Source organism: Numenius arquata, chromosome 8, assembly GCF_964106895.1.
Source record: "Numenius arquata chromosome 8, bNumArq3.hap1.1, whole genome shotgun sequence".
NCBI classification, from domain to species: Eukaryota; Metazoa; Chordata; class Aves; order Charadriiformes; family Scolopacidae; genus Numenius; species Numenius arquata.
The window spans coordinates 5,570,627-5,858,984 of NC_133583.1; the positions used below are offsets into that span (position 1 = coordinate 5,570,627).

Below are 288,358 nucleotides of genomic sequence, written 5' to 3' on the forward strand. Positions count from 1 at the left end.
AGTCGCTGCAGAAAGCGATGCTCTTGAGCTGTCTACAGACTCCAAGATTAAGTGTAAAATCTGACAGGGAGGATATGTATTAAAAAATATGTGTTGACAGAATGATTTAACTAATATTTTAAAGGCAAAACATCAACTGAATTTCCATATCATTTATAATGTTAGTGAACAAGGTACTACAAAGCAGGCTATCCCCTTCTGTCACCATCATCATCTTATTTGCAACTTTATTTTACAGATCAAGAATGTTTTAATAAAAGGAAGCTCTGGGGCCTGATTTTCAGGTGCTGTAAATCAGCCCAGCCACACTGATAGCACCAGGGTAGCCACATTAATGAAGTGATGCCGATTTACACCAGCTGAGGATCTGGTTCCTAATTCTGATACAAGTTCTTGTACGCAGAGATAACTTGCTGCTTCGCCAGGAACGCAAGACCTCGATGAATAAAATGAGCCCTTGAAATGCCGTGGGTGCGATTGCATGACTGCACAGTCTGAACCAGATGTGTTCATTGGACCAGGAAGAGGAGAGGAAAGGAGAGGGGTCTGCCCTGTGCCATGAGGCCATGTAGAATCCCCACTGTCCCAATCGTGCTCAGCTCTCTTTTCCTTCATCCCACAACAGCATACATGTCCCCTCCTGGGTATAGCTCACCTAAATTAGCAAATCCAAAGGAGGAATGACATATCCCACCAGCTTTGGATTCAGCCCCTCAAGCCTACATTAAGTTCACCAAACTGTAGAAATTCAACTGATTGTAATGCTTAAATTAGCAGCCCAGGTCTGGACTCCTAATCCACAGAAAGAGATAGGCATAACCAGAAGAGGATGTGATCCATTTAAGATATGAAACACAGGATATAAAATGAGGGGTGCAAACCACTTCACTGACAGCAAAGGGAATGTTGAGCAACTTGGACACCTGGGTTCCAACATCCAAAAGAGAAAATATCTGAGGGCAAACAAACTAATTGATGCTGGCAAATGGGAACTCCTGGGGAAGCAACTGGAGGTTGGAAGGGGAAGAAAACAGGATGAACTGAATAAAAGAAGTAGGTAATTGAGATGTGAACACAGTTTGGGAAGATTAAACTGTACAAAACCCAGATATGTCACCCTCTTATTCCCTCAACATTCCTGTAAGTGACAACAGTGCTTCCATGATGTCCATGGGACATCCTGGTACTGGACTAGCAGCATCCATGGTGCTGGAGGGACGAGGCAGCAGCCCCTGAGTGACATACACCCCGCAGCAGCTCCTGAGCAGGCAATTTTCAACCCTTATTAAAATGTTAGCACTTTATTTTGTGAATGGAGTGATACTTTTATTGCATGCACAATTAGCCTTTCGTATTAGCAACTTCCTAGCAACTCTGTTTCTTAAAATAGGGACTTACAGTGCAAGCTTTTATCTTATATAATCCCTTAGAAAAAGATAGCTCAGACACCTTTTGGGGGTTTTAAACATCAAACCTTCAGTTTGAGACCTGTCTTTATCAAAGGAACTAGCAGCTCTATCTAGGGTTTATGTTCTTTAGAGGAATTCCAAATTGCCTGTTTTTTATAGACTACCTACATAACAACCTCCTACAGTATTTAAATTTTTGTAATTTTCTACTCCTAATGTGATCTTCACATTTAAATGCACACAGAGTATTTTACATTTATCTATTTAATATCATAGTTATGTCTTTCTTTAAATGCCTGTTATTCAACAACTTATTAATAGTGAACTGTTTTTTTCGAAGAGAAGCCATTTAAATTTAGTTAGTTTATGGTGATTTCTTATATCTTTTCAGCCAGGAGAAAAGCTTTAATAGCCTAGAAGACTGTATTTATAAAACATGTTTGTCTATTTAACCTCAGATGTATCATCATTATGAGAGAACTAAAGCACTTTTCCTGCCTGTTCACAGTTATTTCATTGCTATGCATTAATAAATTTGATTCCTCTGAAACAGACTTGCTGTTTATCACCAATTCTTAAAAATTGTTCTGGCGTTAAAAAACGAGTAAGTTCTCCCCCACTGAGTTTTTTGGGAAGCTGTCCCAAAGACAAAGGCCACGGCAGAGCTGTGCTTACCTTAGCCGTCACACTGCCATGGGGTCCCAACGCCACAGTCTCTCAGCCCTCAGGTGCCAGACATGACCCCATCCATGGTGGTACCGAGCATCCCGATGCCAGGGCCATGCACATGGGTGAGCAGGCTGAATGCGGCTCAAAGAAACATCATCTTGTTATCTATGAGTGTCTACCAGCTGCTGGGTAGGAAAGGATAAGGGAGGAGAAACCAGGTGTAGTGTCATTTAGCATCATACTCACCCCTGCAACCTTCTTGCTCCTGTGGACTTGCATTTTGGTGCACAGGAAGGCCATAATCTAGAGAAAAGCTTTTGCACGTGCTGTAATTGAAGAGCAGAAGTGCTCACAGGGTTTCAAGGACATCCTTGGCCACTGCTCTGCATGAGGCTTCCAGAGGCATGTGGCATTGAAATGTGTGTTTTCCTGACAGGTCCTGGCACCTATGGAGAGGAAGAGATGAGGGCTGAAAGAGAAATGGGATCAGCTGAAGTGGTTTTTGTCATGACCTTCACGCTGGTAGCTCCAGTCAACAGTGTCATTGACTTCACCCACATTGTTGACTCCAGAGCATCTCCCCTGCAGGAGGGAGGTGACCCGCTCACTTCTGATGGGTGTCTGATCATCATTACTCTGAAACAGGCTGAGCAGGAAGAAATGGAAGGTTCCCCAAGGACAGGCACAACCCAGCTCCCTGCATTTCCCGGTAGGTCCACCACATCAAGTGATGTCTGGAAAGGTTTGGCTGTAAAGGTAGCCCCAAGTGCAGGGAGGGCCTCAAACCCGGAGCATCTTACCCACCTCTTTGGGTTGTCCTCCTCCTCCCTGCAGGACCTGAGCTGTTCACAGTTCATGCAGCTCCTGACCTTCTCCCTTGCCATGGGTACCTAACAGTGAAACTTCAAGGAGTCCTTTTCCTCCTTTTTATTTATCCACCAAGCATGCTTTGCAAGGGCTAATTTATATTTGAGCAGCAGTATGTATGAAGGTCTACGCAAGGCAGCTCAGCCACCAGAAAAGTTAATATGTGCTTTGCATTTGCTGTCTCTAATTACAGGAGGGAAGGAGCGGAGGTACAGCTATGCCTGCCTCTGCATGAGCCACTTTGACTATTCCAAAGCTAATTAAATATGTCTCCTGTATATAAAATATATCATCTCCAGATAACAGCATACTGTTAAATTCTTCATCTTATTAAAAGCTTGCATTAATGCTTTTCCAACATAAATTTTAACTGTGGACAGGTACTATTTGAGGAGCCTGACAATAGGACTGACCTAGATTAGGCTGACAGTGCCAAAAGATATATCACCTCTAGCTGTCTGGGGGAGAAGAAGGATGAGGAATACATTCTCCATTATTGCCTAATGCTGATGTGCCGGCATTATCTCCAGAAATCCAGTGTTGCTTTGCCTTCTGCTCTCTTGGTACGGTAGGTGGCCATACCATGCCAGGGAACGCTATTCTCTGCTTGCTATCTCTTATTTCCCATCTTATAACTCAGCTGCAGGGAGATTTAATGGGGCATTGGATAATGATTTTAAAGCCATTGATAAGTCTCCCTATAGTTTACAAAATTATGGCCAAAGTCAGATAATTCCAGGTGGTTGGGTTTATGCAGTAAGTTCTTGCAGGCATTTAGGTCAGGGCTGTTGTCTGTAGAGGAGCAGAAAGAAGTCTTTCTGTACAAACAATCAAGCCTTTGCACAAATTAAATTTTCTCTAAGGTTGCTTGGACTCTTCTACTAGGCCTGAGCAAGCAAGGGGCTGTGATGACAGGTTTAGAAACCACAGAGAGTTTCACCACATAGGGAACATTTTGTTCCTTTAGTAGATGTGCACAGAGCTGATCGGAGATCTTTTCAAGGCATCCTTGTACAAAAAGGAGACAGCAAGTGGGTTCATAAAAAACCCGTTACTGTCACACAACTTCTAATGCAGAAAACAAGAAGACTGCTGAAGAGCAGCAATATTTCTCACATGCATTACTGAATATTCAAAAGATATGAAAATAGCTTTAAGAGTCTAAGAAAATAGAAATTCCAAATATTAATAGGAACTCTGCCATTGATTTTAGCACAGAGCTTGCATTGACATTGTGAGATTGCTCAGGCTTAGACACTTGATTGACACAGTGATGGCTCATTCAAAGTGTATGCAAAGTCAGTGCAACTGTATTAGGCTTCTCTCTTGACTTCAGGTTTTTTAACTTTTTCCACTGACATCCCAAGGGCCATTATATTGACAGAATAATACTTTTGTTGCAATGCTGGTGTATGAGAGACTTTCCTTTTTGGGAAGAGAAGAAGGGGGAAGGGAGGACTCTTCCACTATTGTCCTCCTGAATGAAGAGCTCAAGATACAGTGAATGAGATGCAGCCACAGAGTCTCCAGCCCATGAAATTCTTTTTGGACTAATTGGTGGGCTGCACACTCAAAAATTCAGCAAAAACCAGTGGGAGCTCCATCTACAAACCAGTGCCTCTGAAAATGAGACTTTATAGGTATTCTGCTATTGGGATAAAGCCAAGGATCAGTTTTGGAGCCACACTTCTTGAGGAGTTGACTGTGGTGTTTCCCAGAGCTGGCTCAAACCTCTTCAGTGAGACAGAAGGAAACCAACACTGCCACCTCCCAAAAGAGAACAAAACTGCTTCCCAGCACAAGGGTGCCATTTCCTCCCCATGGTTCCTCCCCACATACCCAACAAGTCACCTGCTGCAGCACAGACCCATCCCTTCCCCAGGCAGTGAGCTCACAGCCCCTGGCAGGGGCTCATTGAGTACGACACCAATGCAGGCAAAAGTGACATATTCGAGAGGGGGAAAAACACTCCATTGCCACCTGCTTTTGCCATATAACTAGGTGAAAGACAAAGAAAAGGAAGAAAAACTTGGAGGAAAGGTCTCTCTAGGGGAAATGTTATCCCTCGAGCACCAGGACAATAAAGTAAAACATATTGTATCTAGTGATTCTGGCTGATAAAAAGAAAATTCAGTGCCAAAGCAAAACTGAGGATTGGAAACACAATGAACAAGAACTGGAAGGGTCTCGGGATCACTTCCTCAGCAGGACTAAAAGGCTACAACTGCACTGGGTTTAATAGCAGTCAAGAATATGTCAGGGATCTATCAAAAATGTCCTACAGAAACAGATGTTTCCACCTACTCAGAGATATGGACAAGAGTCTCAGTTACCCTAAATCCCTCTCATGCTCTTCTAAATATATATCCATCATATGCCCTTTTAAAGTGTGAGAATGATGCAATACAGACTTCATGTGTATGAAAATCTTATCCTGGATTTTTGCAGGGAAAAGCATAATTTATTAAACTTTTTCCCAGCAGTTGCACTGGCTGTGGAAATACAACTCCTCATTTTTGGAAAGTACATACAAAAGTCTGTCTAGCTCAAGGAAGAAAAATGAAAAGTGACAATAAACCATCATAATCTGCTTGATCAGCTGGAGCACAGAAGTAAAAAATGCTATCTCTTAAAAGAGCAGTCTGAATTATCTTGATTTGTACATAGAAATAAGTGACAACAACTTCAAGATAGCACCACTTCCTATCCGCATATTTAAACTTAAAAGTCAAGGTTGAGTGAAAAAATATTGCTGCCTTGAAAGATAAATATATTACTTATATTAGCTATAACAGGAATATGTGCTACTGCATAAATATTTAAATTCAGATTTGGAAACTATATATTTTGAAGAAACCAAGGCCAATAAATATTGGATTACAAATTCATATTTACAATTTCCTTTTAAAAAAAATAAAAACTTATGATTTCTGTTTCACTGAACTGGGGTGGTAATAATTTGTCTATGTTGTACAAATGCTCGATTTGCACTCTGCTCTCCAAGCTAACATTTCCCATTTCCTTTTAACTACCAGCAAAGTGAAAACATTGCCCTAAAATATTTCCATTCAAATTTCCTAGATTAAATCATATGCTTTTAAACCTCACTCTATGACCAGGACTCTTTTCCTGCAGCACTCCAAGCCAGCTAGTTGAGAGGGATGAAAAGCAATAGAGCTGGGCTAATAGAGCAAAGCTTGTTTGGAGCAGATGAAACAGAAACGCTGCTCGGTGGGCAGCTGACAAAGCCCATTGCCAAAGGACACACCTGAAAGAAAGATGATAGCAAATTTTTTTAAAAAAAAGGAGGTGGGAAGAAGAGACCATTGTACATAATTAAAGTAGAAAAGGCTTGAAATGTCTTAAAATATAAGACGTGCCAGCCTGTAAAAAACACGAGCAAGGAGGAGGCGTTTCGTTTGGCCTGCTCTTTCGTTTTGACCTACTGTAAAGATTACAGGGCAGCTCTTACGGGTCATTTCTACCTACAAAATTAGTCCTCCATAGCCCGAGGTCTCTATGATCTGATGGTTCCGACATTAATTACTGAAGACCAGGTTCTTCCCTTCTTGCTTGGGTAAGCTGCTGTTGGTCTCTGATGGTGCAGACTTTGAATCGGAGGATTTATAGCTGTGTCAGGGCAGAAGTCAGGAAATGATAAACCAGGAGTAACAAAGAAAAGACTGAAAATTAACTGGGCAAGTGCCATGGTACTAAAAGTGTAAAGTATGCAAAGGATGTTAAATAAAGTTTAGGAAGAACATAGACTCCAGTCACATAGATGGCATGGAGCAAAGTGCTTAAGTGGGGCTAACAGTAAAACGGTCAAGGAAGAAAATAATCTGGTCTTCCTGTCCTGCAAACCTACATCTGTAATTGCTCAGGCTGCGGAAGATCCCACAAAGGTGACAAATCATGTCACTGAACTTGTAGAGTCCTGTCCCCTCACTCTCTACCCCCATGTTAGTTCCTGGGGGAGCCAGCACCTCCAGGCAGGCACTAGAGGAACGCTAAAATCCACCCTAGCACAGCTGATGGTACGAGCTGCACATCGCTCTGAATTTCAGAAAACGATTGCTGGGTTTAGTTGCTCTTTTTGGGTGGCTGCCCAAGAGAATTGATTGCCAGAGAGCAAAGGCTTGGGCTCACTGTGAATCAGGAGCTAATAAAACATCCCAAGGGACAGGTGAAGGCATGCCAATTGTTTTTGAAAGTGTAGGCTTTTAAACATGACATGACTACAAAAAAAAAAAAAAAAAAGCAGATAAAAATATCTGATTTCAATGGTAAAAAAGAAAATATGGATTTTTTTGCAAAATCCCACTAGAAAATTATCTAGTTTTTGAGCACCTATAATGCTGCCTCAAATAAATCAGACTTTTCTTTTTTTTTTTTCCCCTGGGAATACCTATTTTCCTTTACATTTCTCTACTTTTCATTCTATAATTTACTGTTGCAGCAATGTAGTGTAACTTTCACCATTACTGGACCATCAAGGACTGTAGCAAAAGAAAATGCTGCGTGCAGTTAGCACCTTGATCCAAACAGAAACATAAATGACAAAGAAGTTTTAAGAAGCCTTGGGATAAATTCAGTTTTCACTAATTTAGGCTACTTTACCACTCTTTCCAGCAGGCTTACCTCAGCACTGACAACCCGCTGCATTCACATGAAGCATTGACATCGTGTCCACAACTGTAGAATGAACCTTGACAACACATCTGGCTCTCTGGGATGCGCCAGGCTGACCACTGGGTTTCCAAATCCTCCCCTGCTCCAGAAGTTTTTACACTTGTTCATTAACACTTAGCTGAAAGGGCAATTTGCCACCCACTACTGTGTGGACAGCATTTTTAATAAATAATGCATACTATGTAATGAGGACAATAAAGGCCAAGGTAAAAAATGTAAAACATTTTAATGGGATGTCATGATGAAAGCTTCCCATCACCTTTTCTAAATAGTTTGCTAATGATCTTCTAGCTTGGGGAGATTATTTTTTTTTCTTAGAAACAAGTTCATAATGTACTAATAATACGCTGCTAATTGTTGAAGTAGCAAAGTTCAGATGTGTTATTCCAGCTGTTTTCCCCAAGTAAATGCGCTTTTGTCGCACACCGAAAGCTTCAGTAGAGTGTAAGTGATACATGTAGAGGGTCTTCTGCAGGTCTGCACTGCCTGGGAGAACTTCAGCCTCTCAGCGCAAGGGCGGATTCCAGTTTTCAGGGGTGGAATATGGAATAATGAAGTGAAATAATAGCATTAACCAATACCTAATTAACACACAATCTATTTAATTTCTAGCTCCACCATTAGGTTACTATTAAAGTATATTTAGCCGGTCTGTGTAAAACTGCATTATGGCAGCTTTTCAGAGTCAGGCTATTCACAGGCCATTTGCAATTTTCATTTCTCTTCTCTTTTTAATGTCATAGACTTAACTTCATGAAGGTCTAGAGCAGGTTAGTGCAGAAGATTGATGATCACAGCCTAATAGGGTTTTTTTCTTGGCCCCTCCACAGTATTAGAAACCTGCACAGATTCAGAGCAGCAATGTGTGTCTCCTCCCGGCCCCCAAGGTAAGGGGCAGCTGCATTTTAGGTAAGAGGAACTGGGATTTCAGACAGAGCTCGGTGGTTCTGTGCTAGTGTTTCATGTATTTGGATACTCAAGCAGGTAAACAGGGCCAGTGCCTTAAACCTAGTGCTCATGGAACTAACAGGGTCCCATCCAATGCAAAATGTGTTACATCTCTCTTGTATTCCTACCTTGGCTCCTGTTAGGGTCATGGCCAAGGGCATACTTGTCCATGATGTGTACAGCTCCAATTCTGCATCCCACTAGGTCAAAACACCATGCTTCCTCCTGACCAAGACGACAGCTGAATGCAAGCTCCTGCTCGTGCTCAGGGACTGGCACAGTCCATCTGCCACCCGGGCACTGGGTGGAGGGGATAGAGCAGCAGCACCAGCAGGTCCAACACTGTGGTGAGCACCAAGGAGAAGAGTCTGTGCCTGCAGCCCTGGTGGTTGCTGGGGCAAGGGTTCAACCCAAGCACATTGCGGATGAGTCCATCAGCAGGTATTCCCTCCCAGTAAGGTCTGGGTCATGCTCATTCACAATCAAACTGTTCCACCTGCACCAAGCCTGACTGTGATGACAGATATTATGGTCAGCAGCTGAGACCTTGGGGTGTCACAGTCCCCTGTTCTTCCCTGCCAAGAGACCCTGCAGCAATGGTCCGTATACTCAGTTGCTGACTTCAGTAAATCATTCGAAATACTGCCTAGCTCATAATATAAAGGACAGCTGTGATTTAGTAAGGCTCTCAGGCTGGGCAGAGCAGAGCTGTCTGTGTTACCTCAACCTAGAAAAGGATGAGTTTTCAACAGACTTCCTCAGGATATTTTAATTTGTGTAAGTGCATTCAAAGCATGAAAGCAGACGGACAATATGTGAATTATGAACTAATTGGGGGAAGATGGAAATGAGAAGGTAAATTTCATTTACATTATCTCCCTTTTTACGCTTGCTAAGGTCTAAGGTAAAGGCTTGGTCTCTTTCTGGTCCATAAAATATGGATTGCTATTTTCAAACTACATCAACACTGCTAATAGCCATTCCCATTAGTCAGCCGTATAATAGCATTATGATGCTATGAAATATTGACATGATAAAACAATGTAAGCCAGAGGTTACTGACAGTGCACACTCTGATATTGACAAATAAATGCAGATTTTTTTAATGCACTCCTTTTGCCACCTTTCTACCTGGCTGACAGTATATAAAAAACATTTTTCCAGATCCTTCACTCACTATCACTATTGCCAGCTGATGGCAGAGGACCATTGAAATTAATGGGGCTATTCCTGCTGATGTTTTGCAGTGTGGAAAAAGAATTCAGGAATTTGGCTAAAATGGAGCCAGTGCTGAAGATTTTATATCTCAGCCAGTGCCGTGTGAGGGAGGAGAGACAGAGGTGGAGGTACAAGAAACCAACCAAGGAGATGCCAACTTGCTGGGCAATGCCCAGCTTTTTGGAAATGGGGGCACACAGAAATGATCAGGGGAGGACAAAGTGACAGACCTGGTTGCTCCAGCACCTCTTTCTTGTCTTGCACCCACACACCTTCTCTGGAAGAGAGCTGCCCTGTCCTGTATCTCCTTCACCAGCCAGGTACAAAGTCATCGTTCTGCAAAACAAATACACATAAACATATATCCAGCTACCACAAGAGAGTATTCTGTTGGGCATTTTTAAATATTGAAGTAATTTATAACACCCGTTCAGTGCCTAATTTTCCACTCTAAATCATACTTGAAGTACTTTTTATTTTGTTGAGTTTAGGCAAATTTCATGTAATATTTGATGATACAGTATAGATTAGAGGGAGAAGCCAATTTTTCCAGAAATAATGATAACTGGTCACCTACTAGAATGTATTCCAGAAACATTAAGTCAGAAATAATCTCCTTAATGGAAAACATATCCTCTGTACCAAAGGCTCCCATTCATTAGTGATTTCTTTGCCTCTTGTCCTTAATTATACCCATTCTCATTGTGTAACTCTTCCTTTCTAACCAAAACATTTCCACACAAAATTTCAGATGTGGCCATCTCTATCATCCAGTCACTCCAATGAGTCACTCCAATGATGCCTCCTCATTTACAGCAGTATGTCCCATCAGAAACTGGGATAAAGACTCTTGCCAGGCAATGGTGCTTTGTTCACTGGTGTTTGCAAAACAACTGGATATTCCCAGGTGCTAAGGTCCAGAGGAGATCGTGCACATGTTTCTGCTTCCTTCATACCCAAGAGGAGCCTAGCACAGTTTTGCGTTGCTCCTGGAGAACACGGATGCTGGCCTCACTCTCCACCTTCCAGGAGTCTACCCTAGGATTGAGCTCCCGTTCTCATTCCTCCAACCCATCTGTTTTAATGATGACTAATTTCCACCACACATAAATCACCAGCTCCCTCTTGTTTTCCTGGAAGAATCCTTATTCTGCAGTACATACACCCTTATCTCTTCCTGTAACCAGCTGTCCTTCCTTTGATGGTTTCTACCAGGATTACTGCACAAAATCCCCAGACTGTATAAATCCCGTTCTGTGGAAATGTGGTGGTTTTGCCACCGGGGTATCCAGCCCACTCCTGAGATGACAGGACCTGAGGAAGGGTCTGTAACAAGCACTGGCTTTGATGTTGTCTTCCCACACGCTCTGTCGCCTCATGTCTGAGGCTGTACGTACCGCAGGAGGGTACAACAAGGGCAGCCTGAGGAGAGCTTGTCTGGTGGGGCTTGTTCCAGGAAGAGGCGTGTTCCTGGTCTCCATTATCTGCAGGAGTCAAACAGAGGACGTGTCAGTGCGAGCTGATGGGTAGTGCTGAGCTAAGGAGAACACAGCCGCGTCTGAGCAAATACAGTTCCTGTGTGCCTTTAACAACTTACACTTCACAGGCCAGGTCTGGATAACACAGGAAATTTCACCGCCAGATGCTGTGGCCCCTACCTGCAGCCACAGACCACACAAGGGAGTGGAGCAGCGCTGGGTGAGGAACAGAGGGAGGGAAGGATGGGATCACTGCTCACCTCCTGCCTCCTGGCACTGCGGGACAATGAGGTCTCCTCTTGCTTCCCACCAACGTGTGTCACATCCTTTTGCTTAAGACGCAAAGTATAGCTTTTGCTTGCGGAGGCGTGTGGATGCTCCAAACAGCTGTGCAATTAAAACAAGAATGAAACAGAGAAATAGGAGCAATGAGGGGAACAATAAAAAGAGAAAAGAGAAGCTTGAGCTGTCAGGGGATGTGCTTGCTCCCCAGCTATTGATGGTGAAGCTGTGAAGTGGGTCCCTTTGTTGTGCCCACATTACGGGGTGTCACTGCCATCCCCACCTGCCAGACACGGCTCTGCCTCCAAACTCGAGAGGCAGAGACCTAACAGCGCAGTGATCCCATCAGTGGGGCTTCAAGTGGGACATGGTGATGAGCGAATGTGGAATTCCCACCTAGATTCCACCAAGTGGAATCTAGTGCTTGCTGCCTCCACCAACGCCTGAGGGTAACAAACCCACAGGAGACAGGCTCTACGGTTAGCCAAGGCTACCTGTGGGGACAACACCAGTTTGCAGCTGTGACTGTTGTAGTGCCATAAGGCTGATAAAAATCCTGGAGAAAGCTCACATCACTTCTAATAGCAACCCTTTTTCCTGGTCTTATTCAGGAGACAGCTCATGAGGACGGGCACTCAAAAATAGACCTTCCCATAAGATTCAACATCACTGAATTTTAGCACAGGTTTGAAAGCTTGCTCAGACTAGGATATGATGCTTGGAATATGCTCTCCTGAGTTAGCACTTTACTCTGCTGATCTGTCTCCTTACCTGAGCAATGCTTAATAGCCGTAAAGTAGCCGAAAGCATTGAGAGTTGTGTGCTACGTTGCTGAGCTGGTGGGTGAAGCATGGGCAATTAAAAATGTAATCAGAAATAAGTTTTCAGCCACTATAGATAAGGGAAGTGATATGCAAAGCAGATGCTTGTCCTTACTATTTACCTTGGGTTAGAAGTTGATGGCAGCCCTCCAAAGAAATGAGTTTAAACTGAACACCGAACTCAGTTTAATTAGTTTTAAGGTATTGACACCACAGCAAGAACCATCAGACAAAACTTCAGTGCTTGATCAAACATATGGCTTTATCTGTGTCCGACGCGAGGCTTTTGCTGCCTAAACCTGAAAACTTCTTATCGCTTAATGGCTTGGCTCGAAAGAAAGCTAATTTGGGATGGTAAGTGGATTGACTGACCAATTTGTGTTTTAAGACTAATCCACATGTGCTGTACTTCACAGTGCTCCTTGGTGAACTCCTCACCTTGTTCTGAAGCTTTCTGTATAAGCTATCTTCTGTGACAAGTGCAGGGAGATGCAGTGAAGAGTTAAAAGTGAATCTCCTGCCTCTTTGAACTGTTTTCTCAGTACTGCGTGTACACAGATACACTTTTGATGTGTTAACTAGAAAATCTGACTGAAAAAGAACAAAGCAGCTGTCACTGAAAGGAAGACACTGACGAAGAACCACACAGCCTTTTATTGAAGAACTGTCAAGATTGATCCTACAGCACTCAGTTTGTCTGTAGTATTTATCAAAGACCTAGATCAGATGAAGGAAATTAAAAAAAAATAATAAAATTCTATCCACTGGACATTTATAAATGGTATCTGAAAATGCATTACATTTAAAACACCTATGAGAAAGGGTTTTTTTAACAGTTCAGGGGCTGGAATATAAGCACACTGGCATTTTCCACAAGTCTTGGAAAGTAATAATTTGTCATTGTTGAGCAAACCCACTTAATTGCTTGCAAAGTTTTAAGTAGCAAACTTGATTAAAAACCGTTCTGTGCTAATAAATAAATGAACTCATAGAAAATTCAAAATCTCTTGCCTTTAAAAGAGAAGCAAAGCACGCGGTTCACCCTTGTTAAGTACTGACATTCGTGTCACAGTTGCATTGTGAGAGCTCAAAACAAGAGAAGGGCACAAGTGTGCCAGAACCTCCCCAAATACCTGCATAGGGCGCTGACAGCCACACAAGCAGAGGGATTAAGGCATTTGCCCAAGGTTACACAAGGAGGCTTTTGGATAGTCAAATCTCCAGCCCTGAGGGTTTCAATTCAATACTCTACCAGAAGGCCAGCCCCCAATCGAACATCCTTGGCTGGCCTAGGAATGAAGCATGTGATGCGATGATGTGAACTAGGGTGACACATATCTCACAGGGCTGGCAATGACTGCCATTGAAAGGATATTAAAAGCCAAAAGCCTCTCTGGATTAATATCGCAGATTCTGGTCCTGCACTGAGCTCCTCAGGGTAACCAGCACTCCCTGGTGGGCAGCACAACAAAATGAGTGGTGATTCTGTGGTATCTCTTGGCAAAAGCTGACAGTTTAATGATGACGACTGTGGAGATCTCTCCAACACAGAGCCAACGAAACGAGTTCTTCTCCATCAACCTCTCTTTAAAAGTAACAAAAATACTGTCCTTTCTTCCAAAGAGGCTCTTGCTGCACAAAGAGCTCTGCAGTACTATGCAAGTGTTGATTAACATTCAAATTCTACTCATCTACACACACACACTTTGGGAGGGGAGGACAGATTAGGCTTTCTGTCAGTGACGGAAAAGGAAGTTGCACTGAGGAGCTGTGGAAGCCCATGTGAAAAAAAAAGAATGGCTTTGTGCCATTGCCCTTTGTAGGAAAGTACCAGTAAATCCTGGAAATGCTGGTGTGTTATTCTGCACCCTTGGCCATTTCAGGCACTGTTTCACACATGCTATGAGAGTGGTTGCCGGACTTTCTTTATCCAAGGCTACTTGAAGAAATCGGGAAGAAACCTGCACCTCACCGGGTCCAGCTTCTTACACCACACTCACACATTTTCACTCATGATGGTTAACACCTCCTACCTACCGAGGCTGCCAACTTTTCCACCTCTCCTTCCACTAGAGTAAAACCATGTCCCTGAACAGGATAGGGCATATGGCCAAGGCAGGCATCTATATGGTACATCAAAGAACTGTCCACAGAGGGTTTATGCACACTCTCTTTGCACTGGCAAGCAAGATGCTTGCTAATCATGTAGTCAGGCCTTCATAATTAATGTATGTGCCTACCGATGAGCACAGCACTGGCCTGTCTCTCCCATGAGAAACAGCCCTGGGAGACGTGGCAGTGGGTTAGGCAAAGCAGGGGTTAAGGAGTTGGATTGGGAATAGACGTGTGTCTCAGTTTGACAGTCATACGCTAACTGGGGATGGCTGAACAGATGCTCTCCGAATGCTAATGTCACTCATGGTGTTCTACTTTGGGCAGACTTTCTCCACCAGCACAAGTCATCTGGGAAATGGCTGAGCTTGGAGGAGCTGGTGGTCGTTCTCCTGGGGCACTGGGGCTCTGCCCAGCCAGAGCTCGCCTCGGCACACATGGCCAGGCTAAACCTCTCTGCTCAAACATTATTTAAGTGCCTTAAACCAGCATTGTCTCTTTTTTCCAGCCCTTGGCAAGGGGTGGATTTCTATAAATCACCTGGGGATGGGGTCTTAGCCGTTCAGATACTCTTGAAGGAATTAAAAAAGTACATTGGACTTGCCATATACACTGTAAAAGACATTTAGCAAGTCCTTAGCCAGCATATCTTCATCGATTTAGACACCAGTTCTGTATTCAGACTGGCTCCTACTCAGACTCCTACTTCTGAAGCACCTTTTGAAGCTGAAGGGTCTGTGCTATCAAAGCCAGTGCATGGTCAAGACCTCAAATAACAGGCTGCTTAGATCGAGGATGTATGCAGTGACACGGGGACCTGTGACATTGTACAGTGAACATTAACTTAAAATCATTAAGACTTACTTACATTGCACTTGGAGAAGATATATATTTACATAAGCTTTGAGCAGAAGACCCTGAAATTTTAAGATTACATTGGAGCTGTCCATTATAAACAAAATAGCAGAGCTCTTCCTTAGCTCTGCCCATGTAAACTTTCCCTGAAATTAATCAGTAATTTGTCTGGGTGATTACAGAAATATAGGGCTCTGGGCGTACAGGCAGAAGCTTGCTCACACAGGATGCTCTCAGTGGAGTAACACTGATTTACACCACCGAGAATCTGTCCCAGAGATTTTACTTTTTCTGAAAAACACTTCCCGCTGTGGCAGACATAACGCCATATCAAAGGCATGTGCTGTAATACACAATAAAGATATAGCTTTCATAATTTTCAATTACACTTCCTCTGCAATGATGTTAGTGAATCTCACCCAAAACTAAATTATTCAGTGCAGATGATATAGAAATCGTTTGATGAATGTCACTTTTCCATTTAAAGTTTTACCAAGATCTTCTTGGATAAGGGTCTCTTTTTTCACATGACACATTTTATATTTTGTTTCTGTCCCTCACCTTCATTCAGCAGGCTGTTTCAACTTTTTAATATACTTTTCTAACAAAACATTGAGTAGCCATTCAGATAGGTCTATTCAGGGGAAGTTCTCATTCATTCAACCAGAAATACTGATATGTATGTTTTATTTAGTTTTAAGAATACTTTTTTTTTTTTTTTTTTTAATTTTGAGAACATTGAAAGCTAGAGCCAAATATGAAACAGCAACCTTCTTTCAAGGCAGGCTTGGAGGGAGAAGTATCGTGGGCTGCACTGGGAATCCTTTTCTTTCATGTAAATAAATAGTTCATTTACAAGAGCTTTTTAAATGGAAAAACATATCCAATACACCAATACATTTAAACTCAATCATATGGTGAAATATAGCAAACTGAAAAGCTGAATTCCAGAATGTTTTTATCTTTCTTTTCATGAAGTTACAGATACATTGGAATCTAATTCAAAAAAAAAAATTAAATGTCCCTTTAACTTCACAGTTATTTTCTACTTGCTGTATTTCAGATACATACAACAATTAACCATTTCATTTTTCCATCTACTCTTTCTCTTCTACCAAGCTATTCAGAACCTGCCAATGTGAAATGGCCATTAAATGATGTCCTAGGTTTATTTTTATATGATGCAAACTCCTACTTTTATATCTGGATCACTAATACCTTCCGTATTTCCTCAACCATACAGGTCAAGAAGCACCAGGTATCAGTACCGTAAGCATTGCGTCAATTTTTCCTGTTTGGGAATGGGTGGGTAACGCCTAAGTCCAGCCATAACAATTTTTGCAAGCGTGGAAGCAAGGGAAGGAGCTGGAGAAATAAAATGAGACTTGCACATTGTTACAGAGCATTCAACCAACATACAAGGAAGCCTCTATACCATTATACTAAGTCGGCAAAAAAAAAGCCCCATCTCTATCTACTGGAGAGAGGATGGTGAAATTTCGCTGATAAACACATATATCAAGATAGACCAAGAAGAGTCTTGAATAGGAAAATCAGCAGCTTGTGTCCAGGACTAAAAGATATAGCAGCAAAGGAGATAAAAGATGATGGAAGTCTGGATGAGAGAGATTTAGCGCGTGTTGATGTACAGGAAAGGCTGCATCAGCTGTGATGGGAGGAAAGACGACATTCTGCACTGTTTTCCTCCTCCTGCCTTAGAGTACTGCACCTGCCTGCATTTCCCTAATTCTTTAAAAAAGGCCTGGATCTATCTGCGGCTCATGACAGGTGGCACATACCCATACAAAACCCCAAGCTTCAGCATCTGTCACTGAGCACATCAAAGGCACAGCAAAGTGTACCTGTTTGTCCTGGCATTTATCCTGCACTTGCCTTGTTTTTGGCACCGCTGAGGCAGTGCAGTCTGAGCCTGGTTCCAGCTTCTCACAAATAGCCCACAAGCAAAGGTCAAAGGCAGTCTTCAACACTTGTGTCTTCTATACTAACAGTATTTTTCTTGACACTCTGGAAAAGCTTCCTGAAGATTAAGACTTCCCACTATTGCACAGACACACACAGATTTTTGTGTCTAGCAACAGACACATGCAACAATATATGAAAAAAACCAGGGAGTTTTCCATTGGGAAAACACATGGCTGCATTACGCTGCTGAGGTCTGTAAGTTCAGCTGAAGTTCTGCATCTGCAGTTGTTGCACAGCCTTTGGGAGAAGGAACCACAAAGATTAATGAATTAGAGTTTCGGTGTATGGACCAGAAGCACCGTGTTATGGGCTAGCACACCAGCATTATTCTCAGCCCATAGGAGAGTGGTAGAATAATCAAAGCTGCGGAAAACCCCTTACGTGAAAAGATGGAAATGACTTGGGATTGTTTACTTTAGAGAAAAGGGCATAGAAGAGAAGTGGGTAATAGGGATTGACTAGGACCTCCTGGTATCCCTGACTTAGAACATAAGGGGAACATTAAAAGATGGGAAATTAAAAACTGATAGTTACTCATATTTTCCCAATTTGTTCAAGTGCAACAGAAAGTCCTTGAAACATACACGAGGTTGTACCCTTGCAAGATTCAAGAAGGGACTGGATGTTTGTACAAGTTTCACTATCCAGAGAAGTCCTAGCTCTGCTTAACAGCCAGTTTGGCAATAGCCAAACACAACACATCATGATTTTAGCCATTCTTAAATTTTTAAATGGCAGACCAGTGTGGAAAACAAAAAGCTCCTATCTTCCTGTTGTGGGGTTTTACATCACAAATGTTAGAGTTCCCAGACTTTTGGGGCTCGTGGACCACCATAAATACACAGATGTTCCTACTGATTCCCACTCTAGCAATGGAGAACTGATAGACTTACTAGTGTTGCCATCTAACACAGATCCGTACATCAGCTACAGATCATATACCCTTGCCATGTAACCAGATTGACAGCCCATGCTGGGAAAGCTGGTACAAACTTTGACTAATGTTGGCTTGTTCCTTGTACAGACTTCAATTCAAATGTGCACAGTACTCAAAGAAACAAGACCGTGGCCCAAAAGACAACAGGACACCCCTTTTTGCGAGCCTGCTTCTCTCTCAAAGCCAGCGATCTATCAGGAACACGATTTCTCCCTACCACAACCGCTCATCTCTGAAAGAAAATTTGTAATTCCCGTTCTTGATTCCCTTTCAACCTGTTTCTCTAAAACAATCTTCCCCTCAGGCAACTTGAGTCTCCAGCCTTTGTTTGGCTGAAGATGTAAATATTTGGGCACTCACAGATTTGATATATATATACATATTTGTTGGAACATTTACCACCTGCTATTCAAAGTTAAATCCATAGATTACAGAAAACAAGTTCTTTATCACTTTTTGTCTAATGTAAAATTAAAGACAGCTGAAAGCCTACAAGCTTTCTCTTGCTTGTGAGTCAGTTGTAGCATAATTACCCCTCTAAGGCTTGAATAGCAGTGAAGAGCCAGATCTTTGCAAAGGCCCATCATCCCAGCAAGAGCTCCAGGAACTTCTGTGCTCCTGAGGACATTAAATCAGAGGTCATTAAAGCAGAAGCCACAGACTAATGAAAACTCCTCGGCTGTACTCTGCGTGAGGTCTCATCAGTCAGTGATAAAGGCTGACTTGGCTCCTGAAGCAGGGAGACCCAGGGTCTCCATTGAGCATCATGTGCCTCCTTCTGAGACCAATGCAGATAACACTGTATTTTTGCATTGCACGGGGTTTTCCCAGGTCCATTCCCAAAGTTAAAAGTGGTTTTTAGAGGTCTGTGAGATCTTTACACAGCCAAACACTTCCTACGTGTGAGGTGAGGTCTATCAAACCTGCATTGCTTTCCCAGTGTGGCTTTTCTTCCTTAGGACACTGAAGCAGTACTTGGAATAAAGTCTACCACTTGGCTATGGGCAGGTTTCTCCTCTCTCCAGGTATCTCAGAGACTTCTTCAGACAAAACCAGATGAAGCATCTGCATGACTGTCATTGAAGTGAGGTTCTGCCAGCACTCGAAAAAAAAACCCAAACAAACTCAACCAACCAAAAAACCAAGGAGATGTGCTGACTTCTTAAGCTTATTGTTTCCATGAGGTTTTCAGGTGGTGACCTGGGGTGGTATGAGCAGAGGAGAGCAGACTATGTAGGAGCAGGACATGTGTGTGGAGTATACACAGCGGAACAGCAAAGCTGGTGAAAATAGTGATGCAAACTGCAGCAGCACCGTGACCTCCAGTATCAAACTGGGCTTCATTCTCAGTACCATGTACAGGCCTCTTTAGGTTTATTTTACTCTGTGAGCTTTCAAGATACGCTTGAATAAAAAAAATAACATGCCTAAAAGAGACCAGGCTTAGTTTAGAGGTTTCAGAATTTCCCAGTCCCTTGTGACTACTCTCAGTAAATGGGTACCAGTGCAGTTTCAACTCCCATGTCCACTGCTGGCAGCCAGGACCCAAGCACAAAACCAAACTGTTCACCTGGTAGCTGCTTTTTGCACATACTTGTACATGTGCAAATATTTTTTTGAATACCCAGTTATAAATATGGGACTTACATGCCATACATCTAATGGTACACGCAACAGTATAAGCAATAGCCTCCAACCAAGGAGGTCTGGAAGTCTGAGAAGCAGAAGCACTGATGGCTGGTCATTAAACTGACTGTTTGGATCTGATTGTTATCGAAGAGGAAAGGTACGTCTCTGCTCCCTAATGAAAAGGATAGACAGATATTGAAGAAGAGTAAGTTGGACTTTAATTACTGTTTTTGATGTCTGATCTATAACTCCCTAAAAGTTTTGTACAGGAGCAATATGGAAGCATCACAAAATTCCACTGGGATATAGATGAGGTCCAGTTTGCAAAAATATCCTCTTCATAAAGAAGCTCAATGCCCTCTTTTGCTTGGCAAACCATCATGAATTTATGATGCATTGCATTTGGAAGGCAACACGGTGCACAGCTGAGGCAAGTTACTGAAATGCAGGGAGAGTAAAAGCAAAATGTTCTGAGAATGAGGGTGCATATGGGGATGTATTTGAAAAAAAATTATATATATATAAATATACACACACATTTGCTAGAGAAAATGTATATGTATTTATAAAAAAATCTAAACTTCTCACCAGTCAAAAGTTAGAAATGATGCAAAACGCATCTGCTTTGATAAGCCTGATATAAATCTCACAGCTTGAAGCTTTTAACTGACCCTTTCCAGTTCATGAATATTTTAAGCGAACCCAGTTTAATTTAAAACAACCCTGGATCAATATATGCATTTATTCTGGCACCGTCCAAATTTCAGGTCCTTGTATTATCAAAAATTGTATCATACATCTCCAGTTTGACTCCAAATCTAGGGTTCATTCAAGGCTGGAGCTCAAATTAGGGGTAAACCTACATGGATTGAAACCTAAAAATGTCTGTATGGAACACGGCCAAGCAAGACAATGTGGCTAACTATATTTAGAACAATCCCGTGACATAAAGACCCTCCTGTTGCCCAAAGCTGACTCTCAGAGAAGCACACAAATGCCCTGGGGAGTAGGTGGTTTCCAATATCACTTTATGATGGTGTTCAGCATGGAATATCAGCAAGGAGACATTTCTGCATGCCAAGGAAGTCCACGCTATCAAGCTTCAGAAAACCCACCCCCTTGTTGCCCAGAGCATTGATGGGGAGAAGAGTTGCCCATCCCACCAAAAACTGACACCTCCAACCTACAGGGGGGCACCTTCCATGCAAAAACAGTTTCAACGACCCAAAACTGCTACTGTCCTGGACACCTTTTGGAAGAAGTCCTCTTGCCTGTATGACGTTCTTCATCCAGGTGTGCAGAGAGAGTCGTCAGCTGAGAACTGTGAGGATGACAAATTGTTCTTTGAAGATTTTTAGGATCTTGGAGCACTTGTATGTATGACTTTGCAAGACTTGCAAAAAGCAGCTATTTATAAGAATGACTCCAAACCTACTGTCCAGTTTAAATATTAATGGAGTTAACAACTGTTCACTGTCTCACAGATCAGTGTTCTCCGCCTCTCATCTTCATGTCAATGAGAGGCATTTCTTAATAACTACAGTGAAAGTTAAGTCGTGCCTTCCTCTTAAAGTTGATGAGAGTTTTGCTCTGAGTCATAATTTATTATGTACTTATGTTTTTCCTTCCTAGTACTGTTCATATTTTAAAAAAAAGTTGTCTTAAAAGACACTAGCATATATTCTACTGCACCAAATATGTTTTTCATTTTAAAACCTTTCTTTCCATACTGCATCCACTGCAAAATTCATTTGGTGCCACTAACATAACACAGATCCTGTATTAATCCAGGCAGCATACTTCTATCACCATTAAATTTCGTAGCAGTGACAGCCACCGGGCAGTCTTCCTCTTACCTGGTGTCAGGGGCAGCAGCCTCCTACTCGGCTGCGGTCCCTTGGGTGCCCTGGGACACCCTTGCGAGAACAGCACCCAAAAGCATGCACAAAAATTTATGCCATTTTATGTCCATTTATGCCAATTTACGTCCATGGGAAGGGCTGCAGAGTTTCTCACTTCTCAGGCATAATTTTAATGCCTGAAAAACATCAATTTCCATAGGAAGGACAGCCTAAATGAGCTTCCAGGTGCTTTGGTAAAGAGAAAAGCTATCGGTCATTTTAAATGCAATGAATAACAGATACCAACTGCATTGCTGCATCTACCTAATCACACGTTAGCAGTGACAAAAAGGCAGAAATGTGGACCAGTTTTACACTTGAGGTCCGTTTGTGGGGGCTTATTCAGTGCATAGATTGTCTGTATAACCAACCTCTAAGGAAATACCTACATAAACGTCCAGCCTGTGACTTCATTAAGATGCTCACTGACTCTATGGGAAGTCCGTAATAATCTCTATAGAAAGAATGCGATCAATATGTTATCGAGAAGATAAGTCAGTGTCAACGCTAATGTTTAAATATTCATCTACTTGTACCAACATCTTGTCTGTTACTGAAACAACAGGAATATTCAAAGATTAACTCTACATAAAAGACTGGATAATTTTTTTCTCCAATTCCTTGTTTTTCTCTCGTCAGTTCTACGAACAGTTGTTAAGTAGAACAGGTTGGCATTTTTTCATCAAAACGTTACTTATTTGAAAAATGGGTCTTGGAACAAACCAAGACTTTTGCAGAAAATTTTCATTTGGGGAAATTTTTCAGCTTGTTGTCAAGAAAAGTGAAAACTGAAAAGAACTCATTTTCCAGGATACACAATAGTTCTGAATATATAATCAAAAGAGCTAAAAGAACCAGACGGTATTTGTTTTAATCCAAAGAATTTGAAGGGAGAGAATATAAAAGGACTCATATTAACTGCAAGCACATTTATGAGGAGCTTCGGAAGAGAGAAGATTTGCTTCTTCGTTCAGGACCACTAGACTGACTCCAGAATGTATCGGAGGAGAGCAGGAGGGAGGATGACTTCCACGCATTTGTGACCCACTCAAGCCATTTCTGTCTCTCAGAAAAGACTTCCCAACATTTCTGCAGTGAAAGCGCCGTTTAGACTTAGAAATAAAGGAAAAACTTTACATAGAGGATTAAGGAGCATGTGAAATGCCTGGACACAAAGATGCTGAAGTTCATTGAAGCTTGTGTTCTGAATGGTGCTGTTTGGAGGCTCTAAATATAACCAACATTTCTCCCACCAGAGGCAACAGTCCCCTGCAAAAGGGGAGAAAACTGATCTCCCAGAGGATCGTGCTGCCCTGAAAAATCCCACTGAAGAGCAGTGACATGGTTTCCTGCAAGATGGTGAGTACATCTACCTGAGACCTAGAAAAAGCAATATATGGTAGCGAAGCTAGCCCCACAACTAATTCATCTCCTACAGCACAGGCACTGTGCAGTGTATCACAAGTAAATCAACACTTCCAACACCTTACTCAGAGGTAAGCATTGAAGTAAAGCCTGTTACCATTTCTTAGGTGGGATTGGAGCATCACAATTGGATGAGTGATATGACAATAAGGGAAACAACAGGGAGAAACCACGCTGTCATCAAGAGAGGTTTGTAATGGAATAGCACAGTATTTGCCATTTTACTATTTACCAAAACCCTTGTTTTAATCAGGGCTGTAATTAAAGCCCTTAATCATTCTGAACAGTTTCAAATGAATGGCTTCTCTCATGCGTTCACTTATCATTTATGATAGAACGTAACGTACACATAAGGTGGTGGCAGTAGTCTGTCTGGACATAGGAAGTAGCCTATAGAAACATAAATCTATTCGTCAGTATTTTAATACAAATCTGAAAATGCTAGTTTACACATTTAAGAAGCTGTTACAAACTGCCAGGCAAAGAAAAATATGTATCTTGTGAATTAATGAAGCTTCCTAAAGACACAAACTGCGCCTGTACACAGCATGCTATGCTGGTGAAAGGGGAGCAAATAGAGCATGGCAGAAAACACTCGCAGCTGCAGTGTGGGGTTGTGTCCCAAAGGACATCTTCCAGGGGAGGGCATATTGTCCACACACCCAAGGCAGCAAGGGCTGAGTTAGTCCTCACCGAGCCCCAGCTTGGGAAAGGACTTTAACAAAATTGGGAATGGGATCTACAGCCTTCCTTTATGCCTGGGTACGTTTTCAGGGCACCCCTGGATTCAAGAACATATTCATGTGTTGAAATGGGAAGGGGCTGAGGTGGGAGTTCCTTGTACTCACCCATGAACAAGAGTCTTCCTGTGTTTGCTATTGCCAATAAAGTCCTGGTACCAGAAGCTTCATACATCGTGATGGCGTCATGTGGGGTGCAAGTAAATGAAGGTTAAATCCAGGCCTTGGTGTTAAGATGTATTTCTGGGTAACCCGTTTGTCCTGTCAATGTACTCTGCTTGGTCCCTCTCCACTCTTCTCCATTTGCCTTGGTGCCACGGGGTGACAGCAGCAGCACTGGCAGCAGATCTGGGGAAAGAGGTCAGATAGGACACACTGGGAAGGCAGAGCCCTAGAGAAAGAGGGAAGAGGTACTGAATGGAGAAAAGACACCAAGTAGTTGAAAATCTAGCAGCAAACACTTGCTGTGATTTGATAGTTTTGAAGAATTTCAACCTGTTCAGGTCAGAAGGCATATAGTGTAAGACTGCATTGGGGTTCTCCAAGGAAGAGCATGTATTTTCCTTCCTTGTTTTAAAGAATTAAAACAGTGTGGAAATTAATATATAATCAGATTTATAATCACAGTGTAAAACACACAGTATTAGGCAGGGCTGGGAAAGGTATCCAATTTTCAGTCCTCAGCTCCTTGCATTTCGCCCCCAACAACTGTTTAACTCTCTCTCTTGAAGATCATAAACCTCTTGGTTCCCAGGTCCTAATGCTCCCTTCTGTTCCTCCATCAGCTGGCTGGAAAGGCAGCAAGAGCCTCCCAGAGCTTCTTGCTCCCCAAAGGAGTGGAAAAGGCAATCCTTTTCTACCCTGCTAGCCAAAGGTGCAGGAACTTGCCACAAAACCTTTTGCCCTAAGGGAACTGCTGATTTCTTTAAGAAAACATTCCAAAATGGGTTTTACTGAACTTCCAACGAAACATGGGCATGTTTCTTGAGGAAGAACTGGTGGACTTACAGTGTTGTGGTGGACTCCACAAGGAACTCCTAGCAGATGGATGAAAGTCCTCAGCAGGGCACATCAGAGCCTGGGCCTCCAAAAAAATCAGAAAACCACAAGAACTTGTGTCCTCATGGCACCTGGTAGGTCCAGTTTCCTCCACAAGCAGCAGAGAGACCCAAGAGCCACATCTCACAGTGCACGGTTTTCTCTCCTGCTTTGCACTGGAAATTTGAATGGTCCCCACCACATTTGCTCTGGTTATCTGCTGAAACAGATAAGTGAAATGCACCTGTACGAAACGCTTTACCGACCTGCTGCCCTTGGCTTTGCATTCCCACATACCTGAGACACCCATCTCCCAGATGCCCCTCCAGCATAAGAAACGTTACATGTGCACTACAAGGCTGCAGCGTGGGGTGCAATCAGCAGCTATTCCAGGTCTTGGGGCACCAGATGTCACCCACAGCACCCTATGCCTTCAGAGATGTCACCTTAACACGTTTCTTTCAGGGCAACCAATGATGGAGGGATGGATGGATGAGCTAAAGGTATAAAATCCCCCTTTTTCCTCTCAGAGGCCACAATAACATTCAGCCCCACTTCCATGTCAATCTTAAGTCTGCATTTTAACATATACATTGAGGAGACTGTGTTAAAAAAAATCTAATATTATGCTTTTGAATAGCGAATTTACCTAAGTAAATAATTATTTTTAAACCCAAGATTTAGGCAGCTTTAGTATTCCACATTATGCTAATGTTTGACAATTACTAAGTGTGGGTATCAGCCAGCATTTTTTTTTTTAAGTTTAATTTAAAGCAATTTGACATGGAAAGGTTATTACTTTAGTTGCCAATAAAAGCTGTACTTTTAACATAAGTGTACACCAAGCCCTAGGGTATGTGACTATTATCTTTTCTGCAATTATGTGGTGTTCTACATAAATGTTTAAAAAAAAAAAAAAAAAAAAACTTAGAAATATCAAAAGTACTAACTTAGCTACAATGTAAAAGTTGAATAGCAGAGCCGGGAAGCGCCGGCTCCCGCAGACACAACACAGGTTGAGGTTTCCTCCTAGAGGTACCGCCGGGAACGGCGCCTCCGCCCGTCACCGCCGCCACCGCCACCCCACAGAGCCCCCGAGGCTGCCCTGAACAACCTCACGAAACAGTGATGCTGCCACTTTGCAGCTTCACCCGCATTCCCCAGAAAAGCGCTTTTTCCAAAAGGTTTCCTTTTTTTTTTTAATCTTTTTTTTCTCTCTTTTTTTTTTTTTTTTTTCCTCCAGGTCTTCTGTGCTAAGAGGGGAAAAAGGCTTTTCTTGCATCCCTCTTGAGCTTCTGGTTTTCCCTTATAAGGGGATATTGCAGTTTCCACTTGCTTTAGGGCTGTGGCAGTGAGCATCCCCCTCTGCACATGGCAGGGAGTCGCCACCACGCAGCCAGGGACAGATCCCAACTCAAACGTGAGGTTTGGTCCCATCAGACAGAACCACCACTGCATGGTCAATCCTGCTTTTGAGCGCAAATCTGCCTTTTCCCCCAGGAAATTACAGGGGTGACCATGAAGAGCCACAATACCGTTGCTGGAGCCCCTGGAGGGACAAAGACCTGGGTACAGTCTGTCCTTAAGAGGACACAGACCAGCTCTGACACACGTGGGGACAGGCATTTCCCTTCTGACAGCTGCTCTCCTCCAGGATTTGTTTCTTTGGCCAAAGTGAGGATGCCACACAAGCCAAAAGTGCCGTGAGGGTGTTTGCCTGTCACCCCGGGGACTTGACACCAACTGCCTTACTCCCTTGGGCAGCTTAGTCTTGAGCCCCTCCTGTGTCACAGAGAGAGTACCCCTGAGAACAGCCTCTTCCACCAGTCTCTCTGGGCCAACAAGGGGCAGAGCCCGGGTCTGGGCGGGTGCATGGCAACATCTCCAAACAGGGTCCAAGCCCCACATCATCCCATGCAGGTAAATTCACTCCTCTCTGCTCTGCCCTTCAAAGGCAGAGCCCGGGGGCAGCAGATCGGGCGAGACACGCTCTAGTCCAAACGCTGGAGGCTGCTTAGTTAAGAGATCATTTTGATTTATTTTTTTTTTTTTAAAAGTCTGGGTCGGTTTTTTGGTTTTTTTTTTTTTTTCTGTCTGGGTTTTGTTTTTAAAGTTAATTTGAAGCTTGTGAAAGTCACAGCACGACCCTTCCTGGCTGAAAATCTTCTTCCCAAAAACACCCGGCACCAGGGTGATGAACTTCGGCTTCCTGCGATGCCCTGCCAGTGCCTGTTGGTGCCAACCTGCAGCCACCGCCAGACAGGGAAAGGCAGTTCAGCCCCCGCAGCCTGCTCAGCCCTTTGTCTTTCTACTGAGAAAGTGAGAACATTGGTTTCGGTTCCAGTGCCAACTGCAGTTCATGTTTCAAATTAGCTAAAGTTTGTTATTTTGCACTTATAGGTAGGAGCTGCAACAAACTGTTCACCAGCAGTGCAAGCGATAGTATACAAGCCCCTCTAGGATCCCTTGGAAGAGCTCCTGATGAGTTCACCAATGTTTGCACATTAACCTCTGGGTGAAAAGCCAGCCAGAGGGATGTGAGAACTCCACCGAGACCTCCAGAGCATGACACAAAATGATGCAAGTGTGGGAGCTAGGAGAGAAAAGGTTTTGTGAGCCCAGAAAAATAATAAGACGTTTAAATCCTTAATTGTTTTTCTTGAAGATTTATCCAAAATTGAGCTCTCCTTAAGCCTGTGAGTTTGCAGAGCATTGTCAATAAATTAGATCATGCACACAAGGCAGGGATTTCAAGCCAAAAAGCTCTAGCCCTGAGTCGCTTAACAGCAACGCTCCCCAGAAAAACGACTCGAGATGAAACATGAGATATGTATTAATTATCAATGGTCTAATAGAAAATTTAATGAAGACAAGTATCTTCTTGCACTTTATCCACGATAACGATGATAGTACGTCAGCGAGATGCATACCTTACAGTGTGGCGGTGAATGTCAAGTCTGAAGCCATTATAGCAATTCACCACAATAATGGCTAGCCAATGTATGGACTTGTAGCACTTAATCAAAGTAATGACATTCATCCACAATTATTTATGTTATGGTAACAAAGAGCTGCCAAACGCAAAACAAATGACATGAGGATTTGCAAGTGAATTCCTTCCCGTAAATTCTCCTTAGGTTATGCTTAAAGGCCCTCAGGATGGAAGTCTGTATAAATTCAGAGCGTTATCAAAACGGTGCTGTTATTGTGCAACGTTTTACTGCCTATAAACACTGAACCCAATGCTGTTGCCAAAATGAGCTCTTCAGCCAACAGGACTGTCTTTGATACCATTTGAGCTGGCCCTGATTTACACCCAAGAGTTGTCTTCAGAATTCTACCGGAGGAAAAAAAAAAAAAATTGGAAGACGACCTTTGCTTACATCTGCCTGTCAAGGAAAACAAAGACCCAGTTGTATCAACACTTATACATGTGTTTAACTTAAAGTATATGAGCAGTCCCCACTTACCTCAATGGGCTTTGGATTAGGGCCATTATAATTACCAACCGTGATTCTCTATTAAAGTGCAGTACTTCTCTTTCAGGGGCATTTCTGTGGGTGTTTGTATAGAAACACTGTCAAAAACTAAGAACACCAGTAAATATAAAATGGCAACATTCAGGTTCAAATGCAATGAACTAATTTATTTTTTTTAACACTACATCCAACTGTTTTTCAGCACTCACAGATGTCACTGGAACAACTTGAATACAAAAAAAAAATAGCCTAAGAACAATATACTACACAGACCAGCTAATATTAATTGCTTTAAAAATGCCCCCTGTTAAACTAAATAATAGCCAAGTCTCACTGCAGTAAATGTGCCTTTATATCATTAAACACTAATTTAACAGAAATCTGAATGCATAGTGAAAAACATGAAAATGTTAAAAATGAAGGATTGCTTTTTTTTGCCCTTTTATTTTTTTGGCATTACATGAGTCTCCAAAGCAACACCCGAAAAAGAAAAAAATCATTCATATTAGCTGGCCACACAGACCAAAACTGAGACTAAACTAAACTCTAATATGCACTTTCCAACGTGACCTGCGCTCCTGAGAGCAGAGGTAGGAGGAAGCCCCTCACCACAGGCTCTGGCCACCCTCGATTACCAGATTATGGCCCGTCATGTAATCGGAGGCTTCGGAGGCCAAGTAGATGACAGCAGCCTGCAGGTCGGTGGCTTGGGCCAGCCTGCCGGCGGGGATGTCCACCAGCCAGCGCCGCACCAGTGGCCGCAGGTCCTTGGAGCGGATGAGCGGCGTGTCCACGATGCCCCTGCAACAAGCACATGCACCCAGAGTTTAGGAAGAGGTTTTGCCCAGAAGGAAAGGTGGCACTTAATAGGTGTTTGAGATGTTAATCTGGGAGGAAAACCGTGGAATAGCACAAAGGAGATGCACAAGTCAGGCCTGCTCTGCCTCTGCTGAAAGTCATAATGCAAACTTTGGTAGCGATTCTTTCCTATTGCCTTGTGCTGCCCAGGGGCAGGTTTAGTGGTTTTATTTAAGTGAGTACACATATACTATGCACACATATATAGCAGTAGCCTTTAAGTTATTCATAATTATCAATTTGATTTTTTTTTTTACAGAAAACAAGCATGGCATTGGAACCAAAAGCACCTTGAACCGGGTTGGTCACAGCTCTTGGGAACTGCCGTCCTTCTACCGATTTCTCTTCCCATTGTTTCGCAGCGTAACGTCACACAAGGTGTTTGTGTACAGCCCAGAAACTGAAAACAGCCCCACTTTCCATATGTCAAAAAACGAGGGGAAAGAAAAGACAGTGCCCTTCTGGGCTCCAGACCTCTTCCACACAAAAAAGGAGAGGCAAAGATAAGCACGGCCAGTCCACCGCAATTCCCCTTAAACCAATACCCCGACAAATCACAGCGCATTTACCTGTCTCACCTCTTTTACATTAATGAGCGACTACGCCATTTATTAAAACTCTGCTAAGTTCATTTTCTTCAGGTGCCCTAAAAATGAGTGATGCTCCGGAAAGCACAATGCAGGGTGAACATTTGGCTGGCTTTTATGACTTTAACTGCGACTGATTTGTCATACTCCTCCTTAACAACATATTTGTATTTTGCGAAATGTATAATTTTTTCAGCCCCTGAACAAATATATTTACATAACTGTGTCTAACGAGAAATTACATTTAACTTCTCAGAAATGACAATAACTAAAACCTGAACTGCCAATTCCACTTCATTAGTGTGGTAGAAATGCATTCCAAATGTTAATAAAAATTCCAACATGCTGATAAATTAGCGCTTCTAAGGAGCATGTGACACCTTGGTTAACATATTCAACCTCAATTATATTTCTCTTCAGCACCCTGTTATCTGGAACCTTTGCTGGCAATCAGAGGTGCTGTTTTTCAGCGGCCAATTTTCTAGATAATGTAGCTTATCAACACTGTGGGTAAACTTGCCAATGAAATCAGGCTGCACTGAACCACACACACGCTAATTGCATCTCTTTTTTATGCATATTTACAGACTGTCACTTCAAAGAAATCAGTGGCCCATTGAGGCAGCCAGTTAGCTGGAAGAATTGCCTCTTGCAAATGAAAATTAGCAAACAAGCTAGTGATAAATATGAAATGAACAAAGTATAAAAATACCCTGTTTTGTTCTGAAACTTCATCGGCATCCCAATTTATACTTCCAAGGAAATAATTTTTTGAGGCACACTGGATTCTGGGTATGAGATTTACCTTTTGTTTTAAATGAAGGCTGAAATCTGCTATTTACTCTGTTACGAAGTGGAACTAATTCAGACTTTCCCCCAAACATTTCTCTTTTCACTAATCGGGCAGGATTTAAATATCGGCTTTATTTTTTATTGTAATTGTCAATAAACACCAGAGCAGTTCAGAAACACTGAGCGATGCAGCTCACTTAAGCTCTGGCAGTGTAATAAAATCAAACACATTCCAGCATAGGACTGCAGAGCGTTTACTTATTTCCCCCAAGCACTGCCTCCAGCTCTCCCCCCTCGTTCACCCAAACTCCTCAAGAACTGGTTTTCTTCAGAGAGAAACGAGCTTTGAGAGAGACGTGAAATATGTTGGACTCCTTTCCCTTACATGCCTGTCACCGTGCTTACAAAGCCATCAACATCATCATTCTGGCTTTACACTATCAGAGATCAGATCCATGTGATTTTGTAATTTATTTTTTTTTCATTTACATGTATGTTTTAACCCCAAGGGAATGCAGATTAGGGAATACGACACACAGTCCTCCAGCACAACAGATTTTGCTACAAAGAGGACGTTTTTCAATCTGTTCAGAAAAATGATCTTTGGTTTGATCACCGCAAGCTGTAAATCACAGCGGTGTGCCTCCAGCTGGACCTTTCTTTAGGTTCAGTTCAAGTAGAAAAAACTTAGATGTGTAACAAAACTTCATTACAAATCTTTGTTATAGAAATGAGAGAAAAATATAGCGCAAAACTTAAAAGTTGCAAACACACATACTGATGGCACTATAAATATTAGGCATGTCATTGATACTACACATCTTCTGGGAAAGCTCTGGTGCCAAGTTGGGCAATTTAATGTTGTCGAACCCTTTTAGGCAGATTTTAGTTGGCTTCTAACCAGTTCCAGCAAAGACAACTGCCAATGCATTAATTCCCTACCTCATCTCGTATGCAGTGCTGAGCCTATCAGTACTTTCTGTTGCATGTCAATGTAATATCAAACTGCTGGTTCCTCAACATTAGACATGAGCATCAATATTTCATTATTGATACACAGGACAATTTGAGACATTAATAAAAAAAAAAAAAAATAAAAAACAATTGCCTAAACCATTTCCACTTCGAGAGACACATTAGGAAAAATATCACTTACCAGATACTTAACTGGAATTGTTACGTGCGCTCAATCCCCAAATGAGAGCAAAAAAAGATTCCATCTGTGTGTAACTTGATTTCTTTCAGATGAGTTATTAATTTGAATGAGTTAAGTACACTCCACTTAATCAGGAAGTGTTTAATCAAGAGATGCACTTAATTGGGACATCTCCCAAGGAATTAGATTTAAGTCCAAAGATACTTACCAGCAACGACTGCTGCTAAATGGGGATAGTAATGCTGCTTAATTGGGACACCTTCAGGTGATGCTGGGGTGCTCCTCCTGCCAGCTCTGCCTCTCCTTCCCCCATGATGGGGTACACCAAAAACCAGTGGTGATGCCACCCTACCTGTTTTCTGACCGGGCTAAAAGCCGATACAGCACCGTATGGTTCCTTCATACCGTCCCAGGGGAGCATGGCAGGCATGCAGGGGATGAAGCCTCTTTGCCTGTCGCGCCCCAAATCCCTGCAGCCCAACAGTGGGGAACATGGTTCATCCCCTGGGACCACTGAGTTGCACTGGGTCTCCAATAAGCTGGCCTGGCTGTGGCTGTGGGTTGAGCCGAAGATCAACTTCCAAAAGTTGATCATCATCAACTTTGCCCACCGCAAAGATCATCACATGATGGCATTTTATGCCTTGCAAATCCAGCAGGGTGACCCAGTTAGTCCCAGATAATGGCCATTAATTCAGTGCAAAGGCTGCAAAAATGGAAGTGCTGCACGTGCCAAAAACCAGAGGCTCTTAAAAGTGCCCTGCTCCATCACACCCAACACACTCCACACGTGTGGGGACCAAAAAAGGGACTAAAACACACCATGGACAGCCAGGCATCGGCCACCAGTCACTGCTCTGTAAAGGTCCCTGTTCACACCCAGGTCCCCTCTGCAGCCTGACCCCCGCGTCCCTTTCAGGAAGACTCCAGCACCTTTTTAATTTTGCAAGGCACCAGTTGTGCAGCAGGCTACGAGGCAACCACACTAGACAGTGCCAGAAGAGCCACCATCGAGTGTTTCCACGATACACGGAGATGCTGGCTGCTGCATGGAGCAACAGGCAAAGTCAGCCAAAGCATCCAGGGAGCCTTGGTCACCTTCTCCCCATGGGCATAAGGCTTGCCTGGCCAGCAAGAGAAACCTGAATCTTCAATTTTATAAATGCAATAAATTATCCTAAGGAGTCTGCCATAACATTTTATGCATTGATAACTTTTATGCATTGCTCTGCATAAGTTTTATGCACTCGTTAAGAAATTAAGTTGATAAAAAGTGACCAGATAGGAAGAGAGAAAAAAGGCCAAAAGGTTTGCACGGTGAAATAATGTTTAAGGCCAGAGTGGAGTGTTCAGAACTTCAGGAAAAGGTATGCCCAGGGTGTCTTAAAGCATTAATGCAACCATGAGTGGGAAGAGCAAAGGACTTAAGGACACACTTAAATATTTCACTTATTCAGAGATTATCCTGGGTACCATCATGCCTCACATCTACCTCCATGCTCCTCATAGTCCCCTCCTGTTGTAAGATGGCTACATCCTAGGTTTTGCTGCCTGGCTGCCGGGGATGTTCTCTCCAGGTCTCCAAGCTGCTCTAGGGGGACATTAGAGGTAGTAAAACCATTTGTCCTCTCTGAGTATTTTCTGGTTATTCCTCCGCAAAGAAACACCTCTCTACCTGTTAAAGAATTTTGAGCTCAGAGCTAGAGTTGAGGTCAGGGAGGGATGATACAGCCCCATTTTGGCTTGAAAATTAGAAAAAGAGAAGTGCGACTATTTGTTCACCATGCTCTGACAACTGCCTCCAGAAAACTAATTTCTTCAAATATGAGTGTATGTTTCCAGCTTATACAAAACAATGAGTTTTGAGCATTCAGTGGATATTTTCAAAATTTATGCAAACCCTCTAGAAATGGGTAATTCCTCACCTAAGAGCCTCCTTATCCATGATTGCTGTGAATGTGGTACTACTATCCCACCTCTGTTCGTACAGATTACCCGTGTGTTTTCAGACACAACTCCTGCCAGGTCCTGCTGAGCTTCCCTAATTCTCTTCATCTTCCCTGGCTCTCGAAAGCCAGTGTAAATTCACTAGCACTAGTTGTGAGAACGCTGTTGCAAAGCTGATGCATTGGCATGGGAAAAATCCCATTACAAAGTAAGATGCTGTGTAAAGAATCTGCAGATCACATACAGCGATGGCTGGAGTCACTGGTATAATTAGTAATATATAATCATAAGGAAGACAGCTAGCACAAGGAACTGGAGAGAAGACCAACAGTAAAAACACAGGCACTTGCCATTGAGCTCTGTCATTATTTTTTTTTTTACTCCACTTTGTAGATTAAAATATGTAATTTGTTTTTCCTAATTTGATGTCCATTATATCTTCATTATGGCACTTTAACTCCTGGGTTAAAATCCTGCCCTTCTTACTTACTCTGATGGACTTCAATGGTCTACGGAATTTGACCACTTCCAATTAACGCTATCCACTTGGGTTTCTGCTTAGTACTATCATGCACTGTTAATTTTTTAATAAAATGCCTGTGTTGGGTATGTGTGTGAGAAACAGGGAGAGAAAAAGTATATGTGGTAAGAAAACTTTTCTTTGTGAGTAAATACCATAAAATAAAACATACAGCTCTAAGTCTTTAAAAATAAGGAAAATGCAATTTGCAATAAATATATATATATATTTACAAAATTACACCTGGCCTCCTGTGATTGTCAGAGCTGAACAGTATCTCAATTACAGCAGTACAATGTGGCTTTTAAAGTGCCTATATATTTGTCTCAAGTAAAAAGGGGAAAGAAGTATTGTCTATTAAGTGTCAAAAGCCTTTTCTTTAACCGCGGAAGGCTTGGACAGACTAAGGAAATATTTCATCTGGAAGAGAAATGCTAAAAACTACCCTTCACGTTATTGGAAAACCTATTATCAAATGCTAAAACCTCTTCTTAAATCCCTGAGTATACACAGCAACAGAGCAGGCTTGGTTCTAAGTATTTAAACCTTTGTTAAGGAAAAGACAACATAAAAAGGGATGCAATCCACCTGCTAATTAGAAACTTTATTTGCCGAGATACTGTTCATTTGAGCTTTTTAGAACATTTCATTCTCATTGTACTTTCAAAATGAGACTACATTCTACTTACGGGGAAATGCAGTTGACTTTTACTCCTCTGTCAATCCACTCGGTTCCCAATGTCTGTGTTAATTTTACGACCCCAGCTTTCGAGGTGTTGTACGCCAACTGCTTCTGCGGGTGTGGGACTAGAAGGGATTCAGAAATAGGAAATTATTTATTCTCCACAAATTAAGATAGCTTAGGCACTACATGGACAATTCCCTGTATTGAGATGAACTATTTGCCATTTTCCCTGATACTAGGCAGGGAGCGAGAAGAATTTAGCCATCCACAACTCAAAACTCGACATCTGTATTTTGCCATCTCAAGGTTTTGCCTCAGCAGCTGTGCTACTGGAAAAAAAAATTGAGGGGAAAAAAAAAAGAAAGAAATGTAAAAGGTCCTTATTTGGACAAAGCCAAAATCAATATATTAAACACATATTCAGTATTTGACTACTCCTAAGGAAGATAAATAATCATATACACACATGCACATTCATCTACTATACATGTATGTCTGTTTATAGACAAAATACCTGTATACTGTAATACTAACAAAATACAGTATAGCATAATGATACATGATATAATGTATTATGAGATAATATAATATAAAGTTATAATACAATAAAGTACATAATAGATTTTATAAAATATACTATATTATATATAGCTTCTTGGAACAAATTATTCTCCTTAATTTTTAAATTTTCCATAGTCTGAAGCAAACACATCATATTATCTAATCAGTGTTTGTGTGGCTGTGAGCACAGGTGCGTCCCAAAAATTCAGAACACCCACCACTTTCAAAATCTGAAGCTTTTGAAAAATGTTTCAGAGATGTCACATGTCAGTCAGAGAGGGAAAATGATCGGCTTGCTAATTACCATGTTCAAGCTTGTTAGTGCTGTGTGCTCGGGTGGCTCTGCCCCTCCACCAGCTCTCGCACTCAAAGTATTCCCAGGAAAGGTACTTAAGGACAAATCCCCAGTGGGTGTAAAGTGCTTTAAACCCACGGGAGCCAAATCCAGTCGGTCCAGCTGTTGGGATTTATACCCACAAAGCGTCTCTCCTTGGACTTTTCTGGCTGCCATTGTGACTTCGTTAAACAAATCCAGTGCAAAGCACTGCTCTGTAATTAGCACCATATCAGTACTGAGCATCTCTGAGATGCTGACGCTGTCATAGAAGGAGAGTGGGGGAAATCAGTGCTAATATCAGTAATCACAAAGGCAGGCAATTGTAGCTGCGGGGTTAGGTAGGGCTGAACCCTGGAAGAAAGTGAATATCTCTGCATTTGTGTACGGTGTGGCAGCCAAACCCCACCGCATCGTGATAAAAGCACGGAAGCAGCGCTGGTAGATGGCATTAAATTGGTCTTAATTTACGAAGTGAAGCTGGTGCATCAGTTCTAGATCAGTACCAACCACGGTAGCCCAACATATCCACAATTGCTTTTATTGACTAAAACGATTGGTTTTGAGCATGTCAATTTAAAGGGTGAAAAGAAGATGGTAACAAATTGAGTTATCCAAACTCTGAAAGAGCAAAAAGCCCTGTTGCAAATTACTGAGCATGTATGTGAATAAGGACCTTTGCCTTGAAGGAAGATGTTTGTGAATAGATTTAAAGCACACACATGACGGGAGCAACAATTAGTGTTTGGGGTTTTTTTTCTGCATACGCTGAAGACTTGCTGAGATTTTGGAGGCCTTTTGCTTGCTACAAAGAGCATTTCACACTATGGCCAGCATTTATTCTGGCCTCTTTTTTTTATTGTTCAACGTGAAACAATTCACATCTCAACCAGCAGAACCGCTTCCTGCTCTGCATGTGCCCGTCGTCCCCCAGACACAGCGCGCCGTGTGGGCTCTCGAAAAGATGTGGGATGGAATTTCTTGATTAATTGCCATGCATCAGCTCCAAGTTACATACAACTTCGGTAGTTAACCTTGTAACCTCCCAAAAGCACTTCTTTGCTGAACTTCCCAAACATGTCTGTTCGTGATAAATCGTTCGGCGTTTGCTAAGAGGAGAAGAGTTTTGGCACCGGCTCTGCACCTCCAGCGCACGTGGGTGAGAGCAGCAAGTCGCCGCAAGCTATTCAGAACCAGCTCTGGTTTGGGGTGGGTGCCGAGACAGGGTTTTCTAGAGTCCTTCCATGTAAATGCTTTTGCCTTCATAAAAATATCTAATTTAGAAGATGAAATTTCACCCTCCTGAGACACTTGGCCCCTCTCAATGGGAAGAGCTCAAGAAGACGACAGTGGGTAGTGGGAAGCTCTGGAGCTGGATGGGCTTTCTGCAGCCAAGCACCCCACACCGCCTCCTCTCCCCTTACCTCGGGTGGTCTCTTATAGAGAGAAAAGAGCTCTTAAAGAGCAAATTGGCAACCCTCAAAACTCATACAAAACAGGGATGGAGCTTGTGAATAAAGCTATGACCCTCACAGTGCCACCAAAAAAAATCTGAATTTGTAAGGCTTCTGGGAAGCGAGGACACTCACTCCTGTTCCAGGCGGAGAAGACAGGAGGAAAGCAGATAAAAATGCTGCCAACATCAGCTGCATTACATTTTAAACACCTGACACTATGTTTTTGCAACCTTGTTCGGTGCATAAGGCTTCTAGCCTGACCTTGAAGCAGGCGTGTAATGTTAATGAGGGGTGCAAGCAGATAGAGAAGACCAGACCACTTACCACTAAAGATATTCACTGTAAAAATTACAGATCGGAGTTACACCTGTGCGAATGGCAGAGCCGCAGCAGCCTCGGCTCCGCTGCTGAAGCATACGTCTGGAATAATTCCAGTGAAATACCAGAATCAAAATGCACATATGCAAAATGTATGCAGCTTATCTTCAATTAATTAAAACTGATTCTGAGCAGTGTATCTGGAAAAATCACAAACAAAAACCTCCCTATCCTGCTAAGAGTCTCATCGTTTTCCTGTGTCTCTGAGGAAGGACTCAACCTACAAAAAAAAAAAAAAAATCCCCCAACTATTTCTAGAAACATTTCATACTATGCCAGTTGGCCAACATACTTAAATAACCAACCAACCAACATATTTATTTAACATTCAGCAGATGGACATGATATGAACATCGTGGTTTTCAGTCGTAGTTTTATAACTACTAGATTTTTTCAATGCCAAGATTCAAACAGGTTCAGAAGGTAAACGCATCTCTTCATCTCTTTACTTCTGGCCTAGCATGCATTAACTTCCAATGACATTTAAACACATCTTGCAATGACCCTTCCAGGCTGCTCTCAGGGTTCCTTTCCAACCTTTGTTCCAGCTCCAGGACCGATACTGCCCTCAAATATGATCCCCATGTGGGTCTCGGTGGACTTGGTGTGCCAGCCAAGGAGGTCCACCCTGAGTTGGGGCTGGGATGGATGCCGTGGTGGAATGCCATCACCTCCCAGCCCAACAAAGCTATGCCAGGACTCGATGGAGAAGCTGGGAGCTCTGAGAGCACTTCTGGGCTGCAAGAGTGAGGCCAGGAGCAGTGTGCCAAACCAGCAGACCCCCAGATGGGGCCAATTCCCAGAGCTTCATAACTTTCTCTAGGGTGGAATACCTCCCAGGAAATTTTCCTTTGCAACAATGATGTGGATGGTGACAGCCCAAGCCTAGACCAGAGCCCCACAGAGCACAAAAGTGTCAGGTCTTTGAAATTTAAAGCTCTACATTCTTTGCAAAACTATTTTTCTTTGGGAGATTTCGTAACTCTACAAAGCCAGGGCGAAGGGACGGTGCCTGTGTTTAAGCATAAGTAAAACAGCTGGTAAAGACACTTGAAAAAAAGATTAACAACAACATTATAAATGCATTTTTGAAGAAACATTTAAAGTTACTGTGCAATAAACTGAGCAGAATGTCACAGAATGTCAAACTGGGCACAGTAAAAATAAATGTTATTCCCAAGGAAAATAAAAAGACTGCATATTTATGTAACATTCAGCAGATGGACATGATATTAATACAGGGGTTTTCAGTTGTACTTTTATAGCTACTAGATTTTCTTGCCTAACTTGGCAACCCAAGGCACCATTTGATTTTTGGATTTGGACAATACTGCAACAGATGTCCAGACCAATAAAATAAATTCCTAAAGGGCTATGCTTAATTTGTGTAATTGATCAATTTTTGTTACATGGGCCTCAGTTCACCAGCATGTAACTGCCTTCCAGATTAGCTCAGCAGTAGGGATTTCATTCCATATGTTACAATGGTTTATTGGCTCTTTTGACGATACTGCTGATTCAGCAGCGTTGGTGGAGACACCTGTTGGCAACGATAATGAAATAAAACCCAGGCGTACTGGGGCGAAAACCAGTGCAAAAGCTTTTGGGTGGCTTGTTAACCATCATGGGGGCACAGCTTCCCGCACTCAAACGCATTTGCCTGACATTATGGGGGATTGCACCAGCACCTCTCCCGTGCCATCAGCACGTCAGAGTCAGAGAAGGTGACTCCGCCTCTTCTATAAAAAGTAATAAGTGCTCTAAAACATTGAGGACAGATAAATGTTGAAAAATGATATCAATAAAAATTTTGTAGTACATTTCCTCTAATACAAAATGTCAGTGATTTACTCCTTCCCAATACAGGTTTAATTGATTCAAATAGCATCGGTAGTAATTAAAATATGGATTCTGAAGCACAACTGTTAGCTCTCATCACTCACCTATTAAACTTGCCATAGATGCTGTGTTAATTATCTTCCCATATCCTTGATTCAGCATAATGCGGCCTGCAGCCTGTGACAGAAATTAAAGGAAAGACCAGTGACCCTTTTTGTGATTGTGCTAATAATGACATGATAATAAATTAGTCTTCACTTTTCAGAAGAGTTTATGTGCTAACACATTTTTTTTAAGCACTTGATATAAAAACTTGGTATAAAAATGGCTGATGCAGGAAAAATCCCATTGCCACTTCAGACCCTCTTCACTGTTGGCAATATTTTTTCAAAATAATCACTAATGTTGGGAATGCCCCCCCAAAGCTTTCTGGTTTTCAGGATGTGTCAAATAACCACCATAAAAAAAAAAAAAGACCATTCTTAAATGCCTGGGCAGCCAGTAAGTCCTAGCTGCTTTTGAAAATATTGACCAAAATTTGTAATTGATATAAAGCAAATCTCTCCTTAACTCCATCAAAACTAGGACCAATTTTATTATGATAGTTAGTAATGAACTGTTATTAAACCTTGGTAAAGTAAGTGCTTAGAAAATTATTACCCATTTGCAAAACAAACCAGTACAGCATTTGACACTCACTTGGCAGCACAAAAATAATCCTCGCAAATTAACGTTAAAAGTTTTGTCCCATTCTTCTAGGGAAGTGTCTTCGCTGGCGGAGTTCATGTTGATTCCCGCATTGTTGCATGCAATGTGAATGGTGCCCCAGCGAGCTACGATCGCATCCATGGCCTTTTGCACATCCTCGGGTTTGCTTATGTCTGCTGCGAGGGCAATGCTTTTAATCCCTGCATTAAAATAAGGGTGATGAAGTCAGGAAAAAAAGAAATCTATTTAATGATTATTTATCAATTGATACATATGCATTTTTTATATATACCAACTTAATTCATTGCTCCACAAATTGGAGCAAAATGTGTTTGTCATTATAAAACTGTTATTAGAAAGTTGTTAACTGGTGTGAGGTTTGCTTGTTGGAGGCAAACATAAAACCGAGGTATGAGTGGAGTCTGCCGCTCCAGCAGCTGAAGCTTTGAACACTGCACCATCTTCTGTCCAAACCCTCAACTGCAGCTTCTCCTACCCTGAGAACATCACTCGAGGGTGCATGGTATCAGCTCAGGAACAAGATAAAGCAAAGAACTCTTTCATTTGCTCAAATGTAGATGTTTTTTATGCCAGTTTCCCCGAAGATACTGCAGAAATCAGATAAATTTGTCCAAAAAGTGCTCTCTGGATGAACCGCAGCATCCAGACAGCTTGGAGCCCCAGACAAAACCAAACCAGTTTTAGGTGGGAGCTCTCTGGGAATTCCTGCAGGTTCACAGGTATGGCAGTCATGGTGCCTGGCCATATTTATTGCAAGTCACACCACCAGAATAACACAAACATTCAGAAGTTACGAGATCTACTGGGTTGAAGCATGCAAAAGTTTTGCCTTTTTTCCTAGAAAAATCCAGGCATTGACTTTTGTACCAGTCCTGGTCCATAAATAGCTTCATTTAATTTACTATCAAAATCAGCTTTGAACACCCTTATTATTAAACAAAATAAGTAGCCTACAGAGGTACCTGATGTCAATGCGATTATGCCCATGCTGAAAGTCAAACAAGGCTACACCAGTAAGGGCTGTGGTGAACTGTGTCTTAACTCACAAGGAGGGAGGCATCTGCTGGGGCTGGACCACAGATCAGCAGTCTGCAAGCAAACAGTGCACTGGTAGGAAGCTACAGCTGTTAAAGCAAGAATTTTTACTTCTATTTAACCAGAATTTTTTTTTCCCCGTTGGTCCCTCTTCTAAATCATTCTAAGCAAAAATTTAAAAGAAGCCTTAAACCTAACCTAGCGGAATAGGAGAAGACTCTCCCAAAATGAAGGAGATGGAGGCTTCCATGAAAGCAAGGCAAAGCGATAACTGCCCAGTGATATTTGAAGAAAGTGACAGAATCTTTTGGATAGAAAACTGATCTCCAACAGCTCCAGGAGCCTGCCAGAGCACACACCCCGAGGTGATGCTGGTCTGGGGTGCTCCCCACGCTGGGGCATGGGAGATAATATCCACTCCGGCCTTTGGCTATGCCATGGTCACCCTCGCTTCCCACGGCAGAGAAAAGGGCAGACCCAAAATGCAGCCACCTACAGAAAAAATGAATGCACGTTCTGCCACAAACGTTTTATGCAGGTTTTATGCTAAATATACTGAAAGAATAAGAATAGCCAGACAGCCCTCATTGCTCCTTCTAATTGTTATCAAGACATGTAACGCACAGGGAGCTGCTGCAATCTTTCTTATTCAATTTACAGACAAAATGGGTGCAAGCGTGTTACTAATGGTAACAGAATGAGGCTCTTCACCTGCCCTCCAACTCTCACCCCATTTATGGCTTCATCTTATACAATAGTTCATAAAAACAAGACAAAAGGTGCCATGTGTGAGTGTCTAGTGAAGAAGCAGTGAAGGCACAACTCACTTCAAACCAGAGTCCCACACTTGACCTTAATCAATTCAGCTGATATGCCTGCACTCTGAGAGAGGAAAAATAAAAACACTCTCTGTCTCTTCACTGTCCCCCCCCCTGCAAAGCATCTGTTAAAAATAAATAAATAAATAAAATAAACTATGGAAAGATAGATTAAAATCAGTAGTCCTAACCAAAGGTAAGAAACCCAAGATGTGACTGTGCTGCTACATGCGTGACAGTACCAATGTATCTCTACAGTCCTCAGTTCAGTTTTGTGATGCTCGTGGAGGCAGTTTCGTGATGAGAGGGGCAGGAGAGGGGCTCAGCGGCTCCATGCTGGAGCGGCATCGACGTGTTGAATCTGCCCGAGCTGCCCTTCTGCAGGGGACATGGACACAGGCCCCCTGCCATGGGCTTGAGTTCTGGTGTCTCAGTATAAACGGGAGTAATACGTTGCAGATAGGCAAGAAGATCAGAAGTGACATTGTAGGGAAGGCATTTGCATAGTTTACAGTGAAAATGCACATTTTAAAAATCCCATCAGACTAATTCTTCCCTTAAGGTACAGGCAGTGATTCCCCCTGAAGACAGAGGGGTATGTAGTGGAAAGTAACCCTTAGGATTTTTTGGTTATGTTTCATCATTTTTGGTTCTTCTGTCAGGATCCATTAGCAACTGTTGAAAAAGGTATTCACACAGGATCTAAAAACAAAGACCCCTGTAGCCAAGGGATATACACCCGAGCTGTCTAACAAAGCTAAAACTGAGATCACAGAGGTTCTGATGTTTAAAACTCATCATGAAAAGATGACACCATCCCAAAAGACAGTAAAGGGCTCCTTGGTATAAGAAGTAAAGTGGGTTTAAGAAAGCTAAGCAAAATGTTTTGAAAAAGTATCTATATGGGAATAACTTGGGGCACTGAATTTCCAACTTTGAGGTACAGATCCACAACCAAAAAGGGGGGAAAAAAAAAAATCACAGGTCCTTTGGGCTTATTATGGTAGGAAAAAATACATATTAATACTACAATTTCTTCAATTTACTCATGTGAATATTTTGAGAATAAAGCTAGCTGAACCTTTTTGTCAAAATTTATTTCCAACAGAGTATGTTACTTCTTTGAAGCCAAAATGTTTCATGGAAACATATTGATTTCAACAAAAGTTTTCAAGGGAAAGCTTCTGAGGTCCAGGCTAGACTCTCTAGTTACCTCTGGAGAGAAAAAGATTGAAAAATCTGACCTTTTCAGATCCTTTCCAAAAATGGGCATTTGGATATAATTCCCTTTCACAAAAGCATTACAAAGTTTGGGGTTTGTTCCAACAAGGAATGACAATAAATTTGAAACCTCAAAAACCGTCATGAGATGGAATAGATGTGCCCTGACCACCTGCACTGGTCAAGTTGATAGAAAATATTTGACCTGAAAGGATAAAGATGTGTAAAGACTGTGAAGCGAGATTTTCTTTACCTTAGACTGCAATAATATTTGCTATCCCTCGTGACCTCTCCGACTGCATTTTGTAACATACTCCCCACCTCCTCTGGGCTTGTAGCCCACCGGTGATGGAGCAGAGATATAGGGCAGCCAATGAAGGATGGATGATCAAACTCCTACTGAAAATGCCCTGGAGAAAAGTTGAGTTAGTTTTCAAATAAGCTGTTGGCATCTGAAGTCTCATGGCTCTATCAAGTAGCCTGTTTCTACCTGAATAGCTCTACTTGATGTGCAGGATCTCACCATGAAAAAATGTCAAAAAAGGCAACTTAACTTGTAGGGCACAGCTACTTTGTGCCAAGACCATATGGCTTCAGTGCATAAGAAAATGAAAAGCTTCAGCGAAGGAGGGACTGGATGACTCAAAAACTTGTAATAGGAGCTGGACACTTCCTATTCCAGGTCATTATCTGGGACCAGACGAGCAATTCAAAGCTTTAACCAGTACACTGGCACTCTGTGTATAAGTGTCTCCCACTTACTAGAGCTGGGATCGTACAGACTGGGACTTGTTGTTTAAGATGTTCTTTGTGGAGGCTCAGGATGGCATCAAAACCAGAACTAAACATTCCTTGCCCCTTCCCCACTGAGACTGGGTGATAGAAAGAAATCTGCAGGGGCTGGTTTTTCTGGAGAATATGGTTTCCAACGGCTCAATCCCTTTCTGAAGTCAGAGTGGAAACAGATACTGGTGACTTTATCCAAATGGGAATGTGAGAATTTCCCAGGTAAAGCTCCGTCTTTAAAGAAAATGAAGCACTGAACTTCGAAGAAGGCTCGGTTGTAATCTCACAAAAGGAATTATAAAATGAGTAACACTTCCTTTCTTTTCTCATTAAAATTATATTTCCAGTTTTCTTTTTCACCTTTACAATTGCAGTTTAGCATGACCCCAGGGGGAAATTCAATTTTATGTTACATTTTCTGTTTTTACTGCTAAAATAGAAGAGGCTTGTAGAGGATTTTACCTCTTATTTGGGATTTTAGTTATTATGTCTATTAGTATTTTGTTTCTATATCTGATCTTGCATGTTTGAGAGAACGACAGCTGAGGGTTTCAGAAATTACTTTGCTTCAGTTTGAGGGCAGAATGAGAGATTCAGGCTGACAATAGCTCTACCCTGTTTTGGTGTTTTGGCTCATGGTCCAGATGTTGAGAGGTGCCAGGGAGGGGGTACATGCCAATGAGTTCATAGGCCATGTCTGTCATCCATCCTTAGAGAAGACTAAGGTACCTTGGCTGCTGCACAATCTACTCTGAGGAACACCAGGGCTGGACAAAAGAGAATTGAGCCACAGAGAAAGGGTTGGGTTTGAATGAGTTAAACAGCTCGTTACAGCACTCATTGCCGGTTTGTCTACAGCAGGACCTGCAGGTCAGTCCCATGCTTACCTTTGAGGCTGAGCTCACATACCACCGCTTCTGCCTTTGCAAGGACCAAGTCCACAACAGCTACTTTAGCACCAGCTTCCCCCAGTGCGTGAGCAAAGGCTCTCCCAATTCCCTGCCCTCCGCCCGTCACGTAGGCCACCTTGCCATCCAAACGCAGCCGGTCAAGGATGCTGCGCCTGTTATAACCCCAGAAGACGTCATCCCTCAGCACTTCTTTCTAAAACAAAAACATACATACATTGCACAATAAGGCGCAAAGCTCAGCAATGTGATAGCTATGAAGGACTCTGCCTGTGAGAACGAGGTGGGTGCAGGAGCAGTGATCCATGTCTTCATGGCCCATCAGTTAATACAAAAGGTATGACTAATTCAAGCTGAAAAGCACCCTTGTCCCCACAGATATTAGTCTCAATAAGAGCACTAAGCTGCAAGACAATGGAGCAGAAGGGCTGTGGTTTCAGGAGAGGCACCAACCACTCCAGAGTAGGGTATAGTATTTCCCCAACCTGGCTTCCCATGGGAGATGGGTCAGGTACAACCTCTTAGAAGATGACTGATTAAATCTTCCAGTTATTTCCCTCCCAGAGCCCAAACCTGCCCTCAGGCTCAGCTGGTTTCAGGGAGGCATGGAGGCTAAGAACAAGTTTCTAAAGGCAGGATTTGGCTCAAGTGGAGTGCACTCAAAATATCTTCACAAGGCTGGTGCATAAATAAAGATATCAGCCAATAACTTACACCAAGCTGTCATCTGATCAGCTGCCATACATCATTTCCCCCTGACTGGAATCAAAATGGAAAATACAAGATGTTTAAAATATTGAGTTTGAAATGCCAGGAATTACCAGTGGGTGCAGCTTTGGGAGCACTCAAACTGCAAAACAATCAGGATGTTTGGGTCTGGATTTAGTGACTTGGGCCATTATGATTCCAGAATTCCAGATGGGTATTTCATTACAGCTGGATGATGCCCACTACATAAAATGGAGAAAGATAAAAGCACCATCTTTTCCACAGGACAAGCAAAATCGAAGGCCATGAAAATACTCAGCTCAGAGAGCATAGGAGGGCATCATGTGCTGCCTTTGGGGGGAAAAAAAAAAAAAAAAAAAAAAAGAGCTAGTTCAGAAATATTGCATTGGCTCATTACGGCTGGGCCCTGGCTCCATCTGCCCACGCTCTCCTGCACGGGAAGGATGGGAGAGCATCAGGCAGATACCCAGCAAGCAGCACGCCAGCCAGTCCAGGGATTTATCACAGCACCAGTGTGGCTGAGCTAGAAGACTTAGCAAGGAATCAGCATTTAATAGCTTTAGTATGACCCTGGACCAGTAAGGCTAATACATGCCAAGACCCAAGCTGGTAAGTCCATGCTGCACAGCGCCACAGCATAACAGAACCCGAGATTGGGCTCCCGCCACCAAACCCCTGGAAATTATTTTGTCATCGTCCTCAGCAGAGTCAAAATTTTCCCAGAAATGCTCACGGAGAGGAAATACACACCTTGGATTCAATCACTGCATCTGGAGGTGCAGGGCTCCTTCGGATGATGCTCAGTCCACTCTGCACAGGTAAAATTATCTGCAAATGTAACACATACACACACAGTTCTCAACTGCTTTGTGCCTGGTTTTCCATCACCCAGATTCCACTGATATGAAGGATAGTCCTTCCTTCCTTAGGCCATGGCAGTTTTTCTCCTACTCCTATTCTTTAGCTGAAATTCCTTCCAACACAAACATGTCAGGCATTTGTACTTGCTCACATTCTTCTTCCAAAGTCACAGTTTCCACAAATGCCAGGAAAAAATGCAATTTTGTCTCTCTGTTTTCTAAATCAGTGCCAGCTGCTGAGGTTTCTGGGTTTCCACTGCCTGGCTAACGTTGTCGTGAGGACCGGAAGTCTTATCCTTGGAGCTCAGCAAACCTCAACAGCAACACTTTGGTGTTCTTCAGCATTTGATAGAACACCATAGATGAATGTCAGTGGGTTTTGCCACCAACCTTCTCTGATACCATTATCACACTTTAGTGAAAGCTGCACTCAGTGTTGGAGATCCAACATTAATATCAAACTATTAGAACATTAGACAGGGAAACAACATGCTATTTGCATGCATCAAATAGCTAACAGTAAGATTCAGGACACAGAAAATTGCCATTAATTTCTCCTTTTCTACAAAGAAAAGCTACTGTACTACCGGTACACTGGAGATAGGATAAAGACAATCTCAGGAGGCACCTCTAGAGGCCATCTGACCTGCAGATAGGCAAGTACCTTAAGCCTATGAGGCACATACCAAGACCTTCTGGGCAGGACCCTATGGCAGGGGAGAGCGTGGGACGGGGTGGCTGGGAGGGCAGGCAGGGATCCGGCCATCCTCGGTGGCTCCCCCAGCCACAGCAGCCTCTCTGCCACCCCAGTGCAGCCATGGGGAGAGCAAGCTTTGCAGGCTGGTGGTATCTTTACTGCTCTGGGGTAACATCATTCATGCCTGCTTTTAAAGCCCTAGAGAATATTTGTCTAATTTTGCCTCTAAACCCACAGCATATTGTTTATGCATGCTATTTCAATATTTTTTCTTTCTCCTGCTGGAGTAGGACTTTGTTGACTCCTGTTGTGCTGGTGATGTCCTACAGCCTCCACAGCCTTTAAAGCAGAGTGGTGGTTCCTTGACCGTACTGTAGAGTTGATTATTCGCTCTTAAGTGCTCCACTTTTATCTTGCCTCTCACACTATATGATGTAGACAGAGAGTAGGGACCACTTCTGAATATAGAAACTCATACATAGAGCTCAAGTAAGGTGAATTATAATAAAATTTGAGTTCATTTTAGGTCCCCTGGATAATGGCACCAACAAAAGAAACATTTTAAAGAGTACTTTGCAAAATCCATAGATACAGTACCACGGGCACCTTAACCAATTGCATTGCACTAACCTGCTGAACACGAGGATCTGAATTAATCACTGTATTTAATTTTCTGACAGCTAGTACATTTTCATCAGATACATTCTCCAGGTAGACTTGTCCTTTCATGAGTGTATTCTCTACACAGATCACTCCATCCATTCTCAGCAAGTGGTTATCCATGACAAAGCTGTAGTAGTTAACAGCGTTCCTTTGATCAGCATCAATAAAGACTATATCAAAGTGCTCATCCTCAGCATGTAATGCCTGGAAAAAAATTACGTTGGAGAAAACACTAATTATTTACCTGAAAATTTAAAGTCTTGCCATTAAAACGTCCTTTATATAAAACCCAAACCAGAGGGAAGCCTGTTCTTTTAAGGTAACATTGCTAGAATTACTTCTGGAAATCTTGGGAGTTTTCCATGCTTTGCAAACAATTCTTCAGCAGCACTGGTGCCCCAAACTCTGAACAACTCAGAGAAAATCAAGATATAAAAGAGGATAGCTCATCCCAGCTTGTGGTGTTGAGAGTTGCAGCAGAAGCATCTGCACATCTAGAGTCAAAGGGAATTGATCCATCAGGGTAAGGGAGAGGACTGGCATCAAACTCTGCAGCTGAGGTGCTGCAATATCTCTTCTCAAAAGAGTAACTATCAACAAATTGAAGAGCGGCAATTATATCAGTCTTTGGGAAAAAGAGGCATAAGGCTGATCCTGGGAATTGCAAACTAGCAAGTCCCACTTCAGTAGCAGGCAAATGGTTGAAATCCCAATTAATAATAGAATTATAAAGCACATAAAAGAACGGGTCATGATAGAGATAAAGCAGCACAGCTCCTGTGAAGGAAAATGATGTTTCTTTAATCTAAAAAAATGCTTTGGATGGCTCAGCAACAGAGAGGATAAAAGAGAACTGGCTGCTATCATCTAATTGGATTTTCAGAAATGTGGCACACCTTCCCTCCAAGCAGGCTGCTGATGATAATGTATAAAAGTGTTGATGGATGACCAGATGGGAGCCTTTACAGCCTTCTCCTGTGGCAGTTAATGCACTCGCTGCCCAAGAGGCTGCTATGGAATATTTCAGATTCCATCTGGGACTATTTAACTGCATCTGTGTGCGTTGCAATGAAACAACGGCTCATCCACCTATCTCGGCAAGCAGAAATGCTTTCAAGTCTTGGCATTTCGAGTGAAAAGAGAAACAATTATGTTTTCCAGAACTCTCTGTTTCTACCACAACTTTTAACAGCACTTCTTGCATCCAGATTTCCCTTTTGTGTTTGGAGACATTGTGCACAATGAATGATGAGTGATCCCCTGAGATGTAGGAGAGAAAGCACCAATAACAAATGGCAACAGAATGTGAAAAACTAATTTGTTTTCGGGAGTGAGTTTGATGGCTCCCAAACAGAGATTTCAGGAGCCTTTCTGAAGCAGAGAGCACATAGCTCAGACAAGGAAATAGCAGAAAGTGGATCATTCAAGCTCTGAATTACTCCATTGTGCAAACTGGTACCATTGTAAGCTTGTTAGTGGTTAAGAAATTAAGCCCGCCTGAGAGCCTGGATAGTCACACTTAACTGCAGATGCTTGATAGCACAGAAGCTCTGCCAAAAGCATTCATGAGTCCACATTTAGGACACCTTTTGATACTACACTATAATGAAAGGAGACCTTAAGGCCAAATACATGCTGGTTGATAATAAATGTAGTAGAAACTGGGACATCTGTCTTCCTGGGTTTCATCTTTTCTTTTCCTGACCAGTAAGAAAATTTTTCCCTGGTTCCCTCTTGGGCTGTATTGGGGAAAGCAGCAGGAACATTTTTGCTACTGTGGCAAGAGCATCTTATATCAGGTTGCAAATCAGCCAGTCTGTCCAGTGTAGATACTTTAGGAAGGGTCAGAAGATGAAAGCTGGGAGGAGGAGTCCATCAGGAAGAGACATTAGAGGTCTCGTTCCCCAGAGAGAAGAGCCAAAGCCAAATTCAAGTAATTATCATGACTTATCACTACTTTCTGACTTGTAACCTTCCCAGGCAGAGGAGGTGGGGGGCAAACATTCAGAAGCAGATGTGGCCATCTCTGAACATATGTTACTACTGCTCCATGGTATAGCTCCCTAATGAAAAAGAATCTCACTTTTATGCATTGACTTCATTAGGTCCATATGGAGTTGTGTAGCTCTTTGGATATTAGCTGGACTTCTCATTTCAGCCCTCTTTCTGTACTATCTACCTGCTGACAGTTTATCTCCTTCTTAGTTGTCTTCTGATACAGATAAACCACCTTTTAACTTCACAGCTTTCATCCCAAGAGGGATGTGTTGTATGTGTATCCACCACATGCCTTTTTCGTCCTTGCACTGCGTGTGTGTGCAAGGACACCGTTTGAAAGGCGTTTCTTTTTTGCCAGTTCATCAAGTCCTGAACAGCCAGCCATGAAGGTCAGTTGGGCACCCCTCATTTCTTCTAGATACCTAGTACTAGATACCTATATGGAAATGCCTGTATCACTGCCTTGGAGTTCATACTGCAACCCTGCCATCATTTGAGCTTCTTTGTTCCACAGCTTCAAGACTGCTGTTGAGTTTTCCACATTTAGTTGGAAACAGCTCCAGGCTGATAAAGGGAAATCCTGGAAATTCCTTGAACCAGCTTTGCCTCAGGAGCAGCCTCTACACAAAAGGTTAATAGCCACAGGAACAGGAAAGTGCTCCGTTTCCTGGACCTCCTTGGCTAGCAGAGTAGGGGTCACCTGGACAGGAGATCCCCATGGCCAGGGTACCACACCGAAGAGGGTTTCCTCACTGCCAGGACCTCTTGCTGAACCAAGAGAGCCAGAAAGAAAAACAGCTGCTCTACTGGTAGCTTTGACCGTGGAGCTAAGCACTGGAAATATTGGTGCAGTGATGAGGAAAAGATCTTACTGCTGTCCCTCTCAGAATGGATGAGGGGTTTAAGAGGAGGGATTGACCACCTTTGTCCTTCCAGAGCAGACTGGGCCTGGCCCTGCCTAGGACCTCACAGCACGTTGAAAATGCCTTTGTCCTTTGCTAGGAGAGAGGCAGAGCCCAAACGTCTCCAACTGTGAGGAAAGCTGAGATCCAGAAGGAAATAATCTGCCTGCAAAATATCCCGCTGAAACTAATTTCCTGAATGTTTACAGTGCAATCCCTGCTCCTTGCTACGGAGGCATCATAGACGCTAACAGATGGCAACAAGAAGTGTCTTAATTCAGAGCAAACTTGGCTAAAATTAATGCTTTTGCTTACAGTGAGTCATTAACTTCCTTTGGGATTAAAAAAGGAAAAAAACCAAAACTTGTAGCACTGCATTGCATAGAGGAGATGCACCAAAAGCTAGCACGAGAAAGGACACAGCTGCACTGCTGACGAACATGGCAAAAGATCAGGGAGAAGACATCCCGAAGAAAAACATGAATGAATCTTCTCCCAAAGCTGCGAGAAAACCTAATTGGAGTCCTGATCAGAGACAACACTCTCTCATAAGGCACATCCAAACTCAATCAGAAAAAAAAATATCTGTCCAGTTCCTTTGATATGGATCATACAATCAGAATATTTGTAATAAAGATGTACTCGAAACTTATTACCTTCCCTATGCCTTGTTCTTGACCTAAATGTAATAGCAATCCATCCTTAGGGTACATAGAACACATGAAAAAGTACAGCTTCCTTTTAAAACACCATTAGAATATTTTACTGTGTGTGGACATACACTCTTGTTACTCCTAAATGCTATTCTATTGAGTACAGTTTATATTCACCAGCAAAGCTAAATCTCTAGGGAAGCTAGAGAGGGAATGCAATTTCTAGTAATAACAGCTCACAACAGTGAATACTATCCACTTATCCCCACAATTTCCAGCTATTTTGGACTCCTTTCTGAATTAACCTTTCATATCAAAAGGAGCAATTCTGCACACTAGAGACTCCGACACAATTTCATGCATAATTTATTCACTCAGTTCAACATTAAACGCAGAGTCCTTGACTTTGTCAAGGTGGATTCTGTTGGCAGACTTCACAAGCAGCAAAACAGGAGAAATGAGATCTGCAGCTCAACCTCTTCACCTATTCTGTCTGGTAAAAGGAGGGAAAAAAAGAAAAAAGAAAACCCTGACATGCTTATACAATGCCCTGCAATCAGCAGAATCTGCTGCAAACATAGTGTTGTTTTTTTTATGTTGCGTTTTCAATTTTAAAATGGAAGGATCAAAATCACGGATGGGAATAATTTCCTGGTAGTTTGCATTCCCTCCGGACTCAATCCCGCAGCCATTGTTCAACCAAAAGTCCACAGGGAATTAAAGGAAGCTCTTTGTGCAGGATCAGGCCTCTTGCTCACAGCTGATATATGGCAAGGCACATTATTCAGGCACAGCACGACAGAGTTTAGAATTAAGGAGCTGCTTGGGAAAGGTTTTTAAACGCTGGCCCAGCATGCATTGAAGAGGTAGCTAATTCCCACTCAAAGCACCCGTGTCAGAGTCTGAACCCTGGGAAAGGCTTCCCCCCATTCCACGTTTCGAGATATTATGTCAAAATACTGAGGTCGTGGGACACAGAGGTTTGTGCCGTGGTGTATGAGAGCTACATGCTTTGGTGGGGACCTGAACTACCTCGGCAGTGCCTGTCCCTCACGCGTGGGAAAGGTGGATTTTTTCCATCGTGCCCTCAGGTACCAAAAGAACCCCACTGTGTACCTGAGCTCTGCAGCTCCTGTTTGGTATTTAGCCTCCTTTGACAGCTCAAAGTACCAGATGTTTTGCAGCTGGCTCCGATCTGGAACAAGAGACAGGGAACCCAGCCATCCCTGCCAACGCTGTGGAATAACGCACAGGAGCAGCAAGAGGCTTCAGAAACCCTGGTCAAGGTGCCACTATGGACGGATGGGCTGCCTTTGCACTGCTCTCTGCTCACCCACCACCCCGATGAGCCACGCCTGTAGGTGGAAGAGCCAAAGCCATGTAAACACGCAGGAGAAAAGGACTTCCCTGCCACGGGGACTTCCCCTGCTATTTACACATCACGCGACATTTTTGTGCTTTGAAAGAGCCAGTGCAGCAAGGCGAATGCTCTGCTCCGGGGAGGTTGCACTGCTGCAAAGCGTTGAGGAGCAGCAGATAAGCAGTAATCCTGCCCTATTTCACTCAGCTTGGAAGCAAAATTCAGCCCTAGTCACCACAGTAAGAATGCTGCAGCAGCTGTCTCCAAAGAGCAAGTGGTGGGTGACCACTTCTGTCCTCTAACTTCTGTAGAGGAACAGGAATGAAACCTAGAGCTGCAGACAATGTAGACAGCAAAGGCAATCCTTGCCAGAGCTTGTTCCAGCTCTCCTGAATCTCACCACGCTTTTCAGCATCTCTTACCCAGCTTTGTTCTGGACCAGCCTCCCTGCAGACACTGTGGGACAGAAACACTGTTCTCCACCTCCTCCATGAAGCTGAGCTGCGAGAGCTCGGCTGTGCTAGTCCTAACCTGTCTCCTGCCCACGACTGCCTTGTCCTCCTGCCTTTCAGCATGCCCAGGTAGCAATGGAGGAAGCCTGATCTCTAACCTAAGCTGGTCTTCTCTATGAGGAAAAAGCGGACTGCTCACAACCTGAGACTCTTCCATGCATCCAGGTGTGTTTGCCGCGCTCCAGCCAGACAAATCCCAATGACCCCGACATGCCAGGGCACCAGAGAGGCCACCAAACATGTTGCTTTGTCATTTAGACCTGTAGGATGATCCTGATTGTCCTTATACCAGTGATGAAATATCTGCCAGGGTGAGCAACAAAAGTCCAGAGCCCAGTGCATAGATCCTGAATGGAGAGGTGTCCCCAGTGCCGGGATCTCTCCTGCTGAGCACGAGCATCTCCGCTCCCGTCAGCTCCGGGAGTTATTCAAAGCCCTAAGTACCTGCAGAACTGGGGTCAGGATGTGCCTTCGCGTTGCAATCAGAGGATATAAAATCAATTGCAACATTCTGTTTTAAGGATTTAATTTTCATGTCTTTGCTCCTTTCTTTAATCTCTGCACAGCATGTACTCTGCCTGCCTCTAGATATTTTAATTCAGTCACAGTAAGTCAGTTGCACAGAATGGGCACTAGAGAGCAACAGCAATTCAATTAATTTCACACTCACTGCGGGGAGCTGGGATTTTAAATGCTGCACATTGCAGGTGATCTGTAACATTTCGTTTATTCATATACTTGGCAAAGCTCTTTGTTTCTTTCTTATCAAACTTGGAGGTCATGAAAGCCAGAGGTCAGAAAGCTCCTGGCCATTTCATTTTAGAAACAAATATGGTACCTGTTAATGCAAATACAGTTACAATCAAGCTCACACTGACACATCCAGATTGAAAATGGAATCAGATCAAATTGGTTTGCGTTAACAATGAAAAGGCTATATATTTAATGAACCTGGCATGGGCATCATCTGGTAGTGCGCTGGACCTGCAGCAACATCCTGGAGATCCACAAACTGGAATTAAACATGAAACTCCTCTATCTGCTGGCAATCATGAACTTCTCTCTTTCTTGGGACAAAGTCACTGAATGAAACAAATATATCTAATGCATTTGCCCATCTGAAGCTTATCACATTGCTCTGGAAGTGAGAAACTTGGGGTCTAATGGCCCACAGTGTTGCCAGATAGGGAAAATAGTGACAGGTTGTGGATGAATTACAAACTTCTGCAGGAGTTTTCCAATTCTTGTGAACACTGGGAGCAAGCTGCCCTTGGGAGCAAGCTGTCCTTCTCAGGGCATGCCTGGCAGTCACAGATACACTCTTTCAGCTTGTTATGTTTGGTATTAGATACCCTGAAACAATGCCCACCCACATCAAGTAAAACTCTGCCACTGAAGCCCATCAACCTACATTTATAGCCCCTCTGATCAAAAGGTGCAGTATTTTAGTTAAGAAGAGAAAAAAACTATCTTGTGTGACAGAGCTGTCTCATCATACATCGTCACGAATAAGAAATAATTCCAGTGCAAGAGCACGTTCACTTATTTGCAAGCAAACGAAGGTCATCACCCAGCATCCTGTGGGCAGGAAACAGGGCCTGACCAAAGCTCTCTAATTGCTCTGCACAAGAGCTCCCAAACTTCTCGTCCAACTGACTTTACCTCCAAAGTGTCTGCCATCGGTCCCACTCGCATGCTTATCTTTTTGCCATCTGAAGAACAATCAAATGCTTCTTGGCTGTTCACTCCGAGATACGGCGCTTCTGCGCATGCAAAGATTTTGCCATCATCTGGCAATTCTTCTGCGATAGCAAGGATACTGTAACCTTTAAGCTTGCCAATTAATAAAATCCTCCTGGCTCTGATCATATGAACAAACATCCTAAAAATTTGGCCTGTTGAAAGACAAGAATGAAAATTTAAAAATAACACCATAAGAAAGACTGTACCCTGTTCACAATGAAAATTAGATGTACCTTTTAAGTGATCATTAAAAAAAAAATCTAATCTTAAAACACTTTCAAATAAGGATTTAACAACAGATTCTGACAAAATTTCATCTAAAATGCAGCTAAAAGACAACAGAATAAAGGGACCGGTTTTAAATGTAGAACCTTTATCATCAATGCTGCTATTGTTCAAGTGCTTGTTAAATAGTGCTTGAAATATTGCATATTTTAACATTCCCCCCATATGAAAATGGCTTTAAGATGTCTCCATATTCTTTCTGGAACCCGGTTAAAAAAAAATCACTACATTACCTTGCATTTGCTCTTAGAGTCATTATCCCTAGACAGCACCATCATTTAAGAAATTTATCATCAGCGGTGTCCTTCGAACAATGTATTAGTGTAATACATTATAAGAGTACTTCACTGTGATGATATATTACTCAAAAGATGGGAACATCTGGGAAGAATGAATCTGGGAATAGATTTAGTGTAATAGGCTTTATATGGGGACATAAGCCTGGGTATTGCTCCTTGAAAAGGTGCAGTGCTTGCCCACAGGCCACCTCCACCGCAAAAGCACGTAAACCCCTATCAGACACCAACAAACCCAAACCAATATGATTTTTCCCTTCCTTCCCCTTCAGTGAGGACGACGATCTCTTTGCTGCTCACTAAGGGGTGGGGCTGGCACTGTGCATTAAAGCACTCATGAGTATGTGCGTGGGCATTTGTGTGTGGGCACAAAGGCACAGGAGGCGGGGGAAAGGAAAAATTCATGCAAAAGGAAGATCAAAGCCTACTGGAAGTTCTTATCTTTCTTTTTAAGTAATTTTCCACATTTTCTGAGCATTTCCATGGTGTTCATCCTTTCCCCACTCAAGAGGGAGTAGAGGATGATGAACTTCAGTGATAACCTTTACACCGATCTGCTGCAATTTTATCCTCTTGGTTGACCAACTTGCCATTCAAAGAGCCCGAGGTGCATTCTTCCTTCAGCCTGACTCTGGTTTCAGTTCCTCCAGTGTCCTCTGGGATGTGGCCAGGTGAAGTTTTTCTGGAGAAAGAAAGAAATTTCATCATTATGGTAACAAGCAAAATCTGAGTGTCCTGCATAAAAAAAAAAAAAAAAAGCAACCAAGAGGGAACTCCCAGAAAAGGTCCATCTGTGCATGAGCATGAAAAGTTAGCCCAGAAGCATTACAAATATCCCTAAATTACAGTCCTAAGAGGACCTGGCTTGGCAATAGGCCCATCTTGGTGCTGGCAGCCACTCCAGCCACAGGGGCTTGGGAAGAAGGGGTTGTGAGACCCACTGTTCAACTCCAAATCTTTCCCATTTCCAGTTGGTCCAAGACAGTTGTCTGTCTATCTACCAGGTTGGAGTAAATGGCTCCAGCTACCCTGGCCAGGTTTTGTTCAACTCTAGGGTTAGGGTTTTTTTTTTCAGCCCAAACCAGGTTTCATTGCAGAAGAGGGGAAAAGAAGTAAAATCAAAAATTCTTTTGCAAGATGGGAAAAAAATGGTTTTCCTCGCAAACTGCTGAGACAAGCAGGGTATCTCCAGATGCTGTTTCACAGAAGCCAGGCCTGTGACAATGTCTCTGGATGAAGTGAGATGCTACCTATTACAAAGAGAAGGGAAGAGACTGGAAGAAGTCCATAGCCTCCAGACAGGTTAGATTACCCTATCTGAAGAAAGTAACCACCAGAAATGGTTGGTGATGCTTCTGCGGGCCAGAATTTAGAGCCATTTCAGCTTTTATTTCTACCACCCCCAGCTTCCCCCACCACTCCTCAGTAAAATGAGAAAGAATTCATAACCCGTGTCAGCCACACTCAGATAATCCAAGACTTAAAGAGTAGAACATTTCATATAACCTCTTTTCTGCCCCTCACAAATGCTTTAACAACTTTAATAAGATAATGTATAGCTATTATCGTACAGCAAGCGTAAGTCAAACAACTATCAGCTATTATTTCAGCAACAGAACGAACGCTCAGCGTTCCCGTAATCCACAGCCTGGAACAGTTTACACATTGTCAATTTTAGACAGAACTGGCTTTTTCCACATATCAAAATGTACACTGATAAATGCGAATTGTTTAGCAGACCCCACATGGCTGGGTAATATACTGTAGCTCAAAAAAGAATAATGAGGGTATCAGTTGGACTTCTGAATTAATGATACCTTAAATTAGTTTAATTAATTAGTTTAGTTACTAGAGTAATTTAGTTAGCAGATTAATTAATGTTTGTTGAGCGCTTGGAGATAAAAGCTGCATATTAAGGCTGTTATTATAGGGTGGATCCAGAGGTGCAGGTTTTCTTCATTCTTGATTTATCCCAGCACTGATTTGATCCAGGGGCTAGAACGAGCCTTTCAGCAGACGCTGTGTGGAGCCTGGCGTGCTGATTTTTCATAGGATATGTTCCAACACAGACATTCCCATAGTCAATAGTCAATTGGCTGAATATCTTCCCAAATTTAGAGTTAGGACCTTTTGTTCTCACCTCCTCTCCCTCAAGGCCATAGGCTCACACAGACACACACGTCTGTGCACACTTTGCTATATATTTGGGTGCAGTTAACTCTTCTTCCTTCCACTGTCCCCCAACATTTATGGCATATTCTGAACAGAAAATCTAAGAATGCATTCATACTATCACAGGAAAAAAGCACAAGGTTACAAAGGAGAATCCGTACCTCTTTGAAGTTGCCATCGCATCCAGGTAAGGGTCTAGTCCAAGAGCAATGTCAAGAGCTTTTTGTAAGTAATTCTTGAGCTGTTCAGGAACACGAGAGTCATTGAGGGCTATTTCTTTGGCTTTGAGAAGGTTCTCAGCAATGAGTCCAGCTGGGCTGTCTGAAATGGAAAATAAAAGGAAGAACAATGATTTCTTAACTGTTCAAATCAGCAGAAGAGGAATTTAGCACCAAAAAAAACCCATCTGGGTTTTTCTCCATACAAAATACAGGTTTTTGAAGGAATATGAAAACAATCACAGAAATCTTCTCAAACTGAAAAAATATTCTGTTTCTAATTCATTTTTGTCCCCTGCATTCTCCCTTTTTTTCACCCACTGCTGATCCTTTTCTGAGAGGAAAAGGATAAGAATATTTCAGAAACATGATTTTTTTTTTCACTTTTGAAGCTCCCAGATGGACATTGAACACAGAACACCTGCATACGAAACCCACTCCTCTAGCTGACTTTTTCCTTGGAGAAAACAGGGAGCTTCTCAAACAGCTATTGCAAAACCAGGCAGAGCCTCTCAGGCCAGGACATGCTGGCACCGGGTCTGGCTCTGTAAAAAGGAGAATCTCCACCACCTGTGTGCCAACAGGGCGCACGAGTCCCCCCCAACACGTGCCCGTGCCACTGGGGCTGCTGTGCACAGTGTCTGCAGAGCAACCCATGGTGCTCGTGCCTAAAATACAATTACACCTGTCCTAATGCTGCCGAATCGACAAATACTCAAATAAAAATTTATTGTGCCAAATCCCTGATGGCATAAAATTAAAGTTACTCTTCTTCAACTAATGATTTTTAAGCAGGCGATGTAACAATCAACCTGGCAGGAATGCAGCCTCCTAACCCTTCTTCTGCCTTCAACCTGCCACAACAGCCCACGGTGGTGACGCACCATCCTGAACCCTCAGTTTCTCAGGTCACAAAAACTAACTCTGCTTGAACTCATCAGCACCGCGTGGCAGATCTCCCAGCATCGTTTCACAAGCCAGGCCCTGCCAAAAGCTGGTTATTCAGGTGGAAAGAGAAACAGTTACGTACAACACAACAACATGTCAGCGTTCCAAAGGCTTCAAAAACATCTCCAGGATCAAGATAGCCCATCCTGGGGGCAAAACCAATGCTGCCCATTGTACTGTACTTGCCCTGAGACCCCAGAAATCCCGTATCACTATGTGGCAGCAATGCAATGATGGATCCTGGTGAGCCATGGCCCCACAGAGCGAGACATGGTTCAGAGAAGCTCCCCCACTCCTCAAGTGTAAGACCACGTGCTGGGTTATGAAAGTACCGGCAAGCCCAGATTTCAAAGACACGGGGCAAGCAGGCTGTGAGTGTAACTGGGGTGGATCAGATTGCCCCTGGCGGGATTTTATTCCCTGTGATAGAAAAGCTGCAGACAACCAAGTGAAGCGGCTGAAAAGAGGATGTTTCCTCTGGAGGACTGGCCCAGACCAGCCCAGCAGCTGTTGGGCAAAGCCCTGTCCACATGGGACTGCTGTTGCTGAAGGCACCACATCTCCATCCTGAAACAAATGTTTCTGGTGGGATCTTGGACACCACAGAAGGCATCCAGCCCACCCCACAGCCTGTTAGCAGAGGTTTGGTATGAAGCCACTGAGGACATCAGAGCATCAACTCATCTAGCCTACTGTTGAGAAAGACTGTACGAGGGCAAATGCAACAGCAAATGTTAGGAATAGCTTTTAATCAGAAGATCACTAAACGATCAGGCTGAAAAGTGGAAATACATATGTGCCTTTGACTTCTGTGTTCTCCATTTATTTCCTATCTACATAAAATGCCACCTTGGATATATTCACCAAACAGTGGGTCTTAGGGGTGTCCTAATCTAGCTTTGGTGATGGGCTGGTGTCAGCTTCTAGCCAAGTGGTAGCATGACAGGACGGTGTTTGATTTCTTAGTGTCTTCTCTGTTTCAACATTCCAAGGAGTAAATCTGAGATGGATACACTGAGCAACTACCTATCCTCAAAGCAGGATGTGAGAATGGTCAAGTCACCTCATTATAGACATGAGCACTTTGAGTGTCCCTTTCTACAACCCCCCAAGCATATCAAGATGAATGGAGGTACAGCAGATGACCCCATCACCTAAAGAGCACCAGGGCTTCCAGTTGCTGGGAACTGCTCCTTCCCCTGGTACCAAGGGGCACCGTATGAATAAACTCATGTCTTTGGAAATGGGGCAAGGTCTAAACCTCCCCAAAGGCCTGCTTCTCAGAGCAGCATTTCTCAGCTTTCTGTAGCTATTAAGATGACAACTCTGTTGTTTTTTGAGACAACTTCACTGATTTTCACTATCCAAATTACAAAAAAAAAATATGAAAGCAGAAAAGGAACGTGTTTTATATACATACATATATATATATGTATATGCATTTTACATGGGAATTTGCAGCCTGGACCAGACTTAGAGGCCATCTAAACAGCATCATGCTTGTGGCAGTAGCCCAACTTGATGTACATGGAAGGCAGATTTAGGCCAGTTATAGCAGCCCTTGATTTACACCTCATGCCAATCTCTTGCTCATATCTCTTTCAGCAGTTTTATAATTAATTGTAAGCACAGGAATAACCACCCCCTTCCCAGACCATGGTAGCTTGTTGACTTCAGCAAACCCCTCAGCCCAGCTACACATTGTATGAAGACACATTGTCCTCGTGCGGCATTTTCACCACCACAAGAGCATCTCTGGGCTCCCCCCGTATGGCTGCAGGATGCTGGAGGTCGGGATCCGCTCGCTCTCCCTGCCAAGCACACTGAGCCGTTTTGTTAATTTAGGGGAAAAAAACATGTTTACAATCCATGTTGGATTTTAGTAATCACCGTGCTACGCTGCTGGATGAGTAACAGACAAGGAGCCCCCTGTCACTCAAGGAGGGGGAAAACAAGATTTACCTCCAGCTGTTTTGTAACCTTTGTTATAACACACCACCAGCGCCAAGAAGTGCTACCGGGGAGAGGGAGCCCGCAGTGCATGCCAAGACCAACTCCGTATCTAAGGTTATACAATATTTTGAGGAAGTGCTGCATTTTTTCCAGCCTGATGGTGCGTTGGGCCAACAGCAGAGGTCAGAATTGCCTTCGTTTATGCAAGCACCCGACAAGTCAGAGCAGAGCCCAGGGCTTGCTCCAGGGCCTGGCCAGGCTGCGCTCAAGGCTCTGAGCACTCAGGTGAGCAAAAATTTATGTAACTACTTTTTTTTTTTTTTTTTTCTTTTTTCCTGTGTTTATCCAGGAAAAGTGCTTCATTTTTAGTGTATAGTTTTGCACAACCCCAGTAAAGCTACTGGACCGTATTAAGCACTAAACTGGATGGCTGGTTGCCTCCCCATGGCTCGGTCTATGCACAGACATCTCTTCGTTTTTCCATCTGATGGTGCATCATCTTTTTCATGCATATAAGGCAGGGGGTGGGGGGGGAAGAGAGCTCACTCAGAGGAGGAACATGCTGCCGGGTGCAAAAGCAGAGGAGTTCAAACCCTACCATGAAAGAGCAGGAAAGGGCTGCTTTAAGCCTTCAGCATCTTCATGGAAAAGATAAGGTGGCACTTCTTAAAATGGACCACAGTTGCCAGCAGGATGGTTCCCAGCATCTTCCTAGGTAGGTGCTGAGAGCACAGTCAGTTTATTTTACAACTAAGCTGAATAATAAACTGAATAAAAAGCCTCTACTTTTTCCAAAATCAGGCACTTTTGGTTCATACTAAAGCCAAGACTGCAGATTGTGGGGCAAGGTTTTATGTGGGGGACATTAGTGTCCCCTGAGCAGGCAGGCGGCGCAGTGCCATGGAGGGACACGCTGCTTCAGAAGTAAAATTGAACTCTGCAGCTTGGGCTTAGATGGCACTTTTTTGGGTGGGGGGAGCTCAGCCAGGAAAGGGGAGGATGCTGTGCTGTTTGCAGGGGGGTGCCCAGGAGAAGGCATGGAGACAAGCACACAAAAGACCAGTCTGGATTTGGCAAAAACAAAGCAAAGATGCCACATCCAAAGATGTGGGACCAGATCTTTGGTTCCCGTTTTTGTCAACCCTCAATTTCACCTTCCAGCCTCTAGATCTATTTCACAGCCCTGGCAGTGACTTCCAGAAGAGCTCCCCTTCTCAGCCAGGGCAGAGCATTGAACCTGGTCCATTGGCAGACCAGGGCAGAGCACTGAACCCAAACACTACGCTGCCAAGTCCCGAGCACTTTGGCAGGAGCCGCTCGGTGCTAAACGCATGGAAATCCAGTCTGATAAAATCTTCCCAAACAATTCCAGCCATCTTATTCACCAAGGCACCGCACCTCAGGCATTGCCAACAGCTTATCAATAACACTCACCACTTCAGCTTAGGGTGTAAATACACCTCAGCTGTTGCCTTTTACCAGGCAATTCTTGTTACGGAAACCACAATGCAATGCTCGAGCTATAGCCTTACCCCACCAGAACCCCGCACACAAAACTGCAGGAGACACCTCGACCGAAATACATTATGCTCAGCTTCAATGTATGCCCAGCGTATGGATGGAGCTGGAGCAGAGGGAAGCAGGACTGTGGTTGTGGCACATCTGGGGCTGCTTGGTGGCTCCAAACCCACCATCCATGAGCCTGGTCAGGGCCATGTGCTGGGGCAAAGGCATGTCATAGCCCATGGAGGACCAAGAGCGGGCTGGCAGCGTGGGCCAAACCCAACTGCCTGGCCATTAAACCTTGCAAGGGGTCCTGCACAGAGCTTAGCTTCAGCATCGGTAGTGCCTGCAGTGATGGCATGGCAGAAGTAGTGAGCACGAGGAGGAAGAGGGGAGGAAGCAGCCGAGGTGGGGATGCTGCCGCTCACAGCAAGAGCCAAGGTGCAAAACTCTGCCTGAACTTCGGGGGAAGGTGAGGGAAAACATACACCAGCCAACACCTTTTCTACGGGCTCTACTGCTGGAAAAGCAGTAGAAAAGCTGGCTGCTCCCGAGCACTTCTCTGCTTACATTTGGGAGGCTCTGGAGCCACTGGCAGAGAGTATGCAGAGCATACGTTTATTTTCATACCTAATAAAGGATGCTGTGTGCAGCAGGGGTGAGTGGTACCCACTGACAGTCAGATTCAAAGCCCAAGGCAGTCAAGGGGAGTCTTTCAATAGCTTCAATGGGCTTTAGATCAGGCTGTGAGAGAACAAAGTCTCTCCGTTCAGAGAAGCCTGGATTCCCACACTCAGCTGTTGATTTTAGAAAATGGCCAAAAAAGGCAGCAAACATCTCGCTGTGTGTGCCATGCCAGGCACATGTGGCTATCACAGAAAGCATCAAGGCAAGGTTAAAGCTGCAGAAAAAATATTTATAAAATAAGCATCCCAATCCATCAGAAATTAGTCACAGCTAAAGCTCTCTTGGCACTGCAAAGTGTCCACGTTCCCACCCATCCCTTTCTCGTGGGAGCGTCCTCCTCCCTCCACTTCAAGTTCTTGCAGACCCACCTTCCCTGCTCAGCCTCAAACTCCTCTCCCTAAACCCTTCATCTGCTCCTTTCTGCCAAGCCACAAAGCCTGTAGGTCCCATCTCTGGGACATCACACGGTGTCCCCTCTTGTCACACCATCCCTCCTGGAGCTCCCCACCCCAGATGGGGAGTTTACCTGTAGGATTATGCATGTTGCTTCTTGTCCCCCGGCCTCAGAGGATGCTGCTGTGGGTTCGCTGCCTCTGCAGAGCTGCACGTTGGTGCTCAGGTGTCTGTTGAGGGGATGGGCTTCTCCACCCGTGATCACCTGGGCAGAGGCTGCGCAGGGAGGATGGCTCCAGGCTGGGGCTGCACCCTCGCCAGCTGCACCCACCTGTCCCCACCCAGAGCACAGGCAGCGGTGAGATCCAACAACATCTGACATGAAAGAAGAAAAAAGGAAAAAAAGCCGACTTTCAATGCCTTCGCTTTACGTAAGAACAATGTTCAACATCCTGACCTCAGGAAGCTGCTGGCTCTCAAGGAGATAACCAGAAATTTCATAACCTTCTGGTTACATAGCACAGACACGCGTCCCAGCTAAAACATCAGGTATGAGGTTAAAAAAGGTCTCAGGACTTTGAACCCCGGGTTATCTACAAATGGTCCATAGCTACAAGGTCACCTGCTACCTCACGCAGCCAAACATCGGAGTATCTGCTGCTCTCAGGTCTAGCTCAGAGGCCAGGGCTCTGCGTGGACTGGAGGAGGTTGTGCCACATGGGTACCAGTGGTCCTGCAACCCCAGAAAGGGTCCCAGGAATGCATGGGCTGGTGGAGGTTGTGTCATGTGGGTGCCAGTGGTCCTGCAACCCCAGATAGGGTACCAGGAGTTCACTGGCTGGAGGAGGCATCAGGAGAAACCACTGGTAACACCCAAGATATCCAAAAGCCTGCAGCAGGGTTGGAGTAGAAAAGGCTGATGAGGAATTAAAGCAAAAGTAATTAAAGAGCATGTGATGGAGTTGAGGTTGGCTGGCCGTCTCTTCCTCATGCAGATAAAACACAAACTGAAGTAATCGAGGAAATATGGACAACCCCATAGCCACAATGCCATCTTTCACCTCTGGGATGTATCACCCTGGGCTAGCTCCGTCAAGGACCAACTCAACATACCTGCGTACGTGCCCAGAGAGCCCAGGGCTGGCAGAGGAGGTAAAGAGGCTGGGGGGGAGCTGCAAGGCTCTTGGCAGCCACTCTGCAGGACAGATGGTACAAGGACATGGCCATCATTGGCTATGGTGAGTAGACAGAGGTTGGAAAGACAATTTTTCTACTTCTAAAATGAAACAGAAGATATTTCAACGCCCTCAGAATAGAACAGGGAAGTATAAATGGAAAATAAGTAAATGCACAGAGAAAGAGAGTCAAAGAAAAGCAAATAAAATAAGTCCCACCACTCAGTAGATTTGTATTAATCAAAACAAATAAACAAGACAAAGAGGACAGACCTCCTTGCATACCTAAGATTATTCCATCATATGATTTAGTAAACAACAAACTGCATTAGGCCTGCAGCCCCTGTGGAAAGCAATCCAAATTGTGTTTGGATTGGGAGTTAAAATTTCAGACGAGTATTTGGTAAACAGGCTAAGAGCTTTTGTATGCCATCTAATCTGCCCTCTGCTAGATTTAGAGGTGACTTTGGGCAAGTTGTTTCTCTTCTGGTGACTCTATTTTCCTTTTCTGTAAAGTGGGGATAACAGTCTGTCCTCTTTGCAAAGCGCTCTGCCATCTGGAGATGAAGCCAGCAGTGAGAGCTAGATGCTAGAGGTTTCCTATTACCCTCCCTGGAGCAAGGTTGCATGGCTTTAGAGTTTATTCTTGTAGCTTTTTCACAAAATGGAGGTAAGTGTAGGTTCCTAAGTGAGTTTGGTGGCAATTAAGACTTCAATGCAATGAGAGTTTGCTCTTGTCCGATGGGCTCTTGAAGAACCATTTTTTCCAGCCTCTGCTTTTAATCCTGCTTTTGGTTTTCTTGATCTTTGTTCCTAAACAAGGACAGCTTTCAGAAACACAGCCAAGGAGAAGGCAAAGATGGGTTTGTACCTTCAGGCACTGCTGGTGAAATCAAAGGAAGACCTTCCCCTGTGCTCAGCATACAGAGCCGTATGCCAAGGGAGTGTTTGGTGTGGCAAGACGAGCCTGGGGCTTTCTGAAAGCCCCAGCTGGAAGATCACATGGAAAGGTGAATTGTACATCCCTCTGTCACGTGGGGAGCAGGGTGACGGCTGCCACCATCAGCATGGGCTCTTCACTGGCCCCCACCACACCATCGCTTCCTAGAGAAGGGGAATTCATCCCTCTGGCTGAACCCATCCCACAGGATCAACGTGTCTTTGGGTCAAGGAGGTGGGGTCTCCCCAGATATGCAAGGGGGATCTGGCATAGTCTTAATAAGACAAATAGGTGACAATTTGAGCAAAGTCCAGGACCCAAAAGGCAGGGTCATCAAGGCTCGGATACCATTGTCTGAACCACCTTGCTGATGCTGAAACAACTCACTGCAGAGAAACCTCAGCATCTCAGAGTCCCCCAGGCAGCAGGGCAAAGGAATCACAGCTCAGCTCATTCCCCAAAACAGCCCTTCAGGGGACAAAGTCTCTCTGACTATTTTTTTAAACCCATCATAAAAGCTAAAAACAACAACAACAAAAATCATTCTGTTCCTCAACGCAAGAGAATCCCGGGAATGTGAGCTCAAAAGAGGTTTAACCAGCTGGTATCGACTCCGTCCCCGTGCTCCTGCTTCTATCTCACCCCATAAGAGCAGGTTAGAGTTGCAGCCAGATCAAAGGCACCAAACAGCAAAGGAGGTTCCTGAACATCGCAGAGAATCACACAAATTGCCTTTCATAACTTTAAATTTGCTGTAGGGCATCATGTTGGAAGTTAATGTACGCACTGCTATTGTACTTCTTAAGCATTATAAAACTAGCTGATTATACAAGCCCATCCCGGTACTTGCACGTGTCTCCAAATGCTCCTACCACCCCAAAACGTGCATCCCAGATTAGATAATCTTAGTTTTGTAACTGGTCTCCCCCGTGGAGACACGTCCTCCCCTTCCAACACCTGGTCACCTGAAGCCTTTAAAAAGCACCTCAAAGGCACCCAGTTACGTGAGATCTCTTAACTGGGAGATTTTACCTTCTGGAAGCATGCCGGTGTCGGAAAAGGCCTTTGCTCCGGTGGCCCCGGCCACCATGCCCCAAGAGCCCCAACAGACAGACTTCCAGCTGGTGCGAGTCAAGAGCACGTGGTTCCGGATCAAGAAAGGAGAAGCGCTATCCGACTGCGAGGACAAGATAACTCTCTCTGAAGCAAAAATGTAAGTACAGGGGCCCATGATGTTCATTAGTGACTGCACTGGGCGGCTCTGGCTGGCTGAACTGTGCGGTCTCCCTGGTGGGATGTATCTCAGGTGGAAACACCATCTCGTATGCCCTTGTGGCTTAAACCCACCATCACGCCTACAAAAATGGGCTTCAGAATATGTGCAATACGGCAGAACAGGTATTTGCTGTTCTCCTTGGCATGACTTGGCTGAGGTACAGAGGGAATTTTATCAACAGCCTGAATTTATGTAGATGCGAAGTTCCTTTAAACTTCTGAAATGCTGACGCTGGGACTTCTGAACGCTGCATTTGGGCTTTTTCCTCCCACCCTGTACGTACAGGAACTCTTTGTGTGCAAAATCTCATGCACAGGCAGGGGAGAAAGATGCATTTATGGGGAGAGTTGCAGGTAAATTAAATGCCTAGGTGGGAAAAATAAACACAGTAGGTGTCTGACAGGAGCAAAAACGCATCTCTCAAACTGTAGAAGTCACCGAATGCTGCTTCAGACAGAGGAGAGAGGCAAATTTCCCCCAGAGACACATGTAGCTCTTTGCTGATATTACATCTCTCCAGTTAATTATCCTTTAATTACAGGATACTCCTTTTCATGAGCACGTGGAGCCCCGTTTGTGATGTAGGTCTTCCTTAACACAGCTATTTTTTGCATGTCAGAAGCTTTCTAGCATTTGTCGTACTCAGGTTTTAAGGTCATGAGTTTAATCCCTTTTCTCAGCCAGGGCAGAGGGACCATCACCAGCGCGGGCGGTGGGCAGGGGCTGCGCACAAGCAGGGCTCAGGCAGGACTGCAGCAGACAGAACATGACTTTAGCAGACCCAAAGGCAGTCCGCTGGACCTCAGTCCATAGCACAGGGCCCAGAGAACACCCAGAAAACTCCTCAGCTGACATATGCTTCAACAAGGGTATGTTCAGCCTCAAATTCACTACTGTTTTTGTACAGCAGAGGGGTTGCAATGGGTGCTAGTTGTGCCATCCGGCACCCAAAGATGATTCCACCAACTAAGTCTCAAACCCATCCTGTCTCTTAGAAGGGTCACATGCCAGAGACGGATGCACATGTACATAAAGTACAGCTATAAGGTATATATTTGGTGCATTAAAATGTACTCGATGGTGGTTTTTGTAATACTGCATTTCAAAAGCCCAGAAGAAACTTTCCAGAAGGCATAAATCCTCACTGGTTTTCTTTAACACTTAAAAAGGCTAGGGCCAGATTTAGAGGCAATTTGGTAAAGAAAGCAGAGAAGCATCTATTTAGACCCTTAAGAGAAAGTTCAGGCATGTGGAAAGAAATTTGGCACGTACGGAAATCTGATTATCCAATGAGCCATCTGCTTATTCATAAAACAAAACAAAGGTTGATAGAAACTTTCAGTTTTTACCCAACTGCAGCTCAAGGAGAGATCTTATATAAAATGCATTTTGCTGTTTTGTTCTGTATTTAAAAAAAAAAAAATAATCCTTTCCTGATTCCCAACAAACTAAAAAAGCCTCTTGTTTTACACCTGGCTCCCCCTTCCCAACAGGAGAAGTAATAACTGGGTTGCAGGACTGTGTTCTTCACTGTTTTAAATAGATACTACACACCAGCTTTGTACGCTTCTATTTATCCTTTCAAACTCCACTATGGAGTGGAAACTCCAGGTGGAGTTTCAAACTCCACCACTGCCAACTCTCAAATAATTAGTTTTTTATTTTAACCTCCTCCTGGGAGCACTTCCTCTTTCTATCATACCTGTTTTGAGGTGAAGAGATCCACTCTTTGATGAGATCCACTGTTCAGCTGGAGAATTGGAGACACACTATTTCGTATGGAGGGGTGTGTCTGTGTGTGGCTGTGCGCAGACAGACAGGAATAAATCAAATTATATCACCCAGGTATACTGGGCACAAGGATGTTTCCTTCATAAATACTGTGGAAAATTTTGGCAATCTCTTCCCCGCTTGGGATGATTGGTCTGGTGTTTTCTGCTGGTTATTGATGAATGAATTGGAAGGAAAATTACTTGCTTCTCCAGCCCTTCTTGCTCTCTGCTTTATCATTACCATGTAGAAGTTGAGCCATTTGACTGTTCTCTAAGATGCCGGAGGGTTTCTCTGGTGCCAAAGCAATTGAGGGCTGACACCCAGGAGATGTGTCCCACCCTCCAAGCCCCACACTTTTGCAGTGCACAGGAAGGAGACCCCACATTCCCCACGCCCCAGCTACATCCTTAAGCTAGTTCAGACATGCAAAGTACAAAAGAGGAATATAATGATTTCAAACCATATTTTCTGATCCTTGCCAGAGGTGAATGCGTCTCCGAAGGTGGGATTTCCTGGACAATTGAAGCTCCCATCTATTTTTGCTACAAAGTGGTAGAAACGTACAATATTCTGGATCCTTCTAACACTACTCTGCTCTGGGGTCACATTACTGACCCCCAGCAACTAGAGCTATCCACTAGCAGCAAAAGGAAGCTGAGGCGCTTTATCGTCATAGATGAAGTTGTTGACGAACTTTATGGCTCCAAAGTCAGAGAATACTTTGAAGAGAATAACGTTCAGCACAAAATCCTTGCCCTGCCTACCACCGAAGAAACGAAATCCATGGACCTGGTCTTGAACATCTTGCAAGAAGTCCAGAACTTCAGCATTGACAGGCGAACCGAGCCCATCATCGCCATCGGAGGAGGCGTCTGCCTGGACATTGTAGGACTAGCCGCATCCCTCTATAGAAGACGTACCCCTTACATTCGGGTCCCAACAACCCTCCTCTCCTACGTTGACGCCAGCGTGGGGGCGAAAAATGGGGTGAATTTCCTGCAGTGTAAGAACAAGCTCGGGGGCTACACCCCCCCAGTAGCTAGTTTTCTGGATAGATCCTTCATTCAGAGCATTCCTCGGCGACACATCTCCAACGGCCTTGGTGAAATTTTAAAGGTATGAACTGCTGCAACTGCAGTTTTCAAAACTGAAATAATACAATGGTTTGGGTTGGAAGGGACCTTTAAAGGCCATCTAGTCCAATCCCTCTGCAATGAGCAGGGACATCTTCAACTGGATCAGGTTGCTCAGAGCCCCATCCAACCTGACCTTGAATGTTTCCAGGGATGGGGAATCTCCCACCTCTCTGGGCAATCTGGGCCAGCGTTTCACCACCCCCATCATAAAAAAATTCTGCATTAGATCTAGTCTAAATCTACCGTCTTTTAGTTTAAACCATTACCCCTTGTCCTATTGCAACAGGCCCTGCTAAAAAGTCTGCCTCCATCCTTCTTCTAAGTCCCTTTTAAGTATTGAAAGGCTGCAGTGCTGGTAAGATGTCCATCAGCATCCATGGCATTGTATAAACCACCCCATAGAAACAAGGTGGGGCATCAAGACTGCATGGGGACTTTTAGCTCTCATTGAGCCTCTATATATTTTTACAGCTGCTGAACTTGTTAGGATATCCCTCACAGGCAGTGCCTAGTCCTAAGCCTGCGGAGTAAACTCCAGAACACAAGGCCAGATGGAGACCCAGCACAACCAGGGAAGAAAGCATCTTCCCATTGAGGCTGATCCACAACACTCTAAAACGAACTGCTGGCAGAGAATTTGAGGTTCATTATACTGGGGATTAATAGTTTGCAAGATCATTTGCACCTACCTCGCAGGGTATGTTGAATGTGGTCAATCAATCTCCTGCGAGACAAATTCTACTTCTAAAATTACCTGGGAAGTGCACAGTAAATGGTTTTATGCCTGAGGAGCTTTGAAAACTTTTGATAAAGCAGAGTCCAAGCTATTAAAGTGTATTAGAGATGAGTTCATCATTATCAGTAGCATTTTTCAGTGCTTGCGCAGTGGGAACTCGCAGAATATCTGGAGGTTTGTGGCAGGCACCGGGAAACCCGCGGGTCACCATTCCCCACTGCAGGAGGGGACTAATGGCTGAGTCACAGGGTGAAAAATTATGTACTTGTAACAATGACACCATTTCTGAACCCTCACAGTGCCCACATTGCAGTGCTTTCCCATCTTCCCTTGCCCAAAGAGCAATTCCAAGGGTTAGATGAGACTTATCCTGGGGAAGTCCACCATCCAATCCCTGTCCTGAAGATGGCCACCATCCAGCTGAGACAGTCTCAAGTTTCCTGCCAGGCACACAAATAGCCAAAGCTCATTACAAACCATTTGCTAGACTACTGGAGCTTGTAGCAAGCTCACAGCATGGTCAAGGTTGCCAGTAGCAAGGGAACTTGCCCACCAATGCTCCGATCACCTCTGCCATTTTACCAGAGCCCCAATGGGCATTTCCACACTGCCTTTTGCACACATCTTGACTTAGCACAGCTGACAACCTGTGTAACACCACCAGGTCACGTTCCCTAAAGAACTGTCGAATATACACCAAACATACACGTACTAAGCAGGAACTGTGTCTACAGAAATACTTCTTCAGGTTGCAGAGGTGGAACTTGCCCACGTACCAAGCCTGCAGGTATTCCTTTGCTCATGTATAACATGGTATTAATTATAGTCCAGTCTTGAAACACTCAAGTTTTCAACGGCACATGCAAGGATCACATAATTATCTTTAATTACCTCTTCTGTTCTTTGTCCTAGATGGCTCTCATGAAACACAAGGGGCTGTTTGACCTGCTCAAGAGCCATGGGAAATACCTGCTGGACACCAAGTTCCAGTCCTACAGTGACTCTGCCGACCACAGGGACGCTGCACTGCAGACTACCAGGATTGCCATTGAAACCATGTTGGAAGAGCTGGCTCCCAACCTCTGGGAGGATGACCTGGACAGACTGGTTGATTTTGGTCACCTTATAAGCCCAGAGCTAGAAATGGTGAGTGACAGAGTTTATATTTCAACAGCTATTTATAAAAGAAACCTACAACGTTTTCGATCAACAGCATGAAAACTCTGTGCAAAAGGAGTTGGGCCAAACTCCAGATTTGCACGTTACCTCAGATCATCCAACACACCCAAGCCTGGTCCTGTTGGATAAAAAGAGACTCCTTTCCCTGCCCCGTTTGCCCCACACCTCCACCTGTTTTTTCTATTGAGACCACAGGCCAGTTATTGCTTCTTAGCAGGCGTTTACCAAAGATGACCAGATTTCAGTGAAGCCATTAGAAATCACCAGCATGAGCTACAACAGCGCAAAGGCGTGGAGACCGTAGCATGTATTACTGGGGAGAAATTGCCCCTGAGGAATAAGGGGGGAGGATTAGACCTTATGCAATATTCAGAGCTGTGCTCTCCATCCCGTGGTGCTCTTCATCAGTGATTTGAATGGGAGGAAATTAGATCCTGGATCCCTATGGGAGATTTTACATGCAATTAATCACCTCTAAAAGAGATCATCCTCTGCAATCCATAAATCACAAGATGCTAACATCCAGCAAATCTGTACTTCTACTGCTGTGAGCCGAATGCCAATCCCCACAAGTACTTTTAGAAAAAGCCTACTTATTTACTATTTGTCAACCCAAACCTTCCTCCCCCACCCCCACCTTTGCTCCATTTCAGAGGGTTTTGCCATCGCTGATGCACGGAGAAGCTGTGAACATCGACATGGCCTTCATGACGTACGTCGCCTACATGCGGGGGCTCATCACGGCCGAGGAGAAGGAGCAGATCATCCAGTGCATGAGGGGCCTGGAGCTGCCGGTCTGGCACAGCGGCTGCAGCTGGCCCCTCATCAAGAAAGCCCTGATGGAGCGCCTGAAACACAGCGGGGGACAGCCCCGGATGCCTCTCCCCACCGGCCTCGGCGTGGCAGGTACTGCGGGAGGGGGACACCAGGGACAACCCGAGAGCAGGTGCTCGGGGCGCAGAAGGGATCCCGGCACAATGATGTGCTGGAAAACGGGCCCTGCGGTTCTTCAGCTGGACATTTCTGGTTTTACTTCTGCTTTTCTTAACATCTCAATAAACCTGTCAAGACACAGGATCCTTCTGATCAGACTCAGGTCTAATTAATTGCGTGTATTGACCAATTCACTTTACAAACCTGTTTGCAAACCAGCAGCCTAAACACAGTGCTCTGGCAGACAAACCAGCAGTGTCATAAGAGAAAAACAATTCCTTTGTTATGCTTGAAAATATTTGTTGAATAATCCTTGGCAAAAAGAATTTAATGTATTACTGTGCCTAGAACTAATACCTGAGAACTAAAATAGTAGCTCTTCCGTATCTGGGATGAAACACGCTTATAGGATATTTAAAAAAAACCCATCCCCTAAGACAGAAGAAATGCGTGGGACCAAGTTGTGATCTCTTACATCAGTATCCATCCAGACTATTTCTGTGAAGAATCACAGGATGGTTTGGGTTGGAAGGGACCCTAAAGACCAACTAGTTTCAACCCCCTGCCACGGGCAGGGACACCTCCCACTAGAGCAGGTTGCTCAAAGCCCCATCCAGCCTGGCCTTGAAAGAAAATTCACAAGAAAACTCCATTTGGGAATTAGCGTGTGCAAGCAGGAAAGGCTCTGGACGTTCAATTAACTACGAGTCTTATTTTACAGAGATATTCAATGACACGAGTGAAGAGACCCTGGAAAGAGCATACAAGCTGTGGGTCAGGGACTGCAAGACGGTGCTGGAAGAAGAGCCAGCTGCCTTCTGAGAGCTGCGAGCCCGAGCCGAAGGTCCTGCCCCACGCCTGGAGTTGTTCAACATTGTAAGTGTTTTTTTAGCACTGTGAGTGCTAAAATTGAATTTTTAGCAGGACTGAATTTTTAGCAAGATAAATACGGCAGCCCCTATGGAACCACATACACCCCAGAGCTGCACGGAACAAGAAGAATATTGGCGTCTGACCCGATTTACCTCTTTTAATTGCTCTCTTTGAAAGGGAAATCGTTAGACTTAACGTAGTGCTCAAGAAGTGACCACTCAGAAGTGAAACCACCAAGCGCCCATAGCGTAGTTCACAGCAGGCTGTCTCCTCTGGGGGAAAGTAAGTGGCATTTATTCTTTCCTTGGGTTAATTCAGCCTGGGGGCTGCCGTGGCCTTGCCCCGTGCTCTCCCACCATTGCTCGTTGCTGGAGCCCTGAAGTCAGTAGGTGCATCTGGCTCTTAGACGATGTAAAAGAAGTGGGGCGTCTTCATGGCACCACCCAGAATCTCCATGCTGTATAAAATCTTTGAAGTAGGGTATCTCCTTCACTGGTTTCGGCATTCTGAGTTCTTCTCCTTTTCTCAGCTCACTCAAACTAGCAAAAAAAAAGAAACGTAGCTGCCAGCCTTTGCTCCCAGCATAAGGGAAGGACACGCTGATTTCAGGTACCGTCACATAGCCGCAGGTCAGCAGATATTGCTGCTGTGAAGCACGACGGGAGCCGGAGCTAGACAGCATGGCAGCCCTGTGTCTCAGACACTGAGGACATGCTGGCAAGACTCATCTTGCTGCCAAAATCTATAGCAGTGGCTGTGTAACCCCTGCAAGCCACCCATGTGACCAATACGGTACCATTTGCACCAGTGTTGCCTATGAACAAAGTTGAGCTCCAGGTTGTACCGCAGAATCCCCCGGACATCCCTATGAAGGAAGCATCTGCCCATGGGCTTCCTCATACCTGGGTGGGCAGGGCTCCTTCCCCATCACAGCGCTCTCCTGGTAGATAAGGTCAGCTGGGGGAAAACCAAGAGAAATCAGGGGACACCAAGTGAGTTTGTCATCTTCAAGCAGCCTCAGTGTCACGTCCCAGGATCCTGGCAGACACAGAGCAGGTTACATATCAGATGCTGACTGTGAAAAATGTAAAGGCAATGTCATCCTTCTCCCTGGAGGTTGAATCAAAGAAATCACAATCAACAAACAGCCTTTGAATTATTTACGGCATTATTATATTTTTTTTTTTTCCTTATGTAATACCAGTTTGTGCTGATCTGCTGGCTTCTGTTTTGCTGAAGTAATAAAAGCTATTAAAACTGGAAAACTTTTAAAATACTGATTCCATTGCTGCACACGGTGCACATCTGCGTGCATTTGCACGTGCTCGAGAGACAGAAAGACACCAGAGGAGTGAGGAACAGAGCTAACATCATAAATCCCTTTTCCTCTTGAACCCGGAGAATTTGTGCCTAGAAGCACACAGACAACTTCTCCAGCCCTTCTCCAGATCCAGGCACTTCTCCAGCTTCAGAAAGGGGTTTCACACAGATGGTGCCCCCCTAGCAAGCAGACCCCTCATAGAGCTTCTGCAGCAAACGGCGTAAGAGCACATCCTCAGATCCACATCCTCCCGTAGAAATCATCCCCTAACGCCCTGAGTTAAACAAGCCTCTGGCTGAGGGTATCAAAGAAATTTTGTCCTTTTTCCAGACCATCAAAAGCAAGTTCATTCAGCTGGTTCCTGACAGCAGCCACCGAGTGGGGAAAGCACCTCTTCCTGCTCGCAGGGAAGCCATCTACACCGTCAGCCTTTTGCTAGAACAGAAAGGGACAACGCAACACTAGACTAGACGAGGATCTGAACTTTTTAGGAGTGTGAGAGAGCCCCAAGGATAGCCGTGCTGAGGGACAATGTGCCCAGAGCCTGCAGGAGGGAAAGGTGGTGCTGTCTCTGCCCCATTTGGTGCTGGCCACCTCTTAGAAATGATCTGGAACTGGAGACCTGCAGCTCTGGTGCTCCTCTCCCAGAGTGATCACCTGGGTACTCTCGTGGGTGTTTTACCTCCTCTCCAGGAGCTGGACGGGCCATTTTTCACCTCAGATAATCTAGAAATGAACAAAGTGCAGGATTATTGGCTGCCCAACAGTCAGTCTCCTTCAGCGCACTGTGTCCTACTCCCATCTACCTACATGGAGGAGGTAGAAGACAAACATCAACTCGAGTTCCTTATTTTAAATGTCCAGGGAGGGACCCTCAGGAGCCGAAAGGCATTTAGCACCCCGGTCCCATGGAAAGCCAAGCAGCAGCTTAGCAGGGTCCAGCCAAACTGAACCCAGAAGGGTCACAAAACCACACGTACCCAACTAAACGCCCAGCACCTAAGGCCAATGTGCAATTGGTGACAGCGACGTGGCTGCAGGTCACCTGCCAGCCGTTCCCACACGTTGGCTTTGCCTCCATCTTCAGGAGCCGGGGGGGTGTGTGTGTGTAACAACATATCAAAGGAGCTGGCGCACAATTAAGACTGAAAAGTGAACACATGATTATTATTTTTTACCCTCCCTTCTGCTGTGGGTGACAGAATACAATCAACCCCTGACACGCTTGGTTGCTTAGTAGCAGACAGCCACATTTTTAATTACATACTAAAATATGCTAAAGAACATAAAACGGCTGCGTGACTAATACATGTGTATCGAGAAAGGCATATGACAGCAGCTAAATTGCTGCAGTGTCTGATAGAGTGCCTCTGCCAGGCTTGTCATCCAAAGATCAAGGGAAGGAGGTGGAAAGTATTATTAATAAACAGCGACTTTTTAAAATACACCTCATTGTTTGCAGTGCATTTTTTTTTTTTAATGTCTAGCATGAATTTAATTCTTTTCCATTTATTCAGCTGGGATTTAATTCCTGCTTTTTCAAACGGAACTATTATCATTAGACCTAAAAATCTCTGCTTATTTTCTTATTACCTTTGACGACGCATTACTCCAGCGAGAGAAGTGGAGAGCCGTACGGGACCCAGCTGGGTTCTCCGCAGCGCAAGCTCTTCATGGGCTTGTTCGGACAAAACTACTTTAGTGGTCAGAGAAGAAGAAATTTGTGCACGTGCATTTAACCCGCGAGCCAGCGTCCTGGTAAGCCCTTAGTGATTTTTGTTAAGTCAGGGACGCTTTTACAAGCCATTCCCCTGCAACTTCAAGCAAGTGCATTTCAAAGGAGCTGTAGAAACAAGGAGTATGAGAGTCAGTGCCAGGACTGCCCCGGGGTGCGACAGCAAAAGGAGCAGAAGCTGCTGAACCCACAGAGGTGGCTCAATCACCACCTCCTTCCAGGCACCAGGAGCTGCCAAGCTCCCAGGTGCGTCTCCTCGGAGGGAAAGCAGGATGTGGTGACAGAGTCCTGCCGTGCCACCACACCACGTAGCCAAGCCCCACAGCATCCTGCAGCCCGGCCACAGGGCTCTCCAGCAAACCAGACCGCACCAGGCACTGGCAGTCTTATTTTTTAACATCCGCTTTCTTACCCTGCGGAGAGCTTTTCAGGCTTGCCCAAAGGAACCGAAAGACTTCTAAGCAGACCCGCTACCACCTCTTTGATGACACTCACCAAACAACTGCTTTACAGCCATTACCGCCACGATGGGTTTTCTTCCTGCTCCGCGTGGGCTCTGCAATCCAGCCGAAACCTGGAGCTGCTCCCACCGGCAGCAAGAAGCTCACCCCCCCCAAAACAGCACTAACCCAACTGACCACCAACAGGAAAACCAAAATACACCTAAAAACTCAAACCTAAAATTAGAAATTATATCCTAGGCTGCTGCTGAGGTCCCTGTTGCAGTACTACAACACCACACTCTAATACCGTGCTGAATTTCTAAAGAAACGGCATCACAAAGCCTGCTGGAAACACTCACGAGCTTCAACTCAAGTATCTTCTACAAAGAGGGAGCAGAGATTTTCTACTGTAGTCCCAGCAGGGTCAAGTAGCTTCGCCCAGCATTTTTTATTTGGTTGTTTTTTAAATTGATGCAGGACAGCGAGTCTTTTTTAACTGCAACCGGATTAAGTACTTCCTACTCCTAATAGGTATCGGATTTTCCAAACAGGCCAAATTTGAAACTTGTTGTTTGGATTTGGGGCTTAAAACCCCCGAGATAATTGGCATTAACCTCCACTGCTGCTGCAGCAACCTCCACAGAGACGTGAGGACTCCACGCCGAGAGCACAGTAAGCGACAGCCTGTCAGAGAACAAGACCAGAAGGGATGAAAGCAACAGAGAGACAGGGAAAAATAATGAAGATGAGAAGACAAAACAAGACCCCAGCTGGTTCCTACCCAGTGCCGCAGCTCCCAGCACAACCTGGGAGCGTGTCGGGCGAGTGGAGGGTTCAGAGGAGTGGCCCAGGGGTGGGCAGAGTGAGGACTGGGATATCTTCGTGTACAGGTCAGCTGCAGAAGATGGTGAGGTGCTTCTGTTGAGAACTTACGGGGGTAGTTGACCTTGCAGGAGTGACAGCAGGACAAAGAGGTACCCTGAGGGCTCACCGAGCCCATGCCTGACACAGGGCAGAGGGTGGGAGGCGGTGGGCAATGCAGCCGGGGGGCGATTTGGCAGAGAAGGGAGGCAAGAGCCTACGGGAGGGTAGACAGGGAACCACGTTTTTCCAAGTCCACCTGTTTTGTTCCTCATGCTGGACCATAAGCTTTGGGTCTGGCCACTTTGGAGTGTATTTGCAAAGCACAAGTGAGGCCTGATCTGCAGCTCCGTCCCCCCAGTGCTACCAGAATACAAACACAACTGGACAGCTCTGGTGCCACCAGGGTCGCTGATGACACCAGGTCAGGAACATGGACACCTCCATCGCCAAGTCACAGACACAGGAACGCTGCTGGGACTTCAAACGCACAGAAAAACAAGATCCACTGACACGGAAAACGAGTGGCTTACACAGACGTATGTGAAAAACCAAATGCTTTAATCCATCTATCAAGAACAACAGTTCAAATTATTTCATTGGATACATTAATATTGATCCATAATTTACAGTGCTATGGACCATACACAAATTATTGCTGCAGTCAACAGCAGATGAATATCAACATTACAGTACCAAGCATCATAGCAAGAGGCAGTAATTAATGTCACTTTTTCAAGAAATATAGGTATTTATACTATTATCAACATCAGCTTCCCCCCCAGTGCATTTTATGTCAAACAACATAAATGTAAGTGCATTATTTTGTGCTTTGTGCTTTCCTTAGGTACCTTCTTTTTGCTTTTACAGGTTGCAAGAGTTAAATATTGCTTTATAGGCCAAAAGCAGTAAGGAAGAACTTCATGGTACTCTGCACGTTCCTGCTTGTCGCAAGGCTTTGGCAAAGTGAGAACTGGTAGGCATCCCGTCCACCCGCTCGGGGAAGCCACCGCTGGCCCAGTGTCACACAGGACACTGTCAGACCGGGCAACCACTCCTGTCCATCCCACTCCACCTAGTTCATGCCAAACCCCGCCTATAATCGCTGTCTCTGTCATCGATCCCCTGTAAAACGTCACAGCCACACGTTCCACGATGGGCAAACAAGGCAAAGACATCTCCAGTCCGCACCCGCCTGGAGGTCCGTGTCTCCTGGAGGTGTCCCCACGGCAGCGTCAACATGCCTGTCCTCAGAGGGTGGGCAACCTCAGAGGAGGGCTGTAGCCAAAGGGAACAGGGGGTGAGGAGTGAGCCGGGCACAGCCGAGGTGTGTTACCCCACAGCCACACAACGGACGGGGAACACACATCGCAGCGACTTTTATCAAGAAATCCAGCTCTTGATACAACTAACTCATCTCCACACAGCATGTAGCCAAAAATCAGAAGTCACGGCTCTCAGCGAGTACCAGTGTTTCACATAAGCTTGAAAAAATATTTATATACCACAGTCTAGACTTCAATCTCTGGATGCCCAACGTGGGCATCAAACCAAGAGCTTTTTTCAATATATTCAGTGGTTTTCAGTTACTACACTCAAGCGTGCGCACCCTGATTTTGTACAATGCTGCAGAGCTGTCCCATTTTCACGGGGAAGGGTAACACAGCCCTGTGTTACAGCTACAAGCATTTTACAGCCCTGATTTTCGTTATCTATTACACCAAACGGCAGCACCAGAAGCCCGTACCCACCTCCTTGGCTCGGAGCTCCCTATGGCACAGCTGCCTTGCAGGGAACATCCCTGCTCGAGGACCACCACGGCTGCAGAGCATCCTGCAGGCTCCCGGGTCCTGCCCCGGGCCAGAGCTTCACCACCCTCGGAAAGACACATTCCCAACAGCCGTCTGGGGTGTGTGGGGGGGGAGAGGCATCATTATAATCTAACTCCAGCTCCTCCTTCAAAAAATAAAAATAATAAAAAAACCAACCCAGCTTACAACCCGGTGGTTGCATCGATGCTAACACAGAGCTCGCTGCTCAAGCGGAAAGGGAGACAGCTGGACACAGCCAGCAACAGCCACAGAAAGAGTGACACGAACACAGACCCCAAAGTACCGTGACAGCAAGTTGCGTCCCCACTGAGCCCCGCGCCACCAGCGGTGCCAGGCAGGGGACGCTTCAAGAACCCTTCCGTAGGGAAACACTGGGGTGGAAGCCACAGGCTACGGGAACTCCCCACATTGTCCTCAGCTGTCCCATCGCCACCCAATTCACATTTGATTTCTGAACACCAACTGCAGCGACCAAGGTTTCCTTATAAAGCCTGCCAAACTGGCACTCAAGTCACCAACCGTCTCGCTTCTCCCAGGTAATTTTCCAGTGTAGCACAAAGGAGAACGGGAAGCTCTTGTTTTCTAAACGTAGGCACCACGCTACGCTCCACCGTCCTATCAAGCATCACCCCGAAGCTCTCTCTCCTCTGCCACACTTCAGTCAGTGCTAGTCGAGGAAGACTACAACTAGAGTTTAAGGCACTTCATTCTGAACGAGCTGTAGGCTGCCACCGAGACATTCATCCCGTCCCTCTCCAGCTCCAACCACCAGACGTCGCCTCCGGGAAACACCTAGGCTTGATAATAATACAAGTAGAACTACCGTTATTGCATAGGACTACACTTGAGTAGATAATGCACCCAACTACTTTTACAACATTGTTGCATGTTAAAAATTAATAACGTTGTTATCAAGTAACAGTTATTTGCAGATACAGTAATTTACTCTTTTTTTTGTTTCTTTTTTTTTTTTCTTGTCAGCCCCAGTGCTGAAATAAAACACAAAATACTATAACGGGTATATTTAACTACATAGTTATGTTTCCAAGCATGTTACTACTTTTTTCTGTATCACTAAAAATAAATATATAAGTTCAGTTTCTCTACAGAGTTGTTTTATACCTAATCTAAATTTGTACTCTACCTTAAATGTGTTTAAAAACATTTTCAAAGTGAGACTGTAATATACAAAATATTCTCAAAATCTCTCTTAAAACACAGAACCCTGCATAAAAGCTTCCTTTCAAGTGTTTACAAAGAACGCGGAAAACTTCCAATGAGTTTTAAAAATGTCAAAAAATTGTTGCAATATTAAGAGGCAAAAATCTTACAAATGAAATACAAATATATTTAAAACAAAAAGTTGAGGATAACTAAGGAATCCATGCAAATCAAAATGTACTGTACAATGCAATTTAAAAAAAAATAAAGCCAATTAGATATGTACAACATAATGTGCCCAGCTGATAAAATATATTGATTTTTTTTTTTTTTGTCCAAAGTGTGAATACCAACTTACAGTGCTCCTGTTTGGATTACTGCTGGCAAAGCCATCACCGTGTGTTACAAAAACAAAATAAAAATCTAAGAGAAAAAACTCGAACCATGATCAAACGGAAAACCCCAAATCAGCTCAGAGTAAAACTAAAGGGCACTCTGAGAGAAGAGACTCCCATCTCCCTGAAGTTTTCAGCAACAGCATTTTATATCACAATCAACACAATCAGGGTGTCTTAACACTTCTCCTTTGTAGTTTGTGTTCTGGGTGGAGTAGGGTGGGAATTTTTCCCTAAACACTTGTAAAGACCAAGGTTTGAGGGACACTGTATCTTTAAGGCAGCACTATTCAATTAATACAATTACAAATTGGACTCGTTGTTGTTTCTTTACATTCTTTAACATTTACATTTTGTTTCCAAGTAAATAGGTTGCATTTACAATTCTATGATTCCCCCCCACCCTCCCCCCAGTAGAAACAGACTCTTCATTTGTAATTCTATTGCTTTGAGTAGATTTGACCAGTTCAAAGTTCTTGGCGAATCCAGTTCACAGATACTGTACATATGCTGTACAATATTTTGGAGGCATTGGTAGTTTTAAAATAGAATATACAAGTTTCTTCACAAAAATTCTAAAAAAAATCCTAGATATATATAATATATACACACACGCACACACACTGGGCTACTGATGAAGCACAAGGGGAAAAAAAATAAATCAAAAAATTCTACAAAAGGTAAATTATTTAATCTACTGATCAAGAAACAAAGCAGTTTATGAAAGGTGTGCCAGGTATATGCTAACAAGCGTGATCGGTGTCCTCCATGCTCACGCTGCTCCTCCTGCTACTCGTCTTCGAGGCACCGGGAGACACAGAGGAAAGTAGTGGGTCAGTTACTCCAACGGGGGAGAGGGTATCGTCCATCAAGATATCTTCCAGTTTGGATCCCATTTTTGCAGGAACGCTGTAAGTGCCGGTGGGTTCAGTCACGTTTCCGAGGTTGTCACTGAAGGTGATGGTACCATCAGTGAGATCGAGGGTGGTAGTGCAAGACAGGTCTGTGTGGTGCGGCATCATGTCTTGGTTGCAGTTGTCCAGCACAGGCTCTTGTTTGATGACCCTGTTGACCATATCAGGGGAGCAAAGGCCCGTAGACGGAACAAGGGACAGTCCGTGTGCCCGAGCTTGCATCTCAAGTTCCTGTAAAGGAGGATAAAGAACAAATTAATAAAGTCCGAAAGCAAAAATCTGTCATTTTACACTCATGTGTACTGTGACTTACAGTTTCCTTCTGTCGGACACAAACCATTTCCTCCCTTTTCAACAGCACCAAGTGGTTGCACCTTGTACGCTTCCACCCTGCAGGTTTTCACCTGAACATTAGTCACCTGAAGAGGCGGGTGACCACCACCACGCACAGGTCCTTCCCATTCCTCCTCAGAACCTACACCAGAGCCAAAACCCAGCACCCTGAAGAACAGACACGTTTCACCCTCGGGCTCCTTCTCAAACCAGTGCCACAGTAGGCAAGTGTGGCATCAGGTCAGGTGAGGAAAGCATTTAAAATTTGGAAAAAGAAGTGAAATAGCAGAAGCGTACACTTAGTACTTTTTAAAAAGTCATATGTGAAGGCATATCTTGTCTACATGATGCTTGTCATTTCCTGCTGAGACAGGGGAAGGGACTTTTCTCATTCTACAAGTCCGGTGGAGCTGGAAGTAAAGAGGTCAGCCAAAACCGAGGAGATTATTCCTGCACTGAAAAATTATAGGCAAGTCGTAGGAAGGCATTAGACTTCGCAGACAGCCAGGATTCTTCAAATCTTCATGAGAAGTTTAAACCCAACCTTCACATTTAATCATACAGATGCACTTGACTGAAGACAGATAATAGAAGAATTCACTTATATGCCCTTTTTCAAATGCAGCAGTAAGAGAGATGTTTTGCTTCTACTTATGCATTATATCAGGCAATCACAATCACTGCTGTGATTGTACCGTTTCTGGATATTCATATGACTGAGGCTGATTAATAGCCTTTTCTTCATTTTCAGGTTAAGACAACAAGCTTGTAATGGCACTCTGCAGGATCAACAGAAGGTGGAAGAAGGAAGCACATCTTCCATCCACTAACGTGCCAAAATCAGGAGTCCCTTATTCTGTGTTTAATCAGAATCAACACAAAGAGGGAAAATACAGACTTCAGGTTATTTGCTGCCAGATGTATTGCCCATTATTCAAGGGTCTGGTTTTTATGTTTATTTGATTGAAGGAGCCAGAGCAGGCAGCTAATGCAAAGGAAGATGAAAGATGCTTAAAAAGTGATCTGACTTAGCTTTGAAATACCACTGCTTGATGTTGCTCTGCAGAAGGAAGGGTTGCGTGTCTTTATCGTCTCACTCTAGCAAACAGATTGCTCAACGAAGTACAGAAACTACGCTGAAGCTCACCCCAGCCTGTTCTATTTTAAAGCTGTTTACTGCCACACTTGACTCTCAGGTATTTCTAGCTTCATTATCTCCTTTGTGGATTAGCCGTGGTGGGGGTCAGGGGTCTCCTGACGTGGCTTGGCACGCTGCAGCCTGCATGCAGAGCTCAGCTGGTCGCACTGCAAGTGAGCAGCAACAGGAGAATCTCTGGGACATCCCTGTCTCTGTGTTATGTGCTCTTATACCCAATCCTAGATATACTTCTTTAATTACCCCTTCGCAGAGAGGGGTGGGTATCTAGCTACCTTTGCCCACCTGGAGAACAGAGCTGACAATAAAAGCTGTGTAGGCTGCAGGGGGAAGGTGGCCTTTCCAGCCTGAGGTGAAGGCAAAGGAATTAGAGAAGCAGAGTTCTCGCCCCTAAATCTCTGTGTAATACAGGCTGTGGGTACCTGGGCAACAGCCCATGGAGAAACTATATTCATGCCACCTACTGCTTTTCAGTGTTGAGAACTGATTTACAGTCCTACAGACTTCAAGGAACAAGGAAGATAACCAACCACAGCTCCTCAGACAGAAAAAAAGCAGCTCAACATCCATAGCTCTTGGCTGTCTTGTTGCAAAAAACTCTAGGAGCCCTCACATTAAGGTGTGTTTCGCTGCAACTGCTCTCGGACAAGCCAGGGCAGCCTCAACATTAAGTACAGCTGCCAGTCCCCAGGGTACCTATGGGGGACTCAAGAGACAGTGCTGCAGTGTCTGTCACCAATACTGCCCTCCCTGCACATTTTGGCCTGTGAGCAGTGTTTACCCTCCGCCGGAAAGCAGATGACAGATTCCTGCAGAGCATCAGGGAGAGGCTGATCGAGAGAAGAAATGAGAGATCAGATGTAGAAGACTGCAATTTGTAGAGCTCCTCTGACAGACAATGCCTAGATTGGTCCCTACACAATTTAGGAAACCCACAAGCAACACAAAAAGATTTCATTCATTCGCCCAAAATCGCTTCAGAAGAAAAGAAAACAATCACTAAAGCTACAGGTCAAAAAAACTCCCCAAACAAGACAGCTAAAGTGAACATACTCCCAAATGGATGACATGAATTTCATCACTATCAACAAACAGATGATATATGGAGTCCCAATTCCTTAGATGTGGCACCCAGAAAAACCATATAAATCCTTTTTATAGTATGGTTCGCAACTTATGTTGGCCATGGTACAAAATGGAACAAAAATAGACCAGCTTTACTAGAGTGTTGGGGTTTTATTTTACCTTTTTTTTTTTAAAAAAAACCACAAACAACTAATATATCCTGGTGGGGTTTTTGTCTAGAAAAATCTCTGCAGACATCTCAGCCTTGGTCATCATTAATTAAAATGGGGGTTCCTTGTAACCCACATTCCTACAAACAAGCCTCAGGTACCATTATTCGCAGTCACACACTGCAACATCAAGAGCATTTCCATCTTATTTGTCAGCAAACCTGTATTCTGAGCAGCAGGTGCCTGTTGGCATGTTCCAATTTCTTCTGTCTGTTCTCAAGCTCCTTCGTGCGCTGCTGTTCTCTTTGCAGCTTACGGATGTAGTCCACTGATGCTTTTAGAATAGTTCCCTTATTCCAGCGCATATCCCTTTGAAATCAATAAAAAAAAGGAAGAGTTAAGGCTCTCAGAGAGGCTCTATTTTATAGTCATTACCTTCACATCGGCAGCTATGATTACACATCATATATTCATAACACCTGGCTAATATTTATTCCAAGTTTATGAATGCAAAAGGCATTTGAGATGCACTAGAGGGGGCCAGAGCACAGCTATTAGGAAGCAGACTGCAGCCAGCACCGGCCCAGCCGACGGGCACAGAGCCCAGGCTCACCCCGGAGCCCCCCTGGCACCAACCCCCTGCCTCCTACACAGTCTGAGACCAGCGCCGAAGACCAGGGGGCTCCTTTTGTTGCCTTATGGCAAAGCTGCAAGACAACAACAAAGAAAAACCCCACAAGACATTTCTCAAGCCAGGCTTGCTGTCTGCATGACGCTCGATTCCTGTCGGGGAATTAAAATGACCATATGTAAGGACTGTATATGACCTGGTGCTTCTGCGGGAGAATGACCTGAAGTCTTTTAGCCCCCAAGAAGCCACAAGCAATAGTCCTCTTGGTGGCACTGCATCACAGCTATGTTATGGCAGGAAGAGAAGAGCCCAATAGAGCACCATATTCAGGTGCTTTTTAAATTCTGCCTGAAATACAAATACCCCATTGCAGCCGAGGGGTGATGGTTCTCCAGCCAGGGGGGACATGGCCCCCATATTGCCTCTCCCACTTTATTCCTCCCACACTTGATTTAGAGAGAGAGGCTGCCTGCATCGTCTTCTCCTCCACAACATCTTAGTTTAAATACAAAAAAAGTTTACTGCAGACTATCAGACCAAAGATCCACCTGTCCTCTAGGTTGATACCATGCAATATTGCCTTGCTTGCCTTAGGGGAAGCGAAAGAGCCTCTCTGAAGAGTAGCCATGAGTTGCTCCATGAGGAACTGCCTTAAAACAGTGGAAACTCTCCCCAAAAGCCTCACAGGGCATTGATTCAGATTTAAGTGAGACTTTCAAGTTTTAGAGCAAGGGGGTGTTCCTTGCTATTGAAGTAGCATTGGGTAAAGTTAAAACAAGTTAGTAACAGTGAAATTACCTAAAAACTACTGGGAAACTAGCACAAACATTGGCAAATTATCAGTGACCAGGTACACAGACAGGCTCTATATTTTTCGTTTTTCTTAGCGGGAAGGGGAACATGATGGTTTCCCAGAGGATCTACCCTCCATTTTCAAAGAAAGAGGGATTGGTTCTGTCCTGCTGAGCTATGGCATTTAATAAATTAAAAGAATCACTTAGCAAGACAAGCAGTGAGGCAGCCAGGCAAGCAGCGAGACGAGACTAAGGTTTCACATCCTGACAACTCAGCCCTTAAGCTTTTTTTCTTGCTTTTAACACCTCCCTCCCACAGTCTCCTTGGGCACATTATACTTACGGGTCATTTGACTTGGGTATCAAAGTGCCTAGTTCTTTTATACGGTCATTAATATTAAATCTTCTTCTTCGTTCAACTTTAGGAAAAACAGCACAAATGTTAGAAGTAATATTCACACTTAATTACAACATAGAAAGTTTCATCAAAGATTTCTTTAAGGGATTTTGAAATGCTCGCATGAAACTTAAAATCCAGTGACAGAGTCATTTATTTTGCTCTCCTACACATGGACACACGACAACTGTAAAAATGTGGGACTGCTGAAGGGGCAGAGCTGAGACTCTAAAAACCAGGACGGCTGTGTTAGCTTAGGACTCGACTGAGAAGCAAACGTTTTCTTAGTGAAAAAACATTACACACAAATTCAGAGACAAAAAAGTAGATGCTCAAGGAAATCCTAAAGCAGGAAAAGGGACAAAAATGTATAGTCTCTTTTTTAAAGTACTCTTCCAGAGGCAGCATTTTGAGGATCCAGAAGTCAAACTTAAATACCAATTTTTTTGCATTAGCTTTTCACGCTATAGAAAAGGCTTTTGAACGGCTCAAGGCATGAAACAGTTCCTTTTTTCTAGTAATACAAAGTATAAAAGGACAACTTAAGGATCCTTTAAGTCATAAGACGCTCATTATTTTAAAGTGGTTTTTTTCCAACTTGGAAATACGTGTTCCCTTCAAAAATGGAATTTTTACAAAATCGGCACACTGAGGACACACACTGATGTTTAAAGTCACAAATTGACCACATATATGATTTTAGATTAATTAAAAATAAAAAAGCCAAAATTGTGCACGGTGGATTTGTTGAAAGTATCTGGAACAAATGTTATTCCCAGTAATTCCATTGATAACAACCACCCGTTCACTTGGTTTATTGAAAAAAATAATTAAAAAAAAATAGAGTTTAAAATTCAATAGCAGTTTTAAGCACACATATTACAAGAATTCGAGATATTTGATCTATAACATAATGAACTGGTACTATATACTACAGGCAGTGTTTCATTCACACTTAAAACATCATTATTCAAACACTTAACATCTAAAATCATTACTAGAATTAGTGCTAAATGCGAAGAACCAAAACTTACTCAAGTTGTGATTGTCTTTTTTTTGCCTCTCCTTAGCCAACGCTCTCGCTTCTGACTCTGTAGGAAAAATACATGCTGCGCATGTGAATGAAGTAATTAGAATCGAAGGAATTCAAACACAACATTTCAGTCTGTGGAACATTTGCACAGGGAGCCTGATCGACATTTGTCAAACCAATTATTACAGCCATTCCAAGGGGAAAGAAGGGCCTGTACAATAAGCTGTGATTGCCAAAACACAAGGCTGGTGTTGAACTTCAACCCTGCAGAGCATTTCTTCCCACACTTCCCATCCTGACTTCCGTGACGAGAACCTTTCCCACGGAGGCCCTGACTCAGCAAGGTATTTGAGGACAACAAACTGCATTGCTACCTGCGCAGGATGTGAAGCAGTCAGGAGTCAGAGGCTCCACTCACCGGAATGAAGGCTACCTCCTTTTGTGGCACGTGCAAGCACATCACCACAAGATTCAAGGAATAACTTAAGCCACCTATTAAAAATACTGTATTTTTCCAGCTACACTAACTGTTCTCATTACATGAAAAAAAGATGAAAAATTCAACACCTTTACTAGCAATATTACTAGAAGACAATGGTCCTTGTTTCAGGAAAAGCAAAAGGAAAAACGACAACCATGCTGCATATCACATTAGTTGTCTTCTCCGAACTGTTCTTAACCTTGCTCTACACGTTTACTATTGGGCTTCAGCATGCAATAGTTAGGCAAAAGCAAAACTAAATCTGTTATTTTCAGTTCTCATTTGATCTTATGTTTCTCAAGCAATTTTAATTACTTTTTGTTTGCTCTATGCCTTTTAGTTTTTAAAAAGGGTGACACCATTAATCCTTGCCCTGTTGCATCTAGATCTCAAAACCAGCAAGCGTTATTTAGTTTAGCAGTGAGTCAGTGAGGACAAGTGAACACGTGATTTATTATCCCACAGTCCAGTATGGAAACAAAGCCCCTCGCTCATTCCAACAAGTTTCTTTCATGAGTTCTGTTTTTATGGAATATGGATGATGTTCCACCCATTCCAAAATAACAGGTGATAAGGGTTTCCCCTGGAGTACTGGAAGTTGATTACTTCTCTACTTAGAATACAGAGCTACCCCAGTATTAGATGCAGTATAACAAGACATCACCTTCCACACTAGGCTCCCAAAGGATCCCCCCAATAAAGCTTGAAAGAACATTGCATGTCTCAATGAAATTTGGGCTTAATCTGGCACTGCCTTATCAAACAGATATGAGGTTTCCAAGGCTAAAACCTATGGAAACTGGACTCCTGGGTGAGCAGGATTTCCATTAAATGCTTCAGTAACTACAGAACCATCATCAACATCAGCCGCTTGGATAATAGATTAGACTTTTCTTGGTTCTTCAAAATTTTGGTATTTATACAGTAGGATGGATAAAGGTTTCTGACAAATGCTAGATTTAAATATTGCAAGCTCTGTCCAGCCTAGTTCCAACACCAAAATCAGGTAATGGAGAAAAAGGACTCCTGCCTGCTATAATATGCTGATTTTAAAATCACTGGCTGTCAGAAAGCACCACCAATAGTGCTTTCTGCAAAAAGGCTTGGCCAGATCAATGTCAGAGTGACTGCTGTTAAATTTGAGTTTAATTCCTCAGCCTCTCCTAAATTAAATGCAGTCTGCTAGCATGTATTTTGAACAGAAAAAGCACTCATCTAAATTGTTTCTGTGTACAGGTGAATGTAGCATATAGACATTTAACTTAGTTCAGGTCTATTTTGACATACGGAGGACTTCCCTAAGACCACTTCACTCACTAATTTCCCCTCTCTTTCTGCTGCCTTTGCCTGGTCTTACATGTCTGCAGTGAATCCACCAGCCTGGACACCTGACAAGTTGGATGTGTAGTTTGCAGTCTACAACCACGTTTAACTTTCTATAATTGCGACAATGAAACTGTCTGTAACGCAGGACTTTGCTAAGAAGAGGGTGGGAGAGAATGGAAACAACTCATAGTTCCATCACCGTACAAGCTTTTCTTTTTCTAGCAGCCACAAGTCATTGAGCAGTTCGTATGTCTTCATTTGATACTGAACTCAAATTTTGTGTATTCATGTAAATGCAAATATCTGCCAGCTCAGAGACGTGGCATTTCCTCCCGAGAAGCTGACTCCTGGGCTATTAAAACTGCTCTACTTAAACTAATTCCTGCCCAGAACCTGCTTTGCAACTGAGTCAGCCTGTGAGTTTTCACAACAGAAACCCAGAAAGACGACAGACAAGAAAGAAACTATGCCCCTACCATACTGCATACAGAATGACTCCCTGTTGGGCTTAAGAACAGCCATTTCTGGGTATGAAGATGATTTTATCATCAGTTCCAGAATGGATCTACATTTGTTCCTCCTGGGGTCAAGCCTGCCTTGTATACTGTACCCTACGCGTGGTTTTGTCCTTTCAAGTGAAGCAAAAGAGCAAAAATAATGCATGCTTGAGAATATGAAATTAATTCTTCCTTCAAATTTCTTCCTTCAAATTATTTAGCTTCTGTACAAATGCACTTTATAGAGAGAGGCTTTTAATGTCCCCCTTCCCTCCCCCTGCCTCCCACGGCTTATTCAGAGCATTGCTGGGAGAACCAACAAGAAGTTCACAGGATACTTCATTTTCATCTTAAATTAAGAGATGTATATTCTCTCTTGAGTGCCTAATTTTACATTTTATAAGATCTAGGTGTCCAGATTTCATATTACCACAGGCTATGCCCCCCTCTACTAAAGTAAAGCCTCAACATGTAGCATTCCTCAACATGAATCCCACGGAGACTCCAAATGTGAAGTTGTTAAAATTTAGTGTTGATAAAGCAAACAATAAGCCCAAACTAGAGAACAGCTCTGCAAGAGATGCACGGAAACTTCCCGTGACACAAGGTTTTCAATGTGCAGATTTCACTATAACAACTAGGGACTTTATCTTAATTTGTCACAGTGAACACGCACATGCCCACACATGAACACAACTCCATCACAGGCTAATACGTCTGCTAAAAAAAAAAAATAAATAATGGTTTTCAAAGCCAAAAGTCATCCAAATATTCTTTCTCATAACAGAAATTATGTCCAATATCACCTGAATTCAAAACAATTATACTATTGCTCCAAGGTGGTATTATAGACATATTTACCTGTGAGCTCCCTTTTTATATTAGGAAGATTGGCTGGACATGAGTTGCTGATGTTTAGTCCCGGAGGAGGCATGCTTTGGTTGCCATAAAGGTCAATCAAATTGCCAGACACAGGCAACTGGAAAAGATAAACAAGGAAAAGGATCATTTGTTTTGCCCTTATAAAAGGCTTGGTACAGAAAAACAGAGGTAGGATCTGCTAAGAAATCTGTGCTCTTTTCCATGTGCAAACAGAGCGTGCAATAAGGTCAGCAAAAGTCACAGATATGTAGGGGCTTGAGGAATAGAACACCTACAGTGGGAAAATTCTGTCTTCTCTCCTCAAGAACACATGGACAGAAAATATGTAGAAGAGGTAACATGCTGACAATATTGCTCTAATGTTCCTCCTTATTTTTCAGTGAAACTATTATGTCTGTACCCCCATCACTTCTCTTACTCAAAATATCCGAAAGAACCTACTAAACGCTCCTGGAGGAAGCCCTCATTTTTCCAGGAATATGTGAGTGAAAGTACTTCACAAGTTGTCACATGCTTGAGGGAGAACACTGTATTAATCAATCACATTTTTCATGTGATTTAAAAGCTACCTACACAGAAAACATTTCAGTTTACTTTAACTTACGTAATAAGAACACACACCAGGAGGAGGAAGATTATTTTGACATGAAGTTTCCTCAACTACTTGTTCATTCTGCTGTTCTTATTTAGGCATGTTTAAGCAAAGACATTTATACAGAAATAGGATAGCATTTCAACAAGACTTATCAAAGCTATCCCTTTAAATTAAAACGTATTTAAAGAAGCTTTTCCTGAGTGGATTATTTTACCCATCTCTTTTTTGTTTTCGAACTAGATTTTGAAAAGACAGGTGTAAACCACTTTGATATCTTATCTGAGTAGCAGTACTTCTTATCCTTGTTGCTGCAAAGAAAACCAACCCCCCCCAAGACACTGATCCTGCAGAGATTAGAATATTAACTTTACACCCATGTAAACAATGCTGTTGAATACAATGGAGTGAGTCACAGCCTGGACTATTAAAACTCCTACTGATGGTCCTCACCACACTGAGAGCTAAGAAAATTTCTCTGCCATCTGGAGCCACCATAAGAAGCAAAGTTGATGTGCATCCCTTAAAGTACCACCAGCTAGAAGCCATGCTAATACTGGTCCTGAACACACAGTGGCCAACAACAAAAACTGCGTCCCATGACTCAGTCTTTAAGAGACAGAGAAAAAAACGTAACTGAATTCTCCCCAAGATCCAGCCTCGCTCTCCCCTTAGCTCTTGAATGTAATAAGAAAAAAAAAAAAAAAGAAGAAAAGAGAAAAAGGAACATCTACAATAAATCTAAGGTCACAGCTGTCCATCACAGACCATGGTCCAAGTTGTGACGTATCCGCATTAATGTCAGGGTGACCACTCCCTCTCTCTGCTCTACAAGGCTGATCCTTGTATCTTTTGGCCCCTCAAACGCATCCATGACGCGGGCACAGCAACAGCGTCACACACCCTTCTGACTTGGATGCGCTTCTTCTATTCATGCTCCGAAGCATGGAGGGAGCACAAAGAACTTGTTTGTGGCCCAGGGACTTGAAGTTCAGAACCAGACATGTGAAACCTAATGAGGAATTTTGGGGGAGGGGGGATAAATAAATAAATAAATAATATTTTTTCCACCCCAGAAATCTAGAATCTAGAGGAATCTAGCATCTCGGAGCCTGGGTAAAGCAGCTGGGTTATAATTAAACATAGAGAATAGTCAAGGCCACCAAGATGCTTTACTTAAATACAAGATGGACCCTGCTTGTTACAACAGGTTTGTGATTTTTTTTTTTTTTCCTCCAAAGTTGTCAACACCATGCCTGATTTCCACGCAAATACACAGGGTTTGTGCCAGCAATCACCACAAAAGGGAACATAAGGCAGGCAGCAGCTGCTGGATGTGCCCACTGAAGTCCTGCAGAAACTGCAAGCATCAGAGGAACCAGCCCAAGAGCTGTGGAACAACCAGAGCACCAGCGCTGCGCTGCTGATGCAGCACGAGCTAAAAAACCGCAGATGAAGGGAGTTAATTCGCACAGCTGGAAAACATTGCAGGTCTGCATACACACACAAATGCTTATCAAGGAAATTCACATTAGAGGTAGATGTCAACAATCTCAGTTTAAATCAGTGATCCATAAGCAAAGAGACTGATTGGCTTCTTTCAACTTCATACAATCCCTTTCATCTGAAAAATATAAAGCATATACAACACTTCAACTCATCTCACATGGCTAAAATACCTGTAGTTAAGTTAAAGCTGAGGCACATCCTCTGTTCCCAACTCTACTGCAGGTCCCAGAGGAATAAAAATTAGTTGACTTGTAAGGTAAGACCAACAGTTATTAGTGCAGAGTTCAGGGAACTGCAGAGGAGAGGACTCCTGTGCTGGGGGCATTGGGTTGAGATGGACAAGTTGCCAGCACTGTGAGCACACAAGAGCAGTCACTAGGCTGAAATGGGGCCAAAAAAACCCCCCAAAAAACAAACAAACAAACAAAAAAAACCCCCACCAAACTGAAGAGGCTTATAGTGGACACAATGCAGCAACACCTGGCATTTATTTCAAATGCCTCCTATTGGGATAAACTGGACAAAATTAAACATGCCAAGTTACCACTAAACCATGTCCCTCAGCACTAAATCTACATGCCTTTTAAATACCTCAACCACCCACCTCCCTGTTCATCCCTTTCTCCAAGCACAAAGCAACAGCAAAATGGTGAAAACCGCCACAGCCATTTCAAGGGAAGATGCGAGTCTCAAAACTGAGAAAGACATGGAATTTGATGTCCTTTTTCTGGTGCTAAGGAGGTTCCCTCCCCACCTTCACCAAACTCTAGCATCTTTCCAACTTAAATACGCTTCCCTTAAGGCTTCATTAGCCACTTCTGGCTAAGAAGAAATTTAAATAAAGCATCATTCAGATCATCCAATCTTTACTCTCCCAAAACATATAGGAAGGAAGAGTGGCTTATGCTGAGCTTAGCTTGTTATCTTCATCGAAACAGCATGGTCTAAAAAGCCCTTATTTGTGGGATTTCATATTTCTAGGCCTTGGCTTCACAAGGTGCACAAACAAATTACTGCTTTTATATAACATAAATTTCAAACACGGTAATTATTACTACAGACTCACCATAGTTTACATTCAGGGAAGTCTGAGGCTTTCCTTTCTCCTCCACTACTCTAACAAAACAAGCACGCACATTCAGCTCATTCGGGCCCTATATAGATCATTGAGACATCAGCTCTGTGATCAAGAGGGCTGTTTCTAAGGTATCAGTACAGAATCACAGAATAATAGGGGGTTCAAAGGGACCTCTAGAGATCATCTAGTCCAACCCCCCTGGAGTTGGACTCCCCCTGGAGTACACACTGGAGGGACTCCATTCCTTGGCTCGTGCAGCCTATTTGTGTTGTCCCCTTACCTACCAGCACACACTCAGTGACAGTCCCTGCAATAAGACTCCTCTCTACTCCTGGAGTTCAACTTCCACAGGAAAGTCACACCGAGAAGTGGAGCGGCTTGTACTCACACAGCTTTCCATGTCAGACTCCTGCTGGAAATTGTTTAGTTGGATGAATTAGTTGTCATCTCAACTTGGCATATGAGTACTTTACACAGTACCCAGCAATTCAACTACTAGCTCATATCTACGCAGAAAACCTTCTTGGCAAACTAGTGACCAGCTTCTGATACCTTTCACCACAGAAGCAAAGCCAGTTAACTTGTGACCCAATACCAAAGTTTACAAACATTTCCAAAAGCCATTGATTGCAATCAGCCCTTTTCAATTAAGAGGTACTTGGAGACTTCCCTTAGCTCACTCTTACACAGAAATCTCTGATTTTGCTTATCAACTATGTACTGTTACCAAATGTAACAAACTGGTCCTTGTGTTCTTTGTTGGTTATGGAACAATAGCAGCCTTTGTCATAGTTTCAGCACAGCTATTTATAGGTTGTGTCTCTTCAGAGACCATTTCCTCTCTTAATTTCTTCTACCTCTACTTAGCTCAGTCTACAGACATTAATTGCTTATTAGTAAAACGCTGGGTGTTTTAAGAGCTAAATCCTGTTCCAAAAGAAAAGTGTCTCTTAGATCAGGCTCATTTTTTCCTCCAGACCAATTGTTGGGAAACATGGTTCAACTTCCATCTCTTCAGGATTTGTACCAGGTTAATTCAGAGACTGAAATATGCTTTTTGCCTCCAGCACTTTAAACGTATTAGTAAAGAATTCTTAAGTCTACTATTTCGTATCCTTATTTTACAGACTTCACCACATACAGTCGGCAATTTTTGAAATTTCCAAATGTGGATCAGGCAGTCTTTACAAGGCTTGTTGTCACACAGCAAGCAGGAGGGATGCAGACTACCCTAAGTATTGATTATAGGGACTTGAACCAAAAGAACGCACAGTATCATTATATGCAGGCAAGAGCCACTGCTGGGGTCCCTGTGAAACAAGAAAGGAAGAAAAGCACAAGGAAATCCAAGTCCTCTCAAATTTAACGGGTCCCAATCCAATGGAACTTCAGAGAAAGGACTCCAGAAGAACCTGAAGCCTCAGTAAAAAAACATAAAAAAGGAGTAGCTATCTTGATGACTGTCTTTTCACGGGTTTTTAAGTTTTCCTCCCAAACTCCAGGATAGATGCACTTTTCAAGTCATCTTAGATGAAAGGAAAATTCATTCTTTCCGGTAGGACTCTGCAATTATTTCTCTGTCTACTCAAAGGGCACTATTTAGCCAAGGCTGGTGGCGGGCCGTTTCCTGGGGCAGGCACCATGTCTCCAAGAAGGCTGTGGGAATCTGTGGGAGCATTAGGACTAGGCTAACATGACATCAGACGAGCACTGTCAGCAAATGTAAACCTATGCTACAAAATCGATGCTATGTGGTAAGCTGTAAATTTTGGCACTAGATGAAAAAGAAAGAGATGCCAGCCCTGGCAGACATCTACTCAGCCAGATCTAACAGCACTTAAGCCAAAGGCAAAAAATTCACTGGAGCTACCCTCCACAAAAGATCAAAATAAGATTATGCCAGAAGTACGATTACATTAATGCTTGCAGCAATGTGAACCAGCAGAAACAGCAACTCGGAGGTAACCTGCGCCTTCCCTTGCTCACCGGCTTTCACACCTCTGTGGTCTTGTCTTTTGTCGCGGGTTTCCTACGTCCCCCCTTCCCCCATTCAGTTTTTAAGCTACTTTATTCCTTCCCATTTTGTTTGTTTTGAAAGTTGGTTTTTAAAATTTTTTTCATCCCCTAAATTTTGTAACATCTTTGCTGTCACCTAGCTAGAGACCTCTCTCCAATTGAAATCAGGTTAAGCTAAAGCTATGGTGTTAGAGCTAACGGTGACACTGGAGCGTCTCTGGACAGGGATGCTAACACACGCTTAAGTGTGGTGTACCATTTCTTACTTGAACACCAGAAGATACAGGAACCCAAGGAGCCGAAGGTTCCTTCTAGGCTTTCTAAAGCCAAGTGTAACGTCCATGGTGATCTTTAATATTGAATGTTACGAGCTCACTTCTGTTAGTTCAGTTTACTCCTCATGGACTAACCTGACTTTGAAGTAAGAAAAGTAAAATTGTGCTTTGTATTGCCTTGACCCGGCTCCAGCTTGTGTTTTTAAATTCACATTTTTCATTGCAACTGTATACCTTAAGTTCTTTGAAGAGAAACTAATTGCAGTCTATGGGACAACACAATAACTACTTAATTGCTTGGAAAAAAGTCATGCTTCAGTTTTGCTTTCTCTCAAGGAAAGACAATTAGACTTAACAGGGAAACCAGGAGGAAAGGACCGTTGTACCGTATTTGCCATTTGCAGGGCTGGATCCATCAAGCCAAGGATTTCTTCATTGTAACTTGACTCCAGACTTATTATGTCATCGATCACATCATCCATCTGCAGCAGAAAAGGTGGACAAAGAAAAAAGACAAAACAGTTATCCAAACCACTAGGATACAGCAGCCTGACAAAGCACTTCAGCCACACAGCGGCTCTCTGTGACATGGCCCAAGCAGAGGTGCCCGTGCAGTTCTGCCACGCTCCAGATCCAGCCCCTCGGCCATGACTCCTCCTGCTCAGCCAGGACAGTCAGGTCATGACAAAGCTGAGGCTTCATGGTCCGACCCTCTCTTCCCACCAGCAGTTACCCTGCACTCCCTGCCCTCGGACACACTGCTTCTCCCAGGAACAGCCGAGGAGAGGGCTCCCCGTAGAACGAGCTACACTAACGATGTGAATCTCTCCCCCTGTGCAGCACTGCCTGCCTACCCGCCACCTCTTTCCTACAGTTTTGGGGTCAAAACCTGTGTACAGACAGCAATATCCAAGCCCCAAGACCTGCAGGGGAAGGAGAGGGAACAAAGGCTGGCTGCTGGGTGAGACACTGCCCACCCTCAACAACAGAATCCATTGGATTCACAACCCCCATACACCCTTCCCAGGAAACACCACCCAAGAGCAACTCGGAGATGATTTTAGGTGGTACAAGCCATCCTCTTTCTGGGGCTGGGCTGGAAGGTGCCTCCATAAGCTCCTGCGTGGTCAGGAGAAACAGAGCCCTCCAAAGCACCCGTGCAGGTACTTCAAACTCTCCTGCAGGATTGATTATTTCATTTTTGCTCACTATAAAAAAAGAGCTTAAATGACAGTCATCTACAAAACCAATGCATAAAGTTGATGGTAGAAATAGTAGTATAGGGGATTTTTGTATCAGATCAAGAAAGTGTGATCAGAAAGAATTATGTTGACTGGAAGTGAGGGCAAGAAAGGAAGCAACAGTTACAGCCCATATTTGAAATCTTGCTACTAGAAATAAAAAACCCTTAAAACTAAAACAAAAAGTGATAATAATAAAAAAGGATGACTACTGAGGACGAATTACCATGAATGGATTAAAGCCTTCTCATATCATTTTTTTAAATGCAAATGTGACCCACATAGAAATGTGGTCGTAGAAACTATCAGGACAAGAACACATACATGCAGTCTTGGGAAAACCTACATTAGAAAGATTTCCTGAAGTGAGACCTTAAAGCACAGTTAACATGTTCTTCCGCTATAGAGTTACAGGGCTAGAAAAGCACTAGCCATCTTGGGGTGTTTTAATGCACTTTTGACATCAGTACTAACTAATAAACAATGTTGTTGTTTTGTTCCTAAAATACATCTTACATTCAACTTCTTAAAGACAGTATGGGGCAAGTTTATTCTTCAACATAACTTCAAAGAAACATGCTCATTAGAAAGGGGACCTGTGCTCCAGCTCCTGTGTCATCCAGTACCTGCATGCATGATGCTCGTGAGTGTGTATTCAGAGCCGGGCACTCACTCTCAACCCTGCTTTGCTCTTCAAATTTATAAAATCCCTGCAGAAATAAAAAGGAAAAAAAAAAAAAGAAAAAAAAAAAGAAAAAGAAAAAGCAAAGCATGGATCTGAGTTCATGGCACAGTCTCAGCCCAAAAAGAGCACAATTTAAACAGTGTCATGCACACATGTGCCTGATGACACAGCAAAGTGAAGCCGTAAATATCTCAAGGAAAAAAAAAAAAACTTGGGTACAGCTAGGATGATAGGATGGAACTATTTGATTTGCATTTCTTAGGAAGCTATGGAGCACAAGTAATTTCTCTTGCATGTACAAAATACATTCTGTATTAGCTGTTTCTCAAAGTTGCGTAACGTTTTCCTCACAGAGTACATCTGTATTAAAAATCTGGCACAAAGGCTTGAGGGAGGAGGACACGAGAAACTCTACAATTGTCTCCCATTAGTCATGTTACAAAAACATTGACATGATTCTTACACTTGTTAACAGCTTTCAAATCATCTTCCTTCGGCACCTGAGCACACATGTAACATCCAACAAAGTTCTTGCCAGCAAAGATTAAAAGAAGGTTGAGAAGGTCTTCTAGGCATAGGCTAGTGAAGTCTTATATTTGCAGCACTGAGCTCATCACGAAAGAGCAATCAGTAATATTTTAGGGTATATTTGCTGGGATAATCTGGCCTTCCAGCTAAGCAAGAGACTTGCTTAAATTTTACTGCGAAATTATCTAAAATAGCTCAAAAAGCTTTGTGTTTTTCAGTTATTTTTCCTATGCTCTTTGCTCTTTCTACACTGAATGAGCCATAAATAACATTATTTCAGAAAGCTACAGCTTACAAAACTGCTTTGTACTCTCCAAAGGTCAATTATTTACTGCATGCACCAAGCAAGGGGGGGGAAGGCATTTTTATAAGCACAAGCTAGATAAACAGTTCAAAAAAGAGGAAGTTAGAGGGATACAGATTTTTTTGCCAAAACGTTCTATGCAAACATAGACAGACACGAGGTAGCAGTTGCATTTTTGGAGTTAATTGTTCAGGAAAGAAGGTAAACATAACATCTTAACAACGAGTAGATATGTTTTAAAACAGAAAGAAAGCAGGCTGCAATTCTATTTTACGGAAGAACATGCATGCACGGTGAGAGCGAATTACCTCTTTTTCACAGTTGGAGTTAAGGGTGAGCATAGCCATGGGGCTGTTGGGTGCGCTGCTTCCAGTTCCAGGTGGCATGACATGATCACCGGGCTGGTTCGGGCACGGCAAGCTCAGGGCCTGGTTGGCATGTTTGTTTGCTAGAGTGGTAGAGAGGTACTGCTTTACCTGCTGCCGCTGGGCTTGCTGAATATGGTACTTGGTTGGATTCTCAAGGTGAGTCTGCACCTGTAGGACACAATTTAAAAAGTGCTTTATTGTTTTATGGCATCGTTATACGTGCTATCCATTTGAGCTATACATTTGCGACATATACACCAGCTAAGCATTTGACAAAGTACAAACCTGTGCAGCTCCAAGGAAGTCAAGAGCGGTTCACTAATTCACATTTGGTGGTAAGAAATCAATTTATGAGCTAGTGTCCCTAAAACCAACTTATTAACGGTAAACCAAGAAGTTTCACTTATTTTTCTACAACATGAGATGTCTCACTTCAGATCAAGGCTCAGGTTTCCCAGTTTAGACAGATACCCCAGAACGGATGGTTCTGCTCTCAGACCTTCAGCTACACGACATTTAGTTTTCACTAAAATATGGAGAAACAAGTTGAACTGCAGGACTCATCTCACTTGTTAGTAGCTACCAATTAAAAGCAAGTAATATGGATTGCTGTCCTCTATCAGATGTCAAATAACAGAAGGCAGAGAGATTAAAAGGTTTGTTGTTGGTTTTTTAGGGTTTGGGTTTTGTTTGGTTTTTTAAGTACCATATTGGTAAAAAAAAAAAAAAAAAAAAAAGGAATACACCATTTTTTTGCCTACAAATTATTTATCCCTCAGATCATGGCCTAAATCATATACAAATAAGACAGCCTGTTTATAAACACGTTATGCAAATAAGATACAAGAAAAGAAGTGTTTCAGTTCAGATCAATCACTGTCCTCAGCAACAGTTATTTTTGTATTTAAGATAAGCTTTTCAGCACTTAGAACTTTTTTATATGCAAAATACGAAAAACCTCATACTGAACTACTACTGCGCACCCTAAATAAGCCAAAAAAGAAAGGCAATTTTTCCCACGCAAAATTTTTACCATATCCTGGAAACTCTTTGTCACCTTTCTGTGATCATTAGTGTTTTTCTAGGAAGGTAGAAAACAAACTAAAATATAATAATACTCTGAGAAGCTTTTTTGTTTTGTAACAGCAAAAATCACTTACATTGAATTAAGTGACCACATACATCCCCAGCTTGTTCTTGTGGAAGAAATTAAATAAGATGTACTAGATGCTAGAGGAAAAGGATTTCCTGTATATTGTAAGCCTTCTTAGCAACAGGTTTTAAAGTAAGTCTGCAATAACTACTCACCTGATAATGATTATACTCAAGCATTTCCAGCATACTACTTATAGGTTGCGAGAGAAGCAACTGCAATATCCTTTGCTCTACGCTACTCCAGTTTGAGGGATTCACATATGGAAGCACCATAAACAAGCTTCCCCAAAACAGCAGAAGAAACTTGAACGCCACTGCTCAGACTTAAAGTAACCTACGCTAATTAGCCATGCATGTAGAGAAACAAACAGTTCACACAGGGGCTCTTCTTGGAAGCTGTGCAAGTTTAGCCCTAAGTATTGGTATTATTTTTTTTTTCCCCTGGCTTTGACGTCATGTCATGCTTTTTCATAAACATAAAAGGACCTTTTAAGTGATGGGCTATCAAAGTCAGATTGACAGTTGGCTCAAGGCAAATTCGCTATTCATCTTTCGTTCCAGTCATACTAATAGACAATGGTATTTTTCTTTAGCAGTAGGGTTAAAAGTTTTTAAGTACAGAGTAAGAAATAACTGAACAAATGCCCTACGAGCCTAACGCGTATCCCCTGGCAGTGGGGTGCACTGGACAAGCCCACAGGGCTACACAGTCCTATCTTCATCTTCCAGGCTCAGCCGTCCACTGCCCTGTCGCCGCAGCCACCAATCCAGCCAGGACCTGCAGCTACACCAAGGATGGAAAAAGCTCTACCACATCCTCAGCCTCCCTGGTGCTTCAGAGCCCATCGATTCTGTCCCAGCCTACAGCTAGAAGAGGATTTCCAGTTCACAACTGGTTGACAATGGGCTAAAGCATGTCCCAAATGCACTCACCTGCTTTTGTACACAGTCACCGTACCGTGCATAGTCCCTACACCTTCCAGAACTTTTTCTTTCTATCCACCTCCTTGACAAAAGTCTTTAGTCAAGCACAGCCATCAAAAGCTGCTCAACTTCCGTTATTTTCCAAAGTTTCTGCTGCACAGGGAAGCACACTTAAGATAGCGTTTCTAGAGAGATTAATCTGATTTGTTGCACCAAATCGCAAGACAACACAATACAGAAGTCTGCTGTGATAAGTACAGCGCTTGCTTTGTCAGTCCCAAACTGTGTTATCAATTTTCCTATCACCAGTGGTAAGAGTTACGAGACCCAGATAAGTCTATTTTTCACTTAAATTTTCATCTTCCAAGTAGATAAAGTTATCAGTAAATGAGTTATCCTCATAACACTTATCTTTGAACGTGTTATTTTAAAAACAAGCCCTACTGTCTGATAGAATTTGCCCATTCCTTTTCCTCCACAGGCATAAGATAACCACGGCGCTTCTCCCTCCACCCTGCCAGGGCAGTGGGATGGACAAAGTCTCTCCTTTTTTTCCTCCCCTGCCCACCCTTACAGTGACTGTAACACCTAGATACACGTTACTGCATATTTCTGGGCAGTGCAACTGCAAATGCGGTTTATAATCTAGTCAGCTTAATTCCCGATACGTCACACAGTCAAACTGGCTCACAGAAAAAGGTACATCCTTCTGAAAGTGCTCTGACAGGGTCACCCAGTAGCCCATGTTTTCATGTAGAGTCAACTCTTGCTACACATGGGCAACAAGTGACTGAGGAAATTAATTTTCTGTCGGGTGTTTGGGCTTCACATTAGTGGCAGTGGAGAAGATGCTCTATTGCCTTTGCAGAAAAAAGCCTATCAGAAGAACCATAATCATTATATACTAGATATACACAGTTCTCCAAGGACACGTCATTTTCTCACACAAGTCCAGTAGCGAACCAAAGAACCAAAAGAATGCATTTTCTGTCATTGAACTGCTCCAAAATGATGCAAGGGAGAGATTCAGGGTCTGAACATTTCCTTTTAATCCACAGCTGGTCAAACGTACTTTCACACATACACAAGAGCATACGATTATTCTCTGAATGGAGAAGAATGTGACATAACTATTCCCACCTTGCATGTCAGTGCAGCTAACAGGACAGGAGCTCCCACAGGATGGAAACAACTTCACACATGTTCCTTTTTGGACAGCCATACCAGTTTCAACTACCCTGGCTCTGGCCAAGTGTGAGGCCCAACAGGCTACAGAGAAGGCATCTCAGAAACTTCAGTTTGATTCTTCGTTGTGCCACTTACTGCCCTCTTCACTTGCCTTATGAGGTCCATCATTGAAATCTGGTGGGGACTACCTTTATGGACTCAGTGCTTGTTGTTGAGACTAACTCTGTCTTTTGCCTAGAGCACCCTTTTCTGTAGTCTTTACATCAAAGAGAGCCCAAAAGTGCCTACTTGGGCAAGTGTCCCAAGATGTACCAGTCACAGTCAGCCTGTAGATAAGCCATAAAGCAGTCTTACTTATTGACAAAGTATCTCACAAGATAAGAGCTGCAAAACAAATCCTAAAATTAAATTCCATTACCCCAATTTGAAACCATGAATAAAAGCTTTGACTTAATTGAGATCTAATTTTGGTCCCCAGCCTCTTCTTGCCTTTGGGGTGAAGAATAGTTGCTGCTGTTCTTCCAAATTCATGACACACAAAGACAGGAAGATGACAATTTATTGGTTTGGATACACTCCTTAAGAAATGCATCTGAATAGGGACATGCAAGAAAAACAGACCAACTTGAACCTGAATCCTCTGGATCTCCAACCATCTACCTCCAGAAATCTCAACCCAAGCTTTGCTGTAACATTACTAAACTGAGCAGAACACTATTTTTTTGGGCATTTTGGTATTGGCGAGCAAGAAGTAATGGAAAGAAGTAACGGAAGTATCATCTGCAGGACTTTGGAAATTATTTAAGACAAGGTGGCAAAACCAGCTAAAGTTATCATGCCATAGTAACAGAAGAATTTAGCTACAAGGAACTGCAGATTGAGAACGGCCAAGTGGCAGCCTACAGCCTGGATTCAGAAACACCTGGAAGAAGGCTGTACTTTCAATCTGTATTCAGGTGCACTTTCAATTTGCATGGTTATCAAGGTACTGCTTACATGGGCAGCAGAATACCACTGCCTCGGAAGTAGAGGCCCAGAAATGGTTTCATGCTATAACAGCCTCTAGTATCAGCTCAGCAGGATCTCCACTGATCTCCATGGGCTGGTTCCATGCACCCCTGCACCAGGTACTCCTGCACTATGAGTCTCATGGGTCAGCCACTCCAGCTCCATCCGTTCTTGCCATGCTGACACTGAGCCAGTATGGTTTTTCTTGAGCTGAAGCAGTGGGAAAAGCAGTATAAAGAAATCAGTTTGACAGCACCCATATGTAACCCAGCTTAGGCCCTGCAAGGCTGAGCTGGGCCAAATAAATTCTGGATGGAGCCACACTAATTACTCAGCACTTATCCCCTTGCTCTTTGGGGTATCCTGGAGAACAACTTTATCTCAAGCAGCAGAAAGGCTCATACCATCACTAATCTCAACATCTAACTGCTAATTCCAGTCCATATATGCAGTTCAAGTATCTGAGTAGGGGAAAAACAGTTCCTCAGAAACTGCCTATTTTCTTCCACATCACAGAAACAATAGTTATAACCCATAAACTCAGAGCAGATTTTTCCCAGCCCTTGGCTCTGGAGTCAACCAAGCAAACATTTTATCAATGGTTTTCACTACCTTTAAGCATGCACACCATATCGATGGGAATTTTAGGTATACTTCAGACTACATTCTTCAAAACCCTTGTATTATATTACACATCAGTGACAGGACTCATAAGTAGACCCACTTACCTCCTTCAGTTTGAAAAGCTAAAAATATTTCCTGTTAAGGTGATCAGGGGCTCAGGAATTTAAACACAAAGCATTGCTGCATTTTTAAGCACAAAGCATTTGGCTCAAATAGTTCTTCTGTACGAAGCCAACATAAGCAACTGAAGCAACACTTCTGATACTTGCTCCTCTTGCTAGGAATCGCTCAAGAGACTTAATTTACTAATAACTTGCTAATGATGGCAAGAACTTAGAAGAGCGTTATGTGGCAACAGAGCAACACACCCCTACTCCCAGTGGGTAATGCACAAACCAAATCCCTCTTGTAAGAGCCACAGATGAGAGTTCCCTCTTGCGCAGGCACAAGGCAGGGAAGCCTGTTGGCTTGGCCAATGCATTTTGCACAATGCAATCCAGAAACTAAATGCCCAATGATTAAATTAACAGGCAACTTATACCAGAATAAAAAAAATATTAATTAGCTGCGGGTTTACTACCAATGATCCTCTAGGAAAACTTCATTGATTACTGCAGGATCAAGCTTTGACCCACCCATCCAGTTATCTTCTGGATGAAGGTAACTAGTTTAAGTTAGCTGGCCTGTGAATATAATTGTGAATTTGTCCATGCAAGGGTTTGACTTATTTGAAACAGGAAACTGCAGAAGGCAAGCACAAACTCAGCGTATCTTGTGTTAAGAGTATTTCCTTGAGGTGGAATACTGCTTATTGGCTTTGCCATCTCAGTAAGTATTTAAAATCACAATGTCTTACTTGTCACATCTCCAAGTACCACTGCTTTCAAACTTCTCTTACCATCCAGGGAGAAATAAGAAAAAAAAATTATCTGTTTCAACGTGATCACAGAATAGTTTTGTATGAACAGCTTTGGGTGCTGCGTTATTAAAAAAAAATAATTCTGTTATACAACTGAAACACTTTTTAGTTGTTTTACTCACTTGTGATCTTTCCTGTAACTACTGAGGAATTTAACAAAATCACCAAAACTTTTGCAGATATCCACATTACTACTGGCTTACTCATGTTCCCACAACATTCGCATGAATTGAAAGAGAAGGCAATCAGGCCAAGTAGAAAACCAGCCAGGAATAAAGCACTAAATGAACTTGAGGAGAACGAAACCACGTTCGGAACTAGCCGCACCTGAAGCCCAGATGTTGGAGCAGGACTTGTCCACCCTAGGGACAGCAATCATGTCCCACCTCAGGGAGCTCGGTGTGCAGAGTCTCCTTGCCTCCCAGGCCCAGCCATCTCCTGGTCCCAGGACTTCCTCTGCCACCTCTTGCTCTTCCCCACTTCTCATTTACCCCTTTCTTCATGTGGGATATTGCACCTCCATCTCTCTCACCCCCTCTGGCAAAGGCCACCGCCACTCCAGAGCCCCTGGCCATCCCTGGCACCATGCTCAGCCTCTGCCATGTTCAGGCCTGGCTGCTCAGAGGGGAGCCATTTCGTACAACCAAAACAGTTTCCCCTGCTTTCCTCCTCCCGCTTGAGCTTACAGGACACAAAACCCATTTCCTAGCTAAAAGAGAATTGCTAACAACCAGGAGATGGAGTTAAGCAGAGGAGACCTCACACCTGAGCATGCAAAGCTGAAGATGCCCCAAACCCTCTGTTGGTGCAACACAAGTGACAAAAGGCCATCACGATGCCAGCTGCTCGGGGCTGTCCTGCTCCTCTGGCCCCCACAAGCTGGGAAGGAGCAGATTCCCATTCCCCAAACCACACAGAAGGAGATTCTTCTCACCAAAACCATCACTGAACCTTCCTATGAAAGTAAAGCCAAACCACTCAATACTTCATTTAAGCAAAGACAGGCTTGGGCATAGGGACATACCAGAGACTTAGAGGACAGTTAACCAAGGGGGAGGAAGGCTTTTCCCCCTACCCTCACTTTTTTTTTCCCTCCTCTAATTAAAAAGACCATTTGTTTCAAGTAAATTGCCTTAGGACTTACAGTTTATAATTACAAATAAAATACTTTTTGGTCAGTTTTCTCAGTTCAATAGAACTTTTTGTTGCTTAGACAGCTAAATGTCATGGGATTTTTTAAGAAAGGTTAATATTCTGTGTTATTTAACAATTAATGGTACCCAAAGAAAAATGATACAAAACCACATCCACTGAAGTGTTTTGTAAGGGCTACAGGCTCCAGTTCAGTCTACCATACCAGAAAGCCTGTTCAACGTCTTAGTGCAGGGCTTCAATGCGCTTTTTAAAGCTGCTTCAACCCATCACTTGTTAAGGATAAGAAATCCTTATTTATTTAGCAGCAATAAATTGCTTTCTAGGACTTTGAATAAAACCAGAAAGCTGTATAAATAGGTATCTGTCCTTTCAGGCTAGAAAGAAAAAAAGAAAAAAATATATCTGAGGAGACACATGAAAAAGATAATCAATTAGTGCTTCTTGCATTAAGAGTGATTTACTCTCCTGAAGTTTTCTAATCCAAGTTTCAAGATTCTGCAACTCATATTCACCACCGCTTGATCCACTAAGCCTGAAAATCCTAAAGATCATGAAAAACTTCAATTATTTCATTAAAACATTGATCGTGGGTTTCACTGCAATGTCAGGAAGAACCCTCTTACCACCCAACTTGGAGCAATCCAAATAACCATCCGGACAACGGTTTAACTCATTCTCAAAGATGTTTTCCTGCATGCAGCATTCAAACATTAAGCAACAGCATCATATTTGTTCCCCTAAGGACATAGTAGCCTGAAGCATCTTCGCATGAGAAGTTCAGTCCTCTTGCTTTCTAAAACCTTTCCAGTCCTCCAACATGGAACAGCTGCCTCATTTTAAATATAATCAAAATTCAGTTGACTGGGTTGCGATACACCATTTCCCACAGGGGCACTGTGCATTTAGCAATAGATAAGCTTATACAGCAACTTCTCCAGCAGCTGCTCTCCCCTTCCCTCCATCTTTTCTACAGTATATTTGTTCCCCTTTCTTCTAGTCCCTAACCCAGGAAGAGCGGCCAGCAAAGCACTGACCAGAAAGCCTAAGAACAGGAAAAAGGTGAAGAATTCCTTGTATTGACTGGGGAATGACAGGCAGGATGAGTTGATTCCAGCATTTTACCTTAGGACATAGCCAACACAAGGAAAGAACTCCTTGGTTACTTAATTCACCCCAAAAACCCTCTGAACTTGAAAACCAAGGCAGGTACAAGAAAGTTATTTAAGAACTGGCATCATGATTGCAGTCTAAGTGGATCCAACAGTCATCTTCAAGCACAAATAGTTATGAAAAAGAAAAGGCACATTGTACAGAATGAACATCACTTACACAACTAGAGGTTGTTTTGCCCAACACCAAAAATTCCTCTGTGTAACGTGACTTTTTATCCAAGGGAAAGACACGAAGCAGACGAAAAGAACAAAGTTTTTGTGGATTAGTATTTAAAAACTGTGCTTTAGCTATAGAAGCACATGACAACAGTATCTAAGGAAATTAAAGAGAGGTTCGCCAAATTTGCTTAAGGCAACAGGAATTGATGTAATTTACAGGTTAGTGACATGCTAGCTGCCATTCCACAAGTGTGGCTCTCAGACAGGATTCAGTCCTTTGAACTGCTGCTTTTTTTTGTTAGGAAACCAGTATTTCAGCTGTTTACTTCCCAACACACATGCCATAAATTTTTATTTTATACAGTTACTGAGAAGGTACCAAAAAAGCATTGCAACATTTTAGGCCAGACAAGTAATTGACTCCATAAAACGTCAGACACAAATCTTTTGCTATGATTTCACCTACCCCAGGTGCTTCAGAGCATAAATATTTTATGACTAGCAGGCAACAATATCAGCCACACAACTGCACCTGACAGGCAAGTTTGAACTATGGTACAGCCACGGTAAAAAGCTTAATTCAAGCACCTCATATCTACGTCCACTTCTGCCATCCTCCTCTCTCAGAAGGAAGTTGGGCAGCACTTTCATCAGCACTTTTGAGACGGTTTGCAGTAGGACACGAATGACTCCTCCTCACAGGAACTGTCGAAGTTGCTTCCAAAAAACTCTCTTGCAAGACCTGGTGTAGAGATGCAAACTCAAGAGGCAGCAGAGTCACAGGACCACGGATATATCAGCTGCCCGAAAGCCCAAACCCAGTACAGACGGCTTGAAGCCATCTCTGCTCCCAACTTCCACCAGCAAAGACTCCCATAAGCCCAGCACAATCATCCACCCTTCCTATAGCCCAAGCAACACCAACACAAGATTTACCAGACCACTCTAGCACAGTTCACTATCGACTTGAAAGAGTCACATTAGAGAGGTAAAAGTATTTGTCCAACCTTATCTTCCTCCTAAGGTTGCCAAGCACGGTGTTAGCCAGTGCCAGCTTTGACTTGCAGTCACATATTTAGAGCCTGAGCAAGACTATCAGTTACATTTCATAGGGGTTACTAATCCAGCCGCCGTTCCAGCCCTCAGTAACCCCTGCTAGACCTGCACGACAGAGTATTTCGCTTCCAGGTCTCTGGTTCACTACAAGCCCGCTGGAAAAACTGGTGTCTTCAATGACTTCACTCTACTGCATTTCCCACGGCAGGCAAGAGGTGCCGAATGCCGACCCTTCTCCCCAGCAGGGCCTTGACAGGTCAGGCTACTACTTAATTCACATCAACCTTCACATGTGCAAAGGATTTAGAAATTCTGAGTTTATCCTCAAGTCCTGCAATGCCCTGGGGAGGCAGTTTCCACAGGTGAGAAGCAGCATCCTTCTCCACAGCCGGTTTTGCTCAGGTTGCTCATTATTGCTCATTTGCCAAAAGTGAAGAATACAAATGGGACTGGGTAAAAATAATGGCATCTTTCACACAAAATGAACAAATGAGAAAAAAAGAAATCAGTTTTATACAAGATGCTGAGTAAAACGTAACCAAAGCTAAGCTTAAAGCAGAAGAAGAGACATCACACATTGACTTTGAAATAAAAACCCTTATTACCAACTTCCTAGAGACACGGACTTCCTCCAACCAACACAGTACAGGACAGGGTGTTTGCTTATCCAGACTTTAATAAATAAAATTCAAGAAGTTTCAAGTCTTCACATCAAAAGCAGATTTAATGCAGTAAATCTACTTTGCCTCTGCATGGACTTGTCTGAATGTGTGTCACGCAACACTGATTCTCACAGGTGAAATTTAAGCTAAAATAGGCTATTTTGTCCAAACTGTAAATAAAAAGTATAAAAAAAAGGAAAAAAGCCAACCTGTTACTTTCACAAATTTTAAATCCCTGTACCCTTTACACTAGACTCATTTGTCACTATGAGGTTTGGGAAAGATTGCTCAATTTTATAGCATATGTGACACAGTTTTGAGCCAAGATAACTTCAAATGTTGAGGAATGTAATCTTCAGCACTTTGGGGCTAAGCAGGAAGTGAGTTCGATTTAGAAGTCTTTCATATCCACAACATTAGCTTGTGAGAAAGAATCGGTGTTCAGAGTATTTCCTGTTGGCTACTGAAGTATTTATTTTACAAAATTTCAACATTTAGCACTGGAACCCAAGATAGGGAGAGAGACGTAAAGACGGCACTAGCTCAAAATATATCAAACACCCAAAAGCCACAAATAGAAACAGGTGTATCCTTCTCTTTTTTAAATAAAAGCTCTTTGTAAACTCAAACGCAACTCTTGGGTTATTATATTCAAGGGGAAAAAAAAACTCCCTACTTTGAAGGCACAGTGCACATCAGAAGGACATCTACACTTGTTGCATGCTTGTCTAAAAATGACCTAGGTGGAAGCCTGCTACACTCACTGTTCACATAATTACATGGGGACTGGAGGCTGGCAGAGTGCTCTCAAGGTCACTTTACAAAGCACATATCAAGAACATGCCACTAATCACAACCCAAATGTGAAAACAGAAAACGAATACACCAAATCCCACCTGTGCCAGGCATGCTGGAAGAGCTTGGCCTGTGCATCTACTGAAGAGCCTCCCTACTGAAACGTTTCAAGCAGCATCCAAAAATAAGAGTGAGAACAATTTCAAAAGGACCATTTATTTTAACGAACCACTTGGCAACAAACTGGCTACAGCACAAAGGACACTTGTTCTGGAACACGCCTGTTGGGAGGCTATCCGCTTTGTGACAAAGACCCAGCACCACGAGAAGAAGTTAGCAAGAGAATGAAGATTTTTGTTAATTCAAAACAGTTTTACGCTGTTAACATGCCCTGAGCTTCTACGTGTCACAGTTAATAAAGAATTAGAAAGACTTAGCTGGGCTCTATACCACTTCGCCTACAGCCGATGATGTCTCGTGTCAGCCCCAATATGGAAGGCAGAAGAATAAAGCGGTCTTGGATACATCCATTTTATTCACACTACTAATATGATCATTAGACACAGCCTAAAATAATAATAAATCGCTGACTTCATTGAAGTGAAGGAAATGCATGCTGGCTTACCTCTGAACTGCTTGATTTTTATCCTTCTGCTCAACGAGCTGTGATGTTATTTATGACTGTACTAAAACCTACTGAGTTGTAATAAAACAGTTTCAGTACCTCGGAGTGCTTGATCATCATGTTCTCTAATGTAAGATAATCCAAGTCACCTTCATGCAAACTCAACTGGCTACGATCTGAAGCATTCTGCTAAATACCAGAATTGGGATGTTTTGGGGGGCACTCTGGCAAGCCACAAAGGTGGGGACACTCCTTGTAGAGAGTGACAAGTCACCGGTCTGGAGGAGAATTAACCCAGGGAGCCAAACTGATGCCATAGAGCATCGAAACTTAAAGCCAGCGCTGTCAGGGTGACTTCTGAATGGTGGTGGCTCTTCTCAGGGAGCAGAGTGCTAATGTCCCACACCTCCATTAAGCAAGGTTACATCTTTTATTTCCTCACATTACATCTTTATTTTCCCGACGTCTCACTCACAAAGTAGGTGCTACAGCAGACTTCACAGCAGCCACAAGAGATTACAGGTAACAACGGTAAGAAATTAAGTACAGCTTATTCCACTCTAATTTTAAACCCAGAAACCACAACGAAATTTAGTGTTTTAGTTATTTCTTAGCTAAAGGAATGCTGCTGTAATACTTTCGTAACACAAAGACGTATTTAAGGCAAATAGCCATTAGGTTGCATGACCTCACCTCTGCACCCCATGATCTTATTCCCACAACAGACAGTGGCTATCGTCTGGCTCCCAGAAAAAACAAGACTCCCATGGGCTCATTTATTAAACAAGGATGCCAACCTTTCAGTCCTTTTAAGATTCTCGGGCCATACATACATGGAGACATAGCATCACAATCTATTTTATACCTACAAAAACAACATCCAGTCCCTCGGCCATTTTTGTAACCTTCCCCACACCTGCCCCTCCGTGTCTTCCAGAGACGAGCTGTTGAAAACTCTCCTCCTCATGTTATTTCACATTCGGTAGGCAAATAATTAGTTATGCTGTGTAACGAGAAGCTCCTTGTCCACATAAGTGACCCTTCATCAGGCCAGAGGATGGGGCACTTGCAGGACCATCGCTGGTGAAATCTTTGACAAAAACCGAGTTAGCTGTCAATAACCCTGTTCATGCTGCAGTTTTTACAAAAATCTGCCATCAGGATCATTACTTCAACAGATATTGCATAAGTATGTTCTTTATCACGACAACTTAAAAGACTATGAAAAAAAGGTTCTATGAAAAGATGGTCTAAACTTCTGCCATGATGCTCTTCCAGCATATACACATACCCTATATATATGTGTGTATATATACACACACAAATACAGCAGCATTTTCAGCATGTAAGCACATATAAAACCTCCAGCCTGCAAGAGACTAGAAGCTCTTGATCCTCTACTGCATGCAGTCCTACCAAGGTCAGGGTTAGAGCTCTTTCTGCAGGACTGGAATCACATTTTATTGCACGACACCAGACCAATTCCACCTTCCCAAACAGCTCACAGAAAAAACTCTTCAATGGTTTCATCTAAACTTCAAAAAAGCACGAGCCAACAGCTCGCCAGGGGAGGCACATTCACAAAGTACAAAGAAGATTGTATGTTATCATTCCAGTTCTCCAAAGGTTAGTTGCAAATATGAATCACCAAGAAATTCAGAAGTAATAGTTTTGTCAGAAGATCAAAATGTCTTTTGAGAAAGAAATTCAGGGCCTCCAGGCTTGGTCTCAGAAGAAACCTATTTTAAACTGCACTTGACCCACACTAACGTAACCCTTCAAATGCTATTACAAGAGCAGAACTATGTTCACAAGGGGAAGCAGGCATAGTATCTTCCACTGAAGCTATATTTATGTAAAACAATCATGCATCTCCTTTTAACACTGAAAAAACACAAACAACATGACATGTATTTTACAACATACCTCTCATCACTGTTTGATAACATACATGACGTTTTAGCTACCCAAAAAATAGCATGGGAACGTAACACAATTCAAGGCAAGCAGATGCCAGAGTTCGAAGAATGTAATTAGAGATTAGATGTGGATTAACTGGATCCTAACTCAATCTTCCCCACCTTCCTCGCCCTTTTTTAAACCTCAAGTATAAACCCATTTTAGCATATCACTACTTTACAGGATGGAATAAATATTTTTAGAGATCTGAATGCTTCAAAAATACAAATAAGCTCACAGTGAACAGAGTTTTATTTTAAATGAAATAAAGTTTGAACAGAGGAAAAGAAGTTTGGAGTTTTTTTTAAGATCTGCTAGGAGCCAGAGGAAATGCCAGTACATCCTCGATAGCAAACAGTTGGGTTTGAACAGGGCAGATGTAGTTGCAGCTGGTCCCGAGGACACCCCAGCAAGCTGGGTATCCTCACGCAGCGCGGGGCAAGAGGTGAGACCCCGCAGGGCAACGGCTCAGAACACTAAAGCTTGTTCAAGCCATTGCTGCCAGACCGGCTCTAGTCTGGTCTCGTGGGGGCAACTTCAGCCCACTGCTCTCACCCCTCGGTTAAGCAGGTAGAGCGGTTTGCAGGGTTACATTGACCCAGGCGATCAAAGCCACTAAGCTGATTAAAAACCAACAACCCTCACCTTTCCAAAACCAGGCCCTTTTTTAAATCTCAAACTGGTGCAACCACGGGAGCAGTAACTACCAGGGGTGCAAGGGACATCAGCCACCACCTTTGCTGCCACAGTCAATGTATCACGGAACCATACCCCAAAAATAAAAATGGGCACAAATAAGGAGTTGAGTAACAGCCAAAGCTGCTTCTGCTTTACCCCATCTGGTGGCCTATTGCTTATATACAGCTGGTAGCAATAGGTATTTAGGCACATCATCTGGAATTGCAGCTACCAGAGAAGAAAATGCAAAAGTTGGATTAACTGTGTTCCTGGAATAGTTATCTGTCATTATTCCCGGGTCCCACAGCAGTCAGCACGTTCCTCACTCCGCATCCAACGCGGAGCGTCTAGACACCCTGTGTTCAGATCGTGCAGAGCCATCATGTCCTGACTCAGTCCTCTGAGGTATTGCCTTAAACCAAAGCAGATAAATGGAATTAATAAGTTTTCTTGGGGAAAGTGCAAGTTCAGAGAGAAGGGTTTTCTACGGATAAGTCCTGAGAATGTGCAGAAGCCCTGGCTGGAAGCTTTTTCCTCATTCCTTACATTAAACACCACAGGGAAAAGCAGCAGGCAATTCTGAACAGTGACCCACCGCGAAGTGGCATTTATTGAATAACCAGCACTCCAGAGCAGAAGGCACCACTTTTCTTTCCTCAAAAAGCCAATGCACATTAGAAAAGGATAAACTCTTTTGAAAAGCCACAGTAGCATGATTAAATACTATTTTTCCTTTCACACAGCAAACCATACCGGGCTGAACCCTTAAGGAATATATGAACTTTCATATGAATGGAGCCCATTAACTGCCACGCAATGAATGGTGCCTGTGGTCCAGAATTCATTTCCTTTTAGAGAGCAAAGAGGACAGAAGGCTTACGATTGCTACACACAAGTGCTGACTCATTCAAGGTCATTTTATTCCTTCCCCGAACAAATTGTTTCTTTGAGACCTGGGCTATCACAGCACTTCAGAGGAGTATAGTTTTGGTGAGAGTCAGGCAGCAGAATTTTAAAATAGCTAAGTAAATAGCATAGTAAAATAGTATTAGACTGCTCAAAGGAAGACTTTTCAATTGGTAAGTTATGAAAATACTTTAAGTTATGAAAATACCGATTGCCTTTTTTTTTTTTTTTTTTAAACACAAGTCTCACTTCTGAGAACTTTCTGTTAAACGAGACAAGAATTAACTTTAAAGCACTGTTTAACAAGGCAGGAATTAACTTTAAAGCAGCTCCTGAAACGCTAGCAGAGCATCACGTTGCTTCAACAGAGCAGCCCTACTTCACATGAGACAGCAGCAAAAAAAAAGAGCAGCTCTGCCCTCCCAGCAAGAACAAGTTGTCTTGCCAATGCCAGGTTTATCACTCAGCTGCTATCGGGACAGCGATGCTGGTTAAGGGCAACGGCTCTCTGGATCACCGATACGGGTAAACTGGAATAAGTGTGTCCTGAAACAGGACTCCCAAAACCCAGAAGAAACAAGAAAACCCACACGCCTAAAGAGAAAAAAAAACAAGCAGAGAGAAGTCACAGCCTTAAATAGCTAGCAGAAATCTTCTTAAAGGCAAGGTTTTTAGTCTGCTGCCCAAAGGTCCTCGACAGGACCTTTATAAAGACCTGGGATTGGCAGATAGATAAACTGTTTTCTACACCTCAATCTTGAAATGGGTTTCTTTCAAGGAAGGCAGTATTTTTTAAAAAGAGAATTTCTGCTATTGCCTGTTTATATTTTCTTCTGAAACTCACTCTTAGGACTTTCTGGAGCTTGTAGCAATGAGCCTTTAGACCTTTTAAAGATGCTGCGGTGCCTGCCTGCTGCAGAGACTCCAAGCTCAGCTCCAGCAATGGCTCCCAACATTGGATCCCGTACATTCAGCATCCATAGCTGAATCCATAGCATACGCTCAGCCTGAGATGCTTTTTGGCAAGTGGCTCTGCCCCTCTCTGTGTTCAAAAGGAGAGGATGGATAGATCAATAGATTGATACATACATACAAGGAGTACATTGCTCCAAGACAGAAAACCAGCTCTTTGAAAGACTGGTTTCTTTCAACACGCAAGACACGTTCCTGCTGATGTCAATGTGTTCATTTGGAGATAGGAGACAGATTCCAGCCAAATCCGTAACAAAAATGCCGTTGTCAGAAGCCAGGGCTTCAAGTAGGTGGGTTGCCTGAAAACAGCTGATGGCTTCTCGGTTGTGTAAGCCACATTAATTTAGAAATACAGTATTATTTACTGCTTTTTTTTCCAGAAAGCCATCACTTCTTCAAACTATTTTTCTTTCACCAGCTTACATTGTCTACGAAAATCAGGATTTGTAGCACAAAAGCAGGAAAGGGGATATAATTTAACGCAATACAGATGTGTCTCACACAGCTTTGAGGATCGGGAATGTTCAGTGGAAAACATGCTCCAGTTTCATTGTTTAAGTTTTTTTTAGCGCTCTAGTCTCACTTGCTGAAAAAGTTTATTACTTCTGGATGCCAGCAGCAGGTTTATTTGAAAGAGGCAGCCTGCCTTTCACAGACTTTCTAGCACTAATTGGGTTTAGCATGTAATAACAATTACATACAGCATTTAACTGGTTAATGGCTTAAAGGTACCTCTGGGACATTAGCTGGTGGAAATAAAATACAATAAAACACAAGCAAACAACACGATTAGAATAATGTGTCCGAACAGCTTTTAACACCCAAGTATTAGCCTTCATCAGAGAACGGAACAGTCTAGAAGGACGACTTAGCAGCAGAGAGACTTCCCAAGAAATCCGCACTCTCCTGGAAACCGTAATGCCATCTGCTGAGAGATGATGAAAATGCAGCGCAATGAATGATGTACCTGAATGAGTTCTCAGAGCTTCACAGCATCTTGTGTATTGTTTAATTACTGTAATATCGACGTTGAAATGCATGCTGCTCATGAGCAAGTTCAAAAGGGAAAAAAAAAAAAAATAAAATCTGTTTGAATTGTGTAATTTACCCAAGAATTTTCAGAGAACTAACTGGAACTTCAACTACTGATATTCAGCAAGTTGAGGACACTAACACACAGAGGTCTGTAACAAAATATTGCTCCAATATGTTAAAAAGATAGTATGATGTGGGAAACCCAAACTACTATTTCAGCATGGACATTCTAACTTTGCAAAAACACTGGTATTAAATACAGTTCTGTTTGTTGGGTTTCCCCCCCCTTCTTTTTTTTTTTTCCTTTAAAAAAAAGATACTTGATTTTCTGCTCCACATCATTACAAGCTGGAAAAAAAACATATCTAGTTCTAAGTCAATTTAAACTATAAAAGCTTATTAAGAAGTCTCAAAATAATAAACAAGTGGCAACTGGCACCCAGCGGAAGTTTCTCGGGTGACACCCTGCAGGGCTGAGCTGTTACCCCAAAACTCCAGCGCTCTCTCTGCAAGCGTTTGGAGGCAGCAGGGTATTTTCCTAGTTGGTAACAAAAGAATTGCTGAGAACCAAAGATTGGCAGAGTAGTATTTCCACAAAGGTCATCACATTTATTTAGTACATTTAAAAAGGAAAATAATAAAAAAAAATTAATCTGCCAAGCATGTAAAAGCAGACACACAGTTCTGCTGGGTCCCAGTGGCAAGTAACAACCACAAGCTCCACCACAACGAGCACCATCCCAGGGGATGTATGGAAGACAAGGGAGAAGGATGTTTTTTCTCATTTGCACTGAAACACTATATCCAGTTCTGCTCCAGACGATACTGATGAGCTGGAAGAGGTTCACAAGAAGTCTTCTATGGGATCCAAGATCTGGCAAGCCAGATAGTAAGTAGAAGGCTAGCACAGCCTGCTTTTCCTCTAGCCCACAAGAGTTTCAGAAGTGTTGCAATCCAAGTCTGACATTAATTATTAAAGGAAGATTTACAGTAATAACTACTTAATTCTTAACGTCAGACAGACAGATCTAACCAGATCCTCTGACCAGCAGCTGTTGATGTAACAAATTCAAACTGGATGCTGCCATACAGAGGTATTCTCCCAGAAAAGTGCCAAGGCAGAAGTGTATTGATCCAGTTCTAGCCTGACACAGTCATTTAATTTCTGAGCAATGTTATTCATATCCATAAAGGAAAAGAACGAACACTGCATGAATATTTTCCTGAGCAAATGCAAACCAGACGAGTTCTGTCCTCAATTCAGGGACAATTTCCACTGCAAGCACTGAAGAGATGCATTACTAACATTGATCATTTTCCTTGAAGGACAAGACATGAAGCTGGCACTCACTTCCAAGAAATAAAGGGTTAAAACAGTTACCCATTTCCTCAACTGGAGGACTACTACTATTGTAAAGTCCGTATTCAGTTGAATTCCATCAGGCCATGCTTTCTTAACACAATCTGACATGTACCTCTTCAAGATCTTGGTTTTTTTTTTTCCCTCCTCCCTGCCTCTCAGTAGTAGACACCAGAAATAAATACAAACAAAAAGCCAAATGTTAATCCAAACAAAGTAATATTTAATTATCAAGTTGAGGAGACTGATGACGGGACTGAATAATTTTTTTTCAAAAAACCAAAACAAACCACACTTGCCAGGCCCTTTACAGACAACACAATACTGGGTTTTGTTTCAAGTTCATAACTTGGCTCTTAAAGTAGTTGATAATGAACCAGCAAGCATTATTTTAAATCAACCAGTTTTATTAAATGAGCCAGAAAGGAAAGAGGCAGGGCTAATTACCAACATTCCTTGATGAATTACCTAGCGGTGTGTGGTAAATCTCCAGGCGTCTTTGTCTTTATCCTCAAATTTATCCCTTGCTTATTTCTCAAGAGGTTAAAGGACGTGGGGCTAATTAAGGAACCAACCCAATGACAGACAGAATCATTCAAGGTAAGGCTGGTTTTTACTCTTTCAAGCTTTCGCATCTCTGCCTGGTACTTCTTAATCTAATTTTTTTCTCAAAAAAAAAAAATAAATCACTGCTGGGAGGGGAGGAAAAAGTGCTAATCTTGTCACGGTCAGGCAGGTTGAAATTGCCATGCAGTGCTGGGCAAAATGCTACATATTTGTAATTTAGCCAATAAGAAATTCCTTAAGCCTCTCTTGAATGGCAGGAATGTCTCCAGCTTGTCACTTTGAATTCATTCACTACGCAGGTTCAGCATCTCGGAGAACAATGCTGCTAAACTAGCTGCAGAACTGAAATATTTGCGAGTATACATAATACTGAAAGATTACTTTAAGCAGATCTAAATTTTCACATTTAAAATTTAACATCTATTGAAGGTGTCAGCAGAGGCCTCCTTAGACCTTCACCCAACTCCCCTGCTCTCCAGCGTTGTGTGTGGCTCCGGGAACTATTTTCTGCCAAATTAAGCTGCGGACTCAACAAACACAACTGCAATGACCAGCACTCACCCTCTTCATACGTCCTTGGCTCAACCAGGAGAGCAGAATAAGGTGGTTTTTAAATTAAAGTTGACCAAAAAAAGGACTTAATAAAATAAGCTGTTAAAACCTGTTAGCTGATGAGCTGGTGGAGCCTCATCAATGCTTTTAATAGCCACAGCTATGGGCACCTACAAATTTTTAGGAAGATTAACTCATCTTCTGCAGGTCCGAAACAGCCACTGACACGTGGTGAACCACCATTTTCCCAAGGTCTGGTAACTCAGCCATCAGATAATATGTCTAGACCATGGGGGATGGGGGGAAAGAAAAAAAAATAGACCCAGTGCTTTGAAGCCGTAACAGAACAAACTTAACTTTGTGGAGATGTTACCATGCCTGCAGGAAGACAGCAAATCCTCAAGACCACCAACTAGGGTAGAAACCACCGAGAACCTTCCAAAAGGCCATCAGAGCTTGGACCTCCAGATACCTGCATCATTTTGCACAAATATATCCTTATTTCCTCTGAATCAAAAATGTTATTTCAGATTGCCAGGTAAGTACTGTGAACTTGTAGGGCAAGAGTTCTGTGGAAAGGAGCTGTTTCTCAGCTACCTTCCCATTCTACTCAATTATCTGCTCCCAGCATCATCTGCCCAGGAAATACACTAGCGCCCCCCCCCCCCCCCCCCAGCAGCACAATTTAGCAGCAGCACAGTTTGTTCCACAGCTTTTGGAGCTGTACTTTGTGCCACAGTGACCACATCTGAAGAGCCAAGGTGGCAAAATCAGACATCTTCCTCTGCAACAGCTTTTCTCTCAAGAGCCAAGCAATGCACCGAATTTGCATCCATAGGAAAAGGACGTTTGGGACGAAGGGTGAAAGCAGCGTTTTGCACTAGCAGCCAAGCAGTCAGATACTTGTACACAGAAGTATGTTGCCCCCTTGAATTCCATGCATTTTTAATGTCTAATAACCTAGGTGTTAAGCAAGAGTTTACATTTTACCTCTATTACTAACCACAGCCATCAAGCACCAGTGCTTGTTTTGGAATGGCTTTCAACCCACTGAGCAAGCAAAAGTTTAAGGCCTAAGAGATACTTTTACTTACGTGAAGGCTTAGGAGACAAGGAAGGCTTTAGTGGTTCTGTAGTGAAATGCAAGTTTTTCTTTATGAAGAATTTGCTGGAGGCTTAAGTTACGTATAACCAGAGTCCCTGAGCGTAAGCAACCTTAGTTTAAACGTTGTATCTGTAGCTCACCAAGACTCAGCCTGGCAAATCACTTGTCTAAGTTCTCAATTGCAAATACACGCCACGCTTACTTAACATACCAGCACACACTGCTATCTACCATTGTCAGGTGAGATTAAATTAACTTTTAATCAGATAAGCGCGTCCACAAACACACATTTGCTGTAGCAGACGCTACCACACGTTTATCTTGACATCCCATTGTTCCTGTTCTTCAGAACCGTGAGATAAGTCCCCTATACAATGAAGTCTTACGGTAATTATTATACCAAGAAGACTATTGCTAACTGCCCAGCATCCCCAGTCAGGCAGGGCTGCGTTACCGCCACAGGTCATTCTGTAATAAGCACAACGAAAAAGGACTAGGATGGGGTATTTTTTTTTTTTTTTGCTATATGTCCATAGTCATTAACATCACTCAGAAGGCATGCCTGGCATTTTAAAAATGAAGAAATACAGGGTATCTGATGCAAAGAGCTTATCGCGGTGGCGCATTTAAAATCTGAATGAACAATGAGGCGCGGGCGAAGGCAAGGGGCCAGCCTGGTCTCCTGCACCCTCCCAAGCAGCACGGCTGCAGCGCTGTGCTCCTGCTTTAAGAAAGGAGCTTTAAGAAAAAGTTGCTTTAAGATAGATGAGCACAAACTACAGCAACGGGACAGCATTTAGAAAGACAAACAGAGCCGCTCTGGTATCAGCCCACAATACTGCCATGAGATGGGCAAAAGCTCTTGGAATAATAAAGCAGAAATCCAGTGAACAGTATTTGGTTGTAGGCTTTGAAAAAGCAGAGGTTTCAGCTTGTTTAGGATCCCAGGCGAAAGAAGAAAGGCCACAACGACAAGCAGTAAAGAGCTGTAATTCTAGCACCAAAAGAGCAGGTAACATCTACTGTGAAGACACCAACCTGGGCAGTGCGGCAAGGGGAATCTTAAGTGGGATCCTTAGTGGCAGGCATTTTTTTAAATATCCAGCATATTATAAATATTATTTTATGCAAATACACTAATAACAATCTTTTAATAACAAATATTAAAAAAGTTTTTGTAGCCTGTATTTCTATAGATATGTTTTTATATGCACATCACATATTGAGGTGCCGTCTTTCCATACATATGTTTTTATAAAAACGTTGCATTTTGAGCTGAACTGCCCCATTAAGCGAGGGCAGGCGCTATGCGGGAGCACAGACTCTGCAGCCACAGAGCAGAGACCTCAAACTTCAGATCACCAAAGCAGGACCCGCCTTGTTCAGATCCCCTGGAGCAAGGGAACCGTTTGCTCACTCTCCAGAAACAAGGATAAAGGGAATGTTAGCATCCTGAAAGGGACCTGTTATATCATCTGCCGGTCAGGAGACCTGCTTTTATCTTATTACCCGCAAAGCAGCATTTATGCAGTGCCCAGATGTCTGCACCACTGCAGGAACACACCAGTTCATGCAGGAAACACCCACTGGGGTTCTCACCCTGGCCCTGGAGGTTGCACTTTGCAGCAGCATCCGACGTGGCTCTCTCGGGCATCTCCAATCTCTGCCTGTGCCAAACAGAAGCTACATTCTTACATCCCCAATGGCAGACAAAGAGGGAGGAAGAGCCATGAGAAGTCCAGCAGATTTCTTACTGTGCTACTCCTTTGGTGTGACAACACTTGGGAGGAAGGGGGATGTAACCAGACATCCTCGGGAGCATTAGCACACAGCAGCAGGGACAGACTGGGACAGGGACTACAGCGTTTCACCACAACACGTCCAGTTTAGGCTTCCATCAACCCTTGTGTCATGACCTGGTGCATCACACTAAAAACACAACAGCACAAGTGTCACATCCATGCACCAACTCAGGAACATCAACAAGTAACACTGGGGAACAGAGGGAAGAAGTGTCCACCCTCGAATTTCCACCTTCCATCTACTGAGACCTGCAGAGGGCTGGATGTCAGCTGCCCACTAGTAATTTTTTTCAGTCCTGCAAGAATTGGTGATGTTTTCAAAGGAACTGATTTGCAATTCTATGGGCTGATGCTGGCCCTGAGCCTCCCTTCCTGACTCCTGAGGATGCTCCAGCACTTCTCTCACAGAGGACACAAGGCTGCTCGCACCAGTCACAGTTTCTGCAATGTCACACTGTGTTTTGGACAGGCAGGTCCAAAGTACTTAGGGGACTGTGTTATGCTTTTTCTGAACAGTAAACTGTATCCAGAAACCAGCAAAGCAACAGAAACCATACAACATGCTACAATTCTATTTTTGTAACGTCTCTCAATGAGCAAACAGGTGAGTCCCCTCTCCTCCTCTGGCCCACTTCTCTGAATTGCTACAAGAAGTTTACTTTCTGGACTACTGTAAATTCTGTAAAAAAGACTACTTTGAGATAAGTGGACTTAAAAAAAAAAAAAAAGGAAGAGAGCAATCTTCAAACGCAAGCCTTAATCAACATCTCAGGTCTGACTACTTCTATCACCAGAACTTCTCAAAGACTAAGTCAAAAAACAAGTAGAGGATCTTGCAAGCCTTGCCTGTGGGAGTAAGGCACAATGGCTGGCAAACTCAGCCTTTCGAGTAATGCCTTGGTTTTTTCCCCTGGACCTTTTAGGTAAAGAAAAACCCTTTTCCTTCTGTGTCTCTTAAAAGCATGTGAAGAGTGGTGAGCCCCATGCCCATACTGCTACAGTGCAGCTTGGGTGAAGGTGCCAGAGGGACATTACGTAAAGCTCTGGTCATTCAAGTCAGTGTTCCTGCCTGATGAACAACAACAACAAAAAACAAATCCTAAAAATCAGCTGCCTGGAGTGACACAGAAGACTGAAAACCATCCAATAGACGATGCTGGGGTATCACTGCCTGTCAGAAAGGCAGGGATTTGTCCTGCTGCTGCCAGTAACTCGGCAGGTGGGAGATCACTCACTTTACAAGAATCCTGCAAGTTGCTTGGTAGGAGAGGAGGCCGGGAGCAGGTGAGGGTGGGCACAAAAGACATGAAAAGCAGGACCCAGTAACTATATCACATCAACAGGAGACGCTCCCTAAATAACTGTCAACAGAGAGCTGCTAGGACTACAGAAGAAAAGCTAATTCCGTGGTATCAAGCAGGAAGCCAGTAAGATATGAAGTCCAAGACAGCTATGGGGAAGCTGCTTAACAGACCAGCTTCACTACAACCAAAAGCGGATTCTCTCAATTTCTAACAGCCAAGGATTTCACCACCTTTAACAAATTTAACCCTACTTACAAAAATGCAGCAACCAGTTCCCAGAGATCAGCTCTGGAATAACAAAGTTGAGATATGCAGTGGTGCTTCTGCTCCAACAGATAAGAGCTCCTATCAGATAAGAACTCCTACCAGACAACAGAGTAACTGCAATCAACAACACAAAGAACAGCTTCTTGACACCAATTAATTATAAAGAACTAAAATACACCTCTATGGAAGAAGATACTCCATGTAACAACCCACTGAAGACATCTAAAGACGAACTCTTTTCAAAGACCTTAATTCTTTTAAATAAAAATATAAACTTTGTACCTCAGGAACGAATCCTGATCCAACCTTGATAGGGCTCGGAACCACTCCAATGACCAAGTTATTTGCTCCTATTTCCAAGGCAGAACAAGAAGTTGAAGGGCAGCAGAAGCAAAGTAACTCCTGTGACATCTCTCTGCATCATTAGTCCTCAGCTACCAACAGGAGTTGGATGAGAAGGTGCTTAATGATAAACCAGCCTGTATCTCTGTGAAGCTCTGCAGAAGGGTAACAAAGCCGTAACAAATCTTCCTTTTCCTACTGGATTCAAGAGATACTATTTCAAATGCATTAGATCTACCCCTAGTCCATCTCTTAATTAGGCTGCACAAAGCAACACCAAATTTGAATGCCAACAGGTCATTTCCTACCTTGCCAAGCTACATTACTTGGCAGAGGAGTGATGCAATAAGTCATCGTTACTCAAGAAAATGAAATTCTACTTATTCATATGGCCTTGAGCATATCACATTATGTAATTTGGAAATTCCTATGTCATGTGACAGATTTGTATGTATTTCTCTTTCTTTCTGTATTGGTTCTAAATGAGCATCTTAAACATCTTGAAAACAAATATAAAATCCAAGTTCATTAACATCTTCGGCTTCTTTTGAAACTCATTATTCCAAACTACCATCCTCAGACCCGCAAGTGTTATTCTCCTCTCACACTATGAGATACAGGAGAAAGGCCAAAGTCACACAATGTAACTAAAACCACCAAATGTTGACAAATTCAACAGGCTTGGAGTGGGGGTTTTTGATACTATGTTCCAAACCAAACAAAAACAACAACAAAACCAGCTACTATATTTGGTCTTATTTGTTTGTGAAGTAATATACAAAAATATTCTCTTTTAAAGAGGGTTGCCTTGCAGATTGACATTTGGTTGCCTTGCAGATTGACATTTCTGAAAGTGTACTAAAATCTCCTTTTTGTCCATCTCACCCTTTAAGGTCACTAAATCCAGACCATCTGGATAATAAAGTTACCAACTTAGTTCCCTATTTATCTAATTAAAACTTCTGTACAGCTCATATAGAAAATTTGTCTACAGCTAAAAAACAACTGAAGTGTAAAGAGCAGCTGCAGGGAAATGATGTCACTCGCAGAGCGTTACCGCGGGCAGAGCCGGCTGACAGCGCATCAGCACCAGGAAGATCCTGATTTATTGTTAATCTTGTCTTTTGAGCCAAATAATCTATTTAAAAAAAAAAAAAAAACACAACCAAAGAACAAAACAACAAACCACAATCAAAATTACATGGACCTTTCAGCCAAATCCTACTCTCACTGAAACATCGCTGGTGAATTTTCAGCAAGATCATGACGTCAAGCCTGGTATTTTGTACTCATTTATTTATACAGAACTAGCTCACTTTTGTTAGCAAGGATAAAAGGATGAATCTTTAGCTGCTTTCACCCACCAAAACCACAAGCAGAACAATCACGCAAAGCAGTTTCTCTTCTCCCATGCACAGAGAGATACCAAGGGGACTTGGTTTTGCTTATTTTGACTGTTGTGTATGTAAATGTGGGTGATGAGAAGACAGGCACCGTTCTGTTCCAGCAGGTAGCTCACATACACACAACCACCACCTTCAATGCACAATTCTGTCACCAAAAGGCACTTGTTGCCAGATATTACTTTTCATTCACAAGCCAGTTAAGCGTACATTCTCTTAGTTTTTTGCCCTACAGGGTCATGCTCGGTGCCATTTGGGCCACAGGCAGAGGAGGTGCCCTACCTCTTTCCAGGGGATCCTCCTCCAAGAGGGACCAGGGGACAGATACTTCATTTGCCGTCCTGGAGGACGAGGGTTCAGGTTCAAGTCCTTCACATGAAGTTCCCTAGCAATGCTCCAGCAGGTTACAGAGCTGCACACAAGTCCCATGACAAGCCAGCTCTTCATTTGTAATAACCAAGCATCACCTCTCGGCTGCAGCCTCTGCTGCGGTTTGCTCCTCAGAAATAAAGGGCTGCCTCCCCTCTGCTCTCATATAAAGAGGCAGTTGTAAAACAAACAATATCAACAACCAGTAATGCTTATTCAAGACATTACACTCTTTCCTTAATGGTAAAATACCATCAGAAAAACACCTTCCTACAAGTTTTCAAAGAGGTTTAAAAAAAAAACAAACAAACACACACCCTAAAACTCACATCACAACACATTAGGATGAAAGGATGCAAAAATCTAACGTATGCTTAGTTAACTAAGTGCACTACAAACAAAACCCCCCTATTTCATAGCACCCACGCATCTGCTAGGTGTGAATTATAACTACGGTGTCATAACCTGGAAAGAAGTTTAACAAATCATTATGCACAAACATTATAGCTCTCCCCAGTCAATTTTGGGCTCCTTGCTACAGGCACATGCACACACGCTCAAAGTATATAATATTTGATTTTTAACGGAAATGTATATATATAAAAAAATCCAACTGTCACCTTTGCATTCCTAGATCATAGACCATACTTGAGTACGATTCTGCTGTCCCAATTAAGTATTAGTTCTGGCGCTGTCAAGACTATCCTGTAATGCAGATTCAATACATAAAAGCACCCTACATTTCCTCCGTAAACGCGTCACACTGACTGCCTCGAAATCCTGAGCCTGCAAGTCTATTTTAAAACATAACCTTTGAATAGGTATCATTGATATATAACAGCGATGAGCAAACTACAAGCGTTTTGTAACCAAGCTCAATTAACTTATCAGGTAAGAATACGCTTAACGACTGAAAGCGGTTACCAAACATGAGACTGTAATAAAAAGATTTAGCGACAACAACACAGAGCAAATAGATAACTCTTCAAAACTAATGAAAATTTTATTTTCACGAAATATGTCGGCAAACTTCTCCATAATGTTTTTGCATTCAGACATTTCACATCGCTTTACTCCACTCGGACTTACTCAGTGCATGAAATCATCTCTTCCCTTATTGCTGTTCACGTTTTCCCTCCGAGTAATTAGCAATCTACATCCCCTTTGACAGAGGGATACTAACAAGCTCCTCCAGTGTCCAGTAGGACAAGGAATCCAAAGCCGCTAATAGCAAACAAGTCATTTAAGCAAAAAAGGATTACGGAGGCTCGTTGCAAGAGGCTGGAAACTCACCCGTATTTCAAATTAAGACTTTCCGAGGAGCTCTTTTGTAATGAGTTTTGACTCCGTTTTACAAGAATATTTCATTGTTTTCTCTTAAAAACCAAAATATTGATTTGAATGTATGTTATAATTTCTTCTTTTTGAAAATAACGAAGTAGTAGAAAGGCAGAGAAGCGTTTTCCAAAAGGAAAAATGACGGGCACATTAGTTTTGTAACAAAACTTCAAAGTTGAAAGAAAACAAAAGTCACACAAACTTTTTTTTAAAAAAGGTTTTTCCATTCTTCGCTACCAGGACACCAAAACAAGCAGCAAATCAAGCCAAAGCGCAGCTTCTTCTCAAAATTTAATTGCCAAAAACCCTTATAACCAAGTTCCTATTAAATAAAGTACATTCAGATGAGCGAGAGCTCTTCGACAGACAGGCAGAGAGAGACGGACGTACCTTGAGGACCTCCATGGGTACCTGGGTGGCGGGGGGCAGGCTGGTGGGGACGCTGACGTTGATGGCAGGTGTCTGGCTGACGGGTACTCGCTGCTGCATGAACTGGGCTGCCTGCTGCTTCTGCTGCTGCTCCCGCCGCTCCTGCTCCTGCATCTGCTCACGCATGAGCTGCTGGCGTAGCAGGATTCGTGAGGTCATGCTGGAGGAGCTTAAGGGAGGCTTGGAAGCGCCAGGATGCTCGGAATTGCTGCGGGAAGACCAAAAAAGAGACAGCTCAGCTTCCAGGAGCAGGATGGCTGCTCCAGCAGTTGGAGCTCGTGAAATTCCAGCAGAACATGGGGCAGGATGGGTGAGGATATGCCGCACCACGCGAGGGGGAATTCGGAGCCGACCTACTTCGGGTACTTAACAGCCACATCAGGCTGCCTTAACTTGGCTCCAGCCAACCACTTCCAAATGCCAATATCCAGCTGTAAAGAGCTATTTGCCAGTTCAATTTTTACAAAAATCAGCCACCAAAAAACCAAATGCTTTTATAGATAGCAGCAGGTACTCGTATCCCTTTTTTTTAAAAAAAAAAAAAAGTAACAAAGGGCTGCATCAAGTCTAATGACAGGTATAGGTAATACTCCAGGTCTAATGACCTAGCGCAAAAACAAATAAAATAAAACTACATATCCCATGAAAGCACAACATCACAAATTTCAGTTATTTTCTGCAAAATACTACCTTGGGGTTGGATTTGCTGGTGTTGACACTCTTCATAGCTAGAAACCAGTTCACCCCCGCAAAAAAGACCCTAACTCCCACATCAGGCCTACCAGCATCTTCTGAGCGCAGTGAGATACAAGAACAGGCAGAATGAACAACAATAACGACTTTATTTCAGTCACACTCTATAAAACGCGTCAGGCTGGCCCGAGCCAGCACACTGCACTTCTTGACCACTACAGAGCCATTTCTAAGCCACTGGACAACAGAGCTTCCTACCAGACAGCATGGGACAAACCAGAGGGCTTTGCCATGGACTGCAGGGACACCTTCTGAAGCAACCCATCATTTTGTTAGCCCTCAGAAGTGAAATCCATTTTTATAAGATGTTTTTATAGCATAAGGCAGAACAATTAGGATATGCAAATATCAAGATGCACATCCTTTGAAGGAAGGATGTTGGAAGTGGGTAAGAATGCATGATTCCATATAAGAAAGAGCTACAGTGCATATAATTAAGGATATTTGGTTTGTGATTCCACCTGCTGCAGCTGATTCCTATCAGCCCATGGAAGGAAAGTTCTTGTTAGTCTATAATGATGCAGATCCGTGCCTGGGGAAGTCAGAAGTCACCTTCCTGCTCTAGGAGGACACTGAAAAGCCCACCTCTGGCTCCAGTGCTACCTGCAGGATGCTGATGGGACAAAGGCATCCAGGACCCAGCATCCCTTCCAGGTCTCCCCTGGAGGCTGCGGGCACCGAGAGCTACTTGTGCTTGGGCAACCCAAGCCAGAGCTGCTGGAAGTTTTCCATCTTTGTTTAGGACTGATGTTGAGAACAGTTCAGAGTAGAAACAAAAAAGGAGAACCCACACTTACTCCTCCAAGAGATCAAACTCTGCTTTTCCAGAGCACACATTTTGGGGGCAGGGAGGGAGGGGACCATCTTGCTATTTAAGACCTGTCAGGTTGAAACATTCACAGAGACACTGATCCTTTTGATAAAACAAGAGAAAACCTTTGTGGTGAAACTAATGCAGCTGTGGAATAATCGCACTAATTAGCTGCTCAAGACAAGTCATTGACTGTGATACTTGCAAAAAAACACCACCCCTTCAATTAAGGGTGAAGCATTCTCACATCTAAACCCAGCAACGCGTCTCCTGGCTGCACATCTGAACTGCCTGCACATTTCCAAACTGAAGAGATGCTTTATTTCCATGACCAGGACAGTTAGAGATCAGTGGCCTCCCAATTTTTTTTTTTGATCATGCACTGCTACTGCTTCCTCACACCTTCTTTCATTTTGAACTGTTTCTCCACCTACCAAAGCCAAGCGTGCTGAAAACCATCTCAGAACCACCTTCCTCTATGCTAAAATTTTGGGGAATGTGAGGGAGAAGGAAGGTGAAATGATTTCCACAGCATTTCACACAGCCCCTGCCAGGAACTCATGCAATTTCTGTACCTGCTCACACCAACAACTCAACAACTGTCCTTACAGCCTCCTGCAGACAAGCCAGAGGTCTACTGTTGATAGAAAATTGTCAACAAAAGCTTCAAATACTACACCTTTAAAAGAAACAATAATCCCAGAAAATGCTGTTCTGCCAAGTTCTTCCCCAAAGGACAGAGACTCTTCCAGGTTTCATTTCTTTTGTAATTCTGCACAATATTCTAGTTATGCGCTGGAAAAAAAACAGCTTAGATGTAATTAGGGAGGTACTACAAGGTTGGGCAATGTCCTTTTGAAACAAGCATCAAAAGAAGAGCAGACCCAGCAAGGGAAAGAGTCTGATCTTACTTACATCCAATACACCAGATTCTGGTGGCAGATGACGGGGAAGAAAAAGCTTGAGAAGAGATTACTGAATGTCCCGTTCATCCTTATTTCAAAGGAGAAGCCAGAAACCAGCGTAGCTGCAACAGAGCCCTAGGCTCAGCAGACATCATTCTCAGCATTCTCTTATTTATACATGTTATAATTTTACCCTGTCAACACATCGGAGTTAAAATGACACTTTTATCCAGGATAAAAGCTGCTGCACAACACCTGCCTGACTGACCAGATGCTCCTGTCACAACCACCGAGAAGGAAAACTGGATGAACACAGGACAGCTCCTGCCACGCAGGATCCCCGTTATTTATCCCCCGGGGGCTGTAAAGCTCCTTCCATGGGCAGGGTGGTCTCCCCACACCACTCTCCATCACTCACCATAAGAGGCACTGATCAAACGTGGGAAACTGTTTGAAACTTTGGTGTCTCATCCTCTAAGCCTGTCCCATGCACAACACAGGCCGTCCTCCTGCCCATCTTTCCTTCCCCACCTCATCTGCTCCTCTTCTCAGCCACAGGACACTCCACGCAGAGCTCCAAGATGGAATGGAAGATGGTTTGGGTTTCATCACCACATACCCTCCAGAGAGCAAACTGCACAAGCTTTCTCGGCGACACAGTTTTCCAATCAAAAAAGCAATTAAAACCTTGTCATGTCAAAGGCTTCATCCAGGGAGTTTTGAAAATTTTTATTTTTCAAGTTCCTTGACCTTTATGTGCTGCTGCACAGGCAGATCTCCTGTGATCAAGCATGGAGCCATGTACTGCAGTACAACCCAGTACCCCAACAGGTGGATTCAAAACTCTCACAGGTGAACTGATTCACCCCTGGATTATGTAGAGGTGGTAACAGAGCCCACACATACAACTGATACATGATGTGATTTAGATACTTCCTGCAAACACGGTTTATGGGTATCATCTAATTGCAATAAATGAAACCAACTCATCCTTTTAATTGACATATGATTAGGCTGGTTATCCATTAGCAGTCTAATAGGCATAGTGCAATACAGACTGAGAGTTATTAGTTATGAGTGCCATGTGCCAATCCAATTAATCATGAAGTGATAACGTTTTATTAAATAAGCTTAAATTATATATCCTTTGCATAGATGCCTGGGAAATGTTAGTTACTGCATACATAAGTTATAACGCAGATGGCTGTTGCATAATAAAAAGCAACTGATCAGATTAAAATCAAGTTTGGTTTTGTCACCACTAACTCAGGAGATTACAGAGACCAAACCTTTTAGAGCTTCATCTACCTTCCCAGATGTGTCCTGATTATTTTAATCTGTCTCCTTGGGGAAAAAGACAAACTTGTCTTTTGTTGGGGAGTTTTGTTTTCAGATTCTTATAAATTGATCCAACAAGTTTTCTGGTTCCCATGCATAACTTACATGAGTAGTCTGGTTTACAGACAGTATTTTGCATTATCTATGTATTCGGTAAGAAACTTCTCTGGAGATTTAGAACTGGAAAAAACTATTTAACTCAGCTTTACTTTTTAATTACTGGTTGAGAATTTTATTTGATTTTTTTTTAAAGAAAAAAAGAAAAGCCACCAATGTAAGGTTTCTTAGACAAATACAACAATTAAAAACACAGAGCAACTTCTCAAGCCCAAAGCTTCCTCAAACAGAGATGAACAAGAATCAGATAAAATGCATTAAAAAAAAAAAAAAAAGAGGTTTCAAACCCACTTGCTCTGCAGGATTGACTGCCCTGCTATAAGCAGAGAAATGGCACACAAGGGAGGCTGTTGCTCTCCCCCATTCATGCCAACTGTTTGTTAATGGGTTAGTCCACAGAGAAATCAGCCAAGAAAAGCAGATTTAGCACCTCAAAAAATCCAGAGCTGCACCAGATCTTGGAGGTCAGAGGTAAGAAATAACAAGGGATTTAAATGCTTGTGTTTCATGTCTTACCCTTATCCCATTCATAATTATTTATAGAGAAAAGAAAGGCATCCACATTTAGGTATCTGACATTACCATAAAACTATCTTGATCTTTAAAGCAGGCAGATGAGAGGTTGCCAGTGTTACAACTCAAATGCTTGCCTTGACCTCCAAAAGACACTACCAGAAGACACCACTGCACAGTTCCCCTTCCAACACCCCTCCTGTTCCATGACCATTAGAGTTTCCTCAAAACTAAGTTTATTTGTCCAGATCTTGTTTTCTGTCTCTCTACCAAACAGTAAAACCTCAATAAAACCTTTTGTTGCCAGTACTATCTCTGTGGCTGAAACAACACTTACAGCAGCTTCTAACCCACAGCCAGCATCGCTGTTTGCCAGAAAGGGGTGACAGAAGAGGGAAGGATACCAAAAAAATCAAAAATAAATGCAGCAGGGAGCCAGATTACTAAAAAAAAAAAACCTACCCAAACCCCGAAACAAAAGACTCACAAACAACAAAGCAGCCCTTTATACAATCTCTTCTCCTCTATCTTCAGCTAAAGCAAAGGGTTCTAAATACAAGAAAACTACTAGGGCATTTTCCCTGGAGCACTTTGTACTTCACTCCTAAAATTTAATAATTGATTGTGGGTTACAGCGATGCTCCGCTCACGACACCAACCGGCTGGCGCTGCTTTGAGTATCAATGTTAAAAAAAAAACAACCCAACAGTTGGCACCCTCCTATGTCCTTTCTTGCCAAGGACGGAGCAATTACATAAACGGTGTGGAGACCTTTATCAGCCTTTATAATAAAGCAATGACCACGTTTCAGGCCTCTGTATGAAAGAAGGTTTCCGCATCTGAAGGTTACACGTTTAAAGAGCCCCGCCGCCTCCTGCTGCATCTGCTCCGTCACCAAGGTTAGCATTGTCCTCTCCCTCCAGTGCCCTCTTACCCCGACCTGAACCAGCCGAGAGCTGCTCTCCCTGCAGCAGCACCGATTACCCTACACCACAAGCTGCACCTGTAGAACAACTCGCAGCCCAACGGGCCTCCATCCATCCGTCTACTCAAACGCACTGTGTACACCTGGTCAGAAGGGGAAAGAAAGAAAAAAAAACCCCTCTCGCATCCACTATCCATCCTACCCAGGAGCTAAGGGTTGAATTACAAATCGAATGAATTCAGTGGATTCATTCCTGTCTTTGAAAAAACAAAAAAAAAAAAAAAACAAAAAAAAAAACCAACCCACCACCAAAACCCAACCACACAAAACACTGCATTTAATCCTTAGCTAAGAATTTTTTTAATTAGCTGTACACCATTTAGTAGTTTTCCATTTTTCTTCCTGTCTTTAAAACACACCTTCACAAGCTGCTGAACATAATGCTTTCTGAACTTAATGAAAACCTCTCTCATGACCCAGGAGCGCTCAGTAAATAATTATTAAGCTCTGGAGGTGGCTTTTGCATGAGTGTTGACTTAATAAAATGCCGTGAGTTGATCTGCTTGAATGCCCATTTACTTGGGGACACAGCTTGCAGTATAGCTCGGAAAGCTTGATCACCACCAGATTAAGGAACAAGGTAAAACTAAAGAGGTTCCGTCTAGAAGCTGCAAAGGTCACGTTTTACAATCCTTTACTACCATTCCTGGTAAGAGGGAAATGAATAATTGCAAACCTAGGATATCCTCAAAGACCTCTATATGATAATCACCATAACGCACCAAGTCCTTTTATACGTAAACTGAACCTCCATTAGCCCAGATGTGTCTGCCGTGAAGTTTCAGAAGGATATAAAAATATATATATATTTAAAATTATAATTTTCTTTAAACATGGAGTATTTTATAAGTCTTCCCCTCCTGAAAGTCACCATCACCATCTCAGCCAGTCAGCCACAGCTGCCGTGGCTCTGCAGAAGACGGCTCCCAAGCACAGTATTTTTAACTCCCAGAACACAACCTCCATCCCAACAAATCAATCACGCAACCCGCTCACGGTGCCGTCGCTCCAGGAAAGCGCCACTTACAGACAGAAGCTGTCAAAGGAGCAGGGCATGAACATCTGAACTCTAACAGCTTCCATCTTTCCCCCCCCCTTCATGTCCAAGGGCTTTTGCCGAGAACCCTGGAGTGAAAGTCAAGCGGCGTCTGGGCTGGCCCTGTCTCTAGGGGTGGCTCCAGATAAGGACCTGGCAACTCCAATCCCCATGGAGCAGCAACACGCTGCCTGGTGCCTGCCAGCACTGCAGACCTGTGCAATCCAGCACCTACCGAGGAGAAGAGAAGGGGGGGTTGAGGCAGCCACAGACAAGGTCTTCAGAGATCGTGAAAGGACTCCCAAAACAGCCCAGAAGTTTGGAGTCAGCATCTCACTAGGTCTTGCCTCACCTGCATGAGGGTATTGCACAAACTCCTGATGGAGGCGGCCCGGAGCAAGGCGTGGGTCTGCAGCGAGCACGGAGAAATGCCCGGCACTATCGGAGAAATGCCCAGCACTACCCTGGGGCTGAGCGGGATCCTCAGACCCAACCCGCAGATGGACAACCTGCTACAGGTCTGGGAGAAATGGAAAAGTGCTTTCATTGTGGGATGGCAATGAAAGCACTTCTCCCATTCATTAATTAAAAGGGGTTTGATCAGGCCATTAATGCCATCGGCTGAGCAGGTAAGGGCTGTCTGTAACAACACAGCTATCTCATGATCTTTATCACCAAAAAGACAAGGGGAAGGGTGGGTGCGAGACAAATTTGTTTTCTGGGATGCAATTCCTTCACATTCAAGGTTCACTTCGGTGAACTGGAGGTTCACCTCACAAGAGCTAGGCATGTATCTGTAATGGCGTGGAGACTCAACATGACGGTCCACATTGTTTCCCTAGTTTCACTTCTGCTCAACCAGGCTGAATCTCTCAAGCAGAAAAAAAGCAGGCAGGTGAAGACACACACACACCCCCCAGGCTCCCAAAAACGTTCCATGAAGAGTTAAAGGAATTTAAAGTGTAGCTGACTGGGTTACTCAATATTGGCTTGGTGCTCTTCCTCGAACTTTCAAAGCCATCACTAACTTAGAGAAGGTATTATAAAAAAATTAAGGAAAAAAAAAAAAAGGTATAAGGTGGATTTGTCTTCCACTGGAAAGTCTGACCTTGTCAAAGGCTTTTGGAACCATTTTTGAGACACCACATCTATGGGTACTTCCCTCTCTAAAGAGCTCTACACACATTTGCAAAACAAAAAGCCAGATAGCTAAAACAACCAAGAGGTGATAAAAGAAAAAGCGGGGAGATAACACTGCACTAACAAACTCGGTAGTTCTTGATTTTGTAATACAGAATTTACCTTCTTTTATCTGGGTAAACAGAGAAGATAACACTGTCGCCAAGAGGGAAGATGACGTATGATCACTGCACGTTTTGATACTCTGCAACTACATAGTGCCCAGATCTGACTCCACATCACCTTTCCATCATCTCTTCGTTTAGAAATTGTCTATCACTTACACGGCGGGATCGCCAGTTTATTCCCAGAGGCAGCCCTGCATAAAACAAGACTCGGCCATGTTGTGTTCACAGCTTGTTGTTGTTACTCACATGCTCAAAGTCCCTCCCAGCCAAAAAGCCACCGTACTCTGGAAGGCTTACAGCGACCCAGCAATTCCCAGCCTAAATCCTTCTGCTCATCCGAGGTTTTTCTGCTTATTGACTCCACGGTTACAGCGTTATTCCCCGCCTTCTACAGACGAGGAGGCAGCTTGAAGCCTCATCTCGCGCAGATGACATCCTCGCTCTGGTATGCTGAGCAAACAGGATCTTAAGGAGCAAAAGGGAAAGTGTTTATGGAAGATTTGCTTTAAATGATTAAGAACCCCAAACAGTCACACTGAAAACCACAAAGCGAATTCAGTGCTCGGTATGCGATAGGTCGGTGTTATCGGCATGTAGGACTTGCTCATTGCAGTGAGTACCACATGCACGGGAGCAAACAACTCCTAACACACCACTGCAATAACTAACATTAAAATCATCTTGGACAGATATTATGCAAACTCGCCCTTCAGTCTCTAGCCACAGCACCAGCTGTTCATTACGGGACCTGAGCAGATCAGGGAGCGTCTTTAGCAACTTCTCTTTCTAACAAAGCAAGTCTCCAGACTGTAGAAACCAACTTCTCAGCATCCTCACGTTTTAAACTTAAGAGTCCTTAAACATTACTTATAGTTATTCTACGTTTTTAGCTATTTGTGGAAGAGTTATTGCGGCAAAGAGGATTGCTTTACTGGGCAACCTGAACAACTCAGGGGGTGGAAAAAGCCTTTTCAGCAACAAGTTAAGTTACCTTACCAACCATTTGGATATTTACACCGCAATTGCGATTTGCAATGGCAGGACAGATGTACCAGTCTTGCTGCCTTGGGTATTCACAGCACAGACAGGGAGGTGGGAGAAGGTCCAGCTGTCCATGTAAGAAAACATTACTGATGTTTACAAACATGGAAATTGAGGCCAAGCAAAATGACAGTCGTTCACTGGAGGAATTGCGCAACTGCAAACAACTAGAGAAGCGATGGCTTTCAGTGCCCTTGCTTAGACCATTCAACGTGCCCTACAACATCCCTGACGTGGGGTTAACCTCAAACCAAGGTTCCTGGAGAGAGCAAACCCCAGCAGCCCATCAGGCAGTGCTGCTACGCTACCACGGGATCCAGCAGCACCCTCAGTACAGCCACATCCAGCAATAAGGTCCCTCTGTCCCCAGGGACCCGTCCCAAATCCCAACCACTCCCAGTCTGGGGATTTCCCAAGATGGGTACGGTTTCTGTGTGCTTACAACCTTCAGGTGTAGGCTGTGGGTCACGTCAGAGCACCTCTGGTCTGCTCTGCAGCTGCACAGGATGGCTGGGGTAGGTCAGTGCAAGTGATGATTAGAGAACCTCTTCACCCACCATCCAACAGCTGTAGATTCTACTTTAAGTTTGTGGCATCTGTATGAAATGCAGTCTTTCACAGAAATATTTAGTATTGATTTAAAGGCTGGAGTACTGAGGAACTGGCATCTCCACGGATTGTTCCGGCAATTCCCTCTCCACCCCCGTAAAAAAAAAAAATTTGCACCTTGTTTCTAGGCAGAAACTGCTCGTGAACATCAGAGAGAAGGAAAAAGGAAAGTAATTACTTAAACTTGGGGGTCGCATGTAAATGAAAGAAATACAAAATCAAAAAACGTGATACAGAATGAAGTCTCATTCAAAATAAAAACACGCAAGCAACATTTATACTTTCCAATTTCACAAAGTGTCAAAATATATACAAAAAGATCCTCCTTAATCTATTCACACGTCTTTTCTTAACACGTCAAATACAGCCCTGCTAATACACCGCTTTAATTTCATTTTGCAATCACCCTTTTGTTCTCCATCTTTCTTATGTTGCATCTAAAAAGCATAAGCTTTTCTCAAAGAGGAGACATCAGGAAAAATCCTCAGAAATAACTTTATGCAACCAAATAGGGTTGCATAAAGGTTGCATAAGGAAGAGAAGGCTCCTGGGAGACGTTATAGCCCCTTCCAGTACCTAAAGGAGGCTACAGGAAAGCTGGGGAGAGACTCTTTATCAGGGAGTGGAGTGACAGGATGAGGGGTAACGGTTTTAAACTGATATAGGGGAGATTTAGATTAGATATCAGGAAGAAATTCTTTACTGTGAGGGTCGTGAGACCCTGGAACAGGTTGCCCAGAGAAGCTGTAGATGCCCCATTCCCTGGAGGGGTTCAAGGCCAGGCTGGATGGGGCTTTGAGCAACCTGGTCTGGTGGGAGGTGTCCCTGCCCATGGCAAGGGGTTGGAACAAGATGATCTCTAACCCAAGAACCACCATCCAACCCAAACCATTATATGAAATAAAATCTCAAAAATTAATACAACTGCTGCAGTTCTAGAAAAAGGCTATTTTAAAGGGGAGTTCCTGCTTCAGCAGGGGAGTTGGACTAGATGATCTTTATGGTCCCTTCCAACTCTAAAAATTCAGTGAAATTCAGTGAAAGTAAAACTGTTCAGCACAATCCTTGTTTTGCACAGTTTAATGACAAGTGAGATATGCTGTCCATGTAACTTCTGCACGAATGCCACCTCTTGCTTTTCAAAATACGTTACAGCTATTGGTTTATTTTTGAAAAAAAAAAAAGCAGCCAACTGAAAACTATTTACAAGCCCTTTTGTTAGACTCTCTTAATCTCTTCTGCACTGCCAGAAGCACAGCACTTGAATGGCTATTTCTGTTCAAAGCTATATTTGTTGTGGAACTACTGCAAACTCCTGAATCATGTAAACAGAAGCAAGAGCCAAAAAAATGTTTCGCTGGACTTGGAAGTTCACATCTGCCTTAGTTACTAGGACAAAAAAAAAATAAAGACAGGCACCTAGTTTATAACGAATAAATCCTGCAAAGACTACAGTTAATCACGAATTCTCACAACAGGGTTTTGTTTAATCTGGTTTATTTAGCATTTGTGACCTTGGCAAAGTACCTGCGGGAGCACCCACCAACACTGTGGGGCAGCAACTCACACCTTCTGTTATTTTAGGCTACAGCAGATGACTACACAGCACTACATTAGTCAACCAGGTTTATAAACTCACAGCAGTCACCTGGAAATGATGTATAGACCCAGACTTGCTGGAGCACAGCAGCCAACAGCATTGCTGTCCCTAAAAAGCCATAATATAACAGCCCTCAGCCTGGCCTCAGGAGCAGCCACACGTTTCTGCAAAACAAATGCTTGGCAAATGTGATGCTGGGAGCAAAGTAACCCTCCTGTTTCTTTAGTTTCTTGGTTGAGAAAGGTCAGCACCAGAAGCCATCCCCTTACCTCAACCTACCACTTTGGATGCAAACTTCACCTTCCCTTTACTCACCTTCTTCTGTTCCTCCTGATCCTCCGCCAGCAGGAAGGACCCCCAATATTCCCAACATGCTGGAAAAGCCCCAAAACAACAACAAAAACTTCACACAGGTGCTTGATCCGAACTTCCCACAGATTTCAAAGAGCTACCATTGCAGGCAGAGACCAATTCTGCTGAGTGGTCTTTGACACTGGATTGTAGAAGCGGTACTACAGGTATGAGGACAAGCAGCCTATTTTTGCTTAACAGTGGGACATCATAGGTGGATTAAGGAAAACAAAACAAAGTTTCCTTCACTATCCACAAAAAAAAAAATCTGGATTAAATCTTAGTAGCCTGTTCTTGCCATACAACCACTTGCTGAATTCAGAAATTTAGTAGCTGCCTGATATTGAGTTGACAATATACTGAAAATACTTTCCCCATCCTTTTGGGGAGGCTGCTGCAAAGCCACATTGAGGAAATGCAATTGGTTTTCCAAGTATTCAGGAAAAAAAAAAAAGAAAAAAAATATTTTTAGCAAACTCCAGAACAAACACGATGATTTGTTATTCTTGATTTGTTTTTAAAAGCAGATAAAATGTCTTGTCCAATTATACTGTCATTATCTACCACTTACTGGAGTTTAAGATTGAATAAATCAGTCAGGAAGGTTCAAAAGCTATTTCACCTTTGAAGTGTTAACCTTATATATCGTAATACTCCTCTGCCCCTTCCCTTCACAGAGCTATAACCTGGCTATACAATTCCTAATCTTAATAGAAGGACATATACTTGGTTTTGCCTAAAATTGACATTATAGACTACTTAAAACTGTATTAATGCCAGTATTAACCTCTATACATGCCAGGGTACAGAAAAAGGGCATCAGCTGTCAGGATGCCAAAGTTATTCAATTAACACTTGCACAGTCAAACTGTTTGTAATCCTCACAAGTTATGGGGAAAAAGAAAAAAAAAAAAACATAAAAAAAACCCTGAAAAAACCCCAAACCAACCACAGCCTGGACTAGGGAAAGCCATCTACTGTAGGATTTCTTCTTTTGCGACCTCTCAGACATCTCGCTTTACACACTAGATGGAGCTTTGTCCCCTGGTTCCCCAGCCTGCTTGCTGGGACCGCCGGAGTTCGGGATGAAAGGGGTGAAGAGGCAAAGGGTGAAACGCTGACCTCCTCCCGAAGAAGCAGAGTGTGTGGAGAACGGCAGGAGAGCAACCAAGAATGGCAGGATAGCAACCAAGTACCTGGACTCTCACCATCCTCTCCCCGGCCCTGATCCCCTCCCACCCCCATTAATCTCTCCTTTGAGCACTGTTTTGTCATTTTCAAAGAATCAAAGATGTCAACAACTCCAAATGCCAAACCAGGCTGCAACTTCTACCAGCCTTTACTATGGCCAGGAAGCACTGCCTTGAGTTCCCACCACATTAAAATTACATTGCTTTTTCCCCCCTTCTAAAGGGACAGCATTTAAGCTCATTACCAGGTTACATACCTGAATTGCTCACTGGCTTTCCTAGATCCCTCTCTGTATTCCCACTTATTTTCAATCTTCAGTCTCCTCTCTAGGGACCCGAAACATCTGCACCTAATGCCTCTGCTAGGGTTCCAGACTTGGATCCACTGATGCTTCTGGGAAACAACTCATTGATTAGAGTAAAATTCCCCTTGACTTTTATCTGCTGGATTTGGTCTGTACTGTTTCAGAACATAGTTCAGGAGAAAAACAGCTCATCCTTCTGGTGAGCTGCCACAACTCCATTAAGGACCTCTCAAAGCACAACAGGATATGGTCCATCATCAGTATTTCTATGATGAATTTAAACTCAATGGGACAGAGAGGAGCCTGGGGGAATGAGTCACTCCTAATGGCACAAGTGGCCAGCACTGCAACCCAAGCGTAAAAAGTAGCGGCCTCAGGCTCTATCAGACAAGGTAACACCAGAAAGGATGGAGAAGCACCAGTGTCCACAGTACAAGACATCTGTGTCCTTGTAGGCAAGGGCTCCTGCCTGGACACCTCAGCTCAAGAACAAGGAGCTGAGATTGAAGTGACAAAAGAAACCCACTTTTTAGTGGGAAGCTAAAGAAAAGTTTGGCATTTTAATGTCACAAAATGGAGGTTGATGGGGATGAGTGTTGCCGTCTATAAATACAGCAGAAAAACAAACACCCAGGAGAGAACAACCCTGGCATTTCACCAAGCGATATGAACCAGCTATGAACAAGATTAAACCGGTACCAACAGTCTCATTCTGAGAAGTCCAGTCCCGAAACCGTTTCCAACTGGAGGACTGGCGAAGGAACAACTTGCTCCTTTTCAGATAAAGACTCATTGCCTAATCAAAGTAGGTCACTGTGGAATGAAGCAGCCAGTAACGAGTTATGGGCCACAGAAGATGCCCTCCAGCCAAAAACCCCAAGGGGACAGTAGCAGGACAACGCAAACTCTTTGGCAGAGCATATATATCTGAAGTAGCGCTGAAATATAGCATTGCACACCACTGGAGCTGTTGCCTTCACAAATGAATCCTTCTAGAAGGCACTACACTAGCTTGAACAGGCTTCTCGGCGAATCCCACCAAAAGAAAGATGGTCCTCTAGGTCTACCAGCCTATCCAGACCTTAATGAAACATTCCTCACCATCTGAAACGCTGGGCTGGCTGGACAGCAAGCGTCAGCAGTCATCGTGCTGCAATTTCTTGGAAGTCCTCTCTTCCCCCTCGCCCCCACCTTCGAGTTTGCCATCGCCCATATCCTCTCCCACATTGGCCCAGCTGAGTGAGCCAGAGTTCAGAAGTGTTGAAGTGAAGCAGTAAATAAGACCTCAAAAATGCGACCCCTCCTTTCTAACTCATTTAGAAATAACTGGAGTGCCTATGTCACCACTTCGCAAATAAGTGACTCCAGTTTAGCTGACTCCACCTTTTGTGTCCGGCTGCTACACTATTCCCCAGATTTCTGCGCTGAACCATGCAGAGACCAGAGGGGTCCAGTGCTTCCTTAATTCGGGGCAGCCACACGTTCAAATGGAGTAAGTCAATGGATAAGACTAATTGCAGGTACTAACATTAGGAAAAGGTCTGAAAATAGGCTCCAAATAAAGGTAATTTTTGAAATGCAAAAGTTCCTCCAAGTCCATATTTCTTAAATAGGCAAAAACTCCCATCAAGCGGCACAAATAACTGACATAATAGCGCAAAAAACAAGCTAGAGTTAGAAAACTGTGGGAGCAGGTGATGAAAAGGAGAAGCTGTTATTTGTTCACATCAGAACTATCAGCCTCCGTTCCTATTTTCTTTCTGTTGACCACACCACATTATTCAGTTTAACTGGTCCACAGAGTCAGCATCAAGAAGTTTTGCCTAAATCAAATATTGTTCAGTTTTGAGCAAAAGTATTTGCTTCTTTATTCAGTCACAGAACAAAATAAAAATAGGAAAATACATGAAAGACACACCTGCCATACTTTCTTGTCCTAGAAGGCTTCCCCTGGTCTCCAGGCAATGGCTTCCTGACCAGCCTGGATGTACCTCTAGCAGTCCAGGTTGGACAGCCAAAACTGGTCAGTCAATGTAAGTATTTTTTTCACGTCAAGATGTTTCTAACATGCATATAACTTTCAGCAGATTTTGACAGAGGAAGAAAACTCACATTCCCTTTCAGGGAGTTTGCTTTGCAAGGAGAACTAAGCCAATTTACCTTCAAGAGTCTTAACACCACACCTTCATTTGCCCACCACTTTCTGCCACCCTGGAAAGCTGGAGCTCTCATGCTTTAAACTACCAGGCTATATATAGGCTAATCTATAGAATCTCACCTGCCCTTCCTCTCCCAATCAAAAACTGATAACCCAAAGATTGGGGTCCCCTCCAACACAACAAAAAAAGAAATACTTACTACAAGAAGAGACAACTTGAAGCAGACTGAAGGAACGCAGAGAATCAATCCAGAGCAGGTTTAAGGGGGACACCTTTCAAAGTCAAGACGGCAGCTGAAGGGTCCAACAGCCACACATCATCTGACAAAGATGACATTACCCATAAAGACTTTCAACACAAGGATTTTGGGCAGAGTCTCTTAGGGGACTTACCTGGGGACACACAGCCTGGGCAGGACTTGAAACCCCATTTCTAAATCCCAGTATCATCGATCCACTGCAGCCAACAGTCCTACGTCTTTCATCATCCTACCTGGCATTGACAAGGAACTCAAGACATAACTGAAGGTGAATGTGCCAGGCTCTTGCAACACCTTGCAAGTTTAGCAGATAAAGAACTCTTTCAGTCTGTTACATCAGTGTAAAAGCCCAAACCCTTGGCATCCCGTTACTGGTCAACGTCCTGGACTTGCTATCCAAAATTTCCACTGAAGTTCAAAAGTGGAGCAGAATGAAAACACCTTCACTAGCCATGTTATTCCCAGCCTGGGAACAAAGAACTTCAGCCTCCAGTGCTCTTTTAATACAGTCTAATTTATTCTGAAAAAAAGTAATAATTAAGAAGTACACAAAACCAAGTATGCAACTTGAAAACCACCCTCCTGTCTGGTGGAGCAAGTGCTTCCTAAAGACACTTACATTAGCTCATGCTGCTAGAACTGTTGTTTTAAAAATAACTGGGGGAAAGCAGAGACTATCTACAACACATACAGCGGTGTTAAGCTGAAAATGTTCCATTGAAAAAAAAAATAAAACACATCAAATGCATTAGATAATATGTTCTAATGATTGAGTCCATATACAAAGTTGTTTGAAGTCTTTGAGTTTTTAATAATCAAGCAAGTGTTTAGTACTACTAAAAAGCCAGGACATTAAATTTTTCTAGACTGGGATTCAAAATTCCCTGTAAGAAGAGCAAAAAAGCCATAGGCAAATAAATAAATAAATTCAAATTTCACAACCCATCCCACCACACGCCTCTGCAGAACCAGCACCAGGTAAATTGAGGAGTGCAAAGTCAGCCAGAATAATGCAGTTCCCAGGCCAAAGGGGTTTGGTTTTTAAACAGGTCCAAGACCTTGGTAGCGTAGTGGCCTGGAACAGGACTGGAAATGGAATCAGCAAGTGCCAGCGAGGGAGGCACCCGAGACTGATACAAGCAATAAAACAGCCTTAGAGTTATTATTTCAGGTAAGTTGCATCCTTCCTTATTTAAGGAAAACCTTGCCATACTGCCATTAAAAAAAAGGGCAATAAAAGGCTGTTGAGATTGCAGTGAATGCAGGAGAGCATAGTTCGAGAGGGTGAAAAGCCCTCTCCATGCCCACATGCAAGTAACAGACTGAAGTTGATCAGAAAGCTCTGATTCACCTCTAGGAGAAGACCGTGGTGATTCCAACACAGGCTCAGGAAAATAAACCGAGAGTACCGTTCTCAAAACAAAACCAAGCCACAAAAACCCCCAAACCACTCACTGAACCGTGGCAACTCCTAACGTGTTACTGTAAGGACATATTACTACAGGCATAACTCACAGGTAAGACACGTTTTCCAGCATCACTCTCCTGCGCTGATACTCTCCCCCCAAATGAAAAGGCGCAGCCCCCAATCTTGCTTCCCTGCAGTAACAGGAACACAGAGATCACACTCCAGAACACCTAAAGAAGTCAGTTTTGTCAGAAATTGGCCAGCATGTTCTAGATTTAGCTGCAGCACCTTAAAAAAAAAACCAGTTTATAACCACGTTTTGTCACTGCATTATTCAACAGTGGCATCATTTCATCAACTGTCTGTGTACTACCCTCCAAGAACCAATATCCAAGAGTTTTTTCTATAATATTGTTTCCCATCATAACTGTAACAGCAAAACAAAAATTGATATTGGCAGAAAACCGCTATAGCAAAATCCATCTCCATATTTTTTCATTTGAGATTAAATGCAGTAAAACTCTTTGGAACTAATAAATATGGAACTAATAAATAAATATGAAAATGCAAGATGGGACCCACCCTGAACGCATTTTTGTACTGGTTAACGTTTCACATGCATAAAAATTTAAACAGTGAACTTCAAGCCAGAATGGCCAAATCATACACTGTCCTCATTTCAATTAATAGGGGAATATAACTATTTCCAACAGGTTTGGGAATCTATAGATGCATGGGAAGAAGACAAGGAAATTAAAAAAAAAAACCCAACCAAACAAAAAAACCCCCAAACCCAAATACCTACAGAAAATAGATTTAAAACTGCATTACTGCATAGCAATAAAACATGCTGCTTGGAAACATCCTTCCACTACTATTTAACATAATGGTGGTAGGAATTACCGCCAAAGTAAACTTCAAAATTTTGTTTGCTGTAGAGGAAAACCAAGGAAACTGGAGTTTTATGCACAGAATGCCTTTTCAATATTGTGAAGGTTTCTTTGTTCCCTTTAGCGCCAGGTCACTTCAAACTTTTCTGTCTACATATTTTATTGTGCTTGGAAAACCTTTGTTAAAAAGCAAAAAGAAACTTGGAAAATTAAAAATTAAAAAAAAACCCCACTCCTAAAAATAAAAAGAGCCCCGTTAAAGGCCCTGTGTAACTATATCACCGAACGCAACATTTTTCCTATTTTATCAGTCTACTCCCAAAAGCTTGGCATCTGAAAGGAAAATATTATTTCATGTACCAAAGAGAGAAGATATGTTTTTTTGAAAAAATGTTTGTATAAAATCCAGGAAAAATTTAAAAAATTAAAATTTGCAATTTTAATAAAGGTAAAGCACAAATTACTTAGTCTATAGTCTTAAATGGCAGTTTCTGACCATAAACAACTGTAAATACAGATAAGACCTTTTATTCAACTATCATGCTAAACTTCAAGTTTCTGTAAGCAGCCCGATAAAGCAGCCCAATTATTCCTCCCTTGCTTATCTGTTATCTAAAAACCACAGACAATATCATTTCAGACACTAGAAGAATACTTGGAACTTTCTACACTGTGGCTCAGCCACCCCAACAGATCTCTATGTACAAACAAGAGTTTTCCTTCTCCATCCTTGCTTTTCATTTAGGTCTTCCATGGTTTTAGGTCCATATCTTCAGTATACGGACATCTAAGCAAGCAGCAGTTTCTGAAAGTTACTTCAGAAAGCTTATGTTACTTATTCAAGATTATTTCTCATGGTATTTGTCCTAGTAGCCTTAGGATTTAAACTCAAATTGCAAGGTCAGACTCTTAACTGCTGCAGGACTAGGGAGAAAAAGGGGCTGATTTTAATGAGATTATTAGACAGCAAACTTTCCCCAGGCATTTAATTACAACGTTAAATTCAAGCATACATTCATTCAGCACATGGTAACCAAGTTCAGCTGGGACATGGCCCCAAACCCAAGGAAATCAACAGGAGCTTTTCACTCTTGCTTCCCATGGACTAACGCTCTTCCGGCATGGCCAGTACTTGACTGCAGCATTTTCAGCTGAAAACTCGCCTGCCCTTACTGCGGTGTCTGAGGAACCTGAGCGTCAGTTCTGCAGTCCACAGCCTTTGCGACGGAGCGACCCCTGGACCAGCTGGCTGAACATTAAAGCTCATACAAAGGGTCCTGTGCATGCTTGTTCGGCTGGTTTGGAGAAGGAAAAAGAAACGAGCAAAGAAACATTTACCACCTTGTGTGAGTTTGCGCTTTTTTGTTGTTGTTGTTGTTAAGGCAGATAGTTTCTTAATTTCATTCCTACCTGGGCCAGGAGGGGAGGGGGGCAGAAAAAAAATTAAATAAATCACACAACGCTGTTTGTTCTCCAGCTCCCGCGAGGCAGCTGCAGGAGCTGACGTGCAAACGCAACCCCGGGCTGGCACCAGACGTGACAATCGCTCTCTACAGCCCTGCTGCAGCGCGGAGAAGAAAAAGGACCGAGAACTTACCCAGGGGATTCATCCTTTCTCTTTTCAATCCAGCAAGGAAAGAGCTCACCGGGAACCGCGCTCCTGATGGCCACAAAACCAAGACTAGACAGAAAGGTCTTAGTAAGCACCGGCTTCCAGAAACTGCACTTCCACTCCTACCATCCACCTCCTAACCCCGCTGCTGCATTTGTGGCTGCCTTTGTGAGAATACTTCTGCAAATGAAAACAGATGAGTAACTATTGCTGCTTTAGCAAACTCCCAAGCCCATGGTCACTAATAATAGCTTTGTTCCTTTTATTACTAAACAAAACCAAAAAAAAAAAAAAAAAGAGAAAAAAGAAAAAAAAGAGAAGTTTAAATGCTTGTATTAAAATGCACACTGCTGAATGTTTTCTTTCATTGATCCAGTGCCGTTTCCCATACGAGCTTAGGCCCAGGTCTCTCGAACAATCAACACCATGAGGAGCAATCTCAGGCTTGTTGAAGGGGCGTCCCTCACAAAAAAAAAAATTAAAAAATCAGGTTTTGTGCTCCTTCACTTGAGCTATTAAGAGTTTAATTAAAAAAAAAAAAAATCCGAGCAAAGACATTCCCACTTTTTGCACAAACTTAAACCCAAATGCAGAGCTGAGCTCTCTGGTATGCGACATCCCGGAGCTTATGAATTCAGAAAGGCACAAGGTGCTCTGGCAGGCTGAGCTCCCGGCTCCCCACTGGCTCCACACCGGCTCCAGCTCCGCTCCGGGAGCCAACTGGCGGGACAGGAGGGAAAGGGCCGCCTGCAGGGAAGAGAAAGCGGAAAAAGGCAACACGAGGAAGAAAATGGAGAGGGTATGAAGCCATTGCTGTGAAATGACAGTGGGAGAATGATGACGAGAAAGCTTTCCCTTGCACAAACACTGAACTGGTTCACTACTGGTGAAGGGGGGGGAAAAAAAAAAAAAAGCAAGACACAACAAGAACTACTTTCGTTAAAAAAATTCTGATTTTCTTGCCCAGAATCAAATCAATTACAAGAACTCCTAAACGCAACAAAAATAACTGGCTGGCAAATCACCCCTTTTTATCAGAAAGCCTGCCATGCTTCTACCCAACAAAGCCTCACCCCCCACACACACCCCTTGGGCCAGGGTCTGCTGTAGCCCCCTTCTCCCCCCTGGCTGTGCAGAGGCTCCCTGCTCTGGTGCCCAGGTTTTCATGCCAACCATAGGTTCAACCATAGCACCGCCAAGGCCAGGACCTCCGTTAGCCTGCACCACATCCCTGGGAGCCACTGGGCTTTGGCCACCCATGGTGGAAGGCAAGGAGACATCAAGAAAGAAAGAAAAGATACTGAATATTTAAGAGTCAGGCCACAGCGTTTTCACGTTGTTAACATTCTGAAGCTTCCAGTGCTTTTTAACTTATTAATTTCTATTACTGGGTTGATGTTGCTGAGTAATGCCGAGCACCACATGGCGAGTGTTGTGGGTTTTTTTATCAGGATGTAACCAAGTCTGAAGTAGCGCAAGCATCCTCTTGTTCTTGTGCGAGTTTTTGGTTTTTGTTTTTTTTTTTTTAGTTTATTTGAACAATGGCACCATGAAACAGCTTACAATAATGACTGTTACAAAATCGGAAGCTGAATTATTAGGCAAGCTCCGCCTGCGTAACTCAATCAGCCTAGGGAGGATATGACAGGCACAACGAAGACAAAGGACTGGACTCAGTGACCCCAGGCATCTCTTTCAGGACTCGATTTCTGCAACTGAGTTATTTAAGAGCTGAAGTTTGCTTTTGCTGGTTTATGAGATGCCCCGTTCCTACAACTGCGGCACCAAAGCACAGGCACTTTGCAAGAAAGTGGATCACCGAGTGTGCTCACAGGAAGCAAACACCTTGGAGAGGCTCTCATGAGAACTTTGCCCGAAAATAAGTTTCAAAGTGGAAAAGTAAAGTTTAGTATTTTATCTTTTTAGCGTACAAAAGGTACATTCAGTGGGATAGGTAAATTGTGAGTTAAGCAAGTAGCCAAGCTTAGTTTTTGCAAACCAACAGAAAAAAAACCCCCACAACCTGTTAAAAGTGGTCTTTAAGCAGCACACACATTATTTTAGTTGCAAGGTTCAAAGGCACAGAACTTCTACAAAGAGCATCACTGGGACCTGCTCTGGGGTGATATACTTTGCACCAGATGACCAGTAACCGAAGGCAGATACTTGCCATCCTGTCACAACAATAACCCCACTGAAACTATGAAAATCAGGCCTAAGTGCTCATCTGAGCAATACTTCTGTAGATAACTGCAACACCAGCCACTGAGCAACAGCAGTACAGGAACCTGCAAGTGAATCATTAACGAGCAATGATTTCTCCATTACTCACCATGGCTATAGAGTTACTGCGGCTAAGATTTGTTTCTAAAAAAAGGGAACCACCAACAACATGAGTACTAACACATTCATCAAAGCTCAACGCCACATAAAAAGGAAAGAGGAAGGCACGGCTATCGGTCAGTCTTTGTCCAAAGGAGCCATTCGTGGAGGAAGGCTCCATGGAGCCGGGCAGCGGCACTGGGAACATCATTGCACCCCATCCCCTTCCACCAGGGTCCTGTTCAGGAGCTCAGGTCAACCGGTTGTTGCTTTTGCGTTACACCAAGAAATCATTAACCTGTTCTACAAAAGCCATCCATCTGTCAGATTAACGATACAGATCAATAGCCAACAACCTAAACGTCCACAGTTTGACCTCTAGGCAAGGCTTTCCATACTCCTTTACCCACTTTCTGCAGCAAATACCCCCAGTACATTTTCTCCAAGCGTTTGCAGTCTACACTACTGAAAATAAGCCACAGGAGAACCCAGCTGACATTCTCAGCCAATCTTTAGGCAAGATTAGCAGGCAATTAAAGCTGTTGTATGAGGAATTTTAAGTGCTCTATGACTTCATGCCAAACAAGAGCTAGTCAAGCAATGGATTTTTTTACAATTCTGTTCTATGCAGAAATAGAAGACAAATTTAAAGAAAAGATTTTTGAAGCAAGGATTCAACTGATTACCAAAACATCTATTATAGCTTATATATGCTGAAAGAAATTCTGCATCCAAAAAGGACATGCAAAGCATTCTGATTGCTTCCTACCAAAAATGTCAGTTAATGTATTCCTACAAAACACTTCCATTTCAACTGAACTGGGTGTGTGTGTGTGTTTATAATTTTTTGTTTTGTTGACAAAACATCATTAACGGTTCTGTTAATAGCACAACAGCCAGGGAACACTTTTAAAGCCCAGAATCAAATCTCAGCCCCAAAAGCAACCGAGTGCTTTGCCACCAATTGCCTACAACCAGATCCACCAGGACAGATAGCAAAGAAAACAGATTTTCGTCCCAAGAGTTGATGGTTTAGTCCCAGCTATGCCTCTTCATTAAGCTGCCAGGCAAATTAGACAGAATAATAGAGAAAGCCATGCATTTCACAAGGGGGCTAAGAGTTACAACAAGAGGAGAAGTTTGTTTTTGAAACAAGGAAATAAAGTAGATTTTGTTAACTGTCAGCCACAGCAACGATTGCACAGCTTGCACGGGTTTGATAATATGGGTTGAAATTAATTATTTTTATAAACACACCAACCGGAGCAGAAAAAAACATCACAATGAACAAAGCGAGTAAAAGAAGTTAAATAAGGCAACTGAAGCCTGAGCTACAGTTTCAGACTGATCTGCTCTTCATATAAAGAATGCTCTAGTTGGAGATTAGGGGTGAGAAGTAAGAACTCATTAGCTCTTCTTCAAGGTTCATGATTCAAATCTGACAAAACACACACTTCAGTGTTTCCAAGCTTAAAGAAAATTCCAGCAGGGTCACGGAAGATGCTATTTATAGCTGGCTTAATCTCTGTGCACTCAAACACAGCTTTTGTACATACACATATTTTGTTAGCACTTAAAGGAGAAAAAAAAAATCTTTGCTACTGGAAACTTAATAATCCACAAGTTCTGAAATGCAAATGAGTTTTTCTTCTTAATATTAGCTGCTCCTGACTGAACCGTACCAAAAAACAGCCTGTAGTTTTTGCAGCCAAAACTGTTACCGGAAAAAACAGGTCCTGGAAAATATTCAGTGACAAAACTGAGAAAGAAGAATGTGGAAAGTTACCAGCAATTAATTTCTTCAATAGGAAACAAACTCTTCCCACCCTCAATGTACCTATCAGTACAGCAGAGATTGTTCTGAAACCTGGAACATCCAGGCAGTGAAATGCATTGGGAAGTGACCGGCACTGGCAGCTGGAAGGAAAACCCACCCCGCGAGCCCTGCTCTCTAAGGTCATTCTGCAAACGTGAGCATTTCTAAGCCCTTTGACAAAAGGAAAATACATTAGAAATCAATGGTCCTCCCCTCTGCCTTGGTTCTTGACTGGCTGCTCACAGCAAAGATCATGTAAGTCTGGGGCTGTTAGCAAGAGGGCAAAGCAAACTGGTCAGACACCTCTCCAACCGACACCGGGATGGGGAGAGGTGATGGGACGGCTCCCGTGCCAAGCAAACAGTGCCTCAAACTGACCACCACCTACAGCAAGCTGGCTGGCTCAGCAGACAGAACCAGAGAGCAGAGATCGCTGCTTACATGACTACAAGATGTGAGGAAATCTAGAGCGACTGCCCAGCTCTACAGGCAGCAGTCAGCAGGTCAACCCACACTGGGTGGGTTGGTTAATAGTTGTCATCCTTGGTGGGGTCAACACTGGGATCAACATTGTTTGACATTTTCATGAGTGATCCTTGGGAGATAAGCAAAGCTTGACTAGACAAGGCTGCTTAGAGCCCTTGCCCAACTTCAAACTTGGACACTGAGCCAAGGGGTTGGACCAGATGACCTTCAGGGGTCCCTTCCAACCCAAATTATATTTGGTCCAGAAACAATGAAGTTTAGTCTTTGTCTCTTAGATTACTTATGATATACTTTGAAGTATTTTATTCATCCAAGTTAGAAAGGTTCCAGCCATGGCAAACCGGATCAAGAATGACGTGGCCCAGGCACCGCATCACCTTTTGGAAAGATTTACAAGAACATTTATAGTTGCAACAAGATTCTTGCTATTCTTCAATAACTGTTCTGTGCACGTATTGCTACACAGCCTCCACAAATGTCATTTACTCACAGGGCCCTTTTTGTTATATTCTTTATTAATCCTCATAAGTAAGTTCGTCTATTGACCTACTATAATTTTAAGAGATTCAGAGGCTGAATGTTTCTACCAGCCAAACTGTTTTAATGGAATTAAATAGAGATATCATGTAAGCTTTTAATAATGTTGACAATTAATAAAATTCAGTTAGCTGAGCCAACAAGAAACTACTGAACCCTCACATATGTTCTCCTCTCCCCATCAAGCATGCCCAGCACAGAACACCATGTGGAGACAGCAAATTTCCCTAACTGCCTTCTTAAAATACTAACGGATCAAATCTGACTGCAAGGGAACGGTGAGCAGCTGAACCCCCCCTTCCTTCCCCCGAAACAACATTCTGGTGAGTCAGCCCTCAGCGTTTTTCCTTCTCAAATCCAACGTATACTCACAAAGGTTATTCAGCACAATGCTATTCTGCAACAGTGCCAGTGCCCAAGATCACTTTTTATCACCTTTAAGCAAATTTAGGAAAAGATCAGAGGAACATGGCAGAGCATCCTCTTTACCAAACACTACCATCAGTGACAACTCCATGTTACTGACACGCTGCATTTGAGGCTTTGAGTTAACAGCAATTCAGCATTGAAAAACAGAAGTATTTCACCAATATACGTACATTGGAAAAAATTAAGCAGAATCAGTCAGAATCTTTCCTTGTTAGTTTTCTATAAGCGATAAGAAATCTTCTAGCAGTCATAATTCATAACCAGCTGTCATTTCTCTTAAGGTACGCCTCAAGGAAACTTGATGTACATCCAAACTTCTGCAAGCTTGCTGCTTTCTGGATGCATCTTTCATTTTCCCTAAGAGTGCAAATCATGTTCTGGAAAGGCTGGAGCACGCCAGGGATACTTAAAATAGAAGGGTCTGTAGCTGGTGATACTGCAAATATAAATACAGCTATTGGTACAGCAATGGGAGTAATAGCAGTGGCATAGACCCAGAGGAGTTTTAGCGCAGGAAGGGAGAGACAGAAATGGGTTAGCAAGGTAACAGTCAGCGAGCTGATTGCTAATCTGTGTAATATTGACCTTGCTGTACAAAAAAGAGCATTTGCAGTTGGCAGCTGGAGCACCGGGTCTAACGGCCACTTTTGTAGGACCAGGTAAAAGCACAACCATAGCATTCCGCAACAGCAGACTTTACAGAAAGATACAAACACCAAACCAAGAACCTCAGAGAAAAAGAGCAGGACTGAGGAAGGCTAAGCCACCAAACCAGCAAAGCTGACAAAAGTCTGCTTAAAAATATTAGATGTCAAAGTTATCAAAGCACACCACCAGTCAGAACTGCGTCCAAGTCTAATATAATAATGTCATGTTTATTTTTGTCCCCGACTCCAGACTAGGTGCTCCAGCTATATTTGTGCTTCTTGTAGCATTTTAAAAGGAAACACACACACTGACTGAGCAGAGTTGTAGAGGGTGTATTAGATTTTCTATTTCAGAGAGCAACCCTGGTGTTATCACCAAGTTAACAAGCCATTTCAGGTCAACAGAAAGACCAGAACATCTCTGGAGAAATACTTTTCCAAACATTTTTAAAACTGTTTCTATTGGACTAAGAACAAACAATATTTCATCAATTTTAGAATAATTCAGTGAGCTTTGTTTGGTAAACTAAAGGAAAAAAATAAATTTCAAAAACTTTATCTAAAAGGTGACTAAGCTTTTAGACACGCAATGACCCAGCCAGTGGCCAGAGCCGCTGGAGCACCCAGTCCATCTGGCAGTGTCATTCAAGCTATGGTCCCAGCACTTGCCTCTGATTTCAGGTGCACTGCCGTTGACTAGAATGCAAGTATTAATTATTACGTAAAATACAGAGACAAGACAGAAAGGCTTAGAACAGAGATAATAAATAGGGCCTAAATGTTGGAAAATAAAGAATGGATACCTTTCAACTGATCTCTAGTTAGGGTGCACTGTCACCCAAAATACCTAACTTCCAGCATCCTTCTTGCAACCAACATACACTTCGAAACAAAAGGACATTCACCATGTTATTACCAAGGGTTCAAATTTCAGGTAGAAACAAAAGTTAAACTTCTTGCTGAAGACAGAAAAGATTGCTCCCAAAGGATGGGTATTGCTGTGAAAAATAACACCTTCCAGTAACAGTAGTTTAGCTTTAGGGACAATTAAAGTACGGTTCTCACACTCGGAGAGAGACTCGTGTTTCAGGGTAACACCACCTCACGTAGGCAAAGCCAGACCTGGAGTAAATCTGCTTGTTATTCTATAACAAATAAAAGCACCATGTTACCGAAGCTCGTTTAGTCATTTCAAATAGACCAAAAACTGGTAAAGAAATAAATCCTGTACAAGTAATTTGTTCTATTTCTTAGTCTTCCCAGGAAAAAATAAGCCGAAATTCAAAATATTCTGAAATAGTCCCATTCTAGTTCCTGTGTCCACCCTGTCCTCACATGTTAGGCTGAGCATTTGGTCCATAGGAGGCCATTTCTTTCAGCTTTTCCTGAGACACCCCATGCAGGAGCTGGGGGCCACAATTCAGCCTTCACAAACTCTTTGTGCTTCTAGAGGCCTCCAGGAAAAGGCACTGCCAACACACAAAGACGTCAGGCTGGCTACATCCACAGGTTTAGCAAATAGATCTTAGTCACCATGTTCCTCAATTTTGAAAGGTCAGTATGACCAGTCTTTGAAAATCAGACAGAAGCCCCCACTTCTCTCACCACCTCCCTAAATCAGGCTATAAGTTTCAAGACAGAAAGTTGCCTGCCTTCTCTCTCCTTCCCTTTTCTTCTTTCAGGTTGGTCTTTCTTACCCCTCACCCCAAGCTCAGGATGACAGGCTGCAGATAACATGAGCTAGACTCAGACACGTCCACATAGAAAAGCCATTGTTTAAAGGTCTTGGACCAGAACTCACCAGAAACTCAAAGCAGATGGCACAGACCACCCTTGGTCAATCTTAACATCAGTACAGCTCCTTTACCTTCCCGAAATATAAAAGAAACCAGGACAGATGACTGCGGGATGCATCCGCAAAGTACTTGCTAAGAGCAGCTGATGAACAAATCCATTCGCCTGAAACATCAAAAGTTTTATTCTTGCAATAACAAAAAGTGATGTTCTTGCAGCCGTGATGACCATGGGACATGAGCAATTTGAGAGTTTATAAGGAGACTACTTCCTTAGATCAACAGAAACACTTGGGGGAGGAAAGCATACGCTTTTAGTAGACAAATTCTTAATTGGGCTTCCAGGCGCTCACACCTAGCACCGCTCACACCACCACCAAGCTCCAAAATACAACTTTTTTGTTTTGGTATTTCTCACACAAGACAGAAGCAGGTCAAGAAGAAAGACAGGACGCTGGACAAAGCCATTTCTCTCCTGTGAGATCAGCACGGTTATATTCCAGGTCTACCAGTTCCGGCATCTACTTTCTCACACGATTAAAGAAAACTACCAAACTATACGAAAACGCTTGCTTAATGGTTGACCAAATCTAAAATACCACTAAATGCACTGCTGTTCCAGTTGCACATCAACTGACAGATCATCATTGGCAACACAGAGATTTTTCACATGCCGTTGGTTGCATAAACCAAGAAAAACACTGTTATTGTGGAATAACTGAGATTTCTTATGAACTAATAATTGAACCATAAAAAATCATTAATTGATTCCTTTTCGCTACATTTTGCGGAAGCCCAGTTCTTAGATGCAAAGCCAACTCTTCTTAAATTTGATTAGTTTTGGGGAGGAGGGGGTTGAGGACACAGGAAATAATTAATCATTTATGAACAGAAAAGTCCTAATGCAACCAAACCATCACATCCAATACAGTTGACAAGTTTTCCTTTATTGTATGATAGGAACATGCTAAATCAAGTCACCACATCTGAATTCCTCCCAGTCCACAACAGGGGCATAGTGAGACACTAACATCACCAAAGTCATGCAGTACAGCCTTCATGCTAAATTCTAGTTATCCCACTACTAGCCACAGAAGCAAACAATTCCGAGTAAACAGGCAAAAATAAATCCCAGTGAGACGTAAGTTACAAAGTGCACATTATGGCTGGTTTGAAGCACGGACATAGGGATTAATGGATAGTCAGAGAGAGGGTAAAAAGTAAAAAAGAGGCAGAGAGATGAGAACAACTCCTCACCCTCTCCCAAATCCAAGGAAAACTCATGTCCTGCATGAGTGCATGCTCTCCCATCCTAGACTGGTCTCAGGAATGGTCAGTTTGCAAAATCTTTACGAGACAAAAAAGTCTTTGATACGGAAAGTGGGCTCTCCTTTCCCTGGAGCCTGTACTTTCTCTGGAACCTAATACTACCATTTGCTATTTCTGTGTTACTTACTTTCCTACCCTTTCCTACCCAAACTAAGCTCACAAAACAAGAGTTCTGGGTATCATCGTCAGATCTGTGCTGCACAAAACACTACGAAGTATAGAGGTACAGCTGGGATTCCTCTGTACCATGAAAATACAAAGAATCAAGACCTGGCTATTAGGTAGGAAGGTACAGAAATTTAATTTAGTCTTCACTGGTACAGGAAGAGAATAAGGGGAGACGGGGGAGAATAAAGCGGAAGCCTTCACATCAAAAGAAAGGGTATAGTACAAGAGGCCTTCTCCTTTAGGAAAAGAGGCCAAAGGAAAATGCAAGAAAAGCAGAGATGCAGAGAAGGCGGCCTCAGGACAACAGTCAGTGTGCAAGGAACAACCCCAAGGGAGATAGCACAGGCAGAGACCGCAGCATGAGAGAGGTATCAAGGCAGGTGAGGGAAGACAAGGAAAGACACGGCTGGAAAAGTGTGGAGAGTATGACTGAGCATCATCGTCCTAAGGATGAAGGAATAGTTGTCCGGGGCGCACGTGGAGAAAAGACAGATGGGGCAAGAGATGCATATTTATGGGTCCAAGAAGAACAGCATCAGCTCTCAAAAAAAGAGAAGTAACAAAAAAACCCCACAGACTATTGAAGAAATGAGAAAATAAGAACAAGAAACCCCAAAGGCTTTTGGTTTTGTTCTGTTTAAGGAAAAGTCAAAGCTACAAGTGTTGTGTAACAAAAACTAAATGACAATTTCCAAGAGCTGGTCAGAGTTCACTCCCCGTGCATGGGACCACGCAGGAGAACACTTCCCTGCTCCAGCCATAAGCAGACAGCTCAGAAAACTCCTTTTCCAGTAACCTGATGGATGAGAAGTAGCCTGTCATATGCGTTATTATTGTCTGCCATGTGTCTCCAACCCTCTAGCTCCAGCACTATTGAGCTATTCCTGCCTGTCAAAGAATATCATTGCCAGTAGCTTAAGGCCACAACCATCAGTAATTGCAACCAAGCTAGCTCTGTCTGCACAGAGGGAAGGGTTGTTTATGTTCTGCAATATTTTTGTAATAAACTCTTATTTTCAGAAGCTCCCAGGAGAGTTTTGCTTGGTGACACTAACATCAGATGAAATAACTATTGGACTTGGCAAGGACAAGGGCTCTGTTCCCGATTGCTGCACATCTACATCACCTGGGGGGAAGTTGCTCCTTTCTCTGTTTCTATTTCCACATTTGCAAAGCAGGAATGATGATAAAGGCCTCTTCTATAAGGCGTTTCTTGAATTAGAAAACACAGCCACTGTTGTCCGGGCACAAACAATGGTCCCTGTTCTAAAGAAAATGGAGAGAGGCCAAATACTTGGATGTATCACCCAAGCAGAGCTGCAGGGAGGGTTTGCAGTCTGGTAGAAGGTACACGGCAGGCCCAGAGATCTCCAGCAGCGCTGGCATTACGGTGGGAGGGGGGAAAGCAGACACCCCCCTCCCTGACTTCTCTCTCCCACCCCTCCAGCACCACCCACAACAACACTCCATACACTTAACGCTTCACTGCACAAGCAGCTAAGCATTGCCTGCGTTTAAGTTCCAGACAACAAGGAAAAATAGTTATGATGGGATGCTGGAAGATTTGTTTTCTTATTCACAGCGGGTTGTATTTACCTCTGCAGTTTTTCTTTGCGTCTCTGCCCAGATGTGAACCGAAACTAGTTAAGTAACAGTCCAGTTCACCCTTGATGATGCAGAGTTTCTAATGAGGGACTTCCCAAGAAAATAATACTCAGACTTTGAGTAATAATTATTCATACATCTTATAAATAAACACAACTCCTAATACTTTTAATTAGTTTCTACCAAGAAGTTATGTTCCCCTTAAATATTTACAGTGTAAAAAGAAACCATACAGCATTGCTCCCAGTGATGGAGGATTGAAGAGTGGCCTAATTCAAAATGGACTTACTGGAGACATCTCTTATCACAGCTTGCTTCTTTCAGAGTAGATAAAAAAAAAAAAAAGATCAAAAGCATTCGTTTACTCAACTATACACATCTGAATGAAATTAAGTGTTTAAGCGGGTAAAGATTTTGCCCATCTGCGTTAAAAGTTACAATTACATTTGAAAGTATTAACTAACCCAGCTGTTGAATGACTTGCTTCTGTGATTCCAACAGACAGTAACCCATACCCAGAGGCTTCTGTTTTCGCTACATTCCCGTAAGCAGTATATCGGGCATTATACTCACTGTGGGTGGGATTGCTCTGTCTCTCTACCTGAAAACAGCTTATTTATCCAAGTCACAAAGCTTGAGGTTTTTATATATCTCCCCTCCCTCCCATATTAGCACATCACAGGGTTTGTGCACATTCACTCCCATATACACCAAGTCTCTACCTGCCACAGAGAAGCCACTCTTAATTATTTGTTTGCACTGCCACAGCGCACAGGAGCAGTCAACATCGATCAGCATCTTGTAGAAACAGCACTACACAAATAGCGAACTTGATCACTCGTGTCCCAAAGAACTTATTATAGAAGTCAGACAACATACGTAACATGGGGGCAGACAAAAGTGTGCCAGGAGACAGCAGCAGTCCCTACAACAGATGCCAGCCAAAGGGGTTGGTTTGTCTTTTTTTAATAATGATAATAAAAGAACAACCAATTCTTACCATGGATCTCTTCTTCCCTTTGAAGGAAGGAGAAATACTCAGGAATGAGAAATACTTTTTCCATACTAAAGTTCATGGTGAACTCATTTTGATGCAACAAGGCCAGGAGGCAGAAACTTTTACTTGAAACAGCGTTGGAGCTGGTAGCCTTCCCTCTCCTTCCTCGCCAGGCGCTGCTCTGCTAAAACTTCCCCTTCGCTTTCTATAAGCGAAGTTGATTTCATGTAATGCTGCCATAAGAAGTGTTGCAGCAGAAAGCATCTCAAGATCATCTTTACCTGCCAATTTACCCCCTGCGCTGGCAAGCTGAAGATCTCAAGGGAAAGAATGGAAGACGGAGACAGATGGAAAAAATGAGGTAACGAGACTGCTTCTATTAAGAGCATCTTGTCAAAGAACAACCCAAAGAAACTGAAGAGATGGGGCTGAAAGAGACCCACCAGAGAAAAGCAAGCAAGGTAAGCAGGCTCAGCAAGACACCTGCTGTGACAGCTTTGTGAGATGACTCACCCCGTTCTCTGTTCCTCTCTCCAGTTTAGCTCAACGCTGGATCAGAGGGAAGGGCTACACCATCAGGAAAAAGGGTGGAGTTGACAGAACATTTCCTGGGCAATCACAAGAGCAATAAGCAGCCTGTTTGTCCACCCAGTGCAAATTACAGGAACATCAACACTGCTCAAACACACACAGCAGGCAAGAGCACCCTGAAAGCTGCTCCATCAGCCCAACGCTGCCAGGCTGCAAGAGGCTGGCTGTGATCTATCCCTGTGACAGCAAGCACCAGAGTGGGTGTCATCCGCTGGGAACACCACAGAGGTTCCTCTGTGCCACGAAGACAGCCCTAAAAACATGACACCAACTCACTGCCAGTGTCTCAACTTATTTATTAATAAGACCATTTTAAAAGGCTCATGAGGATAATGATCATGAAACAGTGTTCTGTTGGAGAAGGTGGATGAGCACAGAGAAAAAGCCTCCAGAAGGAGAAGCAGATGCGCTGTACTACAAGACAAATCTACAACAGCGACTTCCAAGGCGGGAAGGGGAGAAGGTGAAGGACATCTGTGATATTATGGCAGCCAGTTAACTTTACCAACTGACAGAAATCCCTCCAGGATGGATGAGCAGGTATGGGAAGCAAGGGATGGGGAGCCTGGTAGAACCACTGGGTTCTGGGTGATTGAAGATGGATATGAAAGGATAAGGCAAGTTCTCACAGCTAAGGATATATTTGACATACTTAATTTCTAGCAAGAAAGAATGGACAAGAGACAGAGCCTGAAGGCTCCGAGTTCCCTTTTGTGCTGCGTAAAAGACTGAAGGGTCTTGTAGAGATTCTATAGGAAGAGCCAAAGGCACATACATATACAACAAAGGGAGGGACAGCAGACAGAGCAAGAAGATTAAGTGGAAACTCACCTTGCTGTCAGCTCCGAGCCAGTTCCTGACGCCAGCCCTAGAAACTCTCCACACAAAGCTTCTGCCAGGCCCGACTGTCTCACTTGTCCCCGCCGCCTCGCTCCCCAAGACTCCCAATACCCCATCGCCTTCCCTCACAATCCAGCCAATACCTTCATATCCTGTGCTATTCATCTTTCTCATCTTCTTTTCATCCTCATAGCAGAGCTATTACCTACAACACTCCTAATCACATTTAATTGGTGTACACTATATAGAAGAGATCCATAATCTTCAAAGCATCTTGCAAACAAACTACAGCAGAGGAGATTTCCCCCTCTGCTCCAGGCATTTGGCAAGAGGACAGCAGCAGACATTACACCAAGTGGCCTTTTTGTTTCCACTCCCTGAGTCACAACCCTATGCATCAAAGATTGATTTCACGCCTACCTGGGATGAATGAGCTTTCCTAAATGTTTGTGACATGCTACAGGAAAAAAAAAAAAAAAAAAAGCAGCAAGGGGAACGTATGACTCACCAAGTATTTGTTAATCTATAGCTGATTGTCAGAAGTTATTACATTTGTATCGTGTTTCAGAAATAAACATTCGCATTTCCAACACTTATCTCAGACCTACAGCACACAGCACTCTATCGTTATGGGCTACCGCAGCCGCTGGAGAAACAAAGCCACACACAGTAGCCTTCTTCAGGAGACACAAAATAGGAAGTTACCCAGATCAGTCAGAAATAAAAGCAGCAGAGTCCTAAAACAGTAACATACTCATCGATTAAAGGCTTTTTTCCTGAACTGTATTATCATCCATACTCTCTTCTACAAGGTATAAATGGCAGCACAGGCTTAGCAGACTCAAAAATCTGGAAGTTTATTACTTTTTTAAATGACCTAAATTCTTCTCAGGTTTCAAGAAGGACCATGTTGTCTCTTCCCATCCTCAAAGGTATTTGGCACAAGAAGAGACAACGCCTATACCATAACTGAACAGATAAACGGTCTCCCTTGGCTGTCTGAATCACTGTTTTAAATTAAGCAGAAGAATATGGAAAATCCCAAACTCTCCTTTGCCTCCCAATATTCCTACCCCCTATTTCAAGGGGGAAGTCCTACAGAACTTCAGGGATCAGTTTTGCCCCCAGGTACACACAAGCAAAGTATGTGACAGTGGGCTCCAGGCTCCTTGGCTTGGTTATGTTTTCTTCTCCCAACACGACTTTTCAAAGTGACTTAGGAGATGAATCCGGGCCACAGAGGTGGATTTACACGTTGGTAGTCGTTAGGTGAGGAAAGGGGCTGTAACATTTAGAAATGGACTTGGGAGCAGTAGCTCTATGTTTAGGGAATCTTGTGAATACTCCAGCACAGATGTTTTTCCCTCTCTTGTTTAAGAAATGTTTGCACCACAATTGTTGGGGTGGTGTTGTACAAGATGAGTAAGAGAAATGCCACCTTTGGAAAAAATTTTAAACTGCTGAAAAATCCACTTCTCAGTGAAACCACTGGGGTGGGGAGGGGACAACACCCAGGGAGGTGGGACCTACCACAGCTGGTGATGCCAACAAACCGAACCCTGGATTAGGGAGAGAACTGCCACTACAGACCACACCACCAATGCCACTGATCTTCACAACAGCTATTATCAAGTACATAAAAAGAAATTACAAGCACCAGTTAGTAGGGAAGCTTCTTCCCTGCTGTTCCCAAAGCCTGGAGAGCTGCGTTCACTCCAGCAGATGCCCTCTCGCCTCAGTTAGCCAAGCGCATCCAGCTCTGCCAACCCCACAGCATCAATGCAACAGCAGCGACGGTTACAGGAGAATTACATCACATACAAAGGGTTCTGTTTCCTAAGCAAAGCAATACACATTATTCCATATACTTTTACAGAAATTCACTTTTTTTTTTAATCATCCAAAAATTCAGGACTGTGCTGTCCCATGCACAAGAAACAAGGCAATCTAACAACATAACCTAAAACATGCACAAAAATATGAAGACACAAAACCACCACAACAACATTTACTTAAAATTATATCTATTGGTAAGTTACTGACATTAAGGCAGACAGAAGACAAGTCATTCCACAGTGTTCACACCTGATGCAGAACCTCCACATTCCATTGCCACCTGCCAGATGTGATGGGACCCAGGAAGGACATCAGGCCAAATCAAGTTAGCTCCCCTAATCTCCACTGAAATCAGTTATTTATATTTTTTATTTATTATTTCCCTTTTGGCTTTACTTAGCAGACCCAAAGCCTTTTTTTGCTAGTTTTGACTCTTTTCTCCTGGTCATATTTTTATTGTATGTGGGCACTGAAGGTCTGTTTGATAACAAAAGGAATTAAGCACTCAAGTACCTTACAAACCGCATTTCTTTTCAGTCTTGCTGTTCCTATTGTATTTCTTTTATGTTTACCTTCAATGACTACTAATATACCAAGCCCAGCTCTTTGGGTTTTTTAAAATAAAGTAAATCTCCTGACATCACCGGCTACAGAAGCCTTGCTTGAACAGAGAGTAACCAACAGTTACTCTTAACCGCGTATGGTAATGAATGAGACAATCCCCATTAACCATGGTTAATAACCACAGTTTCACACCTATGAAAGTTCTGCTGCTTAGCAAATGAGGAACAGGCAACCTTCAATTAACTTTTTCTTTCTTTCTTGTTTAAATACAATTTCGTGTACTAACTGGGAACCAAAATTCTGTTTGTCTAACTCATGACAGCACTTTGTTTCTTTTAGTGGGAAAACTCTGAGAATTCCGGTTTCAGTCAAACAAATAAAATCTAGATTTGACTTCAGGTGCTCTTATGGCCTTAATGTTATTAGGAAGGAGTCTGCATCTTGTGCCAAGACATTATACTTCTTCCTCCCCATCAGGTAAATTCTCCACTGGGTAACAACTGGAAAAGAGCTGGATGACTAACAAACATCAATTCAACCACAGAAAATAAGCAGATTGATCTGTTATTCCCATTCTTGCCAGCAAGTGTTGCTGTTTACCAAGGGAAAGCAAGAATGAAAAAAAAATTAAAAAAAATCAAAGATATTGCTATATTTCTTTATTGTGTTTGTATCCAAATCCTTCCATGCAGAATTCTGATTCATCAGTTGAAACTCAGCGTGGCTTCAGAAGAGCATGCTTCCGAGAGCTGAAAGCTTGCAGACTGTTTTCTGCAAAAAACTGAACGTGTATATGATCTTCTGCAGTGTTGATAAGCACATTGCAAATGCCCAAGGAGAAAATTTGTGTGGGGAGATAACTGCAGAAACTATTCTTAGTAACAGAGTTCTGCATCTGTTAAACTAACTCTGCTGGCACTGCGCTGAAAATTTATATTCACGAACACGTGCTCCAAATGTTGTGAAAAAGATACTATTTTAAATTCTGTTTTATGTAACCTGAAACATATCTGAGAGCTCATGGAGGTGTTTTCACTGTGTACTGAGAAGAAGCAGAGCCTGGAGCGGTGGTCCCAGCACAGGGTTCATAAACAACAGCCAGTGGTGTGTGGGCATCAGAAACCTCTGAGTTAGAAGCACAGCAAAAGGCAGAGCAAAGCTCGATGTCCCACAGAAACAGGTCACACCGAGCCACAGGCCTAGAAGTGGCCGGAAACCATGGCTTTAAAACTGAGCTCTTGCTGGCTAAACCACTGTCACTCGGCATGGGGAACTGATCTTAAGCAGAACACCATTTTTAAGCAAAACATTGCCCAGAGAAGCTGTGGATGCCCCAACCATGGAGGTATACAAGACCAGACTGGATGGGGCTTTGAGCAACCTGGTCTGGTGGAAGGTGTCCCTGCCCATGGCAGGGGGTTGGAAATTGATGATCTTTAAGGCCCCTTCCAACCCAAACCATTCTATGATACTGTCAAAGGCAATAACACCATTCACACAGTACTAGGCTGAGTCCTAGTGAAAATACTGAAATAGCAAGCAGGGAAAACTTTACCTCTAAATCTGGAGCAAATGGCTGAGAGTAGTCTCTGTGTTTGACATCACCTGCAGACCGCTCCACACCTTCCTGCAACACTCACTTTGCAAGCGACCACATGAAAAAGTCATTATCCCATCTGGGAATAACTGGGACCTTTCCTTGTAGAATAGCTGTAAAAAGGTCAAAGCCTGAAAGGATTTGGGAGAAAGAAAACCAAAACAAACAAACACTACTCAAAACCCTCTGCAAGTTGCAGGGACTTCAGCAAAACAGTTTTCTAGTCAGTTCAACAGCCAAAAGCAGTATTAGTCTGTACCACTTGCAACAGATTTACTCAGTCTCTTCCTCCTGGCTCTCAGGGGCCATATTCTGGTACCCGTTTTGAAAGACAACTGCTTCTTCAATCACCTTTTATTAAAAAGCTCTTTTTAAAAGCTGATGGTACAGACAGGGCCCTACAGCAGTCGCAAGGAAAGTATTTTTTCCTGCTAACCCATCCTCATGGCAACAGCCAGAAATACCCTTCAGTAACCCGTACGTGTCAACAAGCTCCATTACAGCCCAGGATGTTTGGTATAGCAGTTATTTCACAAGCCTGTGGTGGGACTGTAAATTCTGGCAGTGTCAAATACATTTCCTTTTATTACAAAACCCATTTTGAAGCCATCAGAAAGATTTCTCATTTGTAAACTAGCACTTCTATATTTAGAATATTACTTGGATTACAGATTTTTTTTTTTTTTTTCTTCCTGACACTGCAGAAATGGAGAAAAAGAACAAGGCAGGAGCACTAGCACAGGCGACCAGGCAACTTTTCAAATACTGGAAAAGGTTTTAAGTTCTTGGAGAAGGGGACTGTTCCTCTGGATTTGAAGGAAAGGCCTAATTCACAACTTCCAGATAAAACACTGTCCCTGACTTCACCTCTCTGTAAAATGGAAACTCTTCCTCTGGCCAGGCCCACCTGCAGTGGGACTTGTGGTCGGCTTAAGGCAGCAAAGGGTCAAGGTAGGGGCTGAGAAACCAAACGTCCATCAAGTACCCAGGCAGGAGAGGACCACTCACCTTTGTAACTCCCCGTTTCTTCTCTGCTGAAAGTACAAATACCCGCCACTGACCCCTCAGGCAAATGGAGAGGAGCAGGTCACCCCCATGAGACCTCTGCTCCCCCAAAGCCAGGCAGCCTTTTAGAACTATTGCACCAAGTTGTTTTAACATGTACACCGAAGTAACATCATGACGTGGACGTTGTGAGTCAAATGAAATATGACAAATAGTTGATGGAAGTACAGATTTCAGTTAATCTAACTGAACTAGTACGTTAGGAAAATAAACAAGCCTCCTGTACATGCAAAGATGAACACAGATTGGCATGAGACACCTCTAAATCAACGCTAAATCAAACTAATAAACATGACTGACAGGATAATGACTAATACTCCATTTAAAGCAAAGCACCATATAGCTCTTGCTTATGGACTCCGGAGATTTTGATGTCTTTGAGTTCTCCCAACCCAGATGAGCTTTTTTCATCAATTCTGGATTAACTGGCTCATTTATCTACTCAGAGTAAACGATACCCAAGCTTTTGATTTCCTGACTAAAATCTGCTCTGCAGCTAGAACTAATATGAAGGCCTACCCAAACAGCTTGGTACAAATAAACTGGGGGAGGGTTGCATATATTAGTTTCCAGATCTTTGGATATACTTTTTTTTTTTTTCTCCCTTTATTTTGGGGTGGGGAGGAGGGCGCTGCTCCAATAGTTTCTTAAAATTATAGCAGCAGAACAGAGTGTGAAGCTGGGTGGCATGTAGCTGCCAACACATCAAGCATTTGCAATGATTCATTAGCCCAGGCTTTGATGAGTTGTTCCTGGTTTTGAAATAACTAGAGAAAGAAGGAGCTAGACATCTGACCTGCCAGAGACTCAGACGATTGGTACCCAAATTCCAGCTGCAAACCTATAGCATTGCATTGCGTGTATTTACTTTTATTTTAACACAGGCAGCTGTTGTCAAACGATGGCAAGGTGGGCTGCATCTCTAAAGTTATATACATCAACTGGTAGGGGACAGAATACCACAAGGGAACAGCCACTGGCCAGGTACCACTTTAATGTTTCAGCATTTGCATTCAATCATAATCCAAATTCTCTTTATGTTTTTCTCTGAATGAAAACATTACCATAATTTCATATTTTTTGAACTCTAATCTTTTTGTCTGTTTTTCCTATTAAATCTTTTTTTCCACGCCTCCATCCTCCCTTTCCCCAGAGAAGGGGTCTTTGTAAAGTTTTTATCAGATACATCGTATAATTTAGCCAGCTCTAGCTATTTCCAGATGGCCTCCAAAGCCACAAATTTATTTGCTCACCATAAATTTTCCAATAGCAAAGGAAAAAATGGAAGCGAGATGGGATTCCTAACGCAAGAACCTCGCTAGTACCTCAGGAATTATGAAACTTCATTTCTTCTAATAAAAATCACACGCAATTGGATCCAACTCACAGAGATACCAAACACTGCTCATGACTTCACCCTTGTCTCCAACCCAAACAGCTTTTTCATGGAAAGAGGGCCACGGCACCGGCAGGTACTCAGACTGCTGGCACACCTTCCTGCATTCTCCGGCCTGAAAATCCAGCCATTAACATACGGAGGAGTTGGAGCGAGCGCTTCTATTTTTATTATACACCATCTTCTCTCAATTCTCCTCTTCCCTGCGTTACAAGGTATTTGGCAAAAGGGACAGAAAATCATGAATTAGGATCAAGAATTACAGAGCAGACCTTAGCCTTCCCAGCAGTGTGACGGCTGTTGTGTTGCACCGCACAAATAATTCATGTGATTACTCTTGAGCATATTCTCTTCCATGGAAAAAGGAGCTCCTGTATAGCACTACCAGGCAGCTCTTTCACGATTATAGTATGGAAGGTCAGAAGACAGACCTCCAGGTTCCCATCTAAGACCAGAAGCATCAGTCAAGCCAGTAGTTTTCTGTTTTCATTACAACAGGTTTTGCCACTTCTCCACAGATGCTACTCCTTTGGCATGTCATATCCTAACTGAGGCCCTACACCTGTCCGAGGGTGTGCTGCCATGAATCTCTGGGCCTTACTGAATGGCCACCAATCACCTAAGGAGACAGGGCTGGGATCCAGACCCACAAGCCCCTGAAGCTTGGTTGGAAATGCTGCGAGTTGGTCACCAACAGTGCCACATTTCTCCAACAACATCCACTCAGCGCTCTGTCTTGATTACAAATGAAGGTCCTTGGAGGTACCTCCAAGCATACTTGCCCTGCCATCCTCCTCCAAGTCTATCTCAGGAGCTCTTTCCCGGGCAGGACGACGACCAGGGTTTTGAGAGCAGCGAGGCAGTGGGTGCGCTAGGACTCCCTCCCATCACGCTGACAGCTCTGCCTCATTGTTTCCCCCTGGAGCCATCTGCTTCTCGTGTCTTATTCTCAGATTGCAGATCTGCTGTGAAGCATCCCACCGCCTTCCTTCATGCTCACAAAGCACCTACCAGCAGCACGGGATGCTGGGTCCCGAGCAGGGATCTTAAGTGTTATAGTAGAGAAAGTCATAACATGCAGAACAAAAGCTGTTTACAGAGGACTTTGCTGTTGGAGCTCCCCAGATAAACTGCTGGAAAAATAACATCACGTTTCATAATAATTTCCCTGACACGTGCCAAGTGGAGAGGAGCCCTCTTGAACCAGCACAGCTCCAAAGTACCTTGTATCAAAGTCTAGGTCTACATACAATGCTGCCGAGGAGCAGCGAGGTTTATATTCTGATTAATTGTTCAGGATGAAAATATGGGCTCTGACATAATGTAATAGCTATTTTGGCACAACTTTTGAGGAGCATGAGTAAGCAGCCTCTCCTAATTGGTGTGCAGATCCTGGAGTGGGTAGTAACTGCATAATAGCTTCATGTTGTCTTCTGAAACTTAACACAGATGTGAAGCCCGTCAAACTAGTGGCTACACACTGGAAGAATTTAATCCTGTTTCATCCATTATCTGCATTTTCTGTCTCCCATGGAAAACAGATTAACACAGGACGACTTGGACCTTACAGCTGCAGCCGACACAAGTGATTCCAGGTCTCAATGGTGGCAGGAGGACTCAAGCAGCCCATGAAAATACCTTGGCTTAACGAGTTACCATTCAGCAGCTGAGCAGCGAGAGCAGCCACGTGTGCTGTTAGGCCATAGCCAATGTGTACTAAGACAGCTCAGCTTAGCCGGTGGTCAAAGAGGTTAGCGTTAACCTGCATTACATCATACTTGCTGTGAACCAGGACTTTGCACACAGATAACTACTGCAGTATGGCTGGCATCAGTAAATTATTACACAGAATTAACTGAAGTATGCTTCAGCCATCAGGCGATTAGCTCAGTGAGCCAGTATATTCGGGATGTGGCTCCTATGGAGTCAGCATAAAGCTCGGGAAGAGAGTCCTAAGAGGTTACCAGACCACTGGCATTACTGCTCATTCATTTAAGAGCTTCAGTACATTATGAATCAGTCATATACAGTCATCAAACTGGACTCACCAGTAAAGATGTCACTAACTGTAAGCACGGTACTTGTCACACTTCCTACTGGAATGCTGTTTTTAAGACAGCAACACTTAGCCGCACACTGAAAGCCAACCACACACCTCGCACATCACTTTTACCGTGTTTTTGCAAGGTCAGCAGTAAGATTTTTATGTTCCATCTAACCCAACATAACTGCAAGCTGCTACGGAAGGAGGAGTCCTGCCTTCCCATAGTCTGGGTTCCCAACCCAGGGTTAGGTCTTGTAACTATGTGGTCGTAGCACAAGTCAGTTCTGTAACATGACGGAAAATTTAATTTTTTGGGTTTTTTTGGAGCATGTGTGGTCCTTTCCCACTGAATCAGCGAGACAAACCAACTCTCCCTGCAGCTGTTTAGCATCCAGGTCCTTCACGGGGTGCAGGACTGGGACTCAGGGCAGAGATGGGCACGGCCATACCTTCCAGCAGCACCTGCAGCCAGAGGAGATCAGAAATAGCACAAAACCACACCCTGCACAGTGCATAGTCCTTCTGCCAGCATTCATAAGGTGAACTTTTACCCCACATTACTGCCTTGGAAATAAAGTAGTTCAGTAAGTGGTAAGAGGTTATTTTTTTCCATAAATCACTCAAATGATAGGAAACATAAAAGCCTCTAATTCCACATATTTAAGCTATAGAGGAGATGGCTGTGTGACCACTGGCCCTCCTGCATCTTTGCCTCTGAAATCTACTGGAGTAGTCAATATCAAATAATTGGTAGAATTGCACTTTAACATGGGAATGCATGTCACAGGGTGAAAGCAGGACAGACAGCATTGCTTTGTAAATGTCGTTGAGTTCATATTCTGAATTACATAGTTCTCGGTACCCGGACCAAAAAAAGATGCATAAACAATATTCTGTGCACACAATGTTCGGAAGAAAAGGGGAAATATGCCCCTTATCCCTGTAGTCACCCAAAACCTCTGGGCAGCAGAAACTGGTGCAGTTTCCCAGGCTGTTTAAAAGCCTGTACCTTATATCCAAAGGCAAGTCAGACCATATGAATTGATGTGATGCCCAGTCCCAAAAAGCATGGGACTTACCAGCTGGAACATACTCCACACACACATGCAATAAGCCTGACAATTTCTGGGGAAAACTAAACCTGTTTCTCCTTGCACAGCAGCCCTGCTCTTGCGGACAGAAGCAGCAGAACGCAGCTATACTCCAACGCCAAGAGAAGTTACACAGTCCTCCTGCCAGAAAAGCCGGGGACCACTTATCTTTGTAACAGTGATGGCCATGGTGAGATGTAAAATATGGGCATAGCAGTATGAAGAACGGTACCAGATAAATCATAAAGGCCAGGCCAATTTTTGTGAAGCAACTCTGCTGCCTGCAGGTATAATTCTCCTTCCACGTACCATCCTTCTGTGCCTCTCTCCAACAGTAAACCCAGCAGAACACGCTGGAGTTTGGGTTCAATCTTCAGTTACAACAGAGAGGGGGATCACAACTACTAGTTCGTATCACCCAGTTGAACCAGGGGTCCCTCCATCTTCATACACTTTTGTCCCAGCCTCTGTGAATGCCTCACACCTTCTGGCAGCTGTACTGTCACAGCCATCCACTATCCAGATTTCAGAAACAGCTGTACAATAAACCCGAGTGTAATAAAAAGTCGGTGTACAAGAATAGAAATCCTAAGTCCATTACTAATTCCCAATTTAATTCAAAACATTCCCTAACCATGCAAATGCAGAGGTAAGGCAGTGCCTTCAAAATGCTTTTCATTAAGAACTCAGCACCTAGCACAGCTCCCTGTAAACTGCATATAATCTAATTTCTGCACTACCCTGTTTCAGTTTCTCATTACTGAATATCTTTCATGTTTTAATTCACATGACATTAGATTTGCTGCACTAAACGAGCACCTTCTGAACTTCAGAATAAAATGGAGGTTAATTACTAAACCAGATTTTTAAGTGAGAGTAAAACTCTATTAATGCCTCAAGCGATGCTAAACTTGACAACTTAATTGAAGTTAAGCATTGCAGAGTTAAACTGCCCCAGCAGCTTTATTCAAGCACCAGCTCACACAGTGGGAATAAGACCTCCCAGGATCCCACGTTTTACCCAGATAACAGAGGACAGCACGACTCCCGCTCCCAAATCTTGCATTTGCAATGAGATACTCCAGTGGCATTTCGAGATGGCCTTGCAAGCAGGTGTCTGGACCTCTCCCCCCACCTGCTCTTCCTCATCTCCCTTGCACACACCAGTCAGCCTTACAAGAGAGAGGGGACACAAACAGAAATAATAGGGTAAAAAGAGCCCTCACCTCAGGTACAGGTAGAGGCAAAAACTACGGTCAAGATTTGGACATGTCCAGCATTTATATATTATTAATTTTGTCACCAAGGCACTTAACAGCTAACTAAGCCTTACAGCACCCCAAGAGTGCAGATACTGCTGCTCACTGATTACCATCCAAAGTTGGTAACTCATTTGCATGAGAAAAGCCCAAAAGGACTGCATAAATGCAGACATCATCCTTCATCTATAAACTTAAAGTAAGAAGGACCATTGACACCATCGGTTCTCAGGTTTGCTTGGAGAGTCTAGATGGCAATAAATAATCAAGTCTCTTCCGCAAGAAGTGCTACTCTGGGAAAGCACCCTTGACTTTCTGCTTATTTCTCAATAGTTACTGGAAATGCAAAAGGAACACAGTCTGGAGCAGTAAACATGGTTTGTTTTCTAGACTTCGCGTTTAGCCATTGCCAGTCAACTCCAGTTACCCAAACATGTCAGAGCTTGACAGTGCAGAGAAATGAACGCAGCCTCAGAAAACACAAACTGGAGACTGTGGAGTCAGCACACGTTCATTTCTGTGTCTGACACCAAGTGAATCAAGTAAGACGGCTATGGCACAGCACAGCACTGGACTCTTGCTCGTTGTTGACAGTGTCGTTAAAGATTTGCACTTAACTGCTACACTTATTTTACCCTGGAAGGCACCTCTTGAAGTAAACTTGTCCAGTAATTCCTGTAAACCTTTTTTATGCTAAAGAACATCTTCCGTAAGATCTCCAGGTTGTCAGTCCTTGAAGCTGCCAAAAGCAATCTGCAGAAAACTGTAGTCCTAGATAACTGCATAACACAGGACAGAGAAGGCAAGATCAGTCCCAATGGAAGCTTCGATACTCAATTCTATGTGATATTTATTGACTATAGCTTAGCAGAAGCGCATCGTACGCCGTCCCGATGAACACAGACACAGCTGCAGGTTACAAGGTGGCACTTTGTGCACAGCACGCCGAGGAACCAATTCTAGAACTATCCCACAACATGAAACGGCCAAAGTTCATGTTTACTATTTTAGAAGTAATTTTGACTTTAGTGTATGAATTCATAGCAGACAAGTTAGTGCTGGTGCATCAAAGAGCTGGAATATTTTAGTCAACAGCCTCGTGGAACTATTATATGCATTAAACAGTCCAGATAACATCGCAAGCGGTAAGCATCTGTCAAACACTCTGCACAAACAACACCAAGGTAGAGTTCTGCAGCACCGGACACAACCTCTACACTGAAGCTGCTTATTAAATGTAATGTTATGTTGTAGGGTGCTTTGCATCCATCTGCAATGGGGAATGACAGAGCAAAAAAACTAGTTTGTGTCAAACAAGACTGAATCAAGACAAGGAAAAAAACCTGGCGGCCTTTGAGCCAAGACTGAACAAGATGCAGAGCTCTGCCCACCAGGTCTTTAACTAAGCACATACAATCAATTGCTTTTAGGACAAATTGCAACAGTCTAGACAAGCAATAACTCCCCTTGTCTTACTTCAAAAAGCAAGGCTGAAGGAGTGTAGCTTGGGGAGGAGGTGTGCTGCCTCCCTCATACTTCATCATGTGTGTACTGTGCTCCATAAGTCAAAAAACAGTTCATGTGTCAGTTATGTATAACACAAAAAACCACAACAAACCCCCAAACAAAAAACTCACACTTTTTTACTGTGAGGGTCATCAACACTGGAACAGGTCACCCAAAGACGTTGTGGAGTCTGTCTTTGGAGATACTCAAAACCCAACGAGACATGGCTCTGAGCAACCTACTCAACATGACAAACAACGGAGCTGGGTGAGATGCTCTCTAGAGGTTTCACCTCAATGACTCTGTGATTCTATAGAGACACTGGGAAAAACTTAAAGACTTTGGATTCAGAAAGCTGCAGTGATATCCAGCTCCTTTATCAGAGGAGCCACACAAGCACTTGCTATCCCAGTAGGCACACACACAAATGCTTAAGGAACTGTTTTCATGATTTAAGCACGTGCAAAACTCATCTGTCAAATGCCTAAAACTTTCCAATGCTGAGAACTTTACCACTTTCCTCCACCTCACTTAAAAACCCAACAACAACAATTAAAAATTCCCAAAACAAAGCACACCACCCCAAAAAAACTGAACCCCTAAGCCAATGTTATCATCAGGAGGTTAGAAACTAAATGGGCAGTTAAGTCTTTTGGAGGCGGACAGAGGAGAAAGAAAAATCTGGCTGCTAGTGCTCTTCCTCTGACTGTACTGAAATTCAGTTAATTCTGCATCTCATCTTGAAGGGATTATGCATTTATCTATCTTTTTCTGGTGGGATTTTTTTACTTTTCTAAGTAGTATTGCAACGAAAGTGGAATATATTAAAATAACAGCGTCAGGCTCAAAAGTACATCAGATTTAACAGCCTGCCATATGCTGAACACTCTTCTCCCAATCCAGCAACATATTCAAACCACGAGCTGAAATTTAAGCACACGTAATCCTGAGCAACGTAGTTCACGTGCTTAAGGTTTGCTGGATCGGAGTAGAGCATACCCGTGTTTCTTACAGCCCTGGGGCTGCAACAAGTTTAAACCTACGAGTACAAAACCAATTGAATTATTTAGGATACTGAAATAAAGAATACACGGAAGTGTTTTGCTGAACAGAGGTTTGATCAAGGGAAGCCTTTAAACATATGCTTAACTTTTGCTGGCATTTAAGTCTGATCTCTTTCAAAGAAGACTCAGCATAAACGCTGGATGCTTTCTTAAGCTTGCAGCTCCCACTATGCCACGGATTCCACGTACACTGAGGGGAAAAAAAAAAAGCCTACAGCAGGCATTTGCTCAGGGAGAATGCCTTTGGGAGAGACTATATACCGTCTTAATATTTCCATTACTTTTACAACTTCAAACAAGCACGAATTGTTTCTAAAATTCCAGGTCATAAACCAGAAGATTGTTACCTCCTTGAATTTTAACTTGAATTCTCATCTTCGTCTAACAAGATGCCAGGAAACAGAAAAGAGCCTGTTACCAAAAACTTCGATAAAACTCAGTTAAATTATCCAGATGGTTTTCATTCCACAGAAAATACTAAACCAGCAGTTTGCAGAGCACCGCATTTTCTAAATACACAAAATAAAGAGAAAACAATACACAAGTGGAAAGTGCACATGCTGAGCCTGGTCTATTTTTTGTTCCAGCAGAAATGCAACACAATCAATACAATCTTGCAGTTCTAGAGCATCCGTCTTTCTGCTGCCAGGGGTGCTCTGCAACTCTAAGTGCCACCAAATAAAGTGCAGACATTTCTCAGTTCTACCACTTATTTCTTCCCATGCTACATGCAGAAAGGAGGAACTGCATTTCCATCACGTAGCCCCAAAGCCCCGCATTCCCTACAGCGCTACAAGAAGCCAAACAGCACCTACTGAAGAAGCTATGTACTGTGGATGACTCCACAAGCAGCCGAATTTAGCACTTCTCCAAGGCATAGCCTGAATCTGTAGCTCTTAAATAGAGGGAAAGCTGTCTTAGATTAAACAGTGATTGCAGAATTGGAATTTCAAGAGCTGTGAAAGTCCTTGCCACAGAAAATAAACCCACTGAAAAGAGACAAGAAGGACAGATACTGAAATTTTCTGCACTGTGTTATTTAATAAGCCACAATGCAAAGGTATTAAATTACAGATGGGAAACACACATCAGGTAATTGTATGACAGCACCAGAAAGCATTCAAATCCACCACCGGCAGAATCAGGAAACTGATCAGAAAGATCAGCAAGAGATGAGCCATGGAAAATATCTCTGCAGTTACAGATGGATATTCATCCCTTTTACACAGCCTCTCAGTAAAATGTTTCATAGCAACGGGGCAGGAGTTATCAGATAGCAGGGGATGAGACTGGTAACCACACAAACCAGTACCATCCTCCAGCTGGTAGCACATCCCTTAAACGATATGAGAAAACAGGTGAGTGAGCAAACCCAGTACTTAGACACTGAGGAGCTGTAAGAAATCACTAAGGCATTTTTTCCTTAGATCATTAATATGTTTTTTCCTGCAGTACCGCTGGTTTTCCACATCAACCAGACAGGATGGCACAGACAAGAGCATCGCTGCTATCTGCCAAATGCTGCACCATAGCGATAGCGCATTGATGCTCTGGCGATCCTTTGGGAGAGCAGGACCTGTCATCTTCCACGCGCCTCTGTCTCTGTGCCTACCTAAAATAGCTGCGAAGTCCAAGCTGCCCAGGAGAAGCTCTGGGTATGAAGATGCTGGGATTATCAGCTGAGACTGGAACCACCATCAGAGGTGCTCCAGGTTGAAGCTCACTGCAAGAGCCACCTTTCCTCACCAGCCTCCTTTCATCGAGCTGGTATGCAGCAGGACACTTGGCACAGCAGAATGGCATTCGGGAACACGAGATCATTGGACCTGTTCCTCGGCAGGTTTATTTATAGTCTCAAGTAGTGCTGCAAGGCAAAAGGCCAAATGGTCAACAGTTTCAAAGAGCAAGTCCCTAAAGATCCCACCTGAGACCCAAGAACACATGCTCCTCCCCGCCCAGATCGGTGGAAGCGACCACCGCACACACTACAGACCCAGAGGAGGGAAATTTTGTGCTACAGAGATCATGGTACCCCAGCACAACTCTTACGAATGCCTTCATTAGAAAGGCTAAGTGAGGGATAATTAACAGTCTCCTCCACAGCTGAGGACTCCTTTGGAAAGACAGTAATTACTGCCTACTCAGAGGGATCTCTCCGAGAAAGCAGCAGGCTGCTGTAAAGGCAGGGTGGCCGATTCCTTTGGGAAACACCAAAAAGGCTCCAAGAAAGACCCTCCCCAGCTCTGCAGATGCACAGCAGCAGCACCAGCCTCTTCCAGCCAGCCCTGTTTTCTTTGCAGGGGCAGCTCCAACATCTCCAAGATCCTCATAACAGGCAGATCCGTTTCATACTTTTTTTACATTACTTGACACACTTGAAAAACAGAAAGTCCTTGCAGGCCCACAGCATCTTCAGGGCAAGCAGCTCCTACAGCACAGCTTTGTACAGTAAATATCAAAAGCTGTGTTAGCTGGAACCAAATTATCACTTGCAGAACAGTTTTGCAATTAGACTGAAACTGTAAATTGTGCAACAAGCTAAATCAAAAAAACAAGTTCGTGATAGAGACATAATCCTATTTCATCTCCTGCCTTACTCACTGTACGCCTTTGAAATAACCCACTTCCACACAGATTCAAGCTTCTCTTGCTGCGCTACAAATGATTTTACATTCCTGAAAAATTAAGCACTCTCAAGAACTGACATATACTTGTCTACCCTGTTAACACCACCTTTGCGTGGCAGCTTCCTCACCAATACATGCCACTCAGAGAGGCCCTCTGGCCATCAGAGAGTTCATACCACCCTTCAACTTCCTTGTCTTCCTGGAGCAATTCAGGAACCTTTGGTTCCCATAACCCTAAAGACGTTTTCCCTTCATCCAGCTTCCTGTGCCTCAAATACCACCACTCATATTTCAAGCAGGTCCCCTTATTTCATGCTGTGACCCCAATTACAGAGATTTGGACAACTGCCTTCTAGAAACAGATGGAGCTGAAAACAATCTAATTTCTGAACACATCTTCCTTGCTTCCTGGTAGAGATGCTCCACTTAGTACACATAATTATTTTCTGGAGCAGTGTGAGAACTATCCCAGGCAAATGCTCGCTCCCCTGTGCCGCTCCTGTCCCAACCAGTTCAATTAATACTATACAAGGCAAAATGGAGTACCTTCTGCAAAAGAGACACCACAAAAAGCCTATGGTTTATTGGTTTGGGCACTCCAAAGGGTGGTGGACCTGTTCAATCCCATGTTTTGAGTCACAGACAGGACCGGAACTCAAAACTTGTGTGTCCTGAGTGGATAAAGCTGGGGTAGGGGGATATTGTACTACCTGCCCTTCCTCATCTCTGTAAGAGCAAACCTGTCTTTGGCACGTCATTCCGAGAAACATTTAGCAATAGCTCACCTAGGCCAGACCACCAGATCTTCCAGGGACAGTGTTCAACACCAACACCAGCCTCTTACACCCTTTGCTGGCCGACTCGGGCAATCCTCCATTCCGCATGCTGGTATTCACAAGCCTTCTTTGAAGCCACCTTTCCTTCATGTTTTCTGTAAGGAACCTAGACACCTACCTCATGGTTTGTTGTTTTTTTTAATTCCAGTAGGCAGCAGAACACATGAAAATGAGATGATGCAATGCTAAACCAAAGTCCCCTTATGAATATAGCCCTAGGTGCCCAACAGGATGTGACAGGTGGACAGGCAGGCGAGCCGAGCAGGAGGATGAGGTCACGAAATGAGCAGTTGCACAGCATACCACTAATCTTAAATTCCAAACTCATTATGCAAAAGTCTAACAAACAAAGGAGCAGCTTAACAGATTTACAATGTGCCTTCTCCAAGGGTGGAATAATTATTTATCAGATGGCAACCTTCGTGTTACAACAGCAATAAATAAATAAATGATCCCAGCAACTCTTCTGAGCTATGCCACTAGACAGACCAACATCTGGGATGTGCCTTTAGCTTGGCTGAGCTCAGGGAGAACTGTAAATATTTGGTACAAATAAAATAAAGTTTGCTAGACTGAGCAGAAACCCAAACACAGTAGTTAATGGCATCCCAGGGGACCTGCTGCAAGAGACCCACGCCTCCCTGAACTCCTTCCAGCATCTAGTGAACAACTCAAAAGAGGTTTTTTCCCTTTGCTTTTCTGTAAGATCATCCCCTCCCGTATGTCTACACATCTCAATATCACTCCGATTTCATTCTCTCAGGTTGCAACTGTTATTTACTCAGGCTGAAGTCCACAAACATTATAAAAAGGGTTTGGTTTGTTCTCTCTACCTCTGTATTCCTAGTTTGGCTTTACAGCTGCATATTAACATGCAGGGACACATCCAGAAAAAGCATTTCCAAAGTCAGTCATATTTTATGCAAACTCTCTCCTTCTTTATTTAGATAAAACCCAAAGAATTCTGAGAGGAAATAGTAAATGTGCACAAAACATGCTCAGCCAGGCTCTCCCTCTCAGAGAACTCAATGATCCTTTTTCATCTCTATGGTACTATTCCAACTTCCTCATTTGAAGCTCCAGGACCACAACCCCCCCCGCCGCCTTGCCCACATTCCCCATCTCTTGCCATCTGACAGCTTCCAAAGTCTGCTCCCATCTTCTCACCCTGAAACAGTTCCCAGCTGATTTAGCTCCATCCCAAGTTTTCTAGCTGGCTGCTTCTCCTCCAGAAGGAATCAAGAGTAATTTCTATTTTCTGTATGTGTTTACATGTTGCAACAGGATGGCTGGGAATAAGATTAGTAACGATCATTCATCACTCCTGTCTCCATTCTCTGAAGCATCCTTCATTCAGCACATTCACTCCATTTGTTTCCACTTCTTCTCATTACTTTTCTCCGGTCTCCAGATCCCAACACTCCTGCCCTACCAGGGTTCTACGATTCATACAGCAGTTTGTGCTGTCACATACTGCGAAGACAAGAAAGGGTGTCTCAGCATCCTGGGGTTACAGGCAAGCTTTGACAATACAGTATCTGTTACTGGTGTGATGCTTTAAACACATTAAACCTGGCAAGCTTCCAGGACCCAAATATCTCAGAGCTGATTAACATCTTTCCAGGTACACAACACACTGTTTTTTCACCAGGTAAAGTCCTTTTCTCGCACAATTCATCATAAATAAATTCTTTAATGTAACAGTAGGCCAAACCCGTAACCCTCACACACAGGCAAAGGACGCTTGCCTTCGTAGGTTTAAAGAGATACAAACCTCTTTCCTACTCCCTGCAGCTTCACAGATCTCTTGACAAGCAGTCTCACAAGACGGTCTGAGAAGATCAGACGCCCCCAGCCTGCTCCAACCCAGCCACTCCAGCCTAACCAGCAGGTTCAGCTGGGTTCATGCCCATTTTGTGTCAAAAGAACAGTGAAAACGGAGGCACAACGTACCTGTGAAACTAGACCACCGTTTTTTTGGGGAGCATTTAAGAAGGATGAATCCAGTTCTTCCAAGAAACAGGAACTGCCACATCGTCTCAAATGTGGCTGCTTCCCTTAGCCAAAATGTCCCTATGAAATACTGACAGCAGGACTGATCTCCAGCCACCTGACACCTGTGGTATTCTAGAATAAGAGAAAAAGGGTCTCAAAAAAAAGGTATTTGTTTGTTCTTGATGCTCATTTCTCCAAGCAATACAGAATTCATAAACTCCACATCTGCAAATGTATGTCTGCCTACATCGTAAAGGAATAATCTTCATGGGAACTGATTTAAAAAAAAAAACTTGTTTACTGTTAGAGGCTGTTAATTACAACATTAAAATACTAGCCCGAACCCTACATTAAACTTGCATTCTGTTTTACATAGTAGTATACGTAACAATCATCACAGCAAGCAGCTCTGTTGGCTCATGCTGGAAGAAGTAATTATATATCACAGCAACACATTTTTGCCCTTCAACCTGCCAGTCCAGTCCATGCAGCAGCTGTGAGCAGCAGGTCAGGGTGGGGGGAGCCTACAGAGGGTTTCTACATAATCACCTACCACCAAAGGAAAAAAAAAAAAAAAGCTATAAACCACCAGACCCTGGCTTGCATGCTTGGCAGAAAGCTGCTAACACAAACATTAAAGCAGCCCTTGCAGCAGAGATGTTACCAGAAAAAATGAGCTTGATCCAAAGGCACTATTAGTGGTTCAAGGATTAGCTAGCAGTTGTACTGCAAGTCTTCCTTACTCATTTTCACGATTTTTGTACTCGTACCCATGATACCCGCTCCATCCTCTTGCACTTGGATGTTCCTACGTCCTCTTTGAAACGTGCATTTTCAGGTGAAGCCCAAAGGCACCAATGACCAGGGCTTATGCAGGCCACAAGCTGAAATTCAGGCCAAAGATACTGGGACAGAGCCCTTTCCAAAGGCCACCCCAAAATTGCTTGTGCATATCCACAGCAGGAAGACCCTTGGCGTGTCTAACACAGGAAAACACAGGTAATTTCTGCCTTGGAGATGGGCTGGAGGACAGGCTGATCTGTTTCAGACTGTATTACAGTCTTTGGTTCCAGTGAACCTAAATCTTTCAATCTTGACACTCAAAGCAGCATCAGCTTTTTTACAGCTGTTGCAGATAAAGCAGTAGCATTGTTATATTATGAATATGCAACAGTATTCCTTTTCCTGTGTTGTTTTTCCCCAGTATGAGATGAAGTGTAAAAGTACATGCAAGCCAATAATTGTCCTGTTACTGTTTAGCTGCTGGGATTATTAAAAAAAATAAAAATAATCACAGTCCTAGTATAATATGATAGTGATGCAATAGTTAACTGTCCGGCAAAATCTGCCATACCACACTGCTTAATCATGTCGCCTTTGTTCCAGCAAAAACGATATTAAAAGACAGTGAATTTTACCAAATAAAAATGTTACAAACCAACATGTTCCCAAAACTTTTTGAATCCAAAATAGAACGAGACAGACAATAATGGCCAAGAGCCTGACCGGCTTAATGGAAGTTGGACTCTCATTTTGTTCTCAACACTAAAACAGCAGATCATTCTCAGAAGACAATTAACAGCCAACATGCAATTTCAATTTTTAGCAGAAAAGTAAACAGAAAATTACTCCTTCTGTCTCATTTTCAAAGTCTTAAAAGCGTGTTGCTTTGGAAAGCAAACCTAGAAACAGGAGGCCAGCATAGTAAGTGTCGGAACAGGTTTCTCCTGTATCCGCATTTTTAAGCGGCTATACAGATTTCTTCCCATTAAACTTTTAATCACAGAACGTGGTGAGAAGCTACATTTGGTTATAAAATAACACATTTACAAGTCTCTTCTGCTCTTGTTTCCCAATCTTCTTCTAGCTCCTGACCAAACCATACAGCAGGAATTAGCCACCCTGCCTACCACTGCGCTGGAACGGGCCTCCAATACATCACCCTAAGTACCAAATAAAAATATACACAGGGCAGAATAAACTCCACAATGACTTGTTAATGACAACTGGTAGGTTCCAAGCAGCCCCAACAATTCTGGTCCAGAGGCTTGTGAAATTACCACCTCTGCAAGTGAGGAAACAAGCAGTACCAGGGGCACCATTAGCAGGGCTGTATCAGTTTATTTTCAGCCATTAAAAAAGGCAGAAGGATATACTGATTCAAATTATCACCTGGATTCTGTAAATCGATAGCAGCCAGCTAGGGAAGCTTCCTGCTCACCAGAAAGGTATGGATTTATGTCATGCAGAGCGCATATGTACTTACACACAACTAATACAACCAGCAGTCCGATAAATCAAAAGAAAATAGGTGCACAGTCAGTGCAGTCAGCTCAGCCCCAAAATATCTGTGCGCTCTCTGACCAGCTTGGCAGCTGAGCAAAATCCTCCAGAGGAAAGCAGGCCAGGGAAGCAAAAAGGTGATGTTCAAAAGCTCATATCAAAGCAAATGCTGAACTGAATTTCATGGGCTATTTCTGTTTCCTCGCTAAATAGCAAAGGCCTACTGCAAATAACAGAGCAAGAGTCTTGCAGAAGAGAAAAGGTCAACCAGGATCTCTCACCAGGGAAAATGCTGTGCTGCAGACAGGGAGCAGCACCCGCTCCTGGTATAAAGAAATACAAAGGGATACCGCTTATTGTCTCCACATGTTTATACAATAGACACTCCAATTGCAGCCTTTCCTTCTAAGACTGTTTTCAACAATAAGAGAGTACAAAAAGATGTGGCGAGGGTTTCCTTCCCAGCGAAGCGAATTTGAGGTGCAGAATAAACATGGGATTATTGACTCACTCACAAAAATGTTACCGGAGAGATTTCAAAGAGACGTACTTTTGGCTTCGCTCTACTCCCACTGACGTTGGTTAAGACTTTTACCGTTGATTTCAGTCAGCGCTAGCCTACGTATCACTTTAAACTCGGCTATTATTACCTTTTAGTTTAAAATATGTAACGTTCCTCTGTAACAGACGGAAAAATATTTCAGGAACTTTTTAAATCTGTTCCTCCAAGATACATTTTTATTTTTTTTTTTTTAAACACGCTGAGACGCGGTTCCTGGATGCAAGCACATGTGACCTGTTCTAAATAAAGGATATTTTCCACTTCTTGCACAACTGGAACAGATATAAGCAGTAGCTTGAACAAACTGCATTGCAGAACCCAAGCAGAATACAAAACACTTGAATAAGATCCATAAATAGCAGTAATATGAAAAGACTACCTCCAATAAGGCACAAACTCAATGTTGAGAAGCCTAATGTAATCAAGTTCAAATTTAATCATGCCGCAAAGTTCATTTACAAAATTAAATTTGATCATCTGCAGACTACGGCACTTTGGAAAAGTCCTCTTTGGCTCCAGAGTAAGTACAGTTTAAAAATGCGTCTCTTTGGTGAAATTAATATTTCCCCAACAAGCACTGTGTATTAAAAGGAAAGTTTTTAGTAAGTTGAGACTTCAATGTTCAGCACAGCATCAGAAGAAAGAAAAAAAAAAATAGAGGGAGTGTTTTACAGAGGATCCTGACTGAAGAGAGATGAGGCAGTAGTTGATATAAGTAAAAAATTGAAGGTTTACATTTTAAAAAAAAAAAAAAAAAAAAAGAAGCACTTGGACACCAGGAATGATGAGAATTTTATAAAACCATCACTGCTTTAGTAATGACAAACTACATCTCAATGTTGTTGCTCAAAGTAAGAATAAGGTCCCTAAAAAACCATCATGCAACTTGAAAGCATTTCCTAATAATTTTTTCCACTAAAAATACTTCAGTAACTGGATCATTCAGGTGCTTTTTGACCAGTCTGAAAATAAATAAGCTGGAAAAGGGCAACAGAAAATAGCACAAATAGTAGTAATTTACCTGCAGGTACATGGTTTTATTAAGAGCAAGGCAGTAAATCACAACTGTCAATAATTTCCTGGCACTTGCTAGACCGTGTGTACCATCCAAACAGACACACGTTACACAGAACCAAAAAACAGAGAAAAGCAATTGAATATAGAGATTTTTTTTTTTTTTTTGCTGCATTTGGCACACCTGGGTTAGTTCAGATCACCCTGCGCAAAGGCAGACTGTAAAGTCTTACCTTCCAGATACCAGTTTGATATCCAAAACTTTGCTTTAATAAGTCAAATGATTTACAGAATCCATATTAGCAGTATGACATGTAACTTCAGCCTATAGTGCCCTGATGTCTGTGTGTAGACACATCAGGATCTGTGTTTACTTTTGCTAATAACTGATTATTTTCCTCAGCTGATTGCCCAAAAATAAAACTCCGTCAATTTCACTGTGCGCTGCTTGTACCAGAAAAGAAATATTTTATTTACATGTTCATTATACAAACACATACATATTTAAGTGTATGTACTTATAAATTAAAACTATTATCCTTCGGGAATATGGCAGGCAGGAGAGGAATAAAGTATGAATGTGAGGGGAAAAAAAAATAATCCCATTGTCTTACTGGCTAGTCATACAGCCCAGTTTCCTCCCACAGTGAAAAGTGACTCTCGAGAAACCAAAGCAACTGAAACATCTTCTCAGTTTTCAAAGACATTCAACCACAGCAAATTCCAGAGAACCCTTAAATGTATCTAGCACTTAGCACAAGAAGCTAACTTCTCATGAGGCTCAGGGGTTTAGGAAATACAGTTGGGAATGATGTATCTCAGCCCCATGTATTCTCACCATCCCTTGTGATTAAAGCTTTTTGCTGGGCTTACATTTTTCCTTGGCCTCTAGCATTCAACTGTGGCTTGGCCTAAGTTAGTACAGTATTTACTGCAAGAAGCTTTTATTATCAGACCCCTCACGGCTTTGGATTGCGGGCTTGAATTATGAAATATGGATGGAGTAACTGAAAGCACACATTGAAGAGGAGAAATCTTTTAACTGGATATCGTGTACTGGAAAACAAGCAACCTGGGAGGAAGAGTAGGAGAGTTTTACCGAGTGAAGGACAGCAATATCGGCAGGGCTGAGTTAAATTGGGCAACAAAAAAAGTTTCTCCTTGGTTCAGAGCAGTGGCATTCTCACATAATTCTGAGCTGGATGGTTTTTTCTATGTACTCAAAAATTCAGCTGCTGTGATTAAGCTGACAATGCTTCTCACCTCTTTATGGTTAGAAAAGATCAGAGAAAGCCCTGAATGTTGCTAGGAAATCAGCAGTTCTCACCAGGGAAAAGAGCAGATTGCTATTTAGACTCCTCTCCTAACATCAGCTATTGCCTCTGGTTTGCCTGCTCCCTGGAGCAACGCTGGGGAGAACACTGAGAAAGCAATTCCCATTGCCACAGTCCCATCCCTACACCACGCTGACCCGCTGCTACTCCACTGACTGCTGCGCAATTACTCCTAATTTACATCCACAAGAGAAAGGAGCATGGTGATGTTGGATACCCTTGATAATCATCAGTCAGACTGGTTTCAGGCCTGAGCAAAGCTGAAGGACTACAGAAGTCCTCTTAGATTATGATCTGCACATCATGAAGCAAACAGGTTTGCGAGCAACTTTTGCCTCCTCTTATCATCAAGTTTTATCAGCCTGGCTCCAGGGACAGGTTTCTACGGACCTGGCAGGGGCCCCTGGCTCCTTTGCTTCTTCATCTCCCACAAGACCAGGAAGACAACTGAGACTCTACCTGGAGGTAAGAGCTGTACGTGAGCTGAGCAGACTCCACACTGAGGTTAGCATGACAGTTCACTATCTGCCAAAAAAACCATGGGTTGTTATTCCACCCTCAGGGCTCTCTCTTCTTGAATGCATGGGTAGGTGCAGAGGGACAGGGAGGCAGACTGGGGCAAGCTGGTCACTTCCCCTACCCAACAAGCCCTCCTGGAAATGTCAGATGTTGGCCTGAGGCACCACCAGGATGTCTGGATGACTCCCATGGGGGTCTCTTCAAACCCAAAGGGCGGGCAGCGCTGGCTCTGCAGGAGTGCCAGGTAAGAATGCACTGGGGCAATTCATTCTTCGCTAGGGAAGTTTGAAGTGACAACGTTTAGAAGTTGGCCAGATACTCCAGTGCCTCATTACAGAGCATCTATATTCACTTCCCCCTGAGAAAAGTTAACAACACAGGGATGCACTCAGGTCCCAAAGCATCAAGTCACAGGAATTAAAAGCAGTTGGAACATCTGTGCGAGGTCAAATGCAGACCTACTACCCAAGCTCCGATCCAGACCTGCTCTCTATGCTCCACGCTCACACCATCTGAAGGTGTAGACAAGCTGCTGACTACAAAGTGGACAACCATAGCAGGGCAACTGCTGCACACCAGTTAGAAGCCGCGACCGCAAACTGACCTATTTAACAACAGCGTAGTTGTCACGACCCACTCTGTGACTCCTTCACTCCACCGGTGACGTGGGCACTGAAGCTGAAGCCCTGTGGGTCTCCCAGCTGCCTCCATCACAGCTGGAACCCACCACTGCTGGTGAACCCACCGTCTCTGTGCTGTCCTCTCTCTGCACATTAGCCTGGCTCACAGCTAATTACCTGGATAATGGCAATTTCCCTGCACAGCCGTGGAGGACAGAGGAGTTCTGGCAGCTTTGGGTAGGTTGTCTGGCCTCTCAGGCTGTGAAAGGCTGCACATCACCACCACTACACGCACCATTTCTCGGCAACACCAAAGGTTCAGTGCAAGACAGGGCTGCATGAAGACAGGCTGCAGGAGGTGGCCCCAGGTTTGCCAGCCCTTGCAACAGCGACAGAATTCTTAACATCTTTTACTACAAGACCTTCAATGTTTCTTAAACATTCAGAGCGAGATCAAAAATTCATCTGTTTACTTTGAAGTCTGTCTGACAGGCAGTACAGCCTAAGCGCGTTCTAATACTCTTCTTTTTTTTTAAATATTTACCTTCCTATTCACTTTTCAAACACACGCACAGACATACAAAGCGCATTGTTCAAAACTAAAACCCATGAACAAGCTCACAGCAGACCTGATTACAAGTAAGATACACTCGCAGCAATGACCAAGAACGGCTGAGGAGAGGGTTGTGATGAAATGGAGGGTTCTTTTACCGCCGGAGAACTTTGAATGAAAGCGCAGAGGAGGGATCAGCATGCCACTGCTGACAAGGAAGATGCTCAAGGAGCGGGAAAGCTTCCTTTCTCCAGGGTTAGGACGGAAAGCGGGTACCCAACACCCCGCAAGGGACAGAAACACACACCGCCTTATTTCCCTCCACAGACCATATCTACGCAACGCAGCCGCTCCAGATAAGAATAAAGAGTACATATATATCTCGGGGAAAAAAAAAATAAATTACTTTAGGAAGTAAGTGACGTACCTAGGCAAAAGTTTCCAGTCCCCAAGCAACTGCAAGTGACAAACCTGCTCTCAAAATCAGAAAAAAAACTACCAAAACAACCTTACACGCCACAAGACCTTGCAAACACCATTGCGCGGACACCCTCCCCCCCCCCTCCCCAGGTGCCGCCGCACCTGACGGCGAGGGGACGGGACGGGGACGGCCACGGGCGGCGGCGGCGGCCACCGGGGGCAGGTCCCGCCGGTGCCTTGTCGCCGTCCCCCGCTCCAGAGGAGCCCACGGTCGGCGGGGGCCGCCCCGGCGTGACAGCGAGAGGCCCCGCAGGGCCAACAATGCCCTTTACATAAGGCCGGCCGGCCCGCCCTCCCGCCCGACAACGCCGCTATTATGGCAGGCAGCGCTAAATGGCCGCCCCGCTGCGCAGGATGCCTCCCCTCAGCGCGGCCGGCCGGGGGTGGCGGGGACAGGACACGAGGGACATTTTCGCCTTGATACGCGGCCTGACTCAGCGCGGGGGCACCGCGTCCTCCGCTCCGCCCGTCCCACCTGCTCTTGAGGGGCTGGCTCTTCAGCTCGTAGTAGGTCTTGGGCTCCTCGTGGAACTCCTCGCCCACCTCGAAGTCCGGCACGATCCCCGACTCCGCCTGCATCGTCGTCGCCGCCGCTGGGAGAGGGAGAGACGGGAGGTGACCGCCGCGCCGCGCTGAGCCCGGCCGAGCCCAGCCCAGCCCAGCCCCGCCGCGCCGCCCGCTCCCTCACACACGCAGCGCCGCCGCCCGCCCCGCCTGGGACTTGTAGTCCGCCCCGGGGCCGGCCCGCCCGCCTCCGCCCGCCGCGCACTACAACTCCCGCCGGGCCGCGCCGCGCCGGGCCCGCCGCTGTCAGCCGGGGGCGGGGGCACCGCGCCGGGCCCAGCCGAGCCCCGCCCGCCACCTGCCGCCCCCTCCCAGCCCTTGGCCTGAGGAAGGGAGGGGGGGGGGTGTGTGGAGGGGGTGTGACGTCACACCGCTCTGACGGCACGCAGTGACGCGCGTGACGTCACGCCTGCCCTCTGCGGGGCGCGCGTTGCCCCCAGGCGGCGCGGGGAAGGGCGGGTTGAGCCGGGGGCGGGGGGATGTGGCGGCCCCGGCCTGGGGAGATGGCAAAGGTGTCCTGGTTGGAGCCACAGGGAACTAATTTCTCTCCTCCTTCTTGGGAAAAATTGCACTTTTCGAAGAGTCCAGTGTCTGAATTCCTGAAAATATTGGCTTTATAGCCCGCTAGGGCGTGCGGGTTTCGAGGTCTCGGTGTTTGCGAGCTCGCCAGGTGCAGGGACTGTTTAGTCTGAGGAAGAGGAGGCTGAGGGGAGACCTCATCGCTCTCTGCAACTACTTGGAAGGACACTGTAGAGAGGTTGGTGCTGGTCTCTTCGCACAGGTAATTAATGACAGAACAAGAGGGAACGGCTTCAAGCTCCAACAGGGTAGGTTTAGATTGGACATTAGGAAAGAATTTTTCACAGAAAGAGTGGTCGGGCATTGGAATAGGCTGCCCAGGGAGGTGGTTGTGTCACCATCCCTGGATGTGTTTAAGAGACGTTTAGATGCGGTGTTGGGGGATAGGGTGTAGGGGAGAACTTTGTAGAGTAGGGTAGATGGTTGGACTCGATGATCCCAAGGGTCTTTTCCAACCTAGACGATTCTATGATTCTATGAGGAGGAGGAGCGAGACCCGGGCACTCGACCCAAGCTGCCAGCAGGGTTATTCCGTACCACGAACGTCACATTCAACATAAATTAAGAAGTTTGCTGCAAAGGTCTCTCTCTCCCTCCCTGGATGGCGGTGGTCCAGAGAACTCCTTGCCCCGGTGCCGGAGCCCGGAGCCCGTCCCTTCCTCCCGAAGCCGCAGCGCTCGCAGGGTCCCACATCGGCTGTCCCCGCTTGGGAGTGCACGGCTTCCTGCTGATGGAATGGGCTGAGTGTAGCCCTTGTCCGTTTTACATTGGTATCGGGATCAACGCTGGCTCTTTAGTGTTATTGTTAATTCGTCAGTCGTATCCTATCAAACCTATTTATATTTCAACCCTTGGGTTTCCTTGTCTTTCCCCGATTCCCCTTCCCTGGTGGGGAGGGGTCATGAGGTGATAGAATAATTGTCTAAAGAATAATAAATTGTTACGGGTTTTCCAAACCATAACAAAAGGCAAAGGGTTTTTTGTCACACCCTGGAAAATGTCCGGCAAAGGGTCTGGTCAAACATAGTGGCGGGTGTCCAGCAGCACAACAGCGTTCCTGGCGGCTCCAGGCTCAGGAATTGGCCTTGTGAGGATTCGGATAGAGATGGAGGTGGGGTGTACATTAGGCAGAGAAGGACGTGATGAGTTTGAATGCAAAGGACAAAGATCTAAAGGTGACAGAGAGTAGGACATTTATGGTAATTTGTTTTGCCGGGTACAGAAGTGATGGGCATTCGCATCCCAGGACAGTTGGCACTTTTCAGAGATCTCAGCATGAGAATTTTTAGCTCTAAGAGGCTTCCTCCAGACTTTATGTGCCATTATAAATAGGCAAAACCTCATAAATGTTGCAAAGAAAGGTGCACTAAAATCAAGTATTTGAGAGCCAGCTGTGTTTCCATCATCTGCAGCATAAAATTGTTAATGCTGCCTCATCTTCCAGATTGACTCCTGCAGGATTAGGAAACTAAAAGCAGATAATCTTGAAACATGGAGTTGAGCCTCTGCCAGACTCCATCGTTCCCACAGCAGGCGCTGGGTCCCCAAGGGAACAGACGCAGGAGGGCAGGGATGGGATGGGATGGGATGGGATGGGATGGGATGGGATGGGATGATGCGCAAGGACATCTCGGCACAGGGGGATTCGGGTGGTATCAGGGATCAGAGATGTCCCGTGCCTGCCTGGCCCCTGTGAGTGACAGGGTTGGTACCTCCTCGGCTTCAAAGACCCTGGGGGTTAAGAGTCCCATTCTGGACTTGCTCAATGATCCTCTTTGGCCTTGCTTGTTTTGTTTAGGTTGGGGTCTCGGTGCTGCAGGGACCTGGATTTTGGGAGGGGGGCTCTGTTCCCGTGCTCACGAGAAGCTGTGTATCGGCACTGACCATCAGGACGCTCCCCTTTACAATCCAGAGGGCGAGAAACCTTCCTCAGCTGTGTCCTGTCTCCTTACCCACTGTGACATTAGGGTGACAGGAACCTTCCACTTCAGAAGTGCCATAGGAAACGTCATTCATGGCATTTCCCCAGAGCTTTGACCTCACCAGATGAAGTCACTGCACAACTCGGAGTCCCAGGACATTTGAGGATGCTGTTGATAACTGATGCCAAATAATTCTGGTGCCATCATACTGCTCGCAGCTAAAATCACACCACTCCTGGAGTATCAGTGCAGCACCACTAACTCCAGCAGATCAGATAAGCCAGAAAAGAGGTTTTTCCACATGTCCTTTTCCTTGGTCACAGCTGCTGGAGCTGCTCAGTGCCACACTGGGGACTGCTTGCACCCGGACAGCCAGGACCCTGGCTCATTTCAGGCCATGCGAGATTCGAGAAAATAAAACCAACCAAGAATTTTAACTTGGTTTAGAAGTTTATGTCCCAGATTATTATGCAGCTGCCAAACTCCCAAGAAATGACTTAATAGCAAGAGTAATTACTTTAATGAATCAGATACAACAAATTGGATAAGGCCCTGAAGAATGTTCTTTTGAGCCCACATTGGCAGATGGCTGGGATAGCTCGGCAGAGGAGTAGGCTTGCTAACAGTGCTTTGGGCAAAAAAAAAAGCAACCAACAAACAAACAATTAAAAACAACTTAGAAAAAACCCACTGCTAAGCTACATTTGCAGCCCGAGCCTCTGTGGGTTGGGGGGCGTTCCTGATGAACCGTGTTTGCACCAGCGAAGAGATGGTACACGATGTGATGCAAGGGAGTAAGCAGCAGGACTCATCTCCCCGGGATGACTTTGCTTCTGTTTCTCCAGGTGTAAAAATGAGATACTCTCTTCTGCTGCTTGGAATGTACGGCTTGTGAGCTTTCAGCTCTGTTTTAATTATAGCGCTAGTTCTAAAGAGCTAAGATCTGGTATGCAAATGCATGTCCTAGGCAAATGCTGCCTCACTTGAGATACTGCAGCTTCAGAAGGGCTGGTGCGTACAGCTCACGGGGAGAGAGGAAGCTGCTCTTCTTTTCACCAGACCACGGAGCTTTTATTTCTCTCTTTCATCCCTCCATATAGTTATATATATATATATAGAGAGAGAGAGAGTTCCTCCCTCCAATACAGTTTGTATTTGCTGTTCAGATGGGGGCAATTTCTCATTGCACCTGGGCTAATTGGGACCTTCACGCTGTTTTGCTGAGTCATACAAAGCTTTCTTCTAATCCTAATAGAAGGATTATTGTGCTTATAATATTTTTTTAGAGTTTATCTTTCAGGGTGAAGGAACAATACTTCCACTATGCTCAAGCAGGATACTAATACGTAAGCATGCCTCAAAACAAACATGATGCTTAAAAGGTGAATCCAATTATACCAGTATGGCAGTTTGATTGCCATAAAGAAAATTAAATTAAACCCAAAATACATATTAGGTGAAATTAGAGATGAGGTGACTATTGTGGTCATGCAGGATTTTGATTTCTGTATAGTTATTCTATACAGCTAGATTTCTGTATAGCTCTGCTAAGTGTTTTCCAGTCGTGGATGTCAAACTGCTTTAAGGAGGAGAGCAAGAATGATCATCCCATTTAGCAAAGTGAAAAACAAAACACAGAAAGGTCATTTGTCAAGCATCAAATAAGTGGCAGAACGTGAACTTTAATCTAGTATTTGCATTTATGGGCATAACCCTACTGAGATTCTTACCAGATAGGATTTCTGTAGCACTGTCACTCCACCATGGGCAATGACCTATGAGCAAAGTCCCAAACACACTCCAGGAGGTAAAGTAAGGTTTCACTTGGGGTATGGATTCAGGGATCACCGGGAATGCACAGCTTAGTTTTATATTGCTTGAAACTTGCCTTGCTTTCAAGAATCATTTAATACAAATTATAGCCAGAATAAAGCAAACTGCACCTGTATTGACAATTACGTTAGTTTGTTCCCTTGAAGATAATATTCCATTTGCTAACTTGTTTTTTTGTTGCTGTTCTCCTTTTTCTCAAATAGAATGAAATTTTCATGCCATGTTAACTCCTTCCTAGAGCCACAGATTAACATCTAGTGGTATCAGCAGTCTCAATCCCTATATGACACATTTGTCTTGTTCTTCACCCAAACTACCATAACCCCTTCCCAAAGCCATGAGCTACTTCAGGCTCCCCTGCTCTGCTCAGCTCCCCAGTCTCCTGCAGACATCCTCTCTCTGGTCAGCGTTGTTCAGTTATTTTTCAACTGACAGGTCTGTTATTGCTAAAGCTGTTAAAATATGCGTTCAGTTTATTAGACAAATTCTCCTTTTCGGACTGGATTCTCATCAAGTCTGAGAAAGGTTCAGGAGAGTGAAGGACTTTGGCGGTGCAGCTCCCGAGGAAAAGGGTTTATCAGGAGACACAGCTCTTCCTCGTTCTGAACCAACGCTTCCTGTGATTTCAGCAATGATTTTCAAGCTACTGTGGCGTGCACAACGTAACATACAGCGCTGCTATTTTTACCCCCCCTGTAAACTCTTTGCAGTTCCCTCTTTTGTGGTATCTTCACTTATAATTCTCATGATTTGTATTTTTCTTCTTCTAGCCTAAAAGTGCCACGTAAAACGGTTCTTTCATCAGTAGTGTTACTCAAACCACGGTCTGGGGATCTCTAAGCTGAGAGCAGGGAGCAGCAGCATAGATTGCTACCTCTACAAGTAGGGAAAAAATTGACACTCGACCCATCAGAGTTCCCAGTTTGGAAGAACTCCCCCACACCAATGATTTGTGCATTCATTTGAAGGGGAAAGGAAGCAGTCAATGCTGCTATTGAAAAAAAATAAACAGACATGTGACCTCATTTTGAAGAAAGTTGCCAGACCTTTGCGTTCATACTCTGTATGGTACGCTGTGAAATCTGGGAAGAGAACGCAAGTTACCCCTGCAGACTAAAAGACAAGAAAAGTCGTTATCACTCTTTATCTCCCTATAAGGCAAAAGACTTGTTTAAAAGCTTTCAGCATTCAATATGGAAAGAAAGATGGCATTTAAGTGAGAGCTTCCAGTGCCCATCTAGAGTCTCATAGGACCATCCCTGTCCCGTGTCTTTGTCCCACCAGCTGCATATCTTGCCAGTTAAAATATACCATCCTCAATATCTCATCAAAATTGTTTCCCAGGTCAGATGTAGCAGAGAGCCCCTGTCTGCCCACACTCCTTGTCATTCTGCCTCATTTCTTGCCCCATTTTCTTTTTACCCAGCTGCAGTGTTTCTTTACAGACCCCCAATCTATCACCCGTTCTCCTTCCCTTCCCAGCCGCCATCCCATCTCTTCGCCCACCCTAGACATATTCCCCCCATTTCAGACCCCAGCTCCTTCCACCTCCCAGTGATACCCTCGCATATTTATTCAGGATTTAATCACAGTTTCTGCCTCCGCCTCCCCTGAGTGCTGTTTGAGCTTTGTCTCCCGTAAAGTGCAGTTTTCATCCTTTCTGCTATCAAATCAAGGAGTTTCCTTCTCCCCACTCCCTACAATCAGGAAAATAAACCTAATAAGCATCTCTCAGCATACACACGGCAGCTCAGAAATCCTGCTCCCACTTAGGGTGGAAAATGTCCGAGAGGGATGAAACCCCTGGGAATTTAACTGCTGCTCTACTGTGCATATACCAGTTATGTTTTTTCAAAGAATTACCATTTAGCCTGATTATCACAGGAACAGCACATGGCATATCTCCGAGATACATGAAAACCAGTGAGATAATTCCTCCAAGCATTGTCTGTTCGCATGCGGGGCTTTGCTAGACAGCCGGAAGCAACCAGATGTTTTCAGAGGGAGTCCAAAAATTATTTTATGAGGGAGAACAACAGGCCAGCCACCCCACAGGCAGGAGAGCCTCGCTCTCCCCACACAAGATCTTGTTGCCAGGTCTAATAATTTCACTGCAAGGTTTGTATTTGCTTCTCTTAGAAAAATTTTTGAGTTCTCGGATTGAAAACGGGCCCCTTCGTTACATAAATACCCCAGGAGAAATAAGCAGAATTCGTATTTTAAAATATAGTTTTTAAGACTATGTCATCAGTTTGGAACAACGTCTGAAACCCTGTCAGTCCCAGGGTGGTTTTATCAGCAGAATTGAAGGTGATTAATTCTGCAGCTGGGGCTCCTGAATGAATTGTGTTACTCTAATGAATCATCCACTAATTCCTGGTCCTCCTTTTCTCCATCTCTGCCATATTTGGATAAGTAATGGAAGAATTCAAGGGGGGACTGGACAATCTCTGTTGTTCAATACCCTTGTTTTGATTTTCACATGTTCCTCTTTCCAGACACTAACTCATGACACTGGTTAGCAACAGCAGCAGTGGTGCAAACAGAAGCTGCAAGAGCAATGTCATTCTGACTTGGCTTTAGGAAAAAAAAAAAAAAAAGAAGCCTAGACCGGGGATTAAGTCATCCCCTTTGGTTCCTCATCAAAAGAATAGCTTTCATGATTTCCATGTTAGAGACTGACCTTGGTGCTCAAGGCAGATGTTCCTAGGTCCAAACGGAGGGTGTCGGGGGGGTCACAAATGCCTCTGCAGGGACAATCTTCCCTGTTCTGGGGAGATATTCAGTGAAGAGATTTGCAGAATGGAGAAGAGATGTCTGAGGACTCTTACCTTCAGTCCATGGCCTGGAGAGGAGGATCTGACAGGCTGTAAGCTGGGCTCTTGGCCAGTAACACCCAGTCATCCCTGGATATGGTGGTGCATTTGCAAACTGGGATGTAGGCAGCTGGCCTTTTCTTTAAATGAAAGCTGAAGTTCTACTGAGCTAATACTACTTTAAGAATTACCACCTTCAGAAAGACATGTCCAAGGTCAAGAACAAGGTCAGAAGAGCTGGCAGTGGGGTATGTATGACTGGCTTCTCCTGAGGACCTGAGGGTTATTCTCCTGGTGGGAAATAATTTGGATTTTGCTTCTCAAAGACCAGTGCAGGAAGGCACGGAAACTCATCCTGGTGAGCCCTGCCAGGCTTTTGCAGGCTCTCTGGGAGAGGGAAAGGCAGCGGCAGAAGCAGCCAGAGCTGGACACCAGCAGGTATCGCCAACCGGCACTGGGACACAGCCATAAACGGGCTGGGAACAACCTCTTCAAACTCAGTAAAAGTCCATGGAATAAAGTTTGTGAGGGCAACCTTATTTGGCTAGCATGGCATTACAAATCCAGTTAATTAAACTAGTGCAAAGGCCAAGGCAGACGTAGATAAACCAGGTTAAACTCTCACTTATGCCAATTTAATGTAATTTGGTACAGTATCAGTGCTAGTTAAACTGATTATAGAGTTAACTGGTTTAAATATATTTGCCCTAAGTACTGGCGCTGGTTGAACTAGACTGATTTAAAATCAAAAGCGAACTGTACACCTCTGCCTATTTTTCCCAGTTGTATTTAAACCAGTACAACCTGTAGAGACATGTAAGAAACTGCTTTTAACGAGGAGCAAAGTGCATTGAGAAAAGAGGACTTGGCCCAGCAGCGCCGGTCTCCAGCACCTTATTCTCAGCTTTCCTGAGAAACTGTGTCATCTTCACATCAACAACACTTAGGTCTAAATTTGTTTCCTGAAAATCCTATTATAAAAAGTGAGACCAAAATCACAGCCCATTTTTCAAAAGACACATAATCTCATCAATTTAGGGGGAAGGTGTTTGTTTTCTTTCCCCACTGTCCAATAATAGTTTTGAATGGAAAAAGCACAGATTTTTTTTCCCTGTGAAAACTTTCTCAAGCTTCTTACTTTGATACAGTCGCGAGAACGCTTCCCGTGCTTCATCTGTCTTTTGAGAGGGATTTCATTACAAGTACTATTTGAAGAGAACAAGTCTTTTTTTTTTAATATAGATTACATATTAGAAATATGAACATTTGTAGCTAGTCACAACAAGCTCAAATACCAAGACCCTAACATTTCTCCTTTACATTAGGTCTTTACACGTGCATCATGAAGCACAAATCCTCCCCAAATGTTTTAAAATACACACCCACCTGAAATCAAAATAAAATATTTAATATTTTTCTTCCGTTAAATATTAAAATATTCCCCACCTGAAGTCAGAATCCCTTTGGTTTTTCTCATCTGCAGTATTTCTCATCTGCAATTCATTTCTATGTCACCACCTAAAGAGTTTGTCTTCAAACAAAAACTAAGCAGTGAGAGAATCAGAAATCCAAAACAACAAAAAAAAAGTCTTTAGTACATAATGCCTGCTGAGACTTGTGGGGTTTTTAAAGCAGAGGAATAGGATAAGGGCCAATTTGCTGAATTTTTCTGTTACCTTTTACACTTTCGGACATGCAAAAAGGATGCCCTCAGCTAGCAAAACAGCGTGGCAAGTATTTTAAATCCCTGTTATCCAGACATAATTGGTAGCATCAAGGGCCAAAGCTTTGTATAGTTGAGATCAAAACTGCCCATACAGGAAAAAAAAAAAAAAAAAGAAGATTCCCATAACTCTTCTTGAGTGATCATTAAATGCTTTACTCATAATGTGTGCCTACTTCAGGAACCCCACAGGGATTTAATACTACTGGGTTTTTTCCCCTCTTTCCTCTCAGCAGGCTCCCATTTGATCTGAACAGGCAATGTAAGTCTGTGCCATTGCCTCCATCTACCTGGAAAGCATAATTTGCCAGGGGATTTTTCTTCTTTCAAGGCAAGAAGCTTTGTTAAAAAAAGGGAAGTTAAAGGCCAGATAACTCAGCTCAATGTGCTAAATGTGGATCTGTTGGACCCATTGCCTATTTGTGAAGGAAGGTGCCTGATTCATCAGCCATGAAGAAAGGATGCCTCTTCCCTCAGCGTAAATTCAGGGATGAGTTTGAATGTTTACTTCAAATATGTGCATAGAAGAAGCAGAAAATGAGGCAAGTTGCCCGCTAATGACTGGCATTGCCTATGAAACCTTGGGGGAACATCAGTGTGTACACAAAACACATAGCCACGGCCCATGGGCCAGCCGTGTAGAGTGCAATGACCCTGACAACGTAGCTTGAACCACTACTGTTCGTTTTGGAGAGTTCATTTTGTCAGTCCTTTGGGAAGCACCAACACTGCTCTCTGTATTAGGAGACTTGATGAAGACGAGCACAGCCTGGACCAAATTGGACACAGCTAAGTGACTGGAGTACATGAGCAGACACATGGCTTAACCTTCCACACCCTGCCAGATGATGTAGTGCATGAGAACAGGGTATTCAAACTGCTTCAGATGGCCTCAATTATTTGGCACAGCAGATTTCATGGATATGGCTAAAGTGAGCTGTCTTCTCTCCAAGGAGCTAGTCAATAAGAAAGCCAGACCTGGAACTCATGTTGTCTGCTTTCCCAGAAGTTAATGCCATTACTGTGGCAAAATGGAATAAAAAGTACGCTCTGTACTGTTGTGGGAGAATGGAGAAAATACCCTCCAGTGATTTCCATGAAAAGTCATTGCACAGCAGGCCTTAACTCAAGGCCTGTTTTTGCAGCACAAAGGCCTTGCTCAGCAGCAGGCTAAGTCTGCTGGGTCAGTGTTAGTCTAGAGCAGCCGAAGTTACCCAATTCATTACCCGCCCACGCTCACCTGGGCTGTCCTTGACAGAGATGGGGAATGTTTCTGTCAAGCTATGGACCTCTATTTGCCTACGGACGTCCAAGCAGTGCAGAGTAGCCACCACTTCTTTGGTCCAAAACTACAAATGAGTATCGAGGACTCCATTACTTGCCTCACACCCATGACTGCCTCTAGCTAATTAGCCTTCATCATTGTCAGAACCTGCATAAGCATTTTAAATTTCAATAAAGGCAACGAGGAGGCTCCACGTTGTAGCTCACAGAGATCATAGAATCATAGAATCATCTAGGTTGGAAAAGACCCTTGGGATCATCGAGTCCAACCATCTACCCTACTCCACAAACTTCTTCCCTAGAGATGTTCAGATACATACCAGCAAGAGTTCCTGCATCAGTTATAACTGATCTTTATCAGGTGAGAGCTATTTCTGAAGTAGATTGATCTGTCGGGTGCCGATAAAGCCTATCTATCTCAATTTTCCCTGACAGTGGCAGGATTTACTGGAACCAGGGATGTTTGGGGGCTACAAGTACTGTAGGATCAGAGAGCTCAAGATGCGTGGAGGGCCTGAAGCAGACTAGGAACCCAAGTCTCACTTCTTATAAAGAGCTCAATCCTGCCCCATTAATGCCATCTTAATGTCTTTCTAGACAAGATGTCTAGACAAGACATCTTAATACCTTTCAATGCTTTCATGGAAAACCATCTTTCTCCCTATGTAACAGGGTTATTAACCACATTATTATTTGACTCCTGCCAAACTGCTAAGCAAGAAGCACACAGTCACTGTCCCTGCTCTGCTGTACGCATCAGAGATGTCAGGACTGCTGGATGCTGCTTTGAAAGGCCAAGGAAGGGCCACCAATAAGTTGTCTCAGATTGAAAATAAAAATACATTATTTATAACTTCTACATATTATTAGCAGAAGCAGCACAAGGTGCAGTCACTGGCACTTCCCTGTATCCTAAGTGTTCATAAAGCTTTCCTTGATGTTAGCAAGTCTATTAATAAAGCGTTGCAAGCAATCAGAACTGCTCTACCAGCCTGGGAGGGGGAGTGTTGGTGACATCGTGTTCCAGCTGAAAGTCACGTAAAATCCTCTATACCTTCTTCTGAAAGACATCGGCACCATCAGCAAATGTAAATATGCAATCACAGCACTCCATAATTCATGGGAAGTCGCAGGCCCAGTTGGCACTGCAGATCCTCTTCCACTAGTGGTGAGGGAACAGGAGCCTTGTCCGGCTCGGGCATTATCAGTAAAATTCAGCAGCACTTCCAAATGCAGAGAAAAAGACTTAACCACCTGCTGACCTTCACAGGTCTGCCGTATCCTCTTGGTTTCAGCTGTTTGGCTGAGCGTAGACTGAAGTTATCAGGGCCATCGGCTGCCTTTGCGAGTGGAGAGGGCTTTGCTCTGGGTTTCAGCAGTAGGGTTGTGGCTCAGCTGACTGCAGACACATTTGAAACCCCCCATCAGCACCCTGGGGACACGCTGTCTGAGCTCATTGCAGAGTGTTAATACTGGAAAGATCATGTAGGGCCTCATTAAGAAATAGTTTTGTTCTTGAGTCTCTGTCTTGTCTTATTTTTTTTAAAGCACTCAGGAGACAACAGAACCACCACATTTCCTCTTCACACTCAATTTGCTGATCGGGGGCCTGAAGTGCTCGCTGCCAGATGTTGCCCTGTTTTCATACAATCCATGTGACACAGGCATCAATGCCAGCAGCTACGTTTGCCTGTGATGTCAATGAACACAGCAGCCAGGAAAAAGTTCCACGGGTGGTTGACCGGGGCTTACATGCAAGATCATATATTTTAGATACGGTGTTTTGGTGGGATCTCTGAACATCTCAAGCCTCATGTCTTGCTTAAGGCACCAAACATCAAGCTGCCCCTGCTCAGCATCACACCACCCCCATGCTTATTCTGTGTCATCATTCTTGCACATGCATCACGCTATTGATGATAGTTAGATGTATTATTTTAAGTGAAGAAATAAGTGTGGGAAAAACAAACAGCTATTTATTTTATCCAAATTCTGGCCTGGAATTCTATAAAATTTTCTAGAAGATTGTATTATTATGGTGAAGAAAGAAGCATGCTAAAACTGTGCCAGTGCATATATTTACGGTCTCTCCTACGCTCGGCATCAAGAAATAATTCGCCACAAATAATGGCATTCTGTTCCCCTTCCAGTGTTGCCCACTTCTTCAGATCTCCGTGCAACTGCAGCACAAGAGTTCAGAAACAAGAGACACTCAGCTTGCCACAGGGCATGGAGGTTTTACATCTGCCGAGGGGTTCCATGCTCTCTACCCACCCACAGCCCAGCCCAGGCTGGCCCCCAACAGAGCTCCTGACCTGTTTGATTTTTCCCTTCCTTTGCTATTTAAGTAAAGCTGAATGAAAAGCCCATCCGAAAAACACTCAGACCAGCAGCACTACTGGCTGCTGACAAGTTTTAGACCCATCAAAAGCTTTAGACCCCAGTACCAAACCAGAACAGACCAGCTGAACAAACATGAGGAGTCTTCAAAGACTCTCATCTGGGAGACGGAAGGACTCCCTGGTGTGCTGTAAATGGATCAAAGGTGCCAAGCAAGAAGCCAGTCCTAGGACCTCACCGAGTGTGTCTCCTTGGTCAGAGAAAACTCCGGACCTGTTTTCCTCTGCTGGAAAGGGAACATAAAAATGAGAAAGCAGCAGAGGGGAATTCCAGAGAACTGAGCTGGAAAGCGGAGGAAAAAACTGTGTTTACTGCATGTCTGGCATGCACCTGACTGACATTTCACTCTTAAAAATGCTCCCAGTAGATAAATTCAGATAAAGGGGTAGAAGTCTTATGATTCGAACACGTGTTGAATAAGAAACCACATAATTGAAAATATCAAGGATACACTGACTGATGAGGCAATGAGCTTTATTCTGTAAACATTCTTTCAAAGGAAAATCATGTGCCTTGTATAAAAAAAAGTTGCTTTCTTTTGGCAAAACTATTCAAACCCAATAAGCCACATCCAGCTACTCACAGTGGGAGCCGAAGCTTGGATTAGGCTGCTTTATATCCTAAGGACCTATTTTCTTTAGCAACATTGTCATGTTCTGTCCATTGTCACCTTGTCTGTGGACACCAGCAGCAACGGGGCTCCCAGGTGGGAGTCGTGGGGCTGCTGAACCACGGGCCACTGGGGAAGCTCTGAACCTGGACTCCCCTTCCTGTTGGCTCTGAGCTACAGTCGGAAAGTCAGGCAGGAAAGTCCTTCCAAATGGTTGCTCACTCACCAAAATTAGGTCACTAAGGGGGAAGAAACGTCCCTGCAGGCTGTAACGGTGAGAAACTTCCTACACGAATTACGTGGGACTGGCAGCCTCTACGAATGCCACTCAAAGCACCCTCCCACCTCCAGGCTCCTTTGGAGAAGGCACAGGCAATGGGATTTTTCCATTCTCTTAAGGTTTTTCCTTTCATCCATTCCCAGCTTCTCTGGAATACCTCAGAGTGGCATTTATTGAAGTATCTGTGAACTGGGTGCTGGAGAAGTCCAAAATCTCTGGTGCTGGGGTGTGCCTGCAGTTGAGAGTTGCCCAACTTGGCTGCCCAACATCTCTGCCCTGGAACCCACTGGGGTACATGGACTTTTCTGCTGAATGGGTCCAGGATGTCAAGCATCTCTTTTGTGATGGCTTTGACTACACAGTCAACACAGGAAGCCACAAATATAATCGCTAGAATCATCCCCAAAGTGGCAAAACTAATTATACCAATATGCCTGACAATTTTCCAGTTCTCACGCACTACAGGTAAATCTCTTCTGTTCAGTACTACTTTGGCTCTCATTTCTCCCATCTAATATATGTTGTACTTTTAGATTATCTAAATCTTCTAGATTATCTAAATTTTAGATTATCAAGACTGTTATCTGGTAGTCTTGCTCTGATTTTCCTCTGTATTTTATTTTCCCTGTTACTTTTCAGATATCTGTGCAACTGTCACTATCAACCTTTGGCCATCCCAAAGTTAGCTGCCCAGTGCTGTTGCGGAGGTTTCCACCAGTCTCTCACCAACTACACAAGGAACTTTCAGGACCCATTTTAACTCAACACCTAACTTGTAGAGCAGCCAAGACTGAGACAAGGTTTACCGTACGTCTTCAAAGCATCACTGCAAAGTTTACATCAGATGTGTGACATCAGACCAGCACAAAGCTACCTCTGTACCACCAAGGTGCTGCTTACCATGCTCAGAGCTGCAAGTGTGGGTACTTCCTAGCCTGAATTCAGGTACCATGAGATCTATAAAAAAATATTTTTTGCACATGTTGCTTCTACTTCTAACTTTCTAAGCTCAGAGAATGCAACCCGGACAAGAATGAGAAGGAAATTAGTTTAGAACAGAGGAAAAGAAATCTTTCCAACTACAATTGCTGAAATGTCTTCACGTTTAGCTCTGCAGAAACGTCAACACGTTGAGGACATTTATCTGGAACTTTGCACTAGTGTGCATGTATCCCTAGCATTGCCCGCAGACTTGCAAACCACAGGACTCTAGACAATCTTGTACACCCCATCAAACACGTATAGCTGTTTACTCATGTTGAATGTTAGTGTCTGCCATGAGTAGTCCTACTGTAACCAGCAGGACTATTTCCTCAGAGAGGTACTACTCAACATGAGTAAGAACATTACAGCTTGAGAGAGGATGAAGATGTGCAATGAGACCAAGCACCAGTATCTCTACAAAATGCCTCTCCAATGCTCTTGAAATCTGGTTGACATCACTGTGTCAGCAGCCTCTTGGGCGTGGGACCAGATTGACTACCCCAGTCATTCTTGGGACACAGTTTTATTCATTTTCAAGAAGTCCCTTGTCCCATTGCCAGATACCTCCCTTCAGCCACCCTCCTTGAAGGGCCTCAGACAGAAAGCTGTCTCTTACCTAAACAGCAGCTCATTAAAGGAAATGGGAGGCTTCCCGCAGCAAGGTACCATTACTGCCCAATCTGCATCCACAGCCATTTTAAGCCTCTTTTCCCCATGGGCGTACCCCCAAGTACTCAGTCCAAAACACAGAGGCACCGAAGCACAGCAGCTGACTGAAATCAAAAGTGATATCTCAACCATCTGTTTAAAAATGTGAGACCATTGACTCATTAGTTTCATCTAACTCTACCAGCACAATAAAAAAATGCACGCCTTCTGGAGAACAATATCAACATTCGTGGGAGGATAATATCTCTGCAAGATGGGGTGGGATGGTGCAGTTAAGAGCAAACTCTCTCGGGTTTGCACTGAGCTCTCAGGCCAAAACTTCTGTAGATTGGCACTTGCCGTGGCTGGATTGGGGTCTGGGCCATTCTCTTCCCTGGCAACAGGCAGTTTTGTTTGGGTCCTCTCCTTTGACTGAGGTTTTGGTGATGTGAAGCCAGGTGGGAGTTTGTCTGTTTTTACCACTCTATTTTAGAGCACTTTTTAAGCAACAATTAGTTTTTGGGCTGAAGCTGGGCAAAATGAGCAAAAAGAAAAATGTAAGCAGCGACCTCTGCCACCCTCCCCTTTCTGCCATCCCAGCCTCGTCTGGCGAGTCCTGATTACCTGGGGTTGTAGTAATTCTGGGGGATTACTCACAGGCCGACCAGAGCCACTCATGACAACTTTTCCAGACAAGGAGGAGTGAAAGCTGGTGAAGATTAGTTTAACAGATTGTGCCTCGGTTCACGGAAGCTGCCGAAGAAAACATAAATAAAGAGGGAAACCAGACCTCGGTCAAGTTCAACATTTGAAAGTTGAAGTCTCCTGCTTATGAGCTCACCATGCTCTGCTGAGCAAGTGGAAGGAAAACATTTTCTCTCTTCAGCGTGACTTCAAGAAAGGAAGTTGTGTGGGCAGAAGCACCGGGGTGACTCTAAATACAGTGATGTCCCCTTGCCCGGCACGCAGGCTTGGGAGCACTTGCCTTCTTCCAGTTGGGGAAGTTTCAATGGCAAGATGTAGGGAGGAAAACATTCAATACCTCCTGCTTTAGAGACAGTTATTTCTACAGCCAATTATGACTCCAGCCATAAACTTTTTATTGCTACCTCTCATGCAGTTTATTTATTGTAACTTCCTTTTTTGAGTGGGCTGTTTATTTTTAAGCAAGTGTTGTTACATTTTTCACTAGATTACTAATAGCCACGTGCTCTGGCTGCTGAAGCTAAAAAAGCTGATGTAACTGTAGGTCAGGATCTTAGCTCCTTCCTTACCCTGTCCCCAAAGTAAATATACAGAGGATGAACTCAGGTTTTTCCTCTAAGAGCCCTATATACTTTCCACCTGGAGGGTAAAGCAGAATCCCACTTCCAGCCCGGCCACCTGGGGTGCCACAGGTGGGACTGAGACTTAAATTAAGTGACATCTTTGCCTACCATCAAGAGGGCTTTGCAAAGTGCAGGGTTAAGGCAGAATTTTGCATTTATAATTACTTGGGCAACAGCCCCTTATTTATGATGCAGCTTTTTCAGCTAACAATAATTTAGGAACTTCTCATTTCATCAGCTTTGGAGACTGCTTTCCAAAGCCCCAGCGGAAGGTTTACTGCACCCTCTGGCTCAGCTACCAGCATGATATTGCAGCGCACACCCCAACGCTCTCCTGAAACTTGCATTTGGGGTGCTCTGGGACTTTCTTGGTCCAGCAAGCCCTTACCTGTATGACATGGGCCATCTCAAAGCCCCCCTTCCCCAATATCCTCTACCCACCAGGTATTTTATCCTGCTGAGAGTTTCTGACAAAGTCGGGGTTTTTGTTTGGGTTTTTGTTTTTTTTTTTTTTTTTTTTTCTTGGTGTGTGGAAATGAGGAAATAAAATTGCTCTGGGTTTTCTAAACATGCCTTCCTCTCATGAGGGGAGCTTACTGGAAACACGCGTTCCTGGATAGGCCAAACAGCCCTGGGCTGTCCTTGCTGGGTGCAGACCAAGCCTTGTTGGAAAACAGTTGCGACAAACAACTTTGGGTGTCTCCTTACACTCGTCTGCGCTTTGCTCTCGGGCATTGTGCAAGATGGAGCAGGGCCAAGACCCTCCAAGCATCGCCAGCTTCGGAGACAGACCATTTCTCCATGCCCAAGGGGAACTCACCGAAAATACTTCGTCCCCTCATCGGGCTGCTGAGGGACCTGGGTGTTAAACACCTCCACTCTTCCCAGAGGAAAGATTTTTAAGGAGACAATAACAATTTTTACTAGCAATTTTTAGGTTATTTGTGTTTACAGGTCTCACTGAAGTAAAATGCCCCTCTCCCACTGAAAACACCATTTCCACGGTGCTTTCAGTTGCTGAGATTAGTCCAAGAGGCGGTACCCAATTTTCCGGTGATTGGTGTATCTCTCTGGCACCTCCTATATGTTTACTGAAAAATTAATTTGTTTTCTATTGTTCAGAGTGAAGATTATTGGGACGAGTATACTCCAAATTCCTCTGAAGCTGAAGTTTTGGGATGGGCTTTGAAGCCAATATGCTTTGGATCAAGCCTTCGGCACATTGCTCAATTTTCCATTCTTTAGCAGGAAAACAGTTTACCAGTTACAGGGTGGAAAAGGGCAGCAGAGAGGATTCCAAACAGCTCTCAGCTCAGCACAGCAGTGTCAGTCCTCTCGTTTAAGGACCTCACTAAGTGCCATTACAGCCGCTATCCAAAACCTGGTCTGTCCTATAGCTCTCAGATGCAGAGATCACAGCTGAACTTCCTCATTTTACAAGATGAAATCAGAGGTTTTGACCAACTTCTATAATTAGGGCAGATGTATTTCCCTTTACCGCTTTCCACATGAAATGCCACAAAGGCTCTGTGGAAAGTTGAAATTTCCTGTTTTAGCAAGACAGATTAATATTCGAGTTTGCATTTCAGTCGGAGCAGCAGCTTACTCCGTTGCTGTTCGCTAAGAAGCACACGAGCTGTTCCACCGAGCAACTTGTCTTAATATTTGTGTGATTTATAGCTCAGTCTGTAGTCCGTGTCTGAGCCCTGATGTCCGTATTTAACCCCAAATCCTAGTGGGAGTGAGATGGAGCCCTTAAATCCAATTTTTTGCTCCGTTCAGTTGCAAGAAAATAATTCACATCCAAGCGTTAACGAAGCTTCCTTTCTAAATGAGGGGTGAAAATAATTTCTCAGCTCCCCGGTCGCTGGCGGTGGACACGTGTCCCCATCCCTCATGGCCTGGGGAGCCTGTGGGAGCCCAACACTCCTCGTCCCCCAGCCGGGATGGGAATATGACGGCAGGCGAAGGCCGTCGCTGCCGTTCGGCGCCGGCTGCAGCAGATGGTGCTGCCGACTCGCCAGGAGCCCGCCGCGCTTCCCACCCTCCTGCGCATCACCCGCTGCAAGGGAGTTGTGGCGAGGGAAGGGCCACAGCACAATGCCTCCCGCTCGGCTTTGCTTTTGTCACCCGTCAAAGGGTCCCAACTACAACCCTGCAAGTCTCTGGAGCTGGCTGGGCACGGGAAATTTTAGGATGAGTCAAAGAAAATGTGTACGGGCCGTTTATTTGCTAATATGTGTGGGATCAGTTTTGGGACCGAAAAAAAAGGATTTTCTTATATAGATGTAAAACCACTTAGGATCACATCCTAAAAGAAAAAAATTACTTTTGGCCTGACATTTTCCAGTTTTTAATCAGAGATGCTGCTGTGTGCTCATTTCTAATTGAAATAGGGCACCACCTTTTTGCCCAGTGAAAGCAGGGCTTTGGGTCTTTTAGAAATGCTAAGAGAAATTCATTTTCTGCGTGAGACCGCCTGGGCTGACTCCTTGCCCCTTGGACTGTTCCATCACCCCTGGCTCAGACCTGGGGCAGCTGCAGCCTCCATACAGCTGACCATGGCTTGTTTTTCCCAAGCTCGAGTGGAAATAGTCAAAACGACCCCATGAGTTTCAGCAAATCAATATCTGAGAGCACAAATTCCTCACCACATAAAGCAACGTTTCAGTTCTAAATAATAAATGAGGTAGAAATGTATGGCTGGTTTAGAGAGACCAGAGAGACAGAACATTACAACATCTATTTTAAATTACTGGCTGTCGCTGAATTCATAAAAAGCCTTACCTTCGGATCAGTTGGCAAATCCCACTTTTCTGTAGCATAACTCCAAAGCCAGGATGGCTGTCTCCTCTCCTCAGGGGGATCTGCAGTAACCATTTGATACATGGTCCTTTAAATTAGCCAGCTTCGGTACCACAATACCAAGTCCCACAATACCTAGGCTGGTCCCCTCTACCAAACTATCTGGCTCAACGTTAATTTGGGCAAGTCTCTGTCCACAATGATATATATTTTTTTTTTTTTTTTCACCGTCACGTATGACATCAGCTGGTGATCTAACAGTCTAGCAGAGCTATTGCTGTCACTCCGCTGCATCTTCCAGTGCCAGGAGGAAAGGACTGGCTTACGAGTGGCTTCAGGCAAAGTCCCCCTCTGCCAGGGCAGCAGCTTGGGTCCACTGAATTATTTTGCCCTCAGCTTTTTCTGGGAGCCTGCTGGGAAGCCCTGCTGAAGGGCTGGCAGGTCCGGCTCAGCCTGAATAAGCTGGACGAGGAACAAGGTTCCTGCCACCCACTGCCCATCCTATCCAGCTTATTTCTCTCATACCCAGCAGAAGTAGGGAGGTGATTGTGCCCCTGTACTCAGCACTGGTGAGGCCACACCTGGAGTATTGTGTCCAATTTTGGGCACCTCAATACCAGAGAGATATCGAGGTGCTGGAGCAGGTGCAGAGGAGGGCAACGAAGCTGGTGAGGGTCCTAGAGAATAAATCATACGAAGAACAATTGAGGGAGCTGGGACTGTTCAGTTTGAGGAAAAGGAGGCTGAGGGGTGACCTCATCACTCTCTATAACTACTTGAAAGGACATTGTAGAGAGGTTGGTGCTGGTCTCTTACTCACAAGCAAATAGCGATAGAACAAGAGGGAATGGATTCAAGCTGCAACAGGATAGGTTTGGACTGGACATTAGGAAGAAATTCTTCACAGTAAGAGTGATCAGACACTGGAACAGGCTGCCCAGGGAGGCGGTTGATCCTTGGAGGAGTTTAAGAGTCGCTTAGATGTGGTGTTGGAGGATATGGTTTAGGGAAGAACTTTGTAGAGTAGGGTAGATGGTTGGACTTGATGATCCCAAGGGTCTTTTCCAACCTAGATGATTCGGGATAATACAGCCCAAGCAGAGAGGCAGGATTGTAGGAATAAGGTTCCTAATTCATCTAGGTTTCTAAGGAGCAGACACAGCATTTAACACACAGTTTGAAGCTCCCAGGGAACAAATGCACACCACAAAGCAGTGATTGAACGTGCCTGTTGCAGGTTACTCTTTACTGAGCAGATGATTTCTACATCCATTTCTGGATGGTTTTAAAGCTGTCAGGTGCAGCATCAGTGGTATTTAATCTTATCATAAGAATCTTTCCCTGCACAGACTCTAAAACAGACCAGTCTACTTTTGCAGAACAATGACAGAAATCCCCAGAGCATGAAAAAAATCTCATTTAGGGTGAAAATTTGCTGAATTCCCTTCCAGCCCAGCAAACCCATCTGTGATGTGATCTGTGCAGCGAAGCAGGGCCCCGCTGAAACGCAGCGAGCCTTTTGGCCTCGGCAAAGCACCTTTCAGCACAGGGGATTCAGTCAGCAGTGATTGATGAACAGGTAGTTGCTGGCCCATAACAGGATTTAGGAAGAATATTTTCCATGCCTGATATTATTCTGATCTGTGTTACTAAATCAAATTCACCTCTGGCCCTCTCCAATCAGATTACAAACCCCGGCACAACACCAGAGCGCACAAAGCAGAAGACGTGGCACTTTTGCTCATGCTTGTGACATTCCCTTTGCAGATAAGCGACTCCTCTAGATTTACAGCCATGTCCTCTCCTTCCCTAAGCAAGCAACAGAGAGGATTTGCTACTTCATCAAAATATGCCTGTGCTCTCCTGCATAATTCCCTGTGGCTTAGAGGGTTAAGGGTAAATGATTAGCCCCATCTTCCACTGATACATGTCATTGCTCATTCCACATTAGCACAGTCCTTATCCTGGAGGCAGGCAGGTGATGGCAGGGAAAGGGAGGTGCGGTTGCAGGGACTAAGCTCCAGTTTTTACCCGGGTGGATGGATTTGGGGTCCAGGGAGACAAAACCAGCTCCAGCAATGGATACATCAGCTCTGCCAGGGACAGCCAGGCACGGCGGGGAAGGTCTTTGACTCCCCAGCAGAGATGCTGGCTGGGTGCATTTGGCCATATCCATTCTGAAATACAGAGCAGCCACACACAGGGAAAATAAGTGTGATCTCTATGCAAGTGTTACTTGAGAATGGTGACTTTAATATTTAAAGCGTCTCCGGTTGCAGGTGCAGCACATTGAAGTTATCAACATTTTATACAGTACACAGCGAGCTGATGTTGACCCTAAGGCTTAATTTAGTAACAAGATTACTCAGAGAAAAATAATGTACTGAAAACCTTTATGGGGCGAGGAAATATGCCAAAAGTAAACTTGGCCAGTGTACTTAATAGATAGAAAACCATTTGTTTCTTTTTGAGAACTTAATTAAATTTCCCATGAATTCATTTGTAATAACAGTAATAAGCACCATATACGGCAATCTCCAATGAGCTGTTAGCAAGGTAATTTCCTGAATTTGGCTTATATCTTAATAATGTCTAAAGCCAGCTAGATTTTAAAATACAGCTGGTATGTATTATTCCTTTCTGAGTATGAGGGTGTGTATGGACTTATTTGTGAGCCTGGGTGTGTAAAATAAATGACTTTGGTGCTGCTTGACACCGAGTTTTATTGCCTGTAGAACGATGCTTTATCACATTCTGAAAGGCAGCAAGGAGAGAGTTAACGTGATTTCTTCTGTTTAACAAAGAAGCCTTCAGGAGGGCAGTGCACATACCTTACACACTCTGACACGCTCCTTGGATCACTGTCAGTAAAGCAGGAGGGGGAGGCTTTGAACCGAGCCACCTGGTATCGAACAAGGCAAGCTGTAAGCTCTCCCGTCCCACAGCCTTCCCAGTGAAATTCTAAAGAGAGGAAACTTCAAGGGGGAGCAGCCACCTCTTCTCATCACGAGAGAAGCACACACCCAGTTTGTAATCCTACTTGCTTCCCAGACATTTTTCCATGCTTCACATGCACAAACATGGTTAAAAAAAAGTAGCTAAATGGCAAAGAAGAAATGGTGATCACCGACTAAGGCTGATGACTGCATGGAGGAAAACTTGCTCTCACAGAGGATGAGCTCCATCAATGGATGGAAGGAGCTTTCTCCAGCAGCTGCATGTTATATGCACTCAGAGCTCAAGTGCTAATATGGGAGCTGTAATTAAAGCATGGCTAAGATTTCTAAAACCTTGACCTCCCTGCCATTAACTTTGGATGGTATTAAATAAGTATTCCAGCCCTGACAGGGGTAAGTCACAGTACAAGCAGACATCAGCTATTATCTTGGGACACGAAGCTGAAATGAAGAGGGTGACAACAGTTGTGGCACACAAAGTATGCAGTCGCGCTTGGGAAGTGCCACAGGAATGCTGGGGAAGAGCTAGAGGGGAGCCCAGTGAAGAAAAACACAGAACAGACATCTGCTGCACAGGGTGCTGATGTTCCCCCTCATGCCCCAGGCAGAAGAGCGCTATTGAAAGAACACAGAAGCAGAGCTCCTGCTCAGAGAATGCAGCAGCCCAAGGATAAATTAAAGCCCATTTAAATCACTGGACTCATCCTCATAGATTTCAGTCACATCCAGACCCAAGTGGGAAGAGTGTCAAGAAATCCCCCAGGGATTAACCCTGTGCTCAGCAATACCAGCTACCAAAGAGATCACATACCTCAGAAGGAAGCAATACTATATTTTTCATCGTGACTATATGATAACAAACCTTCAGCCTGCTGGGAAGCTTCCCAAGCTCACACAGTGACTCGGTTCAAAAGCCGAAGACCCAGCAGGAGAGCCACTTCACCCATAATCTCCTTTTTGCAGTTAAGCCAATGGTCTTCATGTGGTAACACAGCTGCCCTGGGGGTTTGCTTGCAGGTTAAAGCCTCCATTGAAGTAGAGGTGGGGATCCTAGCTGGATCTTCTCCTCGTCTTCCCTACTCATTTGCTCTTCCTGAGGCAACGCAGGATACAGAGACATCCAGTGGTGCCTGTGCTATGGGAAACTGCTGCTCTGCAGAGCACCTCACCTAGGGACTTTCAGTACCATGCTGCCATGTATCCTGCCCAGGGCTCTGCCCTGCCCCTGCCTGCTAAAATACCCTGCCCCCGGCACGAGCCAACGAGCAGGCACAGCTTGTTCTCATTAGCTATATAAATACCCCATTAGATTTGATGTGAGCCTTCTAGGATGGACTCGCCTTGATTATCCCACCTGCCCAAGCAGTATTAGTCTGCTATGACAAGCCCAGGGAGAACCCCTCTGATGATGGGGCTGGATCTGCTACACCCCAACATCCTTCTTACTGCACTGGGGGTTTTTTCTCTCAGTATGAGATTTGTTACCGTTTTAGAAGTTTTATTGCTGCCCCACTATTTTGTGGACATTTACTCAAGAGTCTTTAAAGGTTCCTTTACCTAAAGGCAACATGCCCACAGCGGTAACCTCTGATTTGGCCATGACTTCTGTACCAGGGTCAGAGCAATCAGGTCTCACCAGTGAGAGCTTCAAAGCAGTGTGAGACCTGGGATGCAACGAGGATCTCTACTGCATGTTAATGACTTGCAAAATTGATATAAAGAATTGCCTAATGAAAAGTGAAGCTTGAGCCTGCGCTTGTGCTCAGGGAAAAGCCTCATTGGTACTTGCTCCATCCTCCTCCTTCACAGCTGTCCACCGCCCTGCTGGTCCCTGTCCCGCCACCATTGCTGCACTGCAAGGAGGTGCTGCGGCAGCGATCATGGCTCAGATGTCCAGTGTCTTCTCTGGCCTATGTCCTGACTCTAAGCGGTGGGGGGAACTGGGCTGGTGGCGCAGGGCCACTGCCAGTCCTCAACTTTCTGTCGTTCAGTCGAGCTCCCCATCCACCACATTCCCCAGATCACTTTGGCAAGCCCTTCTCGCAGCACAAATTTCATCTCAAGGCCTCCTTGCTGAAGCATTACCTTATACTTCTTGTTTCTTAGATCATCTAGGGGAAACTGGGAGCGATTTCCCACTGGGAAACTCTGATCTGGACCAGTTTCCTTCACCCATCTCTCTGGGTTGTCCTCCCTGCCCTGTCTTCCCTGTCCTCCCTGCTGCACCACCGTTCCCAAGGAGCGGCAGCTGCGAAGGGCTGGCTTTGGGAGAGCTGCCCTCCCTCCAGGGGCAATATCCTGTTACACCGAGTACATGCAGGCTCTGAAGAGAAATAATGACTGGTTTATCGCTTTTCCTTTATGAGCAAGAAACAGCCAATAAACCTACGATATTTAATCAGCAAGAAAATGATCTAAACAAAATTGCCATAGGATATCGCAGAAGCCGGACCTGCCCCTGTTAATTTATTCTTAGAAAGCAGCACACGTAACTGATCCAACCACAAAATGAACAGGAGCTTAGCAAAGATTTTGTGCAAGAGGGACCCTTTGCATTTGACATGCTCTGTCACATTGAATTTTAATTACAGCTCCCCTCTGGTGCTGGCGCGGGAGGGGAATGCTAATGACGTGCCGGAGAGGCGGCACCGGGAAGGGAGCAGTGATGGCAATCTCCAGCCCAGCACAAAGGGCAAGGTCCCCAACCTGATGGCAAGGAGCAGCTAACAGAGATGTAGTCAAAGTACAAATCTTACTGGCTTAGTTCCCCCTTTAGCTCCTACTATTTCACTCCACGTGGTGGGCTACTGGCTGGATTAAAACACATTTTTGTCAATTTAATGTATTGAACCATTTGTGATTTTCATTTAATGTATTGAACCACTGTGACAAGAAACCCACTGAAGAAAATCAGGGTTTAGTTGAACAGATATGACCACAGATCACTTCTCTAATAAATAGCCATGGCTTTGAATTATTACAACATAATGATGGTGCTTTTTCAGTTTTGTGTCCATCAGGATCCTGTTTGTTGAGTTTTATAAAAACACCTTTGGGAAGCACAGGTCACAAAATGTTGTGTCACCATGGCGGGTCCATAGCCCAAGTAATTCTGGCAGTGGTCACGTGTGGGCTTCTTGCACGGAATAAGCGTTATACACACACTTAATGCTCTTAAACAATTACAGGCACCATCAATAAGATCCCTGCTATTCTCTACCTAGAAAGAGAGAAAATGTCTTAATCAGATGGTGCTCATTAAATATGTGCCAAGTATTAGTGCAGCAAGAGCTTCCAAATACATGGGATGCTGATACGTAACTCAACAAAGGGTAATCAGGATATTAGGGGTCCATGTAAAGATTCAAGAAAGGACAGAGTGAATTTGGAGTACAAAACCCACTTTCAAAATCTGTAGAGATATTTAGAGGCTTCCCAGAATATTACGCCTCAAGGTCTAGCTGAAGTCAGAGGCATTCACAGTATTCAGCTGGGCATCCTGTGTCTCGTGAAGGTATTTCAGACCTCTTCTTGCTTCACACCTCTCCCCCCAAAAAAGAAACAAAATGTATATTTCTCAAAATTATCAAAAGCACCTCTTAATTTTTCTTTTCTTACGCTATCCAAACATCAGCCAGCTTTTGCAGAAATGCATAGTCTGCTTATCAGGACAAAGGGCTGATCTACGTAGCTTGTGTGACAATTCATAAAATCCTTAGGGATCAGAACAAAGACTTTCACGATGCTTTTGTTGTAAGAGTGCGATCTATTCCTGAGGGGAAATTCTGTGTTATATTGCTGTCTGCTTGCACAATAGAAAGATGTTTTTCCTGCATTATTGGGGTTAGTAATGCAATGTTTGCTATTTCATCACTGTATGCTTCTGCCAAAAGAATTTGTGTTACCTCACGTGCTATTGATAAAATGGAACTGCTTGGGAAAAAAATGTTGGACCCAGTGAAATAAATCAGATGGGAATTTTATAAAATGAAAATACCATTTAAAGCTATAAATTACCTATAAAGAGCAACACATGTTGCTGTGCTCTGTTCTTGTTTTCTATAGCTTATTCTCACCTTCTTTTTATCTTTCTGCCTTTCCATTCTCCTATTTTGAAAGTAATAATTATCTCATTTAAAATTTCCCAGTGGATAAATGTGGCTGGTTTTTGCCACTTAACAGCAGCATACGGTAAGGTAAGATCTGTATCTTCCATATTGCAGTAACACTTCTTTTAACCGCAGTAAGAGCTTCCTTCACTTCAACATCGAAGGCACATACTCATTTCCTTCATCAACTTTTCTTTCTGCCTTTTGCCAGAAGAGGATACTGTCAATAAAGCAGCAGCACAAGAGAGAATGAGCAACCTTATTCCTGAAGGATCTAGAAATTCAGGGTGAACAACTAAACTACTTACCCTAAATGTTATAATCTTTACATTTCTTTCATAGGGTATAAAACATTTTACATATTGCAATATTTGGGAGCTTATATTTTGCATGAAAATGTCTCAAGGAATCTGGAGGATTGAAAAAGCCCTTTAAAAAGGCTGACAGATCTTACAGAGCAAGAGTAAACTTTAAAAAAATTCATAAATCATTTATTCCTCCCTCACGTAAATTTTTAAGGGTGGTTTTCAATACTCTGATATGAAAGTAGAAGAGCTCCTGGCATAATTCAGAGTGTGACTTGCATCGATGTAAGGGCATAAAGGCCAGCTGGGAACGTCTCTCGATTACAGAAGGATTTTTCAAAGAGATTTTAAGTAAAAAATACTCATCCTTCTACATATTTATATGTATTTTTATGTTTATATATGCTCTATTAATATGTATTTACCTTCCCCAGGCTGTGTGCTCAGCAGCACGGCCAGCCCCGGGCCAGCCCGTGTGGCTCCAGCCAGGCTGAGCTGCTCTGGCTCCCAGACACGGCTTTCACGTGAACCCTGGTACTCCCAGGGTACGCAGGGAGCCAGAAAGTTGAGCCTTAATGAATGGAGCCACTCACCCTTAATACGCCAAAGTAAGAAATGTCTAATTCCACGGCTCTGCATGTTGCTATTTTCTCCTCCTGTATTTCACAAGTTTCATGTTTATCGCCTTCACTGACCAGGATGGGTTTTGAGCATCCACCAGCCATCAGTGGATGGTGGAACTGAACCTTTAAGTTAGCACAAATTCCCATCAGGCGAACCTCTAATTCTTTCCTAATTAAGCTTGGCAGATGAAGCTGAATGAAAACCGTGTTGTGTTCCATCCAGCATTTCAAGGGGTCTTTGCTAAATCAGAAATAAGTACTTTAATCTGTGTAAGGAGGTATTTTAAGCCCAAAACTGTGTCTGGAAAATCAAATCCTTTATGCATCCCTCAGGCACATGAAAAGATCCCCCTGGCAGAGCAGGAGAATACTGAAATCTCCTGTAGCAACTGGCTGCTAGCAACGGTAACAAACAGTCTGTTGTCCGATTATTTCAACTTTCTGAATTATTCTGAGAGAGGCAGAGAGAGCGGGAGGCTGGCTGTGCACAGGGTTCAGATTTTGCACCCTGAAGGACTCAAGCCTTAGCTTGGCACGAGACAGAGAAGATCACGGGCTTGATACCTTTGTGCCTCAGTTTCCCTTCTCGAGAAGAGGAATAGCATTTTGTTTCCTTTCTCACTCCCACATAGGATAAAAAAGTCCAGGGAAGTGGATAAGCCAGAGGCCCCACATAAGTAAAAATGATTACATATTTGTGCTGCATTTGCAAGGAATCCTGTTGGCTTAAGGAGGAATAAAAAGTTGGACAGATATTTCCTGGCATCTCGAGCAAATGGACTTAATATTTCAGTTGGGTTTATATTTTGAAATAAAAAAAAGTGAGGTTATTTCCACTGAAAGGGTCTCACAAAGCCAGGCAGCTTCACGAGATGAGGTTTTTGGGCCACCACATTAGAGATAACAGAGTTTACACCTACGCTGTTGCAGTTTCTGGAGCGCCTGCCCGTGCTGGAGACCCGTGTGAGAATAAGGCAGACCTGGGTGTTTCTGCAGCTTGCGAATGGCCACTTCTCTCAGTCCACACCTTTCTGAGGTTTATCAGTTTGGGGAATTACCAAAGTTCACTTTTTGAAGGAAAAAACCTCCTACCACCCTCAACCTTATGATTACCCTTCCCCATTTACTGCATTTCTCCTCCTACTTGGACTCTCTGCTTGGGGTTTCCCCCCCCAGTGCTGCCTGGAGCAGAGAGGAGCCGTCTCCCCGTCCTCCTCAGGGACCTCCCTCTCTCCCTCCCTCGGGCAAGGGGGAGGCTTGAAAATCCCCACAAAGTGCTCAAGGATCTGCTTTCGTGCAGTAAAAAGATTACAGTCGAAGCAGATAACCTTTTTACTTAGTACCTGTGATGCACATTACATTCCGCCTCTGGCAACATCATGAGCTGCTGCTTGTAATGGAGGCTTACCCCACAAAAAAAAATAATGGATTTTATCCGCTCTGATGCCCAGAGGGGAACTGACCGTCCGCCTTAATAGAAATTAGATCTATACGGCCCTTGAAACACCTGGCTTGGTTTACACTCAAATGCCACCAAAATATTCACATTTAATCGGGAAACTGTCAACACAAATGTCAAAATGCCTCACCGTGAGAAACAAGGGCAATTTACTTTAAAATTAACTACTCAATTGGTTTTCATATAAAAAGCAATGCACTGACTCCATCGTGACAAGCTTGCTCATTTTTCATTTGTGTTGTCTTATTATGCAGGATCCCATCAAATGATACCATTTTCTCTCCCTGCAGCAAAGTCCAGAAAAAAACACCCCAACCAAACACCTCTTCTGTGCCAGCATTTTACATGTGGGACTTGCCCAAAAGCCAGAAAGCCAGAATAATATAGTAGTGATGAATAATACATTGCCAAAATGGATTGGCCATACATAATCTGCTGGGTTATGAATCTCAGCTTTACAGCTCTTCTTTAACCCAGCGGAGAGTACTCCCATCCAAGCCATGGGCAGCCGGTTTCTCCAGGAGGATACTGTGGGAGACTGTATCAAAGGCCTTAGTAAAGTCCAGGTAAACAACATCCACAGCCTTTCCCTCATCCACCAAGTGGGTCACTTTGTCATAAAAGGAGATCAGGTTTGTTAAGCAGGACCTGCCCCTCATGAACCCGTGCTGGCTGGGCCTGATCGCCTGGGTGTCCTTCATGTGCTGCATAATGGCACTCCGGATGATCTGTTCCATGACCTTCCCAGGCACCGAGGTCAGACTGACAGGCCTGTAGTTCCCCGGATCATCCTTCCGACCCTTCTTGTGGATGGGCGTCACATTTGCTAGGCGCCAGTCGGCTGGGACCTCCCCGGTTTGCCAGGACTGCTGGTAAATGATGGAAAGTGGCTCAGTGAGCACTTCTGCCAGCTCCCTCAGTACCCACGGGTGGATCCCATCTGGTCCCATGGACTTGTTTGTGTCTGGGTGTTGGGGCGGGTCCCTCACCACCTCCCTTTGGTTTGCGTGGGCTTCGTTCTGCTCCCCACCCCTGTCTGCTAGCTCAGGGGTCTGGGTGCTTGGGGAACCCCCTACTCTACTACTAAAACTGGCCTTAGTCCATCGATCCAACCTGTCCAGGTCCCTCTGTAGAGCCTTCCGACGCTCAAGAAGATCAACACTCCCACCTAGTTTGGTGTCATCTGCAAACTTACTGAGGGTGCACTCAATCCCCTTATCCAGATCATCAATAAAGATATTAAACAAGACTGGCCCCAAAACTGAGCCCTGGGGGACACCACTGGTGACCGGCCGCCAACAAGATTTCACCTCATTAATCACAACTCCCTGGGCACGGCCATCCAGCCAGTTTTTTACCCAGTGAAGAGTACACTTGACTATGCCATGATTCGCCAGCTTCTCCAGGAGAATGCTGTGGGGGACGGTGTCAAAGGCCTTACCAAAGTCCAGGTAGACAACACCCACAGCCTTCCCCGCATCCAGAAGGCGGGTCACATGGTCATAGAAAGAGATCAAGTTGGTTAAGCAAGACCTCCCTTTCATAAACCCATGCTGGCTGGCCCTGATCCCATCCCTGGCCCTGATGTTGTTGTACTTGTTTTTTTGTTTTTTGAGCTAAGGCTGCAAAGTTTTGAGTGATCATTCTGGCTTCTGTCCAACATAGCATCTGGCTTCATAGGTGACTGATGGGGACCAACCCCTGAGGATCTGGGCTAAAGCACCTTACTTTCAGCCTATCAATACCTGAAGGGAGCCTACAGAAGAGCTGAAGAGGGACTCTTTGTCAGGAAGAGTGGTGACAGGACAAGGGGCAATGGTTTTAAATTGGAAGAGAAGAGATTTAGATTAGATATAAGGAAGAAATTCTTTACAGTGAGGGTGGTGAGGCGCTGGAACAGGTTGCCCAGGGAAGTTGTGGATGCCCCATCCCTGGAAGTGTTCAAGGCCAGGCTGGATGGGGCTTTGAGCAACCTGCTCTAGTGAGAGGTGTCCCTGCCCATGGCAGGGGGGTTGGAACTAGATGATCTTTAAGGTCCTTTCCAACTCTAGTGATTCTATAATCCTTTCTGTTTTGTTGGTCTCATGCGACAAGGTTAAAAATAATCTTGTAACCCCAAAATGGCATTTTCTTCCCGTCGGTTACTCCTCCGCGCTCAGCGGGTGCCGAGCGGTGCCGCTGGTGAGGTTTGCCACGGGTGTGTGAAGGCATTTAATCCGCTTCTCGAGAAAAATGCAAAACACTGACCACCCTGGTACCGCCTAAAGCTGCGAGATGCACGGCCGGGTCATTCGCGTTTGCTGCTACCACTTTCTTTCTCAAGCCCGTATGAAGGGTTTGATCTTGCATCCCAACGCGCTTCAAATCCAACACTCTGCCAATTTGACTCCAGGATGGACTTTACAAACCAGAGAATAAAATATCCTGCTAAAAGCATCCTTTTGAGGCCAAAGGATGAGGGATGTAACATTTGGATATCCGGATTGGTGGCATCCCACTGTCAAGAATGAGCCAGCATGGGGAAGGAGGTCCACAGGCTTTCCTTGGGGAAAGTGGAGGTCGGTAGGAAATGGTATTTTGAAATGCAAAGTGAAAACAGTTTTATCTAAAACAAGATGGAGTTGATGTGAAAGTCCACCTGCAGGAGGCCTGGTGAGCAAACCCAGTTCACAGGAGAGTGAAACCATGAGGTGCTTCAGTTACGTCGGGCGTATCGCTGTGTTTTGGAATCAAATACTTTGACTTTTGGCATAAATATTGGGGAGGACGGTCTGGTTTTTATTTTAAAAGCCCTTAATTTGCTGCCAAAGGAAGAAGTTATTTTGTTTTTAGTAAAATATCCAATTTTGACAGAGCGCTTTTCCCAGCTTAGCTCCAGCTTCTGGACCACGCAGCTGCCACAGGCTCCATCATCACCACCACTGCTGCATCTGCTCCTTCTGACGCTGCCTGAGAGAGGACCGTCTGCAGTGAAGGAACCCAAGGCAAAAGGCTGACACGCACCTTGTTTCCTACCGTCCCGTCAAAAGCAGAGCACCAAATATACCAACGGCAACCCCCACCCACCCCAGCAGCCTTGTCATTGTCATAAAACGATTTAAGCACGTTATAGGCATGTCGGTGCCTTCTGAGATGGGCAACACTTTGCTACATGCAATATGTCAGAGCAGAAAACAACGATAACATACTACACGCCATCACAGCTGGAGGTCAACCTGTCTATCACACGCTAGGGTTATTGCTGAGCTTTCTTACAGTGCATTATCTGATATGTTAAAAAAAAGTAACATATTGCAAAAAAAAAAGCCCAAACCTGCCGGTGCCCTCTGTTGGCCTATTCCTCAAGGATGAAAAGAAGAATGCACAAAGGGCAGAAGAAAATTGCTCTAAGCGAGTGACCCGATCTCAGAAGAATTCAGGTGCTTGTGTTCTCCATCACCTTTAAAAACACCAGAGGAAATCTGATAAGAAGAAGAATGGGATTATTGTAATTTGATGGTAACTTGACGGCTGGCCCCAGCCCATCTCTCTTTGAAGTCAGTGGAGAGATGGCAATTTCATTAAGTCAGTGACGGTTTCATGAAGTCCTAGTGAAAGACTAATTAATATACGTTGCTTGCTCTCCCCTGCTTTAAGCCGTGGGATGGATCACAGTTCTGTAAGTGATTCACAGTATGTCGAAGGATGTGTTCCTGAGACAGGTACGGAGGTACCGCATAACTCATAATGACATATCACTTCCTTGATGAGCTGTTACTTTGACTATTAAATCACTCTATCAGAATATGGCTCTTACGGGCATATATATAATCTAAATGAGCCATTTTCATGGCGAGTGTTGCTCTGGGAAGCGAAGGGACCTTTCTGCTGGCTGCCTAACAGAGTGCTCATGGAACCTTGGTTCACCCAGCAATGAGCAATGCCTTTAAATTCACCAGGAATATTGGACCAGGCTTATTTTACCACACATCCAATTCATATGAGGTTAAACGCTCCTGCTGACCGCGCTTGCATGTGTATCTCATCACATTTTCACCTGGAGGGAAGATGTGGGGTAACAGGCTTTGGGGTTGTTGGTGTAGATGCACCAAGGTACCTGCCATCTGGAAACCATTCAGTGCAGCCTGTAACGGGGTCTTCGTTACTTGGTGAAGTCTGCTCTTGATGATTTCTCAAAACAGCTACAAGGAGATTGTACCAGGACAATACACTGTTACATCTGAAAGGAGAAAAAATAACTATTTCCCACGATTGATTATATTCATTTTGACCCTTATATAATGGGGTTCCTAACCTGCGGTGAGGCAGCAGGAGATTAAAATAAAGAGATAGGTGAGAAAAAAGGTGAAAAAGAAAGAGGAACCGATTTTTTTAATTTTATCTTCAATGTGAAGAAATCAGGATTTGAAGAAACATTCCTGAATAGTGCTGGGTGGAGAGGCAGCATTATATTGCTTTGATGTGAAAGGAAAAATACTCCCTGAGTCCAGGGCTATTTGCATCTTAGAGTTGGGATTTAGACATTTAAGGCTGTTTTTTTCCAAAATAGCCCATTGATTTAAGATATTGAACAAGCCAAGAGGCAAGAAGGTAAGACCTGAATTTCAGGTAAGATTCTTCAGTCTCAAAACAGTGAAGCAAAAAAATAGTGACCAAGTTGGACAATGCTAGCCCCTGTCTCTGCTCTGCTTACCTGCTCTGAGAAATAGCTGTAATGCTCACCTGGACCTCAGCGGTGCTCTCAGAATTAATGCCTGAAAAGGATTTGAAAGATTATTTAAAGTTCAGTGTCATGTACAAACTGAAGCCGGGAAATGTAGATAAATCATAAGGAAAATAATGAGGTTCTTTCAAGAGTATTTCTCTCACTAAGTCTTTGATTTAATTATTTGCCTGATTCCAGAATACAACCCAGAAACCGCTCCAGATGCAAGCTATTCAGTAAGCAGAAGGAATCGTGCACGATTTTGATGTATTGATTAAACTGCCACCGAATGATCTGAGATGAAGATTGAATACTCTGAAAGTAATAAGATATGATTGAAGCTGAGACCTTCTATGAATTAGAATGGACGGCTTTTTCTGCTACACTGCTATCATTTATCAGAACACTAATAATGTTTATTGCTTTAAGACTTACATCTCGCTGGTTAGGTTTAGAAAAGCAGAAAAAACTAAAGCTGCACGGGCCAAAAAAGCCCGTGACTTTAAAGCTGAACAAGTCAAAGCGCATGAAAAATGCAGCAGAGAAAATCAGTGCTACTGAGGTAATTCGGAAGACGCCAGTGCAGAGGAAAGCAGGTCCTTTCTGGACCAGCTAAACCCAAACTGGGGTACGTGTCTTTTGGTCCCACCGGTTGGTCCATCTGCCATACACCAACCCATGGACACAGAGCACCTTCAGAGCACCCAGCTGAGGGTCGAGAGCCTACAACTCTCCTCTAGGCATCGCTAGAAAACCGTGAACAAATCAGTCAGAATGGAGGAATATGGTAACCATTAAAATTTAAAACAAAGGTCCGCTCTGCCTTTTGCTGGCCACGCTCCCAGCCGCACTTCAGTGGACAGGGAAGACCCCAGTTCCCTCTTGAATCTTGTGTTTCCCACACAGGGCCGGAGAGAGGTGGAGGTTTGTGTCCTTAAAGCATCTGACAGCTAAAATCCACAGAGTTATGAACTGCAACCATTTGAGACTCATTTTTTATCTGAAAATATGCTGGGTTTGAATTTTCTGTGCCCTTTCTCTTCCTCCTGTCCACTTTCCCTCTCCGATTTCGGCGGATCCCAACAACCCAAATTCTGAGCCCTCTTTCAACTAATTACACAGCTCCTCTCTCAATAATGTAATCTCCGTTAATAATTTATTAAATACGTTTGAGTCATCAGACCAAAAAGGTCATACAAAGATAGTGAGTATGAAATGGAAAATATGTTGGTCAGGTTGGCTAATGAATTGCAGATGCGTGCTCATAACTTGGAAAAAACTGAAGCACATCACATATTGGGGGACAATACAGCCTTGAAGTGCATTATGGATTTATGACCACAAGCAAAGCTGCAGCATAAAAAAATACTGTCATTACCAAAATATGCAAATATTCCAAGTATTCAGTATGTGAGAGGAAAGCATTTCTAATGAAAATGAAGTTCTCTGCATTATATGATCATGGAGCATGCAAAGAGCAATTTGTAATTCACAGAATCACAGAATCACATGGGGTTGGAAGGGACCTCTGGAGATCATCTAGTCCAACCCCCCTGCCAAAGCAGGTCCACCCAGAACAGGTTGCACAGGAACGTGTCCAGGCGGGTTTTGAATGTCTCCAGAGACGGAGACCCCACCACCTCTCTGGGCAGCCTGTTCCAGTGCTCTGCCACCCTCAAAGTGAAGAAGTTCCTCCTCATGTTTAGATGGAACTTCCTATGTACAAGTTTGTGCCTGTTACCTCTTGTCCTGTCACTGGGCACCACTGAAAAAAGATTGGCCCCATCCTCCTGACACCCACCCTTGAAGTATCTATAGGTGTAATTCAATGGTGCTACGGTGGAGTTCTGATTTAGGGGTCTTATTTATCAGCCCTGCTGGCCCTGATGGGGCTCAGCAGCCCACGTTGTACGGTTTGCAGTTTGCATGTCTCGTCCCGTACCGAGCTGTGGCTGCCCTTGGCTATTAGATCAATGAAGGTAAAATGCTTCTGGAGGAAGACTGTGGATTTTGAATCGATCCCGAGGGAATTTTAAAGGTAGCATTCCCTTTGATGGCTGAAATGTCAACAGGAGAAGCAGTCTCTGTTTCTTAGCAAGTGCAAGCTTGCAAGGCAAAGCTGTGGGTTTGAGGATGGTGGTGTCTGAGGAGGCTCCATACTGCACACACATGTGCCTTGTGCCTCCTCCTGACTCCCAGCAGCTGCTCTGCACGCCCAGGACCGGTACTTGCGACGAGGAGGCTTGTTCAGCTCTGGGTAAATCACTCCAACGTCCTTGTTAGTCGTGTCGGGGTAACCAGGCAGCAAACTCGGCTTCATCGCACTCCTGTTCTGCTTACTGGAGAACGAGGGGAAAAACACCCCCCTACACCCCCAGATTTTAGGATGGACAGTTTAATGGAGTGCTGAATCCACATCTCTGACCTTTCGTGTCTGCCGGCTGCCCTCCCGGTGAAGGAGTGTGTATCCATTTTGATGAATAAAGCTTTAAGGACATAACTTCACGTTATCTAACATCAAAACTAAACATTTTCTGTGGTACAGGGCTGCAATTTATTTAAATTTCTCACTGAAGCATTACGCCATAAAAGTCACAAGTGCTGAAGGCCCCATCTGCCGAGGCAGCCAGGTGTGCAAAAGGGAGAGGTCACCAATACGCTGAGGTGGCCACTGATAACCCACGCCCGGCTTTTGGGGAGCAATTGCAGGTTTCCCCCCGGTTACTCTTTGCCATGAGCAAAACCCACTCACTTATTTGCAGCGGGGAAGGAATTTCTGCCCCCTAAACCCGTAAGGTGACCTAATAGAGAGAAATGAAGAGGCTAGCACCGGTTTGTGCCATCTGGGATAGCTCTGGTGTCTACAAAGCCATGCTAAAAAAGTCTCGTCAGCGTTTGCTGGTGCTGCCCATCACGAACGCCCTGGCAGGAAGAGCTCTGCCCTCTAAGAACGTTCGATCATTTGAAATGAGCATTTGTCACGCACCCACGGACCGGGCCGCTCCCTCCGCCGAGGGTTTGCTTCTTAGAGGTCCCCAGGCAAAGCTGTCTGGTTTCACAGATGTTAATGATTTGCGTCTACTGTTAATTAGCTGTCTGCAGTCGGTCATGCCGGAGCGGTGACAGCCTGGGAGCCTCTCCCCGGCGGCACTGCCCCTGGGCTTTTTTCCCCATCCCTTCCCCGTCTCCCCCTCCTCAGCTCCCAGCCAGAACATTTCATTTTAGTCACGGTGCCAGAGGCCAGACCCCAGAGGACCTTTGAAATTAAATACGTATGAAGTACAGTGGAGAGGGAGGGTGGGGAGAAAAGGGGGGAGAGAGGGGCAATTTCAGCTCCTCAAGCATGCGAGTGGAGAGCTTTTGTGATGCTTCTCAATGCGCTTTTTTCAGCCGGCCACAAATCATGTCCTTGGCCGTCCAAGGGAACCTGTCTCTGTGACGGAAATTTCCACACTTCCCTCGGTTGGTGTCCTGCTCTTTGTTGTTGCTTTGCTGCCTTCAAGACATTGTAAATAATTGAATTTCTACAGAAAGAATTTTTTGTTTTTGTTGGAGAAAAGGAAATTAATCTCTGGTTTGCAACACTTAGAAATGCAACATCCGGGGTAAATTCTCCTCCTGATGTTTGCAGTTACAGGGAAGTAAAAGTTCTTCATTCACCAAAGACTCAGTAATTGAAGACACATCCCATAATTTTCAATAAAAGAGGTTCATCACAGGACACGTTTCCTAACTGCATTAAGTGTGAATGATATTTCTTTTGTTAGGATGTTAAACACATACAAGGGGGCTGGAATTTCAACTAAAGGGCTGTGAAATAGCACAGGCAAAAAAACATCACAGGGAATAATTTATTCACCCCCTTTCCACCTGCAAATTGCCTGGGAACAGGTTGAGTTCTTACCCAAACGTTACAGTGATTGTTAAAATGTTACAAAATGATTTTCACAAATGTTTCTTGCTTGGTAATTTCCTGATGACCGAGTCACTCTAGATATTTGACATTTGAAATTCAAATTTCAAACCCTTCTCACGCACAGATTGCAGGAACAGACCTGTGCTCCGCTGGCTGAACACATCTCCAGTCTCTGCTGCAGGTGACCTGGTGACACAGACCCAGCCACCACCTCTCATTCAGCATCCCAAAGTCAACAGAAGCTCCACCAGCTCTGAAAGGAGCCATCGCCGCCCACCTTGCTTCTCCAAACAGCAACTTTGGTCTTTCTCCCACGCTGCAAGGTCATCTGCCCAATCCCCCATTGCCTGCCAGAACTCAGAAAGACCAAATCACCAGTGTGGTATGAACAGGGTGATGTCTCTGACCACCGCTGCCAGCGCAGAGTCTCCCCTTCCCTGGGGTTCTCCTGTGGCTTTTCCTCTCTCCCATGAGGCCACAAGCTCCTCAGGGCAGAGGCTGTGTCTGTAGCACCAAGCTCATTTGGCTCATGGATGTAACTCCTAGGTACAAGGGTAACACAAAGCAATAAATAATAACCACAAATCCAAAGTTCCCATCAGAGGGTACTCTTTCTCCGGTGTCCATCAGAAACTCCTTTGCTGGTGCATTCAACCAGAAGCGAGCACAAAGGACATGCAAACACGCACCAAGCCTGCTTAAATATTTCCATGAATATTCATGGCAGTGGGATTTTTTTGCATTGCTCGGCCCCCTCTCCTTCTGTCATTGACACAGAAATGCCAGCGGGAGGTGGGGGTTGTGGGCATTTAAGCATTCACTGCCTGGACCACCAGCAGATGCTCAGATGCCTGCGTGTGATGGACTAGCCGGTGCCGGTGGCAGGAGAGGACTGGCACTGCACACAGCTGCCACCACGGCGCCCGCGCCTCTGCTGCCTGTTGCACTCTCCAGCTTGGCAGAGTTGGGCCATGGCACTTCAGAGAGGACAAACTGAAACGAGACAGGCAAAAGAAGATTTTCAAGGACTTACAGTAAGCGTTGGGCATGAAAGCACACAAGATTTCATGGGTAATAGCGTCCTTGCTGAAAAAACCCCGACAAATGCCATGGGGGATAGCACTACTTGGGGCTCTTCAACAGGAAATCAGTGTGATGGTGTAGTTATATACACTCCTGCCCTTCTCCAAATTAGGCAGTTCTGGTCCTAAATATTTCTTTCTTTTATCAATAAGGCTTCTCTTTCTGTTGGGCTTAAAATGACTCCTTATACAACAGCTTTTCCTTTGCCCTCTCCTCAGGGTTCTCTTCCCTTCTTCCTAAAGCAAAGCAGCTACACGGCGTTTCTGGCGCGAGTGCTCCCCGCAGCCCGCAGCTCCGGCGCCGTGTCATTTAATGCCTCTGTGTCCTGGCCTGTGTAGGCTGGAGCGTTCAGTTGTCATTTACAGACTGAGCGAGGTTTAGAAACTCAGTGATCCAAACGTGTGCTGTTTGGAGTGCGGGGAATTGCAGGGGCAATCCCTGCTCTGCGGGAGATGGCACAGGTAGGATTTTCAGGGCTCCCTGGGATGAGAAGTGACAATGCGCCCCGGCATCCTGCTTCTCAGTGCCATGCAGGGAGCAGAAGTCCTTCTCGTCAGCTCCTAAATCATCATTTTTGAGACAACCCAAATGATGCTGACTCACCCCAGAGTGCAGCCTCATTAAGCTACGGCCTCTTAGGAGCTGGTCCACAAGCCGCCTAAGCACGCCTGTGGTGGGGCGACGGAGGAGCCTGCAGGAGGTGACCTGGCAATGAATCACAGAATCACAGAATGATATGGGGTTGGAAGGGACCTCTGGAGATCATCTAGTCCAACCCCTGTGCCAAAGCAGGACCACCCAGAGCAGGTTGCACAGGAACTTGTCCAGGTGGGTTTTGAATGTCTCCAGAGATGGAGACCCCACCACCTCTCTGGGCAGCCTGTTCCAGTGCTCTGCCACCCTCAAAGTGAAGAAGTTCCTCTTCATGTTTAGGTGGAACTTCCTATGTACAAGTTTGTGCCCATTTCCTCTTGTCCTATCCCTGGGCACCACTGAAGTGGAGATGTTCCCTGCCGATAAATGTGAGGATGTAAAAACATCTTTACTATCTGCACAGCGAGCTGAGAAGGGAGAGCAGGGAGCCGTCTCACTGCAGCTTTACGCCAAATGAATTACGGAAGGAGAGAGTGAGGGAATAACATTGGAATTAAAAGGGTTTAAGATAAGATGGAAAGTGGCAGTTGAGCCAGGAAAGCAGGCTGGGAGGGGAGGGGTGTTTAAATGATGTCAGCAAAGCTTGAAACACAGTGAGGGCAAGAGGGCTCCTAAATCACCTTAGGAAGGTGTGGAGGAGAGGAAAGACAGCAGCAGAACCGTGGCCACACCGGGGATTCCTGCAGGGATGTTTTCCAAGGAGATGTGGGAGAAACAGGCAGGTGCTCCCCTGCTATAAGGTAGTGTCACTCCCATGTCTTTAGTGTTCCTGTGCCATTAGATCCAGCCTGTTGTCATCAGGCCGGTGCCAATGCTGGTGCAGGGCGGTGGGGTGGGAGATGCTGCAGCTCAGTGACAGCAAGTTCCCACAACAGGCAGGGACATCAGCGGCTTTGGCCCGACCAGTTTGGATCAAATTGTGGAAAGCACGGAAATGCTAACCAGCCTGAGCCTGATTAGCTGCCAAAAAAATCTTAGCAGAGCTGAGAAGACAGTCTGGATGGTACAACTGTCCACCCCGGCCGTTGTCTTGGCAGGTGCCTGGCCAGCCGAGCGTCAGTATCAAAGATGAGTTAAATAAGTTAATGGATTGGACTGGAATGTGCTGATCTCTTTATATTGTCATTGTGGACAGTCAGCTGTCAGCAAAGGAAAATTACCAAACAATATATTTGAGGTGGTTTGATTTTGTGGATAGAGCTGTCGACGGCAATGAAAAAAACCCTTCTGTCACAAAATTAGAAAATTGTGCCCCAAGAAACAAAACTCTCGAAGGCCATAATAACCAGTTCAAACTTTCCACTTTGTGCTTACTATTTATGCATTTCAGGAGGGAGGGGAGAGGAAAAGAGGGCAAAACTGATGAGGAAAGGGTACTGCATGTGTCCATCTTGCATGGCGGGGTAAGTGGGTGGCAGAAGAGATGCCCGGTCCTGGGACAATGGGGAGTGGGCACCCCCCGGGACCCCGGGGGTTAAGGGCAGGCGGGCGCAGGTGCAGAGGGGACGTGCGCTGACATCTGAACACAAAGTGAAAAATCACCCCTCGCAGGATCTGGTAAGCGGCTGGGGAAGCTCGGCTGTGCAAGGCAATTTAAGCTCAATAAGTCTGTAAGAAATGGAGAGATAAATCAACTCAATAAAATACGATGCAGCAAACCTCGGTGGCTGTGGTGGCACTTGATTGTTTCGCATGTTGGGTTCTGCTGGCGCTCACGGAGCCGGCGAGGATGTGCAATTCCAGGACCTGTAAATAATGGCTCCCAGGAATGGAAAACGCTGAATGACCAGCGGAATACGTCCCACATTAAACCTTTTCATACTGCCTTAAATGAGGCCACCTTTTCCCTGCATGGAATTTTTACAGCACTATTGTGTCATTTGACAGCATTGTTTTTACACTGATGGCCCTTATCAGAATGCCCCAGGAGCATCTGAAACAGAAAAACAAGGAGCATCCTCACCTTCCAGCAAATACATCGCTGGCCTATGGCAGGACAGGAAATTAAAAAATTCACTTGTCATCTTCCAAGTATGACACGACCTCTGCATCGCAGGAAGAAATCTACCCCATAAGGTTAAATCACTACTTATCTCCTTAATGTCAATCAGACATTAAGCAGATTGACTGGGAGATTCGATTTATTTATTTTTAAATGGGAACCCAAACAACTTAATACTCCCTCTTGACTTAATCTGCTGGCAGGCGGGGTATCCAATTTATTGTGTGTGTTTGTTTGTTTGCTTATTTACTTATTTATGTCTCTCTCTGCCTCTTGGGACCTATTGATTCCTGTGGGAGTGGATGCTCAGTAACCGGGCTGTTGTAGCAATGGATGAGACCCACACGGAGATTATCCTTGTGTGTAGCCATCTGCATTGGCTGCGCTGACTTTAGCAGCAATTTTTGAGCATAGGCTCTTGTGGATTATCCGCGTGCTTCGGTGAATACAAATCAACGTGCAGTTAAGATTAAGATATAACGATTTCCATATCTGGAGAGTGTACGATTATTAACGGAAAACAGTAGTAAAGTGGCGTATGGGTTGCAAGGTAGAGTCAGCGATTTGAGTAAATGTATACGTGTGAAGAACACTGGAACTGGGAACCCTTTACGGTTTAAGGCAGCAGAAAATGTAGATCGGAGATGGCATTCATTAAACGTGACCCAAACCGTTCTAATCCTTTCCCATGAAATTGTCATCTTCTAAGCTGTAACATGTTAAGTATACCTAAGAAATAAAGCTGATTTAATACCCTTTTATACAACCGTACCTCTGAAATGAAGGGCAGTGGGTTGCCACCTCACTTTTATTCTTTTGATCTAGGTTCCCCACTAGTTTGGTACAGATAAAGGAGGTTAGAGGGAAACTAGCAAGGACCTGACGACAATTTAATCACTGTGGTGATTACCATGTGGTAATTAAAGGCTTGCTGCTGTGAGATGCTGTATACTTTCAGTGCCTTCACAGATGAGTTTTTCTACTGGTAGCAGATAGTCTTTTCTAAATGAGCAGGGTGGGATTTTCAAAAGCATGTGTAGGAGCCCAGGTAACTTGAGTTTTAATGAGGCAGGTGCTTCTGGATAATGTCTGGAAGCCCCATCATATTGTGGTCTAATCAGAGATTTTGTTTGTTTGTTTATAAAGTATAAACAGATGTAAACGCTGCTCCTCTTCCAGACATAAAAATCTATCAAATCCAGCCTTCCATGCTAACTTGCAAAACCTTTCTTCTGGTTTTAAACCATATTCTAAATTGCAAGAAGAGAATAAACTGAGGCATACTCCAGTTCAGGCAGTCTCATTGCAATGCCTCCCATCTCTGTGGAGCAGTTACACGGCCCTGAAGTCAGATGTTAAAAATCATAGCTGGCTTTAAGGTTTTTTCCTGATGCAGCCTACTGTCCCCCCGCCTTTCTTGTACAGAGACACCTTCTGTATTATCTAAATCCTCCCTGCCACACACTTTTCTGACCTCTTCTTTAAACCTTCTGGAAGTGGAGATACCTACACTATCATGTAATGGAGATGAGTATTTGCAGAAAGAAGAGTCTATTGTGACTGTGGAACCAGCTTTAAAATCCCGGTATGAAATTGTCAAGAATTGCTTTGAAAGGATCTCTGACAGAGGCCTGAGGGCACTAATTAGCCTTAATGGCCCTGACCAGCCTCACCTGGTACCTCCACCCTTTTCCATGGGCCCAGGAGCCCATTTAAACTCAGATGGGAGCATCCAGTTGTTCTCATGAGCTGTGTTGGGGCGGTGCTCAGCCATGTCTGGCTCTGGACTTCACTACAGAGACTGAATTCCCTGCTTAACCATGGACCTGCCTCCTCCATGAATTTGCTTCATGATCTGAGCTCCTACCTGAAGCTGATCACCAGCTCTGGGCCCACCTTGCTAAGATACTGAAGGGCTGAGCCCTATTCTACTGTAGTGCCATGCTCTGCTTCATGTCCCTTGGGGACCTGCTGTGCTTCTCTGCTCCCTGATGGTGGTCTCTTTGCCAAAGGTAAGATCAGCTATACTACTTTTTTCTATAACAAACACTTTCTTAACTTGTTCTTTAAGCCCCATTGAGCATTTATGTTACTACTGCACTACAGAAGCGAGGTTTTGAGCGTGTGTTGCTGATGCAATGTCTGGAGGCATCATGGAGTTCAGCTTAACTCATGGCTTTGGTGAGCTTTGTACTAATGTTTTTTCATTGATGTTGTGTGGTTTGCACAGAGGATTTGAATCACAGGGTAAACATGCTGCTAAAATGTGGCTTAGATGATGAGCTTTGCCATGGTCGTTCTTACTGTGATTTTTTTTTTTTATTTGGAGAACATTTAATGCATGGCTTTATCTTTATGGAATTATAGGCCATTGTCCTTTAAATCACAGATGAGTTTCATGATGAACATGCTTGTAGTCTCTGTCCCTTGATATATGGAGAGGGTAAGACTAGTGTGATTGCACAGTTGACTCATTCACCAGAAGTCATTTCAGAGTACCCATGAAGAGCGCTCTGGAGGCTGAGAGCACTAATGGAAGGTCAACAAGTTCACTTCAGATGTCTCAGGGTCAGAGTCTGATCTAGGTTGCATTACTGCAGAGACAGAGCAAATCTCATGGGCTAAATGTCACTATTCCCCCTTGACACCAGCATAACAAAGCTGGAATGTACCCTTCAGAGCAGTTTCAGCTCTTACAATCGGATAAAATGGATCCAACAAGCAGGACTCTGTTTGTTGGAATTATGTCCACTGACCCTCTTGCAGTATTTTTAGCTGGTTAAATGCTTCTAGTGTTATGTTATTTTCCATCTTAATATGTCTTCCTAGACTGGCTGGTGGAATGGCAGAACAAAAAGCCCTCACATCAAACCCCCATGTAGCCATCAAGATATGCCCGACAGCCAGCAGAGTAGCTGTGCTTCTGGTTTATGGCTGTCAAATGTGCCTGGAGATAGAAGCAAAGTAGCCTCAAGCTCTGGCCCTGATATAGAACTAAAATAAGTGTAAAGCCATTCTTTTCTTGATGCATCAGAAAAAAAGTTTGACAGCCTTTCCCTAGTCAGCAACCAAAATCACAGGACAACAAAGTGGTGGAGAACAGGCTTGGGCACATTGTAAAATAGTCTGTAGAAAGAGAAACTAGTAGGTAAAGTTCTAAGAGCATTTATTTTATGGTAGGATGGAAGCTTAAACACAATGTCTTGCAAGCGGCCTTTCCCCTGCATCCCAAATGTGCCATGGTTACAACCAATAACTCCAGGTGTCCATACTGTGACTGTCCTTGCAGCTTGTCCAGCCCATCCAGGAGTGGTGAGCCTCTGGCAAACCAGTGCCTCAGGGCTGATGAGGAAACTCCTCCAGATCCCTATTTTATTAGCCTCATGTAATGGAGTAGTCCGTAGTGAGTGTGATTGATGTTTGGGTCTCAGCTAGAGTCCAAAATATGTAGTTTAGCAAAGGCCTAGGAGGACTGGGACTCAGGAGTGTAGCTTTCTTGATAGTCAACCTGTTCCCCTTTCTGATCCTCAACTATCTCCATCTATAAAAAAATAAGGGAACCGTCTATAAAAAATATGGAAGCTGCTAATACTTATCTTTGTAATGTGCCTTCGGATCCCGTGATGGGACAGAGTAGTGTTTTTATTAATACATGGCGAGGTCTATAGGTCTCCTTGGCATCAGAAGGCCAGACTATAAATGATTTGGATAATGTTTTGAAATATTGGAGATATAACTTGAATCTTCAGGGGCTAATATGACTCCAGGAACAAATTGGGAAATTATTTTATAAGTGTATCTTTAAAAACTAATGAATATTCCAAATCATTCTGAACACACAAATCTATCAGGAATATGAATGTAAAATCTTCTTACGATTTCTAATTAGATATAAATACATAGGGATGCAGAGAAGTGCTCAGAAGCAAAATCCTTTCCAGCACTAGTGGTGCTGCAGAGACAGGAGTGTGTGGTCTCTGGAAAGACATGCTCTTGCTCAACAGCAGTTGGGAGACCTACAGTAATCGCTGGGTGAAATCTTATGGCCTGTGGAGCGCAAGGTGGTTGGACTGAATGACTGTAACGAGCCACTCTGCACTTTGTAATCTGTCTTTAATCCTATGGAAACAATAATAGGATCAGTGAATAATGAAGCGGGAGAAATGCAAGAAAAGCCCAGTAGATTGTGCTATCAGCCACCAGAATGACGATCACTTCTCTGAGAACAGTTTTAGTGATAAATGGAGTAACACTTACGCCTTCAGCTTGTTTTCTCTGGTTATTATCGAGCATAGATAAGGGGAAGGTCTGTGAGAGCGTGTGGAGGACCTGGGTGTGCGTTCCTTGTCCTGCTGCTAACCTGCAGAACTGCCTCTTATCTAGAAAAATTATGGGCCTGGAAACCAAAAATTTGAAAAATTGTTCAGCTCCTTCTGCAGACTTTATCTGCAGTGCCTGAGCTCAGCTATTGTGTCAGATCTACATGTAGGAGATGGTATCTCATCTGCGATGCAAATGGCTGATATGGGTAGATGGAATAGATCATTGCAAGCTCAAGGAATGAACATGCAGGGAGATGCCACAAGCAAAGCTTGAGGTTCACTCAGCTAATTTGAGTCCCTTAAACTTGGGCATCAGTCAGTCTGCATGAAGGATAGAAAAGTGGGGGTTTATCGCGAAGCCCTTCCCTAATGTGGGGAGACTAAAGCCAGCAGTGGGACACTGGCTAGAAGCATCACTTGCACATGTAGGAAAGAGCAAATTATCAAGACTAATGGTGGTTACAGTCACTACCATTTCTAATTGCCTTTGTAGTATTTTAGAAGAATATCTGCTAACAGAATGACATTTAAATGGAAACTGAAGATTGTGCAGCAATATTTAAGAGAGATTTACTGTTGGACATCATTAGCAACCCTAGACTCTTGCCCATGTTTAAGTAAGATTGTATTAATATAGCCTAGTGCTTTAGAATGGCATTGATGTATCTAAATTTAAGGCAAGGAGTAACAAAAATGATTCAAAAACCTGCGAGTTTGATCAATGAGCTCTTTAAAGGATATCTATAGGCAGGATGACTTTTGTAAACTGTGTATGGGCACACTGTTTAATAAAAAGCAAGAATTTAATCTATTTTAATTCTGTTTGAGTCTGGGTACAGCCCCAAAAGCCCACTGTCTGACACTTCGCAGACTTAAATTTCAGCTACTTCTCCGCTTGTATGGTAAGACTGACGGTGCTCTTTGTCATCTCCCTGTTTTCCCATCTGTAAGCTAGGCAAAGTAACAACAACTTGTTATCTCAATAACCAACCAAATCCTTATTCCCGGTGACAACCCATCATCTGTTTGAGAATCTTCATGTTGCAGATCTCGTTTCAGCCACAAATAAGGCAGGAAAGACCCTTTGTCGGGTAAGGGTAAGAAAAGCACTGATTAGAGGAAGGTTTCTCTAGGATGTGGTTGCCAATGCTGAATGCGTCCCACACCCTCTGGTTGATAACTAGTGTTAAGGGAACCAGCTTAAAACAAGACAATCAGGGAAAAAGTGGTTAATTATTTTGGACAACACACAAGGACCTATGCCTGAAAACACTACTCCTGTTCTGTAATGGGGCAGAGGTGGAGGAAGACACTTCAGCCTTGTCCAGCTTTGTAAAATTGGCTGGTGCAAACAGGCCACTGACATCAGGAGTGTGCTGGTGCCCCAGCGATATCCCAGGAGCCCAACTGAAAGCTGACATTAAGCACGTTTGAGTGTATTTGCTCAACTTGGACCTTGGACTTGAATCCTGGCATCTAGAAGTTGGCTTTGTAAAGAGTTTCTCAGGGCTCAGGTCTGTTGGTGTATTTTTATAACAACAATTTGTGTGTTTTGGCAGTGAAGGTAAATTACATCATTTTACTCTATCTTTCTGCATTATTTACCTCATTTTCTTTTCTAAAAATATACAGAACTTGACTATTCGATGATATGAATCTGAAAACAGAGAAAAGCCAGCAACCTCTTGTCTTCCACTTCTTCATTTAAACCACATCAGCCAGATCAAACCACACAAATAGACGCTGCCTGAAAAAGGTCTTGATGAGGAACAGACCTCTGGATATTTTGGAGAAGCAAAGGAAGGAGGAAGGGAAGTAGAAAGGATGGGGGTGAGGCTTCAATTTCCTTTTGTTATGGAGGGGGGTTGTGCTCAGGACAGTGACCAGGCTGTCACTGAGCCTTGTACAGCTGCCTGAGGAGCAGCTCTTGGAAACATGGGAAACCAGTTTGCCAAAGCACAAAAGGAATGTGTATGGTAAAGACTTTTCTATTCAACTCAGCAGACCTGTTCTGAAAGGGTGGGGGGGAAACTGTAACTGGGAAATCATTTTAGATGGGAGCATGCAAATGTGAGTGTGATCAGACACTGGAACAGGCTGCCCAGGGAGGTGGTTGAGTCACCATCCTTGGATGAGTTTAAGAGTCGCTTAGATGTGGTGTTGGAGGATATGGTGTAGGGAAGAACTTTGGAGAGTAGGGTAGATGGTTGGACTCAATCATCCCAAGGGTCTTTTCCAACCTAGATGATTCTATGCAAATTGGTTCGTGTTTTTTCAATATTGAGCAGCTTTTATTTTCTGCACGTTCCGGTTTAGATTTGGAACACAACAGGTGGCTTGTGGCATTTCTGGAGCTGATGCGAGGTGGCTGTGGGAATTTGGAGTTGACTATAGTCTACCTTGGATTGGTTCTAACATACTGCGTGCCCATACCAAAAAGGTTTATGCACGTATTTGAAACTCCACCACCTGCTTGCAGAATGAATATGGATCACTTCCAAGCTGTTTGCTATCGTTCTCTTCTGGAGGTTCGTGCTCTGTCGCAGGTGCACAGCTCCAGTGTGTGAGTGCTCGTCTCTGCTTTTGGACAAAATCAGCCAACTTAGCTGAAATCAGCAACAACAGCTTTTTGAGCTAAGCTGGCTGACTTTGCATGCCAGTATATTCTGGTTTTCCAGTTGAGCTGCAAGGAAGGAACCTCCAGTCATGGGATGTGGTTAACTGCTGGAGTCATAATCTTTTTCCACCTCCAGAAGAACCTGAAAGAGGTTTTTTTGACATCAGTCTAAACAGCAACTCTTCCCCCAGAACCCCCCAAAACCAGGATACCTGCTGCTGGTACACCTGGGTGAATATTAGCTGTGCAGAGGACATGAAATACAGCAAGTCTGTGCCTCGCATCACTCAACTGATGCTCATTTTAGGATCTGTGTATGTCATTGCCAAACTACATAAACAGCTTGTCTTTATTGGGGTCTCCCAGAAGAATGCTGCAATGGGTTAGACTAGAAGTCCATTTAGCCTGGCATTGCACTGTTCATCCTAAATAATAAATGATACCAGCTCTGGCAGTTTGTACAGATTAACATCAGTGGCAGATCTCAGCAGAGAGGCAAAGTACCCTTTTAAACATTAATATTCCTCCCTTGCTATAAAGGGATTTTGTGAAGAGATATTGTCGATGCTGAAGTCTACCTTTCATATAAGGAAAGCAGCACAAATTCAGCCACTGTTCCCAAGAGACATTTAACCCAGTCTGACTCTCGTGTCTATAGGATTTAGATATTTACTTAAGAAGTTGATATCCAAAAAATAATGTGTCAGGGCTAGGAATGTAGGGATTTTGTTTCAGACTGCCAAACCTTCAGGAAATAGATATGTTGACTAATTGTGCTGCAATGCATTTAATCCCTGGAGTTTTGAATTGTGTAGATAGCTGCTGGCCAAAGAAGGCAAAAGGACTTCATTGTCAAGTCCTATTTTAAGTTCTGCTCCCCATCATGGACTAGAAGTGGGATTTCTCACCAAACCTAAGGCATCTTAATGTGATACATAGTCTGAGCTAGCTTGGTTGAAAGTAGGATAAATTCTTTGTGGCTTGCGATGGGACCCCAGGCAAACAACATCTTCAGGTTCTTCACTCTGTGCTTCATTTGGCTGGTCTCTCTGCTCTTGAGGGCAAGAGACCTTGTGGATTTGTCAGACACCTACCACAGTGGGGACCTGGTGTAGGTTTGTATTACGGGGTCAAGTGCAAAGCCAGCACAGGCTACTCGGCTGAAGAGCTTTGCCCTGGATCCCCTCATCAATCACATCAGAAGGTCTTCTCTGCTGTTGTGCACTGCAATCACTCATTTTCTGTACATACTTGGTTCAGGTACATCTGCACTATTTTCTGCAAGCTTTTGATTTTATTATAATACAGCTATAAACCAGATAAAGAGCATCTTTTTTCCAGCTACTATAAATATTGGCTGACCTTTCTTGTTCACAGGAAGCTCACTCCTCTGTCTCTAGACTTTGATTTAGGATTATTTGTGGAAGGCAAATGGATGCATACATCACATCAAAATATCAGTCGGTGTAATTTCCCCTAATGAAGTACTACATGCGGGAAGGAGGGTATGGTGAATTTTAAGGGTTGAAATAATAGGTAGTGTTAGAATTTCTTGTGATACGAAACAATCTTTTTAGGAAAATTGCATACTGGCTGTTCATCTTCTGCAGTACAGAGCCTACTGGGGCATGGTGATTGGTTGCTGGAAATGGGGCAGGGATGAGACCACTGGTGTAGTGGTTCCTGTAGAAGTAGCTAAAATCACCTGCTTGAAATTTCTAGGGAGCAGATAAACCCTCTGTTGAGTGACCGTGCAGGTCCTGTGAGTAAAGCAGGCACAAAGGATCTGTAAGATGCAGGGTATACAGAAAAAATTTTTGGAGGGTGATGTGCAAAAACCAGTGTCCTGAAGTTATTGCATCACTCTTGGCTTGTGGTAACTTGGAGCAGGAGAGGCAAATGTTGCCACCTTCCTGGCAACAGGAAACACATCTGGGAGCTTCTCAGTCCCCAAACTACAACCCCAGAGGAACAGAAGGAAGAAATAAACCCGGGGAAGTCAAATGGTGGCAAAAACCAACCACGGAGGCCCTCAGGTGCAATCAGAAGTGAGGGAGAAGAGGCGAGAGAATGAGTTGGATGAAAAGCATTAGCATGACTGATGCAATAAGTACCAGGAGAAAATGCATCCATACCATTTCAGCAACGATCTATTCAATATAGCCAAGGAACCCAGCATGAGTACAGACGAAGATGCATGCAAAATACGTAAGCAGATCAAGCTGTGTTTATTCCTCTGCTTTAAGAAAAGCTCTAGGTAGCTTGTGACTGTAGATGTGATAAATAGGAAGATCTGGTGTTGCTGGGGCTAATAACCACGATTTGATAGGAGAATTCCATGGCCAAAAAAAATATACCCTATTTATCTAGGATGATCCTGTGATCGTATTAACTTTGGTTAAGTGAACTAACAAGGATTTGTGAAATTTCTGGGAAAATAACAGCGCATTTCTTCACGGCAAAGTATTAGACTGAATCTCCTCACAGCGCAATTGCTGTTTCAGCTGCAGTGATTTGTTTTGTGGAACACATAGGACTTGCTGTGGTGCTGCTCACTTCAAACGGCAAGCCTGGTTTCTAACATCGTTTGCCGGCACCCCCAGTTAATCTGACAGCCCCCAAACAATAGCCAGACTGCTGTTCATTACTCACTTGGGATAGCCCATTTCCATATGGTAATTAAAAGCCTGCATTTGTAAGGTACCAGCGTGGACATTCGCGAACTCATTTTATTGTTCTGTTTCACATTGCAAGGCTGACAAAGGGCCCTTATGAACGGAGGTAACTGGATTGGGCCGAATCCAGCCCCCTTTCCCGTTGCCCTGTGGCAATCTGCGTGTATCACCCCAAGAGGAGGTGACACAGGTCTTCTGCCTCTATCGTGAATTGCAGCCGGGAGTAAATCGAAGGCGGGGGAAGGACCCACAGCGGCTCTGGGGACACCGATCCGGGGGGGGGCGGAAATTGTTGGCCACGCTTGTTTGTGGAGAGTGGGGTCGGACACGTCCCTCCGCTGCTCCGGCTGTTGCCGAAGTTGAGGAGAAGGAGGAGGATGCTCCAACTCGCCCCTGTGTGTCCCGTTCCCCCACCACCACCACGGCCCCTCCCGCGCAGGGAGGCGGCTGCGGCGCTTTGTGAGGGCTGAGATCGCTCCTGCACACGCACAGATGTAAACACGACCTGAGCATCCATCGCCACCGGGTCTTGTGCTGCTGGGAGGGGCTGTGGATCCGCTGGTGTCGGGGGGGGGGGAGCAGGGTCCCGACAGCCAGGGGCGGAGCTGCCCCTCGCCACCCGCCTCGGGGGGCAGCGCTCTCCCTCACTCCCCCGTTGCGGGGCGGGAGGGGGGGGGGGGAAAGCCGGGCCGGCGTTAAGCCCTGCCCCGCCGGGCGTGCGGGACCCGCCGGCGCTAAGCCCTGCCCCGCCGGGCGAGCGGTGAGGAGCCGGCGGTCGCCGCGGGGGTGGATGCGAGGGGCCGGGCGGGGCGGGCTCGGCGGGCGGCCGCCAGCCGGGCTGCCCGCACCGCTCCGCACCGCGCAGCCCCAGCCAAGGTAAGGGCCGGGGCGGGCACCGCATTGTTCTCCTCACGGGGAAGGCGAGGGGGGGAGTGTGTGTGTGTGGGGGGGCACGGGACACACGGTACACGGGGACGTGTCGCCGTTCAAACCGGGCGGCGGAGAGGATGTGGGAGCACGGCTCCCGTGGGGTGGGGGACGTGAAGATGCGGGGTCCCCCCACCGTCTGTGACAGGGTGGGGTGGGGGGGACACAAGGCACGGCCACACCCAGGCGGGAGCGGCCGCGGGGGGCCGGGTGCCCACCCACTCCTGGCGGTGCCCGCACGCCCCGTGTCCCGCTCGGTTGAAGTTCGGTGTCTGGCGGAGCAAGGGACCGCTCAGGAAAGCAAACCTGGAAGCGCTTTGCGGGGGGGGGTGTGTGTGATTAAATTCCCAGCTGAGTGTCGCCGCTGTCGGCTCGGGTGACATGTATCAGGCAAATAATTGCTCGCTTCCAGACAATGCGTGCCGTTTGCCGAGCCGGGGGGTCCGAGGGGTGCTCCCACCCCAACTTAGTCGCCCAAGCAGGAGGGGGACCCACCGCCGCTGTCATCCTGCCCTTCCCCTCCGAGGCAGGAGCCGCGCCGCGTTCAGCCGCAGCCTGGGGTCCGTCAGGGCTGCGAACAAGCAGGTTTGGACGGACGGACGGACGGACAGAGAGACAGACAGACAGACATCCCTGCCGGGGGAGCTCAGGGCCCTTCCTCTGCTTTTGTTACCCTTGTTTGCCTCCCCGGCTTGGCCTCGCATCCTCCCTCTCGCCGAGAATAGCCCCTTTCCCGGTATTGTTCTCCCTGTGTTTCCTCTCGCCTCTCTCTTCCTCCACCCCTCCTCAGCCGCCCGTCCTCTGCGGACACGATACCCTGACAGGCGTTTTCCTTCTCCCATATCTAGTTTTTTTTGAAGTCCAGACTACCTATTTTGGGAAAATCTTCCCTTTTCCCGAGTGTAACAGCCATGTTTCAATTTGACTCAAACTGCCCTTACATGGGTTTGAACTAAATTGAAATAAACTTCGCATAGAACCTGCTGCATAGTGAGGATGAGATGTCTGGTTGCCCGTGCACCGTTTTATATAAGTTTAAATTATACTAAGCACTATGTGCTTCTAGACCGGGCTGTTTAACCCAGTCATTGATATGATGTAAAATAACGTAATAACCTTTGACCCCACTGCTCCCTTTGGGTTTTTTCATACATGGGACTAGGTGGCCCTCAGCTAAATGAAGGTAGCTTTGTTGAATGTAGCTGAAGACTGTTACGTTAAACACACTGTTCCTTGGAAAAAAGTTTTGGAGTGCCTGTAGTGGCTGGAGGGTGAGATCTAGGGAGAGGCTGGGTTAGGAGCTTCTTAGAATAGTGTCTGCAAAAGGGTCCGGTTCCCATCTTCTGTGAAAACCAATACAGTTTTCAGGCTTAGATCCATTTGAAAACGTCTCTGGTGGAACAGAGGGCAGTGCATAGCTGCCGTCTGGGGGGCTTGTCCCTTTAGGGGATTGTGTTCTTTAAGCTCTGCCTTTATTTAGAGTTTTTGCCTAATGAGAAGCAAAGAGCAGCTGAGCTCATTCTTGTGACTTTTGCAGGATTCCCAATAGCTGCAGTGAAATAGTCAAGTCTTTAATCAATTTTTACTTGGCTATAACCTGGGAAACCTTTGGGCAGCTGCAGGGGCACTGGCTGGAGAGCCATGTCTGCAGGCTGGGGAAGACTGCAGTGCTTTAGTTATGCCCAGTTCATACAGAGGCAGGAACATATGTTTAGAAAAATGTACCTATTTTCACTTGTGTTCTTTGCTTTTCATAAATTATTTTCTTGTAGCTGTCCTTTTCCTCTTTTTTTTTTTTTTTTTTTTCTTTTAAGAGCTTATTCTGCTGAAGTTAGTAATGCTTGCCTTGGAAAGATTTATATTGCCTGCAACTGCTTGAATTTCAAGGTTTAGTCTATTTTATATAGAGATTCATCTTGCTGATTTCCTTGGACTTTCATGGGTGCAGCTATGTTGGATCTGGATCTCGTTTGTTTGATTCTGATGTATTAAACATGTCAAATCCCTTACTGAAAATGCGTACTTCAGTTTGTTAGAAATACACATATCATCTTAGTCAAAAGATGGGGATTGTAGAGAAACCTTTCAGTGTGTTAACAAGCTCTGGAATCCCGTAATTTTTGAAAACATGACAGAAGTGAATGAATTCCTGAGGTCTAACACACAGGTGACTTTTTCTGTTGTTTACTGTGAGGATGCTGGGTTTGTGTTCACTGAAGCCAAGGTGTCTTCTGGCTAGTGAGAAGAAATTGCACTTTAATTCTCCAGAGTAAAAGTTGTGAATGCATCTCAGCTATAGAAACAGAGGCTTTTTCCTAGGTTTTGTGTTACAACATTAAAAACATACCGCCACCACCTATAACTTATTTTCAGTGCATGTTAAGTTCAGTCCTGTGAATGCATGAAAGTGAAGTGTGGCATGAAAAGACTCCTGTGAGCGTGGCTCTGTCACCGCTGTGGGACTCGGCCAATGTGGCCATGGATGGGTATTCTTGGTGTAGGCAAGTCAGCCCTCATTTTCTGGTAATTAAAGCAGCAGAAGGTAAAAAGGAGGCCCACTTTGGGGCTTAGATAATTTTCAAAGAGCTCTTGTGTATTTTCCGTATTCTATTTTCCTCTTCCAGTGCTTCTTAGCATCCATTGAATGGCGGGGGGGGGGAGAGGGAAGGACCTGGATAAATGGAGTATTCTGGGATCCAAGGATTCTGTTCGTGCCTGTTGCACCTTCCCAGGGAAATGGTGGGCCAATGTGTCAAATCTATTTGCAAGTGGCAGTATAAACTAAAGCTGGGGGATAAACAGGTTAGAAGGTTAATGAGATGTCTGAACTTAATTGATATTCCATACAAATTGGCTATAATGTCTTTTGTTTGCTTTTTTCCCCTCCTTGGGATGCTGTGTTACAGCAGTTACATGAATATAAGGAGTAGCAAAAGGGGTGGGGTGGGGGAGTCATGGCTATTTGGAAAACATGGCTGGGAAACCTTGGCCATACTCCCTAGGGTGGGCTGGCAGGTGATTTTGGCCAGAGTAAGGTAGCTCTGAATTAGGACCTGGCACCCCTGTGTCTTCTGGGTCTCAGTGCCATGGACTGATGGTGAGGATTGTTGAGCCACAGCCAGCAGTGTGCCCCGGCTGTTACACAGAGCTGTAAAATCCAAGGGTTAACAGAAACCTGTTATTTAGATGTGGTGTTGTACAAGCTAGCTAGGAAGGTCAGTAGAGGAGGAACTATAATATGGTGTAAAATGATTTCTAGGTCCTAAAGTTGTCAGGCAGCATCCCAGCCAGGGTGGCACTACTCTTCCTGTAAGCTTCTGACTGGCTTTAAAATCTGGAGTAGTGAAGGTGAAGGGGGAGGATGGCTAACTAAGTATGTTGACTTTACTCGTACAACTGGAAATGCCTGACTTAACACTTGGATAAATAAGATGATGTGCAGGCCACCAATTTTTGGTCTTTAACTCTTCTGTGTAGATTTCTCTTTCTATTGGGAATATATTTGAGTTAGTGATTGGAGCCACCCCAGGGCCATGGGAGTGAGAGGAGCTGAGATCCTTCCAGCTCTCGTCGTTCCTCAACAGTGCTAGTGTCGTTCAGTGCTTCTTCCCATCCGTGCTGGTCTCAGCTGACAGGTTCAGCTCAGGAGCAGACATGGGTTGGCAGCGCCAGGCTCTGCCTTTCCATGCTTCCGAGCTGGGTGGCACAGCCAGCCCAGAGGAGCAGCACGCTGGGAGAGGAGCCAACGTTGGAGATGCTCTCGGTCATCCTCTCCAAGAGTGGCATGGGGAAGGAAAGACATTGTGTGTTCATTGAGTAGCAATAAAAGTTACAGCTCTTCCTGAGCTCATTTGCTATGAGGCCTTGTGATTAAATTACACTTCAGACTTTTCCTCTTGGATTATATATCCAAATCTGAAAAAAATAAAATAGGGCATTCTCTAAGGGACTAATACTAGATTTTGACTCATGTTTTTTTCCTAACTGGAGTACTACAGTGAAATGTTTTTTGTACTTAACATGGAAATTGATTGCTGAGTGAATGTGAAGAGTTGCCTGCAGACAACAGCTTTCATAAAGCAGCCGTATTTTGTTTTAAGGGTTTCTGAGCAGCCGAGGACAGCTGTAGAGCACACGCAACCATGTAAGAGAGAAAGAAAGATCAGGCTTTCTAGATCACTGTGTCATCGCGGAAAGGACCGATTGATGGGAGGCATGGGCTTGGCACCTCCGCGTTTGTAATCAGGCTTCAGATGATAAACCAGCACATGCCATATGCTGCAAGATTGGACAATACTTAAAACTATTTGCTGAGAATATGATTAAGTCAACAGTTGAGGGTAGTAAGTAGGTCGCTGGGCATCACTGATAAATGAGCTAGGTCCTTATCTTGTGTTTGTCACCAGCGGTATTGTATGACAATGTGTAGTTGTAGGAACAATTCCTTGGCCGACTTAGAGCACGTATATCTATTTTTTAACAGGCTGAGCAGTTTGCATCCAATGTAAATGTGAAAAGCCACAGGCAAAGCTGCTATTGTTTGGTTGCAGCCATTTCAAAGCATTAAGCCTTCCTCTTGCCCCCAGTTGTAATGTACCCGTGCTTTCAGCAATGGTTAACAGTTCTGTGGTTAAATGGTATCGGTTATGGAAAGAAGGGATTTTTGTTTACTTTTGCTATTTAAAACAACACAACAAACCATCAAACTGTAGTTCCTTCAGAATTGTAGTAATTTTTGGAAAACATAGACTGCACATTGAATACATGCAAACTGTAATTTCAGTCCTTTGTTTTCTGTGTAGTCTGTTTACAGGGTGAAGTCAGGAAAGGATATACTTTTATGTGATGGCCTCTTTGTTTAGAGACTAAACTCCTACTAGGTCAGCTGTACATAAAGCTGACAAGAGCTTCAGATTTTCAGCAGTTGTCAAAACTTCAGTGCAAAGGAAGGGGGATGCTGAAGGGGGAGAAGAAATGCGATTCTACTGGGGTTATCTGTCAGTTTAACAAACTATTCTAAAAACTGTTGTCCAAGAGCGTTTGCCAAGATGCCCCGGAACTCAAATGTTTGAAGTCCCAATCCACCCAGGTCCTTCCATTCCTCTGCCAGGACAGGATCAATCACTACTACGCTCCTCTAGTTCAAAGCTGAATTTTTTTCAAGCCCTTTAGGTATGTTTTGAGATCGTATGGTCTAATTTCTGAGCCAAAAGAACTCTTTCAGCCACTGCTTGTTGGTCTTGGAGCACGTAGGCGATCAGTTCAGACTGTCACAGCCTGGTCACACTCTGCTGTGTGGCCCTGCCTTCGTGGTGGGAAATAAGTATCCAAACCCTTCTAATATGTGTTTAAAAAAAAAAAAAAAGTAGCCCTACAGTTTCTCATGCTAATGTTTGGGCTATCTTTAGTTCCTTTGAAAGAGAGTTCCATAGACTGGTTAATCTCCCCATATATAAATCTCTTTCATACAATTAATCCTTTATTTTTTTTTTTTTTCAGATCCCAGTGTAGGAAAGAGATGGTTTTAGAAACAAATCCATTTACCTTGTATTACATTGAAAACACCCCCCCTTTTTACTTGAAAGCAGAAACAAAGCAAAAATACAGACACATTTTTCTGCATGTTCTTTGTTATTATTTCTGTATGGTGTTAAAATAAAAGAATTCAGAATTATTCTCTTCCCAAAAACTTTTCAAGAAAGAGGCTAGTTTCAAAGCTTCCAATCCTGAAAAAAATCTTATAGAAAATCAAGTGACAAAAGATGTAGAATTGATGATGAGATCTTGACCCTCTTGAAGTTAATGGGAATCTTAAGGTCAGAATTTAGCAAGGAGTTTGGATTAAGTATCTCCTTGGAAATACTGTATTTATGTGGTTTTAGAGATGTGGAATTGCAGATTTTAACTGAAATACCAGTTCCCAGGTGTTCCAGCTTTATTCATAAATGATCCAGCTGATTCTGCCCCTTATCTTGAAGTAAAGCATAAGATTAGGAAACAGACTCCTGGAATATTTCAATTACTTTAAAATAGTAGGTTAAACAGCATCAGGAAACTTGTGCATCTTTTCCCTTCTTTCCCAACAAGTCCTAGAAGGACTTGGAGAGACTTTAGAAGCATCTTGGGGCAGAGACCACTTTCTCTAGTTTAGAAACAAGTCTGAAAGTAATAAGAATAATCAGTGGGTATTTTGGAGAGTATTTTCACTTGAGTCAGCCTACCCTGGCCGTGAGAACGCAGCTGAGGCTGTTGCTTTGTAGTCAGACCTGGGGGAGTAGTTTCATATGGCCATGCTTGATGTGCTCACTTTGTTTTAAGGCCCGTGTACAGGAGAAGTGGAGGATGAGAGATGGAGTAGAAAGATGGAGGGTTGCGTAATGGGGATGGGTGTCTAGGAAACCATGAGGAAGAGGAGGAGAGCAGCTAGACAAGGTCATCGTTCTGGGCTGGGCACTGCACAAAAGGCGGCTGCCATCTGTAATCTAGCCTTGGGCTGAGATCACAGGATATTGATGTATTTTATGTGACATAATACCTCTAGAGGCGTTGCAGTGCTAAATGTATAGGTTACGTGAACACGGTTACTGCATCCGTCTCAACAGCCCCGCTTGGATATTATGGAAAGCAGATGTACACATGCTCGGTAGCTGTTGTGCGAGAGCTGGGACTGAATCAAACCAGTAAAGAAAGCAATTATTACAAAAGGTAAAATGTCTTAAATCTCAAAAGATTTAAAATAAAAAAGGGGTTGTGTGTGTGTAAGATTAACCCTTGACATAGTCTGTCATGCTGTTTGTCCCTGCAGGCGATAATGATGGAAAATGTGTGTCTGGAGCTTGGGAAGCATCTCCAAAACTGTTCCCAGTGCACAGAGATTGCCGCAGATGGCTAATGATTTGGGAGTTTTCTCCTTACTCTATTTTAGTTTAGACTTCTGTTCCTAGTTCGGAAAACAAACTACAAACCCCTCCGGATTGAAGATCTGGCAATTTAAGCATATTTAACTCTGACACTGAGTTCCCTCTTGTGCATAATATGAAGGAAATGTCTGTCTTTGCAGGAATGCTGCCTGAGAGCAGGGCCTGGCTAAAAGCAAATTTTAAATGACCAAAATTTTAATATTACTCTTTCAGTAATCAGTAAAATGATTGCACCACACATGAAAGCTGCATATGGAGCAGAAAGGTGAGGCGTGGGAAATTTAAAAGGATGTGCTGCAGTAGGAGTCTTTCTAATCTCTACCATATTACTCAATTTACTCAATTTACTCAATTACTCAAAATAGAGTAAGTGTTTCAAATCACTTGTTCCTCCTCCAGTGTCAAAAAAGCTTAGCAGAGAGTTGACAGAACCTAATGTTTTAGCAACTAAAATGCAACTGGCATTTACTGTAAGCATCCTTGTTAGTGGGATGGAGAGATGTGTGTATATCGTGTAGCTAATGCATTAGAGATTCTGAATGCCTGGGCTTATTTTGTCCTTCTGTATTCCAAAATGAGTATTTTTTATTTTTTTTTTTAATCTAGGTAACTGAAAGCTTTCTAACTTTGCTGTTAACTCAATCATCTTGAAAATCTGTTGTGTCTCTAACTGATTTAATAGTCTGTGTTCTTGTGCAGAGGAGAAAGTTTGGAGAAGGAACCTTTCCTAATCACTTCTCCAGCCCCACCTGATTTCGCTTACATGGGAGGCAGAAGGAGGAAGCTCCAGGAGGTGTCTGTTTGGCAGCCTCGGGGCTGATGCGTTATCTGGCACTGAGCAAGCGGTTATGTGCTTATCTGTCAGTATTTCCTAATGCTGACCATGTGAGTCTGCCTCTCTTGGCAACAGCATAACTCTTTTTCTATGTTTAGGTCTTCATTGCACTTACAAAGTAAATCACCGTAAGAGTTGGATGTGAGTATCTGCTGGAAACAAGACAGGAGTCATCTAATGACAGGTTTCCATGAAACAGAAGGTGAATCGAAGTTGAAATTTCCTTGTTAGCTTGGGACATCCAGGGGACACCAACAAACAAACTTGTACAGCCATTGTAGGCAGTAGCATAAACCTGATAAAAACACTAGTGTCAAGGCTTCCCAAGTTTGTCACTTTGAATTGATTATCACTGGGGGAAGGAGAAGAAAACCATGGGCTTTCTCAACTTGGCCTGACAGTGAGTGTGGGAAAGGAAGAGCAGGGGGTATATATAGAATATATACCTATATATATATATACACACACACCCCCACACACCCCTATATACCTATACCTATAGAATATATACCTATATATATAGGTATATGAAACTATAGGCCTGTCAGTCTGACCTCGGTACCGGGAAAGATCATGGAGAGGATCATCTTGAGTGAGCTCTCATGGCAAGTGCAGGGCAGCCGAGGGATCAGGGCCAGCCAGCATGGGTTTATGAAAGGGAGGTCCTGCTTAACCAACTTGATCTCTTTCTGTGACCATGTGACCAGCCTTCTGGATGCGGGGAAGGCTGTGGGTGTTGTCTACCTGGACTTTGGTAAGGCCTTTGACACTGTCCCCCACAGCGTTCTCCTGGAGAAGCTGGCAAATCATGGCATAGACAAGTGTACTCTTCACTGGGTAAAAAACTGGCTGGATGGCCATGCCCAGGGAGTTGTAATTAATGGGGTGAAATCCAGTTGGCAGCCGGTCACCCATGGTGTCCCTCAGGGCTCAGTTTTCGGGCCAGTCTTGTTTAATATCTTTATTGATGATCTGGATAAGGGGACTGAGTGCACCCTCAGTAAGTTTGCAGATGACACCAAGCCAGGTGGGAGTGTTGATCTGCTTGAGGGTCGGAAGGCTCTACAGAGGGACCTGGACAGGTTGGATCAATGGGCCAAGGCCAATGGGATGAGGTTTAATAAGGCCAAGTGCTGCGTCCTGCATTTCAGTCACAACAACCCCAGGCAACGCTACAGGCTTGGGGAAGAGTGGCTGGAAAGCTGCCCGGCAGAAAAGGACCTGGGGGTGTTGGTGAACAGCTGGCTTAACATGAGCCAGCAGTGTGCCCAGGTGGCCAAGAAGGCCAATGGCAACCTGGCCTGCATCAGGAACAGCGTGGCCAGCAGGAGTAGGGAAGTGATGGTGCCTCCATACTCGGCACTGGTGAGGCCTCACCTTGAGTACTGTGTTCAGTTCTGGGCCCCTCACTACAGGAAGGACATGGAGCTGCTGGAGCATGTCCAGAGGAGAGCCACCAAGCTGGTGAGGGGTCTGGAGAAGAAGTCATATGAGGAGAGGCTGAGGGAACTGGGCATGTTTAGTTTGGAGAAGAGGAGGCTTGAGGGGAGACCTCATTGCCCTCTACAGCTACCTGAAAGGAGGTTGTAGAGAGGTGGGTGTTGGCCTCTTCTCCCAAGTGAATAATGACAGGAGCAGAGGAAATGGTCTGAAGTTGTGGCAGGGGAGGTTTAGATTAGGTATTAGGAAGAATTACTTTACTGAGAGAGTGGTCAGGCACTGGAACAGCCTGCCCAGGGAGGTGGTGGAGTCGCCATCCCTGGAGGTATTTAAGAAACGTGTAGACATGGCACTTCAGGGCATGCTCTAGTGCCCGAGATTGTTGGTTTGTGTCTGTTTGTGGGTGGGTGTGGTGTGGGGTTGTGGGTGTTTGTTTTGGTTTGGTTTTGGTGTTGTGTGGTTTGGTTTTTTTTTTTTGTTGGTTGGACTCGATGATCTCAAAGGTCCCTTCCAACCAAGAAGATTCTGTGATATACATGCATACTGGGGGTTACTGGTATGATAAAAGATCCTACTTCTCACTTGCAAATGTTGTTTTTCTTTAAAAATACGTGACCATTGCTTCAGTACTGCAGATTTGCAGGAAGATTTGTTGTGATGCACTGCGCTACCTTTTTTAATGATCTTTAGGGATGGGGGTTTCTTGCTTGTCCACCCCTGGTCAAGGGGGGATGGAGGTCCAAGCCATGTGTGTATGTGGGTTGGGGCTTAGAAGGTAGAAGGGTCTCCAGTATGAGTGTGTATAATCTAGATGTGTGTAAAAAAAAAAAAAAAAAAAAAAAAACAAAACCAAAAAAAAACAATCTGGAGGAAGAAGAAACCTGGGAGGAGAAAAGGAAAAGTTCCTGCCACAGAGTCTGGCGTATCAGATTTCAATTTATCATTAAGCAAGTTTCGTAGCAAAGGTATTTGAAGAAATCTTTAGGAAAAACTAGGCTGAAGTAAGCTACGCCTTGAACCCTATTTTGGAGTATGTTGAAGGTATCTTGCTACCTTGAGTTAACTTGGCTGCTAACTTGGTTCCTTCCACTTTGAGCACTGGGGAGCTGCTGTGAGTAATTTTAACCCCCTCATTCTCAGCTTGAATCTTTTTGCCTTTTTTTTTTTTAACCCTGCATGACTAGCTTTGTTGCTTAATGTCAGAAACGCTTGTTAGCAATGCATTAACATCTCGTCTTTCAGAAGTTACACCCTGTCACAGCGTCATATGCTTGTTGGGACAAGCTGCACCTCTCCTCTCCCTGCGAGAGCAATCCCTTCCCCTGCTTCAGACTCCCCCGTATCCCTTGAATGGAGCCTGGGCTGTGCAGCAGCTGAGATACGGTATGTTTATTTAGCTATGTTTGAGTGTGTCATCTTTGCTCTCGACTAAACCAAGCTGCGTGGGATTTTTAGTGGCACCAGGAATAAGCCTCCCAGTTTGCTTTAACAGTTGTTGTCTCCAGCTCCGCTGTGTAAGTACAGGGTGGCGGGTTGTGCTGTGTGGCAGACTGTGTGTCTGGCACTTCCTCTGCAAAGTTGTACTTGTTTGGTTTTGTTTTTGCATACTAGTGGTGTTCTGCAGTCCTGTCCTCCTAAAATAAAATGTGGAGGGTAAAAAAAATAAAAATAAAATCTGTCAAGTAAGAACAGTTAGCCATGGGTGGGACTGAGCTGGAAAGAGCAGCCAGAGGAGAAACAAAAGCGAGCAGTGTTAAATGAACACGGTGGGGAGCAGCAAGTGTGGAAACGCTGCAGGGAACTAACTGCCTGGCAGTTTATCCTTAGAAAGCTTCACCTGGTGAGACCAGGTAAGTAGAAACTTGATCTGAGATTCCTAGTCCCAGACCGTGGCTGTGCTGAGCGTGTGCAGCGTTGCTGAAAGCAAGGGGGGAATATGTTTATGGCTTCTGTGGCTGTTTCTTTGTCTGAGTAAAGAAAGCTGTTGCGCTATTCCTTTCCCTTACTTGTGGAAAAGCATGAAAATAGACTTAGGAGACATGGTTTGTTTTCTCAGCTGAGACCTGAACTGTGAAAACTGCAGAGAGAGATGCCAGCCACCTGGGATGGGGAGCAGGGTGGGAGGCTGTGGTGTGAGACAGTCTCCTGAGTTTAATGGTGCAACTCTTACATGATGGGTCTTTTAGAGATGGGCCTTATGGAGGAGAAGTAGTTGCAGGCTCAAACCTCAGCTTTGAGCTGCTAGAAATTGCACTTAATGTTTTTTGATTGTTTTTTTTTTTCATGTGCCAGTAACTTTTATAGTTGCAATCCAGCCTTTTAAGTCTTAATACAAACTACTCACCCAACTGACTGAGGCTTAGGTGTGGTGGCCGGTGTTGTAACAGCTAATCTTAAACAACAGCGGGCACACTTCACCCAGTGCACAGCAAGGAGGTAGGTTACTGGGGGAGGAGGAAGGTGGAAGACTATGGTCTGACCCAGCTGTGGTGTCCTCCACACCCTCTGACTGCAGTGCAGTGGGACCTGGACCTCACATCTGGGTTTTAGGTATGAGCTTCCCTCTGTCCGTGTGGGTTTGTAGCCTTGGGCTGCAAAGTGGTGCTGTACGGAACTGCCAGATGTAACAAGGAAATGGCAAATGAAGCTATCTGCAAAAATTGAAATCCTTTCTCACAGGAGGAGCCTTATTTGCTTCCTTGAACTTGGAAGGAGGAGATAGAGGTGCAGGGATGAACTCCAGCCATTTCCCTTTAGAAGAACATACTGGTGGGCCCAGCGCAGTATCTACTGGCGGCACCATTGGCTGTGCTGCTGAGATGTTCCTGCAGCAGCCTGTTCATCCTAATAAAATGAGGAGTCAAGTAGGTTGTTTTACACAACAAATTGGAGAGAAGGGGGGGGATGGGATTTTTGTTTTCTGTGGGCTTCATGAAGGACAGTATGGCATGCAGTTATAAAATATACCATATGTGGGTATGCTGTATCTTGTACTAAAGGGCTGTTGCTGATGCTTTGCCAGGATGCCAAGATCATACTGTGGTTAAAATGGATTTTTCCTGGTAGTTTATTGTTTGTGCCTGTGGTCTTCCTCTGCAAAACTCGTCTGAGTAAAAGTACCATCCTGGATATGGTGTGATGGTAGTGCCAGGGATGTGTGTGCATGGACGCTGGATGGAGAGGCGGAAGATCTCTGCCTGGTGCTGTTCCCAGCTGTTCCTCCCAGCACTTCTCAATCCTGTACCCTGGAGCCATCAAACCCTGTGGCCTCTCCCAGCTCTGGGGAAGGGGGCTCAGGGTGGCTTTGCCTCCTGAGGCAGGTGGGAGTGGAAACTCCTGTTGTACAGGAAAAGATGGCTGATAACACGCTAGGTGCTGCTCTGCCCAAAGCAGCTGATGTCTCATGCTGCTGGAAGAGCATAAAAGATTTGGGAGGAGGAGGAGGTGGTGTCTGACTGGGAATTCTGTAGTAGATGAACCCTAACATCTGTGTGCAGCCTCCTTTCTTCCTCTGGGGCTACAACAGCTGTAAGAGTAGCTTCTCATCACCTCAGGCTGGAGGGATTTTTATTTTAATGCTGCACATCACGTTCAGGCCCTGGTATCACTGACGAGCTCTTGTGCCGGCCTTGCCTGAGCCCATGCAACCCACACACCATACTCTCTCTGAGCTCTGGAGGTCCCAGCTGTGTCCTGATGCTGGTTGTCATGTTTGGCCTACCATGTTTTGCTGGTAGGCTTTGTGTGGCCTACCCCCAGAAGGAGGAGAAGCTCACGTGGAGTTAGCTCATCTTAACATGAGCCAGCAGTGTGCCCAGGTGGCCAAGAAGGCCAACGGCATCCTGGCCTGTATCAGGAATAGCGTGGCCAGCAGGAGTAGGGCAGTGATGGTGCCTCCGTACTCGGCACTGGTGAGGCCTCACCTCGAGTACTGTGTTCAGTTCTGGGCCCCTCACTACAGGAAGGACATTGAAGTGCTGGAGCGTGTCCAGAGGAGAGCCACCAAGCTGGTGAGGGGTCTGGAGAAGAAGTCATATGAGGAGAGGCTGAGGGAACTGGGCATGTTTAGTTTGGAGAAGAGGAGGCTTGAGGGGAGACCTCATTGCCCTCTACAGCTACCTGAAAGGAGGGTGTAGAGAGGTGGGTGTTGGCCTCTTCTCCCAAGTGAATAATGACAGGACCAGAAGAAATGGTCTAAAGTTGTGTCAGGGGAGGCTTAGATTAGGTATTAGGAAGAATTACTTTACTGAGAGAGTGGTCAGGCACTGGAACAGCCTGCCCAGGGAGATGGTGGAGTCGCCATCCCTGGAGGTATTTAAGAAACGTGTAGACATGGCACTTCAGGGCATGCTCTAGTGCCCGAGATTGTTGGTTTGTGTCTGTTTGTGGGTGGGTGTGGGGTGGGGTAGTGGGTGTGTTGTGGGAGGGTGTTTGTGGTTTGTTTGTTTGGTTTTTTTTGTGGACTCGATGATCTCAAAGGTCCCTTCCTATCATGAAGATTCTGTGATTCTGTAACTGGCTTCTTTATCCTGAGAAATTCTGTGTATTTGTGACCGGCACCTTCATTTGTGGAATGTGAGAAGCTGTCCCAAGGCTTGTTACTTCAAATTCAGAGGGGAATTCTGTGGGGAAGAATAAAGAAGGTGGAAGATGCTTGTGCATAGGGAGAAAATTCATGGAAAGCTAAAACCAAAGCATAATCTATGTGTTTCTTTTTCTTTTTGAAGAGTTGGAAATATCTGCTTGAAATACTTCCTTGTTTCAGTGGTCTCTTACGTGAGCTGGTTCTTGTAACTGGTGTGGTAATTCCTATAGTGAATGATTGTGAGGGCCGCAACGCTCAGTCAAGAGCGGCCCTTCATGGCACAGGCCGGGCCTGCAAATAAACATCAAAGCAAGAGGGGGTTTGCACAGGGCAGTGCAAACAAACCCCACGATGAATGTTTGATGGGCGCAAACCAGAGAGGAAGAAACCAGGAGAACTGTTCAACGTAGTGTAAGAAGAGGTGATAGCACAGAAAGCTGAGGAAGCAGGTACAGGCCTGCTTTGGGCTTGCTCTGTGTTAGGGAGTTCTTTAGGTAAAAATCCCTGCCAGGCCCCAGAAAGTTGCTTCAAAAAACTAACAGTGTTTAAGGCAGACCTGCAACTTTAAAGCAGATTAAGTTTGGAGCAGACATGCTGGTGTGATCCAAAGGGATGGACTACTTTGTGACTTTGTACAGCTCCTCAACACTAGCATCTCACTCCTAGTGACTGACCAGGGCTTTAAGAAATATATTTGTACGTGTAACTGTGTCCATGTGTAACTGTTTCAGTTGTCTTCTGTTTTACTGTGACTGTGTTTGGCTTAAACAGCTTTTCTGTGCTACATCCTGATGATCTGGTATTGTGCCCAACAAAGGTGTTGGGTAAGGTATGGCACCTGACTTTGGGAGGAAGGATTCAGAGGTGTTTATTGATGCCTCTTTGCACCCTTCTGGAGGACAAAAGGTTTTGAAAGTTTAGCATTTGCCATTTCAGTGTGCAATTATTTCAAGCAAGCAATTTCTCTCTGGTTGTGACACCCATGTCCAAGGGAAGAGTGGGGCAAGACAGGAAGAAAAATTTAATTCAAATTTACAACTGTGCAGTAAATTCTCAGTACTAATGACAGTAATACAACATTAGCTATGGTTTCATTACTGTAAAGCATAGCTCTCTACAGGATATTCTTTTACCTGCTAGAACCTCCTGGCATGGTTACAGCTACCCTTTTTGTCTAAATAGTACAGTTTAGAGTAATCATTTACTGGGATAAATATGTCCACTGTGAGAGTTTAACAATATTGATTATCAGGGAACAAAATCAGTTAAGTTGTGTGCTTAGTTGTAGTGAATACCAGGCTGCAAGGCAATGGTCAGTTGTTCTTTCAAACTCTGCTCCTGAAATTAGAATCCAAATTGTTTGTGTGAGCTGGGCAGGAATGTGCTGGTTTTTACCCAAATTTTGAAGAAGATACTTAGCAGAGGAATGTGCTCTGCATGCTTGCCATTCCGCTCGGAAACTGTGCATATAAAGTAAACCTCAAGCAAATATTTGGAGGGCCAGGGGGGCTTCAGAAGAACAGGATGTCCTCCAGATTTTAGGAAGAGCAAGTCATCCTCACATGCTCAGTTATGTCTTGTCCTCTGCAAACTTCATCCCAACCAACGCTGCTGCCTGGGTGGTTACAATAAACCTCTTTATTTTATTTTAATATGTGTCTGTGTGAGTACCTGATATTCAGAATGGGATTAGGAGAGATGAATTGCTACTGAAATTGGTAATAACAGAAAGCAAACCTGTCTGACAGCATCTGCCCTGTGATCTTCTGAGAGCAGGTAAAAGAATCCTTAATTAACTTTTTGCAAGGGTGGGGTAGTATTTTTGTTAAGAATTCATTTCGGAAAGTTACAGCATGAATTGTTGTTGCCTCAATTAGAGCAGCCTAATGAATTGCCATAAGTTAGCTCCTAGCCTGTAGTGAATATGGGGTTTAAGGAAGAAAAGCTGTAACATTTGCTGTGGGTTGAAGGGAGGGAGCTGACTTGGAGAAACTTGTGAAAGCTGAGGTAACACAAGAGTGTAGTGGCTCATAACTGCTGTTGTCAAAACATTTCCATAAGCTCTTTGCACTGCTCCTGTTTGGCTTTTCTGTCGCCTGTCTGGGTGAGACACCTCAAAGCTGGTCAGAGGCTCTGGTGCAGGTGGGATGTGCGTGGTTGCGCGGGTCCCAGTTACTCCCTGAATATTTTATCTGACTAATTAAACTCCTGGAACTGACCCAAATCAGAAGCAGTTTGAGGCTTCCAGTGTTTTAGGTTCCAACTTTGGAAACATTGGAAGTCACCTAGTTGGCTGCTGGTTATTTGTGTGTACAGCTGTGTCAGACCTAGAGCAGTGGAAGCAGAGGTGTGTTGAGCTTGTCTTGCATGGTACTGAGGGCTCGGCGCAGAGGCTGTCACTGCTAATTGCTGTCGTGACAGGAACGCATTTTCTTTGAGCTTTTCTTTGAGCTCCAATAGTGCTCAAACTGTCATCAAACTAGACTTGCGTCTTGGGTTGCTGCAGATTCCTTATAAAAAAGCAGTTGAGTGATGGGATATGGAAGGTATTGTGAAGCGGCGGATAATTACATACTTATGTCAGGTCTAAATTCATGTTGTTCGTGAAGAAAAAGCCTTGATGGACCGTTCTGTCAGCTGCTGGAGTAATTAGCAATGGGGGCTTCCCCGCAGTATGGGCTGTGCCATGGTTCAGCAGGGGTTGCTCTAATTGTGTATCTTTGTTTCAGAAGATTGATAAGCATGTCCCTTCAGCAGTGTGGAGTTACCAGCTGGCCAAGAGGGGCAAGCAGATTGCCACCACAGGAAAAAATAGTGCATTTTCATGCATATAATCTGATAGTTTGCATAAAACAAGAGGTGTGGGGTGGTTTGAGGGCAAGTTTGGAAGAGCAAAGGCAGGGAGGGCTGGGGTCCCAAAGTGAGTGTCCCTCTGTTGTCTCTGCCCAGAGAATGGATCTGGGTGGCTTTACCTATGGGACAGAGCTAGTGAGAGACACTTTGCTTCCCAAGAAATCACTGTCCCAAAGTAAGGTACTCCTCTTCCCAGATAATAAAAGCTCAGGAGGATATTTGAATGAGCGGTAGCAAGTACCTGTAACTGGGTACAATCGCCTGGGAGGTTTAGCAGTTTTGCAGGGCTTATGTTTCAGTGAGCTCTGTGCTGTTATATTGGTGCACCATGGAATTCGTCTGCTTCTCATGTGAAATGCCTTTTTAGCTTGGCACTGTGAAGGTGTTGAAAACTGTACAAAATTTTAAATCTCAAGTGAAACCTGTAGAAATGATCTGAATGAATCAGGTAGTTTAATATCCCATCTCCAACAGCAGCCAGCAACACCTCCTTCAGGAGCTGATATTTCAAAAGTCCTGTATGTATTGGGATGGTTTTTCCCAAGAAATTTTCGTTCTCAACTCCCAGTTAGTTAGAAACTGGCTTGTGTTCAGAAGTATCCGAGTGGACTTGAGTCCTGCTAAAACTCCAATTTACTTAGACCTTGCTCTGCAGAAGGCCAACTATTGTCACATCTTTACGCTTTTGACTTGCAAGAATTTTATCATATGTGTGTTTGGTTTGCTGGAGGAGTGCAGTCTGAATTGCTGGATTTTGGGGGGGGGGGGGAGCTGTAGCATTGAATTAAACATAGCAAGTATTTCTAAAGGCCTGATGTCTTGATTGAATGGTTTTAATCAGCACCATTTAAATACTCTGTCACTGCTTAGCAAACAGTCTTAGTTGGCTCACAGAAATGCTGAAAAGCCAAACTAGGCAATACCCCTGCCAGGGTATTCTTATCTTCCCAATGTGGTTTCTCTCTGTGTACACAAGCAGATGAAAATGGTGTGTGCGGAGGAGGAGGCAAGGGGAGCTCTTCTGTGTGATAGAGGTGCTTGTTTGAGATGTCAGTTCAGAAAACAGCTGCCTGTCTGCAAAATGGTTTGAGGTCCCGCTTCTAGAAACAGCCCTGGGCACCTCCTGGTTTCTTTGCTGTGCAAGTTATTTGGGATTAAGCATGTTTTGTGTGGGAAGGGTCTGGTTTAAAACAACAGCTGGACAGAAAGAAGGAATACACACACACCCTCCTCAAGATGCATCCTATAAAGATTCATTTAAAGAAGAGAAATTGCTAACATAAAGCTGGTCATGCGTTCTTAAAATGCATGCACAGCTCTGCAGCGTAAACTACTTCTTCTGCCCCTTGTTTTGGCAGTCTCTGCACGTAAGCCTGGATTCCTCGCATGGCCATTATGTTAGGCAGAGGACTGTATTTGAGCTTGCCCTTTCTGCACCGCTCTCCTCCTTGCTTAGAATTAAATGGGAAGATTACAGGTCCTGGAGGAGAGGTGTTACCGGGAGGTGTAGCACATGACCCCTCATTCAGTGGCATTGGAGGTAACTGCTGTAGTAACTGGCAGGCGAGCCGAGGCTTGCTTTTGCTGATGGATCCCGACACTCCTGGAAGTGTTACCTGGCCGCGGGGAGAGGACAGCCATGGGAGATGGGCGCAGCTCCCCGAATCCAAGTGCAGTCAAGCAGAACGTTTGTATGACTTGGTGCTGCATGAAATGAATGCAAATAGAGGAGACAGAGGAGGAGGAATTCCCATGTTGAAGTTGAATTGACAGGCGGCTACTTGTCCAATGTAGTTGTAGTCTCTGTAGTTATAGTCACTCCTAGGTCTGAATAACAGACCTACTGGTCTTGTCCGTCCCCCCCCCTTCCAAAAGGAGGATGTATAAATGTAGACTCTGAGCCAGGATTAAGCCCCAGACATTCTTACAATTATAGATTGGTTTGGGTTGGAAGGGACCTTAAAGATCATCAAGTTCCAACCCCCTGCCATGGACAGGGACAGCTCCCACTAGATCAGGTTGCCCAAAGCCCCATCCAGCGTGGCCTTGAACACCTCCAGGGATGGGATATCCACAACTTCCCTGAGCAACCTGGGCCAGTGTCTTTCACTACTTCAGTTTAAATGCAATTTCTCTTAACAGCTGGACACCTATTGCTGGGGTTTCTGAGGTTAGGATGCACAACTGCTCCGTGGGGATCACACAGCGGTGTGTGCAGGAATAACTGCACAGCTGCTCTCCAGGAGTTCCCATAAATCTAGACACTTGTGCTGGGGGTTGTGATGGTTGCACAGCCCGTTGTGTAAGAGACTGTCTTCTTCCGATGTCCCTGTATTTCTGAAAGCAGATCGTTAAATGGAATATAAATTCTCTGGGCTTTCCAGGCACGTCGATGCTGTTACGTGGAGATGCTGCCAAGGTGCTCTCATTCGAGCTGCTTAGCTCCAAACAGTTTCAGGTTTCACTATCTGCCTTTCAGGGTTGCCCCGAACTGATAAACCTGGGCTGCTGCTACCATAAAAAGGCTACTGAATCCAAATGTTATACAAATCTGACAGATTAAATTGGAATTTAGGATCAAGTTTTCAAGACTGAGGACTTTCAAATTTGAAATGGTATGCAGTAATAGCTATATATATTTTTTCTTTGCTTCTGTTTTTTAGTAATTCAATGAGGTGACTTTTTAATTTGTTATACATATCCCTAGCACTGTGTGCAGTGTTAAGGACATTCTTGTGGAGTCTCTGTTAAAGAAAATCTAAGACAGCTCCAGAATAACAATGAACAACCCTAGAAAAAGTGATATTGCTACTCTGAGGGAGGAGGAATGATAGACCAGTGTCTGTGTCTTTGCTAAATTATACAAGGAGCTATTGCAGTGAGCAGGAAAACTGCTGTTTGCTGATGTTTCCATGAGTTATGACCACATTATCCTGGTGTGTGTATGCTGCTTCTGCGGATGCTCCCGGGCATGGCAATTGCTGCTGTGGGAATACAGCTTCTTTGGTGGCTCTGCTTTCCTGCGCTGATCTGCTCACTCAAAATGTTCCCATTTGTTTTTCTTGTTGCTTACAATCTTAACTCTTATGTCATCTTGTCCCTCCTTGTTTTAGGCTCTCTGTTTTGGAAACTGTCACACAGTATTTTCAGATCAGTCTTTCCCTCTTCACCCCCTGCACCCTCTCCATCACCATGTGGTCTCTGGGGCTTCTCGTAGCTGTTTTGCTTCCTACGCTGCTGAGACAAAGGAAAACCCGCCTTCTGTAGGGCTGGTTTCTGGCCAAAACTGCCTTATTTAAAATCAGTGCGGGCACTTGCAAAAAAGGAACATCAAATCACAGTGTTTGAATTACCGCTGCACTGTCACTGACTGTGAAGGGAAGAGCAAAAACATACACAAAATTAGTTGATGTTTCCATGTCTAGCTGTGTGTTTACATAATGTGAAAGTTTATAGCCATGCAATAGGAACCCAGTGCAGGTAGGTACGATATATTTCTGGGGAGGTCTCTGCCAAGGGCAGGAACAAGAGCAATATCCTGCTTGTGTTTCTTGGGCTGCTAGCAGGGAAGAGCAACAAGGTCACTTGTTTTCCCGAAAGGGTTTTGTTTTATGAGGATGTTTGTGGCACATATTCTCCCCATGTCAATGGGTATGAAGAGCAGGTCATCCCTCCCTGGAGATTTCCTTGGCCCAGGAGCAGTGTCTGTGCACATGGTGGTGCAGGAAAGGGCTTGGAGAAAAGGAGGAGAGGGGCTTGGGGGTTGTAGGGCAGGTCCAAAAAAGCATGTAATAGCCCCTTTCCTTCATTTAGAATAGGGCAAGGAATACAAGCAGCAGACAAATCTTGGAGCTGTTTTTTTTTTTTTTTTTTATTAAAGGGCTAGATATGTTTGTTGTGACAGAAGGCTTGTTGCTGTTCTATTTGTTGATAATCAAGGTCCTTCACTCTGGCAAGTAAATAGGTTACTGCTGTAGGAAACAAGAAGTGTGATGCAACAGTAGAAAACGTACTTCACTTGTTTGTATGCCCTGTCTTTTGGATGTCTATGGCTGGGACTATAACATTTCATGGACAGGCCCTTTTTTTCTGGTTTGGGAGATGAGCTCCTGGCCCAGATGGATGAGCAGCTTGACAGGCAACAGAAGTTGTCCACTCCGGCTCCCACACAAGCTCCTGGGGAGAGCTGCTTTGGATGGGCTGCGACATTCACTTGCTGCTGTGCCTCATCCCCGGTTCCTTGTGGCAGTTGTACTTTCTTCCCCTGCTTTGCAAAGGGGTAGGCTTTCATTTTTCTCCTTTGTAGAGTGGCCTTGTATCCCCAGGTGCATCGTTTGAGGAGACCTGGCTGGTTTGCCTGGGCTGTCCCTTAAACATCCCTAGTTTAAGAGCCATTGCAATACACATTGCACTTTCAGCACTGCTAACATGCCCCATACCTTCACAAAAGCAAGGGTAAATTATTCCAGAAGTCCCCCTAAAGCAGGGATGTGATGTTTGGTGTGCCATCAAGGGGAGAAAGTGGCCTGGTGCCATTTGTTGCAGGGATGAGCACAGCCCTTGCTCCTGGATCTGTGCCCCCTTGGCAGGGGCATGGCGAGCGCTCGCTGCCGCAGACTCTTTGTTCCTGGTTTATGGGACCTGTCTAACAGCAGAGCTGGGATTTGCTCTGCCACGGGTTTCTTCCGTCTACTTAATAGGTGCTTGTGGGCATCTAATAATCAAACCCAAAATGAAATGCGTAATAAGAAGGTAAGGTTGCAAACAGGAGATGTATGAGCTTTCAGCTATGTGTGCGTGGGATCTGCATCTCTGGGGATGGATGTTCATAAATGCCGTATTTGCTGATGGCACAACAGAGACCTAATTACAGGCCTGTTCTCTGTCACAGCTGTGCTGTCGTCTTATACAGACCAGGCATAAATTTGGGTTTCCCAGGGGAAAATATTGTGTGTAATTATGTGTGTGTGTATTTTAATGTTACCCATGTAAGCTAAAATAAAGAAGAATTTCCCATCTTTTTGCTCTCTGTCACATCATCATGCCTGTCCTTTTCCCCCTGCTTCTTTGCCGGTAGCTGTGGATTTTTAATATTTTGCTTAAAATTTTTCTTTCCTCTCTCCAACTTGACGTTCTGTATTCCTAAACTTTAGAGGGTACCTTTTTCTGAGTCAAATGTGGAGAATCAGCAGGATTTGTACTTTTTGCTCATTGCATCTGCATGTCTCAGAAGTCAGCAAGTCATATGACACTTTTTTTTCCCCCAAAAGTATTTTTTAAAAATGTCTTGTAACAGAATTTGCTGCAGTAAAAGTGGTTTTAAATAGAAACCCCACTTTGGAGCTCCTGAACATCAAAGCTTGATGCTACCCAGGACTGTAAAATAAAGTGGGGTGTGTGAGGGGACAAATCTTCATGTTAAATAACAGTAAAACCACAGCAGTCCCTTGAGTGTCTCTAATACTATGTGATCGATGAGAATTTCACAAAATAAACATTTGGATTTTTTAAAAAAAATACTTTCTTTTACGTGATTGCTGACAGTAACTTAGGAAAGCAATACATGGAGTGAGCTCTTCTCTTGTTTTCCTTCCTCTGGTAGAGGAATAGAATAAAATCTATTTGGATTCATCTGCCATATTTCTTACTGGAGCAAATGTTTAAAACATTTCTGTCCGCAGGCGTAGAGCCTGACTGCAGTTACCTTGTGCACGAGCAGAGTACTTCAGTTGGATTTCTGTGGAGCTGTTTAGGACAGAGAATGGAGATGTGAGTTCAGAGCATCACCTTCCCAGAGACTGGTCATAGGGAGCATAATATTGCGGTGTGTGATTGTTGCGTTAGCCTAATTATTGCAGAGTCAAAAACAATAAATTAAAGCTATGATTTAATTTCTGTTTTCGTGCTCTCTTCTTCTTTTTCCCATACCCTGACTTAAGACCTTTGCAAAGACCTTATTGAGCTGTTTTGTTAGAAGTGTAGCAACACCAGGTCAGGCATCCATGAGGAACAGTCAATTGCTCCTGGTCACCCAGCCAAGAGTCTGAGCTGGCAACATCTGAACAGACTCCCAACTTCCCAGCTTTGTCGCAGGAGCCAAGAAATTGGCAGAAAGAGGCACTAGATTTGAACCAGTGGTACTAATTCTTACAGACTCAACTGCTGTGGATATACATGTGTCTGGTACATGTAGCCAGGGCTCTGCAGGGGGAGTTAATCTATACAGAATGAGGATCTCAGATTATGGTTTGCTCTGAAATCTGCACAGCACATCCTGAATAACCCCATTGCTCTTAGCGGACTTGTGTTCAAGGTGATCAGAAATTTACATTTCTGACTTCACCTTTTCTGGGACTCACTTGAACATGTCTGGATTTATTCACATTGTTTGATCTATTTCTTTTTAATGATAATGCTGTTAGAGTACAGCCCAGAATGTTCTTAAGGTTCTTTTTCCTAGAAAATAGTGCTTTATTTTTTCTGCAGGGGAGCAAGAATAATTCCTCAAGCTTGTCCTGTGCATTCCAGAAACAAATCAAAATGTAGTCATTCTATATCTCATTTTTTTCTAAGTGATTTGAACCATCTAGTGCTTTCAGATAACCAGCATGTCTGATCTTGGATTCCCAGGTCCGTCTGAAGGAGGGAATGGCATATAAAAACTTCTATGGGAACAAGCAGTCTTTGGGAGAGTTGGTGCGCTTAAGCAAGGCTGTATCTCTTCAGTGATGAAGCAGCTGGTGGAAAAATCTGAATTCTCCAGAATGTAGTAAAAATCTCACTGATTCTTAAGGACAAGAGGCGATACAGTTAGCCTGGGCAAAGTGCCATGGCTTGGTGCCTACTAGTTAGTGGAAAATAAAGAGCTTGAACTTCCGTGTCAAATTCTGGAGAGGGTAATAGGTGTCCAATTTTCTAAACTATTCAACAAAGTGCTACATCAAAACAGTCGCTTGTCAGAATGCGTGCCCTGAATTCATGACTCTTGACTGCAAATGGTGTGGGAGTACAAATCTGGGGACATTATCCAGTGGCTCAGTTGGTGTGAAGAATTAATGGTTGAAAATCAAATCAAATCGTGTTCATTGTCCGGAAAGTGGCCAGATATGGCCACAAGTCTGGCCTGCAGAGCTTTGAGAGCTTCAGGTGGAGAGAAGTGAATTTGGCTGTCACCCATCAAGCTTATAGAGGTTTTAGAGTTCAGACCCTGATTCTGTTGCAATTAATGGAAAAACTTGTGTTCCTGATTAAAAACAGGGGGAATCTTACTGTGGCAACAGAAGCCTATGTGTGTAAATGTCATTTACATAATGCACCATATCAAGACATCTACTAAATTGAAAGTGGCTTCCCCAGCTGAAGTGAGCCACCTGATTTTCTGCTATAAATAATGAATCCATTTTTTTTTTTTTTTTTGTGGCAAAAGTAGTCCCTTTGGGGAAGACTGATCAAGGACATTCCCAGGGTCTTAGAGCTTTTAATGTGTTTTGCAGCTGGGCTGCTTTGTGTCTTTCATGCTGGTCCTCAAGCCCTGGCTGGCAGTTGCACAGGACTAAAGGTGTGCTGAAATTCTGGGGTGTGACGCAGATCTAGTGCAACGCGGTCACTCTATAAAGCTGTAAGAAAACTGGTTTGTGTCACATCTCAGGCTAAGGACTGGAGAAATCTGCAGGCCACTTCCCACCGTCACTTCCAACATTGCTTCCAGTGGGATAAAAGTCTACAGTAATCTTAAATGCCCTCACTTTGCTTGTGTCAGGTATATTTTACCCTTTTAAACTCTTGAAAGGATCATTATTTGTTTGGAGTTTGGTCTGTGAGGATTCATTGATGTTTGTAAAGCAATTTGTGATCTCTTACTAAGATGAAGTCCTGTTTCCTTGTTGCTGTGAAAATGTAACCGGTATTGACTTTGAATGCAAAAAGGCCTCTGCCAGGGAAGGCTTTCTTTACTCTGTCCTGAGGATAAATTACTTTTTAGGAGCATTCTACTATGCGGGGTCAGGTAGGTGGGAAGAATCACTATTCTGGCTGGTGCTGTATTGGCCTGAGAAATGAGAGGTGCTCAAAGGAGCAGCAGTTTTAAACGCAGTTCTGGCAGGGCAGATACGGTGTTAGCCGGCGGGTCTTGCTGAGAGGCAGCTTGAGGTCTTTCAGATTTCATTTAAGTTTTCATGTGAAACAGTAGCAGAGGAGCGGTGAAGGTTGGGGCTGCAGGATGTGCAATATGTGCTGCAGCCTGCAAGCGACTGGAGGCTGCTTTCAGAACTTGAGCACTTTTGCTTTCACTGATGCTGCTGAAGACTGAAAAGCATGGCTTGGATGATTAGATGTTCAATTAGCAAAATTCGAGTGAGAAGGAACTGTTTCTCTTGTATGTTGTGAACAGTCTCAGCCAGTAAATAACAAAAGCTTTTCTAGTTTTTGATTAAAACTTGCAGAAAGTGAGTGAACTGCTTGAGAGCACAGGAACATCAAAGCTACCAGGCAAAACTGGAACAGCCTCCTCTTAGAGTTGTTCCTGCTTCAGTGTATTGGGAATATAAAGGGAAGAAATCCAGGGTTTTGATAAACAAAGCCACTTTCTCTGGAAAGATTGAGGAAAACCTTCTGTGTTAGTTGTGGTTGGCTTGAGCTAAAACTTAGCACTTTTATTTAGTAGTCAAGATTGAAATTATTTACTGATGCTTGCTTAATTCATAAAATGCTGAGGAGATAATACTCCTTGGAGTAAATTAGGTGCTTTTGGAACTGGAGTAGACAGGTACCACATCTGCAGCAGCTAGGGCTAAGCCTGGTCCGTAAATTCTGTGGTGGAAAATTGTGTGGGCTGTTTGCGGATCTGGAGAAGGCTGTGTATTTGGTAGCATGGGTTAGAGCATCAGATGGTGTGAGAAACTCCAATAACTTAATGCTATCCTAAGGATCTAGCTGGCTTTTCTCTAGGCAATGTGGAGAACTGGGAACCAGGAGAAGAGCTGTAGTTCCAGGTTAGATGGCTGCTGGTGTCAGTAACCCAGCTTAGAGAGAAAAGACACCTGCTGACCCTGTCCATAACATTTCTTCATGACCCCGTCTTGTAGCACCACTTGATGCCTTGAAGTGTGAATCTTAATTACCGGTGTGAGCAGAGCCTATTTCTGCAGCTTGCTGGGTGCTGAGGAGTGCCTGCGTCAGGGCACACAGCCTGGTAGCTATTGCCTGAGCCAGGAGGGGGCAAATCTGCCCCCAGCTATGGTTCAGCTGCCCTGAAATCACTGGAAGTGAGGAGGATGCTCTGGGTATTGGTAAGTGGTAAAACTCCTGCCCTGCTCTAAGGGGCATGAATCCATATAAATTGTCCCCTTACTCTTTTGCCCAACAGAGGTATTAAATGGTGTAATACATGTTGTGTGTGCAGTGAGCTGGGGTGTGCATATCAGCCCTTTGTAGCAGCTGCATTCTATGAATAGGAGCAGCGCCACGTTGGCCACAGCGTGCTGGTTCTTTCCAGTGATGCGCTGCAGCAGCTGTATTAGCCTTTTCAAAACTTGGTCCTGACACTACTGCACTAATCCTGCACCCTGGGGTGCAATGATGTGCCAAATATCTCCCTCTACAGCCCGCTGCCCTGAGGCACATGGGCTGCTCATGGTGGGAGGTGCCGTGCTTGCTCATGGTGGTGGGTGCCATCGCTTTTGCTGCTGTTCTCATCCTAATTTACTCTCCTACGCTGGTTTTGGGCTTTCAGTACTTCCAAGTGGAATGGGCTGGATTTTGAGCTAAAATAAACATGATAAAACTATTGTGAATGTGATGATAGAATTTGCAATCCCACCATTGCTAGGTGGGTTTGAACAAGAGGGGGTGGATAAAAGTAGAACTAGTTTGTATATACAAGAAAAAAAAAAACTGAGTGCTCTTCAGGACTATAAATCTGGTTGTCAGATTGATGAGTGCTTTGATTCAAGGCAAAGTCCATAAGATACTGAAAACCAGGCTTTCTGTTGTTGCCTTGAAATCAAAATGAAGCCAAAAATCACAGAACCGAATTAATCATCTTTGAGTTAAATCTTGCAAGTAATACTGTATAAACACTTTAGATCTAAAGGGGATTATAGTCAAATACTGAGAGGATGGAGGAGTTTAAGGATGTTCTGAATTGCAAAGCAGGCATTTAGAAAGCATTTCTGGAGCCGTACCTCTGGGCTGGGAGCACATGGAGGGAGGGATGAGGTGGTGCTTTGAGCAAGCAGCTGAGAGGAAATTAGACTTGGCTGAGCCTGGAGAGACTGAACAGGAGCAGAAGGTCACAGGGAGAGGGAAGATAATGGCCAAATGTCCATGGGTCAGTGGTGCCTTAGTCCTTGCTCCACTCCATGTGCTGCCTGTGCCAGGGGTGTTTCTGTGCTTGGTTTGCTCAATGGGCTTTGGGGTGTTCTCTGTTGGGTACCTAGGCTGAGTAGGGTTGTTGCAAGCCCTGGATGCTCCTAGTCCCAGCGTTCTTGGGCAAATGTCTTAACCTTTGTATGGATCTGGTTGCTCATCTGTGAAATGAGCGCCAGCTGCAGTAGGGAACTGAAATCGCTGATTGTCATTAAGTACTTGGGATGGCATTTTACTTTGGATCACTCTGTGAGATGTAGTGATTGTGATAGCAGGGGGAGGGGAGAACAGCCAACAAATGTGGTTTTTCTAGTGAAGGAAGGTAATTAGTGTATTGCATAGTTTTTAATGCTGCATTGGGACAGGTATCTCCAGAAGACCAAGTGCCAGACTCTTCCTTACAGAAGACAAATTCTTGAGTTCTTCATTCTCATTGTATCTCCAATAGAGTGGACATGATTAACTGATGGCTGCATTTGCCAAAGAACAGTAGATGAATCTGAAGTCTTTCTTATCCTCCCTGCTCAGGCACCTACTCAGATCTTGTATTTGTTACAGAAATTATTTGAAATACATGTTTTCCTAGTATTTTGGAGTTTTTTTTCCCCTGTTTGAAATGCTTTGACTTCTCTGTTACCATTTTTACCCGCTGTGGCTTGTGGTGCAAGCTCCCTGCACAGTTAATTTCCTTGGATGATTTATTTACCAGTGACACAGCAGAGCCCTCAACATAGTAATTGCAATGACGTGATCATCCAGACATCAAAGGCAGGAGCCCCTGGTTTCTCATCTCCCTCATGCTGCTGCAGTCCTCCCACCTCTCCCTTTGTGCTCCCTCTTTGTTGCTTTAATCCTCTTGGGGGAAGGAAAAAAAAAATCTCATAACCAGATAAAAACTGGATGAGTGCTGGAGCAGCTTTCTGTACATAACTGCTTACACGGATTCCTTTAGTCAGTACCAAAATGCTGTGTTACATCGCTTGGGGTGTTTGCTGTCACCATGTCCCCTCCTTGACCCAGTGCTTTAACTGGCTGTGTCCCAGCATAGATGGATTGTTTTGGAGATGGGCAGAGAACAGGGCTGTGCTGCCCACACTGGTCTTCCTGGAGATGAAGTGGGAAGGTGGGGGTGGGTATGTGGGGAGAGCCCTGGTTTGCTTCCTCCCCATCTGGTGAGAAGCAGCTGGGTTTGCATCTCCAGGACTCAATCAGGTCTTGTGGAAGAGGGGAAGGAGCCCACCCCTTGATGGGCTGAGCAGGACTCAGCCTCTGCAGGAGGAAGACCTCTGTGGTTTGGGTTGAAGGGACCTTAAAGATCATATTGTTCCACCCCCCTGCCATATAAGATGAGAAAATACATCTTGTGAAAGATTATGACTGGATGAAGTGGAATCAAAATAGGTTTTAGTAGGAAGGGATCTCCTTTTTAAACCTGCATCAGTAGAAAATTTGGTACCTCAAAAATGAGGCCCTTCACTGGTTTAAATGGGATTGGAGAGCTCATCTTTTCCATACTCTCCTGTTTATCTCAGTGCTCTGAGCAGATATCCATCCTTTCAGCTCTGCAGCCCGCTGTGGGTGCTTCAGCTGGGAAGGTCAGTGGAAGCTCTGGGATGCTTCTAGCTTGAGACCAAAATCCCTGAAGAGCTTGAGTTTTGGAAGCGGCTCCTCAGCAGGGAGCTAAATGTCAGTACGGGGATTAAGGACCGCTTGGAAGGAGAAAGTCTGGCAGCACAGCGTGTTGAACTGCTAAATCATTGCTCAAGGCATGCTGATTTCACTGTTTTAGGCTGAGACCATTAATTAACTTGTTTTATGTGTGTGCACATCTCACTTGAGCATCTTTCTGTTATTTGGGAGAACTATAAAAGGGGTAAAACAGAAGGGGAGAAAGTACTAGGAAACACGTGATACTTTTTTTTCTTCATCTTTTGAAAAGCAACTGGAAGTTCCAGTTCCTGCTGAGAGCAGAGCGGGGGTATTCCTGCTCCCAAGATGATGTGCTCTGGGATTTGGAGGTAGCAGCTGATCCAAGGCGATGCACTTACCCCTTGGCACAAACTACCTTTCTTCCCAGACAGCAGGAGCCCAGGCTGCCGCCGCTCCATTACATGCTAATAGTTTGAGAAATGAAATACAATTATTAGTTGGATTGTTAAATGGACCTAGAGCCTTCATCAGAAATCTCTTTCCAACAGCAGTTGGAGCGTACAGTAACAAAAAAAAAAAGCTGCAAAAGCAGGATTACTGCAGGATATTTTTTTTTTAATAAGCTACGTCAGTATGGTGCAGCATGGGCACTGGGCTGAGATGTAGCTGTGCTCCCAGCACTGAAACTGGCTTTTTGTGTTGTCAGGCCACTGCTCAGTGCTTCAGTTCCTCTGTGAGAGGGGAGTGGGGCCCATGAGAAGGTCTTTGCAGTGATGGAAGAGCATTTATGATCTAGCTTTAAAACAAGAAGGGTTTTCTATTTTGGCTTGAAAATACACTGTGACTTTCATATGCTGACGCCCAGTACATGTGTCTCTGTAGAAAGGGTTATATCTGCCTTGGTTTGCTGTATATATACTGTAGAATCTGCTGCAGAAAGAATGGCAGATGGATGATCTAGAAACCAGTTCCTGAGCACTGGGATATGAATTGCAGCTGCAAGTGATAGGGGTGGTTATGTCCCTCTGTGTTACACCACTCCACTTATGCTGGGTAGCCCATGATCTATCTGTGAAGTGGAGCAGGAAAGTGTTTATTTTTTGAATGCTCAGAGAGCATCTGTCATTTGTTTCAGTGGCCAGTCTGGCCCAAACCATGACAGGCAAGCTGTAGAATATGGTTCTTCCTATTTTTTTGGGGTGACAACTCAGTTGCAAAATATATTAGCTCTAACCCAGTTTTCTGAGAAGCATCCTCGCAGTGCTTTGAAGCTGAATATCGCTGGGTAACTCAGCCCTAGACATGTTAAGTCCAGCACTCCAGGATGGCAATCCTGGAGCAAGCCAGGTTCTGTTCTTGTTCTGCATCTGGCTGCTGAGTGCTTCAAAAGACAGAGCAAGAGTCCTCGGTGTGTACTGGGAGGTCCTGGGGGCAAAGCTCCCCTCTGTGAGGGGATGACAACAGATGGAATGGGATGGAAGCAGCTTCTAGATGGAAAATGCCTGGGACTTTCCTAGGTGCTGGCGAGCTTTGCTTCAAGTTGTGGTGTGGGGCATGTTCTTTGTCTATTAAGGAAGCTGGTAGGACCCAGGGAGGAGCCATCCTCTAACTTCTTTCCTTATAGCAGGAAGAAAGATTATGTTGGGAGGCAACTGCCCCCACCTTCTTCCATACTGCAAAAAAAAATTAGCAGAACTGTTGAAGCTTGATTGCAGAGCTATAGAGCAGCATGGAAACTGCTCTTCCCGGCAGGGAATGCACGGTGGGGCATGGAGAGAGAGGGGGTGTTTGGTTGTGAGGGGTTTGTTTATGCCAGAAGCTTGGCCATCAGTCTGGGCGAAGGCAGATGGAAGTAATTTTAAGGGACAGGAGCCAGCTGACAGTCGCATCTTGATACAGAACAACTATGGGCTAGCCAGTCCTTAGAGGAAGTTTTTGTCATTTAGTGGTTGGTCTGTGCCCTAAAAATAGGTTTTTTATATGCCCTTACTGACCGTACATTTTTAAATGCTGTTGTAGCTCCAGCCCTCCCTGGTAATGATAGAGACTTATGATCTCCATGATGTTTGCAGCTTGTGGCCCTTTGTTTTTGTTTTCTCTTCTTATATTTTAAATTCCAAACTCCTGGAGCCTTCATATTGCAATAGCTGCTCCCCCTTTGGTAGGTTCATAGCTTTCAGAGTAGCTGAGGAGATCTTGGAGATACAAATCTCAGAAGGCAAATGGCAAGAAGCCCGAATGATGATAACTTTATAATGCATTTCTCACTGCTTTATATGTTCTTATCCCAGACAAAGCTTTATCTTTCATCCCGTAATTATGTGATTCCCTGTGGGCGACTTAAAGCAAGCTTTTGAAAGTGTTAATTTTATCTATTAGATGCTTTTTATGAGCTCCAAGTGTAGACATTGGTGCTAGAAGGAAAGTTTTGAGGGCAAATTTTTATAGTTTCAGTAAACTGTAGAACGAGAGTAGCTTTGAGCCTGTTTAACCGGATTGTCCACATTTGCATTTGTAAGTGATATGATTAAGTAATGCACTACTGGAGGGGGCTGCTTTGTCTTCCCACTTTCCCCTTCAGTTTAAGCTAAGTTGAGTGTATTTCTCCAAAATCCTCTTCTTTTGCCGTTTTTAGAAAAAAAGGTGCTAAATTTTCCCATACATCCTAGAAAATGAGCAGAACCCACGTCTGAAATTTTGTTTCCTCTTGAGACTAGTATTTTGCATTTTATACTGTGTTCGGTTTTGTTTGCTTGTGATCTTCTAGATCAAGCTATATGTAACAGTTCCTACTAAAAGAAAATAAACATCAGTAGGTGGTGGGGGGGAATAGATGTTTTTCCAGGCTGAATTAAATTGCAGCTCTGTAGGACAACACTTGCAGAGCGGCTCAGAGATGTGATTCAGGGTGCAGTGGTCTGTCAGACCGGTAATTACAGAAACCATGTCCCCTCACAGCTCCTAGCTGCTGCTTAAACCCACAGCCCAAGCTGGTACGTGGCTTTTCCCAAAGGAAAAGGGGAAAAGAGCCTACAGCTCACATGCTTGCTAAAGTGAACAGATAAAAGAGGTTTTGAAAACAGAAGGGACTGGTTTGAATCAAATCCTGGAAGGGGGAGTGAAAGGAGTAGGGGGCTCATATGCAAGGGGGATGACTCACTGCTGTTGTCATCAAGGTCTCCTCTTACAGGATTAGTGATTATTGCCCAAGAACATGATAGTTTATCAGAATCCAAATTGAAGGTGCAGGGTGCTGCCTGGTGTCACCTCGTTTCTCCAGCAAGGTCCTTCTGCCTCTTGTGCCAGGGCTCTGGCAGAGCTAGCACTCAACATGCTGCAAAGGGTCCTGCGGGCTGTCAGGGGCTGAAGGCTTGCCAGCCCTGGTCGTCAGAGAACTATAAGCACCAGGAACCCCGTGGGATTGCATCAGGGATTAATTTGGCTGGTGCAGAGATGGAGAAATGAAACTGCTGTAGTCTTTTTTTGGAGAGGAGAGCATCTCTGTTCCTGAAGTGCCTAATGCTGTGGGAAAACTACATTTGGAGGATGCTGGCAGCTGAACCTCGGCACTCTTGTGTCAATCTTTCCTTCCTTTCGCTCCAGTAACTGTGAGTCTGGGTACCTGGTACCTTGCTACTGCAAACTGGCCCATCCCGTGGGTGTACATACGGATGTGTGCAGGGGAGGGACCCCGCTGCTCTCTTCACACAATCCCCAGGCCTGCAGCAGGCCCCTCCTGTCTCTGAAGTGCAGCATGGCTTTTAGGCACAGCTCCTCATTGCTAAGTCTTTAAGTCCAAATCTCGGTTTTGTGGTGAGCTTTTTTTAACCATAGCAGAGGAGAGCAAGGCTTTGTTTAGAATGGGCCTTCTTGACAGAAAAATATGTGGAGGCAGGTGCCATGGGGAGGCAGTGGCAAGTGAGAAAATCACTTGAATTCACCTGAAATCACTCAAGTCTAGTTTTCTTTCCTTGTCAGGAGCTGGTTGTCGCTGACCCAGGGAGCTGGGAATGCTTCTGCTCTGCTTCTGCTGAGCCTGGGTCTGTCCCAGCCCTCACCCTGATAACTTCCCAGCCTGCATGGAAGGAAACAGCTCATAAATACAACGCTGCAGCCCCGGGCAGGAGGTTTCCCAGGGCAGCCATTCTGGCTCTCCACATTAAATCTTCCTGTGCTGGGAGGAGATAAGAACTCCTTGTGCTGTGCCGAGCCCCCATTTGCAGTGTGCAAGGCTGGGGGGTGTCATCTACTTGCCTTAAATTTTAGGACAGGGGTTGCTTTGCATAATTTCTTCACTGCTGATGTGGGTGATGTTAATGGGAGCTTTTGTGGTGATGCCATCCCTTGTCAGAAATGGCACCGTCGCTTCTCCTGGGGATGACAGCCCCAGGCCACTGACTCCTGAGATTTCTTTTTTTTTTTTTTTTTTTTTCCTCAACAGACAGGAAAACCTGTCCTCTTACTGGGGTTCTGGTGTGTCCCTGTGGGCTCTGTTTTGTGCAGCTGGGAGTGGACCAGCCAAGGTCTCCCACCCTGGGATGATCTGGGAGCAGCTGGGATGTGGCATCTTCTTCACTTAGAGTGAGTCTGTGCATCTGTGAGCTCTTGTTGCTCTGCTCTAGATCCCCCTCTTCTCCCCGGTTGTTGCAGTATGCTCATCCTGAGCAGATATAACTTCAGTACCTTTTTCCCCTCCTCTATTTTTCTTTAAAAATACCAAAACAAAAACCACCAGCAAAAAACATCCCTAACTCTGGTTGTGTCATGTAGCGGAAGAAAGCAAGAGTTGTCTTGTTAACCTCACCGTTGCTGCAGATTTGTTCTGTGCCTGGTTAGAAAACATCATTTGGAGAATATAAAGCTACATGACAAATAGAGCAGAACCACGGCTCTGCAGGAACATGGGTTTTTCCTCTCCTGGAGGAGAGAAAACGTGGCAAAGACTTCAAATTGTGCTGTGTATCAAAACAGCCTCTTTAGAAATTGTGTTCAGCAACTTGAGCCAAGATCCTTGTTGCCTTGCAGGACGCTGCAGATTAATGCTGGTGCAAGATTGGGCTCTTACTACAGTCTCAACCCTTTAATTCAAATAACGTGGAACAAAAAGGGAGAATTAGTTAAAAATAACTCTCGGAAGCCCAGCTTGTCTTTTTATTAGACTTGTCCTCGGTTTCTCTGCTGCTCCGATAAGGATATTCTCCCTCTGGGATGGAATGAATAAACTGGGATGAAACTCATTTGTTTGGGCATTATGTGTTAATTAATTTCTAACACTAATCCCTTCCCCGTATACAGTTTCTTTTTTCCTCTGGTTTTTAGATAGTAGAATACAGTCCTGTTGCAAGAAGAGGGTGGGCACATTTTGCTGTGTTACAAAAGGAAGCAGGTTATGTTTTCCCTGTTGACCTCGGGGATGGGGGAGGTTTTTTCTGTGCAGCCGTTCATTTTTGGGGAGTGAGAGGTTTCCAAAAAGCCCATCCACAACATATGAAACTTAAGATTCACCTGAAATGTTGCCTTGACCCTCAACTGTATTGCAGCCCCTTGGTGTTGTGATTCCCCTGGGAGCAAGGTGAGGGGGGTGCCCCTGTGCTGGGCACAGAAGCACTAGAGTCAATGTTGTGTATTTTTAATGGGGAAAAAACCCAACCCCTAAAAGTTCATTTTAGATAAAAATTCTCTTTTTAGAATAAACAGAAACAATCTTCAAGCCTCTGGAAACATGGGCTGGTTTTCCTTTTGTACCCAGACTTTCCTAGACTTCTGATAAAAGAAATTTTGTTTAAGTGGTCTCTTTAAACTGATGGGAAGTTTGTCATTCGAGCAGGGGAAGACGTGGACTCTTTCTCTGATCTTTCAGTGATTTAGTGATTTTTATTTTGTTCTCAGTCCTTTCTCGCTCAGCAGTTACTCCTGGCTGCCACTGCATCCTGCTTACTTAGCTTTGTCCATTCTTTCAAAATCAATATGTGCTGCTAAATTACTGGAGTTGGAGAATAAAATAAAAAATCCAATCCGAGGTTTAACATGTGAGTATTGCTTATAAAGTGTCTGCATGGTCTTTAGTTTAAATTGGTTTTCTTTTTCTTTTCTAATTTATAGGTAAGCGTCTGTATGAGTGAAAAATCCCTGTTCAAGGAGAGGTGAAATGATAATAGGCAATCCTGGAAAAGGGCTAATTTTTTATTCTGTCCAAGTATCTAAGCTACTGCAGGTGACTCAGGCAGTGACTGCCCCACGAGCTCTTTCTCATAGTATGGTTGCTCTGGGCTCGCTTTCCAGTAACAGAGTAAAGGGTGACCTCTGTCCTGTTGTTTTGCTATGATTTCAGGTGAATTAAGGGAGAGATTGGAAAAAATGTTTAAGAAACAAATCCCAGCTTGCCAACATGCTATTAAAAATGCACAAAGCAGGAAAACATCAATTGCAGAGGGGCTGTGGACTGTGGAAAGGACCGATTTCTCACAGGGAATTTCTTGGCTATGGTGTGTTTCACTCCTGAAATGCAAGGAGACATTTGGGATCTGACTTAAACCGAAGTGTGGAATTGGACAATGATAGCCTTCTAAAATAAGGAGGAAAATTGTCCTTAAAAAAAAAAATCAATATTCTTTTTTCTATTATATTATTTCTTTAATATTTTAAATTATGTTCCTTTCTAGTCTAAGAGCAATTTTCTATTAGATATCTGTTTGTGAAGACTTTTAGCTGTAACAACTGAATTTAGTCAGTTAAAACATGGAGCAGAACTGATTGAAGGGTAGTCACTGCTGAGATGAGTTGGGGTCATCCATGGAGCTGTGCTGGGTTCAAGCCCCAGCAGAACTGTCTGGCCTTGGAGGGCATGGAAGTGACTCCAGTAAGCTTTGAGTCAAGTTGCTGGTCCCTCACATAAAGAACATGCTATCAGAAAAGGGTCAATTGGGAATATTTGATCTAATTAACTATTGATATAAGCAAATCAGTCCCGTTGGAGGTTATTAAAGCCTGGTGAGAACTTACACTATCGGCCTTAAATCCCTATTACCGTGGTATTTCCTAATAGGATAATAGATTGTTGCCATACAAAGGCAATTACACCCTGGTAAGAATTTACCAAAAGAATAAATGGTGAAAATACAGAGTAAATCTCCCAGCAATGGGGTTTAGATCTCACTGTTTCTGGCTGGTGTGATAGAGCTTAGCACCCGAGGCTGTGCATATTCCCACATGAGAGGGGGACTTTCCTGGGTGAGAGGGAGATGTGCTTGTGGTTGTTGGTGCTGCTGGCTCATTGATTTACATTTGTCTGGTGTAAGCAAGAAAACAAAAATATGGCTTGTCTTTTTTTTTTTTTTTTTAATGAATTGCTGGGTTTTTTTTCTCTGTAGGTAGGTGAATAACTCGCTGCCTCTGTCTCCTGGGGTCATGGAGGAAAATTTAGAGGGTTTGGTGAAAAGTCTATATTGATCACTAAGAATTGGCACTTTTATGGGGAAAACCATCAAAAGTGGGGTTGACTTTTGGAGCTGATGGTCTGGTTTGTGCACTCAGGGCCCTGGGAGCAAGGTGTGTGCCTCTGCTCAAGAGTCCAAACCTGTGTCTGAGCCACACCATACATGTAGCATAGAGTTAGTAAGTGGGGTTTTCTTAACTTCTCCATCACCACACCATCAAATTCTATGGTGCTGTTTATATTGGAGCCTTTCAAGGCTGTGCGTGGTGAGGTTCTCGGCTTGCAGAGGTTTGGGGTGGTGGAGCCCAGCCGTGTGCCGGCTGCCCTCTAGTGAGCCGCTGCCCACAATAAATCACTGCAGGAGCGGGGAGCCTGGCTGTCCGTCCACAGCCTCTTACAACTTGTGATCAGTGTAATCCCTTTTAATCTCTACCTGATGATGCTCCATCTTGCTAGTAAGAGTCTGTGGACTAATTAGTGTGTTTTAAGCCGGGCGGGGGGATGTATGTTAAATTTTGCACATCTGGAGAGTATCACTGCTGCAGGAGGCGTGAAGGAGCAAACCTCTGCGCTTCCCTTACAATGGGGCTACTCCGGCCCCTGCCCTATGGTTTTTGGTGTGAACAGCAGCATTGCTGGGGATCAATCCTGTGGAGGAGCTGCTGGCTCAGGTGAATGGCAAATTTTAGCACCAGATTACTAGCCGTATAATAAAATTGTAGGGTGGTTTTTGACAGCTGCAGGAGTGAATCAATGGACTCGTGCAGCGTGTGCCCCATGTGCAGGGTGCTGTGCCTGGTGGTGAGAGCCCTCTCTGGGGCTGTGTTCTGTCCTCACTCCAGCCGTGCTGTGCCACGGGACAGGTAGCTGACATCCCTCGGTGCCAACATTTTAATTTCTGCTCTGGGAAAGGTTTTGCTTTGTTTCCATAGGGGAGAGAGACATAACTTCAGGGTGGGCCGTTTTTTATCCTGTATTTCTCTGGCTGTTTGTATATTGTGGTGGTTGTGGTGGGTACGTGTATGGAGAGGGTTAAAACTGGTGCAAGTCCTGTCTGGCAGCTGCCATCATCATTGTGATCACTAGGATTCAAAATACAAATAATAAGATGTGGTTGGCAACACTGAAAGCCCTGGGGGTGCTGCCCAGGCAGTGTGTCTGGCAATTCCTCCAGGTTTGAGTTTTACATGTGAGGGTCCCCAAAACTGTAGGCAATGTGTGCTGCAGCCTGCCGAGGAGAACAGGCAGACAGAGCAGAAGATCTCGGCAGTGTCAGATGGTTTTAGTGCTAGAGTTACCCTCTCTGAAGAGCAGGTGTGTAGATACAGGAGGGGCATCACAGCAAAATTCACCCGGGAGGTGAATTGGATGGATTCCCTGCATGAGAGCAGGCTTGAAACAGGCGCCGGTGCCCTGGGCTGTTGAAAGACCGGTCCTGCAGCAGCAAAGCGCTGCTGTTTTGAGGAGCTGTTTGTAGGGGATACCTCGGGGTGCAGGGGGAAGGATTGGGTAAGAGGGGTTAGAAGAGCTTAGTCAGGATGTTTGTTTAAAGGATCTGCTTCAGCCTGACTCCTGTAATTAGGTAACAAGTATATTTCTGTTCCTTGGAAACACTTCATTCATTAATCTAATGGAGGGAAGGATTATGCAGAGATGAACTTGAAAGATGTTAAGCAAGGTTGGGTTTGCATCTGGAATGGACTAAGGCATGCAGCAGTTGTAGCTGCTTGAAAGTGTGTGTGGGGTGTGTGTACCAGAAGCATTATCAGGGAGCCATGCTGCAGCCCAGTCTGTGCACCAGCGTCTTGGCAATATACCTCCTTTCATCTGCAGACAGTTTGCTATTAGCAGGCTCGAACAAGGAGGAGGTTGTTCTGTGTGACTGTAAAAAAATTTGGGAAAATATACCCCTTCAGGATGCATGAAACTTTTGTCAGGGAAAATTGATGCTCTGTCTTTCCTGTAGTATCCCAGTGAAGGGACTAGATAAAAGGCAGGGTGATGAAATCCATATGTGGTAATGGGAAGTGAGGATTAAGCAAAGGCAGAACTATAGGTATGAGTTGATAAAGGCTTCTTGTAGCAAAGCAGTCCAATATCATGCCAGAGTTGTGTTCACGTGGAGATGTTTTAAGATACTTTAAATTCTGAATGTTGCATTATCCAAGCCAAGTGCTCTGGACTGTTGGCAAGCCAGCAGCTCCTTTGGGAGGGCTGACTTTACACTCATCCTCTAGGGATGCACGGTGAAGTGGATGAATCTCTCCCCAAACAGCAACAGTTCCCAAGCAGAAGGCAGTGGTGGCTGAATTACAGCAAAGCACAAACACGAACAGGGCTGTGATGATGAAGAATGAGACATCTAATGCCTTGATTTCTCCCTAGGAACTCATTTGGTTGGGGGGAATGAGGAAAAGTGACCTGAGGTCTGAGCTCCTTGAGCAGACCTGAAGAGCTGAAGCCTGAGTGTGTTTCCAGCAGTCAGGGGGGAGTCCTGCAGCCGTGAAAAGGCTGGCTCCTGCACTCGCTGGTGTCAAATACATCCAGGCTGGTACCAAATCAGCCTTTCCCTCAGCACAGAACCATGGCAGCCAGTTACTCTGTGCTTCAGTGCATTCCTATGGCACATCCCATATGCAACAAAACAGCTACTGGAACCTGCAACCGTGGGAATTGAAATATTTAAGGCATAAGAAGGGTGTCACAGGTTGTATTTCTAGGTCAGATGAAACTTTCTTGAAACGTTCATGGATCCTTTCCTTTCCTTCCATGGGAAATTAGGAGATGAGGGCTGGTCACTTGTAAAGTGATGCTGGTTGTCTTAACTCCTTATAACCTGAGTGATAGATGAGGCTGCAGGGGAGAGAAGTGGAAACAAGACACCCCCCCCCCATTTCTGACTCTAAAGAGTAAAACTAGGGCTATGGAAGAGGAGGTGCTTATATGTAAAACAAAATCTGGGAGGAGGAAGAGCTTATTTTGTTAAGACTTTGGCATTGAAGTTCTAACTTTTGTTTTGTTCTTATTTTGGTCATCAAACATCCCCTTTGAAAATGGTTGGGTGAAAGTCTTAAATCCTACGAAACCACTTTTTTTTTTTTTTTTTTTTCCCCTTTCCAAGCTGGGGCAGGAGCAAACACATGACTTAAACACCTCCTGTGCTGAGCTGGCCTTCAGCATAGACAGCAACAGGCTGAACCAGTTTGCTCATTGCTTTGTCTCCTGACAGGCGCTCTCTTGTCCCGGGCGCCCTGGGAGGTGCTTGGTCTCTTATCCCAGCGCTGCAGGAATTCCCCTGCCTCCAGCCACCAGCTTGGGCACCGTGGTGTGTGGCCAGCAGCCTTCGACCAGCACCAGCCCACAGAGAAGGCTTTGCAGAAGACTGGAGCTGAGCTTGGGGGACGTGATACAGAGTTAAGGAGAGGTTTTTATGGCGTGTGGCAGAGGGTGAGGTGTGCAAGCAGCTTTCGCCTCCAGAAGGTACCCGTCTTCTGAGTTTCAGGTGAGAGAAACTTGTTTTGAGTTGAGAAGTTGAGTTGCTTGAGCCTGGGAGGCTGTTACTGCCTTTTGAGTTGGGGATGCGTGTTCCTGCTGTTGGTAGGGGTGCTCCTGGAAGCTCAGATCAGAAGTGACTGAGCACAAAGGGTATTCAGAAGCTTATCCCAAGCTTACTTTGTGCGGGTGCTGCCAGCAGCAGACCCACTCCTGGTGCGTTTCCTGATGCCAGGCTGGCTGGTGGGTTAGACGTTCATTTGGACACAATGCCTACCATGGATGTTGAGGGGATGGAGGCTTAACCATCTGGGGATGCTGGTCCTGCCTTGGGCTGGGTGCTGGAGCTTGTACCCACCACCTCACAGCCTGAAAGCATTTGCTACTGCAGCAGCAGCCAGTGCTGCTCCAGGCTGTGGTGGCCTTTGCTGTCCTTGCTCTGAGCTTCTCTGCAGGCAGAAGAGCAGGGATTTGGGGCAAATCGGGGGTTTGGGTTTTACTCCATCGGCTGCCAGGTCTGTGCTTTAGCAATAGACCTGTACCCATTTAAGGGGGCAACAGGATGGGGTAGCCCATCCTCAGCTGAGTCTTGTTAGGGCTCTGCACGCCCTCCCTGGGCTTGTGCACCCACCAAACCCCCCTGGGGGTGGTCACCTTCACGCCTGCTCTGTACTGAGCTCCCTGGTGCTTTGGTTACTATTTGAGGTCTGCTTGATATGGATAGATGCAAGAAGTTGGAAGCTCCCAGGTTAATGGCTGAGACTTTTGTGTGTGCTTGTGTACAAGTCCCTTAAATTTCAATTTAAAGATGTGGAAATGTTGGCTGCTTTTCTCCTTCCCCTTCATCTATCATAATGGAAAAACTTGCAGCAACCCTCAGAATATTTAGAAATGAAATTGCTGATATAAATGTGCTCTGGCATGAGGCACAAACAGCTGGAAAATGTGCTTTCTCCGGCAGTATGTTAAGGATGGGTAGTATCATCAAGGGCTATTCACTGAAACTGGCACTGTGAGCTCATCTTGTATGTCAGAAAATAAATGATCTGTCCCCATCCTTCGGTAGGGTATATCCCAATCGGGGTATAACCCAAATTTGCAGTCGGCGGGTGGCAGATCCCTTTCTCTGGTGACAGACGTTCTGCCTGTCAGCTCAGCCGTACCTCGAAAGGGATATGCGAGTAAATCCCTGCTATGGTAGCTGGCAGCAAGCATATTGAGAAACAGATGGTGCTGTGCTACAATTTTACCTGCTGTAAGGCCAATGCATAATTTAGCAATACAGAAACATGAATTGTATTCCAGTGGCTGCTGCGTTCTTGTGGAGGTTTTTTCTTTGATTTAACAATCAGCAGGAGATAGGGGTAAAGGATATTATATGTAACTTTTTTTTATTATTCCCAAAGGATTTGGAAATGTAGCATCTGCTAGATTTGTTTCTGAATCCCTGAATTTATTTCCCCCCTGCCATTTCTGTGCGAATCCTAGGAATGGGTTGTGTGCCGTGATTTATGTGCTGAAGGAGCTTGCTGCCTCTGGGAAGGGGCAGATGCCCCTGTGTCCTGCCAAGGACAGTTAATGCTACAGATGGACAGGGATGGAAAGAACAGGGCTGTGTAGGGACAGTCCCCTCTGTCCATGTCCCTGCCTCAGAGCTGTGCCCCTAATGAGAGACGTTATTTTCTCTACAGGCAGCCTATGGTACATTGGAGCCCCTTTCAGCCTACAGTTGTGCTTTCTCTACCCCAAAGACCCTAAACCTGGAGTTTTTCCCACCCTAAAGCTACTGCCTCTCTGCTGACAGTTCCTCCAATCCTTTTTCCCCCCACTGTGGCCCGAATATCCTTGTTTACCTCCCTGAAGGATGCAAAATATGTTTAGGATGTAGGGGGCAAGAGGCATACAGCAATCTCAGCTGTGGTGGATGCTGAAGATGGGGCAGGACCTGGTGAGCCACCGAATATACTATAGTCTGCAGTGTCCCCCACTGACAGGGGTAGGTGGATGTAAGGAGAAGGAAGTTTGGCCCCTCTGTTCCTTGTGTGGTTTTTCAAAGCTTGAGTAGATGGGACAGGAGGTAATGCAATGGGGTGTAGCAGGACCCAGTCAGCAGTAGCTGGAAGTCCTCCTCCTTCCTCCTGGAGGAAGAGGAGGACTGGATTCTCTGAATTCCCTGGGCTTGATGTCCCCCATCCCCTTCCCTTCCAACCACACGTGCAGGATTGGAGCAGGGCTCCTGGGAAGCATCCTCCAGGGTGGCATGGCGTGACCTGCTGAAAAAGGCAAGCAAAGGGCTTTTTGTGCTAGAGTTTTGCCCATTAACCTGAACGAGAATAGCAGTCATTTTTTAAAAAAAAAAAAAAAAAAAAAAAGTAAATTTGATTCTCTGACCACAGAAAGGGCCTAATATGAGCACTCCAGCTCCGTTTCCAAGCATCCTCTTCCTGCTCCAAATGGCTTCCTTTCCCTGGCTAAGCTCTCATGTCCTCTCCAAGGAGGATGGAAAAAAAATGCATTATAATTTTGCAGTCTTGGCAAATGAGGAATCACACCCATGAAAACAAATACCCGTTAATTAGGGCCATGAAATGCTGATTGAATCACAGCTCAGATAATGGCAAGGGCAGTTTGCAAGTCTGCTTTATATCCCAAAGGGGGAAAGGAAAAAAGAAATGAGACTTTTTCTTTTAGGAAGCCATTTCAGCCACTCCTATCCATCTATTTAAAAGTTTCTCTGCCAACAGGTACTGCTCAGTTACTGCGTTGTTTCCACTTGAAGTACGAGGGGGAGACTGAAGTTATTGCCTTGGATAATTGTTAACAAATGCTGAATTCTCATTTGTGCCCATTATAGCAGGAGTAACTTTTTTAAGCACACGAATGGTCTCTGATTGACCCCCACCAGGGAATTTATGTTGTTGCAGGACGGCCAGAAAAGAGATGAGGAAACTGGGGGGAGCTTGGCTGGGTAAAGCCCTGCTCCCAGCGTGTCTGCTCGGCTTCCCTGCACTGCCAAGGCAACTAGAGGAAAGCTTAAAGGGGTTAAACAGAACAAAATGCTGGATCCAAACTATATTTAAAAGCTTTTTTTAATGAAGATGAGTTTTAACTGTCTGTGCTATTGAGAGCACTTTGGTAAAGTCCTCTCTCCCTCTGATATCGCCTCTCCCCTCTTATTCTCCTCAGTAAGCTACAAACCAAGTGACTCTGGTTTGGTAGTGGGCTGGGTAACCCACCCATCTGCACTCACATCCTCATCCTCTGCCTATACCAAGATAAGGGGTTGCATGGCTTTACCCACTGGATCTGGTTGCAGCTGTGGTGGGTAAGATGGAATGGGCAAGACCCCAGTGCTGTGCCACACTCGTGTCTGGTGGGGTGGGCCCTGAGAAAGGGATGAGATGTGGGGAAACCTCGCCTGGCTCTGTGTCCTGCACCCTGCTTTCTGAAGGGGTGAGGTCCTGCTTTCCTCCTGCCTTGAACAGGCTGACTCAGCAGCTGGGGCTACAGCCGCCCCGGCCATCCTTCCATCCCCTCCATTCCTTCCGCCTTTCCCTCCCTGCTTCCTTTCTCACTGTTTGTGTGTTTTTTCTGATGTTTCCTGATGTCACAGCTCCCACCCCATGGCCATCTGATGCAGCCACTGCTGGCGTCAAGCCTTTTTCTTGGTGCCCTGTTTTTAAAAAGGGAGGGAAAATTGGGCTGGGACTTCTTGCTCTTGTTCTTGGAGGGGCTCTGCTCAGCTTGAATGTGCAAATTACATGTTGTCTTAACTTGGCCCATCTTTCTTGTTGAGAGGAACTTTTAATTTCTGTAGTGTCAATGCAGATTTCTTCTCCAAATACTGAAAGCTTCAGGGCAAATACAAGGGTGGCAACTGGGGGAGGACTGGTCCGTTTGGTGGCTCCAGACAGCACCTCATGAAGTACAGAGCAGAGTTCTGGTTCAGGCTTTCAGTGCAGAGACAGATTTTGTGGGTCCCAGCTACGTGGGTGATTGATTCATGACCTGTCTGTGTTCTTGTATTTGTGGGGTTGGGTAGGAAAAAAAATGTGTTTAAAAAAAAATAAATACATTTTTAATATAAATAACTTTAGATGTTTTGAGTAGCTTATGATTGCAGAATGCCTGCTGAGGCCAAGAAGAGGAGAACCAAGCAATAGCAGGAGGAGCTGTGGGATGTGGTGGTGAAGAGTCACTGCTGGGGGTTGGTGTGTTGGTGGGGCAGCCACGTGGAGCTCTCATGGCATGCCCGGCCTTGCTGTGAGCCTATTGAGGGCAGTTGGAGCCTTTCCATTGATTTCAATGGGCTTTGGATCAAGCCCATGCCATGCTGTTTGTTTATTTTGGAAGCCTTTTGAGGATAAAAGCACCCTGTCAACGGTTGCTCTTTCTCCTTCGGTTCAGTTGTTCCTTGTGCCCCGTGGCCCAGTGCTGTTGGGTGCACATCTACTTTCTGAACGGGCAGAAGCTTGTGTGCTTTGGAAAACTTGCTTTTAGTCTTACTTGTAGCAATGTTTAATGCTGTGTATAAGCAACGTGGTCCTTCTGTGGGGAAATGCCGGGAGCTGCTTGACTTGTTTCCTCTTCCATGGTCAAACACTCGGCACCAAGGCTCACCTTCAAGAACTAGCACTGCTAATGCCAGAGCTCATCTGCTGTAGCAACAAAACACACTGATTTGCCTCCTTTCAAATTCTGGATGGTTATCTCCCATTTATTTGCTCAGAGGTGACAAATGTGCACTGTACAGGTACTTTGTTAGTAAAATGAGGCACTAATTGCCGTAGCCAGAGATGATACATTGTGAAATGATGTTTTTTTGCTTCCAAGCTCCAGAAGCATAGTGCAACAGACCTGCATTCTCCGAAAACATCACTCCATAGCACTGAGAGTGGCAATTTATTATATAGATTTACAGTACCAATTTCTTTTTGCCTCTTCTATTTACTGCTGCTGTCTCTTTCCACTGGTTTGCGATTCTCCCTCTGCAAAAATTGGCTGGGAAGATGCACTGCTCTGCCTCGAAAGGCCCTGAACTGAACTCAGCCATGGCAGGTGGAACAAGACGTGTTGACCTCCGGTTGTGCTGGATCAAGCCCTAAATCAAAATGGCAACAGGACCATTCTCTTGAGCATGCCAGATCACTGGGGCTGGATGGTGGTGGTCTAGTCTGGGGGAGATGAGGTGAGTACTGTGGCCCTGGGAGAGCCATCAGCAGCTTGTTCTCCTGCCCTCATCCCTGCTGACCTCTGCCAGCCCAGCACAAAGGAGGTGGGGCTCGGTTACTTTAAATATAGATTTTAATGAAAAGCGTATACCAGTATTGGTACTCAAATGGACACAGAAATGAATCCTGCTCTGCTGGGTTTATGATCTGAAACTGGGGGCAGGGAGAAGCAGCACAAAGGCGGCCAAGATGGACTCTTGGTTCATGTTTGATGCAGTGGTCTAAACGCTGTCATCTGAGCATGTACGTAGGGAAGGACAAGTCCTTTCCTGGGTGTACACCTTTCCTGGGCTAGGCATGACCCATAAAGTCTAATCAAGGGCAGAGCATTGCCCTGAGTCGTGATTTTTCTGGAGGCTACAGCACCCCGGGTTACTCATCCTGAGAGAATGAATGCACTGAGGATATAATTATAATAGTTAGACATCATTTATTCTCACTCTTTAAAAGATTCTTGTCAGGAGACTGATAGGTTTGGGTTGTTATTTTTGTCTTCGTGGCCATATATATCACACAAAATGCTGAACCTTTACTATCTCATTTATGCTTTCTCTTACAGCATTGTAGATCTCTGCCCAGTATTTAGGTTATGTAGTAATTCTACCCCATTTGCTGTAGATTAACGAGGCTATAAAATAATCATAAAGCTGGGGCAGCGCTGGATTTTCACGCTCCTCACGTATTTATATCTACCACGAAATACTTCATCCAAAAGTAATTACCTGAGTTATTCAGGCTCCCTTTAATACTCCTTGCCGACTCAAAACGCAGGAGACACTGGGGCAGCAGCAGGGCAATGCCAGCATCCATCATGGACCTGTGCCTTGGGGCCTGAGGGAAGCCGAGTGGGTTTGATACCTGTCAGGGAGTGAGGTCCAAGTGACCAAGAAACCTTCCCACTTCTGCTGGGGCTGTGGGAAGCACAGGACAAACCGGTGGGGCTGGATGTGTCGCCCTGCCTGGAGCTCCAGCCCCTTGGTCCTCCAGACTTTGAACCTGCCACTCCTCTGATAGGACTCCAAAGCATTTCATGGCTCCAGTAAGGCGATGGACAGGAGAAGTGACATCCGCTGCTAAGATGCAAACCTCAGAGGCGCGTGGCATTGCTCTGAGCTGCTGGGAAGCTGCTGCAGCTGGGTCTAGGTGGGAGGTGAAGGGGACTGTGCTGACCCACCTGAATATTTGGGCATGTGAGGTGGAAATTTTGTCAGAATTGGTGTGTGAGTGACAGAAGCTATTATAATTTTGCCTCCAAACCTAGTATTTTGTGCACTTTGTTACTCCCCAGCCAGTTTGGGGGAGGTAGAGGTGAGACTGCAGGTGTAGAGGGAAAATGTGGGTTTGCCCCTTATTTATTTTTGTGGTGTGTGACAGCTCTGTCTTTGTTCTGCAGGGTGTCAGCTCCTCTTGTGTGGAGGCTCCTTGTCCCCTCTCAGGCTTGGGATCATCTCCATGGCCTGGTTGTTGGGAGAGGAGGCACGGGCACAGTCCACACGTGTGCGAGGGCGACCTGCTAGAGGGCTGGGTAGGAGGAAGGCAAAAATCGGCAGCTTGGAGAGAAATCACTCTTCCTGCCGCAGCTTCCGAAGGCAGCCACGGCCTCTCCTCCATGCTGTCACTTCCCATGGGTGCTCCCTGGAGAGATGGCCCAAAGGCGGAGGTCGGGAGTACCTCCCTCTCACCAGGGCCTGGCAGTGGGCTGGCACGGCATGAGTCACTTCCTCCAGCAGCACTGTCACCACCCTGGTCACAGTGTGGCTCTGGGCAAAGCCCTCTCCAGGGAAGGAGGAGGTGGTGTCACTTTCTCTGCAATTCTGAGGATGCCCCAGGTTTCCACCCTGTGCTTGTTTGATTTCTCCTTTCCTCCAGATGTGACTTGGGAGTAGCACCAAGTGCAGGATGATTTCCCATGTCATGGGTGGTAACTCCTCTCCTGATGAAGGTTTCCCTGAGAAGGAAGCCCTTCCCACAAAGTAGAGAAGAGGAGGATGGCTCTCCAAGCTCCTGTCCCATCCTGGAGCATGGAAGGCTGTATCACATTAATCCCACAGATATCCTGACCTGCTGTGTGGGGTCCCTGGGGCAGGTCTCCGTGCCTGGAGAGCTGCAGACAGCGGTGCTGATGACTGGGTAGGTGGCAATGTTCCTGTGTGAACCCAGCCTGCCATCACCCAGGCTGCTGAGAAAGGGCATAAAATGCAGTTTGTCTGAAACCATTCACAGTGTGTATGTGATAGAAACAAATCCTCTTTCAGGTGGAAATACTTTTTTTTATGTTTTTTTATCCTTTTCCTAGGGGGGCTTTTTCTCTTATTACGTATCTGTTCTGTGCAAACTGATTTTATGGGGCTGTGGACTTCTACAGACTTAGAAATATTTGTGTATACAAATTTAAACACAATTTGTATATGGGCATATGTTAAATAGTGACATGCATTAGAAGTTGTGCTTATTGCTGCCAAATTGTATATAAGCTTCTTGAACTACATCCTCACCTGTCTATATGCATATGGACATCTGAGGTTTCACTGAAGCCGGTGGAGCTGGGCCAAATTATACCCCTGATGCCCTGGCCATGAGCTACTGGAGGAGCTTATCTGTGTTATTAAAACTGGGTGACACGTTCTGGTACTGTGGCAGCAAAAGATGATAAACCCTGACTTGTGAAACTGGAGCAGATGCTACTTGTTTTGAACCTGACCTGATTTTGTAGTTCTAGGTATAGCAGGTAGGAAGGTTTGCTGTTTGAGGAATCAGACAGCAAGCTGTTTAATCATTTATAAAGTTAAAAGGCAGTGGCACTTCCATTTCTGACATGAAGTGCTAATTAGTTTACTATGGGATAGAGACTGCAGGAAATTCATGTTTCTGGCGCAGCGGCTGTTCATCTTTAAAAGTGTGTTTATTTGTCATGGCATTATGTTTATATCATTAGTGTAGAGTGATATATGTACAGCCCGAGCTCTCGGAGAGGAGGAGAAAAGGCAGTACCTCATTTAGAAGTATGTAAAGCTGCTGTTAAAGGAGCTTATTAGAGACTGTGCCTCACCCAGAGAGGAGAGCACTAGGTACCAAAGCCTCCATCTGCAGCTGTGGACAATTTTGGGTGTAGTTGTGGTTTTTAGCTGTCAGTCAGGTGCAGTTCAATGGCCAAAAGCTGGGAATTCAAACTCCTGGTGTAGCACCTGGGGAGGTGTCCAAATACCTACATCAGATGCTTTTATTAGCCTTAAAGGAGGGTGATGTGGTCCTTTCATGCAGATTTCATTTGCTTTCTAAATTAAAGTTTGATAATGTGAATGGTGGTAGATAAGTCTTTGTGGAACTGAAGACTTTTTTTCTGAGAGGTCCCCAAAACGCATGCTAATATAAAGTATTAAAGTAGATTAGTTAAGAATATCTTGTGATTTTTTTTTTTTTTTTCCCTCCAGTAATCTCAAAGAATGAAATTGGTTTGCAAACACCTTTCAACAGAAGTTGAATCTTACTTCAAAAGCTCTTGATCAGGGCAGGTTGGATTACAGACTTACCCGATGCACCAGTGCTGCTTCTTAAGCATCTTTTGTACTGAGAGGTTACAACATCAAAGACAGGGCGCCCAACGACTATATTTCACTTTATCTTTATTAAGTTGGTAATTAAGGGCCAGAGTGTAGCAAAAACGATTTTTGAAAAGTCACTTCATCTTTATTTGGGGTTAATTGCATTAATGCTCACAACTTGACAGGCCTGTTTCATGACAGGAATTTAAAGAAACATGCTAGGGAGATATGCAGCTTCAGCATTGTCTGAGAGTCCTAATTCCTAAATAATCCTTTTGTTCATGCTCATGAAAACTCCTATAAATCAGCACCTTTGCGCATTTTTGGAAATGTATTTTTTAAAAGCAGTGTTATCACGCATGGTTGGCTTGTAACTGGCTCAAAATGGGAAAGTTCTGGTGAAAATTAAACATGTGGATTTGTGCAGAAAGAAGAATCAGGTCTTGGGTGTAGGTGGGCGAGATGGGACTGCAGCTGGTTTGTCATGGACGGTGTGGTATCAAAACACTCTGGGTCCAGTCGTGGGCCTCGATGATGATTATCATTGCCTTGAGGGTTTGCAGTTGAGGTGACAGCAGATTTCAAAATAATAATGTGTGCCATGAAACAGAACTGTTTCTCATAACCTTGTGAGGGCTGCCTCTGTGTTTTTTTGGTCTTTGCTGAACTTTACTTATTCGCTCTACAGAACATTATGGAAATTGACTACACATGATTGCAACCAATCTAGGAGGACATATTATGGATTAAAGTGTGTTTTAATGCACCAGTTAGGACAGACATCTGCTAGCCTGTATAATTAGGCATTTTGTGCATTTGCACAATAACTCACCTCTTACTGTTGAAGGTTCAGAGACCAAAAATGATCAAAGCTTTAATTTCATTACCTGCCACTAGGGACTTGGTGTGTGTGTCCTGTTTCCTATATGCGAATCAAAAGTTGTATCTAGGGGCAACACTGCTTTATAGATGTAAGGGAAGATTGATGCTCTTGTGCTGTCGTCTCACAGGTACATGAATCCTCTATTCATGTGAACTTCATATGAGCTACTTTGAAAAGAAAAGCAACAATTCAGCTAAGCCTCGTTCCATTAATTTTGGCACAGAGGAGAACATGCAAGGAAGCCTGAGGATCCACTCGGGATCATCTTTTCCTATTATGTTGGTAGCAGACCTTTGTTCTCTTTTAATACTCATTATTCTGGAACTATGATCCATAGTGTAAGGAAAAGCATGAATCTGCCACACATCAAGTTTTCTGTCTTCTTTTTCAGTGATGTTCTCCTTAGATTCCTGTTGTGTAGGCTTATTCCTTACCAGAAATGAATGCCCGGTTATTCATATGG

The 288,358-nt window shown here is 44.2% G+C and overlaps 3 protein-coding genes across 10 annotated transcripts; 1 reads left to right on the top strand and 2 right to left on the bottom strand.

Annotated features, from left to right (window-relative positions):
- Positions 1–29,088: 29,088 nt before the first annotated feature.
- LOC141467217 (uncharacterized) lies at positions 29,089–62,829 on the bottom strand. Its single transcript, XM_074151664.1, has 11 exons — positions 62,775–62,829; positions 58,126–58,285; positions 56,341–56,474; positions 55,131–55,363; positions 48,011–48,247; positions 46,574–46,651; positions 45,074–45,290; positions 40,297–40,505; positions 39,702–39,774; positions 35,033–35,150; positions 29,089–29,284 (listed from the first exon to the last, which is right to left on the bottom strand). Exons 1-11 carry the CDS (start codon positions 62,827–62,829, stop codon positions 29,089–29,091), a joined length of 1,710 nt encoding a protein of 569 aa, XP_074007765.1.
- Positions 62,830–66,743: 3,914 nt separating this feature from the next.
- Positions 66,744–73,636, top strand: LOC141467925 (2-epi-5-epi-valiolone synthase-like). Its single transcript, XM_074152648.1, has 5 exons — positions 66,744–66,994; positions 69,313–69,946; positions 71,615–71,848; positions 72,535–72,787; positions 73,536–73,636. Exons 1-5 carry the CDS (start codon positions 66,825–66,827, stop codon positions 73,634–73,636), a joined length of 1,392 nt encoding a protein of 463 aa, XP_074008749.1. The 5' UTR covers positions 66,744–66,824.
- Positions 73,637–78,593: 4,957 nt separating this feature from the next.
- MITF (melanocyte inducing transcription factor) lies at positions 78,594–187,188 on the bottom strand. Of its 8 annotated transcripts, XM_074152390.1 has the most exons (11): positions 133,994–134,045; positions 128,131–128,137; positions 127,502–127,748; positions 99,651–99,878; positions 98,452–98,535; positions 96,971–97,066; positions 91,094–91,211; positions 87,930–87,986; positions 86,842–86,917; positions 85,295–85,442; positions 78,594–82,580 (listed from the first exon to the last, which is right to left on the bottom strand). In XM_074152390.1, the coding sequence occupies exons 1-11, from the start codon at positions 134,043–134,045 to the stop codon at positions 82,179–82,181; spliced, it is 1,515 nt and encodes a 504-aa protein (XP_074008491.1). In that variant the 3' UTR covers positions 78,594–82,178. The 8 variants fall into 8 exon arrangements, with proteins under 8 accessions (XP_074008491.1, XP_074008490.1, XP_074008489.1 ...); XM_074152389.1 differs by lacking the exons at positions 128,131–128,137; positions 133,994–134,045 and adding an exon at positions 187,010–187,188; XM_074152388.1 differs by lacking the exons at positions 128,131–128,137; positions 133,994–134,045 and adding an exon at positions 187,010–187,162 and having other exon boundaries at positions 87,930–88,004.
- Between the last annotated feature and the right edge of the window lie 101,170 nt (positions 187,189–288,358).

Bases quoted from the DNA above. Each gene is read 5' to 3' on its own strand.
- LOC141467925 (XM_074152648.1), top strand. From the start codon at position 66,825: ATGCCGGTGTCGGAAAAGGCCTTTGCTCCGGTGGCCCCGGCCACCATG. The intron at 66,995-69,312 runs GTAAGTACAGGG...GATCCTTGCCAG, and splicing joins ACTCTCTCTGAAGCAAAAAT to AGGTGAATGCGTCTCCGAAG. The intron at 71,849-72,534 runs GTGAGTGACAGA...GCTCCATTTCAG, and splicing joins TAAGCCCAGAGCTAGAAATG to AGGGTTTTGCCATCGCTGAT.
- MITF (XM_074152388.1), bottom strand. From the start codon at position 187,113: ATGCAGGCGGAGTCGGGGATCGTGCCGGACTTCGAGGTGGGCGAGGAG. The intron at 127,749-187,009 runs GTGGGACGGGCG...GTCTTCCCGCAG, and splicing joins AGCCAGCCCCTCAAGAGCAG to CAATTCCGAGCATCCTGGCG. The intron at 97,067-98,451 runs GTACTGGATGAC...TTTCTGCTGCAG, and splicing joins CACGAGCATCATGCATGCAG to ATGGATGATGTGATCGATGA.
- LOC141467217 (XM_074151664.1), bottom strand. From the start codon at position 62,829: ATGGGCTATGACATGCCTTTGCCCCAGCACATGGCCCTGACCAGGCTC. The intron at 58,286-62,774 runs GTGGGTTTGGAG...TTTCCATTTCAG, and splicing joins CCTGACCAGGCTCATGGATG to ACAGCCCAGCTGGACTCATT. The intron at 45,291-46,573 runs GTGTGTATTTCC...TTTTTGTTTTAG, and splicing joins ATGCAGTGATTGAATCCAAG to AAAGAAGTGCTGAGGGATGA.